Here is a 288,358-nt window from a genome sequence, read left to right on the forward strand (position 1 = left end):
AGGTGGGGCTCTTCCTTCACACATGTCTTAAGCTGGCTCACATGAGTCTCCAACGCTGTGAAGGTTCTGCCCCACATCTTCCTAGTGGATCAGAGAGTTGTTGCCCACACCACCCACAGAGGTCTGTGGGCATCTGGGCAGACTACAGTTTTTTTCACAAGAAGGAGAAAACATGCAGCCTCCCTGTGTTTCCAAGTATCTTTGCACCCTAATTATTTTTCACTTTTAAAATCCAAGCAAAGTATAGAAGCCCATTGATGACCTTCGCATTTTAACTTAAAGTGATTTTAAGAAGATAAAATGTGGTAATATCAATTTTTTTGGAGATGCACAAAATATTTTATAAAGTCAAAATATTCAGATTCATTATTGTTATAATTGACTATGATTTAGTGGATATTTACTGTGTGCCAAGAAGCATACCAAATGCTGTAAAAACACATCACCACATTTAGTCATTACCATAGCTTAAGAGAAGGATTTCTTGCAAATGAAACTGTGAAGTTCAGAAAACTGATATAGCTATCCAGGTGGTTGCAATACCTGTTTTCAATATTTGGATATTTAGTGCTATTTCTAATTGCCTAAATATCTATTTTTTGGACTAATATATTATTTTTAAGCCTAAATTATAAATCATTTATGTCTTGAGATGTTCAAGAGACTTAGATGTTGCAGTAAAATTTCTAATCAAACCAAGACATACTTCAGAAAGCATTATAACTACATTTTCCTTATTAGACTCTCCCAAGATACCTTACTGATTTAGTTCCAATATCACAGATTGAAAATGTGGACAAGACTCTCTTCTTTTTTTATTTTATTCTACTTTTTCAGTGTTCCAAGATTCACTGTTTATGCACCACACCCAGTGCTCCGTGCCATATGTGACACTTGTTTATTATCCACTAACATTTACCCCAGAGCCATCCACTTTTAGAAGTCCCCTATTTGTGTCAAGGGGATTGAAAAGTGGTAATTTTAAGTAAAACTGGGGGAAAGCTGGGGGACTCTCAGCCCTCCCAATGCCCAGACTTGGAGTTGACCACACTCAGCCAAGTGTTGATTAACTGTCCCTTCTTACCCTCTCCTCCCTTTCTGCTCTGTCAGATTCCCATCTCTGAGAGCCAGATACCCCTACTCCAGGCATAAGCACTTTCAACAAGACCTTCTGGATATTGAAAGAGACCTCAATCTTTGACCCTGGCTCTCTCTTGGTTAGAACATAATGAGACACTGATGTGATGAGATATTACGCAACATTATATGAAGTAAATATATAAATTTTGGTTTTCTTCAATTCTTCAGAATTGCAATCACTAAACATTACAGATAGAAGCCTCATCACTAAAGTGACGGGGCCTGAGACTCTCCTCTGATGGCTGATGGAAAAGAGAAGAGCATCCCTGGCGCCCAAGAGCTGGTCTGGCACCGTTGCCTGGATGCTGGCACTGGTGCAAACTGGCTCGGCAGGCTTTGGTGTTCTCCTGGAGAGCACAAACACCCTCACGAGACATCATATCAGATAAGACTACTCTGTGACCACAATGGATAAAGACAACAATAATACCACTCATTATCATGCCTGAAGACAGACAAAACATGGACATTGTGCAGTTCACAAAAACCAGACACCCCCCCCCAACCTGGCTGACACAAGTGTCTCAGATTCTTCACCAGTTACAGTTTAGCCGTGGTCTAGTCTTCCGTCCTTCAGAGAAGATTCATCAAGATACTCAGTCATAGAATTATCACCACTTTCTGACAGTGTCCAATCCAGGCAAAGCCTGTCTCCCCAAATCACCTAACCAAAGCCCAAATTCTCTAAGTCTTGTCTAACACCCTGCTACTGCAACACCCGTAATTCTCAACAGTGTGCATTCTCTCTCATCCCCACAAGTAATAAGCGCAACTTGTTCAAACGCAGATCCTTACTCCCAGTGGTCTTTGGCTGGGGGGCATTGACACCATGAAATATTAGTCAGTGGGTCTGACAGTTGTGAAATCCTAGCTTGAAAGAAAAATGGTAACTATGTAAATGTGATGATTATCTTTGGTAGATTACATTAAACTCTGGGTTCCACCATTTCCTCACAGTCAAAGAGAAGAAAAGATAAAAAGGAATGGAAACAGTTTTCATCCTTAAAAATAACAGTGTACCCCGGTAGAAAAATGGGCAAAAGATATGAAGTCACAGTTCGCTGGGAAGAAACACAAATGACACACTTAGGAATAGATCCTCAACCTTGCTAGTAATAAGAGAAGCACTCATTGAAATTATACTGAGGCACCATTTCTCATCTATTAGATTAGCAGAAATAACAAAAGTGACAATGCAGAGGGAGTACACATTCTCATGCAATACTGGTGGGAAGGAAAATTATATAATCCCTACAGAGAGAAATTTGGCAAGAGATGAAAAAATTGTATATGCATTGCCTCTGAATCATCAATTCCATATTTAGGAGCTTGTAACAAATACACACTGAGAAAAACACAAAATGACATATTCACAAGATTATTCACTTAGTACCTTTATGGCAGAGAAGACTGTTCACAAGCTGAAAGTCCATAAACAGGGTGGAATAAACTTGTATACAACAGGATACTATGTAGCTGTAAAAGGAGTAGGGAATATCCTTGCAGCCTGAAGTGATTTGCAGGATAGATTGTTATGTGGAAAACAACAAAAAGCTACAGAACAACATTCCTAGGATGCTATCCTTCGTGACTGAAAGAAGAGGGGAGCCCAAGGGGACCTGACCTGGGGAAAGGGCCAGGGCAGAACCTGGATCTCACTTAGCACTCTGACCAAAGAGTTTTGGCTCTGAATCTATATACTGTTTTACAAATTTTAAAAAGCAAAATTTATTTTTTAAGATTTTATTTATTTACTTGAGAGAAAGAAAGAGCTTGGGGGGGGGGGACAAAGAGTGAGGGGCAAGCAGATTCCCCACTGAGCAGGGGGCCCCATGTGGGGCTCAATCCCACGACCCCAAGATCATGACCTATGCCAAAAGGCTGATGTTTAACCAACTGAACCACCCAGGGGCCCCTAAAAAACAAAATCTATTTTAAAATAAAAAGATCTCTTGAAAAACTGAATATAAACCAAAAGAATATCCAGCTGTTGTCCTATTCACACAGAGAAGAATTCTTATAATAACACCCAAACACAGTTTTTGATATTGTATCCTTAATGTGATATATCCTAAGGCCAAAAACATCTTAAAGTAATCCAAACTTGCTGTCTCTATCTTTTGCTAGTTATTACATCATATCTTAAAGTATGCACACACACACACGGAAGATACAAATAAATAATAATTAGGTGAACAACATCAGGAAAAAGGCTTTCAGCATAAGAAACAAAGATATACTGGCATTTAAAGTGGTACCAAGGGACACCTCTGTGGCTCAGTCAGTGAAGTGTCTGCCTTTGGCTCAGGTCATGATCCTGGGGTCCTGGGATCGAGCCCCACGTCAGGCTCTCTGCTCAGCAAGGATCTGCTTCTCTCTCTCCCCCTGCCTGACACTCCCCTTGCTTGTCCACTCTCTCTCTCTGTCAAATAAATAAATAAAATCTTTAAAAATGTATAGTATATTTATATAATAATAACTTATCCTCTCCTAGTGGCTTCTAACATGATTTTTGAAAGACAGTAGCTTGTTGCTGTTTTAGTTTTACTTCTTAGATTGCTAAAGTGGAAACATCCTCACACCTGCTTAGCCGCTCAACACCCTGTGTGTGGGGGAACTGTCTGTTCATATCCTTTGTCCAATTTTCCCTTCCACATGTGTTGACCTTCTACTTATTTTAAAATCTTATTATATACTTGGTCTTTACTATAGGCTGCCATGAATGCTTTTAAGAAGCAGACAGTATAGGAACAATAAATAAATAAGGAAAAACAGTGTCATTAAATAAATGTCTTGGGGGCGTCTGGGTGGCTCAGTGGGTTGAAGCCTCTGCCTTCAGCTCAGGTCATGATCCCAGGGTCCTGGGATCAAGCCCTGCATTGGGCTCTCTGCTCAGCAGAGAGCCTGCTTCCCTTCCTCTCTCTCTGCCTGCCTCTCTGCCTACTTGTGATCTCTGTCTGTTAAATAAATAAATGTTTTAAAATAAATAAATAAATAAATGTCTTGAAAGACCATTATGTATGAGAGACTGTGATGGGGCTTTGGAAGCCACAAAGATGGCCTGAGTGGGGTCATGTCCTTGAGGAAACACCTCCTGTGGTCCAGAAAGAGAGACAACACGTGTACATACAAACTAAATCACAAGAAGAAAGAAAGAATGGTCACAAGAAAGAGATAATAATCTCTGTATAAATGCGGAGAAAGTAGAGACCATCTTTCCCTGGGAGAATAAAGCACAGGCTTGGTGGAAAAGGCAGCAGTTCATCTTTGCTGTGGGGAATGAATACAATTCTGATATGTGGATACCGTGGGAAAGGGACTTCCTGCAGCATCAACACATGAATAAAATCCAAGGTCAAACCATGGGGTATGATTAAAGAAGAGAAAATATTTCCATTTGGCTGTTGTGAAAATGGGGAAAGTGAATTATGTAAATTAAGGCTGCAGTTTTCCGTTGAACCCAGATTATTTAAACTCCTGAAGCACAGAATGCAGGATTTGGAATCTATTCTACCTCAACAACCAGTAAGCCTTTGATGGTTTCTTTGAAGGGGAATTGCTGTAACCAGCATTGAACTTCTGAAGGACGAAGCTAGAACATGTGTAAGAGTTGAAGGTAGGACACCTGGACAGGGGACACTGTGATGGGAAGGTACTTCAACAGTCAGGTCAGAGGTGGTAAGGACCAGATCTGGGATGCCAGCATGGAAAAAATGAAACAAAGAGAAGGCAAAAGAAATTACATCTACGGGACATGGCCAAAGATGAGTGGGTAAAACAAGTTTTCAGAAGAGATGGCCAATGGGTCGATTAATGGTGAGCATGGAGGGGTTAGCCTAATATAGAAGAAAGGACACATCTTTTTCTGAGGTGTGAAGGAGGTGAGCTTGCCTGGGGATGGAAAGAAAATGGAGAACACAGAAGATAGAAGAATTCAGATGGTCTCAAGTTCTCATATCGTGATTTAGTACCATAGAAGGTAAGACATGCTGTACCAAAAAGAAGTGGGGGGGCATTCAAGTGGGATTTTGAGAAGGATGGGGGTTTGGGGAATATATTCTGTGGTGCCCAGGAACACCATAGATGATGGAGCTCTACTGCATAAATTCAGATTGATGTCAGACCTCCTATGGGTACAACTCGCTCTGAAAAATGCAGGGGCAGAGTGAAAAAGTGATGTGGGATTGATCAGTGGATTGCTGGAAGGAACAAGGCATCCATCCATTCAACAAACATTTATTGACCTCTCGGGAAAGGGCTCCTATAAATGGTAACACATTCCCGCTAGCTGTATATGCCAGGCTGAGGACCCAGTGGCACATCAGATACACATATTCTCTACACTCATGGGTGTGGTCCAGCCAGGAAAGGACAAGAAGGAAAAGGAATCAGAAATGCCACGAAGACCACATTTGAAAAGTTGACCAAGGGTCTAGTGGTAGGCTAGCAGGAATGAAGGGCTGAGTCAAGGGGTAGTGAGGCAGCTAAAACAGGGACATGAAGATAACTGCCATGTTTACACTGCACAGCAGAGCTCACCCAAAGGGGTGAGAAGTGCTGGAATCCACCCTGTCACCCTTAATCAAGCACTGAGCTCATCACTCTGACTATGCAGAAAGGGAATCGTTTTAACAAGTTGCCTGTCCAAAGAAGACACCCTTTTCTAATTTGCACTAGATTGCTCTGTAGGTTGAGCCAAAAATCACAGTAAGGAACCAGGGTTACCTGAGAAAGAGTATAGGGGCACGGGGCTGGGGAGAATGTCACCTTTCAAGATTTGGGGAGTAGAGCAAACTCAACAGAACTGAAGAGTATTTGAAGAAGGAAGTAGAGAAGAAAACGAAATTAGGAGCAAGGGATGTGGAATAAGAACCATAGGTTTGATTAACATACTAGGGGGAAAGGAGCCCTGGGTGGCTCCGTTGGTTAAGTGGCTGCCTTCAGCTCAGGTCATGATCTCTGGGTCCTGGGATCAAGTCCTGCATGGGTTCCCTGCTCAGTGGAGAGCCTGCTTCTCCTTCTCCCTCTGCCTGCCACTCTTCCTACTTGCGCTCTCTCTCTATCTCTCTGTCAAATAAATAAATTTTTAAAAAACGTATTAGTAGGACAGAAGGAAAAAAGAATGGAGGGAGATAGAGTAGACACAGGTAAAGAAGCCACGTTCATCCTCACTTGGTGAACATGGCTGTTTCCATCATGTCACACTGCAGAATGCCTCTGATGGCATAGAGCTTGCTTCTGGGGTGTTCAAACCCCTTTCTGACAGCCTCAGCTCTGTTTTAACTACAAAGAGTAAATCTTATTAAGCATTTGGCTCAGATCACCCAAAACAGTAAAGCAAATAGCTTTCTTGTGTCGTTTCTTTTTTATTTGTGTGTGTCATTAACATTAAACACATGATGTTGCAACAACAAAATAATTGACGACTTAATGGGCTGAATTTAAATTCAAGTAATATTTCCATTCATCTAAAAGCTATCCCTTAAAAGTCTGTAAAGTTAATTTATTGAAAAAATTTCGACATAACTACCGTGAAGTCTCCTCTGAATAATAATGCCATAGATTTTGTGTCTTTTTTCTTTTTCTTTTTTTTTTTTTTTCCATTTTGGATCCGCTCATTCCTTTTTCTTGTGAATCTGTTGCCAAAGTTGTGACCCAAAACCTCAAAACCTGAGGTTTTAGAATGTGTGACTCCAAAACCTAAAAAATCCACAGGAGCATTTAGAGAAAGACAGAACCAGGGAGACATGCCACAAGGGAAAGGCAGGACGTGCCCCTCTGCGGACGCTCGGAGCCAGTATGGGTCCTCCGCACTGGAGCGGAGCCCTGTGTCCACAATGGAGAAAGGACAAAAAACCACTGCCCTCGGCTCTGTTCACTTAAATGCTCATTAAGGCTGATCTCTCACCCAGGCTGCAGTCATTTCCTGGGGCTGCTGCAACAAATTAGCACAAACATGGCGGCTTAAAAAACAGAAATTTATCTTCTCACAGTTCCGGAGGCCAGAAATCTGAAATTAAGATACCAGTAGGGTCACACTCCCTCCAGAGGCTCTAGAGGAGGGTTTTTCTTTGCTTCTTTTAGGTTCTGGAAGCTCTAGGAGTGCCTTGGCTGGTGGCCAAATCACCCCAACTTCTGCAACCATCATCCAATGGCCTTTTCTGTGTACAATTCTTCGGTCTCTCATAAGGACACTTGCTATTGGGTTAAGGACCTACCTAGATAATCCAGGATGGACTCACTTTTCCCCAGCTGTTTGAGATATAATTGACACAAACACTGTGCATGCTTAAGGCACACAACACATTGATTTGACTTGTAAGGTGTTGATTTGATACACTTAACACATCGCAAAGTGATTACCACCACAGCGTTAGCTAACACTTCCACCCCATCCCATGACTCCGCTTCTCTTTTGTAGTGAGGACAGGTAAGATCTACTCTCCCAGCAACTTCCAAGTGTAAGTACAGTGCTGTTACCTATACTCACCATGCTGTACATTATCCCAGAACTTCCTCGTCTAATAACAGGAAGCTTATATTCTTCGACTAACATCTCTTCTTGCCAACCCACCAGCCCCTGTTAACCACCACTCTACCCTCTGTTTCAATGAGTTCAGATTTTTTTAGAGTCTACATGTTAGTCATATTAGATAGTATTTGTCTTCCTCTGCCTGATTTATTTCACTTAGCATAATGCCCTCAAGGTCCAACCATGTCGTCAGAAAGGGCAAGATTTTTTTCTTTCTCAGGGCTAAATACATATAAACCACATCTTCTTCATCCATTCATCTGTCAAGGGACAGATGTTCCATGTGTTGGCTATTGTGAATAATACTGCAAAGAAAATGGAGGGTAAGGATAATGGTTTTGCTTCCTTCAGATATCCTATGGAAGCTCTATTTTTAATTTTTTGAGGAATGTCCATACTGTTTTCCATAGAATAATACATTCCCACCAAAAGTGAGGACGCATTCCCTTTTCTCCACACCACACCAACACTTGTTTTCTCTTTTGTTTTTGATAACAGCCATTCTAACTGGTGTGAGGTAGTATCTAATTATGGGTTTTATTTGCATTTCCCTGATGGTGAGTGATGTTGAAGACCTTTTCATGTGCCTGTTGGCCATCTGGATGTCTTCTTTTTTTTTTTTTTTTAAAGATTTTATTTGTTTATTTGACAGACAGAGATCACAAGTAGACAGAGAGGCAGGCAGAGAGAGAGAGAGAAGCAGGCTCCCTGCTGAGCAGAGAGCCCAATGTGGGACCCGATCCCAGGACCCCGAGATCATGAGAAGGCAGCGGCTTAACCCACTGAGCCACCCAGGCACCCTGGATGTCTTCTTTGGATGAATGTCAATTCAGTTCTTCTGCACATTTTTTAATTGGATTATTTTCTTTTTTGTATAAAATACTTCATTTATTTATTTGACAGAGATAGAGATCAAAAGTAGGCAGAGAAGCAGGCGGGGGGTGGGGGCGGGGGAAGCAGGCTCCCTGCTGAGCAGAGAGCCCGATGCAGGGCTCGATCCCAGGACCCTGAGATCATGACCTGAATTGAAGACAGAGGCTCAACCCACTGAGCCACCCAGGCACCCTAATTGGATTATTTTCTTGCTCTTGGCTCATATAGAATATTCTCACCATAAGATCCTTAACTTAATTACATGTGCAAAGATCCTTTTTCCAAATAAGGTCACTTTCACAGGTCTGGGTGTTAAGATATGGGTGTATCTTAACACCCAGGTATAGATGACTGGCGTTTGTTTCAGATAGAGTAATTTTGGCTCCAGCTAACAGAAATTACAGCTCAAACTGGATTAGACAATAAGGAGATCTATTGTTTCATATAAGGAGATACAAAGAACCCAGTATGATCCAGACAAGTAGAGAAGGAATCACAGATCCAGTGTTTTTCTCTTCTCCACTGTCCTGTTGTCACATGTACTTCTTCTCAAAGCTTATTGCAAGATGCCCACTTTGGCATCATTTCTTGTTCATGGTCAGAAGACAAGAGGAAGAGAAAACCTCCTCCCGAACCACAAATATAGGTCTAATTTAGCCAAATTAGGTCAGGCTCCCCATGGAACCGGAATAGTTCCCAGAAGAATTTAATGTCCCATTGGCTAACATAGATTCTGGCGCACAGCCTGGGATCTGGGGATATGCTGAACACCTTCTGAACTGGACGGCTGTGTGGAAGGGAGAAGAAAACCTGAACAAAATTATGACAGAAAGAGGAAAGTTGACACTGAGCAGGAAACTCCCAGTTCCAATAGGACACTTAATAGTCATGGTCGTCTTAGAAGGATGATTATCCAACCTGAAACCACTAGTACCCAGAGACCATGCGGATCCCTCCCTGCTCCCTTATTAGGTACATAGGTTTGAATCAAACCCCTAATGAGCTAAAAAATCTAGAGCCACTCTTAATAATATTTGATTCATTCCTGTGGCCGATTCTGCCTCCATGAAAAAAGTAGGGATAGAAAGAACTTAGGCTGGACCAGGGATGGGGAAGTCTTCAAACCCCATGCAGGCAGCTGAGGGAGCCCTCTTCGAGTCACTGATAACCGCTGCTGCTTCTGGAGAGAACAGCGCAAGAGCCATTGGATACCATAATACCTACAGTTTACCAAATTCATAGTGTCACTCTCGAGCAGCACCTGATGAACTGTAATTTTTAATCTCTGGCGCCTCTTTTATAAGGCTGCCCGAGAACCGACTTCCCCTGCGTGCTGTCCCTCTCTTTGGCTGCATAAAGCAAATGACAAGCCTTCTGCCCTCTGTAACTGACATCCTCACCAATAGCTTCCTGGGAAAAGATCCTGGGCCCCAATAAGAGCACACGTTACAATTCAAGGTTTGCTTTTCAGACACCCTAGATTCTGCAGGACACAATTTCAACCATTTTGTCAGATGTTTACTAGTTTAAACATTAAGGATCACGGTACCTTTGAGTCTTAAAGTATCTCTCAACATCACACTGTGAATCTAGTTATGACTTTTGCTTTTCTTCTATGAGACTAAGTTCAAAATCACAAGGAGACACAAGGTCAAAGAGAGAGAGTCATCAAGTTACAAAAGTAGGGGCTTTTTCCAATTCTTTTTAAAGTGGAATTTTATCTTTCTGCATTCACATACTTGGAAAATTCAGAGAACACAGAAAACTACAAGAGGAAGTTTCAGTGTGAGTCTCTCAGTCATATAAAACAAACACACGTTACTAAGATTTGGGTACATATCCTTCCAATGATATTTATACGGACAGAGATCCTCTTGCACAGATGCAAAGCTAGATGTATGAAGGACAACAGTTTGAGAGACTGATGGCTTGGTAAGGTGCTCTCCTTACTCGAATATATAGTGGGAGTTTTCCCATCTTTAAACTGAGAACATAGTTTCTGTTTTGAAGGGATTTTTTTTAACTTCTTAAGTAAAATTCCAAAGTTGGAGGAAATTTGCAAGACTCGTAGTTCAAGGAATTCTTACATGCTTTACTCCAGATTAATCAGGTTAACCAACTCTCGTACTCTTTACCTTGAGGGGTCAAATTAGCATTCATCATTTGCTATGTGCATGCTCTCTCTTCCCATATATAGGGAAGGAATATATGTAGTATACATATTCTTCATTATATAACATAGAAAATACAGAGAATAACAGAACACTTATATACAGAACATATAATTATATAGATAGACTATATGTCAAATATATGCAGATATAAAGAATATTATATATGTGTGTATATACGTGCAGATATAAAGAATATTTTATACACACACACACACACACACAAGCACACACACACACACGCACATGCTTTTTTCCCAGCCATTTGAGAGTAAATTACAAATATGCTCCTTTATCTCCAAATACTTCAAGGTTTATCTCTTAAGAATAATAACATTCTCTTACAAAAACACAAATCATTATCAAAACCTAGGAATTGACTATCGGTACAAATACTATTATCTAATCCATAGTTCATTTTCAAATTCCTTCAATTATTCTAATACTGTATTTAGAGCTCTTTCATTTTTCACAATCCAGAATCCAATCCAAGATCATACATTGCATGAATAATTTAGCAGAGACCTCATATCCTACCACATAAATTTCTGTACTTTGTTAACCAGTTCTTAGTGTTGAATGTTTACATTTGACTTAAAATTTTTCTTTTCTGTAAGAAATGCCACTGTGAATACTCTTGCTTGCAATCTTTGTCCCAAGCCCCTAGAAAATGATTTTAGAATAAATTACTAGGTTCGACCATGTAAAACTACATTTTTGTAGGTCAGAATGACAGATATTTGTTATTTCATTTGATTCGACTTTATAGAAAAGTGGAATTACTCGGGCAAAGGGAAATTATGAAGACATTTGGTGAGTTCTGGCAAGTGTGCACCCCGAGAGATGCCTCTGAGTTTCCATCGAACATGAGCATGTCCAATTCCTTCCCCCACATCAGCATGGGCTATTGACACGCTGGATATTTTGTGGTTTCATGGGGAAAATTCATATCGATGTTTTAATTTATATATTCTTCAAAAGCCAGGGTTTCTAAATGGTTAGGATCTATCAACCATTTACATTTTTTGTTTTATGAATTTGCTGTTGTCCTGCCACTTTTCTGCTTGCGTCTGTCATTATGGTAAAATTGATGTTAGAAGCTCTCTATGTTAAGGAATTATTATCTGCTTACCCAATGTGTCATTTGATTTGATTTTACCTACTTTCATTTTTGATGATTTTATCTACCTACAGATAAACCCAATGACTCCTCAATGATTAGAAAGTCCTTTCTTCTACTCCAGATTCAGATAAATATTTACCCACTTGTTGACTGGTGAAATGTTTTGGCCCCATGGACTTTATTATGGGGTATGGTCTGCATGCTGTGAAGTAGGCATTGGACATTTTTTCCAATAGTCAACACTGTTATCAGCATGTTTACTCAGTATGTTTCTCAGTTGGTCAGAAATGTCAAACAATCTGAAATGGAAGTATTTATCCCAACATTTTAAAGTGTTCAATTCTTATGCCAATAGTATTTAAATGTTCTCTTATATGGACCCCTGTATGCAATCCAGTGCCATACTATTTTGATTATAGTCATTTCATAACTTACATTCACATCTATTTTTTTAAAGATCTTATTTATTTATTTGACAGAGAGAGATCACAAGTAGGCAGAGAGGCAGGCAGAGAGAGGGGGAAGCAGGTTCCCCGCTGAGCAGAGAGCCCGATGTGAGGCTTGATTCCAGGACCTTGGACCATGACCTGAGCCAAAGGCAGAGGCTTAAACCACTGAGCCACCCAGGTGCCCCTTCACAACTATTTTTAAAAGAAAGACCTCATTGCTACTCTTCTTCAAAATTTATTTGTATATTTTTTTTCTCTCTTGGAACCATTTTGAATTCATTTTGTCAAGTTGCCAAAGAATCCATTGTCATTAAAAACTGCACTAAATTTAGAAACTACCTTGAGATAAGTGGGCACTTTTTACAGTAGTCTGTTGCCATACAACAAAACACATGCATACTTTTTTGTTTATTCTAGTAATGTTCTGTGGCCCTTCATAAACACTATTTTCGTTATATTTATATACCTTGTATTGATCATTAATTTATTCTAATGAGTTTTATGATTTTAGTGTTATTATGAACAGCAAAATCATGGAACTCTGATGACCCCTTTTTCTTTTAAAGATTTTATTTATCTATTTGAGAGAAAGAGAGAGCATGAGCAGGTAAGCAGGGTGAGGGGCAGAGGGAGAACGCAGATGCCCCGCTAACCAGGGAGCCCCATGCGGGACTCGATCCCAGGACCCTGAGACCATGACTTGAGCTGAAGGCAGATGTCTAACCAACTGAGCCACCCAGACACAGGGACCTCTTTTTTTATAGGAAGCAGATTTATTTGGAAGTTCTGGGTGAACACCAACGGGCATTACTCCTGAGACTGACTCACTAACTGGTCGCCAATGGCTTCCATCCGACATCTGACATCTGACATGACAGACAAAGGTCTTGTGAAAGAAAAGTGTAGTCAGCGAAGACGTTGGGCCCATGTGTGAAGCCAGAGCCTCCTCCTCCTGACGGCCATTTTTACAGGTGCACCTCGGGCGGCCATCGGAGAATGCTGTTGGCACCCGGTGCCCCTCTGACTTCCCATGTTTCTTCTCCTGGCATTGCAAAACCGCTGTGTAGAGCAGCAGCCCTCCTAAACACAGAGTCGGAAAGGCAGGACCGTGAGCTCTGCCGGGCTTCCCGTCAGTGAGCTGCCCCGGCTCCCGCCCTACTGCTCATTTCCCTTGCGGAAGCCGTGATTCCAGAAAAGTCAATGTTCAGAAACTTAAATACAGCCAGCCTTTTTTTTTTTTTTTTTTTGTGCTTACAATTAGACTGTCCGGTTTTCAGGTAGGGAGACTCGAGCAGCTTAGGTCAAAGGCGGTTATTTGGTGGCTCTGAGAGTCACAGAGCCGGGGATGCTCTGACACCAGCAGGCGGGACCCCCCCCCCGGGGCTGCGTGGTGAGGACCCCTGAAAGTCCACACAGCCTGTCCCATACCCTGACTGGTCCCTGCTCACTGTCCCTTGACATGGGGCTGCCAGTCATGATGGAAACAGGCCGCACACCTCCCCTGCTCTGCCAGAGACTGAGGTGCACAAGCACACGCGCACGGGAGTGTCCACGTGCGGACGCACGACACACACACACACACACACACACACACACACGCTTAACACGCCCGTCCCCCTCCGAGGCAGAGGAGCCTGTCCCTGAGCCCAGAGCGGGAACTGCGCGCAGGGCCACATGGCGGCGGACCGAGGCCCCCACCCCGAGAGCAGCTCCCACACAGCCCCCCAACCTGTGACGGTGACCTCGGCGTGTCACCTCCACGAGGCTTCAGGGGGCCGTGCACTTGGTCAGATGCTCGCCACGACGTGTCTGCGAGGGCGTCTCTGGGTGACGCCCGAATTTGAATCCACAGCGGGCGTCCCGCGGGCGCCCTCCCGGCGTGAGGAGCCTCATCCAACAGGCGGAGGCCGGGAAGGGAGAACCCCTTTCTCTCGCCTCCCCCTCCCCTGCTCCGCGTCCCTCCCCGGCTCCCCCTCCCGGCCCCTCTCCCTCTCCGGCCCCTCTCCCCGCCCCCCACTCGCCCCCCCACCCTCTCCCCCTTCTCCCCCTCCCTCCCTCCCTCCCTCTCCCCCTCCCCCTCCGTCTTTCCTACTCTCTTGCACTCCCCCCCTTTTTGCCTCCCCTTCCTCCACCGTCCCCCACCTGCTAACCTGGGGCGTCAGTCTTCTCCTGCCTTGGACTGTGGTTGACACCACCAGTGCCCCTGCCTCACCGTCCCTCGGACACAGACACGAGTCCCTAGTCTCAGCTCTCAGCTCGGAGGCGGGCGCAGCGGGCTGCAGGGTCTCCTGGGCCTCCAGGGCGCCCCCAGCAGGACCTGGGACTTGGCTGACAAAATTGCGTGACTCAATTCCTAATAATAAATCTACTGGGGGCTCCGTTTCTCTGGAGAACCTTGACCAATACACAACTCAAAAACCACAACACTGTCCAAACAGAAACCTGGAAAAGGTGCGTACAGGAGGAAATTCTGGAAAACACAATCTCTTGGCAGAAGCTACGCAAGTACACGGATACCCAGCGGAGGACAGGAAGCCACCGTGGGACCGACCAGACACGGAGGCGGCTGCACCAGAAGACAGTGGACTAGTAACCTCAGACACCTGCTCGCCAGGGGGGGACACCTGCGACCGGAGCAGGCCCATCCCTCTAGCTTACGAGGCAAGAATGCAGGGAAAGTGAAGATCTTTGCACGCTCGGATACAAATGACCACAAAGACATCTTAATACACTTCAAGAATATACTTCAAGAATAAAAAATAAGCCCAAACAGCAGGTGAACGAAATCAATAGGCCATGTTGGCAAATAAAATTAACTTGGGACTCAAATGATATGTATTTTCAAAAAATTCTTAGTGTCTACATCAATTTGGAGCTAACATTCTAGAACAGAACATGGGATTCAAGGGTGGCATTTCCGAGGAACAGTGACGATGTTAAATGTTAAAACGCTGTTTGCGTGCGTGTATTTTTCCGGAGAGGAGATCCACTCCTGCTCTCGGCTCTCAAGGACGCTGAAAGAAAGGGACCAACCGTTGCCCTCGTGGCTCTCAGAGCTGACACCACACAAAAGAGGCCCAGACTTCTCAGAGCCGCCCTCAACCCAGAAGACACTCCACACACTTTTCTCCTGGGTCGGGGCTCGGGGTCACCAAGCTGAAGGATCAGCGGCCGAGCTGAGCGGTCAGAGACAGTCCCCTCCATAACCCTCGCCTGACGCCCTGCACCGGGGACAGAGAAGGGTAATGGCCTCGATCAGTCCATGGGACCACGGCCTGAACCCAAACCCCAAAAGTGGCTGAAGACTTGAAAGGAAAAAAAAATGAAATGGTCCAGCACAAATGGTTTCATCTAGCTCCTTTCAAAAGGTAGTATGATCTTTTCTTTTTAACAATATAGATATTTTTTCCAGAAACAATTCTCATCTTGGGAATCCTGTAGCCAAAACCTGGGTCTCCTAATTACAGTAAAACAAAAATAGATAAAGAGACATGGGCTGTCCCTGCAGCGGGACATGGGCTGTTCTTTAATATATTTCTTATGGAAATACATTGAAACTGTCAATATGCAAGAACCTCATCCACGTAGACCTACATTTCTGCAGTAAGAAAACAATGACGGAGAGAAATAAAGCTATACAATGACCAGTTCAATTTATTTCTCATTGAACTGACTGCACTTTTTGGTTTGTTTGTTTGTTTGTTTAAATGGTCCCGCAAGACACAGTAAGATCGATGGTAGGGGCCACTGACCCTCCAGACTTCTGTCCCTTCTCCATCCACTCAGGGACAGAGCAGCATCCTGGTCCTTTGGGTGGCTCAGCCCTTTAGAGGTCCTGACACATGTGTGTGGTCAGTCTGACCAGCCTCTTGTGCTCTACTGACCCACCAGGAGAAAGCAGGAGCCCAGTGGGTGCTGCCTTTCTGTGGCCTGGCCCGGCCATCTGCGCGTGTGGAATAAATGTGGGCTGCTGGGGTAGCAGCGTTTGGGGGGGGGGGGTCTTCTTATGCCTGGTCATTATGGCTGCAACCGACTAAGAAATTCATCTCGGTGCCTCTTTTGCAAATCAGAAAATTTGCCCCCGCTGAAAGAATGCCTTTGCTTCTGACATGGGCCAGAGAGAAAAATCTGGATGCCGTCACCTGGGTTGTGTTAGTGGTAGTCCCTCAGAAAAACAGGAGAGATTGTCATCTGTCTGAAGAGCGGATTCAGAGCCTGGAAATAAATGTTTCATGATAAACAAGCACCTCTGGTAAACACCCAGCACAGATTTATAATTGATGAAGGATGCGCCTGGGACTCTGACAAGCTCTGGGGATTCGCGTTATAATGGGCCTCCTCAGTTTATGGGATTCTATTGATTTATTTTCATACAGACTTTATTTATTTGAGAGAGAGAAAGCACAAGCAGGGAGAGGCAGGCAGAGGCAGAGGAAGTAGCAGGCTCCCCACTGAGCCCCAGGTGGGACTCGATCCCAGGACCCGGGAATCGTGACCTGAGCCAGAGGCAGATGCTTCACCGATGGAGCCCCTGGCGCCCCAGTTCATGGACTCTTAAAGTTTGAGTGCCTTTCCGGGTGTTTGAGGACCGATGTTAAGAGTCAAGATTTTTTTAATTAAAACGTGACACAGAATCAAAGTTCTACATCTGAAAAATGATGTTTTAATCCATGAACGGTGGTTAACTCTTATGTCTTTAAAAAGTACTTCGTGGGAGGGTAGGGAGGTAGATATTTCCTTTTAGGGAAAAACAGAGTAGAGATTAAAATCTGGTGCCTTTGTTGTCTCTCAGCAAAGGGTATGAGTCTCCCAGCCCCGGTGCCCCCAAGAGCAGGAGCGGCCCTGGAACAAGTTTTGGCGGAAGGGCTGGTGTTTATGACCGGGTGGTAAAGTGCAGGGCAAGTGTATCATTATCTCTCAGTGCCTGGGCACGCTCCGGAGGAGGAAGGACAGGCAGGTGTGGGAAGCACCACGGCAGTTTCCAAAGGCCAAGGTCAAGGGCTGGCTTTCCCTGGCGTCTGGCCCGCTGACTTGTTGGGGCTCTGAGGTGGTCTCCCCGAGTCTGCCCCCGTTCTGGGCAGTTGCCGTGCTCGCGTGGTATCCACCACCATGGTTTTGGTCCCGGGCTTTAGAGGGGACCCACGCGTCAGACCCTCTCCACTGCGCTTTCTCGGAGGTAAGTGGGGATGGGAAGGCTGAAAGGCTTGTTAGGATTAAATTTCGCTCCTGGTGCGTAAACACTAAACCTTGGAACACTGGAAAAAAATAAAAATAAAATTATTATATATATATATATATATATATATATATATATATATATATGTTCGCTCCCGAAGACAAGTGGTTCTCAGAGTGTCGTCCTGAGTCAACAACCTCAGCCTGACCCGGGGCAGCGGAGAAACGCAGGTCCTCCGCCCCCAGACCCTCTGGGTGGGCGAGGGGGACTCGCCGCCCGGGTGTGCGCGGCCGGCAGGTGCGTCGGAGCCGCTGAGAGCCGCTCGCCCCGCAGCCGCGCTGGCGCTCAGCTCCTCCACCGCGAGAGAAGCGGTCTGTCTTGCCCGGGTTAGCTATGGTTGTTGGGACCAACTAGTGCTTTACTTGTGAGCATGATCCCGACGTTGCTCTCACACGGCAGCGGCCAGTCTGCAGGACGGGGGGCACGAGCGGAGCCGCGGGCCTCGGACCCTCTCCCTGGTGGGCCCGAGGGGAGCTCACGGGCGGTCCCTCTGCGCGGGTTTACGGCGGGGAGCGGAGCAGGCGACCGTCCCCCAGCTTCAGAGTGATCACGACACTCGGTCCAACTCAGACATCTCTTTTCTCAAGTGAAGACGCACGTTTTCCATTAATTCACTTGAATCCACGTGTGAGATTCAAAAAAGATTTTCTCTTGCTCTTCCCCTGCCCCCACCGTGGTTAGAGATTTTTATGGACAAATTCTATGAAGTCCTCGTGCCCCAGCGACAGGCTCCGCGCACAACACGCGGTCCCCGGGTTCTGGCGCGGCAGCCGCAGAGGCGAGGTGCTGAGCAGGTGTGGTGTGCGCGCTCCCCGGGGTGCGCCAGGCCACTGCGTGGAGTCCTGGAGTCCGCACGGTCCCCCACCCCACTGATCTATACACAGAAGAGAAACCACCTTCATTTTGTGTTCTTCCTCTTAGTTTCTGGGGAGGTACCTCTTCCTTCCGCCCTCGGGTCACCTCCAACCCCACAGCCTCTGTGGGAGGGTCTGCAGGACCTGCCCAGGGTGCCCCGCAGAGGCGCCCTGGCCTTCATAAAGCCCGCGGCCAGGTGCTGCCCGGACCAGGTCCTGTCAATCAGCAACGCTTGGGCAGAGCAAGCCAGGAGTGGCAACTCAGTTTGCAGAAAGGCTTGTTTCTGTGTTTTCATTCTTGCCCAACATTTTGTTTATTAAAGATTGTCAAAGCAGAGAGCACGAAATGCAGCAAGAAAAGCCACGAACCTCTTGTCTGCCTTCACTCAGGAAAGTACCCCTAAGGGAAAGTTCGGGAGCTACAGGGCTCCAACCTGGGTCCCCCTGCACCTGAAGTCTCCCTGCGCCTGTGCTCTGCCTGCACCTGTGGTCCACCTGCACCTGTGATCCCCCGTGCCTGTGACCCCCTGCACCTGTGATCCGCCTGCACCTGTGGTCCACCTGCACCTGTGATCCGCCTGCACCTGTGATCCCCCGTGCCTGTGACCCCCTGCACCTGTGATCCGCCTGCACTTGTGATCCGCCTGCACCTGTGATCCGCCGGCACCTGTGATCTGCCTGCATCTCCTGTCCACCGCTCCTGTACTGCAGGCTCTTTGCAGAATCTGAAGGTGTGAGTGCGAGAGCTAATCACTGCACATGCTCCCCAGAAACTGGCTTGATCTCAGTAAATTTCATCCATTAAATGTACGCACAACTTGTAAACCTGAAGCCATAGGCTCTAAGCAAAAGTGGTTTCTTTGGTTGTAAGTAGAAATAAGAAGCTGTGTGCAAAGGTTCACCCGCGGCCACACCTTCTCCATGTGACTTTCTCCAGTGCACATCAGACCCAGAAAGGCTGGATTGCCAGACAGGGTCCCAGACGCAAGCTGCATAGTCCTCGGCCCCAAAATGCAGTTCCTGGCTGGCTGCTCCAGCAGGGCAAAGAGGTCACCACCACACACGCAGGGCTGTGGAACATTCTGTGACACCTGCCCATACAAGCCTTGTCAGGAGGAACGGTTCAGGTAAGGCTGGCCCGGGAGACACCTTAGCCGCATCGACCTTCCACCACATGCCCCCGCGGCACCCAGTGCACAGCCGTTGGCCTCCGGCCGCAAGTCATAAATGTGTCCTCTGTGGCAGGTGTGGAGGGAGTGAGGAAGGGGGGGACTCGGTCCCCCCCCTCCTTCCACACCAGGAGGCATGGGGTCGTGTGTCCTGGGCCATCAGTCACCAGTCCCCGTGGGGTCTGGGCTCCTACTCCGCCACCCGTAACTCCTGTCATGTTCAGCGTGGTCAGTCCTCAAGGGAGAAGGGGCACGTCCCTGGGGAGCGGAGCAGAGACCTGCACCTGCACAGGGTCCACCCAGCCAGTGCAGTGGCTGGAGGCCGTCGGTGCGGTCGGGTGGGCGCACAGTCCTGGGGGGAGCAAGGCGGCGTTCTCATCCGCATAAGCACGAGGAGGCTAGCTCCGGGAGCCGCTCGGGCCGCGCTACGCTGCAGGCCCCATTCAGCCCAAAGAAGTTTGCTGACACCTGCCCCGCCAACACCTTCTCTTCCGCCTTCATCAAGAGGTAAGGAAGAGAAAGAAGAGAGGGCCTCCCTAGGTACAAACAAAACAATTCCTCTGGGTCCAAAAATTAAGACCATGGGTTTTACCCTTTTCCCCCCTAGATCAAATGAGCTTAAAAAAATCTGTATAGCCCACACACTATCTAAGTGATCGAGAGGTCACCAGAGGGGCTGACCTAATGTTAATATCAAGCAAGAAGAGTACATCTCTCTCCCGCCTCGTATTAACTAAATTACGGAAGCATTTATATGAGCAAAGCAATAAAAGAGGGAGAGGAGAAAGATTCAGAGAAACCTATAAAGATGATTAAGCTTGTTAAAATAAGAGCCGTTAATGGAATAAATAGCACTGGCACTAAAGAGCAAATCGACAGCATCTTTCTCAGATTCGGATATTTGCTGGAATGAAAACTCCACAATTGATTATATTTAATTATTGAAATCTCTTCCCCAAATGAAACGCAAACTAGTTTTCTGGATGACAGACTGTTATTAACTTCTGCAGCTAAATAATCTCAGTGACTATCGTGCATGAAAATGGAAAAATCATTTGGCTTTTATATTAAAACAATACAAAGGAGGCAAAATGACAAGATGAGGTAAATCGGCACGTTAAAATGTAAGATACAGTTTCAAAGTGATGTTACCCTCGGAGTGATGCTTCAAAGTGGAATTTCACAACGTGGACGCGCAGACAGGCCCATGGAGGGGGGCGCGTGTGTGTGGACAGCTCTGAGGCCGGACAGGGGAAGAAGGCTTGGCCCCAGCCCCTCCTGTGCATGGCACCCGTACCCCCAGCCTCCTCCTGCCTCCTCCTGCCTCCACTTCTAAGCTCTGCTCACAGGAAAGATGAGAGCCACGGGTTCACGTGAGAGATAGAATGAACAATAAGGATCAAAACGTGTTGTGTGTGTGTGTGTGTGTCTGTCTGTCTGTCTGTCTGTCTCCCCTCTCCCACGGGAATTCGCACTTCAGCGAAAGACAGACTTTACCCACATGGGAATGTGTCCTAGAACAAAAGAATTCCAGGAGCCAGAAAGCAGAGCTCTCATGGAGTAGAGATGAAGGGACCAGGCAGAGCCTTGTCCAGCACGACCCATCCAGGACTTCTGCTGCCTGGCCACACCCTGCTAACCACCGCCCCTGCCCTGGGGAGGGGAGAGTGTTGGAGAGAAGGGAGGGGAGAGGGGAGAGGAGACGAAGTTTTTACTCCAATCTCATTCTCATCTCAAGGTTCAAGTCACACACCCAAAATTTTGCCTGAGCTGATGTGAATTACTGTAAATTAATGGTAAAATAATTACAACATAAACAAATGGGAGAGCTGAGACCTGGATTTAAAAAAAAAAAAAAAAACTAATTGAGATTTTACTATTCTGTGATATACAAGAAAAAAAAAGATTTTTACAACTTATCAGGAAATATTTTGTTCTCAGGCAGTTCCAAAACAACAGTACGGACTATCTAGAACTTTTAAGTTTATAATTTTATATTTTTAATTATGTTTGTTTGTCACCATACAAGACATGATAAGTTTTTGATGTACTGTTCCACGATTCACTGTGTGTGTATAATGCCCCAGGCTCCATGCAATCCATGCCCTCCTTAATACCCATCACTGGGCTAAGCCATCCCCCCCACCCTGTCCCCTCTAAAACCCTCAGCTTATTTCCCAGAGTCCATAGTATTTCATGGTTTTTCTCTCCCTCTGGTTCCCCCATGCCTTAAGTTTTCTCTTTCTTCTCCTAATGTCCCCCATACTATTCTTTTGTTCCACAAGTAAGTAAAACTATATGATAATAGACTTTCTCTACTTGACTTACTTCTCTCAGCATAATCTCCTCCAGTTCCATCCATGTTGATGCAAAAGTTGAGTATTCTTCTTTTCTGATGGCTGAGTAATATTCCATTGTATATACAGACCACATCTTCTTTATCCATTCATCTGCTGAAGGGCATCTCGGCTCTTTCCACAGTTTGGTGACTGTGTCCATTGCTGCTATGAACATTGGGGTGTATATGGCCCTTCTTTTCACTATGTCTATTTCTTTGGGGTTAATACCCAGTAGTGCAATTGCAGGGTCATAGGGTAGCTCTATTTTTAATTTCTTAAAGAATCTCCACACTGGGGGCGCCTGGGTGGCTCAGTGGGTTGGGCCGCTGCCTTCGGCTCAGGTCATGATCTCAGGGTCCTGGGATCGAGTCCCGCATCGGGCTCTCTGCTCAGCAGGGAGCCTGCTTCCTCTCTCTCTCTCTCTGCCTGCCTCTCTGCCTACTTGTGATCTCTCTCTGTCAAATATATAAATAAAATCTTTAAAAAAAAAAAAAAAGAATCTCCACACTGTTTTCCAAAGTGGCTACACCAACCTTGGATTCCCACCAACAGTGTAAGAGGGTTCCCCTTTCTCCACATCCTCTCCAACACCTGTTGTTTCCTGTCTTGTTAATTTTGGGCATTCTAACTGGTATAAGGTGGTATCTCAATGTGGTTTTGATTTGAATCTCCCTGATGGCTAATGATGATGGACATTTTTTCATGTGTCTATTAGCCATTCGTATGTCTTCTTTGGAGATGTGTCTGTTCATGTCTTCTGACCATTTTTTGACATGATTATCTGTTTTTTGGGTGTTGAGTTTGAGGAGTTCTTTATAGATCTTGGATATCAGTCTTTTGTCTGTCGTGTCATTTGTGAATATCTTCTCCCATTCCATGGGTTACCTCTTTGTTTTGTTAACTGTTTCCTTTGATGTGCAGAAACGTTTTGTCTTGATGAAGTCCCAAAAGTTCATTTTCACTTCTGTTTCCCTTACCTTTGGAGATGTGTCTTAAAAGAAGTTGCTGTGGCCAATGTTGAAGAGTTTAGTTACTGCCTATGTTTGCCTCTAGGATTCTGCCTCACACTGAGGTCTTCCATCCATTTCGAGTTTATCTTTGTGTATGGTGTAAGTGAATGGTCGAGTGTCATCCTTCTGTATATAGCTGTCCAATTTTCCCAGCACAATTTATTGAAGAGACTTTTTTCCATTGGATATTTTTTCCTGCTTTGTCGGAGATCAGTTGCCCATAGAGTTGAAGGTCTGTATCTGGGCTCTCTATTCTGTTCTGTTGATCTCTGTGTCTGTTTTTGTGCCCTGCTGTCTTGGTGATCACCGCTTTATAATATAGCTTGAAAACAGGCAACGTGATGTTCCCACCTTTGTTTTTCTTTTTCAACATTTCCTTGGCGATTCAGGGTCTTTTCTGGTTCCATACAAATTTTAGGATTGTAATTTTTAATATTCAAAGATATTAAGTTTATGGTTTTAAATATGCATGGAAATCCCTATAAATCATTTTCATCAAGTATATGTATTAGTGATGCCTACAAGACCCACCAGTCACTGTAACCTGAAGATAAGGTGCCTATTTCTCAGTGTTTTACTCAATTAACTTCATAAGCTTTCATTTGGCTTCATGGCAACAGCGTTAATGAAGTGAGAGCTCATGCCCAGGTATCAACGGGCTGCTTCCTGCCCAGACACTGTAGTTTTGTATCAACCCTTTTCGGAGGTGGGAGGTAGTCACTCTTCTAACACTAACACAAAATCCCCATTAATGTTAGTGTTTTAAGTAATGATGCAGCCAATGCAGGGCGGTGCAGGAGGCAGGGGGTGTGGGGAGCGGGGAGCCTGGGTCACCTCTCAGCATACCCAGTCCCTGCAAGGGCAGACTCACAGCCAGCCAGTCCTCAGGGAGAAGAGTGAGAAATAGTGTTCTCGGCTCCCACTGGAACGAGGAACAAAGCTACCAGTGTGGTTGGCACTGGGCTTTGCCCACGACGAGCAAAGTACAGAGAAACCTGTGTGTCGAAGCTCATGGTTACAAGGATTTAAGTACACTTACCGCAGGTGACACCTGTCTGTCCACCTCCACAGCCCTCGCCTCTCAATCTCTAAAACAAAATCTCTAAACCTCTCGCAGATGATGCAACACCCCTGGCTCTCACATAAGGTGGCCTCAGCCAGTGGCGGAGGTCTCACTGTTCTAACAGCAGCATTACTAGGACCTCTTTGGACAGTGGCAAATGCATTAAGGACAGATAAGCTAGGAGGCAGCAGGAGCTGACCTCATGCAGCGACAGAGGCTGTACTGCTTCCCATGTGCATGTGGTAAGCATGTAGGGGTCCATCGTCTTTTATGTGTTAGAGGACTGACGTCTGTAACAATGAAGCTGCCCCCTATCCCATGCCAGCCATTTGTGCAGGGTATGTGAACCCATCCTGACCCTCCCCCTGCGCCCCCTGCAGAGTTCTTGGATCTGAGGGCACAGTGACACAGCCAAGCACGGTCCCTGCTCTCATGATGCTGATAGTCTAGAGGAAGCAGGCAATGAACTGGCAAATTGGTAATGAGATCATTTCAAGTAGAAGTGCTCGGACAGATAAAACTGAAAAATGAGTTGAGGTTCATTGTAAAGGCTCCTTTAGAAACCAGGAAGGAGAGAGTAGATCTGAGATTTTAATGGCAAGGTGGGAGCCACCAGCGTGTGTGTGCGAAATTCCAGGGCAAGATCCTTGGTGGCGAAGGTTCCCAAGTGGGAGTCAGCATGGGACCATGGAGTCACAGCAGGACCTTGGGGTTGTAGAGCCCAGTGAGCAAGATGGAGAGTGGTCCCAGGTGGGCACCCAGGTGGGGGGTTCTAAATGGGGCTCTAATTGGAGTCCCAGGTGCGTACAGGTAGGCTCCCAGGCGGTCAAGGAGGTGAGGAAAGGCCAAGCCTTGTCCCTTATTCTTCCAGGTGTTATAAGAAGCCAATAGTGGGTTGAAAGGAAGAGATTCACCTGGGGGTTTTGGGGGGATTGTTTGTCTGTTTAAAGACCCTTCTAGCTGCTGTATAAGAATAGATTATGTTTAAGAGAGCAAGCAGGGAGCGCAGTTAGAGGTAAGGGGCACTTGGACAGGGACCAGGCTAGAGCCACCTCCCAAGTCGCAGCTGCCTTCCCTGCCTCGTGCACCACACTGCCTCCAAGTGTGACGGGAGACTTTGCCTGTTCATGTATTGCTCTGAACCAAACACACCGAAGCTTTAGTTGTTTCACAAGCAGTTTTACTCTGATGCCACGATTCTAATCCGATGCCCCTCCAGGAAAGGAGGGATGAACCATAGCAGAGTGAAGAAGCAGCCCCAAGGTCCTTAGGATGGGCCTCCCACTGAGACTCCCAAGAGACCCCTGGCGCCCATGAATTGGAAGAGGTTAAGAAACAGGATGAGGGGCACCTGGGTGGCTCAGTGGGTTAAAGCCTCTGCCTTCAGTTCAGATTATGATCCCAGGGTCCCGGGATGGAGCCCCAAACTTGGCTCTCTGCTCAGCAGGGAGACTGCTTCCCCCTTTTTCTCTGCCTGCCTCTCTGCCTGGTTGTGATTTCTGTCTGTCAAAAAAATAAATAAAATCTTTAAAAAGAAAAAAGAAAGAAAGACAAACAGGATGACAGGGGCACCTGGGTGGCTCAGTGGGTTGAGCCTCTGCTTTTGCCACGGGTCATGATCTCGGGGTCCTGGGATCGAGCCCCCCATGGGGCTCTCTGCTCCGCGGGGAGCCTGTCCCCCACCCCCCCGCCTGCCCCTCTGCCCACTTGTGATCTCTCTGTCTGTCAGATAAATAAATAAAATCTTTAAAAAGAGAGAGAGAGAGAGAAACAGGATGAGAACTCAGACACTTCCCATTCTCTGTGTGACTACGTGAGATGACTGATACATGAAAACATTCAGCAGGAGACAAGCGAACGAATGGTTCTTATCTATCCACAACCCAAATCACGGCCTCCCCATCAGATCCCTGGGTAAGCGTCTTGCTATTATTTTCTGTTAGTCCCTCACAAAAGCCTCCGGACCAAAAGACAGCTTTTCCGGAGCGAGGATCCGTGAAGGACGCAGGAGCCAAGCGGAGGAAGAGAACGGTGCCCGGGGAGTCCTCGCTCCCCTTCTGGCTCCTGGCGTTTGGGACCAGGAAGCCTCGAGGAGGGGCTGCCCCGCGGGTGCTGCGCAGACGCAGACGCAGAGAGGCTCCCGCGCCTCGGTTCTCGCGCGGGGGATTCGCCCGCGGCCGCTGTCCGGTGCTGATCCACCTGCATTTTCTAGAACCGGGGAGCCCTGGACACCGAGGCCACGCGCAGCCTCGTGTCCGGGGTCCGGACAGTCAGCAGCACGTTGGGCACAACGTCCCACCCTCTGCGTTCCCGCTCTTGTCCCGCTCTCGCCGGACCCCAGCGCGGCCGCCGGCCCTCGCCGCGCCACGGACTGGCCGAGAAACCCACGCTTTCTCAACAGCCGTTGCTCCACCCTTGGCTAGAAAGTGTCTTTAATTAAAACACATCGGAATGCTGGCCCAATTTCTTTCCGGCTCTCCTAGGGCTTTGTACAGAACAGTAACTCTGGCTCTCGTGACGCGCTGGCGGCGCGGTGACAAACACCGACGACAGGCTGTAGGCCCGGTGACAAACACCGACGACAGTGCGGCTCTCCCGCCTTCCTGAGCGAGCCGGACGCGAGGGCCCGTGGGCGGTGGCAGAACCTTCCGGAGGGGTGCAGAAGGGCCGGGTCTACCGTCTCTACTTGTCAGAGAAGGAGTCCGAGTGGCACAGCAAGGGGCTGAGCGTCGCGCGCGGGCGCGCCGGGTGGTCGCAGCCGCGGTCCTCCGGGGAAGCAGCGCGGCTCCCGCGCCCGCGCCTCGGCCCCAGCGCCCGGCGGGCGAGCAAGAGCCGCCCTGGTGAGCGACGGGACGCCAGCCCCTCCGGAGAGTCGCTAGGACAGCCGCCGCCCCCGAGAGCTTCCGAATTCCAGTGTCGGCGAATCTGGGCGCCTTGGACCCTGCGGGCCCGAGGAACAGCCCTGAGGGCGCCGGCCTCCCGCGCGGCCTCCGACCAGTGCATCGCCCCAGCCAGAGCCACCGGCGCCAGCCCCGCCCGCCGCCCCTCCTGCTCGGCGGCCGCAGGACCCCGACCCGCCACCTCGGGGGACGCAGCCAAGGGTGCGCTCTTGGCAGAGCTCAGACGCAGCTTGTCCTTCGGCTCCCTGGTGGCCTGAGATGTGGCGGCAAACGCAAAGCTCTGTTCTCACCGGCGCCAGCTGTGCGCGGCAGATGCTCAGGCGAGAGCACAGGAGCGAGGCGAGGCAGGCCGGACAGGCGCCGTGGAATCGGGGTGCGGGGGCGTGGAGGAGAGAAGGGGGCCGCCGGGAGTCAAGAACGTGACAAATAAATAAATAAATAGTGTTTTAAGACTGGACGGTGCTGATGTTTGCTCGGCTGTCCAAATTCGCTGAAGGTCAGACTGTCCATGCATGATGGTGAGGTTTTTCGTTTGTAAACTACTCCCCAATAAAAATGGAAAAGAAAAAAAAAAAGCCAGCGGAAACCACATCTGGCTTGTGAGGACGCGGTGATTCGAGAAAGCACTGGAACGGGTCCTGGGAGAGGGCAGCACCGGGAGAAGCTGCACTGCGCCCGCGGGGCACGAGGCCGAGAAGACGCACCTGCCTTCAGACCCGTCACAGCCGTCCCAGGCCGGGGTCGGGGCATCTCGGCGTGGCCGTTCCTGTTGGCAGATTTTCCTGACGTTTCAGCATCTGTGTTCCAAGTAGAGCCAAGTAAAGCCTCAACCTATTACTCTACCTCGGCCTGGCCTACCTCAGAGTGACACTAGCCGACCGCGTTGTTGACACGTAACTTGAAAAACTAAAAGGTCGCTCAACAGCGGGCAAAGCGCCAGCAAGTCAAGGGCCTGCGGGTCCCCTCCAGGCCCTCCAGGTCAGCTCCTGCCTTCCCCGTCCTGTCCTGGACAAACCTGGCCCATCGCTCTCCCCGCGCTGGCTGAGGATCCTTCCGCTGTACCCTTGCAGGTTCTCCAAGGCAGAGACCAGGTCCTGTCCAGCCCACCGTCCGCAGCTGGAGCGGCAGGAGAACCCTGGCACTCTCCAGAGCGTCAGGGGCGCGACATTTGAAGTAACCCAGGGAAGCTCTTTTATCGTAATGATTTTCCCCATGTCTCTAAATACATGCTATGAATCCTTCATAAACTATTTTCAGGAAAAAGTGAAATTCTTTTTTTGCTCTTTGCTGATGAAAGTCTTCTTCCTCAAGGTACCAAATCTTTTTTACTTAACTTTAAGCATGACAAGTTCCCACTTCGGGTGTGAGAAATGTTGTAGGCTCCAAACCAAGCGAAAGCCCCTCCTATGAGGTTTGAATGAAGTATTTGCCACCTTTGGAATAATAGTAAAAGGGATATATACAGAGTGGTTTGAGAAATTGCTAACCTTTTTAATTCTTCCTATTTTTCGAATTCCCTAGTTTTTTAAAGAGAGTGATATTACCTCTCTTTCTTAGCCTTATCCTGATTTCAGTGAGTCTAATTAAAAGTACTTGAAAGTAAATCTGAACTTCCAAGTTGAGATTCAATACTGTTAGCAGCAATGTTAATGTTCCTATAATCTTTTCTCCTGGCTTCAGTGAGATATGGTCGACATGTAACATTGTGTCTGTTTAAGAAATGTCATGTGATGATTTGATATGCATAACTATTGCAGAGTGATCACCAGAATAAAGAGAATGCACACATCCATCCCTGCATGTGGTTACCGTTTTTTTGTGTGTGTTGTGTGAAGTTTTGAGATCTACTCTCTTAACCACTTCCAAGTGTACAAGACAGTAATCTTAACTCGGCACATATGCTGCAACTAGATCCCCAGAATGCTTTCCTCTCCTGACCAGCCGCGTGTGCCCCTCCCCACCTTCCTCCCTTTCTCCCACCCCGCCTCACCCCTGCCTGCTCTGGCAACCCCCAATCTACTCTGTGTCTGTGATATGGGGGGGGGGGGGGGGTTTTTTTTTTTTTTTTTACATTTTACATATAAATGAGAACAGATACTATTCATAGTTCTCTGTCAGACTTATTTCACTTAGCATAATGCCCTCGAGGTCCAGGCACGTTGTCATAAATGGCGGGCTTTCCTTCTTTCGCGGCTGCATGATACCCTGTTGTGGATGTATCATACGCTCCATCCTCTTTACCCGTTCATTTGTCAAGGGACACAGATTATTTCCATGTCTTGGCTCTTGTGAATAACACTGCAGGGAACATGGCAGGTGCAGATAATGACCTCATTTCCTTCAGATATCCTTTGGTAATTTTATTTTTAATTTTTTTAGGGGTTTCCATACTGTTTTCAGGAGTGGCTGCACCAGTTTGCATTCTCAGCAAAAGTGCACGAGGGTTGCTACTGCTCCACTTCCTCACCGGCGCCTGTTCTCTCATCTTTGTTGTTGTTGTTGTCTCGTCTTTTTGATGAAGGCCATCGGAGCAGGCGTGAGGTGATACCTCGTTGTGGTTCTGACTTGCATTTCCCAGGTTATTAGTGATTTTGAGCACTTTTCCCTCTGTACCTATTGGCTACCTCTGTGTCTTCTTTGAAAAAGCATCTGATCAGGTCCTTTGCCCATTTCTTAATTGGATTATCTGGGTTGTTTGCTATTGAGTTGTGGGAGGGCCTCATATATTTGGGGGTATATGATTTGAGATATATGATGTGCCAAGATTTTCTCCTATTCAGTAGGCTGTTTTTTCATCTTATTGATGTTCTCCTTTGCTGTGAAGAAGCTTTTCAGTTTGATGTAGTCCTGCTTGTTTATTTTTGTTTTTATTGCTTCTACGTTTGGTGTCAGATCCCAAAAATCCTCGCTGAGATCCTTGTCAAAGAGCTTTTCCCCTATGTTTTCTTCTGGGAGTTTTGTGGTTTCCAATCTTACATTTAAGGCTTTAATCCATTTTGAATTAATTTTGTGAGTGGAATGAACTTCTTTATCAGAAACAGAAGAGAAAACAAGAAATGTATAAATATATATAATGTGTGCTATCAGATGCCAATATTAAGATAATATGGGATAAAATTATTATTAAACACTCTGTTTTCCATAATGCATCATATTTGTTCTCATTCTCATCATATGGCTTCCTGATAACCTTTGATTCATACATAGCCCTTGTGGTAACTTCAGTCTGGCATCTTTCGGCAGCAGGCAAATGTTTATCCTTAGCAACATTCTTTGATTTTTATCTATCCCTTTGCCATTTTTTATTTTCCAACAATGGAACAACCTACTAGTCAAAAACCTGTCATCCAAGTGGTTATTTTTCATGTTGCTTCTGTGCTATGACATTCCCCTAGCAAGGGCTGCTTAGAATTAAGCCATTACTGGCTGAAGTTTGGAAATGTTTTCATCAGTTGGAGATGTGATTGTGATGGTATTTGCCATGTACAAAGAAAAATGCCCAAAGTCCCTGGGAGCATGCAGCATTTTGAAGGGCTTCCGCAGGCTAGAGAAAGACTTAAATGGCTGCAGCTCCAAGGAGTAGATCCAGGGCCAACAGGAGGGAGATCGAGAAAGACAGATTTCAATGAACATAAACACATTTGATTTATAATTCGGGCTATAAAATGTATCAATTGGTAAAGAAATCTATTCCACATCACCCACAGGCTTAAGAACACAAGGGAGGGGTGTGTGTTGCATTAACGCGCCCAACACTGTACACGTCTGCACGGTAGGGGAGCGTGGCCTGGACGCCATCCCTGGAGTCCTTCTCCAGCTACAGGACTTCACCCACAATGCCATCCTTCAGTGTATGGCCTGGGGCCACATGACGCCCCATGTGTATCTCAGGAATTCCTACAGTAAGTGTGTATCGAACCCATCAGGCTGACTGAATTAAACCAAGAAGAGCTTGAAAGAACTGAGGGCCGCTCTCAATTCCATCAGGAGAATAAGTGCTTGACCGCTCTTCTACAACCAGCAGGAAGGGACAGTTACAGTACCACGTGCACACGCACAGGCTCGCACACACATGTGCACATGCACACACCATCCCACCAGGAATCTGTGCAGGGCCCTTAATCAAATCTGTACACAAGGAGTAAAATTAGACCTCCCACCAACACCTGAAGCCTTGACCTAAATAACACGAAGGTAACTTTCCACGAGAGTTTCGTTGTGAACTTTGAACCTGGTGACTTCCACGAAGCCACTTAAGTCTGTGCTTCCAAACAGGGCCCAGACCTAAGGCTGACTCTGTGGCTCATTCGTCCATTTTCCCTACTTCATACCATTCCTCACCTTTGTCCTCCAATTCGTCCACCTGCTGCTGTCCTGTCTCCCTTCCGTTGGGTCATCTGCACCCGCACCCCCTGGCAAGCTCTCCATGTCAGGATGGCAAGTAGATTTGCAGCTGGAGAGTCAGCTCTAGCGATGGACCGGAGCTCTGCGTGGAGGAGTCAATGCCCCTCAGAACGCGGTGGGAAGGTGTTCCTTGCCCTCACACGGGCATCCTTGTCCCGTGATGCTCAACAACCAGAATTCGTGCATTGGTGGTCTCTGTCCAGCTTCAAATGTGAGAGAAAACTCAAAGGAAGGCAAAGGAAATGGTTACTCTTAAAACTCTTTAGGAATTAAATAAAGAAAAAGGCTCACACAGTAATCCCGTTCTTGGTTCCAGAAAATTTGAATTTCAAGAGGATAAAAATAGGTATTATGTCTAATTTCACCTCATTTCTCTCCAAGGGATTCTCTCTCTAAGAATTTTATTTTAAGTGCTACTTTTTCTCAATACCATCATAAAAAGATATCTGGCTTTCTTAAGGCTCTTCCCAGCACCTACCAATGGGCAGAAATTACACAAAGCCCAGCTTGGCTGTCAGGTGCGTACAGCTCAATGAGCACCCACTCGGGGAAAAAAAAAAAGATTTTTATTTTTATGACGAAGAGAGAGTAGTGGATTTCAGTTCTAGAAAGGGAACACCTTGAGAACATTTTAAAAATGAAAATCCCCATCCACACCCTCACTTGCTTTTCTGTTCCCAACAAGGGAACTGAAACTCAGCCTATGAGAAATAGAATCACATTTTGAAATGATTTCTTAGGAAACACCTTTGTTGCCCAGAGGCATGAATGGATGGATATACTACTTCAAATCGTTCCTCGAAAATAACTCTTGCTACTTCTTACTTACCCTCTTCTTATTTTTTTTATAGCTCTACTCTCTCCTTTATCATTTTACTTCAAATACTGGTTTTCTTTTAAAAGTGGCTCGTTTATGTACACACACACATAATTTTGCATCATCCCACCAAAGCTTGAGATTTTTGGTGTTTTGGTTTTTGCTTGCCTTTTTCTTCCTCTCTTTACACTCTTAGTAGAAGGAATGCTTTCTCTCTGCAAAGGTCCTCACATTCCCCACACCTAAAACTCATGAGTCTGTTATCTTACATGACAAGAGGACTCTGCAGATGTCATTACAATAAGGACCTTGAGATGAGGTGATTCTTCTTGATTATCCAAGTGGGACCCATGTAATCCCTGGGGTCTGTGGGAGAGGGAGGACCTTCATGGTGACCAAGAAGCAGAAAACAGAGAGGAGAGAAGGTTCTGGCTCTGCCGGCTCTGAAGATAAAGGAGGAGACCACAAGCTGAGGCCAGTAGGTGAGCTGTGGTGCTGGAAAAAGCAAGGAAGCAGGTTGCCCCCTAGAACTTGCAGAAGGAATGTAACCTGGCACATCCATTTTAGACTTCTGGCCTCCACATTAAGAGAATTAAATTTGTGTTACTTTAAGCCACTGTTTGTGATAATTTGTTACAGAAACCATAAGACACTAATGCACCCCCTCATAGGTCCTACCACCTGTCCCCCAATAAAGTATCTGTGTTGTAGGGTTACACTAGCTGTGCTATCTAGAAAGTCCCGACGACTCAAACAAGACATACGGGTATGTCTTGTTCAGTTAACAGTCTCTTTTCTGGTGGGGGTGTTCCAAGTGGGCAGGTGGCTGTCCTGGATGTAACTATTCAGGGATTCAATGATGGAGGCTCTGCCATCTTCTCTATGTGGTTGCCAAGGTCACTCTCATCCCTGACATTCCAGCTCCCTGGAAGAGTGGAAGAGCAGAAGCCGAAGAATGTGCAGTGGAAAGGGCACATCATCAATTCTTGACATTCCACGTGGGAGAGCCTAGTCATGTAATCACATCCAGCTGCCCGGGGTGCTCAGGGGAACAAGGCAAGGCTGTAAGAGGCAGTCCCCACCTGGGTCTCCATGTCCTAGCCACCAGTTATGTGTGCATTCCCCTTGTCTGTCGCAGGCAGCCTAGACCACCCTCCCCCAAGAAGACAGCCCAAAGTCACTCAGCTAGCGTAGCCTAGGGATCCCTGGGCAAACCTCAGTTCTCTCCATCGGGTCTGATGTTCTGTAAATGACAAGATAATCATCAAGGCTCCCACATGTTCTCCCAACAGATAATGCTAGAGTACACACAGGATATGCTCACTAGAAAGTCTCCTTCAGAAAAGGAGGAAAGAAAAACCATGGCTTTCGCTTGTCCTTGACCATAATGGGTTATGCTGGACAGGGACTGCAAAGCAGGTTCCACAACAGGGGTTTTTTTCTGGGTCAGACCTGAGTTCTGCTCTCTGGGAGGAAGTCCCTGGTCCAGTGTTCTCTCTGGCTCCTGGCTTGACCTCTGGGAAGGCTTGTCCATTATCACCACGTGGGAAGGGGGCTTGCAGTGGCTGCAGAGCTCACATCCCCTGGATGCTGGTGCAGGTTGGGCGCACCCAGTTTGTCTTAGGCTCAGGTTCTCACAGGTCCCTTCACAGCCAGCTCGTCTTGGGCCAGGTGCAAACTACCCTTTGGCGATCTCATTCCTTCATAAGCCTTTTGAGTATCTGGTATGTTCACTTTTAGCCTCTTCCATATGCCTATTACACTGAAAACAGTTTCCGAGATGTAGTTCCTAAGCCTGTTGCAATTCTATACTCTTCCCTTCCTGGCTCAACACATGTTCTTCTGTCAACTTGACAGTGGGAGACTTGAGCTTGGCTAAAATTGCAGCTCTCGAGGAAAGGCAGCAGCCTTCTCTCTGAATAATCAACTTTTCTACATGAGTAGAGCCCTCTTATTTTCCACACCTAGAGAGAAGCCATTGAGAAAAGTTGCGGTCAATGAGTGTAGGAACAGTGGGCTTCTGTCATAATATTCTAGATCTTTAAATATTCTTCTCAACGCTTATATAATCGTATTCACATGTATTTATGAGATGCATATACCTATACATATATAGTGAAGGGTTCATTATTATTTATCAAATGGAGATCACATAATAGTTTTTCGAATCTTGCTTTTGATACTCAACAATACCTTATAAGAAATCCCTCCAATTCACCTGTTGTAATTCTAACTCACTCCCTGTATTAACAGCTGCCTGATATTCCAAGTGATTGTACTAGAATTACTCAATCATTTCCCAGATTCTGGGTCTTCGTTTGGTCTTGCCACTAGGAGCGATGTGGCAATTAATGCCCCCATGCAAGTATTCCCAGAAATTGATCCTTGTATTTCAGTGGGATAGACTGTCATGAACGGAACCACTGAATTAAAGGGTTTATGTATTTTCATTTTAACAACCATTGCCAATTTGTTTTTCAAAACAATTGTGAATTTTTCCATTCCCAAGAGAAATGAACAAAAGTTCCCCATCCTTACCTCCACACCGGAAGTTTGCCGGGTTTTTTTTCTCTTCCGCTTTATGACCAACTGTTTGATAACAGAACTGCCTTCACATGGGGCTGTCACCTCACTGACACTTTATTTTGCATTTGGTCATGTTTTCAAACTGTTTCCCTTTGGTTTTTCTTCTTTGTGAATTGCCTAAGTCTCTTGTCCATTTTTTATTGGGTTATTTGCACCCTTCCTGACAAAAGTAGTAAGACATTATAGAGATTAAATCCTAGCCTATGTTTTTGTTCATTATTAAGTGTTCTTCATTTTTCTTTTCCAATGCAAAACTTACTAATTTTTACATAGTCACATGAGTCGACCCATGTTATTTTACTTTTCAAGGATTCCAGATAAAACCCTTTCTCTCTCACCCCAGACTTGGGAATATAGTCATTTATTTTTCTTGAAGTATTTTAATGATTTTTTATTTTTTATGTTTTACATTTAATTTATCCAAGTTTGGTTTTCTACGATGTAAGATAAGAATCTTATATATTATTTTTATTTATATTTTCTTACAAATAGATGGTCAACTGTGCCAGAACAGTGTATATTAAATGAATTGAAATACTACCTTGCCATCTATGAAATGACACTGAGTTGAAATGTTACTTTGTCATATATTAAATCCACACATATTTGAGATCTATGTCTAGATACACCATCCCATCCCCAAAGCAGCTCCCAAAGGGATGTGAGCTCTTTCTAATTTAGCTAGCCAGTGGGTCAAGTCCTCCCTCACTATTAGCCTTTGTCTTGAATATTCTTAAGAATTTATCTCTTCCATATAAACACTGGGCTCATTTTACCCAAATAAAACAAATTTAGAGAAATTTTCTGGAGTTAGAGTTTTTTAATTATCTGTTCTATTTTGTCACTTTATTTCTTAGGGTGTAGCAGTTATACAAATGTTGGACCTTTTTTGATAGTACTGAATCTATCCTTTTCCTCCAATCCCATTAATCTATTTTTCCCCACTTTCTTTCTCATTTTTATGAGCTCCATCATTTATCCTTGTTTCCATGATATCTATTCTCCCTTGGATATTTTACTGTATGAAATGATTTTATATTGTTCTTAAAACTTTCTCTGAGTTCCAGTTATCTCTGATTTTTTTTAAAAAACTGCTTTGTAAGATTCCTTCCAGAGTTTCAGTTGCTCTATAGGGTTATTTTTCTGTTAAGATGCATTTTGGAATATTGTTTGTCAAGTATCCTTTGCTCCGTGAATTCTTTTCTTTCTTGTTGATTTTTTTCCCCCTCTGCTGTGAAGCCTTAAATTCTATTTTTTCTTATGTTATTTTTCTATGGATGCAGATGCTTTCCTTTCATGATCCACATTCATTTGAGCTGGATTTTACCACGAAGTACTCATCTCAGCTCATAGGCTGCTTCCCTTAGTTTCTCATGTAAGGGGCTACTTCATGTGTTGTTAGAATGATGGGCAATTTCCTTAATCTGGAGACCTTTGTTGCCAATCTCCAACTAGGTTGGAACCCTTTATTCCTGGGATCTACTACTTCCCTGGCCTCCTGGGAACACCTACATCATACTGGCTATCTGGATTGGTCACAGTGATTTCTTGTGGTTTTTTTTCCACAAAACTTACTGATGTTTTGGAAACTGTGGGCTTCCTCTGTTTTATAGCGTTACTGAAAGGCCTACATTTGAAGTGTTTGAAAACATTTTCCTTGTGGCCCCACATGGTTTTAGGAGGAGGGACATGAAGATATGGATGTCCCCTTACCTCTCCCTATAAAACGAGGCTCAGTCATTTGGCCTTTCTTCCTTTGCAGCTTTAACATCCAAGGCTGTACATTTCCCTCCATTCTGAGCTTTAGTCAAATCATAGACATTCTGATACACAGTTCTGCTGCTGCTGTCATTCAGTTCAAAATTTTCTTTGTTCTGATCTTATCATTATTTTGATTGTCATCATTCTTCCTTATGTGACCCATGCAGCCTCCTTTGTGTGCTTCTTAATTTCCAAACACACAGGAGATTTCTGGTTACATTTTTGTTATTGATTTCTAGCCTAATTATACTGTGGAAAGACAACATGGACATTTCCATACTTTTGAAGACCCATTTTGACACAGTAAACAGCTAATAATTTGTATTCAGTAGTTGTTAGGTATGGTGTTCTAAGTAGATGCACTGGGTCAATATTTTCAATCATATTGTTCAAATAGTCTACCTTTTTCCTGTATCTTCTCTTGCTTTTCTGTATATTTGTTTTATTGGTTCATGAGAAAATGACATTAAAATCTGTCAGTCTAAATGTGACTTCGCTCAATTCTCCTTATACGTCTGATAAATTTTTATTTTATGCATCTGTCTCAGATTTTTAAATTATTAATTATTGACAAACCTTTATCATTATCTCTACTACATCTTTTTGTCTTAACTCTATTTGGTCTGATATTAATATAGAAACACCTGCTTTCTTTTGCTTAGAATTATACTGGTTGGTTTTTGTTTGGTTTGTTTTTTTTTTTTTTTTTTTTTTGCGATCTTCTTAATTTCAAACTCTGTCTTTTCTATTTTTTCTTATTTTTTAAAAGATTTTATCTATTTTATTTACTTAGAGAGAGAGAGATTGCATGTATACACACACCCATACCAGGTGGGGGAGGGGAAGAGGGAAATAAAGAGAGAATCTCAACCAGACTCCCCACTGAGTGTGGAGGCCTGCACACAGAGCTGGATCTCATGATCCAGAGATCACGACCTGAGCCAAAATGAAGAGAGAGATGCTTAACTGACTGAGCCCCCCAGCGCCCTTTGTCTTTTGTATTTTAAATAACATACAGCTAGATTTTTTCTAATCCAGCATAATAATCTTTTGTGTTTTAATTGGAGCTTTAAGTTCATTTACATTTACTATAACTGATAAGTTTATGTTTATACCCACTACCTTACTTTGTGCTTTTTATTTTATTTTTCTCGCCCTGTCTTCCCTCTTCAAGAATGGGACATATATGCTTTGTTACCATTCTATTGATGGATCCTGCATTGTGTCCTATCACCTTTGCAGAAATAAACACAAACTTCTCTGAAGAAATCCTGTTACACTGGTCCCCACAGACTCAAGACTTTGTCACTAGAGCTGTTACCTAAGCCTCTCTGCTCCTCCTGCTAGTCTTGTGATGGTTTGGCCTTCCCCACCTTCCCCCCCGCCCCACCCCATGCTATGAATGTGTGTGTGGCCATGTGCCCTGCTTCGGCCAACCAGAGATGAAGGAGGTCAGATGTGTTTGACAACCAGTGAGTGATTCTCTTCTCATTTTCCCTCTGCCATTATGAATCTAGAAAGAAGTGTCAAGATGGAGACTTCATTACTCTGGGTCCTTGGATGTTCATGATTCAGTGAGTATGCACCAAGCTGCATGGGGATAGGTGTTTAAGAGAAAAAGCTTCATTGTGTTCAGTCCCTGGCATTTTAGGGCTGCTTGTTCCTTGGGATGACCTAGCCTAATCTGAATGGTTCCATTCACCACTTTCTTATGTGTATACTATTGATGGGCATTTAACTTGATCTTGCTTTTGGTAAACCCCAAAATATTATTTCACCTGATCGAGGTCTATTTAGATTGACGCACATATTTACAGCTGTTCGTGATGTTTAATTCCCTTGCAAATGTTCAGATATTTCACTAAGGGTCACTTGGCTTCTGCCTGAAATATACATTTTAGAATTCCCTTTAGTATGTGCCTTTTGGCAAACTTTCCTGCTTCTGGTTAATCTGAAAATATATTTCACACTTATTCTTGAAATAGATCTTCATTGATTGAACATGACATTTAGTTTGTCAACATCAGGATTTCTTTTTATTCACTGATATGAATTTACAATGTGGTGTTTTTCATGAGTTCTGGAAATTCCTCCATTGTCTCTTCACTTACAGGCTTTGCCTAATGACGGCTCTCTTTCCAACTGAAACTCTGACTATAGTGGAAGTCGCTCAGCCTTCATATTTTTCAATGTCTCATTCACACTTAACATATCATTCACAGTATAAACGTGTGTGTGTGTGTGTGTATACATATATATGTATATATATATATAAAACGTATCATTCACACTATAAATCCATACATCTGGACAATTTTTTAACTGTCTCTTCATTAGTATCCAAGCTTTTGTCAAATCAGTACATTGCAATTTTACTTACAATTTTTACACATTTTCATTAATAAGCATTTTAGTTGTCTCCTATTATATGTGCCTTGTTATTCTTTATAGTTTTATGTTCTATACATGTATTTTTTAAAGACTTTATTTATTTATTTACTTGACACAGAGAAAGAGAGATCACAAGTAGGCAGAGAGGCAGGCAGAGGGGAAGCAGACTCCCCACTGAGCAGAGAGCCCGATGTGGGGCTCAATCCCAGGACCCTGAAGTCATGACCTGAGCCAAAGGCAGAGGCTTAACCCACTGAGCCACCCAAGTGCCCCTCTATGCATGTATTTTTACGTCTGTCTTTTATCTCCTTATATGTATTAAAAAGAGGGATTATACGGTGTGTCTTGTACATCTCATACCTGAAGTCCTTGTGACTATCACTTCTGTATTTCTGTCTGTGTTTATATTCAGACACATAGCATGCTGTCTTCTTTCCTTATTTGCTTATGCATTTCCTTTTCTTGGGATTGTATTTGTGGCAAGTCTGAGGCTTGGGATGAAGGAAGATTTTTCCTGAAAGGATACATTTCTGTTTGTTCCTAGAAGGTGCTAGTAAGGTACACCTTTAAACTAAATATTTGGCTTGAGATGACTTTTTAATCCATCCAGAAGGTTTGAAGCCAGGCAACAAATTGGTGTGAAGGCAGCTTGTGGATAAACTTCTCAGACACAAGGCTGCAAGCGGCATCTCTATTTGCGGTCCTCTGTGTGCTGTCAGCCTTTGTGTGTTTCTCTGTTACCCTTGCACTGAGGAATCCAGCTCTATAGACCAAGGTTCTCCTCTTGGAGTCCCCACCTTGGGTTGGTCCAGGTCTTGGATCCTGTACTCTGTGCCTTACAGAGAATCCTGTACTCTGTGATATGTTTGAGAGTTTGATTTCTTGCCTTATCAAATAACTCCTTAGCAAGAGCCAGTCTCAAAACTCCAGTTACTCTACTAGATTCATATAACCCTCTAAATTTTGGCCACAGAATTCCTTATCAATGCTGCTTAATATTAAAATATTTTGACAATATATTTAATGCAACATATCTTGCTATTTTCAGTGGAAACATATATTTTACCACCTAGTAACCGTATTACCATAAACAAAAATCTGTCATTCAGTTTAGGAAAATCCTTTATTAATGATCTTTTAATTGTTGGAAGCTATTCTAGGTGCTATGATATTAGATGAATAACTCGGTTCCTGTCTCAAGGATATCATGATATGCTGGGGAGGTGGGCTTGGAGACAGACACAGCAGAGGGTGAAAAGTGCCATCAACACTCCCATTCCGATTTTTGGGAGCCATGAGATACCGGGAAGGGGCCACACACCTGTTTGGCAGTTCAGAGAAGACTTTCTGACAGAACTGCTAAAAAAAACCCCAAAAAACAAAAAACAAAACAAAACAAAAAAACAGGATCTGGTTAGGCAGCAAAAGTAGGAAGCCAATAGTGGTATTCAGAGGAAATAGCAGGTAGTGTGCTTAAAGCTTGCAGGGGGAAGAGTGTACTATCTGACTAACAGTCACTCAAGTAGGACTCCAGTTTAGAGCATGAAGGTGGAATGGGTGGGGAGAGATGACAGCGGGGAGGTCAACATGCAGGATGTTAGAGCATTGCCCGGAATCTCTAGGAGAGTGACCAGCTGTGGGCTGGGTTGGGTTGAAGACCTTCCAGTGTGTGAGTCTGAAACAGTCAGTATGGTTTGTCTCACTGGCTTTTGTTTTGCTGAGGTGGTTTGGAGAAGAACATATCACAAAGAAGGAAGTGCTGGATTCCAGGTCCTGGGGAGGCTGAAGTAGACAGGAGGGCACAGAGGGGGTGGTAAAGGGGATTACAGTGGCTGCTGAAGAGTTATGAGCTTTGTAGGAAAGAGCTAAATATCTCAAAGGCCCATCTGGTAGAATTGCTGCTTTGAGCATAAGACAACTGTAGTCACTATAGTTTGTCCACAGAGCTGAGTTGTAATTGGAACATTAGAGGCTTGCAGAAAGGAAGAGAATGCCAAAAATGGAATTTTCTGGGCTCTGGACTCCAAAAGAAAATGAGGGATGGGCGTGGGAGAACCCAGGCATCAGCATTCACGAGCCTGGAAGGTCTTCTGAGCCATGGGGAGGGGTTGCTGGAGACAGACAGAAGCAGAGGTGCTATCCGGAGGGCGCTGGGGAAGTGTCCCAGGGGCACAGCACCAACATGGCGGGCGTGGAGGGTAGGGGAAGAGGACAGAAGAGGAAACCAACAGGATGGCTGCTGGAAGGTGGAGGGTCTGGGAGAGAGGAGCCAGGCTGACTTCCAGGTTCATGGGAACCAGTGGATGGTGAGGTAAAAATACCTGAATGGGAAGCTGATGGGTTCCATGTTGGATCTGGTGGGTCTCAAGCATCCTTTTCTGTAGCTTTGAGGGTACATCCAGAACAAGGGAGGCAAATATATTGAATTTGAGTCTCAGTAGTGGACAGAAACTTAAAATGCAAGTAGCCGTCAGTGCAATGCCATGGGATTGTGAACAGTGTCCTTTTTTCTATTTTGGGTTCAAGCCTACTAAGCTCTCTCCACTTCCTTCCCCGGTGTTGCTGGAGGGAGTCATCATGTAGCTTTGCAGTACTCTTAAATTCGTGTCATGCAAAGGAAATTTTCCCAAGACCCTGACACTTCCCCCAGAAAAAAAAAAATGTTCCCAGCATGACTACATGGCTGATTTTCTACATTTTCTTCAGCTTTACTCCCAACTCAATGTCACTATTCCAGTCAGTGACCTCTGGCACCATTTTCACACCTCTGTTATTTAAAACAGGTTTCCAGGGGCACCTGGGTGGCTCAGTGGGTTAAGCTGCTGCCTTCGGCTCAGGTCATGATCTCGAGTTCCCGGGATCGAGTCCCGCATCGGGCTCTCTGCTCAGCAGGGAGGCTGCTTCCTCCTCTCTCTCTCTCTGCCTGCCTCTCTGCCTACTTGTAATCTCTCTGTCAAATAAATAAATAAAATCTTTTAAAAATAAAAATAAATAAATAAAAATAAAAAATAAAACAGGTTTCCAACCAAGAAATCCACTCATAGCAATTATTTCTGCTCTAATCTTGTGTTTATACGAGCCTGTCTCCTCCACACCATAACTGAGCTCCTATCCAGACCCCTCTTTTGCCGTCTGGAGCCAGAAAGTTTCTACAAGACCAATTACAAGGTTCTTGTTTGCTGACAAGTATTCAAATCTACTCAAAGAAAAAACGATATTTCTGGCACGTGCTTAACTGTGGAAGTATAATATATAAAACCCAAGAACCCAAGAGAACACAAGTAAAAATTAAAAAAAAAAAAAAAACCACTGACACCAGCAGTTTTACCTCCTTCCCTCCCTTTCTCCCTCCCATTCCTCTCCAGCTCCCCGAACAGAAGGATAAGGGGGTTGGTCTAGTCATCAATGTTCTCGCGAATTCTCCTGTGACCATGTAACCAGGCCCCATTCTAGTCTCCTGCTCCTTCTCACTCTGGCTTTCCCTCTCGGGGTCCTTTAAGAACAGATTTACATAACATTCCAGGGAATGCTATGGTTATTACTACATTTTTATATCCTTTTTTTCAGAGGGGGTAGGTTTCTCGTGAAACGAAGCTGTGCTCACACAGACAACAGAAGAGTTTAAGATATTCGATTGTGTGTTAATGCTCCGTGTCTGATCATCCGTCTGGACCAAGTCCATGGTGCATTCAAAGATTGGCTTCTATGTCTGCCTCTTGGCCTGGTCCCTGTGGACTAGCAGGGCTGGTTAAGTTAAAGCCTGTGCAGGGCTGCTTCCCCCACACATCCCCTCAACAACAAAGGGTAGGTGACCTAGCAGCCTTTCCTCCTGGCGTCCCGCTGCTTCTCCGGGGAGGGTTCCACGGCCGCACGCTCCTCTGACTATTGACCATGAGAGCAGAGCCTGTCATTTCCTGAGAAAGGAGTGGACACAGTTCTGAGACCTGGTAAAGACACAGCAGGGTTTTCCTCTGCAGGAACACAGACAAAGTCACGATCCAGGAAGCCTCCTTCAGCTTTGTCTGCTTGTTCATGTTTGCTTGCATTTCTCCAGCTGTAGCGCTTAGAGGAGAAACTCAGCAAGTTTAGTCGGTGAAGAAAGACATTAGGACAGATGAATGGAGAAAGAAGAGGTGGTGTACACACACACACACACACACACACACACACGCACGTGCGCATGCACTGGAATACTACGCAGCCATCAAAAAAGAAATCTTATCATTTGCAACGACATGGATGGAACTTGAGCATATTATGTTAAGTGAAGTAAGTCCATCAGAGAAAGACAGTTATCACACGATCTCACTTGTATGTGGAATTTAAGAAACAAGGCAGAGGATCATGGGGGAAGGGAGGGAATAATAAAAGAAGATGAGATCAGAGAGGGAGGCAAACCAAAGAAGACTCTTAACTTCAGGGAAAAAACTGAGGGTAGCTAGAGGGTGGGGGGTGGGGGGTGGGGTAACCGGGTGACGGGCATTCAGGAGGACAGGTGATGTGATGAGCACTGGGTGTTGTATGCAACTGATGAATCCCTAAATACTACCTCTGAAACTAATAATACACTATATGTTAATTACCTGAATTTAGATAAAAATTCAGACAATGGGTCCCTACAGATTGTGTCCCCTGTACGAGGGCAGCATGGAAGGCAGCCGAGCAACATGGCTGTGAAGGTTTCCGGGCCGTCAGCGGAGGCTGTTGGCATCCGGCTGGCCCGCCATTCTCCTCTCGCTCCCTGATCGTCAGATCCCTGTGTATGCCTCGTCCGAATAATGTTCATGTAACGCGAGCAAAACCGCCTGGGAGACAGCATCCTAATCTAATTGTTGGGAGGGGGAGGTGTAGGTGGGGAGTGTTTACCTTTGAAATTTTCTGTTCATGTAAACTGATGTTTAATATATAAAGTAGAATTTCATATGCAGATGGACAAGTTTTAAATATCATTTAATAATCATGACTTTTTAGGCCATCAGAGTTGTATATGCCCATTATCAGTGGGAGAGTTTAGCTGGATTAGACTTGAAAACTTCAGCTTAGTTATAAAATGCCACAAGTTACATTAATCATGTAGGAAACTTGTAACATATCTTGCTTAACACTGCAGGGGGCCTGGGCGCCCCCTTTACGTAGGCACAAGGCTCAGGAAGGCATGTTCCATTCTTTCAAGACTATGATAGGGTAGGAAAGCTTCCAAAGCTCCCGGTCCCCGTGACTCCAGTTTAAATACATGCCTTTAATGTGGCACCAGGAACAACAGGAGAAATCCGAGATGGGAGCTTGAAGTAACCTGTGCAAACCACCGGCAGGAGCAGGAGCCATGAACACACAGAGCCCTCATGCTGCTGGTGGATACATACCCTTTTGCCTGAGAAAAATATTTCTAGAACACCTGCATTCTTTTTTTTTTTTTTAAGATTTTATTTATTTATTTGACAGAGAGAAATCACAAGTAGATGGAGAGGCAGGCAGAGAGAGAGAGAGGGAAGCAGGCTCTCTGCTCAGCAGAGAGCCGGATGCAGGACTCGATCCCAGGACTCTGAGATCATGACCTGAGCCAAAGGCAGCGGCTTAACCCACTGAGCCACCCAGGCGCCCCAAGGTGTTGGATTCTAATCAGCAATTCTGATTGGTTGACAGTACTTTCTAACTGCTTCCCGAAAATATTACTTTTTTTTTTTTTTAAGTAACTAGGAGCTCAGTCCTCTCTCCATCAGATGGGAGAGTGGGCTGCCATTGGGCTGTAGACGAAAACTGTTTCTGTCCCTACCCCGGCCGTGGTTGAGAGTGCATTACGTAGCACAGCTGTCCTCCAGACTCCGCACGTGGGGGATCACCGGAACCAAGTGGAAATCTTTAGTTAACAACCTACATCTCTTCTAAAGGAAATTTGAAGTAGTGAGAGATCAAATCCTTAGCTGATCCAAATAGTCACGCTTCTAACAACAGAAACACTTTTATTTTTAATTGTTGCAGGTCAAGGTGAGAATAAAGCTCATTTTATTATACCGAGAATTTTCTAAGTCTTTAGGCCTCTCTAACTTTCCCATGAACATGTGCAGTGGCATAAAATAAGTTCCCAAGAGGTCAACTCTTGCTAGAATGTTCACTTCTCTGACCCAGAAGTAGGTGACAAACGATTTATAAGGATAGAACACGTACAGTGGACACAGCAAGGCCAAAAATCAGGTTTGGTAGATAATAGCTTATGTTTTGTTCAGAAAAACAGACTGGCTCACTTCCTATTACCAAAAACTCTTATGAATTTCCAGTATAAAGCACGTGACATTTGCCTCGTTCTCGATATAGTGGTACGTTAACAATACTAGTTTTCAAATCATGCTATAGTCAACTCTGGACTTTCGAGGTCCAGCGGGGATCACTCCCGGAGCTGACCTCCCCCAGAGGGGCTTGTCTGTCCGGATCCCCAGCCCCAGAGCAAGATGCATCCGAAATATTGGCGTCCACTCGGGTGATGAGTCCCGAGTGGGAGTCTCGGGCTCGGGCCGTGAGCCACCGCCTCACCGACTGCCCCCAGGGACCCACTTAGCCCTCTTCCCAGATTCACAGGCCTGAGCAGAAAAACTCCCGGAGGCCCTGGTCTGGGGAACCTGGGCCCCGGGGTTTGGGGGTGGGGGCCAGGCCTCCTCGCAAAGCACTTCCTCCCCCTGTTCCTTATGACTGTGCAGGAAAACGGGTGCGGCCCCTACAAGGGGCCACCAGACGAGGGAGGGAATTTCGTCGCGAGCCACAGAGGGTAAAGGTGGGCGGCCTCTGGGAGAAGCAAGAAGCGAAATACGCATCCGAGGCCGGTGCGGTGACGCGGCCGTGGATCCGGCGTCGCGGTCGGCGGACCCGGCCGTCCGACACCCGGTGTCGGGTTCACCCGGGGACCGAGCACACGGGGGACGAGGGAGGCAGCTCCCCGTCCGGACGTTCTGTGTCCCCGCGCGCCACGTCAGCCTTCAGCAGGTGGACGGACTCTGCAGACTCTCTCCGCTCGTGGGATTCTAGAATTCCACAGAAGACGATTTTCAGAACGTGCCCCGGTCCGTTTTCCGTTTTATTTTGTCTTTAGCAAATGCCTGAAACAATAAAGACACGAGAGCGCACTGTGCGGGGGCGGGGGACAGTCGCCCCAAGAGAGCCCGAGTCCGGCGAGAAACCCGCGCCTCTAAGTCGGGGCTGGTGGGGAAGGCCGAGCCGGTGCATCCCCGGGGGCATGGGTTGAGGGACATCATCTGTGGGTGTCTGTTCCCCTCAGCCGGAAGAGGTCGGGGTGCGTGTGTCTGGTCGCCGAAGCCTCCCCACTTGCAAGAGGCGGGATCCCTGGCTTCGGTCCTCGACCGTTTCCGCTGGGCTGCGGGCGAGCAGGCGCGTGGCCGTCTGTCCCATTCGGAAATGCGGGCCCCGCTCCCTGAATGTCACCTTCCCTTCAGGAGCGTGATGTGAGTGAACGCGCCCGCGGGCAGGTGCCACAGGCCGCCCTGGAGTCTAGAACACGCGGGAGGGGGCCGGCCTAAGGTTTTCCGACGCGAGCGACAGACCAGGCTGTCTGTCTGTCCGCGGCCCGGCCTCCATCGCCACCGGGCGGGGCTGCCTTCCAGAAGCCGCCACCGCCCGGGCCCAGCTCGACGCCTCCCCAGGGCGCTCAGCCTGGGGGCTGCCCCCCACGCCGGTGTCCAGGCAGAGGCTCTCAGGCGATTGTACAATTCTCTAGAGCCGCCTCGGAAAGACCCTGAATGGCGCTTACTCACTCAGCAAATGTTTATCGGGCACTTAGGTCCCCATCGCAACTAGATGGGGTGACGAGAAAGAGGGGGAACGTGCAGGGAGCTCCCCACCCTCAGACCACCCTAGACATACTTTGGCTCACATCTGAAGCTGCTTTCAAAGAGCAGAGCTAACCAAAGGACTAGCTTAAAGAGAAATTTTCTAAATGCGTGTAGATTACCAAGATTTGATGCAAGGCGGCCCTTTTTTGATAAAATTCCTCTTCTTAGACAAGGACCGTGGAAGTCTCTTGAATTTCAAAGTCCCTAATAAGCTGTATCCCAGGGGAGCAAGAAAGATTTCAGAGACTGGTGAGGGAGTCAGTACTAGGGCCGCAGCCATGCCAGCTGGGTGAATTCCCTCAGGCTAGAGCTTGGCTGTGGGTCCAAGGGAGACCACTGAGTCCTCTAGGACACCCAGAGTCAGGACCTAAGCTACTGTGCTTGGGCTGGGGAAGTGCCTTTCTAAACAGAAGTCAAAGGCAGCTGAAGACAAATGGGGTGTTTCCCCAACACTGAGCAATCAAAACGGAGTCACTTTTTGAAGGTATGTTTGTTGGATAGGAATTCGGGGAGAGGCTTGTACAAAATGGGGTTGCTTCAAACATGGCTACACCAAGAAGCAGAACTGCATTAAAATATTAAAGTCATCTCTACCATGAACAGACCCTTAGCTCCTTTCTTCACAAGAAAGAATCAAATTTACTAGATGTTCTGAACACAACTGGGGCTCGGAATGCTGTTGCTCTATAGGCTGGATAATTAACGTATTACTTCTATATTATGTGTGTCTTCCCCGGTCCTAGACTGTGAGCTGTTTGAAGCAAGAACTGTATTTTCATTCTTGTCTACCAGGGGCAAGACATGGTGTTCAGCACTATCATACCAGCACACAAATATTTCTGCATGAGTAACATAGCTTAACAATTTTGAAAGTTCTTCATTTACTCATATTTGGAATTTCAATAAATAAGCATGAGTTCCAAATTGGATTTGTCTATGAAACAATGTAACTGATGGCTCAGTCTTGAAATTCCTCTACATATATTTTTATCTACGTCTTTTATCATCACCCTTCTACTACATGCGGAATGCAAAATGGTACAGGTACTTTCGAAGACACTTTGGCGATTTCTACAAAACTAAACATACCCTTACCATATGATCCGGCAGTCGCACTCTTTGCTTTTTACCCAAAGGAGGGGAAAACTTATGTCCACCCAAAGACCAGCCCACAGATATCGAGAGCAGTTTTATTCATGATGGTGGGAACACAAAAACAACCAAGACGTCCTTCAGTAGATTAATGGGTAAAGTGTGGATACGTCCAGACAACGTGATACTATTTAGCACTGAAATGGAATGAGCCATCAAATCATGACAAGACATGGAGGACACTTAAATGTGTACCCCTCAGTGAAAGGCCCGTCTGAGATGGCTCGATCGTGTGGGATTCCAGCTCAAGCCCTCCTGGCTTCCAGAGACACGACGGAAGAGCGGTTGCCGGAGGCCGGGGAGGATGGATGCGCGGAGCCCAGCGGGGGAGCTCGATGTGCTACCGCAGGGACGTAACCGTGCCGTTAGCCATTTGTCCGTTTGTCCAAACTCACAGAGTGTATGTACGACAGCCACAGGATCCGCTGTGGAGGTCGGTGATTGTGACGTGTCGCTATACCTTCCCCGGTGTACCCACGTGTCACTCGGGGGTTAGGAGGCTGACCCCGGGGGAAGCTGTGCGCGTGCGCACAGAGCGGGGAGGGGGCGCTTTTGCTCAATTTTCCCATGAAGCCAAAATGGCTCTAAAAAATCGTGTTAAGAACAAAACAAAAACACTCTGCCAGTATCACCAGTGTACTAAATCAATAAAATAAAGCAACCTCTATTTATCTGTAACGTTTCCTATGATAGAAGGAAGCATAGAAAAAGGACTCTGATCGAGCAGCCTCCGTTAAAAATATTATCTCGGTAAAGACACATACTCCGAATTAACTTGCTGCATTATAATGTCGATGTGGAATTGCAATCTTTATTTTGACAGTGAGTGCACAGCTTTTATATTCTTTCTGACCAAGCTCATGAAATCCTAAGGAGCACATAAAATTTCCAGCTTGGTTTGCAATACATCAAGCTTTTTGACTCGGAGGCTTTTGGCAACATAAGCCCACAGTGTAACTGGGAAAAGCAAGCTTATGCTGCTCTAAAACACAGATTAAAATATTAATGCACTGCATATACATTATACACTGTGTCCGTGGTTTTTCATTTGTGGCCTCCACAAATACTTCACCTTTAAATTTCTTAGAGTTGTTTTGCTTGACAAGTATTTAACTTAAGGGTGGCAGTAAATCAAATATAAATTTTGTTTCTACAATGTCCTTGTACAGTGGGGCGGCTAAGAGGCTCAGCCAGTGCAGCGGCTGTCTTTGGCTCAGGTCATGCGTCCGGGGGGGGGGGGGTCGTGGGATGGAGCCTGCCTCCGGCTCCCTCCTCCGTGAGGAGTCTGCTTCTCCTTCTGCCTCTGCCCCTGCTCTCTCTTGTACTCTCTTTCAAATCAATAAAATCTTTAAAAAACAAATAAAAATTCCTTGTACAATGAAAGATGTCTTCGATTAAAATTCCCTATAATGGAGGCGCCTGGGTGGCTCAGTGGGTTAAAGCCTCTGCCTTCAGCTCAGGTCATGATCCCACGGTCCTGGGATCGAGCCCCACATCGGGCTCTCTGCTCAGCAGGGAGTCTGCTTCCTCCTCAGTCTCTGCCTGCTTCTCTGCCTGCTTAGGATCTGTCTGTCAAATAAATAAATAAAATCTTAAAAAAAAAAAATTCCCTATAATGCTGTCTACCCAGACCACCTGTGTGAGACTCAGCAGCAACTAGAACAATAGCAGCACAATCTCCCGAACAGGTCACCAGGGAAGCATTTTTGAAAGGACACGGATGTCCACGTGTGTATGGGTTTCCCTTGGTTTCTGACTCCAAAGCATTAATCTATTTTATTACACAGCTTTAACATCTTTGGATAACAAAATTTATGCACAAGTTTGGTTTTAACGCATTTCCATATACAGAGAAATGGTTATTTCTGTTCACTTTATGTCACTGATTTCACTGAATCGTATACTGATCGTAGCATCTAGATCAACACCACGAATCCGATCCAGTAAGCACTCAAAACGTCGACCGCAGCAGGGCTGGGGTTCCTCCATGTGAGGCAGACACCGAGTGCCGGACAGACACAATTCCTAATGGGGTACTTTCCAGTGTCTTGGATCTAGTATTAGATTTTTAAAGCCATTGTTATATGATTTGGTAGCACAATGAACTTTTCTGTCCTCCGGCTTCTGTGTTTTAATGTCATTACCACAGTTTGACGAAGAGTTTCTACACGAGAAATTTTTGTAGGGAAAACGGGCAGTAAGGCAGACCCTAAAGGAGAAGCGAGAGGGGGCATAAAAATCCATAAAAATCGGAGACCTTCCTGACCACCGGCGAAGATGGCTCCTGGGGACGGATTAGCCAACTCTCAAGAGAGCAGGTGGCTCCAAAGGTTATGACCACCCTCACAGCCGAGTTAGGGTCTGGTAGGATGACACGTCAAACAACACTTAAGAAATGGGAGTTGGTGTGGTAACCAATTTTGTTTTTTGAGTTCGTAAATTATTTAAATTCACATTTTTTTCCCCGTTTCCTTTGATTAGCTCTGTGCGATTCGGTCCTGAAAGCATAGGCTCCTTGAGGTTAGGGGATACAGAGGCGAGGAAAGAATGAGCTCCCCAGTAGTCCCAGCAGTAATGGACAATCTTGCTGGCTACAGTTGATTGTGTATTTGCTCAGATGTGGAGTTCTACAGATGAAAGTATCACACATGTACTCCAGTACTTACTACGCGTTACGCCTCCCGGTGACTACTGCTCAGTAGTTTTATTTCAGATATAATCTATGCCGTGTGATTCAGCAAATTTTCTTTGCTGGGAAGTGTCTAGAATGGAGCCACGGACAAGAGACGGAGAATCCTCAGTACACCGTGACACGCAGGTGGGGGAAATGTGAGCTCTTTGAAGGAGTCAAAATATGTATAAAAGGACTTTTTGTATTTATTAGTTTAATGGTATACAGGCACTTGGTGGAGTCCACAGCAGTGATTTTTCTTGAATAGCACAAAATCTCTTTGTCAAATACTCACATAGAATTCAGTGAAAACGCGATGGCCTTTGGAGTACCGAAAACTCAAACTATATTTTTCCTTTTGTGTGTCCCCATGCCAGACTGCCTTTCTTACGCATTCCGAGAGCAACGAGGGGTTATCTAACTCATTTTAGAACGGACACTGAGAATTTAGTGACTGACTACTTCCAGATGTGAAATCAGACTTTCCCAGTTTAATTTTTTCCTTTGACTTAAAATGCAACTTTACTGCTAACAGCCCCCTCCAACCCCCCTCCCCCAAAAGCAAACTGATGCTTGAGCAGCGGCTCAGGGTGGGGGCACTTGTGTGTTGGATTTGTGGGTCTGGTTTTCTTCCGACATCCCAATTTAGACATCGGAGACATGAGGAGGGTAGGTGTCCTCATATGCACTCCACGAACTACCTTCAAGTTTTAAGTTTACCCACCAACTAGAATCTTAAGTTTAAACTTCGAACAATTTTTCAGTCGTTTTCTTACCTCACTGAGAAAACAACGGGCAAAAGCACCACTTATTAACATAAATCATTTAATTAGAATGTATTCAAGGCAACCTTCCATTTACACTGCTAGTCTTTTAATTTTATAAGACAAAATTTAAAACACTGTGATTAAGAGCGCTTTTAAAATTTCAAGCATAACGTATTTTATTCATTCCCAACCTTGATAGTTCTAAGTAAATGAGTGATCGTGAAATTTTTAGTATCAACTCCAACAGTTCTGCAAGAAAATACTTGTGGAATCATCTGCAAATATTTTCTTCTCTCAGTATTTGATCTTAACCATTCTCTCCCATGACTTTCCCTAGTATCCAGTTAAGTAACCAGAGTATAAGTAATATCCAGTTACGTAACAGGAGCGTACATTAAAAAAAAATTTTTTTTTCACCCTAATTTTTAGATGCTCCCTGAAACACAACTGCTGTATGGCACATACGTACAAATAAGCACTTTTATGGTGGTGTGTACTCTACACACTTCACGGAATAGCGTAACTGGAACAACCTAATTTTAACATACATTTCCTGGGAAAGTGTAATCTCAAACTATTACTAATATTTTCTTTTAGCTGTAGAGTACTTTTAACATAATTGTTAAATGTTCCGTAAGTTTAACTGTCTTCTAACAAGACCACGGAGAGTTACTATGATATAGAGGTAGCTGATAATTATTAAAAAATTACATTAGGAAGGAAACCCAAATGTCATCTACCCCCTTCACTCAGTAGAAATTCCTCCCTAATTAAATATTAATATGACATGAATGATAGGCTAATAATTTCTTATTAATTTAGAAACCTACTCATCTGACTTTTCCAGGAAGAAAATCATTAAAACCTGCTTTACAAATTATAAACATTTGAGAAGCTAGTTGGAGGCATGAAGTCAGATTTTCTGGATTTCAAGAGGCAAGCTCAGATCCCCACAGGAACCAGGGAGTTGAGGGTAAAAATTCAAGATAGGATTAAGGAATTCAACAGGGAGTTGTGAAGTGGAGGGAGTGAGGAGTGTGTGCGTGCGTGTGTGTTGGGGTGGGGGCTGACAAACCAGTGGGGGCACGGTTCAAAGGGAGCATCAGAATTATTCATTTTCAGCGTTATGGCTACCGCGTGAGAATGTAGTCTTCAGCATTCTAAGATACTTGATTTTTAAAGGGCAGACCTTGTGAAAATATTTTTTTTTTAAGTGTAATCTTCAGACATTAAACGACGGAAGGCAATTAAAAAGCAACAGCAATATTGTACAGGCCAGATCGAACGCCCTCTGTGGGCTGCTACTTCACATCTCGTGCTCCGGGTCTTACCGCCATCAGCTACTTGCAGGAGTGTGGAAAAAATACTGCCAAGGACAAAGAGGGTTCTTGTGATCAGAGAGAAGAAATTGGATCATATGGACACGTAAGAACTGGGAAACCGCAGGTACAGGGGAGCCATAAAACTTGGGTGCCAAGATGCAATCTTCAGGGAGCAAGTTTCAAACTACTGGAAACAATCTCTTTATCCGTTCTTCTGCTTTGTTCAAGAAACTCACACGAGTCTTTGACATGCAGCTGACAAGACCGAGACTTGGTCAGCATCCTTTCTTGTTTCTTACGCGTAAAGACTACAAATTGTACCTATTGCTCAGTTAGAAGTGGTAACTGTTTTGTACGTACATCCAGCCCAGGAACACTATGATTCCTTCTCTTCATCACTGAGATCAAGGCAAACAGTATGACCCCCTTCCAGTTAAGTGATAAGAGCTCCATAATGTCAGATTATCTTTTCCTTTAAAAATAGTGTTAAAAGCATCAAAAATTTAAAAATAACGTGCATTCTTTATTCTTGTGTCTTGTTGGCGGGAGCGGGGGTGGGGGGATAAGCAACATGTCTGGCTGCAGCGGGCTGGAGAGGAAGCACATGCACTTTTTCCAGTTGGTTTATTGCACTTCATGTACAGTCATACGTGGTTCTCCATTCACATGTGATTTGAGACCTATGCAAAGTTTTCTCTATATATACAATTTCCACAAGTAAAGTTCTAAATGTCTTATACACACCACTACAGCATAAACCAGAAAAGATGTATTTGGTAATCAAAACTTCTCAATAACAGCATTTAAAACTATATATATGTAGTTTTTTACCCTAGGAGTTGAGCTTTTTCCGCAAAGTGATGTCTTTTGCCAAGAAGGGACCCCAAAATCCTAAGCAATGCAAAATCAACACTGTGTTGTAATTTGCCGCACCTGCTACCATCGCTTCTGCTCTCAATTAGCTCTTCCTCCTCCTCTCCCGCCCCTGGCAATTAGTGCAGCAGAAACACAGACAGGAGAGCACTATGCTTAGGTGAACCAGTTTGATTCAGCATTGAGTACCAGGTATGCATAGAATTTTGTCTCTTCCTAACAAAGGCATTTCAGGTTTTTTTATGGAAGAAGCCATAGACAAAATTACGTGTGTGTACCCTATGAATATTTCTAAGTGTTGCCTATAAAATGTAGCATTTATTCCATTTTAGATTAAAGGTATTTAGGGATTTGTGACAGGGTTAAAAAACTAGCCTGAGCACTTAGAAAGTTTGAGTCAAAGCTTTCGGAGTAACTTTTGCTATCATAATTTAGCATTATATTACATTCTACTAAAAATCACTTGCTAGAAATCCTGAAATAGCTAACTGTTACCAAAGAAAAAAGACAGACACTTTATCACAAACAAGCAAACGGCAAACAACAAGAAACTGGAGAAACCCTGAACCGTCATACAGGATATATAAAAGTGTTGGGCTTCACTGGTAAAGATTCTTGAGCAATTTCATTTAAACCTATTGTCTGCTTTCACTGCACTAGAAAACTGAGATCCTTTCTACTTTTTTTTTTTTTTTTTTTTTTATAAAGAAAATCTTAACCACCTTGTGTATGAACGTACACATCTTGCCTTCGTGAACAGGGTGCTTTACCAGCTCTGGGCGGACTAGTGCCTACGGGCAAGCGGCTGCCCGAAGGTGTGTGTACCCGCTTTCATGGTACGTTCTTCCTGACCTTTTGCCAAAGAAAAACATGCTTAACTACAAAGTACACTAAGTTCACCATCTTCTTGACTGAAAGCCTAACTTTCAATTGTTTTGTCAAAGGATAGTATAAAACAATGGAAGAGTATTTTATCATTCTAAGAATTTGGTAGTTTCATTTTTAATACTATTACAACTTGTATTAAAATGGGATTTGTACTGTTCTTTTCACCTTTTAAAGTCTTTTCCATATTTTTCAACATAAAAGGTGACAATATGACATATTTATACATGAAGTACCATTAACTGAAAATGAGATGAGACTGCATTCACAGGCTTCAGAGAATGTGTAGTGAGTTGCATAGAAATTCATCAATTTAAGTGACACGGTACCATCATGACTTACAGATTAGCAGCTTGACAGGTATCTTCAAAGTTTTACAAAATAATCTATGAACTGTACAGCAATGAGAACGTTTACAGAGTAGCATATTAAAGCTCTGTCTATCTACCTAACAAAAATACACGAACCCCCCATCAAAGAAATGGCTGTTTTTGTTTGAGCCAAACTATCTCTGTGATGATTAAATTAGCTGTTATCGCTATTCTATAAAATTCATTTATGTAGATATACTATGGGAATATATAAATATGAGGGCACTTTGACAGTCTGACTGGTTAATGGCGTACTGGTATATCTTTTATAACATATAACTCATTTCAGCCCCAAGTTTTAGAACTTTAAAATAAATAAAGTGTAATTTACAAAAATAAGCCACTATTTACAGACATAGGAATTCATCCTGAGAACTTACTAATTTCAGGAGAACTTTCATAGGGGAAAAAAAATTACCAGTATCTGTGAAATAAAAATGTACCTCAAGAGCAAAGAAGTCACATGTGGAGGTCAATTTACCTAAGTTGCAGCCAAGAAAAGCATGAAAGTATTTAATAAATCTGAAATCGACTTGCTTGCAAGAAATGAATGAGATATAACTTCTCAAATGCCGCTGTCATTCTCCCTTAAACTTCTTGTATTAATAGAATATTCTGGCTGCATTTTGGAAGAGGGTGAGAGAAATTACACCTCAGGAAAACTCAAGGATGCTGTCTCATCTGTCTCTAGGGGTTACAAGAGGAGAGAGGCAGGGTGCACTGTCATTACTAAATGGCGTACTTCGGACTGTTCTGAGAAACAGAGCCACTCTACCTTTGGCTAGTTGAGCTCTCCCCCCACCCCGCCACCATCCCACGCCAAAAGAAACAGTGGCTAAAACACTTTAACACTTTATAAAGGAAAATGTCCAGTTAAAACACAAATGTGAATAAAGACAAAGCCTCATCAGATTCTTTGCTTTATAATGTGACCATGAAACTACCCACTTAATAGAAATTAAAAGAAATGGTTCAACAAAGAATCAAACTGGTTTTTGGGGGGTATATCATCACAAGGAATCTCTTTCCTCTTTACGCCGTGAGCAGACAGTGATTATTTTGGAGAAGGAAAAATAAGAGTGTGGAATTAGTAATGCAAGAGACTGAAAGGCAAGTGGCAAGACTAGAAGAATGCCTCAAACCAATGCTACTTTGTTCCCATCTCTACTGGTGCCTACCCCCCAAGGTAAAAGGCCAGAATAACCAAAGCCATTGTAACAGTAGTGCGCGCAGTTGTCAGCTGACGAACAACACAAAAACAAGTCACGCTATGTTATCTGTGGTCACGTTCTTCAGGGTTAGTCCAGTAACTCAAGACTTTACATTCTTTTGTCTTTATTTGTTTATTTTAATTAAACACGAAAAGGTTAATAAACAGACATAGTCCAGAGTTAGTAGGTTGGTATTATAACATTTATTAAAATAATGCTATGGGTTAATAGAAACAGCAAAGAACCAAAGAATTAAAATGCAAGCTATGTAAAATCCCAACTAAAACCCAAAAGTGTCTAATGTATTCATTCATTAGCTAACTAAAAGCCCAAGAAAGACAAGACACCCAATATAATAAAGTACTGCAAAACAATTGGCAATTTTCAGTTATCAAAATTGTGGATTCGGCATTTTGTATCCTTTTCTCAATCAAGAAAAAAATTCTTTTTGAATGTTATATAACATACATATAAAACAAGATAGAAAAATACATTATAAACTTGTAACAATGGCTGTAAATACATTATCTTACATGTTTCTCATAGGCAATAGGTTGGTTATGATACATACATAGCATGAAACTACTAAGATAATAAAGAATTGACAAAATACATGTCAGCTGTACGGTAACATACAAGCGACACTCCCATCTACCCACGCTAAAAAATTACATAATACTGTCAGAAAAGAAGTCTTAAAAACTACATATTTTAATAAGAAATAAATTCAATAAAGAATGATAATACTGAGAACCAAGGCATTCAGAGATTTCAAAAGTCATGCTTTTTTTCAGTTGATCCAAAATTTTATCAACTAAGTTTTCAAAAGTTTGTTCAGAGCCAACATCACTTATAAATGTCACACATTTATTTCATACATTTACTTTCTTCCCCATAAAAGACCTTTGATAAACATCTAAAATGTCCAGGTATAACGTAGTTGAGATGAAACTGGATCAAATACTGGTATTGTTTTTAAACTACTGTCACCTCAAGTGTTCGAGTGTCGCAAATTTATTCACCAACCAAACAAAATAAAAACCAAAATGGCACAGCATATATTGTAAATAAATCAGAACAACTGTATGTGTAACAGAAAGACAAAGCAGTGGCACATTAAACCCACGCTAGCTGAATACAAAATAATGAATGTCTATTGCATAGTAAATAAACTGAAAACGGTTTCCAAGTGAGACAAGATGATGGAGGAGGTCACCGCGAAGGTGCTTCCGAGCTTACTGCGGACCTGTGACTGGGAAGCTGTGAAGGGGTGCGAGAGGGGATGAGCTGATGAGCGGGGGACCCACTGCCACTTGGTATTTGCCATATCCGGTACTGAGCAGGTAAGGGCTATTCCCTCCAGTGTTGACATGGAGTCTGCTCTGTGCACGAATCGCTTCAACTACAGAACTGACTCCATTTCATGAGAAACTGCAAGCTTAAACTCACATGTAGTTGAGCATTTCTATGCACAATGATGCCAGTTTTCTTCATTTTTTTTAAACTTAAAAAAAAAAAAAAAGGTGTGTGGGGGTAGGGGGGCCTCTTAGGATATTAAAACCACCAAAGATAGGGACTACCCAAGTGATCTGATATGGCAGAAAGAAGTCTGATTAGATCTGGGCCATTAAGAAATACTGTTCTCCAGAATGAAATCACAAAGATTCATTTTTGTGAAAAAGTTTGCTAGGGATACTATTATCTTCAATTTAAAAAGAAAAAATCCAACATACCCCTCCTTCTCTGAATAAAATAAAGTTCTACGTTTGTCTGTAAACTGATGTTCAGATCACACATAATTTTTATCTCAGAACCTTGTGGGCTACCATTAAATATCACAATAACCGAAAGTACTCAATAATGATTTTAAAAGAATGATGTTTTAAAACTTACTTGTCAGACATTAGAAAAGGTATCAAAGTTTTTCACAGTATCAGATTTGGCAAATTTCTATCAAGGTAACGTGGCAAAAATCATATAATTCAAACCATCAACTCATTTGTCTCCCCTCAAATCTTTCACATACTGGGCGGGCGACTGAGTAACATGCATTAACTTGTATTCTGAGGGAGGAGCTGATCTTACAAGACACTTGACTAAATGACCATGAAGGAAAATAAGGCACTTTCTTTTCTTTAGACTTATTCCAATACTTAAAAAATAAAAAAGAAAGACAAAAAGGCTCTTTTGGTCTTTTGTTTCTTGACAACCACCAGAAAAAATCATTTAATGAAATAAAGGGTTTCTTTGTTCTTTTTCTTTTTTTTTTTTATAACACTTGAAAGTATAAAATGCTACATTTCCAAAAATATATATATTTTTTCTGCACCAGCACCCTTGTATAGTAAAAGTATCTACTTTTTGTTCATTTGTTTCAATGCACTACACTTTATCTACAATTTCATTACATGTATACAGCAAATAGGCAAGCATGGCTTTTACATCCTTAATGATTTTTTTTTTTCTATACAGGGAGGTTTAAAAAAAATATTTGAACAGTTTGCCCAGTAATGTGACACATAATGCATGTACCTTGTTCTCGTATAGTTTTTAAAGGACGTTGTAAAATAAAGGTTCAGTAATTTTAACTCAGATATTTATCTTTTTAAAAATAGTGTTGCAGTTTTGCTCTTTGCATTACTTCTCAAAATTCCTTGTTAAGTTTTTTCTCTCATGGCACACTTCTAATATTTCAAATTTTGGCAGGCAATATAAAAAAGGCTGCAACTTCTGCCCTTTGAGGGCACTGTAGTGACTAAACAGCGTATCAAATTTTGAATACTTTTTGAAATCACTTCACCAATGACATCCCTGACCAAAGGTTCATGCATGATGCATCATCACACAGTACATTCAGAGAGCTGTGACTCGCTATGAGAAGAAGGTTCCTAGAAGTCTCTCACAGTAACTGCCTCTGTCACTGAGTAGTTAAGGGCCATCTGTCTCCCCTCCTGAAGTGAGGCCTTCTTACCGTTCGCTGAGGGCAGGGCATGAGAAGATGATCAGTGCTGTGGGATGAATTGGGCCTTATTGCTTTACTACTATTCAGTGCAGGTTCTAGAACCACTTTCACCCAAACAGAAAGAAAAACCGAAAGCTGAACTGGAGGACAACAATTTCTTTGTCTTTTGTTTGGTTAGATGGTAAGACGAACGGACAAGTGCCTCAGCTCGCTGCACTGACGACAGGCAAGCAAAGGCGATTACCAGTTAACTGATCAGCAGGCAGGCATGGTCAGGTCATCATTGGGTGAAGAGTTCAGAGGTCAGAAGGTCATAGGTTAGTTGCCGGTGGCGGCTGGGTGGTTAGAAACAAAAAAAAAAAAAAAAAAAAAAAAAAAAAAAAAAAAAAAAGAAAAGAAAAGATAGAGAAGAGATTAGTTTCAGCTAGTGACGGCTTAATGACAACATGAAAAACTAATCACAACTAATAAAAAAAAAGCATGTTTAATTCTGACAAACTGACTGACACCATCTACAGAATACAATAAAAATCATGACAGTTTCGTATCATGATTTGAACAAATGAAGGAGAGCCCAATCCCACAAAAAAAAAAAAAAAACCAAAAAGCAAAAAAACTGGTTAACAAGAAAAAATAGAAATAAATACAACTAACAACTAATAGTTAGTAGCAGTCGATGAAGGAAACTGGAGAACAACAATGGATAGGTCTGGTATACAGAATCCTGAGACAGTCAGTGCAGTTATCAGTATCTGACTGCTATTAAGCATTAGTACTCTCTCAGATGCAAGCATTAAAGCAACTATTAATGAATGGATGTGATTATTAATAACTGATGATTAACAGAAATGAGTCTAAAGAAATTAAATTTCTGTGAACAATTTGGTTCAACATAAACTCTGGGCCAAACAAGGTATCTTTTGTTCAATAAATGTTTATTGCTTTTTCAATTATTCTATTTACAAACAACATGGAATTTCTTGGCCTTATGATACAAAGCAATACTAAACCGTAGTCTAGCAGTGTAGGCAACATCATGGGAACCAGAAAGAGGCCAGGCCTTTTGAGCTAGCCAACACTTTCTAGTTGAAAATACTATTTTACACATATAGAACACTTATAAAATGCACTTGCATGTAAACACTGTAAAATCCTGCCATTTAAAATTCTATACTCAAAAAGCTCTAAGTACATCAAAAAATAGAAGAAATTTCTAATTGATACCAATAAGGCATTTTAAAACTACAAACAGCTTTCTTTATTCAATTTCAAAGCTAATACTCTGCAAATACAATAAAATCTGACATTTCATATACATTCCTGCTTTATATTTTATATTTTAAAAGAAGCCACCTGTAAATACTATTTTCTTTTGCAAAACAACAAACAGAACAAAAAAAAATTAAAAAATTACAGTAAAACATAAAGTAGTTCTCAAGTGGAAAGTTATCGTCCCCAGTGTCCTCAAGTTGTTCCTTCCCTATAAATCAACCTTTGTCACATTCTGCTTCACCAAACTTGGTCCACTTAACAGTAGTATGATTTTTAAGACTCATTCAACAGCTTAATTATTTCTACTATATTCTGAGGTTTGAGAGAATTTTCTGTACTGTTGCCACTGTGACTAAGGCAGAGGAGATGTGAATGAAAAAAATACTCAGTGCAAAGGTAGGTTCCATGCCACTTCATAAATCATAACCCAGTAGGTATAATGTTCACAGAGTTATTTGAAATGATCTATATAATGGACTGGTTTACTTTCATATAACAAAAATGCTTTCTAGAGTCTATCATTTAGGATAGTTTATAAATACTACAAAAATACTGTATCTTCAATGAGACCAAATCTTCCCTGAATTTCTTAAAAATAAGTGGAATTTTATTTAAAATAAAAACTGCTATTCCAAAATTAAAGAAAATAAATATTTCACACGATGTAGTCATACCACTTCATAGGAAGTATTCCCAAAATACAGAACCTTAAAGCATTTTTGATATTACTTTAAATTTTGATTAAAATTGCATTTGCATTATGTTTCTTATACAAATTATATAATGATGATTTTTATAAAATCATCACTCAGAAAAATTCTGATTATTTTGTGTGTGTGTGTGTGTGTATGTGTGGAATATATAAACAAAGCAAATTACCACTTATATAAATATACCAGTACACCTAGATAGAATACATCCTCTGCCAAGTCCTGGCCTCCTACAGTACACACAGGTGTATCAGCTGTGCAAAATCACTTATGGTTCATTACAACGAAAAAGTCAGTTGGTCTTTTACAGGCTTTAAATTCAATTTAGAAATGTGTAGAAGTGGGCTTATTTTTAGTAAAGAACTAAATATATCTGTCAACCATGTAGTACTCTAAATACTTATATAAAATTACATGGTTATATGTCCAAGGGCTGAGTTTTCTTGCACTAAATGAATGCTTATATTATTCTTCCCTTCAAAAATTTAAAAAAAAAAAAAAAACCTCAAAAATAGAGAAAACAGTAGTATCATAAAATAATTTAAATGAAGGACTTCGGACACCTCCCTTAGACCCAATGAGTGCATACAGTGATAGTAACAGCAGTATACAAGTATTCTGTTATTTAAAGAAAATAAAAAAGGTAGCATTTCGGTTTGCTGACATTGCATTTTGGATAAAATGACAAGACTAATCAAAAACACATATAACTACAAAAGAGCCACGCATGGAATGTGTTGTCATTTCCAAATACTATAAAATCCTCCTAGTATTTTCAACTATCTCAAGGCACTGCATTGAGTAACCAATAATTACTGTGTTAAAATTAAGAGAAATCTCCTACAAGGGGCAGGAAGGGAAAGATTAATAAAATAAAAACTACTTTAAAATACTCTTTCAAACTATTTCAGACATTAACAGTATAAAAAAAAAAAAAAGCTTCAAATTATTCATGGAATTATCCGGTTTCCTTAAATCCAAAGTAGCTTAAAAAAAACTTTCCTCCTTCACTAGGACGCTTGTTCTGCAAGAAGGTGGTGTATACACTTGTACATGACACACCTACAAGGTGCGTTATTGTCACAGATCATCACTGAGCTTGGGGTCTAATTATACTGTTCACTGAATAATCACAAGTAATGTATGTACTAGTTAGAAGTCTTCAATTCAAGGCTCTTTAATTATGTATGATGCTAAATAAATGTCATCCATGTCTTTGGAAAGTATTTTATTCTGATGTGGACAACAGCTGTGTCCAGTATTTATCCTCAGGACTCAGAAGAACCATGTGAAGCAGGTAGGTTGTTCATAAGTTCAGAGCAGATGTAGCACAGGAGTGTAAATTCCATCACTTTTCCCACTAATTATTAGAGAGTTTGATCAACTTAATTAGTAATAAATGTGCCATAACAGAAGCTTGAAAAAAATCTTTTTCTACCTTGCTTCAGATTCTTATCCTGTGATGACTAACTTAGAAAACAATTCAATGTCAATAAACCGAAAATATTACTCCTCAAAAACATAAATAATTTATAAAAGGGTCCAAGGGCATTTACAGGACACAAATTACAAATGCTGAAAAGGAGAAAAATGAAGACTTATTTTCCAGTCACAGGTTAGTCAAAAAAGCATATTCAAAGCTGGATTCACGTCTCCATAGAACTTTAAGAGATAGTTTACCTTCAGATAATATATTTTAGCAGCAAATGACAAAATCAAAGGATCCATTTTGGCAGGATAATGTAAGAATAAAAGGGAACTGATTTTCTCATTTATTTAAAAAAAAAAAACAAAAACAAAAAACCACCAACTGTATCAAAATGATCTTCACGGTCCTTGCTTTGTTGATTTCAGCTAAGTGTCTGACATGTATGACCTCACGTTCACACAGTGGCTCAAATATCTTATGAAAGAGGAAAATGGAAACTAAATCTTCAGTTTTCTCCACAAGGACACAGGAGGCATATATTCCTTTACTTCTCTCATTAAAGCACCATCCGCTCAGTTCTTTTTGCAAAACCAACCCAAAATTTCAGAACAATTAAAAGGTAAATTTTAGCAAAAATTACGACTGAAAAATAATTAAGGTGACATCAAAATTTAATAGCTCCCCAAATGGACTAATTTATGTTTTAGTAGGAATATATCACAGTACATACTAATATAGGATTTAATAAGTTAAAATAGGAAGGGAGCAAAAATAAAAAAGAAAGAAAGAAAGAAAAGAACAAAGAAAAGGAAAGAAAGAAAAAAAAAATCCCAACCCTTATATCTGTCAATTATGACAAATCAATTTAGAAAAAGAAAAGAAATGGTGTGCAGGTAAGCAGTTATATTTTTCCATCAGGTGTGGTGTTGCAAATATTATGGACACCCAACGCATTTCTTATAAACAAGAACTGCAGAACTAAACTAACCTCGGTCTGCGGTCACAATCCTTTGGTAAGGATGGACACGCATATCGTGCCTTCGAACTTTAGTAGCCACCGCACCTAGTTAAATTGCAATTACCAAGACAAAGTTAGAAAACATTCACAAGGGAAAAAAACAAACATTAACAGCAGGTTTATCAAAATGGATTTCAAATGTTCATTTACTACAAAAGTTCCATTTTAAGAAACACGTTAAGGCACAGTAGTTTTAAAATTAACCATAGCATGTTGTGTATATATGCGTCTATTAATATTGCATTCATTTCAAATATCTTGGCCTTAACCTATTTTATCCATTCATTCACAATCCCAAGTTACAGTATTTCATCAACTCTATTAGATCCAAACATATTTAAGCTTTACTATTCACATATTCACTGAAGTGCCTTTCTTGCAGCAGGACCACTTAAATAATGCCATGTTTAATACTGACAATTATCTGCTAACCTTAAGACCACTTCCAGAGTTTATCACTTAAAAAGGTTTAAAAGCAATTCTTAAAGCCTACAGATTGTGGTTTTAAACTTTGAGTCAATAAGTATGAACTGCAATGAATTAGGTGATTAGTAAAGCAAACAGTATAGTACACTTAGCAGTCAGTATACTACTATACACTCCTTTATAAATTACCGTTACGTTGTAAGATTACAGACTAAACCAAATTAATAACATACTTTTACTTTCTATCAGTGTGCAAAAAGTGCAAGTAAGTCACTGACTGCTAGGCTAAGCTTCCCCCCCAACCCCCCCCCGGAGGCTGCTGAGACTAAGCATTTGTTAAATTCAGATCTGATGAGGGTTCAGTTAAGACCGTTCTTGAATTCTTAGCCTTTCGTTGGGAAAGCCATACCTAAAGATAAAAGGAAGGGAATTAAAAATTAGTCATCAATGAAGATTTGATGCTAATACCAATCTCCTCACTACCACCAACACACATGTCTGCATCTGTTTTGAAGGGCACTGCTTATTTTAAAATAATATGATGTGAGGCTTGATATATCATGCATGTTATCTGTGTGCAAATTTATTATAACTTAGCAATTTGAAATAATTTTCTCAGTTCTCCAAGTGCTCAAGGTCATGTTTTACTGCTTAGGTGGCAAAGCGAGAAATAGGACTGGTCATTTTGGTCATTTAGTTTATGCCAATTAGGGATCTGTACATTGTGCTTTTGTCAGTTGAATAATTAAGTATTATAAATAAAAATTTCCCAACACAAGAAAAAACACAGTGCTTAAAATGAGAAACTGCAGTGCCTCTTGCTGTTTCTAAGCAGTAAACTGGTCCATCACCCCTTTTTCATTTTAGATATACTAATCTTAGACAAGTATAATTCCATGAGGCAAAATCAGCGAGATCTTGCAGTGAGAGTGCTGGCACAGCAGCTGGTGGCTAGAGCGCCAGCCCTGCAGGAAGCAACCAACTCCTCGAACAGACGCTGTGCGTGCAGCAGAGAGGAGCTCTGGGGAGAGGAGCAGGCATGGGGCCACAGGACAGAGCGTTAACAGAAAGGAAAACGTAAACAGGTTACATGTTACATGTTATTTTAAAAATGCTTCAAGAAATGTGCAACAGAAACAAGCCTCTCATAAACAATTCTATAGTATAATTCTGACCTGTGATACTTTATACAATGATTTAGAGATCAACGGAACACATGTACAATAAAACCTATTTGCTCATGAAACAAAAGGCACCTGAGTGCGTGCACACACACAGATAACATACAGAGCATTGTGGCTTTCTTGAACTGAACAGCGAATTTTCAAGTTTGAATCTTAGTGTCCGGGTTCATTAAAGACTTCCAAATTTTTATAAATCAGTATTAATGCTGGAAAAAAAACTTAAAAGATCAAAAGTCCTAAGAGTCAACAGCACGCATGCAGCACCAAAGTCATATACAATTCAAGGAAAAAAAGTATTCAAATTCTGTCTGGTAAAACAAAGGGGCAGCACGGAAACAGTTTGTCCCACATTGACTGGTCGTGTTAGAACAGCTGCTGTATTCTAGTCCTTCATCCAGCAAGTCAATGGGCTGAAATATCAGGCATGACTGGCATTTCAATCCACTCTATAAAAAAAAGGCATCAGTAATGTCTTTTTCAAGCACACCACTTTCTATTCATGTAAAACCAAGCGTTCATAGTATGATCTTAACTTTTGCCTCAAATGTGATTCTGTAACAGTGACTTGGTATTTACTTATCGATTCCATACTGTACTACTGAAACCAGAGGAGTTTCTCTTATGACTGAGAGTAACTAAAACTGAAAAGAAAAAAACTGGAAAACCTGAAGAATCCAATTAATTTACCAGGTCTCTTTCATATTTTAAGTGATCATAAATATTAGAAAACACACAGATAGTAAGTTTTAAAAAAGATCTCAAAATATTCCCACACAGAAACTTAAAATGTAGCTGACAATTAAGTACCTCCTTAAGATGAAAGGAATCTAACTCCAGGCAGTGCAGCCAACGGAGGGGGACAGGCCAAACTCAGAATGACCTCAGTGATGGCACCGGTAAAAAGTATTTTCTGTTTAAAATGTTTAAAACTGATTTACCCAAAGTGAATTTGAGTTATCAAAGAGAATCCAAGCAAATTTAAGGTGCAATTCCTTAAAAGGGGAGCCATTAAGAGAGGCCGAAATAAAACAAACTTTAGGCTTCTGTCTTCCTAATGGAAACTTGTCTTGCCTCTCTAAAGCTAATGCAATCATTTCGAAGTCTAAGGCACAGAAGTTATGAAGAAAAATACCGCCAGCCACACAGGGAGAACAACTTACCTAATACACCACTAGGTTCAATAGGATACTCAAGAATTGATGTAGCTGGTGCCAACGTGTAGGGGTACTCATAGGGTGTGTAGATCAAACCAGCTTCGGGCCCCGGAGGAACTATTGCAGCAGTCGGGTGAGGAGTTCCGTTTGGCATGACCGCGGTCTGTATTTGTCTGATCAAAGGCATTATGGTAGGGCCGGCTGGCGTAGGCGTACGCAGGGCAGCTGGCGGGAGGACAGGCGCAGGCCCAGTGATAATCCTTGGAGCAGCCTGGGCTGTTGCTGCAAGAGAAAAGGCAAGGGCTGCTACAGTAAGCAAAGAAATGTAGGAGGAAGTGTAGAGACAGCAGTATAACATATGGAAAATGAGAGGGAAGTAGGAAAAAGAAAGGAAAAGCAGGAAAGAAGAAAAATAAAAGGAAATCATTAGTACATGCGCTGATCACACAAAATGCCAAAGCACACTGATCAAATGCAAACAGCTTCCCCTTTCCCAGTGTGATTAAGAATACATGTGCAAAAATCAACAAGCCACTGTAAAAATTAAATAAAAAAAACAAAAAATAAAAAACAACAAAAAAGGATGAGACCATTAATACAGGTTATATTTAGTTCATATATTTGATATATCTATTTTTTAAGATCTCATGAGACTAAAGATACATGCAGAAGCACATGAAAACACTCGCATTAAAAGATGTTAAAAATTTTTTGGAATTGGAGTCCACAGAAATACAGTTTTGGCTTATTTCTAATAGGATAGCTTAAGTTTCAAATTAAGAAAAGAGTAACTTTTACGTATTAACCGACAACTACTTTTATATAAATTTCTTGCATCTGTAATGAACTTCATAGAAAAATATTAAAAAATGTCCCACTCCTAAATATAAGACTGTTAATGATCTACTCCATTTTGTAAAGCAACCACGTCTGAACCCACTAAAGTGCCTGTACTTTGGAAAGTGGGATAGGACGTTAAAATTCTACTTCTTTAAAAAAAGAAAAAGCTAGTAATTTAAGTAGAAGATTATGTTCATTGAAAGACTTGTGAAGCTTTAATTCCCTCACAACCTAAAACAGCAATCTTCTTTAAGTTGATGAAAGCATCCAGAGACGTATCTAAAGGAAAACTGGGGTTAAAAATAGTGTATCAGCTACTGCTCTCTGTGAACTCATTCACATTTGAAATCAACAGAGAAAAAACTGGAAGGGAACATTAGCAAGCAAGATCAAAGGACAGAATTTGACAGAAGGGTCACTGCTTTCAGACACACTCCAAATTAAATATGGTTTAAAAAAATAGTTAAAAAAATTTTTTTTGTCTTTTGTATAAATATAACAAAATAAGCTAGAAGCCTTAAATCTGTAGTTAACAGAACAGGAAATTTCCTGAAACTCTTGAATTTAGAAGTTGAAATTTCACCAGAACAATAAAGTTTATAAACCCCAAACTTAGTTAGACATGCTGACATAAAATAAAGGAGAATGTCCCCAATTCATGAAAACAGTAAAAATGGGACTGTTAGTCCCGTCTCAAGTGACCATTATTTCGAATCTTCACTTTGTTTCACTGATCGTGTGTTGTGCTGCCAAAAGGAGAAAGGTCTGTGGACCCAGTGGCTGCTGCGGCTCTAACCATGGACCTCAGTCTCAGGCTTACGTGATTTAATGTTGGCGTCTCTGTAGGTGCCATTCAGAATCGCAAGCTCCATCAGCTGCATCTTCTTCAGGCTGTCTTCTCCCTCTGCCTGCGTGGAAACATGAGAGCAGTAGGCACTTAAGATGGACTGCGTCCGTCACGAGTCGTCTTTACTCCCAAACCTTACAATAAGGAGTATGTGACTACAGCCACCGGCTTCACTCAAAGGGGGGGGGGGAACCACAGAACCAAAAGGTGCTACATACTGATACCCAGAATACCCTCAGCCGCCACTAGCTACATTTATTTCCATGTGGACATTTTTTATGTAAACTACACTGATTTATTAAAGTTCCCCCCAAAGCTTAGCTAAACGGAGTAAATGTTAGTCAAGATTAAATGTAGTGTATTTCTTCTCTTAACCATCATTCTGTAGCACATTCGGAAACTCAATGTGCTCATTAAAAGGGGGGGGGCCACCAACAATGCACCAAAAAAACACACAACCCCCTCCCCAGGACCCACCAAACTGGGATTTTAAACATGTAATATATGAGGGTGGTATTCACATATGAGAATTCTGTTTAATTTTCCAAAAAGGAAGCTTTAATAAAATCACAATCATAAGAATTTCTAAAATTTGAATATATATTCTGTTCTCTTATGCCAACATTCCTGTCTCCTCTCAATTAGTAAATACTATCACCATTCTAAAGCAAATCTAATCTTTAGGGCCACTGTATGATACACTGTCTAACCCCTGAGACATTTAAAAGTAAAAGCTCTAGGGGTGCCTAGGTGGCTCAGTGGGTTAAAGCCTCTGCCTTCAGCTCAGGTCATGATCCATGGTCCTGGGATCGAACTTAGCATCAGGCTCTCTGCTCAGCAGGGAGCCTGCTTCCCCCTCTCTCTCTGCCTGCTGCCTGTGCTCTCTGTCAAATAAATAAAATCTTAAAAAAAAAAAAAAAGTAAAAGCTCTTAACAACTATGTGAGAGTGACAGGCTGTGAACACCAGGATTGTCTCTGACCATGAGAATGTCTGGCCGTCCCGTTTACCTTGGACTTGCCCCACCCTTTCTGTCGATTGTTGTCACCCCTGTTCTGGTCATTACTGGTGTATTACCAAAACTACCACAGTATTATGTTAATGGTATCTCTTCTCCAATCAATCTATACAAGGGTAAGATTAACTGCACAAACACAACTTTTCTTCTTAATGTTCCTTAACATTTTTATGTCTTAAACCCTTCTTAGTTTCTTGCTATCTAAAAATATAAACCATTTAAGCTATCTGTGGATCTGGGCCCAAATTATCTTCTCAAGGTAAAGCAATTAGTTTTCCACTATTTTGTACACCTTTCTTCTACCGTCAATCAATCCCGTCAGTCCGTGTTACGCGTCTCTGTGCGGATTTCGACTTCCGTCTCTTGAACGCTCCTCTGCACTCCGCTCTACCCTCCTAAACCCTACCTACTCTCTGCAAACTCCCAACCTCAATGTTACCTTCTCAAAGGGCCCTCCTTAGATTATACTGTTTCTACCTTGAGTTCTAGTTTCATGTACATCACCGCCACCAAAGTAAGTTCCTGGCGAACAGAGCCTATTTCTTATTGATCACTGCCTGTATTCCCATTCAGCCTGTCCCACAAGCTATTTTTGCTAGTATTTCTAAATGATTGGTACAAAAAATCTTTTAACTTTATTTCCAAATCTCAAATGTCTAAATCCTGTAGGGTAAGCATTAGCGACAGCAAAAAAAAGCAGTAGATGAAGGTCTGTTTACCAAGGTTCATTCCTGAAGACGATGCTAGAAGACAGTGGAACTATGTACTCCTCACATGTATTATGCGGTATCTACTCCTCAGTACTTAATATTTAAAAACAAAGTAACCCAATGACACTTTTTTTCTGACCTGATTCAGAAAGGAGCAGGACCACATGACAAGCTTCTCTGTCCTCCATCCCTACTGCAACTGTCAATGATACACAAAACCCTGTCCTTGGCACTACAGCAGCAAAAAGGGTACTATTATTTATAGTAAACAGAACTGCTCAATTAGCTTTTAACAAACCGCAAAGAATTAAAAAGATGAATGAAAACATCACGAAGATAAAGTTTCAGGTGTCACTGACAACTTTTCAAAAACCTACTTTGTAGGAAAAAACAGAGGAGACTTGAATGCTTGTGGAATCACTATTCCTTGACCCCTAAGAACATGTACAACGATGACAGAGAAAAAAGTTAACAGGATTTCTTTGAAAGCCATTGCAATTACTTGTTAATGGTAAGACAAGCATCAGCAAAAGGGACAAATTAGCAATCCATTATCTAACCCAAACTCCTTAAACTTGTTCCCTGAAAGCTAGTGATATTAAAATCTCACCAAATCATTTCAAATTTAAGTCTATACATAGTAACGGAATATCAGAAACATATAAATTATACTCTACATTAAAAAAAAAAAAAGGAAAAGCAATAGGTATACCTTCATTACTTTCAACAGTGAAACAATGGTACGTATTTGAAAATGTCATCAAGTAAGAGAAATAAAGATGGAAGAAGTTATGTGACCTCTTGTCTCGGAGAGTGCTGCAGAGGGAAGAGGGACTGGAATGCATGTTTTCACCCAACTGTTTTTTTGGATAACAATTTAACCACACTCATTAGCTGGTGATGCAGGGTTAAAACAGAGGAGAAAGCCAAAGAGAAAGATGATGGAAGACACACATGTGTGCACATCAAGGTTCGTGCATGTATGTCTTGACCTTTTACAGGGTGCAGGACACTGAAAAACAGATGTAGGGTCACAGACCTCCCCCTTGCCTACCCAAGAGGAGAGCAGCACAGCTTTCACGAGGCAGCAGCAATGGACTCCGCCACAATGACCTCGCTGGAGGCCACTGAGGTTCACAAGTTAGGAATTACAGTATGCACACTGACTACATCACATTACAGCGGGCTCCACTAACACCTCCTAACAGAGCACAAAATTTAGTTCGGAAGCTAGAGTTTCAACGTGGTGGTCTCACTCCAAAATTAGCTTTACTCTGGCCTCTTCATCACTTCTCCCCACCTCGCCCGCCACTCTGTATGCACAGAGCACGATGCTGTGCCTCAAGAGTCTGCAGAGTTCGTTACAGAATTACTCTAACAGAGAAGTGGTTAGTTAAACCTTCTTGTCCTGGTTTCGTCAGTGAAACTTGACATCATATTCCTGCCTGGATGCTGTTGAAGGGGTATGCCATCTCTCTTTCCAACAGAACTTCAGATAAGAAAATGTGCTGGTTTCTTAGCTAATTTCTCCTGAGTTTTTCCTATAGTCCTGAAGGCTCTAGAGCTTCTGCCACTCAGGCTTCCTATCAGGAGTTTATTTGATGTTTCCTCTTCTCTCAAAGATAAAAGCTGATCAAACAAGGCATCCTGAAATCATACATCTCAACTCCAGATATTTCAGAAGGCATTTCTGTAGAACTTGCACAAGAACAAACACCTCTATAGAGATGGAACACCGACTTCTGCTGCTGTAACAAAAGAAGCTGTTCTTGAACAACCAAACCTCAGGTCGTAGAAGGGTGTTTTATAATGCTGAATCAAAGTGTTCATCTAGAGCTTTACGAATTCTTATTTCTCATTTGCTCTATATTTTAAAATCCGAGATATAATTTATATGCAGTGGAATCCTGAGATCTTAAGTGCAACATTCAGTCAGTTTTCATGAATGCACATCAAGCCACAGGATGGTTCGATCAACTCAAAAGTTCCACGGTGCCTCTTCACACGTTAAGACCCTCCCCACTCTACCCCTGGAAACCCACAATCTGATTTTTGTCACCAGGTTAGTTTTCCTATTCTAGAATTTCATATAATGGAATGACAGAGTACATACACTTCGTGTGCCCCAGCTTCTTTCACTCAGCATTATTCATGAAACTCTTCCGCACTGCCGCATGGGTCAGTGGCATACCTGTTTGGACAGCTGAGTTGTATTTCATTTATTTATCTACTCTTCTGCTATGGCCATTGGAATGTTTTTGGATATTGTGCATAAAGCCACTGTGAAAATTCTCATGTAAGATATTTTTGTGAATGTAGTTTTTCCTGCCCCATTTTCTGAAGACACACCTAGACGTGGAATTACTGGGGTCATAGGATGAATATTTCTCCCACATTTCCTGTATGAAAAGTATTATGTAATGTTACTGAAACATTAGGAATAATGTATCTTTTAAATGTAGAAGTTTAAAAAATATAACAAATACCTGCTAACTTATCTATAGGTCCACTGTCCCATATCTAAAACCTGTGGCATCCTAAGTATTTGAGAATTTTTCAGATATGTATAAAGACATTATACCAAGGATTACACAACATCCCCATTGGGTCTGGAGGAATACTGCAATAATCCAATCTGTGACAAACATAAAAATAGTACACTAATAAGTAGGATAAAGACAGATTATTTTTCTTTTCTGAACTTCTTGGGGGTTTACAATTATGGAAGACAGACTATGAATCTGTATAAATAATCTATGCATTATTATCTATCATACTCTATAATCTATTATAATAATTTACAGCTACGTTACCGGCTATATTTAACAGCTATGTTAAAGTGACAGAAATAGGTCATGGTTAATACTAGACTGAGAATGCAGAGGTCTTAGCATTTTAAAGTAGAACTTATACGCTGCTATACCTTATTTAAAGCTAGATACCAGATTTTCATCATCTAAACATTTACACTTTATAACACTTTGTGGCACTGGTACTGTGTTATCCCTGAGGCCTAGACAGGTTAGGCAGCTTATCTAATGTCGCATATGGTCACACCATCAAACTGGCTTCTAACCCAGCATACTCGATCTAAACTCCTTATCATACCCTCTCCTTGGTGCAGTGCCTTTAAGTGGAATTATCCTTTGGATTCATCGAAGACCTCAAGTAAGAAATTAAGAAAACCATGTTTATTTGGCAGCTTTAAATTTATAAAGTACACATTAAAACAAACTCCACTACAATAATGTAATTAATTACAAAAGAGAAGTGAAGCAAATGTATGAATATTTCCAAATCATTAAAATGTGATTAGTAAAATAATTTTCCTATTAAAAAAAAGCCTAAACTCTCCAGCTTAGCAATCAAGTCACTTAACGTCTGTCTATAAGGCAGTCCTATTTGCAAATATTTTGCATTAGTTAAAATCATCTTCCCACTGTTCCTAGAAGCCTGCTTGTGCTTTTTTGCCCCCAACCAAGACAAGATCCTATCTAGAAGCATCCTCCGCATACTTCTTTTGATAGTCCAGATGACTGTTCCCTCTAGAGTATATTTTTCCTAATCACACACACACACAATGGGTATCATTTTCCTAAATCTATGTTGCTCCTTTTGGGATACTCAATCTTATATAGCCATGTACTATCTCATTTTTTCTATTTTTCATGTAGTTTTCAGGAAATTTCTCATGTGACTTATAACCATAAATTAACCATTAACCAATTAAAACAGTCTTCTTATAGCTCCCAATGCCTTGTAGACGTGAACTTGCTCACTAACATTAAAAAATTTGATTCTTTTCCATAAATTTAAAATAATGAGTGGTGAGAGGCCTGGGTGGCTCAGTTGGTTGAGCGTCTGCGTCTGCCTTTGGCTCAGGTCATAATTCCCAGGTCCTGGGATGGAGCCCCACACTGAGCTCAGTGGGAAGTCAGCGTCTCCCTCTTCCTCTGCCCCTCCTCCTGCTTGTGCTCTCTCTCCCTCTCTCTCAATAAAATCTTAAGAAGAACATACATGAGTAGAAACAGTTTTCTAAACATAAATTCACTTTTCTGAACAAGAAATTAGTAAGAAAAAAGAGAAAATGGAGAGTGACAAAAGTTTAAAACAATTTTCATACCAATCATTACTTGTATATGGTCTGCCAGCTAAAGAAAATTTGATAAAGAACATAACTGACTTTAAGCTAAATAGAGGATTTTATACAGGAGAGAAACAGAACAGAATCTGTCTTTAAAGGCATATTCTGTTATTTTGTGAATGGACTGTTTGGGGCTTGAGTACGATTAGAGAGAGACCAGTCATGAGGAGCTTGACTTCAACCCCAGTGACAGAAAATGTACTGGACTGGCGTGGAAGTAGTAACAGATGGAAAAAAAATAACTCAAAAGGACTTGACAGCTAGTCGGATGGAACAAGCGAGAGAAAGGAGACATTAAAGAATAATGTTCAGGTTTTTGGATTAAGCAATCAAGTAGATGGTGGCTCCATTTAATAAAGGGAAAGGCTGAGGGGAACAGAATCAAGAGCTCTGTTTGGAAATACTAAGTTTGAAAATGCTTGGCTCTTTAAATAGCCAAGTGGAGATGTGAGGTACAGAGCTTAATGTAAATCCGCGACTATTTACTCAAATTCATCCCATAATGCTAGTAGAAAAATTAACCTCCTGCACTATTTTATAATATTTTTCTCCTAGATTATGCAGATTATTAAGTTTCAAACTGACCGGCTCTATACTTTTAACAGTGGGTTTAGGACTCTTGATAGTACTATCTCTTCTTTGCAAGCTGGTTCTGGTGGGCTCTCACAACCGAGATGCACCGTAGAGGGCATTTAAGCAAGACGGAAGAACAATGGAGGGGAGAAGGGATGCTCCTTCCCGTGCCAGAGGTTCTCAGGCTCCACACTTCCTTCCCAGCACTTCTAGAACAAGCTTTCTTATGTCACCCATGAGGAACACCACCAGCCAACCAGTTTATCTACTCCTCTGAGCTACTGTGTTTCCCGTATGAGGCAAGTTCCACGTCTGCACAGAACTTTCTCACAGTGCCCAAGATCGAACAACAGTACCAATCTCTCTCTTGTCTCTCCCAGCCCTGGCGTAAGAGCTGCTGCCTATCCTTTCTCAATCTGTATTACACCCTGCTCCTTTTGTAGTTTTCAGCACATGTTTAATCAATTAATTCATTAATTCTCTCCACTGAAAAACCTAATGTGGCTTTTGTTTTCCTGATACAAGGAAGTGGCTCCCCATTACTACTACTTCATAGGGCCTGAACTTCCCAGACTGGCCTTTATGGCCACACCCATTTCTTTTAAGTCACCAACTTCATCTTGTGCCAAAAAGGTACGTGGACTCCATGGTAATCTATTGTTTCTTCAGATTTATAAGTTGCTTGATTCCACCTTCCTTTCCTTTCCCAGTCTTCAATGTCTAGTTAAGAGATGACTAATGAGCACTTACTATGATGCAGATACTGTGCTAAAGTCCAACACAAAAAGAATGATGTTCACCAACTGAAGAGCATGAGAGAAAAGTCCCAGAATCGTACAGAAACCCAACACTGCAAACATGTATCAGAACTCCGTGCTTAGGTGGAGAGGCAAAGGCACATTAGCACCACTGTTGCACCTTGGCTACACAGGCCGAGTACTAAAAGGTAATGTGTAAGCCCCCACTTTCAATGATACGCGAAGACTATCTTATTGTTTTGTTGAAAAATTCGTGGGTCAAAATGTTACAGACACAGTAGGGGGAGAAAAATCTTGGCGTATCTTACACTATTTGCCATTACATTCATTATCCCACAAACTTCCACTTAATCATAATACCTGGTTTAGCAGCAACAACTTACCAAAAATAAAACAAGATAGAGAGGAAGAAGCACAAGGCACTTTCCTTAGCCAGAAAAGTTTGAAAGGTTTAAACACACACACACACACACACACACACACACACAGAGCTGCATAAATTTTATTAAACTATATAAAAAACTAACTTTTAAAAATTTTATTTATTTTAGAGAGAAGAGCATGCATGTGCGGGGGGAGGGGCAGAGATAAAGAATCTCAAGCCCACTCCCCGCCCCCGCCCCCCACCACCATGCTGAGCAGCCTAAGATCATGACCTGAGTCAAACCAAAAGTCAGATGCTCTCCCAACTAGGCTCTCCAAGTGCCTCCACTGAATACTTTTTTTTTTTTTTTTAATTTTTAAGATAATGTGTTCTTTCCTCAACCAGGCATAAACAGATCTATTAAAAGCAGTAACAATCTCAGAAAAGTCTTATCATAATAAGCATTTATTTCTTCCTATGTGAAACACAGTATGACATAATTTGATATTTTATTCTTTATGGTAAGCTTAATAGGAATGACAAACTTTTGAAAGATTTACACGATCCATACCTTGGGCTACACACTAAACTAGTATCAGCAAAGCCACAAAATTATCTTACAGGGAAGAAAGTCCTCTCAAATAGATCATTTTAGGTGAACACTTTCAGACTATACAGCTGGGGCAACAAAGGAAGGGCATATAATTACACACTGTGAGCTGAGGAGAGCCTGACTCTACAGAAGATAAAGAGCAGGTACCTGAAAATGATGATGATTTAAAAATGGATTAGTTGTGGGAGGTATATGGGAGAAGGAGGGAAAAATTTGCAAAGTATATATACAGTGGCAGCGGTGGTAGGGAGTGAGTAGACCCTTGTAGGATGTCATAACAAATGCCTGACAAGTTCTAGAAGTAATAACACATTAAACTCACATGGATCCAGATTAAGCAGTAAGTCTACAGGAAGGAAAAGTAATTTCTTTTCTTTTTTTTTTTTTTAAATCGTTATTTATTTATTTACTTACTTACTTATTTTAAAGATTTTATTTATATATTTGACAGACAGAGATCACAAGTAGGCAGAGAGGCAGGCAGAGAGAGGGGGGGAAGCAGGCTCCCTGCTGAGCAGAGAACCCGATGCAGGGCTGGATCCCAGGACCCTGGGATCATGACCTGAGCCGAGGGCAGAGGCCTTAACCCACTGAGCCACCTAGGCGCCCCAATTTATTTTCTTTTTAACAAAATACTCACTACATACTAAAGACCGATCACTAGTCTAGGTATAGAAAGAATGAGATGTGGCATTTGTATTTAAGACTGAGAGTCTGGTTTGGATAGAGATGGAAAGGAAAGCAAGCTCAATAAAGTTTAACAGCTGCTATGAGAAGTTTACGCAGGGTGTAGCTGAAGACCAAACACAGAACTATGGGGAAAGGACCAAGAACCACTTCAAGGATCTAAAGATAACTACGAACCTGTCTAAAAAAATCCAGAGTACAAAGGCAAAATGTTACCTACACTGTTAGTGGGTTAACAGAGAACTAAGCTCACCCAAAAGTATCTATGATAAAACTGTTAGGGACGCCTGGGTGCCTTAGTCAGATAAGCCTCTGCCTTCCGCTCAGGTTATGATCCCAGGGTCCTGGGAAAGAGCACTGGGCTCTTTCCTCAATAGGGAGCCTGCTTCTCTCTCCACATTGACTGCTACTCTGCCTGCTTGTGTGCTCTCTCTTCCTTCTCTCTCTCTCTCTTTCTGACAAATAAATAAAATCTTAAAAACAAGCAAACAAACAAAACTGTTAATCATGGTCTTAAAAGACTTCCAGGTAATGCTACTATATGATGTCAACCTACTACAGGGATTCTTCAAAGTAACCTATAGGCACTAGGACACACTGATGAGATTTCTGCGCCATCAAGTGCAGTGTAATGATCTCTAAGCTGAGAGTAGAGGCGGAAAGCTGCCCTGTCCTCGGAGCAATGGCAGGTCACTATTGCTAGTTTCACTTATACACAAACTACTTTTGGATCTAGTCATTATGGTGGCACTGAGGCCATTAATTTTGGTCGCTTCACACCTTAACTTTTGTTCTTTACTGTTCTGTAAGATATCTAAAGGGGTATCTTCCCTGTAAACAGCTGACTGAAACTTTGAACCTCAACATAAGGCCAAGGGAGACAAAGCAGGGAAGAAAAAAGGGCAGGGAATTTCTTCAAGTATCACCTAGTAGCATTTGACCTCTATGATGTATCACCACTGCAATAAAGACAAATAAGATTTAAGTTTTGCCCTATAATTTTTGTTCTGAGATTGAGACTCTTATTATCTATTTTTCCTTGGCCAGAGAAAAAAAATAATTAAGCTAATTAAATATCTCATTTTTTTAAAAGGTCTCTTATTATCTCATTTTTTTTAAAGGTCTCTTGTTTCTGGGATTCACATAAGCCTTTATTTCAAGTGTTTATAACTTTTAAAGAATTTAGTCATTCTTATCTGATTTAACCTTCTTAACAGCCTGTAAGGTCTATAACACAAGGTGTTATCTCTCCCACTGGTTGTACTTTAGGGTAAAATTTAACATAAGACAGGAGTTTGTGCCACTATGTTAGTAAAGCACTTGAATGCTTCTTTTGCTTAGCTATCCCACAGTTAGGAAGCCAAGTACGGGTGGCCAAACTTGCAGAATAAAATAATAAACAAAATGTGGAATATAAATAACACTTTTCTTTAGGGATGAAGAATAATGTACTTCTGAAATAAACTACAAATACTCCTTCATTTCTTAAGTGGGTTTAGCTATATAGCAACCTAAAAACCACATTTTAAAGTAGGCATAAAATAAATCAGGGAAAGTTAAGTATAGGAGTTGACAATTAGGAACAGGAGTTAATTCTGAACTAAAACTTTAGAAATTTTTCCTCTACTGCAGGAGTTATTTATGAGAAAAACAGCTGTTATTCTGGAATATACCAGATATTATTTTAGAAGAAGGCAATATAAGAAGTCCTCTCAAGTCCTCTACTTAAGAACTGTGAACCTTATCAACTTTCAAAGTTAACAAAGCACTCTCCTTAAGCAAGCTGATAACGCATGGGCATTTGGTTTTGGGGTATTCTTGGTGGCTTCCATGTTTACCTTGTATTTTGAGGTGTTTTATAAATATTTTTAAAAAACCACATTATAGCCAGTAAGTGTAACAATAATTAGCCTATAAACTAGTAATATACAATCATCAAGAGAAACAAAAATTTTTAAATGATGAGAAAATGTTCAATGTTGGAAAGTATTTTAAAAATCAAGGGTTTAGGGTGCCTGAGTGGCTCAGTTGGTTAAGCAACTGCCTTCAGCTCAGGTCACGATCCCAGACTCCCAGGATCGAGTCCTGCATTGGGGTCCCAGCTCCACAGGGAGTCTGCTTCTCCCTCTGACCTTCTTGCCTCTCACTCACTCTCTCAAATAAATAAATAAAAAAAATCTTAAAACAAACAAACAAACAAAGGTTTAAAAACCAAGATGAAATTTCTTTCATAATGATAGCTGTGTGGTGTGACCTCAAGCCTTGGGCGAATGAATCGTTCACACTGCACAGAATGTGACTATGCACACTGGGAAGGGGCCAGGTATATTCAGGCTGCCAGCGATTTCCCTGTGAGACTTGATGAGCTCTAGTACGTAAGGGTGACAACTGCCTCAACAGGTTTCTTTATGTATATACCAAACTGATGTATTTTGAAGAAGGTATCAATGATATACCACACCAAGGGGGTTGAATACACTGACAAAGTCTTAAACTACCAAGGGCAGGCCCTTAACTCTTTAGTAGGAGGTATCCAGGGAATGAAAGCAGGAAATGCTCTTCAGTGATCTGGCCTCACAAACCAATGGACTTAAATATTTTCTTTCCAAATCCAGGTGCTTTTGTATTAACTTTAAAACTGTATTTTAAAGATTATTTGAGAGCAAGAGAGAGAGCACTTGTGTGTGTGTGTAAGAGGGAGAGAATCTCAAGCAGATTCCCTGCTGAGCAAGGATCCAGAGGTGAGGCTAGGTCTCACAACCAAGAAGTATATGACCTGAGCCGAAATCACTAGTTGGTTAATTGCTTAACCAACTGAAGCACCCAGGAGTCCCTAAATTGTATTTTAAAATTTACATATAAGCTACTACTCAAGGGAGCCTTAATGGCTTTATTCCCATCTAGATTTTATTATAAACTGAATTTATCCCTTATAGTTGATATATAATTTTATCCTACTATTTTTATGAAATATCCTATGAAAAGTCTTTACATTATAGTCCTTAAATCTCTAAAAGATGATTATATCTCTAAGACAGGTTTTAACTAACAAAGACTGCGCTCTTGGAAATTTGTATCAGGGAAGATGGAGTTGGATATAGACAATTAAGCCGTTAAAACAAACTTAGACGGAGTTTCCAGGAACATTCAGCAAGGATGTCAAACTAAGTTTGGGCTCCTGATCAACCGGGCAGTGAAGGCTCTGGGACATTCACATGTCAAAGTGATGTGCAGTGTCAGACGCACAGATGAGTACGAGTTCAAGGGGTCAGAAAGAGTGAAGGTGGTTCCAAGGAAGAGAAAGAACACGCTCAAAGATCTAGAATCAAGAGTGAGATCAGTAAGGTTGATGATGTGGTAACAGTCTGCAAGCCGTGCTCAAGCAAGGACATACTCTGTGGAGTGATTCAAACTCACTAGAGGGTCTTAACCTAAGGAAAATCATGATTAAAATTCTATTTTTAGAAGCACTTCTTTAGCTGCAGTATAGAGAGTATCAGGAAAGGTAAGACTAAGACAGGCAGGAAGATCATACAGATAAAGCAGAGACTGTATGTTTCTAATCCAGGCAACAAATAATGATATTCTGAACCGAGACAATTCCAACAGGGATGGAGAGATGAGAAGTAGGAGATGGTTGGAGGGCCGAACCAATGGTGCGTGTGTATGTGTTGGGAAGGGGGATGTGGCAGCACAATATTCTAAATATTCATGATATTTCAAGTCTAAACCACAGTTTAATAGTTCCTCATTGTCTTACATTAATTTTTTGCTTTTATGAAGAATACTGTTACAAATTACTTTCCTGATTGGGGATTACCTCTTTGGAATAAACTAAGAACTACACTTACTCACTTACTCCACCACTTCATGCCAGAGGCTGCATACCCTATTAAACTGTGTCCTGAAAAGGCTTTTGCAATGTCCATGGTTACAAAGGTATGGGTATTCATTTTATGGTCTTTTCAATAACTTGTTTTATTTAAAAAAAAAAAGAAAGAAAGAAAAAGAAAAGAAAAACTCAAACAAAATAACTGCTAACCAAATGGGAATAATGTCATTGATTCCTTAAATGGAAGTTCAAATTGGGCTTTTTCTCAGGCATCTTCCAGGAAGAGCTGTGATTTTCCCACTTTTATTTCCCCATGAAAACAGAGTAACTGCCAGGATTGTATTAATATGCTAGAGTTCACTAAAAAGCTATGTGCATGGTAAAATGATGATCTCTCTCTGTGCCTGGTGGCTCTCACCTGACAAGCTAGACCAGTAACCACAAAGATCACAGAGTATAAGTATTGCTTGTACTTTGACTGTTTTAATGCTTCTTACTGCTTTTATATATTTTATATACATATGTACATATAACATACATATGTATGTGTAAAAAGTACTTATGTATACATATCTGTATGTATAGCATAGTTTTTAAAAGTTACTTGTACTTTCACAGTTTCTTTTTATCACAGAGAATATCCAACATATATAAAATCAGCAAACTCTTAAATGTTTTGCATTCCAGTGACAGATCTTATACTGAAAATACTTCAAATTTATAAAAATTAGTAGCTAAAATGGGGTTTGTTAACAGAAGGATACTTTAGAAGCTGCTGTAATGCATTTTTTAAATTTAGGAACACTAGGGTGCCTGGGTGGCTCAGAGGGTTGAAGACTCTGCTTCGGCTCAGGTCATGATTGAGCCCTGCAACGGGCTCTCTGCTCAGCAGGGAGCCTGTTTCCCCCTTTCTCTCTGCCTGCCTCTCTGTCTACTTGTGATTGCTGTCAAATAAATAAAATCTTTTAAATAAATAAATAGATTTAGGAGCACCTTAAAAATATTAAGTTGCATGGCTGGAGGACATTTTAATTGGCTTATAACTATAATCATTACCAAATCTAACACTCACTACTTGGTTTTTAAACCACAGTAGAAATAGTCTTCTGCTTCGGCAAGTTCTACTGCTTCAGTGCTGTATGAGGATTCTGAGTGGTGGCATACTTCCTACCACCAGCATCAACATACAAACACAGGTATTTTTCTGACAGACAAGTTTTCATGGTAAGTAATGGAATTAAGAAAGCAGTAAATCAGAGAACAACATATTCATTGCGTAGCCACTATTAGCTGAAATGTCACTGATGTTCCACAGGTAAGCAGCTTTTTGATGGGATGGTTGGTGCTTTAAATATTTGGTATGAAGATTTAAGAAAAAATTTGCTGGTGATATAAAGAAAGGCATTATCTCTGATTCCAGAGTTAGAAGTAATTCAACTCTGGATCTATCCTATTATAATTTGGTTTTATAGCACTGGATTTATAGCTTTTTCAAAAATCTCTGCTTACTAAAATTCCTATAGGAAAAAACAGCTTTATTAATGTGAGTTTCAAACTCCTAATTTCCCATGAAAAACTTTATGAATCAAAAGATGTTTACAAACCATGTCTTGATTGCATATAATAAGGAACATACTTCTTCATTTGTTGTGGAACAGACTCAATGATTTCATAACAACAAAACTATACTAGTATGTTCCCAGTATATATGAAACAGTAATCAATATTTGTTCAATGAATATAAGCAGATGGTTAAAACAGTAGCGTGTTAAATTAAAACAGAATTTTTCTTTAAGAAGTTATGAATAACAAAGCAAAACACTACTACATGTTAATATGCAGTCATGTAAAAAATTTGACAAATACTATGTAGTATTTTTGAGAACACATTTCTTAGTTGCTAGTGTTTCACTGGCAATTCTAAACCATTCTAAGCGCCGGTATACTGGGAGAAATCTTTATGTGGCTTCTGCCAGGCCTTTACCCGTCTTAGTTTCTACGGCTAAACAAATAAACAAGGGGTGTTCTGGGAATTGCAAGGTATTTTATATTGGGGGAGGGTAAGGAAGAAATAACATGAAACAAAACTGGAAAGGTAGATATGTACGAGGTGAAGATGGGCTACAAATGCTGTGCTAACTAGTTTGCATTTTACCAGGCAAGGACAGAAAGCCATGAAAATGTAAAATAGGGAACATGATAATACTTCAAATATATACTGAAAAGATAACTCTGGGGGTACCTGGGTGGCTCAGTTGGTTAAGTGTCTGCTTTTGGCTCAGGTCATGATCCCAGGAGCCTGGGATCGAGTTCCACATCAGGCTCTCTGCTAGGCAGGGAGCATCCTTTTCCCTTCTCCCTCTGCCTGGTGCTCCCCCTGCTTGTACTGTCAAATAAATAAAAACTTTAAAAAAAAAAGGTAACTAGCTGCAACTAGGAAGGAGCACCAATTGACCTAGTACAAGAGTGAGCATGGAAACGAAGAGCCAGGTGCTACTAAGAGGAAGAAATCAGAACAGGATGAAATGGATGGGAAAGAGCAGGAGCAGAGGGGAAGCAGTGGTGCAGTTAAGGATCTATGACTCGGTGGCAAGGGCTGTCATTCACAAAGAGAAAACAATGGAGGAACTGCTGTATGAGGAGGGCAGGGAAGAATGTGATGTTAGTTTGGGAAGGGTTATGTTTGAGATTGTATGAATCATCCCAAGGAGGTGCTGAATGGATTGGGGAGCTGCGGGGCTGAGATGAGCAGCATAATGAAGAACGATCATGATGGCAGTGGTCCCTGGAGATAGATTCTGGATGAGAATGCCCAGAAAGAACAAACCGGAGTGCAAAAAGATCACTCTGGGAAGTCTCTACCTCCAGTAACAGCATGACATTTCTGAAAAGCAAGCATCAAGTGACTAAGTAACCAGGAAACTCATTAATTTTGCCCTCCTCTCATTTTTATATTACTAAATCTCTTATCTCCGTATGTACCAAAGTCTTGGTTTCTAGGCTGGTATATAGCAGTCTCTCAATAGAAGTTTGTGAGTGAATTGCTTTTGACAATCATTAAGTGAGTTTTTTAATCTCTACAAGTATGTTATAATTCCACAGATACTAAATTCAGTAATCAAAGTCTATTATTTAAGAGTATACTATCATCCTTCAAAAGCAAATACATAAAATATATAAATATGAAGAAAGCTTAATTCATGAGTCTCTTAACTTGCTCAGAGATACATTCTACAAAGAGGTTTAACAAAAATAAGTTGATGTCATATTTTAAAGGCATAACTTTAAAAACTCACTCTATTATTTTGTATTTGATGCACACATTAAAAATTGATTTTTTTTTTCCCACAAAGGTATTAAAGGTTAAAAGAATAAAAAACTCGTCTACTTATACAAATATGCAATACAGGCTTCAGATTAATGCCCATAAAGGAGAAGTCTTATTAGTACTGTCACTTGTGAAATCAAATTTTAAAAATTTAGTTGTCAAAAACACAGGAGAAAATCAAGCTATTTATGACAAGTTACCAAATTAAGTTTACCTGAAACTAAATTAAAATGCTCACCTGACTCTTTAAAATACCATTAAATCTCACAATGGTAATATCTGAATAATTTTACTTACATAAAATACTCAAACATTTGAAGTGTTGTCAAAAAAATTAGATATAAGGGTTTAAAAACGTAAGTTAACTAAAGGGTATTTGATTTTCTTAACTTTTTTGCTAAGTCAACTTCAATGTGCATTAATAGAAAATGAATGGAATACAAATGCTTCACCTATATATAAGGAACATGATGCTACTTACCAACCATCAGAAGGGCATGCAAACAAATTAAAGGGATGTATGAAAATAATTGAACTAAAGAAGATACACCGAGAAATCACTCTATTTTTCTATTAAATAATTTTATGTCTTTAATAAAAAAAATCAATATATAGTAAATTAATTTTAGAGTATCTGTGTAGAATACCATACATTTAGTAAGGGAGAAAACAAACAAACAAATAAACAACTAAAATGCATTATCCCAGCCAGCGTTTTTAGGTATGGGATAGAAACATTAAGAGTTAAGAATACATAGGTACTAATAAGTGTAAAATGTTACATAATAAATTCAGCATGCAAATTCTGAGGGATGCATGGAATGTAAGGTTAAAATGAAAGGAACTTTTATATAAACTACAAAAATATTTCCTAGAGAATAAACACATACTACCCTATTACCTTACCCCAAGAATCTGTTTTATATTTGCAACACCTTAAATTTAGAGTTACAAGCTATCTAAACTGTCAACCACATTTCTTGTGTTAGGGAAGCCATTCTTTAATGAATCCTTGTAATAACAAAAAGGATATTTTTTGCAGACTCTCTTTCTGAGGGCTTGTTCACACACACAAGACCTATCTTACTATTACTGTCAAGCAGCTCCAGGTGTGGGGAAAAGGCCCCGGTTCATTTAAAAAAATGCCGACCCATTTCTAGTCACATGATGGCTGGACAGACAGTAAAGAGATTTCAACACAGCTGCTCAGTGATTTATGACAATGATCGAAGTCTTACAACCTATACCATGTCACACTTCTTAATCTGTCCACATGGATTGCTATCCAAAGATACAGTATTTTCAATTATTTGTGAAAATTCTAGTTGGAATAGGCTCCTGTGGCTGCTCTAATGCAGAATCTGGGGTAGGATATAGAAAGATACTGATGTGGAATCCAGTTAAATTTTGTTTAGCATTGTCCCTCTCTAGAAGAAGCAGTTAACCACATTTCAACTTCTGCAAGCACTTCCCCCTCGTGTTTCCTAAAGCAGTGCACACTGACTGATGCATCAGAGCATCTCACAAACAGCATACAGTGTGCTATGCCACTCTATTCCAGTCTTAGATCTCTGACAAAGACTTCTCTAATGATCTCTGTAGGCTAAATTTAAATGAGATTTCTGACAGTCTTCTCTGTCACTGGGTCAAGGTTTATTAATTTATTAAGGCTCAATGGTAATCTTAGAACTACAGGATTTTAATCAGAGTACTTTGATATGTAAATATAATTTAAAAAGATTACTATATAAACAAAAATATATTTGTCGTATCTTAAAAAAATACTCATTTTGTACTTTCTTATTTGAATTAAACAATTTCTGCATACCTGTATCTCCTTGTAAAACATTACTGAAACCTCCACCTACATTTTCAGGGCACTAAGATTTGCAACAACCATATTTTTTTCTTCCTTACAAAAGTAAGTTATCTTGAAAATGTTAACAGAGACTACCCCAAAGACCTGATTTATTGTGTGAAAATATGTTAGTCTCAAAATTTTAAATACTTAAATTTCACTAAGTTTTTTTCTGGAGGGCAGACATAAAACACTAATGCAAGAAATATTATTATTACTGATATCTTGAGGACAAGAGAGGTCATACAAGCCTAAGTGATGTTCACCACCAAGGCATTTAAAGGAGCATTTTCTACTAAAAAGTGATTTATACTAAGACCCAGTTCTTTTGAAAGATATGAGAGACTGCTCTCTGAAAAGCATTTATATGCAAACTAAATAATCCAGCTTATTAAGTCTGGGTACCTTGTTTTCCAAAAAAGCTTTAAATGTTCATCTTACTTTTAAGACAAATGCAGCATGTGTAAAGATATACATTTATTACATGCACTGAGCAAAATTAAAGTTAGTATCAGGTCAGTGCTCATTAAAACAAAACAATAATTTTAAGGGAGTTATCTGAAGATATATTTAACTTAGGAGGGAAAATTTATGTCTCTAGTTTTCATCTTCTTTTTCCTCCATCGATCTGGAACAAAATACCTTTCCTTAAATGTGCTTACTGTACTATATTTAGTGAATAAACAAGCCTTAATAAGTGGATCGACTGCACGAGAGCATGGATCAACTCATTCTCATTAAGAACTTAAGAAGCTATCAGCCTTCTATACAGTCCTGCCTGTATGAGAGGAAGCGAGGACTAGCTCCTTTCAAACCTGTAATTTATGAGTTTATTCAAACCTGCCAAATTGCTTTAAGTAAACGCCTTTCACATTTGAAAATTCCCATGGCAACTCATTTTAGTTTGGCAGACAAGCAGACCCAAATTCAATCCTTTTATCCTGCAGCTAAACCATTACAATAGTAATTCTGCTCTGACACTCTGAAGAGACTGCTAATTACTGTACTCTGGGTCCCTAGACAGATTTCCCATTCAGATTAAAACGGTTGTGCATGGGAGAAAACAGTAGCAACACCTTTCTTTACATGAGAGAGATGCTCTCTCAGACTACAGCTCTATCAAGGCCCAAGCGCATCACAGGGAGATGTCTTTTAACACGTTACCTTCTCTCCCAGGAAAATGAAAAGGAGAACAAGAAGACCACAGACTTGACTGAGTCACACCATGGTCAAGAACTAAAAGTAATACTATCAGTTCATTCACAACCCAGTTGAAAACCCTGAACTCCAAGATAAGACTACTCCATCTCTCTTCATTTATTTTCAGGTTATAATTAATACACAGTTAACTATGAGCCAAATGCATATAGCATCAGAAAGAAGAGAATCTTTGGGTAACATGAAAAGTAAACTTTTAAAAAATTTTGTGGCGGATCCTTTTTTCCTACCACTCTCCCAAATTTTGAGAGCATCTGTAGTTTTTTTAATTCAAGACACTGAATTAAAATTACTTATTTTTCCAATGTCGTAATATTCCTTGAAATAACCAGAAGCAACTTTAAATTTCAAAATCCTCATTGAGAAATTCATCAGAATCTATTAAGTATTAGATCAATTATTACTGAGCTCTACACATATTAATGGTTTCATGAAGAAATAAGTTATAATGTCCAAAATTGATTCATGTTCAAGTTCTCAAGTACATATAAGCAAACTTAAAAGAAAAAATAAAAGAACAAAACAGATTTGATTACCCCAACAATAAAGTTAAAAGCTGAAATGTTAAAAAGTGAAATGAATACTTTATGACTTGTTTGGGACCGGTGGCATCTTGGTATGTGAAAGTCTGTGTTAAATTATGAGACCATGTAAACTTCAGCTGCCTAGCAACACTAATTCCTCTAATACACAGTTTGGTGCTGCTCATTTAGTCTGGTCTTTCCATTTAGTACTCTATACCTCCTTTAGAGAAATCTTTACCTCTGCTCCTATCGAAAGGGAAGACAAATTATAGTGAGAAAGAGGGCTATTTGGCCATATATCCCTTACCTCTACTTTCTCAGTCTTCGTATCAACATAAGTCCAGCATAATATCTCCCCCACTTCCACTAGTCTAGTGTTTTTTAGGTTCCTTAGGAGAGGATTAGATACGTATTCGTGTAAGGACTTAGCTAATGATGAGAAATAGTATTAATTATTTTACAACGAACTGGAACGAGAATTGATTGCAAGAGGGATGGTATCTGATCAGCTGAGATGATGATGCATTCCCACAGCGAGTGACCGAGGGACTACAGTGAGGGAGTGAGTGAGGGCAACAGAGGCGGGGGTGGGGGAGAAAGATAGAAAAGAGAGGGGGAGAGAGAAAGCAAGAGGGAGGGGTAGAGAGCGGGAGAAAGAGCGAGAGAAAGGAAGGAAGATGGCGGGGGTGGGGGGCAGGAGAAAGATGGGAGGGGAGGAGGGGAGAAGGGGGACCTTGAGACAGAGGACGAGAGATGGGGGAGGGGGGAAGAGAAGGGAGGGCGGGGAAGCAGACTTTTATACAGGATGTTACTTTTTAGTAACATTAATCTATGGTTTCATAATCATCTTATTAACACCATAATCAAAAGCCTATAAAGTAAAATTGTGGATTAGCAATGACGGTACATTTTGTAGGTGAGCAACAGAGTTCCTTTTCGTGTGGTGCCTTCTGTGACCAGAAACTGTCACAGCCAATGGTGCAGTTGAGGTAACCAGTCCATACAATATATATATATAAAAAAAAAAATAGTAAGTCTTGTAATTCCATATAACTAAAATAATTTTTTGCCTACACGAAGCCATTCTAAGGCAAATGAGCAAAAAATAGTAATAGCCCAATTTTATAATTAAGGAAATAAAAGCTCCAAGTTTAAGGGACAGTCCCTGACCATGCATGATTTGTCCAAACATACTACTGCATTTGTCACTACTTTTGACCTGGCACAAAAACACATGGATATTGTCTCTAGAGTCCTGTGTCTTAAAGTTCCAGATCAAGCCTCAGCTACTGCTGTCAAGTCTTCTTCCTTAAGCACCCAGTCCATGGTACACCTTCTTTTAAATTCAGTTAACATCTTCTCTAATACTGACTGCCACCTAGGTACTGCTCAGTACCATCTCTCTAGAAAATGTGTTGCATGAAGTTAACTGGCATTTTTTGAGGAAAAAAACAAAGATTTCAAAATTAAAGCAAGGAGAAAAGTGTCATCATATAAAATGTAGAATGACATCTTTAAATGATGCTAAACCCTGTTCATTCATACACACATACACATATACACACATGTAACCATGTGCATATACCAATTTAGTTTGCTATTTTAGTGTTTTCAAGGACAGTATATTACTGTGCATACTTTCACAATGAATGAATATTTTTACACATCTCGTTCAGTAGTTCACAGAAGTAGGGAAAATGGGTAAGAACAGGAGAAACCTGAACATTTTCAATCACCTTCATCTAAACATTTACAGAACATATACCCGACCACTGCAAAATAAACATGTTTTTAAGTGTATGTGGAATATTCATAACATATGCTGGATTATAAAAAGTCTTAATGACATTCAAAAAGACTAAAGTCTTATAGAATACAATCTCTAAGAAAAAAAAATTAAATTAGAAATCAGTCACAGTAATAAGATAAATGGAAAAGTCCCAAATATCTGGAAACATATGAAAATAACCCATAGGTCGAATTAGAAATTATAAAGGAAATTTAAAAATATTTTGAACTGACTGGTAATGAAAATAAAACATAACATTATTTTTTGGAAGCAGCTAAAGCATTATAGAGAGAAATTTCTATCTTTAAGATAGAAGAAAGTAGACTAGAGAAAAATAAACAAAACCAAAAGTTGGTTCTTAGAAAATATCAATAGAATTAATAAAAACTCTCTCCAGAGGTAGACTGATCAAGAAAATAAGAAAGTCGTCACAAATTGCTAATGTCACGAATAAAAGAGAGAATACCACAGATCCTAGAGACCTTAAAAAGGTAAAAAGGGAACACAAAGATAAACTCCTTGAAAAATATAAAAACAAGAAAAAACCCCGACAAGTTTCATATTTATGAATAAAAGTGTATTTGTAATTAAAAGCTTTCCCACAAAATGAAGAAAAATAGAAGCCACAGAGTAGAGTAACTGACCAAGAATTTAATCTCAAATTATATAAAAAATTGTTAGAACGGCAGGGCGGGGGTGGGGGGAAGGGCAAGTCAATAAAAAGACAGAAGGTTTAAATGGGTATTTCACCAGAGAAGAAACACGAATTGTCAAGAAGAACATGGAAAGATGCTTGAGATCATTTGTCTCTGGAGAAATAAAATGAAACTTACAACAGGCGAAAGGATAAACTGGTTTATCTATTCAATGAAATACTAATTATCAACAAAAAGGTAGAGACCACTGATCTATGCAACAGTACAGAGGAACTTCAAAAGACTTTCACACCATGTTACATGAAAAAAGGCAGGCATAAAAATTTTTTCATTTATATGAAATATAATAAACGCGACACTGGGTCCAATAAAGTTGAACTCATACAACTGAAGAGTAGAACAGTGGCTGCAAAGAGCTGGGGGGTGGAAGAAATGAGGAGCTGTTCACCAACGGGTACAAACCTTCAGCAGTAGGTCTACAGAACTTAAGTACAGCATGGTGACTGCCATTAACTTTACTATTTACTTATAATTTGCTGAGAGGAGATCTTAAGTGTTCTGACCACACACACACAAAAATAAATATGAGGTGGGTGAGGGATGTGTTATAATCATTCTGATAACCATTTCACTATGTATACGTATATTGAATCATCATGCACACTTTTAAAAAAATCACACTGTACAACCTAAATATATGTCATTTTTATTGGTTAATCATATGTCAATAAAGTTGGGGAAAATTTTGAGATCATTAAAAGGGGGTGGGGGGACACCTGGGTGGCTCAGTGGGTTAAGCCGCTGCCTTCGGCTCAGGTCATGATCTCAGGGTCCTGGGATCGAGTCCCGCATTGGGCTCTCTGCTCAGCAGGGAGCCTGCTTCCTCCTCTCTCTCTCTGCCTGCCTCTGCCTACTTGTGGTCTCTCTCTGTCAAATAAATAAATAAAATCTTAAAAAAAAAAAAATCTTTAAAAAAAAAAAGGGGGGTGGGGGGTGGGGGGAACTAACCCCAGTGGCAGCGAGAGGAAGTAGTAAATTGATGCAGCGGGTGAAGGAAATCGTGACTGTGGTATACAGTTTTCGAAACCCTTAACTGTATACTTCAAATGAATGTGTTTTAATTTATGTGTAATAAGAAATGGGGGAAAAAAAAACCCTTAAGTTCCTTTCCTTCGAGTCTTCAAAATGATTATTCCTCAGCATTGAAAAACAGCTCAACTGTATTTAAATTGGACCCATGAGTTGCCGTATTATTTCTTAAGCATGTATCTCTAGAACACTAGATGGGAATGCACTCCCAGCAAAAAAAAAAAAAAAAAAAAAAGATGGTCCATTAAATTTGGAAATGGTTCCTACCAGTGCTTCACAATACTTACTAGCATATTAAAGGCTTTCTTTACCTAGAATACCTATGAAAAGTGTCTCATGGAATACAGTTACGGAAAATGGCACTGCCCTGCATATTAAGGATCTTGCCTTAAGTAATTTTCTGTATCCTAATGCCATAGAACACGGTCAACCTGTTAGAAGTATTAGTTAATCTGAAAAGAATACTAGGACAGCTGCACTTGGACAGCCAACTATTACCTCAAACTTATGAGGTACAAAACTGAGCTCCTGATAATCTCTTCAAAGTCTGTTCCTACGCAGTCTTCTTTATCAAGGTCATACCGATACATCCTTCCAGTTCTTCTGTCTACAATCCTTGCTTTCTAACATCCCAAAGATAATCCATTAGCAAAACTGCAAGCTTCACTTTAAAAATATGCTCAGAATCAGACCATGCTTCACTTCTATAGCTATCTTGGCCCAACTCATCACTACCTCTCATGCGGATTAATTCAACAGTCCATGAATTGGCAAACTTTTTCTGTACGAGACACAATAAATGCCTTTTCTGGGTATGTGATCTCTACTGCAGTTACTCAACTTACTACTGAAGTGCAAAAGCAGCCAGAGACAATATACTAATGAGTAAGCATGGCTGTGTTTCAACAAAAATTTATTTAATTGTGATATGCTAGTCACCGTACATCATTAGTTTTTGATGTGGTGTTCCAAGATTCACTGTTCGACACCCAGTGCTCCAGGCAATCCGTGCCCTCCTTAATACCCACCACCACCCATCCCTCCACCCTCTCCCCTCTAAAACCCTCAGTTTGTTTCTCAAGAGTCCACAGTCTTTCATGATTTCTCTCCCCTCCAATTTCTCCTCCTTGACTTTTCCTTCCTTTTCCTAGTGTCCTCCATTTATTCCTTATGTTCCACAAGTAAGTAAAACCATATGATAACTGACTTCCTCTACTTGACTTATGTCACTCAGCATAATCTTCTCCAGTCCCATCCATATTGATGCAGAAGTTGGATATTCATCCTTTCTGATGGCTGAGTAATATTCCATTGTATATACGGACCACATCTTCTTTATCCATTCATCTGCTGAAGGGCATCTCAGCTCTTTCCACAGTTTGGCTATTGGGGAACTGCTGCTATTAACACTGGGGTACATATGGCCCTTCTTTTCACTATATCTGTATCTTTGGGGTAAATACCCAGGCATGCAATTGCTGGGTCATAGGTAGCTCTATTTTAAATTTTTAGAGGAATCTCCACACTGTTTTCCAAAGCGGCTGCAACAACTTGCATTCCCAACAGTCAAGGAAACTTTTAAATGGATAATAAAAATTGAATTTCATACAATTTTCACATTTCATAAAGTATTCTCCTTCTGGTTTCCCCCAGCTGTTAAAAAATACAAACACCATTCTTAGCTCATGCATTACTCAAATGCAGGTGGGAGGATGGATTTGGCCCACGGGCCAAAATTTGCAGGCTCCCGTGAGAGCTTCCTTTCTTCTACTCCTTTACTCTTTCCTTTAACACAGCAGGTCAAGTAATCTTGAAATTTACTAATCAGATATTGTCATTTCCTCTCTCTTCAAAGCCTTCCAATGGTCTTACCCATCCCACACTAAAAGCTTGAATCCTTAAAATAGTAGACAATAACTAATCTATGACCTATGCTCATGTCCTAATACGTACATGAGCATATCAAAACCAAATTAATTATGAACAAGTTTACTGTTTTAAAAAAGGCAAAAATCAACGGAAATTTATAACATATTACAGTATCACTATAGTAATTATAAAGGAAAATGAAAACATCTGATGACAGAATTGGTAAATGAGTAATTTAACACACAAGCTTTCTCTAAGAATCAAATATATGTTAAAGTGATTTGAAAATATGTAAGGTAAGAAGTCATTATTTCATAGTTCACAGAATCCTATCTACTTATATATGCATATTAGGTAAATCCGAAGACTTTAAGAAGAAATTCAGCCAAGAAATTTAATAGTCCAGTTTACTTTGAAGGGATCATAGAAAAAGTGAGAATTTACAATGTGTGTAAGAATAAGCATTAAAATGCCACCTGAAGAAAGCTTCCTAATTATAATAAAGAAGTTCAACATATGTTTAAAACCCTAAGGTTTACATATGTAAGAACTAAATAATCTACTTAAAATATAATTTAACTACAAAATAATAACTCATCATAAAGGCTATATTAAATTAGTAACTTATCACACAATTTCAGTTGAAGATCCAAAAATTTGTAGAAAAGCAAGTAATAGTGCCACTTTGCAGTAAGTTCTACCACCAAACAAAAACAATCAACAACCTGTCTTAAATAAATATTAAGCAAAAATTAGTAAATTAACCATATGTAAAATTCCATATCAAGAACACTAGTTTTTTTCCCTATTCAGTTAACTTATATAATAAAACATTATATAAAACCAGAAATCCCAAATCCCTAAATAATCCCATAACACTAATTTCCTTATAGTGTATACTTAAAATAAGAAGGATATCACTGTATTAAAGCATGTCACAACACACAGTTCCTTCCTATAAAACCCTTCCTTAACATTCTACCTACACATTTAGCAAAATTCTACTAGTCAGTCTGAGGATCTCCGCATAATCATTGTAGAAAAAGTGATTTATTTTTTCTTTGCTCCTGTCATTTCCTCTGACTCCATCCTTGTACTTCAAAGTTTTTTCTCCCATTTACAAAATAACTTAGAAAGAAAAGAATAATATATGTGGAAATTAAAATTTATAGTCACATGGAGCTTTCCAAAATCCTAAAATTATTTCATTAACATTTTTCTTCTTTGACTTTGTGTGTTTTCACAACCACCTGTTTACAAATGAGCCCCCCACGCCACACAACAGTTTCATACCAAATAGCAGCTCCCCTGAAGCCAATATGGAGCTTGAATTTTAATCTAATTGAAAGGGCAAGTCACGTCTTTAATAAGATTTACGGATGTTTTCAAAATCACTCTTTCTAACTTATGAGAGAATTAAACGGAGTAAAACTACCAGTGGGGAGAAAGATTACTTCAAATGGGTGGCAGGAATACATGTGCTTAAGAAATACTCTGAAGGTAGATTTATATTTGTATTTATTTATATACCTATTTTTATATTTATATATATAGATATATATTTTATACAAAAAATGTATTTATGTTATAGTCCGCAAAATTAGGACACTTCTATAATCTTTTTATCAGTGAGTATAGTTTAAATTTTCACAAAATGTCACATTGTAATTTTAACAGCATACTGAAGACCTCAAAAATCTGAAGGAGTATAGTTCAGGTTTGTGAAAGTGAGGATTCAAACAACAGAACAGACTAAAAATAAAAAGATATATAGTAGATATTTAGTGGTAACAGACTTACACTTGTCAGATAAAAACTTTATATATAACGAGAGAAATTATTCTTCCCCAATTATGCACGGTTTGATTTGTGATTTAAGAAACAAAAGAGATTTAAATAAACTGACCACCAAAATCAAAGAAACATCTGAAATAAAAATGGTATTTTTCCAAAGTAAACAAGTTCCCTAGGTAAAATGCTATCAGATTCTACTAATGAATTAAGTATGAGTCATCTCAACTCTTTACCTTTGCAATGAAATAAGAATTAAAAAAAAAAAATTACCAAGTACTCTAATGATACTAAGATTTCTCTGAGTCCATGTGCTTTTCACAAAAATTGAGGGGGGGTGGTGAGGACCTACTTCATAAGGTTGTTTTGAAACCCAATTTGAATTTGAAGGGTTTGAACCCTTTAGTAAATCCTGGTTTACTGAACAGTTAGTTACATGTAGTGTTATGTGAATTAATGGGGACACATTAAAATCACCCAAATCTTTGGAAAATTCGAACCCTGTCACACTGAGTATAGGTACAGTCTTTACCCAGACTTATTAAATCTTAGAAATCAGCAGATGCGGGATACAAATCAATTATTTATTACATTTCATTATGAAAGTTCAGATAAAGCAGAAAGTCTCTCCTCTCCATTTCCTTCCTCCCCCGGGTCCCTCAAGCCAGGGATAGATCTTTTGCTATATGACATTAAACAAAATGGGCAAAAAAAACCCCACATTAAAATACATGCAACTCTTACTACATCTATTTCTTCCCAAGAATCAACTTAGTCTACATGGTTAGGTAAGAAACATTTATACTGAAATAACACAAAGACAATTCCATACTTTAGCTACAGATTTATTGTGAATAAAAATGTAATCAGAATCATATTCTCCATAGAAACAATAGGAAACTAGGGACTGCGTATTCCTATTCAAGATATGAACATAAAGGTAAAAACACATACATTTTGTTAGAAAAATATCTGTAATATCACACAGCCACTTAATATAAAAACTTTAAAACCAAACATTTATAAGAACCATGAGAATTATTCTATTCACATTTTTTAAACTACTAGGAGAGCAAAGATTTAGGACTTTGGTCAATACCCAGGATTCAGACTGTGCTGGGAAATAGTCACTTTCATGTAAACTGGCAGGAAAGTAAATTGGTAAATATTTTCTTGAAGGCAATTTATGAATTATGTATTAAAATTTTAAACGCCTGGGTGATTCAGTTGGTTAGGCATCTGCTTTTGGTTCAAGTTGTCATCTCAGGTCCTGGGATGGAGCCCTGCATCAGGCTCTCTGTTCAGCGGGGAGTCTGTTTCTCCCTCTCCCTCTGCCCTGCCTCCCCCACATAGTACCCTATCTCTCAAATAAATAAAATCTTTAAAAAAAAAAATTTAAATGCACTTACCCTTTAACCTAATAATGCTACTTCAAGAGATTTATCCTACAAGTATATGCACAAGTTAAGTACCCTTCTTGCCAAATTTATGCAGCATCTTCTCAACGAAGAGAAGGAAATGGTTTACTGCTGGACATTCTGCTATTGTATGTTTAGGGAGGTGCCCTCAAAAGACCCAAGGAGCCAGTGTGGAGTGGGAAGCTGATATAGCATGGAGAAAAAGATGACAGACAGTGAAGCAATAAAAGAACTGCAAGGCCAACAGTACTGAAAGAATCATTTACGTAAATGATAGACTCTTAGGTGAAAAAATTCCAGCTCCTTTTCCTCTTGTCCCCCAGTTTCTTGAACCCAAACCTATTAGGCTTTTTAAACCCAACAAACTGGGGGGCTCAGTCGTCTGCCTTCAGCTGGGGTCACGATCCCAGTGTCCTGGGATCAAGCCCGCATCAGGCTCCCTGCTCAGAAGGAAGCCTGCTTCTCCCTCTCCCACTCTTCCTGCTTGTGTTCTCTCCCTCTCTCGCTGTGTCTCTCTCTGTCAAATAAATAGGAAAAAAAAAAAAAAAGGATATAAAGCCAACATTCAAGGAAAAAAAAAATCAATCAGTGAGATCACCAATGACCACTACTTGCCAAATCCAGTGATTAACTCCCAATTCTTATCTTAAATGAACAACCTTCAGCAACAAACTCCTTCACCTTGCTTCTAGGACTCCACGTTCCTGGTTTTCCTTCAACCTCAACAGCTCCTCTCCCGTCTCCTTTGCTAGATCCTCCTCTTTTCCTAATCTCTCTATGGTGAAGTACCAGGAGCTGAGTCCCCAGCCTATTCTTCACCTTTATCCAATTCTTAGATGACAGCATCTAGCCTCCTGGCTCTAAAAGCTTTTGGTATGATGACAACCTCAAAACTGACATGTTCTAGTCCCATCTTCTCAACCTGACTGTTTAACCAAACACCCATTTAACATTCGGGATCTCAATGTTTACATTTCCCAACCCAATTTCTTGACTTCCCTCTCAAACCTGCTCCCCTAACAGTATAAACAGGAAACAAATCCAATTGCTCAGGGTAAAAACCTTGAAGTCTTCACACATACACAACACCCAATCCACTGAAATTCCTGCTAGCTTTACCCTGAAAATAAACCTCCAATCTACTACCACTCAGCCCCTTCAATACTAGTCCATGGCACTTTTACCTCATTTATGAAATACAAATGCTTGTGCCTTTGTATCTCTACTTTCTCCATCACCCTCAAAGTGTGTTCTCTATTCAGAATGATCCTTGAAAATACAAATTAGACTATGTTATTCCTCTCTTAAACTCCTCCAAATAGCTTCTCATGTCAGACTAAAATCTAATATTCTTATCATGGCCTAAAGGCCTCTGTAACCTGCCATCTCCCCCACTTCCTCCTATCCTCCTACCTGTTCCCTAAGCTCCTCACTGGATCCCTATGACACACCTCAAAAATATCTCTGGGTTATCACACTTTTGTTCTCTTTGCTTGGAAACCCCTTGGATATCCAAATGATTGCACTGTATTTCAATCAGGTTGTTTCCCAAATGTCACCTTGAAGAGGCATTCTCTAATTATCTCATACAAAATAGTACTTCCTTAATCCACAGCTCTTGATTTCTTGCTTTATTTTCCTTCACATTTTAGCACAACCTAATATAGTTTATATTTATTTTTGCTTATTGTCTGTAATCCAAGCTGCCCCATCCCCCCCACCAGAAGGTAAGCTTCAAGATGGTAGATACTTTGTTAGTCAGCTTTATTTTACTCTGTATCTTCAACAGCTGACACAGTAAATGCACTCAATGAACAATTACTGAATGAATTCAAAGGCCCAGAAGTGAGAAAACTAAAGTTTCAAGAAATCAAATAAATACAGAATGGTTCAATCTATGGGTATAGTGTGGCATGTGTGTGTGTGTACTTTATGTTTGGGGGGAGAGTGAAAAATGAAGCCTGAAAGATAACCTATGACAAATCATGAAGCAACTGTAAAGCCATGTTAAAGAATTCTCCATTCTCCTCTTGGAGTGAGAAGGAACCAACAAGAGGCTTTTTTAAGCATGGGAAGGTTATGAACAGACTGCAATGTTTGTGGGTCCCAAACTGCAAGCATGGATTCTGGATCTGGGGTTTTGGGTAACTCTAGCTTGAAACAAAGGTAAGGAAAATGAAAACAAAAGGACATGGGCACATTTGAGGGATACAGGAAGTTAACGTGACTGAATCTGGTGTTTTTCTGGACACCTGATAACACCTAGAGATTCCAAGTCATATGCAGAATATTGAAGAAACAGGAAAGGCAAAAGTTCCTGTTAATGGACATGTTAAGTAAGCACTGAGAGTGAATGGTCAACAGAATTTTGAGTATCACTATTCTCAAGATAAATTCTGAGACATGAAAACCACAGAAATGCTGAAAAAAGTTTTCATGTAATATAAGAATAAATTAAGTAAGATCTATTGGCAGCTCACTGGAGGGACACGCAGGTGAGACAAAATGCTGATTAAGAAATGTACTATCTTTTATGTAGTGATTCTGACAGCCCTTTGAACCAACTGAGCTGGGGCAATAATTTTTTTCTGCAATTCTGAACCTAATAAGAGGACATCTTAAATAATACATTCCAAAACAAATGCTAGTCTCCACTTCCCTTTTTAACTTTTACATGAACAGGAAAAAATAAATCAGAATTAACCAATTTATATGCGAATTTATATGTGAATTCTTTTCAGAAGATCAAGATGAGTCCACATTTTCAATCCAAAACTACTGTTCTGAAAATATTTAAGCAACAATAAACTAAAGGGTTTTGTAAGGAGCTTCACAGTGATTTTTTTTTTATAAGGGTCAAACCAATTTACTTAAAAAGAATAATGAATTCAGAAGGAACTTGTATTTTTCTCCAATTCTGAATTAATGCATTCATTTTATAATCAGCACTTGGAAAGAACAGTATGCAAACATATACAATCATAAAACAGTAATATTGAGACAGCATCAAGAAGCCACAGCAAGCTTTAATGAAACAGTTATGTGGTAGGCAATATGCCAAGCATGCTCCGTGTATTACCTAACTTCACAATAACCACATGAGAGTTCAGTGAAGTTCCAATCTCAGAGACGAGAAAAGGGAGACAGACAGAAAGAGCCACAAAGACGGGATTCAAATCCAGAAGTCAGCTCTCAAATATGATGTATTCTGTCTCCCAACAACTTAAAAGTAAAAACCTAAATCACTTGATAGTTCAGGACTATAAAGCTTCTCTTTTGTTTAAACCTCTGCTTATTAGGGCACCATCACTAGAAATGTACAGTAATGTTGAGTTTAATGAAAACAAATTCTCAAGCATAGGAGCCATGTTACAATAAGCATAGCTGACAAAATGGTAAGATTAAGAAATTGCTACAAGGTTAAATCACTTTATTGAACCCATACCTGCAAGTATTTTTAGTCTAAAATTTGTAATTCTAAGAAAGTTTTATTCCTTCAGAGGTGGTGATAACAATCCTAAAAGTACTTCCATAGGAGATAGATTTATCATCAAAAGTGCTCTTTTCCTTTAAAATATAAATTGTATGAATTTTTTAAAAAGCTTCTGCCATTTTTTATCTACTACTACTTATTCTGTTGTCTATTCAAAGACAACTTTAAAACCAAAACGGTCCTTTTGAAGTCATTTACTACAATTCTCATTCCGTAAACAAGGAAACAGAAATATACGAACTTTCTGAAAGACATATAGCTAGTTACTAACACCGCTTCTAAAATGATGCTCTTTCCCAGGTTAATAACTTTAAGAACTAAAGTAGTTCACAGAATGGCTGGAATAAAATAATAGGTCAGGAAGAGTTTTAATTATCAGACAACTGATCTATTTGCTATATTAGGTCACCTTAAGTACTTAGTATTAGTGAGCTGAGCATATTCAGTGATATAGAGCAATAAGTAATATTAGATAACTTTCTGATCATGGAACTAATAGTCCAATATACTTAGAAAAATGCCCTTTTCCATATAGCTTTTCAAAACTGCACAATTATTAAGGAAAAGGAGGAAGACTATATGGTTTAATAGTATACAACTAAGTATTTTAGTTCATAATTAAACCTGTTTGTTTATAAGACCTATTGAACAAAATTTAAATGAAATGTTTTTCTTCCAAGTAGTTAATTTTATCCAGTAAATGGAAAATGTTTATAGCCTGTAAATTTATTTACAGAACAGATTATCTAGGGAATAAAGAACAACTGACACCATACTCATTTATGTAAATGTCAATAAATTTTTGTTTGATAGAATATTAAAAGTATTCCTAGTTTTTTCAACAGAAAATTAGGGTCCACACTCGTATCATTTTTACCAAAATACACACACACACACATTTTAAATGCCTTTGAAAATAGTAACTTATTTTTCATTTTCCATTGAAAAAGATAATACCCTGGAATTGAGTGCAATCATCATGTCTAAATGAGGAGTTACTAAAGGGTTATGTAATAATGAGGAAAAGATCAAAAGGAGGGGGGTGGGGGGAGGGAAACAGAGGATGTAAAGGGAGAGGATAACAACAAAGGCGTTTGGGTCACTTCTTTATGAGAAGTCACCCCCCAAAATTACTTTCGGTGTTTAATCTAAGATCCCTAAATATGAACTTTAATACTTTCAGTATCTTAGAAAAAACAGTTGACGTGTGAAAAGTGCTCAGAATGGTATCTGATGCTTCAGCAAAAGTTAGCTCTTATTTCTCTAAAAGAAAATTTTATCATAAATTTTATCGTAACATGGGAAAATTTCACTATGGATCATGAATCTTTCTATTGGAGAGACAATGATGCCAGGCAGGTACTTGGAACCCACAGGCAACTCAAACAATGTGCTCCTACTAACACAGGCCCTTGGAACCCACAGCCAACTCAAACAATGTGCTCCTACTAACACAGGCCCTCCAACGTAAATACTAGTTGTTCAGACTTTTCTGTATACTCATTACCTGCTTAGAGTGAGAAACTGCTTCCCCCTCAATAAATAAATAAATAAATAAATAAATAATAAAAGCTTTCATCACCTTGATAATGGACCTTTCTTACCCTATACCAGAGTGATGCAATAAAAAGACTACCTTTGAGAAGTAGGACGCTAACGGAGTTTGTTCCCCTCTCAACATTTCCTTCCCCCAAAGTAAACAGGCTTTCCCACTTTAGGATTTGAGCAATGTCTTTGTTTGCCCACTACAGTGTAGTAAATGAGTTTAAAATTATTTTTATGTTTTGTGGTTAAATGAAATTTCTAAAAAATAAATAACCTTTTCTTTATTAATATAAACATTACAGTAATTTTAAAAAATTATATGGAAAAAGGGGTTGGGCCCCAAGATTTGGAAATTACTACTTACTGCAGGTACCAGTAATTTCTTCACTTCCTCAACGGCTCTCTTCAGTTTGATTTCTGCTCTGTTTTGAGCATCTTCCACAGTGATCAGTACATGTAAATCTTCATTGAGATGCTCCCAATTAGGCTTGCCTCTGTTCTGCTCCTCCTAAAAAATTTACAAAACACATTACTGATTTTTCTTCTCCAAGAGAGTTTATCTTTCATAATACTAACCTGTTGCCTATTATTTAGGCTATGTTTGATCATTCTGCTATGATGACATTATAAACCTTTTTAATTATTTTCCTCATAAAAAGGCTGGGTGTGAGACTGTGGGGTCAAATGACTGTGAATTCAACAAATATTTATTGAACACCTACATGTGCCAAGCATGGAACTTGATGCTAAACTAAAGATACAATAGTAATAAACAAGACTATCAGATCCCCTGCAGTGTTCATATGTACTAAGAAACTTAAGGAGTCATCCTTGGGTGATCATGAAAAGCATATTATTTTTTCCATATTTTATTTATGGGGTAAACAGGTCATGAACGCTAACTTATGTCAGCTGTCAAGGTCACATAGCTAAGAACATGTCAATTTAGGAGCTGAACCAACATTTTCATTCTCAAATTCAGTGATCTCTCCATTTCTGTACAACTACTTTTAATAACACTGGCTGAATCCAAGATTAGGACAAGTATTTTGCACATAGACATTACTGTGTAAGAGAAATTCTGCTTAAGTGTATCAAGTAGTAATTATGGAAACATTTCATTATAATCACTACAAGAAATATATGTTTTCAACAGACCTTGCATTAGAAACAGTGAACTATAAGGTCACTTATTTTTATCAACTCAAAAATGCTAGTGTAATAGAAACATCAATGTTTCATTTCCTTGATGTCTTCATATCACTTAGTGAGGGATACCCCAGTTTGGAAACACAGTCAAGCTACAGGGAGGTTTTGAAGTAGGGTTGGCTACATTTTCCTTTCAGAATTTCAGAATTACTTCTTGTTTTTTGTTTTAGATATAATACATAAACACATAAATTATATATATTATATACACATAAGTAATATATAATTTGTAACTAATTTTTAAAAATAAAAAATAAGAATATAAATTTATAAATAAGTAAAAATAAAGTATGTATGAAAGTACCTGGCTTAGTGCAAGATACCATATATAAGTAACAGATAGTAAGTCTGGTTGTACTTTTCTCTTCAATGTCACTATTTACTAAATTGTGAGATTCTGGGATGGAGTAACTGGGTGATGGACATTAAGGAGGGCAAGCGGATATAATGAGCACTGGGTATTATATGCAACTGATGAATCCCTGAACTCCACCTCTGAAACTAATACTATACTGTATGTTAATTAATTGGATTTAAATAAAATAAATTTAAAAAAATAAAATGTGAGATTCCAATCAAAGGAGATAAAAACTGGCATAAAACTTACATGTTTGCAGAGCTCATGCTAGGGAAAATATATGGACCTTAGCCAATAAGGATGGAAATATAGTTTATGGTCAAGTATTATGTTTCCCCTGTTTTTCTCTGTTAATATTATCCTAATGTTTGCTAATCTGAATGGTGCCCAAGAAAAATAGAGATCCCATTAATAAATGATGTGAATAAAAATTAAATTATCAATAAAATTTATTTTTCACTTTAAGTTTTTTTTGATATAAGTACTAATGAGGTTGTTTGGAAGTAACTATTTAATAAAAATCTTATTAAGTGTTTCCTTTTGCTTAGGGGACAGACACCATGAAAAAATAAGAAACTAGGGCATCAATAAGTTAAAATTTGACAACCTTAGGGTTCTCTGTATGCCAAAGAACGTAAAATGTATATACACATACCTCTACTGTGGCAAGAAAATCAATTTTTAAATACGGATTTTAATTTTTATTAAAATGTTAATTTTCTTTTCCACCAGAATTTGTATTTTTTTTATTTTGGTAGACAGACCTAATAAAATGACTTATATTTTTTGATGAACCTAAAAAAGTATGCCTATATTCATGAATAAGGGACTTCTGCTTCCAGCCAAGATAAAAATAACATGAACAAGACTCTCTCTCCTGCCTGAAATAACAACAACAAAAACCAACAACAACAAAAAAAGCAAAACATAAGAAATGCCAGGTCTCAAGCCTGTGAATATCAGGTAATGAAGACAATGAGGCTGAGAGATGGCAAATCAATGAAGTCGACCCCAGGATTACCTCAGCTCTCTAGCGTGGGAGTCTCCAAGGCTGCAGCCCAGGGAACAGTGCCAGCTGCCTTTCAGGGTTAGCCTGACTAACCTAAAGATCCAGGAAGACCAACTCACTAGAGTTCAGAGAAGAGGCCTAGAAGGAACTCTACTGATTGAATTCACTCTTGAACACTAGTCAGTGCACGTGTGGGAGAGAAGATACCAGAGGCTGGTATCAGCCACAGGATTCAAGGCTGAAGCGCTGGGTCCTCACAGACAGCAGACTGGAAGACTTCACAATTCACAGACATTGGGTAAAATGAACAGAAGGTCTTGCCTCAGTAATGCGAAGTAATTAAACCTGGTCTGACCATGTTCTGGTACCACCTAAAGAAATCTTAAAAGCAAGGCCTAAAAGGATGAAAAGTGTTTCTAACTGTCCCAGAACAAAGGCCAAGAACACTTAAAAGAATAGTAAACATCCACCCAAAAAGGTAAAAGTAACACTATTTGGCATCTAATCAGATACTGACAGGCATGCAAAGAAGCAGGAAAATGTAACATAAGTAAGAAGAAAAACCAATCATCAAACTAACCTAGAATTGTTGTAATTAGTAGACAAAGACACTAAAAGCTAGTGTATGTGTGCACGCATGTGTGCGCACATGCACATGTGAGACACGAGTACAGATACTAATATAGATATTAATACAATGATAACTGAGGAACATTAGTAATTCAAAAATTTAGAAAGATGTAAAAATAAAAACTAAAACCATAAATGACTGACCAGAGAAACCTTTATACATGGAAAGACAAAAAGTCAAAGGATTTGAAAAGGAAGAGGTATTATTTGCATCACAGGAACAGGGAATAAAGTTAAAGTATAATCTGACATTGTGCTTTACAATAATTTGTATTGTATTGAATAAATTTTTAAGTTTGAAAACATCTTGGTAAATGTATACTCTTAATTCAGTAACTGAAGTGCCAGTTAAAAACTGAAAATAAAAGAGAAGTTATACCTATCCTAATGTTGGCTTCAAAATGAAGGGTTTTGCTTAGTTTTAAAACACTTAGAAGAACAAAAACTTGTAGACAAAGATAAAGATGATGAAATTATTGTAATCATGTACTTTCACTCCCTCCTAAAATTCTAGAATACTATAGAGTTTAAAATGTACAAAACTCATAAGGAAGAAGAAAATGGGAAAGAATACAATTTAGAAACCACAAAGCGTATGGGCTAAGGAATCAGGGATTTAGCTAATCCCAAGTGAAAAGGAACCAACCCCAACCCCATGCCACCCCTTCCTATCCCCCAGGGAAAAAACTTGAGGCAATGGCAGCAACAGTAGTAGGGGTAAAGGTGGGTCTAAGACCAGAAGAAGACTTGCACTAAGGAGCAGCTGATAATCTCCACATCTCCTCTCCCCAGAGAGCTGGCATTCCTTAATTCCCAGCAAAAGACAAGAAATATATTCCTATAGAGTTTCACTTTATAGACTTTTTAAAAAAAGATTTTAACTTATTTATTTGAAAGAGAGAGAGAGACAGAGCATGAGCATGAGCAAGGGATAGGAGACAGAGTGTACAGGAAAGCAGACTCCCTACTGAGCAGGGAGCCTGATGCAGGGCTCAATCCCAGGACCCTGGGATCCTGACCTGAGCTGAAGGCAGACACTTAATGGACTGAGCCACCCAGTACCCCCAGATCAGGATTTTGAGGGTTAGTTCATGCGATCACTTATATACTGAAGACTGAGGCTTCTCCCCCACTCTGCATCTAGAGTGAAGGCAGTCAGCCCACAGATGAGGGGAGGGATACTGGAAGACCTTTCTCTGGGAGTCTGGCCAGCCCAACAAACAAACAAAAAATAACCCCAAGAAAGCAAATGCTGACCAGAGAGAAGAAAAATTTAAAACTTTGCAGAGCTAAAATAAGACACTGAATCCTTGAAACAGATAAAAGATGCTATTAAGAAAATTCAAAACGTAAAAAGGAACTTGAGAAACTAAAAATATGATAGTAGAAATGAAAAACTCGAGAGACTGGAAGATAAAAATTTAGAAACTCTCCCTCTAAGTAACAGCAAAGACACAGGTGGAAAATGGTGAAGATCAGTATAAAAATTAGAGGACTAGTTCAAGAGGTACAGAATCTAAAAGACCAATGTCTTACCAAGAAAAAGAAAATGGAATTAGAAAAATCATCAACACAATACATACTTTTAAAATGAAACGGAAGGATAAGAGCTTCCAAATGAAAAGGGCCCACGGTTTCTCACCACAATGGAAAAAGGATATGAAAACTAAAAAAAAAATCAACTATCAGCAACATAAGTACAAAAGATAGCAATAAGAAATAAATACCAAAGAATCTCCAGTGGGCAAGGGGGACGACCCATGTTTTCATCCTCAGACTTCAAAAAATGAACATTATCAAACTTGATTTTTAAAAAAAGGTTTTAGGGGCACCTAGGTGGCTCACTGGGTTAAAGCCTCTGCCTTCGGCTCAGGTCATGATCCCGGGGTCCAGGGATCGAGCCCTGCATCGGGCTCTATGCTCAGCAGGGAGCCTGCTTCCTTTCCTCTCTCTCTGCCTCTCTGCCTCCCTGTGATTTCTGTCTGTCAAAATAAATAAAATCTTAAAAAAAAAAAAAAGGTTTTAAAAGATCACTGTACCAAGAAGCCACATTTATCCAATTGTAGTCCATTCTAAACTCTAGTAGAGTTAAAGCAAAGTTCTTCAAAAGTGAGTTTTAAGCCTAATTATTATTCAATACAAACAACTTCTCCCTGTGTTCTTTTTCTGTTTCTCTAATGTATAAAAAGGCAATCTGGAATTGGCAAATACCATAGAAGTCAATAAAACCTATCCATAAATGTTCTCTTTCAGTTATAAAAAATAATAATAATAAATTATAGCACAATGAGACTACACACTTCTGTATCCAATACCTACATTAAGAATCTACTCCCTAGGGCTGCCTGGGTGGCTGAGTGGGTTAAAGCCTCTGCCTTCAGCTCAGGTCATGATCTCAGGGTCCTGGGATCGAGCCCTGCATCAGGCTCTCTGCTAGGCAGGGAGCCTGCTTCTTCCTCCCTCTCCTCTCTCTCTGCCTACTTGTGATCTCTGTCAAATAAATAAAATCTTAAAAAAAAAAAAAAAAAAAAAAAAAAAAAAAAAAAAAAAAAAAAAAGAATCTACTCCCTAAACTTCTCACTTCTATAAATAATTTGAGACAAAGAAAAGGTTGAAATGAAGCAGAGAGGAGGGATGGCAAAATAGATACAAAAATGATGTATCTCTTAGAAACTTGGGTCAAGGCATTGATTTCTTTCTACAGTTACATTTCAAATACTATACATATTTAAGGTTTTACTTATTTATTTGAGAGAGAAAGAGAGAAAGACTGACAAACAACAAGCACAAGCTAGGAGGGGGGTTAGAAGGAGAGAAGCAGACTCCCCAATGAGCAGGGAGCCCAGAACCCTGAGATCATGACCTGAGCCAAAGACAGATGCTTAACCGACTAGGACACCCAGCTGCCCCTCAAATATTTCAAGAGTCAACAGCAGAGACACAATGTAGAAAAAAAATAGCTCCTTATTACTCATGATTAAATGTCTGTTTTATAATCACTCAGAGCAATGTCTCATCATTTAAAGTGCCACCAAATTTAAGCAATATAGAAGAACAAGGATTTTTTTCCAGTTGACATAGTCCCAAATTTGCATTCCAGCGCAGTCATCCCTGCTTCGGATTCAACTGCCAACTTGACATGTGGATGTCACGGTCTCTAAAGCACTCAACATGTCTCACCTGGAGCTCATTCTCTCTCCTCTCCAAACTTGTCTACAAGGGGGTCTCAGTTATTGTTGATCCTAGTAAATGCAGATTTTAAACTTCAGGACAAAGACTAACTGGTGTTGTAGGAAAATCTTTGAAATGCAGTCAAAAGGTTATTTATGCCTCGAAAGAGAGAAGCTGCTATACATATACCTATTCACTCCACACAAATTTCAGGTGCAGTTTCGTGCTTATATTCATTCCATGCTGTAAATAAATTGGCCTATTCACAGACATGGAGTCTGGTACCTATAACTTCATGCAAGTCATCACGTATATCCAGAACGCCTTCTTTAGTATTTGCTTTTATTTATCTTTTGTTCTAAGTATCATACTGCAATTAATAATTACCTGTTCTAGCTTATTAGAAAGTTCCATCTTAGTTGAATACCAGAACCATGTCTCATTGACTTTTATAGTCTTGATAATATGTATATAACTGACATAAATTATCCTTATCTGGCCCTTAACAAGTATTTACTGAACAACTGAGCTTTAATTATTAAGGAGTGCCAAAAACACGTCAACACACTGCAGGGCGCCTGGGTGGCTCAGTGGGTTAAAAGCCACTGCCTTCTGCTCAGGTCATGATCCCAGGGTCCTGGGATCAAGCCCCACATAAGGCTCTCTGCTCAGCAGGGAGCCTGCTTCCTCCTCTCTCTCTGCCTGCCTCTCTACCTACCTGTGATCTGTGTCTGTCAAATAAATAAATAAAATCATTAAAAAAAAAAAAAAACCACACACACATCAACACACTGCAGCTTTCCCCACAGTGCCTTGCTGTGTGATTTCTGTGTCTCTGTCTATATAAGCCTCTATATAATCTCCTTTCATTATATATCTTGGTTTCTGGGCCTGCTTCTTTCTGACCTCATATTTAAGTTGCCTGTTACATTTGGTCTCTTCTAGTCAACTTTCCCAGACTCTCTGCAGTTTTGCTCCTGAGGTCTGATTTTCATAGTCAAAGACAGTGCTTTTCCTTTACTCTATCACATCAGTACTACCTTGCTTCATTCTATCAGAAAAATGCAGTAACAGAAAGGTCAAGGTCTTTTGAAAACTGCAAGACTTAGAGGCACCAGAGTGGCTCGGCCAATTAAGCCTCCCAACTCTTGGTTTTGGCTCAGGTCATGATCTCAGGGTCCTGAGATCAAGCCCTGGGCCAGGCTGCAAGCTCCGTGGTGGAAGCTGCTAAAACATTTCTCTCCCTCTCCTCTGCTCCTCCCCACCACTATGCTCTCTCACTCTAAAATACATACATAAAATGTTAAAAAAAAAAAAAAAAAACCTGCAAGACTAAAGTTATATCTTAACAAAGTTAAGAGCAAAGAAAACTTGTATGTTCAAAGCTTAAAATCACTGATTTAAGAGAGGCTGAAATGATAAGACAACATTCAAGGAAATAGCAATATAGCTTTATATAATAAACTAAAGTTCAGTAGCATATAAAGCAACTTTATAATACCATTCATTCCTTAATTATAGAATAGATATAACTGCCAATGATACTTTATCATGATCTACATTCCTGATAAATATACTATAAAAACATAACAAATTTCAAATAACTTTTAGTCAATCAGGTGATGAAGAAGAAACTCAGAAATGAAAATAATGATGGTGATGATGACGACACATGTAACTAAGCTTTTATTAAACACTTACTGCTTGCCAAGTGCTATGCTCAGTAATATAAACACACCACCTCATCCAATCAATCCTCCCAACAGCCACAGGACTGCAGTACTATTATTCTTACTAATATGTTAATAAGGAGGTTGAGACAGACCTGGCTTGCCCAGGTCTCACAGACAATAAGTTCTGTCCGTTCTATCTGGCAGAATGACTTCTGAGCCTGCAGTAGCAATACTAATTCCTAGCATACGTCATCAACTACATGTGAGCCCAAATAAAACAAACTGTCCTAAAATAGCATCAATAGTGAAAAAGAAACAGAACAATGAGATCTAAATCTTGAGAACTTTTTCTATTTTACCTTTAAAACTCTGTGTGACATTCAGAGGTATTAGCCACTTTGGATGCAGATAAGGAAACAGACAAATTATTTGTCAAATGTAGTTTTGGGGGTTTTTTGGTGTTGGTCCTAACTCCTAATTCCAAGTCAAGCACTCTTCTCCATAAATGAATTCCTGAGTAAGTTGCAAGAAGAGCAGTATCAACAAATGGCAGAGAAGCACCCAGTGAAACAGATCTCTTACATCTACAAATACGCATTTTGTCCGAGATGAGACAACTGTTTATCAAATTTCAGTAACAAAAATATAGGGAAATGATAAACTTGTGGTCACTTAACACATAGAATTCCTTAAGTTATTAAATTTTCAATGGGTGAGATTCTTAGAACTAAAATTTGGTCTTAATACCCAATGAATATATCCAATATTATAAATAAGTTAGGGTTAATTCAAACCATTGTCCTGAAACAAGTTCTAACCATTACTTCTCAATTGTACATCAATCATTTCATTTTTGAAGCTACCATATACCATGACATAAACATATTAAGTCAAAATATTTCTCAAAATTTGAGAAACCACTTTTGTATCTGATTAGTTTCAGATTAAAACCAAAAAACACCTGATGAGTCAGTGCTCTGTGAAGTTTAAAATTATGTTCTAATTACAGCATCTATCTGAACAACAAAGTAATCCTGTAACATGAAACATCAGACCACACTGACTGTACCAACCCCTGCTGATAATCTCTTCTAATTACACATTCGTAGTCAGGCAAATGAGTACAAGACTTCTGCCCCTACTGTGCTCTTAATGTGAAAGTTCGTATGTCAAAACTTCCAAGAAAGGAATTCAAAAGTGTTACATATTTAAGCAAACCAAGGTTCCAATGACACAATGATGAATATGCACATTTGAGAGACAAAGCTTAAACATATAACTACCTCCAACTGTATACACAATCTTAAATTAGTTTAAGAAATATTCATTGAGAAACTGGACATAAAGTGGATTTCACATAATCTAACTGCTCACTCTAATTATAATGTTCCTCAAAAATTTTCTTAGCTTGAACTTGAGCCCAGCAACAATCATATTTTTTTTAAAGCTTTACTTATTTATTTATTTATGTATTTGAGAGAGAAAGAGAGAGAGAGAGAGAGAGAGAGAGAGAGAGGCAAACTCCCAGCTAAGTGAGGAGCCCAACAGGGGCTCTATGCCATAACACCAAGATCATGACCTGAGCCAAAATAAAGAGTGGGATACTTAACCAATTGAGACACTCAGGCATCCCAACAATGGTATTTTCAAAGCAAATTATTTTCTAGTAATGTATGAAGATTAGAATATGTTTATATTCAGTTTGTTGAAGGTACCTCCAGGAAATTTACTAGGAAGCAGGCATTCAACAAATGCTCATTAAGCAAAATGAGGGGTGTCTAGGTGGCAGAGTCAGTTGAGTGTCCAATTCATTTTAGCCCAGGCAGTGATCTCAGGGTTATGAGATCAAGCCCCCCACATCAGGTTCTGCGCTCGGTGTAGAGTCAGCTTGAGATTCTCTCCCTCTTCCTCTGCCTCCCCCACTCACGCTCGCTCTCTCTCAAATAAATTAATTAAGCACAATGAAACAATTTACTAAATTTGAAGAACTTTTACTGTTTTACATCAAATATTTTCCAAGTTAAAAACAAAAGGACTATTCTCAATACTTCTTCACAAGAAACATCTATTGCCTATAAACAATACAAGACTGTCAGGTACATCCCCCTTTCCAGTTTTCATCTAGTATTTCTACTAATTTAAGTGTATTTCTACTAATTTAAGTGTATAATGACCCTGTGTCCAAAATAAACTTATATATCGCCAATTATGGCCACACTATGGCCAAAGTACATTGGTTTCTTCCAATGACAACCAAAAACTAACAAGATATCTCTAGATCTGAGCTGCTAGTATGCAGAAATAACTCTGGATGTGACCATATGGGAAGCTGAATATGACCCTAACGATGCCACAGTGAAGGCTGAAAAGACTGAATCAAAAAAGTGTAAAGAATTTCCCATAAAAAAAAAAAAAATTTTGTCCCATTAAAAAAAAAAAAGAATTTCCTACAAGAACAATTTCACAGAAAAATGATCAAGTGATTTCCTAATTTCATTTCCCAGCAAGTTTAAAAATCAATGGCTGGGTAATGATTAACAAAAACAGAGAGGAAAGAAATAAAGAACAATCAGGAAGTTCTTTTGGAAACTTGGGACTCAGTTTCTATGACTAACAATCACCCTTATAAAAGGAATTACTGCCCATGGAAGCATGAAATACTTCCTCAAAGCATTAGAATCCTTTTGCTATTCCTATGTGAAATTTTGTATACTGCGTTTTATTCTCTTCACTATCTAGTACATGTAAGAAAGAATTATTAAGGTATAGAAAAATAGTCATTTGTTATAAAAAATGTTTTAAAATATTAAAGTGGAATATTTATTTGCTGATAGTACACGAAGAAAAAAGTAAAAGACTTAACATTTCTACTTTTTTTTCCCCTCAAATCATCAAAATCCCAATTTCAAAAATCATCTCTTAAGAAAATCTTCCCCACGTCCTCTCAGACAGGATGTTTCCTGCTATCATTTTCTCATCTGACATGGTAAGTCTGATTTTAATTACTATCTAAAAGGCTCCAAGAAGTCTAAAATCAAACTCCCCTCCATACTCCTTGTAAGGCATTGATCACAGTTAATTCCCCATAACTGTTCAACTTTTACTAGAACACAGCACGAAATACAAAGACAAAGCCATAGCTGATATTATTAACAAAAGTAAACATATAAGGGCCTCATACTCAGCATTTTATATCCTACAAAGTTAATTCTTTTAAAGTCTTAGAAGTAGGTATTATTATAAATCACTTGTTTCTCACTGAAAAAATGACTTACTTGGTGCTACTCAGCTAAAGTGACTGCTGATCATACAATCTGCCTTCCACACAACAGTATGCTACTAAGTAAGAAAGGGCAAATATAATATTTTAAAACCAAAATAACAAAAATATTAGTTATTTCACTGAAAACAATATAAAGAAACGAGATGATTATTCGGACAAGGCCACCTACAGATTAATTTACTGGCTTGAGCAAAGATCATTCCCAAGTCCAAGTATGATAGCTTTAAGGAGAGAGTTAAGAGAGTGACAAAAAATATGGTTCACTGTTACAAAGGTACTTTTTCCCAAGGGAATTTATTTAGACAATAAATTTTACAGACATTTAAAAAAACACACAATTATTTTAGAATATGATTTTTAAATATGATTTTTGAATATTCATTTGCTGATATTCTAAGGAATTTATGACACTCTACTTTCTAGCTGTTCAGGCAAAATACCTGAACCTTGGTGTCCTCCCTGTATAACAGAGGTAAGTCTAGTACTTGACATCACAGGACTAGAATGAGCTCTCAGCGTGCTGTTTGTACAGAAGAACACCAAGCATCTCATCCGATCTATGTAACTGATGTTACTGTGGTTCAAAAGGACAGCTATCTACAATCTAACAGGAATAAAGGACTGTAGGAAATGACACGCACAGGACTGCAAGAGAATGGACTGAAGCGACTTCAGAGAAGGGACTGAACAACAGCAAATAAACAGGTAACTACAGGTTGTAATTTAGAAAAATAAAATCAGAAGGCACTTTGGGGATCAAGAGTACCACCTTAACATAGCCTAATTTTTAATTAATTTAATCAATAAAAATAGATTAAACATTAAGTAAAAACATGAAATTATCTTAAAATAAAATTTTTATGAGAAAGAAGCTCAATAAGGATCCACCTATAATCTCTGGGGTAGCCGACCAAGAGAGCGCTCAGCTATTCAAGGCACTGAACTGTCTTCCAATCAGGGTTTGGAATTGGAACAGCATATAAAGACGACTACAGTTTCCCAGAAAAAGGAATAAACCATGTCTTTTCCATGAGCTCTATACGAAACAGACCAAATTCCTCTTACTGTTAAGAGGAATTTATTAAAAATTAATGAAACTGAAGAATGAGTTCAAATACTGCTTCCGTAATTTTTTCCCATAATCCCCTCAAAATTCACCTCCCCCACTTTTTTTTCCATAGAATTTCATGGTTCTATACTACTACTTAATACTATACTTACAGATAGTCCTCTGTATCAGTACACAGAGTAATAAGACTCCAGAGAGCTAAATGGTTCCTTCTCAGTTTTTGTATTATTCAAATACATTTAAAAATGCCTAAATAAGAGTTTGGTATATAACCAGTAGCTGTACATTTCTCTGTTCTAGTCTGCACAGATGTGGATTTGTACTTCTTTTACAAGGTTTTCATCAGTTTTTGTTGAGTATTTGACATTCTATATATATGTATATTTTATCAATGGAACAACAAATCACATACAAGTATCCTACTCATTTCTCAAGATACATATGTGCTACTCTAATGAACACAATACAAATTTACTTCAAAAGCATCACTAAATTCAAATTAGTATTTTTTTAATCATTATACATTTGCTTTACTCACTACTATGTTTATATATTAGAAATCATTTCCATAAAACATCTGGAAAAATATTTTGTGTACAGGAAGCATTTAAAAAAATCTGGAATTAAATTTCTGCATTATAAACTTAAAGGAGCATGTAAATAAAATATATTGGTTAAATGATCACTAAACTCCTAAGCCATATGGTGTTTTTTTTGTGCCTTGTACATGTGTACTTTTCTATGTTAGGGAAAATCATTAAACATCTAAAAAATTCAATTTAAGACCTATAAAGAATAATATCAACTAGGCAGTATCAAAACAGAATATTCCACCTCTCCTCTGTGATTAAAAACATTAAACATGTAACTGAAGTAAAAATACATATTCAAAATAAAAAGATCAATGAATAAACTATAGTCACAAGGAAGTAAAGGTTATCTTGAAGGATCCACATACAGGTATGGCCTGTCTCATTTCTTTGGAAGCCAAAGACCATAAGCTGAATGTTATACAATAAGGATTTTCCAGAATGTAAGAGAACAACAGCACGTGGTTTGTTAGGTTTCAGTCCTTGAGGACTGAAAGAGGAAGAGCAGCTCTATTATTTGTAGCTATTACTTTGCAATGTCCTGTCTGTCCAACCTAATGCTACTATGGACATTTACAGCATTCCTACTGCCTAAACATTAATTCAGCCTCCTTCAGGTAATCTTGAACCCATCGGTGATAAGCAGGATCAAAAACACAATTGTCTCTAATACAGAAATGCATACTGCAGACCTCTACTGCCATAACTGAACTTCAAGACCTCTGGTAGGAAAAAAGGAATATGCTTTATAATTGTTTTATATTCTATGGTCCTGAGCATCTATCAAGTATTCATATTTATTAACAATAAGTGGAGTGTTAAGTATGCTCCAAACCCTAAATCAGCATTTGGTCATTGTGTAATAGAGAATAAAAAGAACTGGTTAAGTAGAAAGACAACAAACACGAAGGTCTCTCCCTACCTCAAAAAAGTGAACAAAGACTCAAATGCCAGCCTTATTTCAGTACCTTATTTCAGTTACCTCTGTGACCTGAGCAACTCATCCATATATTCATTTATTTACTTAGTAAGTATTTTAGTTTTTTCTACTAAACAGAAGGTACTTTGGTAAACAAGGTTTATGACACCTAAGTGGACAGACATACAAGCCCCGAAGGAGCTCACAGGCTAGGTAAGAAGACACATGTGAAATAAGTAGTAACGAATAGCTATTTACTTACAATTGAAGTGACAGACACCAAAATTCACTTCCAAAGTACATATTACACTTGACTGATCTAGATTGTTTGGTCAAATAACTACCTCCTGAAATAGTATTTCCTCATCTGTAAAGGTTACAAGGTTAGAAGGATTAAATGAACGAAAGGACGTTAAGACAGTGACTCAGTTCATAGTACCTAATATTTTACTATGTACCTCCTAGTAGTATCCCTACTCCCTTCCTAGATTTTCCTTAAAAGATGACTTTTTAGGTAATATGAATTCCACTGCCTGTCATTATGTTAACATAACCAACTATCAAAGAAGTCCTAGTTCCTCTGTAAGGAAGCCCCAAAATCAAAGCCACAGTGAAAAATAATAAAATTAATTAAATTGAATGAAATAGCAATTAATCAATGATTCCTCTACATTAAAAAATAAAGATGCCCACCCCCAATCACCTGGGATATTTTATTCTTTTCATGACAAGAACTTTCAACCTTGGAAAGTTTGAGAATTAAGATTAGAATGATAACAGTCAGTTAAACCAAAGTAATATTAATAGTCGGTTTCTTTTTTCTTTTTTTAAGGCTTTTATTTATTTGAGAGAGACAGAGAGAAACAGACTCCTCACTGAGCAGAAAGCCCAATGTGGAGCTTGATCCCAGCACCCTGAGATCATGACCCAAGCAAAAGGCAGACACTTAATGAACTGAGCCACCCCATGGAGGCTCTGTGTTTCTTATCTACAATACTTGTAACACTGATGATTATTTGGTTAAATCTCTTAACGTTGTCCTGATTTCAACTGAAAAAAAATATAAATAGGTATCCATAACACACCCCAGAGATTATCAGAGCAATGAGTCAGAAGCATTTGTATTTTGAAAAGCTCTCCAGATGGTTCTAATGCACAGCCAGGTGGTAGCCGGTGTAAGAACTGTGAACAGCATACCTCTTATTTCTGGTTAATAGATGACATGATGTCTGATGGTGAATAAAAGTATAATACTAGATTGTTCAAATGATTAATGTATTAGGAGCAGAGTTCTTTTCCTAATAATGCCAAAGTATTACATATTTAAACTATCACCTATCTACACTTCTCAGAGGATAAAAAGCAAAAATAACTTTACCTCATTGGCAGAACTAAGTGAATTCAGGGCTCTCCAGGTCTACATTTCTCCTGTTATACCTCCTTTATCATCCAAAACCTATGAAATCCAAGACTTTCTTCTAATCTTATTAAAATGTGGCTAACAAAATAAAGCTATAAAAAAATGACACCTTTCTAATAAACCTCCAGGATAATTTGATCAGCAAAATATAACCATAAAAGTGATACAGTTACTGTAGGACAGTGTATTATGTAATACAATTTTCCTTTTCCCTTAAAGATACTGAATTATTTTCATTTCCTGTAGGTACTTGTGAAAAATGACTGACCCAGAATAAGACTGCCATGTACATCCAAAGATGTAAATAAACTGAAAACATTTTTAAAAAATTATTCTTCAACGATGTTGTTACGATGACTGGAATGTGTTTCAACAGTCTGAACACACGTTAAGTGGAAACACAACAGCTAACAGCACCTTTAAACACTTGCATCAGATAGGTGATGGTCAAGCAAAAACAGGGAAAAATAGGATAGGGTCTGTTACCTTTTGTTTCTTTATTAAATGTCACTCTGCATGTCCGGCATTTTAATGGGTAAAAACAGCTTTCGAAATGCCTTCTTCATGAATTACAGTTATTCAGCCAACACATGTAATTTCCCTAAAAACTGTTCAAAAAATTCCTGAACTATTTACTAACTCTAAACCTGGCCTGTTACACTCATGACTCTTTACTGTTACAAACTTTTATATATATTTATATATTTTATATTTTATACATTATCCAATGTTATAATAATGTTCAAGTTAAACGTTATGCATTCTTTTGTTACTTTTACACTCTACTGTAATTCCTGAGAATTCACCTACCTCACCAAAGAAAGTTATGATCTCTGAACAGAATAAAAAATAAAAGTTCAGAGAATCCATGTTTTGTTTTCTTTATTAAAAATCATTTTGAGCACGCTCAAGTTTCAGAGACATGGAACAAAAGTACAATTCTTAAATTCCTCTCTCTACTGTCCACTGACATCACTACAGCAATATAAATCACAAAGCTATTATTTGCTTCAAAGTCTTAATTACAGCTTTAAAATATGTTTCATCAGTGACCAAGGAAGTATTTTCAGTGACCAAGGAATGGTGCACCACTTATCCGCTAGTGATGAAAGACTTCTCTTACCTCCAGAAACAAGATTTGCTTAGACAGAACACCTAAGTCCATGCCTTCAGAATAACTTTGCTCCACTTTCTCTCAGCTAATTAAGGAACAGATGTAACAGATGTTATTCCCCATCTAACTGAAATATGAAGGTAATGGAAACATTTTCTGAGGTATAAAACAAGCTTTATAACAACCGCATGAAATCATTGTTAATGGTTATGAATTAAGTTATCATTAATAATTACCATGGTTAATTTTGAGAATGAGGTTCAATTTAAATAATGTTAATAGTAATCATTATAACTGAAGAAAATATCTCTGAAAATGACCACATATACCTAAAGATTTATCAACGGCCTATATTATAAAACAATCAATACAGAAAATACTAAAGATAACTCTTTCCTATTCAGTAACCATGAACGATAGATATCATCAACCTTATTTTACAGATGAGATTTAGTCAGAGAAAGTAACTTGTTACAAGTCCTCCAACCAGTAAGTGAAAGACCTAGAACAGAAATGCAAATCGGACTTTTCTTTCTCATGTCCTCTCCACTACGCCACACTGGAAGCAACATCACTCGACCTTTCTCCATGTCCACATGAAATGTGAAAGTATCTCTGAGGCCCATTTCTGACAAGCTGTCTCCGGAGCTCTTCCACCTTGAATTTCTGAAGTCTTCGGATTCTTACCGATGACACATTTTATAAGGCAACCCTATATCTATATAGCTCTCATCTCTTCATTTCTGCTATGGGTTAAAATTCTACTTAAGATTAGGATTCTTGCCCAATGTTTCTTAGGATATTCTTCATATTCAGATGTTTATTTAGTGAAATGGGAGAGAAAATACCATGTTCAATAAACATTAACTCCATATACCAACCCTAGTTCAGCTCTCTAATTTTATCTACAAAGTAGGACATGTAACAATATACCCTCCAAGTAGACAACACCTGGAGACTATTTCCATGCTACTCTTTAAAGAAAGCATTAAAAAAATAAAAAACACTAAACAAATAAATTCATGCAGCCATAAAAAATGCAAGCTTGGGAGTGCCTGGGTGGTTCAGTCAGTTGAGCACCCAAGTCCTAATTTCAGCTCAGGTCGTGATCTCAGGATAATGAGATCAAGCCCCACGTCAGGCTCTGTGCTCAGTGTGCAGTCTCTTTGAGGTTAACTCGCTCCCTCTGCAAGTTAGGATAATCTCATTGATGAGCAAGAGATAAAAATTTGGATATTATTAGAAGATATACAGCTGTTTCTAGGAGCTCCCTCTCACAGCTCCTCCCACTCACAGCTTCATGCTCTCTCACTCTCTCAAATAAATACATAAATAAATAAACAAGTAAAATCTTTCCAAAAGAAAGCAAGCCTCTGTGAATGCCTACTGCATTTGGGAGAGCCGTAAACAGCTGAACTGTGGCTTCCTAGGCTTACCATGCCAGATCTTCTCACTCAACTATAAAACTGACATTCTATGGGGGAAAAAAAGAACTTACATATCAAATTAACTTTATTTTCTTTGAAAAAATAGAGCATTTTATTCTAATTTTTCCATGCAGAAAGAACTGATTTTATTTTAAGCATTTAGTTGAAACTATTACACAATAAATGGAACACTAATCCTCAAAAGTCTACAGCTCATAAACTGCAAAGAATTTATCTACTACGTATACAAATTTGACTTAGTAACACTTAAATTTGGGGCACCTGGGTGGCACAGTGGGTTAAGCCTCTGCCTTCGGCTCAGGTCATGATCTCAGGGTCCTGGGATAGAGCCCCACATTGGGCTCTCTGCTCAGCAGGAAGCCTGTCCCCCCCCCCCCACCCCTCTGCCTGCCTCTCTGCCTACTTATGATCTCTGTCTGTCAAATAAATAAATAGAATCTTTAAAAAAAAATAAAAAAAAATAAACATGTTGGATTCTTATTCAATAAACCTGCTGGAAAAAGCAGTTAAGATAGGGAAAATGAAAAGCCTTCTTTTTATTTCATCAAAGCATTAAGGCACATTGAAAAGGCCATAAACTCCCAAATTTAACTAGATACAATACTTTATGATGAATTTTTGGAAATACTCCATCTTATCCAAAAGACCTTCATATTACTAGATTGCAAGCAACAGAGCAGAATGCATATACATGTATCGTGTATGTTATGTGTATGCATACATATTAATAAACCCAGAAAGATATGAATCTCATTTTACCCTAATATCTGAGAATACAATTGGACTTTTTTTTTTAAGATTTTATTTATTTATTTGAAAGAGAGATCACAAGTAGGCAGAGGCAGGCGGTGAGGGGGGGGGGGGAGCAGGCTCCCCGCTGAGCCGAGAGCCCGATGCGGGGCTCAATCCCAGGACCCTGAGATCATGACCTGAGCTGAAGGCCACCAAGGCGTCCCTACAATTGGACTTAGTTACAATTTAATCATGAGAGGAGTCTTTGAAAATAATTCCGTATATAAATGAACAGATTATCATAATGAGGTGAGATTTGAGAAAGGTGAAAAAAAAAGTGAAAAGTTTTGGTCACTTATGAACAATCAATTGCTAGACTAATTTTGTACTTTAAACAGAAAACAGTAACTATATATGCCCTCCAAAAAAATAAGTATTCAATATTTAGAGTGCCTCTTGATAGTTTAATAAATTAGACACAAAAATCTCTTGAAACTCCATCTCACATACAGAATGACGTATCACCATATCACCATGGGTTAAGGTTCCCTTTTCAAATTATTCTATGTGTAACAAACACATTAATATTTTTAAACACTGAAAGTACCTAGAATAATAATTAAAAATTGGACTCTGCACTGATTCCCTGAGCCCCAGTTCCTAGCTGACACATGTATACTGCTCTCTGATACAAAAGTTTCAAGTCTTCCACCAGCATCCTTGAAACTGTGGTATAAAGCTACCCTCTTAGCTTATAAGTAGGATAAAAAATTCAGACCCTTTGCTTTTCTTAACAACAATGTATATTAAACTTGCACTGACTTGGGGGGAAAACTAGGTTATAATAAAGTGCTCCTTTAAAAAATGCTACATCTCCAACATTCCTGGTTAGATTACATATGGCAAGAGAAAGATGACTGAGTAAAAGGATGACAGAACTGTCTGGAAAGTTCTTGAAAATTAATTATTTGCTTTTTCACTTAGATCACAGAATATAAGGAAAAGACAGAATAAGAAAATCTCTATATAAATACAGATTCTACATAAATAACAAACTTTCTGTAAGTTTATTTGGTTACTTTCTTCACCTTGGTGGTACATAATAGTGCTGCATTTAGTGACATCAAATTAGTTCTGCCCTTTATTTTTAATCCGTTTTTGTTGTTGTTTATCTATTTTGTGCATTTTCAAAGAAACAGCTTTACTTTTGTGAATCATCAACATTGAGCAACTTTACTATTTATTAAATTTTGCTCTTTGCTTTACTTCTTTCTTTTCCTTTGCTTTGATCTACTTCACTGTTATTTCTAGATCCTGAAGTTAAAATGTCATTTATTGTCACTTATTGTCAACACTTAATTTCTAGGTGATTTCCAGCTCAATTCCATTGTGATTAAAAAAGCACAATGAATTATTTCAGTTTTCTGAACTTTGGTGAGGCTTTATTAGCCAACACACAATTCTGCAAAATGTTCCACATACACTTTAAAAGAATGAATTACATCACTGTTGGGTGCAATGTTCTTTTTGTTGTTGTTAACGAAGTCAAATCTGCTAGTTGTGTTGTTCGGATCCTCTACATTCTTAATTAAGTTTTCTTTTTGAACGGTTATTTAGATTATACTAAAATTATGACTGTGGATATGAGTTCTTGTAGTTCTGGTAAGTTTTATTTAATATGTATTTTCAACCTATGCTATTTGGTATATACAAATTTAAGACCACGATCTCTTCTTATTGGGACTGACCTTGTATGTAACTCAAAATTTTCTATATAAACAATCAGGAAGTCTGGTAACAGTATTACTTACTTCTTCCTTTCCCATATGCATGCCATTTTTATTCCTTTTTTGTTTATTGCACTTGCTAAGAAGTTTAGTAGAAACTGGAATAGAAAAGGTGAAAGCAAACACCCTTGGCTTGTTCATGAGCTTAGGAAAATGCCGTGAGTCTGTCACTGTGGAGTATGATGCTGCTACAGATATTTTCAGAGGTGGCCTTTATCAAATTGAGAAGTTCCCTTAATTTTAAGTTTGCTAGAGATTTTATCATAAAATTTTGTTCAAATACTTCTTCATAATCATAAATAATCATATATTTTTTAAAAATTATTCTATTCATATGAATTGCATTAATTAATTTCTAGATGTTAAACTACACTTGCATTGCCAAGATATATCCCACTTGGTACTGATGCAGCATCCTTTTTATGTATCACTGGATTAAATTTGCTAAAATTTCATTTAGTTAGAAATACTTTCTAATTTTTCTAATTTGTGACATCTCTTGAGCAATGGCCTATACAGAAGTATACTATTCAATTTCCAAATATTCTGGGATAATTCCATTTCAGCCAGAGCTCATCCTCTGCATAATCTGCATAATTTCAATCTTTCTACCTTTTGGTCTAGCAAATATTTTAATACTGGTGAATGCACCATGTTCACTCAGTTGTCAGTTGTAGTGTTTTATAAACACCATTAAGATCAGGTGGCTAATAATAATGTTCAGATCTTCTAAGTCTTACATGATTTTTGGTGTCATTCTATAAATTGATGAGGAAAGAGTTAAAATTTCAATCTGATCATGGAATTATTTCTGCTTTTTAGTCAATTCTTATTTCATACAGTAAGTGGCACTGTATTAAGTGAATGAATAAACAGTATTAACATTTATGATTACTTTTAGGTCTTTCTGAGAAATGACTTTTTATCATTACAAAATGTCCCCTTTACCTGACAGTTTTTTCTCTCTTGAAATCTATTTTACCTGATATTAATATAGTCACTCCAACCTTCTGTTTACTGTTTTCTTGCTCTTTTTTAAAAAAAGGTGTATTTGATTGGGGGGGCGGTGCATACACACACCCATGTGCAAGAGTGGGGAGAGGGGCAGAAGAGAATGTCCAAGCAAACTTCCACTGAGCAGGGAGCCTGACGTGGGGCTCAAGGCTGGGAGCCATGAGATCAGGACCCAAGCTACATCCAAGAGTTGGACACTCAAGCAACTGAGCAACCCAGGCACCCCTCTTGCTGTATCTTTTTCCACCTCTTTACTTTCAAACTACTTCTATCTTACTACTCAACTTTTTCTTCCAGAAGCTACATAGTTTAGAATAGCTACATCTTCATAGTCTATAGCTGTACCTTAGTTTTTTTAATCCATTTTGGCAACCTCTATCTTTTCATAGAGGTGTTTCTTCACTGGTATTTACTGAAATTATTGATAAAATTAGGTTTGGATCATCTACCAACTTTATTATTTGCTTTCTATTTGTAGCCTGTTTTTGTTTCTCTGCTTCCAGTCCCAACTTTTAAAAATACACTAGTTCAATATATTTTTACAATTCCACTTTAGTTTTCTCCAGGGTATTTTTATCCTCTACATTATGTTTTCAGAGGCTGCTCTGAGGGTTACAATATAAATCTTCAACTTTTCAAGGTCCACTTATGATTAACATTTTACAACTTCACACAGTATGTCGAACTTTGTAACCGCTACTATGAGGTCCATGTTTACACATACGAAAATTTAAAATCCACATGACAGTGTTATTTTTTCCTCTTTAAACAGTTATGTGTATTACGAAGAAACTAAATGGAAAAACACCCATTTCTCCCTACAAAGAAAAGTCTTTTCTATTTACCCAGGAATTTACCACGATTGGTGTTCATTTCTATTTCTAAGTAACAAACTTTCATTCTGCTCTTGCTGACCTTAAGTCTGAAAAATTCCTCTTTAGCTTTTCCACTATGCAGGTTTTATTCTTAGTTATCTTTTATTTCAAATGGATTTATTTCATCTTCAGTTGAAGATATTTTCAATGGCTATAGAATTCAGGGTTCACAGTATTTTTCTTTCAGCATTTAAAAGATATTTTACTTTTCTCTGGCCTCCCTATTTTCTGAGAAATCAGCCATTACCTCTATCATTGCTCCTATATATGTAGCGTTTAATTTTTCTCTTGCTGCTTTAAGGATTCCAACAGTTTTGCTCTAGTGTGCTACAGTGTGGTCTCCTTCATGTTCTTTCTCATTGTTACATGGTAAGCATCCTGAAGAATCTGTAGATTTATATCTTTCAACAAGTTCATGAAATCCTCTGCCATCATTTTTTCAGTTCTTATTGTTTCATTTGTTTGCTCTTTTTTACGGAACTCCAATCACACATTAGATAGACCATTTGACATGTTATTCCCTTTACCTCAATTTTTTCCTCTCCCCTGTTATTTACAACAGTTTCTATTGCTCTGCTCTGTCTTCAAATTGGCATACTCCTTCCTCAGCAGTTAAATCCATCAGTAATTTTTTACATCAAATACTCTATTTTCAGTTCCAGAACTCCCTTTTCATCTTCTCTATTGTTTCTATTTCTCTGCTAAGATTTTCTATACTTTTGTATCTTTTCTTACTTTATGAGAAATACTGTAACAACTACTTTAAAATACATGTCTTATTAGTTTTGACATCTGGAGGATGGGCTCAGTGGACTGTCCTTTGAGAAGGTGATTAACTTTTAAGTTTTAATTCTGAACTATATGCTGATTTTAGATTTTTATCTTTTGAAGATCTATTTTTAATTTAGTAGGCAATTAGTCTTGATTCAATTCAGAACTACAAACTTCATTTCTTGGGTCTCAGCTCTGGTCTTAATTCAGACCTTTAGCTGAGATCCTTTACGTCTGTTCTATGTGTGTGATTTAGGAGTCAGCAAGAATTTGGGGATTTCTTCTCCTCTTTTCCTTCCCTCATGTAAATTCTGCCTATATTCATTTCCCAGTGCCTTGGAATAGCCTTGTATGATACAAATGGTAGCCTTCTGCAGAGTGGCTTTCTGCAGGTGAGTCAGTCTGACAGGAGTTTGTTCATTCATTACTGGAAGCAAAAGACCTCAAGTTCTTATTTCAAAGCGCCTTTTCTTCCAGAGGGGTGGTGATAATCCAGTATTCAAAAACAGCAGACAGCTCGGCCCTGGTTACAGTTCTGTAACTCTCTCCTTCTTCCTGCCACTAGAAACATTTCCTAGGTGGTAGTCACTGTATTTAGCCTCTATTCACACATGACACAGCCCACCCCAAAGCCCAGTTTACTTCTGTGAAATTGGCTCCAATTCCCATTACTCATGCTCAGAGTCAATATCCTGTCCATCTAGCCCTTAATCATCCCAGAACTGAGTGAGTCTTCCATAGTCCTTGCTTACAGCTATGTGTTTCTGGTTCACAGAGGGAAAAATTCACACATATTAGCCAACACTAGTACTAGACAACATAAATCTTAAAACACAGTACTGAAGAACTAAAATTATATATGAAAATGGAAAATTAATTCAACAGTAGAGATGAACAGCTCTAGTTAATAACTTGAATACAAGACACTAAGGGAAACACGAAGCATTCCTGAGTCTCTGGGATATGCCAAAGGCACTGTGCACGTTCCAGAGAGGATTGCACTCTGAGAAACATTCTGTAATCAAACACAAAAATGTATTAGGTGACTGAATGGAGATAAAAGATTAGTATGGGATTGATGGGAGTACAAAACAACTAACTTCCTTTGAATACATTAATGAAAACTTAGAAAAGGATTTGAAAAATCCAAATGGGATCCAAAATCATAGACTAGGCACTGGGGAACTTTGTAGAGATCACAAACTATGTGATTTAAAAGGGTACTTTTCCTCATTTGCACAATGATTATTTCCTGTGGCTATAGATGTCCTTCACGAAATTAAGGAATATTTTTTAACCATAAAACTCTCAATTACTCAGATTTTACTAACCGATCCCTCAATTACTTCTTTTACACAATAACACCTCATGAATATTAATTATGCTGCAACAAAAATGTCACCTAAACTGGGAAAACTTCACAAGAAAAACGGACATCTCTCTGATAACGTTTTCTCAATTAATGAAGTTAATTAAAATACAAAACATTTTTTCTCAAATAATTAAGCAAAAAATTTTCAGAGGATGCAGTGTTTTCCAAATAAAGCTCTAATTTAGAATAAGTGTTTGGATTCAGAAGTATTAAAAGAGAAGGGAGAATTAGTGAATTCATGTGTAAGTTCCATTTAAAATGACAATGACAATATAAATTTCAAGTTCACTCTAAATAGAATAATCCTTCTTCTATTAGATTCAAATATAGTGGAGTTCTTTTTTAGCACAAAAACTGTAAGAAGGCCAAAATTTCAAGAATTCTTAAAGAAATCATAGTTACAGTTTCATCAAATACTTAATATTTTATAGTGTCCAACCCTGAATCTTTATCATTCATAATGTTAGTCCAAAACTGAACCTGCTCTTCTTTTTTTTCTTTTTTTTTTAAATTTATTTATTGGACAGAGAGAGAGATCACAAGCAGGCAGAGAGGCAGGCAGAGAGAGAGGAGGAAGCAGGCTCCCTGCCAAATAGAGAGCCTGATGTGGGGCTCGATCCCAGCACCCTGGGATCATGACCTGAGCCGAAGGCAGAGGATTAACCCACTGAGCCACCCAGGCACCCCTGAACCTGTTCTTCTTAAAGCTTGAATTACATTTAACTATGTAAGCTTAATAAGTTATATAAGTATTTACCAAAATTCAAAAACTCTGAATTTTTGAATTCAAAGGTTAATTCAAAAAATTCAAAGGTTAATATTCTATTACGTCATCCCTATTTAACCCAGTGTATTTCCAAAGTAAAACTTAAGAAATTGTAATATATCAATAATCTCTACCCTACTCCCACACCGTAACAGCAAATGATATAAGTAAAATATTTCAGGAGTGATTGAAAATTATTTTCTTTAAAATTTTACAAACTTAGGGGCATCTGAGTGGCTCAGTAAGTTGAGCGGCTGCCTTTGTCCCAGGTCCTGATTTTCGGGTCCTGGGATCCAGTCCTGAGTTGGGCTTCCTGAGCAGCAGGAAGTCTGCTTCTCCCTCTCCTTCACACGCGCACAATCTCTCTCTCATAAATAAAAATAAAAGATCTTTAAAATAAAATTTTAAAATAAAATAAAAAGATCTTTAAAATAAAATAAAATCAATTTATATATACACACATATACACATATATACACAATAAACATTTTACTATATATACACACACATAATATATATATACACGCATGTACAGTACATGTGTACATGTGTACACACACACAAACACATCTCCGAGCCCTAAATTCTATATAGGCTGTGATAGCACAGTCATTCATTGCTTTTTAATTTAATTTATATGCCACATTTATTAAGACATTGTAAATGTATCCCAACTCTCCCATTCTGACTAGTATTAATGATTCAGTATTTTCCAAATCCTGTTCCTTCCAGCTATTCTTAGTCAATTCAATTCTCCTAGACCATATACTTGTCCCTGCTGACCCTGAGCCTCTTAGTTTTTTATCTTGAAAATACCCAAAACTCTCATTAAGGCTCTTATTTTCTCATTCAGTAGACTAACCAAAACTGTAACTTGCACATCTTTTATCAGCCACTGTAGGTCAAAACCAATTTCAAGGACAAAAAAACAAATGGCAGAGATCAGAGCAGAGGGAACTACATACAATGTGCAACACTCAAGCAGCTGACAGTGTTGCAGGAGGACGCACGATGCTGAGGAATGTGTGATCCACTGCATTAGCATTCCTTGGCTGAGAGTGCAGGACAGCAGGCAGAGCACGGGAAAATATACATATTAGCGATTTACTATATTTATAAATACTTTTTTTTAAAGAAAAATTTCTCAGAGACAACATTAGAAGAAGTGGCACTGAGTTAAGCAGCGTCTAACCACATCCAGGATGCATGCTTTACACATATTACCTATATTACCGCAATGTCTCTAAGCAGACTGTAGTGGTTATTAATTATATTCTAATTCCACAGATTCAACACCCAAGTTAGGAAGGTAAAGCAATACCAAACAAACTAAGAGGTAATTTACTTATTTGACAATAAGAAAAATTTTTAAAAATATATATAGAGAGTGTGTGTGTTTTAAATTTGTGTTAGATTTAGATATTCAAATGAGTTAAGACATAAAAGGAACTTTAAGTAATCTGAAATTCTCTGGTAGTCATTGGCTACAGAACTTCCAAATGACATTTAAGAATATTAAGAAAATAATTTCTTTCTTAATAACGCTTTTATGTGGCAGCAAAAATAATAAAATACAATGTTAAAGTCTATAGACATATGAAGGCCATATCTTGGGGTAAACAATTTTCTATTTTCAAAGGATTTACCCGAAAACAAAGCTGCCAACAAACAGCTGGAAAAAGCCCCGTTACTTTTCTTTAGTTCCTGTCTTCCCAACAGATAAAGAAGGGCATTGTAGCTGCTTAATACACACTTTAATTGAGTGCTGCCACTGGTAAGAAGGAAAACGTGGAACAACTACTTTCCATATCAAACAAAGCAGGTAATTAACAGCCATTATGGCACAATCCCTTATCGCCAAAATACACAATGGATACTAACTTCTCTCAGAGCCAATGCTCTGTTACCAAAAAGCCGAGCTGGTGTTTCAGAGTCATATTCACTTCTTTATTACACAAGCATACATTTACTGCTCAGCCAGACACCTATAATTAAACACAAGAAGACTATAATGCTAATACTCAGGCTAGCTTGCATGTAAGGGGGTTCCCCTCCTCCTCAGACAGATGATTGCTTTTCATTTCAGAGTTTCAAGCAGCTACAGTTCACTTAGTTTTGATTACATGGCAATTAGATATGCAAATGTAGAAGATCCGGAAAAATACTTTTTCAAACATCAGATTGTGAGTAATCAGGCCCATTCTCTTCTCTTGTATATACAAGCAGCTCATTAAACAACTATTGTCTAAAAAACATTTCTGTCTCAAATGCCTTAGTTTTTTTTAAATGTCAAAAACATTTAAAACACATCCTTGGAATAACTCTTAATAAAACCCAGTTCATGTGTATGTGCTTGTGCTGGGTGGGGAGGCATGGTAAGTGACCAAAGGAAAGAATACATCCTAATTCACACTGTCTACTGAGGTTTACTTCAAAACTTGTCAAAACTTATTTTAAACTTCTTAAAATATTTTCTATTAAATGAAACCTATTATTAACAAAATATAAGATATTTTAAGTATTATAAGTAATAGTAGTTAAGTATTCCAACCATTGGACCGAGAAAGCTATCTTTCATTATGGCTCTACATTATAGGCTATATACAGATGTTAAGGTGAAGAATCATGTATATCCTGGTGGAGGGGAGTGGGTTAAAACATTTTTCATTTTAAGAAGATCAAAAATTGTTGGGGCGCCTGGGTGGCTCAGTGGGTTAAAGCCTCTGCCTTTGGCTCAGGTCATGATCCCAGGGTCCTGGGTGGAGCCCCATATCAGGCTCTCTGCTCAACGGGAAGCCTGCTTCTCCCTCTCCCTCTGCCTCCCTCTCTGCCTACTTGTGATCTGTGTATGTCAAATAAGTAAAATCTTTGAGGGGAAAAAAAAAAAAAGAAGGTAAAAAATTGTTACTTATGTCTGTGGGTGTGACTTGAAACCTAATTAAGGCCACTGATATTCTTTCAAAATATACTTAATGTATTATTTCTACCCTGGCAATTAATGTTACTTTTACATTTTAAATTTCAGTTTCATTTCTTAACCTTAAGTTCTACTGAACTAACTTATAAAGTGCTTGCTGGCTTTTTCTTTTACTTTTTTTTTTTCTTCATGTAGTTTAAGTCATACTATCAGTCCTTTGTATTCAAATAAATTTTCAATGAGTCTTCCGTATTATCTATGTGAACTTCTATACTTCGGAAAATTCAAGGAAGTGGTGACTAAGAACTTAGGTTCTTCTGTTAGAACGTAATTTTTACATGGGCACAACTATGTCCACACTTCAGTGAGGAAATCAGAAATACAAATAAATAACTGCTCTTGGAGAATGCAGCCTAGTAAGGAAACAGGAGTAGTAAAATTAAATACTACATTGTAACTTTAGAGACAAGCACTGTGGAAGCTCAGAAGGGAAGCTTAGGGAAGGCTGAAGTGCCCTGCCAGTGGTGAATTAAAACGCACCTGGGAAAGGTTGCCAGTCCACGCCGCCATCGCCTCCCACCTCACCAACTGCTAGAGCTACTCTCCAATCCCCTTGCTTCAGCTCTTAACCACCGCCCTACACATTTATGAGCTTTACAACCATTCTCTAACTACTTTGAGACTATTCTCTTTTTTTTTTATATTTTATCTATTTATTTGCAGACAGAGATCACAAGCAGGCAGAGAGGCAGGCAGAGAGAGAGGAGGAAGCAGGCTCCCTGCCGAGCAGAGAGCCCGATGCGGGACTCGATCCCAGGACCCTGAGATCATGACCCGAGCCGAAGGCAGCGGCCCAACCCACTGAGCCACCCAGGCGCCCCTTGAGACTATTCTTTTTAAAAATGTATCAGATCATCCCACTCTGCTTAAAATCGTCTGACTTCCAACTGCTCTTCCGATAAAATCCCAACCCCCTCCCATGCCTGCTTGGAAGAATCCGGACAGATCCCATCTCCGTGCGCCCTCATCTCCTCTCACTCACCCCCACCCCAACAGAGCCCTGCTATTCTTCAGTGTAATTTCGTTCCAATACGAGTGCCTTTGCACTGGGCTCTCGTTTTATCCAGTCTTCAGGCCTTCCCATGTCAGCCCCTTTTGTCATTGGTAGGTGTTACCTCCTTACACAGCCCCGATGAAAGCTTCACACACCCTCTCTGAAAACTCCACCCTGATCACACTGTATCACCTGATGTTATTCCCTTCATGGCACTTAACTACTATCTAAAATTGTCTAGTTCATTTATACTTGGCTATTTATTTTTGGTCTTCCTCTCTAAGTTAGCTCCCCCGCCCCCGTGAATACAGGAAAACTCTCTGTTTCTCCTCTGGCCCAATATAGGAAATCAAAATACTTTTAAATTATTAAATAAATTGAGAGGTGGAAGAATATTCTGGTGGATAAAGGCAAGTAATGAACACACAGCGGGGGTGAGAAGACAGGGCTGACGTCATGAGGGAAAACAACATCTTACAAAGGATATAATGGACTTCACTGTACTGTCTGCTGTGTCACGTTAAATTCAATGTCTGCTGCTGCTGCTGCAATAGGTCACATGTCGCAGCATCGTGATGCCACTACTACTTGCTTCACATCGTCATCAAACCTCACACGTAATGTCACAATGGTTCCCGGTCTTCTCTGCTTAAGGAAGTGTTTTTCTTTTTCATTTAATCTTTCCATCAAAGTAGAATCAATCATTCCATCATTCCTCAAAAATGATGAGTTAGCTTTAATACCAATAAAACTCACTTGCTGTATCAACTGAATTTCACTTATCACTGGCACCTACATAGTGCAAATTGGTCCAAAGTAACTAGGTGAACATGGACAAAAGTTAAAGAGATTGGTCATCAGCGCATTCCTGAATTATTTTTAATACTTCTCATAACGAGTTCAAAAAATTTTTCAGCAAGGGAAAAAGCACTGAGACCGCTGATTGCCTGAATAAATACAACTAAATACAACTAAATACAACTAAATATGTTTCAGTGAATGGAAAATACCCCAAAGAAACAAAATGAGCACCCTTAGAATCTGGTTTATAAACCTGTCAAACATCTATAATCATGTTAAATATTTTCAATCATAAAAAATTATTTCCCCCCAAAACCCAATGTCTGCAGAAATCAAAGAAAGGCTAGGCCATTCTCCATATTCTCAGACGAATTCCGAGAGAGGGAGGGAGAGAGAAAAGGAGAAAGAGGAGTGGAGGAATGCGTGACATAAACAGGCCCAAGAGCTCTAAAGTGGCAAATGTTAAATAAAAAATGATGAAAGAGGTGAAAGGTACATGGTAATTCTTTGTATTATTTCCGCAATTCTATAAATTTTAAATTATTACACAAAGTTACAAAACAGAAATTATTTGTCCTCCAATCTCTGCTTAGGCCACTAGAACTTTCTGCATAATGATGAGAATGGTCTATTCTGCTGTCCTGAAGGCCAGTCACTAAAACACAGAGCCATTGAGCACTTCGGTGTGGCTGTGAGGTTACTCAAGTTTTCTTATTCAATTTTAATTTGATTAATTTAGACTAGTTTAATGAAAAATGACAGTATGTTTTTAGGTATACCTTGAAGAAAGTTCTATTTCAACAAGCCTGGGGCTCAGGTGGGGATGTGGGAGGTTAGGGATGACAAGCATCTTGAACTCAATCACAGAGGGTCCCATTAGATATCCTCTAACTGGTGGTGACAAAGGACACAAAAGATCATTTTGGAGTATTTACATGCACCTCAACCTTGACTATAATAGAATACTCCATTTTGAAAGAAGTCTCTGTCCAGAAGATCTGATCAGGACAACAATGTCACCTCCTGCCAACAGATTTATGCCATTATGCCAAATAAATAAAATGATTTTTATTTTAAATTCTTTTACCAACGACTTCGACATTTGTAGAATGCTCAAAACATAAACTCACGTACTGTTCTCCATGGGGACTTCGTTCTTTTCTTCTGATAATTATAACCAGCAATAAAGAGTAAATTTAAAAGAATCTTAACTTCTAAAACATCATAGTTGTGACATCAGATGCTTCTGATCAAATGCTTAAGACAACCCTGACTCAAAAAACTTAGGTTATGGGGCGCCTGGGTGGCTCAGTGGTTTGGGCTGCTGCCTTCGGCTCGGGTCATGATCTCAGGGTCCTGGGATGGAGCCCTGCATCGGGCTCCCTGCTCCGCAGGAAGCCTGCTTCTCTCTCTCTCTCTCTCTCTCTCTCTCTCTCTGTCTGTCTGCCTCTCTGCCTACTTGTGATCTCTGTCTGTCAAATAAATAAATAAAATCTTTAAAAAAAAAACTTAGGTTATGTGACATCAACAGAAGAAAAGTGCCCTATATACAAGGAGAAGTTTAAAACTTGACAGGTGAGAATGTATTTACTGTATGAATTATCTAGATAGTTAAAACAATCAAAGTTTAGAGTAACTCAAAGTAAATCAGGTAATGGAAATAGGACATTCAACTGCCTGGCAATGGGTGAGAAAAAAGTTCATTTCCTAACAGAGTACTACAACCTTACACCTATCTAGATAGAAGACACAGGCACATATATATATACTAACAAGACATTAATAGCGAAACAACTCACTTTACAGGAAAATAAAAAAGATGTTATGCAAATAAACTGGGAAAAAGAAGAGTAAAGAGGAGACTGCAAAAGTCTGGTCAAAGAGTAAGGTCAGCACTGACTGAGCCAGCGGCGCTGAGAAATCTGAACAGACTGAGCTGCACAACTACTCAAATCTGCTCATGGCCAACCACGGACACAAAGAATTGAGGATGTCTCCCACGTATTTTTTTTTTTTTAAACCATGGCTGCTGGTAAGAGCAAACCAATAAAGAGCATGAATCAAATCCTATAAACAAGCAAGGAAGGCAGCAAGTACCAGAGGGCAAACTGATCCTCAGATACACATCTTCCATAATTTTTCTTCAAATATATAGAACTTAGTTCTTATTCTAAGGGAACCACTTTGAAACAGATGTATTAAAAGTAACATTTTGATTATATAACAAAAATTCCATAAGGCCACAGTATCATTCCATAACAAATCTCATGAAGGATAGTACAAAAGCAGATTTAATGACAATGCTAATGTTTTGTAGAAAAAATTGAACACCGGGGCGCCTGGGTGGCTCGGTGGGTTAAGCCACTGCCTTCGGCTCAGGTCATGATCTCAGTGTCCAGGGGTTGAGTCCCGCATCTGGCTCTCCGCTCAGCAGGGGGCCTGCTTCCTCCTCTCTCTCTCTGCCTGCCTCTCTGCCTACTTGTGATCTCTCTCTGTCAAATAAATAAATGGAATCTTTAAAAAAAAAAAAAAATTGAACACCAAAATACCCACATCTGAGGGTGACTATGCAATTTGTCATTCAAACCAGGACACTTTAAAAATGAATAGATATATTTATCAATAATTAGGCCTGTCCTGAGCAAATCAGAACTTAGCATCTCCCTTCCAAAGAGCTATTCAAAAAAACAAACAAACAAAAAACCGACTTAGCATGGTATCAAAATACGAAGATAATATGCTTAGAAACACTACACATCATTTTACCACAAACATTACTCCTGTTTTTATTAGCTCATTTGGTAATAAATATATCATAACTGGACAAAATACAATTAATTGGGCAAATTCTGACATATACCATTGGAGTCAATTCCTCCAAACAGTAAACTGCAAACAAAAATGTTACTTAGAAAGTTAAAAAAAATAAATAAAGATTTGCTATTAAGAATTTCAAAAAATTTAAAATTTCACATTTTTTACATACTGTAAAAAATAAGCTATGCATTTATCAAAAGCAATTAAAAATTGTTAAATTGTTTTAAAAAGCAAAGTAATTGAAATAAAAGAAATAACTGAGGAACAGTGGAATTTCCAATTTTATCTTATAGAATGAAATAATTTATAAAAGAATATAAGATTTAATTGACTAAATAAAACCATAACAATTAGAGAAAACATCAAATAACTATACAAACTACTGGGAAATGTTAAAACCTTTGAGCTTTACCCTAAAGACAGAATCCACAAAGCAACAATAAAATATAGCTGGACTGTCCAAGTGAAAACTTCATTGTGCAAAATAATTATAAGCAAAATTAAAAGGAAAATCCTTCCCTCAACATGTATTTCCTGAATACCAGTGTGGCAGGTACTTAACAGCTTTACCACTGAGGACAGGACTGTGAACAAAACAAGCACAACAGTCAGCACTCTCCTCTCGTAAAACACCAAATCCACTCCCCCAGGAGGAGGGATAAATAATAAACACAAAGTATCTCAAGAGTGATGAAGAAGAGGAAGAAAAATGCAGAGGCCAAAGGATAAAAGTTTCAAAGTGTTCCCCTTAGATTAGTTATTAATGTAAAAGGGGGGAAAGTATCTCTATAGTGAAAAAATATGACTGACACCATTTTAGCCAAATGATCAACTTGAATATCATCAAAATGGGGCAAACTAACACTGGGTAACTAATGCAGTGTGCTGAGGGCACAGCATCACTTTTTTAAAAACATTCCTGCCCAAAATGCATGGCCTGACTCTAATCATAAGAAAACAATGAAACAAGCCCAAATCATGAAAGACAATGAAAGGCTCAGTAGCTGTTTCAAACTGGAGACCTAGAGCTACAAGTGTCATTTGTGATCCAAACAGGTTTCTGGGACAGAAAGAATTTAAATGAATGGAAAATTGGAAAAATTTGAGTTCAGAATGTCTATCAAAGAATGTAATATTGTAGTAGCATTGACTCTGCTGGATGTGAATAAAGAGACCCTGATGATGCAAACAGATGTTCCTATGTTCCTGTTCAAAGGAACCGCACCCTAACATAGGGATGAAGGGTCAGGGCATCTGCAGCTTAACTCTCAAATGATTCACAAATAAAAGGTATTAATAATTTTATACACACACGTTGCACGCACAACACACAGTCTCATTATTCAGTATAGTTATGATCTATAAAGTCCTGCGACCAATGAATTAGAGAATATTAATATTCCCTTAGGAACAATGGTTCCCTTGGAACAGAATCATGCTACTGTGAGCCTCTGGTCACAACATTTTCATCAATCAATGGATACGTAATCTGGTTTTATGTGTGTGTTTATGTTTAAAAGATACCTTATTTAATACATACTGTTAATTCATTAACATTCATCTCACAGCCAACATCACCCCTTATGGAAGACTAACGTGTGTTTTTCTTCCTAAGGCATGTCACAGCTTTCGTGAGCTCAGAAACACTAGATAGCAATTTGTTTTGGGGTCATTTTTAACACCAAACTCACCAGCAAAAAGCAACTTTGCAAAAAACATAGCACTAAGCAGACCGTGAAAAGAACACTTATTCACAGCATTAGAGCTAAAATGAAAGACTGGTGTTGCCTCACTTGAGTTCAGCTGGGAACAAGAGCACTGGATGACTCACAATTTTTTTTTTTCCTGCTCTAAGCACATCCATGTGTAACTGTGAAAGCACCACCAGTATTAATTTTGAAATTATTAATAAATCTTAGCAAATAGGCGAATTTATGAGTGCACAATTAGAAAATGGGCATTAACTGTAAGTATATAAGTAAAGACACCTACATACAACATATATAAACACAGGAAGAGAACAGACATGCACAAAGATGTACAAAATGTTAATAACTCTGGCAAATCTAGGTAAGGGGTATACAGGATCCATTGTACCACTCTCAAACTTTTCTATAGATAGAAATTTGTATTTTTTCAAAGTGATATTAAAAAAAAAAAACACAAAATGTGGTTTGCGTTGGTAGCAATAACAGGCAATACAAAAGTATTAAAGTCCAAATAGACATATAGTAACAGATTTAACCTCATTAACCTCACTAAAAATACAAATCAATACAGAGTATATTTCTGTCCCCCAAAAAACTGGTATCCCAATTTCACAGACGATTCTTTATACAAGCACTTCCCTTTGCTGTTAAGAGTGCTTATAACTTCAAATAGTAGCTTTAAAAGGCAATTTTGGTAATACATTTTCAACCAACCAATTATACTTCTAAAAATTCATCCTAATAATATGTGCAGATGTTTTTCACAACATTTTTATAGTAAAAAAACAATTCATTTTTAACATGTACATGAGTTTTTATAGGCACAGACAGATATAATACTATTTTTAAAGATTTTTACTTATTTGACAGAACGAGAGATATCACAAGTAGGCAGAGAAGCAGGTAGGCAGAGAAGCAGGCAGAGAGAGAGTGAGGTGTGGGGCTGAGAGCCCAACGTGGGGCTTGATCCCAGGACCCTGAGATCATGACCTGAGCCAAAGGCAGAGGCTTAACCCACTGAGCCACCCAGGCGTCCCAAGAGATATAATAATCTTAAGTAAAATATATTAGTTTACAAAAACATATGGTCTCAAAATACACATCAACATATACATGTAAAACCTGCCTCCAAATGGAAAAGATTACGGCGTTTAAAAAAGTGTCTATCAGTTGCCATACTAAACATGAAAGGCTTTCATAATCAAGGGATAAAAATTTATTTTACAATAGATAAGCTTAAGCATTTGCTTTTACTACTTGTGCCTTATTTTAAAGTCGTGACCTCTTGTAAATTTTAAATGTCTTAAAACACTCTGATGCAACAGCTTGATCATATTATACATATTCAAGAATACTTTCCAATTACTTGTTTCTTAACATTCCAGAATCTCATTAATTTAAATGAACACAAGTTACTTGTCAGAAATTAATCTTATTAGTTAGAAAGATGAAATTACACAAAACTTTCTTAATATCACATTCTTAAAAATATTTTCAATATGAAATGATCAGTCCTCTATATGTGCAATACTTTATAGGTATTTGAATACAGCAAAAACTTGTTAAAAATTATTAATACCTTTATAAAATATGCTTATATGCTATAATATCTATTTACTTTCTAAGTAACAAATCACAAAATATAAATCATTTCAATAATCTAGATTCAGCTTTAATTTTTCGGGCCCACAGGCTGTGATACTGACCTGGCATGACAATTTAAAATAAATAAATTAATACATAAACCTCACAAAACAATTACACCTACCTTTAAAAGCAAAAGAGTTAACAATTATACATAAAAGTTAACCTGTTTTAAAATCAAGAGACTATAGAAGAAGAATCAATGAAACAAGATGGAACTGGGAGGGAGATAAACCATAAGTGACTCTTAATCTCACAAAACAAACTGAGGGTTGCTGGGGGGAGGGGGGTTGGGAGAAGGGGGTGGGATTATGGACATTGGGGAGGGTATGTGCTTTGGTGAGTGCTGTGAAGTATGTAAACCTGGTGATTCACAGACCTGTATCCCTGGGGATAAAAATAGATGTTTATAAAAAATTAAAAATTAAAAAAAAATCAAGAGACTAACAGTATAATTTCTGTGACTCATTATCATTCACAACTGGAGTTAAACAGAAAAATAAAACTAGCAACACAGAACAGGATGGGTCACTAGGCTTATGAAACTGCCTATAATCTGTTGTTAATATGAGAGAAAAAAATTTTCCAGTTTGTTATAAAGGATTTTGAAAAAGAAAATCAACTGATGCAGCATGATATACACATAAGCAATGGTCCCCTACTAATTCTGTCAACACAGACTGAATCCTCTCAAAAGAAAATCTGTTATATACAACATAACTACGAGGTGCTCAAATATTCTTTAAGTTGACTGCAATCCAATCAAGACTTAATTTTAAAAGGCTCATTAACAGCATCTAGTGATAAAATGGACTCTCCCTTTTCAATGAAACTCATATCTCATTTCATTAGACATGGACAATTAACTCATCTTGGTATTAGATCTATGGCAAGTAATTAGCTTAAGTTTTACAGGTTACTTAATGTGTTACTTTCCTAATGAAAACAAAGGTTTATTTTCATTGGATCCATCTTTTACTCCTCAAAGAGTGCCTCACCAATTTTAATAACTGTACCTTAAATGAATAGAATTTTTATTTCATATCCTCCCAATCTTCCTTAACAATTAAGGTGGCACAACAGCAGATCTATTCTGTAATAGTGTCTTGAGATACTATCCAATTTGAAATAAACATTTAATTTTTAATACATTGTTTTATACTTTTCTATCTTAAAATAAGGCTAAGCCACTTGAGCGCATAATAAACATGTAATCAGAAACAAAACTATGAAGTCAGTATTCCAAAATGAATTTTATTTTAAAAACACACCCAGCGAAGCTGAGAGAGTGAGGAGAACCAAGTAGAGAGGGAGAAGACACCATGAATCTAGTTTACAGTTCTGTGAACCAGGAGATCAAGTCATAAACTGGTATTTAAACTGGTACTGCTGAGAGATATAGCCTGCAAGTATAGAAATCAAGTATGTTTAGAAAGCTTTATAGCATTCCAACTGGATAATTTTATCTATTGATAAAAAAATGTCTTAAACAGGACTGAATTTGTCTTTTTCAAATTCTATTTATCTGATAATTTCATTATAGTTTACAAAAGGATTGGCCTACAATGGATTAGAATTGTTCTGTAATGGTCTTCCCAGCAGATTATTTGAAGAGCACTAATTTAACTCTTCAGAAGGCAAGCATTCCTTTCTTTTTAAAAAGAAACCTATCAATCATTTCAAGGTTGAATTCAAGACCAAATCTCATAACATTAAAAAAAAAAAAAAAAAAAGACTACAGCTACTAGGGATTTAGTTTATAGCTACAAAAGCATACTTTTAAGACATAAGTACTACCACATAATTATGTCAAAGGCTCCAAGGTTTAAGAGATTATATTTGTTTTGAATTCAAAACAGATTTAAGATCAGAGGATCTAAGTTCCAAAGATACTGATTCTATCTCAACACAAGGAAGAACTTTCTAACAAACTTGGTCATTTGTCTCTGGCCTTAGGACACTCCTCCCTTCCACCTATCACTGCCTAGCTATCTTTTTTAGAACAATTAACATAAAACTTCATATCTTAAAAATAAGAGCACAAATGCACCGCTTTCAAAATTAAAAAAAAAAAAATGTTTATTTAAGTCCTTACATACTCAGATCTCAGTCTTGCCTCCAGTATCTATGCTGCCTTCCCCGTCATACCTCAGAGCTTCCACTGAAACAGGCCAAGTGTACACAGGCTGATCCTACAGGTGGTATCCAGAATACTATTCCTCTCAACTGTCTTGTAAATTCCTGCTGTAGTCTGATTCTCTCTACCTTTTCCTAAAACCTTCAATCTACAACAGAACTCCTTACACACCTCCTCGACTTCCCACAGCACAAGGAATAACATCTAAAGGAGCATTTAGCACACTGCACATTAATTCACTGTCAATACATCAGTCTCCCATGGATAAAAGCTCCTTGAGGACAAAAATCAAAAGCACTGAAAAATATCTGCTGCCTGAGAAGGCACTGAATTAACTATGAAAGGAGGTAACGAAAGTTGAGTAACAATCATTTGCAATATAGGAATAAAGTATCACACGGTGGTGAGACTTCATGGCTTTAATAAGGTTCCTTCCAAACCAGATTACATAATACTGTAATTTTCATAATCATTCTTCTAAAGCAAGTAATCTGTTTTCACAGATAAATACTATTATTCAAATCATATTTATGAAACTTCATATGTATTCAATTTATAAGATTTATAAGATAAAGAGAATCTATAAAAGTTCCTATTTTCGAATGCATCAAGTCAAAGGTACCAGGAAGAGGGGGTGGGGTGAGTGGGGGGAGTAAGGAAGGGATATAAAGTAGAACAAAAAAAAACATTCCTTGCAGGGAATAAATAGCCTTTCCCAACTAAGGACTCACAAGAGAATCAAGTCTTAATGCTGGGCCCAAGGCATAAATTATATATAATTAGCTTCTCTCCTACACATCTATAATGATACTTGTTATGAATCACTCTAGGTAAAACTGAGAATTTTTATGTTCTGTGGTTCAGAAGAGGAACCCTAGCTGAAAAAGGCCATATAAACTAACAGAAAAATCACAGCACTTTTCCTCTAGAAAACATTTTAAATAGCAATTAATTTCCTAGGCACAAACAGAAGTTTGTTACAATTATAATGCACCTAAAGACCAATAACACTATTTCAACTATGTCTAATAATTATTTATAAATGGGCTGGATGGGAACATAAGAAATATATTGCAAAGAAATGACTAACTGGAAACCAGAGACGGTTGCACTGCTCCTAACAGTAATGACCTTCTACACACACACACACACACACACACACACACACACACGAATAAACTTGAAAGAATGACTTTTAAAAGTGCCTTTATCAGATGTTCAATCTCCTGTATAAAATAAAAAAGTTTAAGACTGCTGGTCAATCTTTTAGGAAAGTGGAACTCTCATACATTGTTGGCAGTAATGCAAAATGAGAACCACCCCTAGAGAGAGAGAAATTCAGGACTAGCTAGCAAAATTATGGGACACCACTTCTAGAACTCTATCCTGAAGATAAATTAACAAGGTCATGTAAAAATATATGTAAAAAGGTATTCAATGTAGCGTTCTCCCTATGTGTAACAGCAAAAGCCTAGAAGCAGAGCAGCCTGGGTGGGTCAGTCAGTTAAGCAGTCAATACTCGATTTCACTTCAGATCATGCTATCAGAGTCCTGGGACAAAGCGCTCTGTCGGGCTCCTTGCTCAGTAAGGAGTCTGCCTGAGTATTCTCTCTCCATCTCCCTCTGCCCCTTCCCCAACTCATGCTTGCATGCTGGCTCTCTAAAATAAACAAACAGGAGCTACAGGTGGCTCAGTCAGTTAAGCATCTGCCTTTGGCTCAGGTCATGATCCCAGGGTCTTGGGATTGAGCCCCACATCGGGCTCCCTGCTCAGCAAGCCTTGCTCAGGGAACCTGCTTCTCTCTCTCCCACTCCCTCTGCTTGTGTTCTCCCTCTCTCTGTCAAATAAAACCTTAAAAAAAGTGTTTTAAAAATTAAATCAATCTTTAAAAAAAAAAAAAAGCTTAGAGACAATTTAAATGTCCATTAATAGGGGAAATTTGGGATAACTTACAGTATATCCACACAATGGAATATGGTAAGCTATTAAAAGAGCTGTCTCAATATATCCCCACAAAGTGATCTCAACAATATACTGTTAAATAAAAGTAAGGTGCAACAAAATGTAATGTGTACATAGCCACCTACAAAAAGTGAGAAATTACACACACAGGCATACACAATTGTCACACTTATGTAACTGTTATGTCAAAAAAGAAATGTAAGGATAAACTGGAAACAAATATAAAAAATTTACCTGAATAGCAAGGAGCAGGAATACATACAGGCAACAGGGGTAAGAGCGAGAGTCTCTGAAAATTCCCTACTACTTACAGATTTGACTACTTATAGATTTGAGCCACATAACTATTTTACAAGTAACAGAAAAATAACTGAAGCAACTATTAAACTTAGAAGACCAAGTACAAATGAGCTTAAATGTGTACCCCCATAATGATGTACCTATTATACACTCAGAAATTATTGAGAATTTTAAAAGACAAAATTTCAGTCTCTAGTAGGATACAACCTAAAAACAATAGGAACTGTGGAAAAATTGTTTTCACTTACTATGTTGTTGATAGTAGTGTTTGTACTGTTATTCTGAGACTTCTATATATCTTAGAATAAAGCCAATGAATCCTTATTTTGTCTTTAGGAAGCAGAAGTTTTCAGTGGGGAAGAAAACAGATTTATAGGATCAATTAAATAAAACACTGTAGCCCTGATTTTGAATGAGAATGGACTTGTATACACACCTATATTCCTGAATGTGTGAGTGTGTGTATGTATGTATGTACGTATGTATCTCCTAGCTCTGTCCTGAAAAGGTCTACAAAAAATGAGTATCACCTAAGTCCAGAATGCAATCTCTACTTAGTATTTTTCACTAAAAGTAACTAGGATTCCTTATTAAAGAAATGGATGACTCCAAGCCTGAAAATTTTTTAAGATGACACTGGACTATCATACCACACTAGAAAGCAAAGTTACTAGCCCCAACCACTGAGGCAGTGTCAGAAGCACTTAGAAGTGAACACTTAGAAGCACTTAGAAGTGAACTTGAGGAAGCCCCCAATGGTCAAACAGCATGATCACTGAAAAACTGCAATGAACTGAAACATCAAAATAGTTAACATGCATTCATACTGATTTTTAAAAAGGAAACAAAAACACCCTACTCTTTACCTTTGAAGGATTCCTAGGAACCAACTATTTTTAAACTAGTAAATAAAGAACTGAGCATTCATCTAGCCTTTCCTATAAAAAGTGAATCTATTATGGACATTGGGGAGGGTATGTGCTTTGGTGAGTGCTGTGAAGTGTGTAAACCTGGTGTTTCACAGACCTGTACCCCTGGGGATAAAAATATATGTTTATAAAAAATAAAAAATTTTAAAAAAAAAGTGAATCTAGTTAATATTAATGAGCAAATAGGATATGACCATTTCACAATTCCTACTGAAATAAAAGGCCTAAAAAACCCACCATCACCACACTACTTGTGAAATACACTTTCAAAAAGAAGAAAGGAAATGAAGAAGGGAGAGCAGGAGATCTGAATCTGATTAAATCTTTCTCACTTACCCAAAAATATGGAGGACAGAGATCAGTGTTAAATGCCACCATGCAATCAGCAAAATCCACAGTAATTATTTAGGATAAATAACTCAGTCCCTTGACAAATAAAAATGTAGAAGGAGAAATGGATCTGAAGGATGGAATGGCTTAAGCAATCTTATCAATTAACTGCAGTGTATATGGCCCTCACTTGGATGCCATTCAAACAAAGTATTTTAAAAACACATTTATGAGACAAGAGGAGAACAAGGAACACTGACTAGATATAGGATAACAAAGAAAATCTGGGGTGATAAAAAAGCATGATAGCATTAAAGAGCCCTGTTATTTTAGAAAAGTGTAATAAAATCTTTACACAGGATATTATGTCCAGAATGTGCTCCCCAAATCATACGGCATGCAAAAGAAGGAGTGAGAGGTGCAGAGGAGTAAGGGCACCTCGAAGGAGACCAGCAATGCTGATGCTCACTAACGGATTAGTGATGTTTACAATTAGCCATCATGGGTTTTAAGGAGGGCACGTGATGTGATGAGTGCTGGGTATTACCACAAAGCTAAGTGTAAAACAAGAAAGCTAAGTATAAAACAAGATCATTACAAGGTTGTCTGAACCATGCTTGTTCTTGATGTTATGTCGCTGTCCATCATAACCACTTTAGGATGTCAACCCAAAAAAACTGTATTAATTTGTTCACTTTCAAAGTGCTGAGACAAGAGCGACATCTTTGATAAGAATAAAAGTCTAAGCAACCCCCCAAAATCGAGAAAATTTGTCCTTGCATATTGCTATCAATAGGTGCCTTGAAGCATCCTGTGTGTGTCTTAGAATTATAAGAATTATAATTATAAGAATTATAAGAATTATAAAGGTCCATTATTTAGTGAACTGAAACAGGACAGGATACAGAACTGCAGAAGAAAATGCTAATTATAAAGCATCATATCTAACATTATCCGTCTTCTATAACACATATGAATGTATATATATAACTGCATGAAAAACAATCTATAAGAAGACATGCAAGAACTGTTAACAAGGATAGGCTGTAGAGTGAACAGAGCAGGTGGTGCCTTTAATTTTTTTTCAGACTATCTGTACTCTTAAACTTCTCCAAAAATATATATTAAGTAATTAAAATATATATTAACCATAAGAAATGAAGTGATAGGATTTAAGAGATACTTAAGAAAAATTTGTAATGTATATGAAAAAATGTAGAAATGTTATGAAATTCTGTTTGCAATTACAAAATATGTCTAATAACATTTCCTAAACCAAGTTCCACAAAACAATGTATATCCTCATAAAAATAAAATTAAAAATGTATTACAGATTGATCAGGTTTTAAATTCAAAGCCCATATTCTGAGGAGACTGATTTGCATAGTTCAATTTGAATGTTCAATGAGATCTGCATTTGTATCTACTGTAGTCATCAGTTAGAAATGGGGGACAGGACAGGTTACATCACCTCTTTAAGCCTCCAATCCTGTTGGAAGAGTAAAACTATTTTCTGAGGTTATTGCAGGGTCTAAATCAGACATTGCACAGATTGTGAAAGCAGTTAATACCATCTGGCCATAGTTATTAGCAGCCCTAGAAGGGCCATCTGATCCCATAAGTGCACATTCCTTGATTTCAAGCAAAGAACTCTAAGTAAAATTACTAAATCTCAATGAAAAGGTCCAGAAGATACCACACTTAACTAACCTGGCTTTGATCAACTATAGACATTTCACTCATCAACATTTTTGGCTTGGAGGGGGGCAGAAGTGGGAAGCAGAAACACAAGCATGGATACTTAGTCCCCACTTATTTATGACAGGGGAGCTCTCAGAGAAGAGCTAATGGATGCTGAAGAGACAAATCCCCAAGAGTGTCCCCTACAACACCACTCACAAAGACTCCCAAAGGTGAACTTCATTTACCACTTTAATAACTATGATTCCAAAATATTATCAAGTATTCATGTATTCTGTTCTAATGACTTACACGTATTCATCTGCTACACTGGAAACCAGCTGCCTGCCATCTCTGTTTTTTGAAAGATGAATACACTTCCTCTAGCACACAGACATCTTACCCAGAGCTCTCCACCTGGCCCCGGTAGCCCTCTGCTACATCAATGGAAAAGCTATCAAAAACCACTTCCTTTTCCAAAAATTATTTCTCTAGAATTTCTAGGCTCAACTATATAGGTTTTTATCAGAAAATAGGATTAATTCCTTCCTACAAAGATTTGTGAAAATCCTGGGAATGACACAAAAACAAAACTTCAAAATATATTATCCCTGAGGAAAAAACTAAAAACTTTAGAGAAGTTTCACCAAATATATCCATGTTGACCTCACAGTCAAAGTTTAAAACTACTCAATATTCAAGTTCTGATATTTCTGAAGTTGCTATCACTCTCAGAAATGCTTCTTAACTAGGAAGTAGTACACCATGGAACAGAATACAGGCTGTAGGTGGAATGTGGACTGCTTATTTTTGGCAATTGACCTTTGAACACATTATTTAACCTCCTGAGGCTCAGTTTTTTTCACTTACAAAATAGGAATAATAAAACTCAGATCACCTCACACCTGTCAGAATGGCTAAAATTAACAACACAAGAAACAACAGGTGTTGGCAAGGATATGGAGAAAAAGGAACTCTCTTGCACTGCTGCAGCCACTGTAGAAAACAGTACGGGGAGGTTCCCCCAAAAAGTTAGAAACAGAACTACCCTACCATGCAGCAATCATCCTGTGAGTATTACCCAAACAATACAAAAATACTAATTCAAAGGGATACATGCCCCCCTATGTTTATAGCAATTACTTACAATACCCAAGATATGGAAGCAGCCCAAGGGTCCACTGATTGATGAATGGATAAAATAAAATGTGGTATGCATAATTACATATCATTTAGACATAAAAAAGAGGAGGGGGTGGGGAGTGGGTTAAACTGGTAAAGGAGATTAGGGAATGCATTTGTTGTGATGAGCAACAGGTGATCTACAGAACTGCTGAATCACTATATTGTACACCTGAAACCAAGTCCTAAACAAATGTGCATAAAATACCTAGAATAATACTTAATACAAAGTATACAAGTCAAAAGAACTATCCATAAAGAGACATCCGGGTGGCACAGCTGGTTGGCCATCCAACTCTTAGTTTTGGCTCAGGTCTGATCTCCAGGTCTGGAGATGGAGCCCCGGTCAAGAGACTGAGCCCTGTATCTGGCTCCACATTCTGGAGTCTGCTTAAATTTCTCTCTCTCTCTCCCCCACTCCCCCTTCCCCACACTCCTCCCTCCCTCTCTCTCAAATAAATAAGTCTTCTAAAAAGAAGTGTCCATAAAACTACTGGTTTCCACTTGCTGACACCAAGGTACCATATACTTAATCAGAGACAGAGGCTACGTGGCCTGCTCCAGGTGAGTACTTGCTGGAACAGACAAGCCATCCAAGCTTTGGCCATAGTCTCTCATAAGGTCTGACCACAGCTCCTACTCTTTGGTTCCATGAAGTTTACCCAGTACCATTCTACTGGGTACTTATATACAAAAACGAATGCTATTATCCCCATCAATAACTCTGAATACCAACCCAACAGAATAAAAATTAAGGTGGCATATTCACTCCCTTGCTTAAAACCAGCAGCTTAGAATACTATGGTACTGCTTATCTTGCCCAAAGAATTAAAAGCACATAGGGTTTATAATTTCCTATATTTATAAGCTTTTTTATGGAGACATAGTGGGAGGCATCTATGCCTTTCATTCATTACCTAAACTAAACATTTATTCTTTTTTCAGATCCTACTCTAAGCCAGGTACTCATCAAACACCAGGGAAATGCTCCATAAAACAGACATGCTTTGCCTTCACTGAGTTTACCAGGCTAATGAAGGATGCAGATCAGCAAACCACATTTTCCATCATATTTTAGGCAACCAGTAAATTAAAGATTTTCTAGCTTTCTCAGCTTTTACAAAAATTGAAAACTTTGCAGAAAAGCTTAAAGCCAGTTGGCTTTTCCTTTGAAACACTAGTGAAAACACTAAATCAGCTTAGTATAAAGAAGTATCACATCAATACTTCCCTGTTACTCCAATCTGCTTGTCGAGTTTTTTCTCAAAATAATAGTCAAGTAACAAATGATAGCACTTTCCACTTGACTTTACTTTCATTGACATTTTCAAAAGTTCAATGAATAAAGTAACTACAGCATCAACCAAAATGAATTATTAACAATTATTTATGTATAGATTTACATTAAAATTATAGAAGACACTCCTAGCGTTAAAAATATGTGCATAAATTCTTCAAAGACTCCATATACCGTAATATCAAACAAATGGTAGTCATTCAAACTAATTTGATATGCCTAAATTATGTTCATCTGTAGCATTTTAATAAAACTAAAAATATAATCTGTGGCCAAATTTTTTTGGTGTCTTATTTTATTGTTAACTCTTGCACTATGTATACTCTGTAAGTTTTATTTTGATAGCCAACAGTATAAATTAAACATAAAAAGAAGTGTAAACTGTTTCTAATTGTGGTTAAGAACAAAATGGACAAGACAGAATATAGATGAACCAACCACCAGAGAAAAGCAATGAGAATATGGGATATTCAAAGGTCACAAAAGAACAAAGTATTCTCCTTTCCAAAACTTAAAAAAATAGTAGCAGTCCCCCCAACCTTGATGCAACGTAAGAGTTTAAACATAAAATGCACTAAGTAGGAGAGCCTGGGTGGCTCAGTGGGTTAAAGCCTCTGCCTCCGGCTCAGGTCATGATCTCATGGTCCTGGGATCGAACCCGGCTTGGGGCTCTCTGCTCAGCAGGGAGCTTGCTCCCTCCTCTTTCTGCCTCTCTGCCTACTTGTGATCTCTCTCTGTCAAATAAATAAATAAAATCTTAAAAAAAAAAAAAAAAAGGCACCAACTATCCAGTTACAGTCGTCCGCCCTTATCTGCAGCTTTGCTTTCTGCAATTTTAGTTATTCCATGGTCATCCCAAGTCAGGAAGGAGATGATCCTCCTCCCAACTCATCAAGTCAACAGCAGCCTACTATCACAGTATCATTCATCTCACGTCATCTCATCATGTAGGCCTTTTACCCTCTGATATCGTCATAAGGGTGAGTACAATCTAAAAGATATCATCAGAGAGAGAGAGAGACCACAGTCTCATAACTTATTACCATATATTGTTCTATTACTAATTATTGCTGTTATCTCTTACTGTGCCTCATTTATAAATTAAACTTATGCAGGAAAATGCATAGTATATACAGGGTTCAGTACTATCTGCATTTTCAGGCTTCCACTGGGAGTCTAAGAACAGACCCCCCACCTGTGAATACGGGGCACTACCATGACAGTGTAAAGCTAAAATTTTTTTTTTAACAATTTTATTTATTTATTTGACAGAGAGAGCAAGTAAGAGAGAGCGTCGGTCAGAGGGAGAAGCAGAAGCAGACTCCGGGCAGAGCTGGAAGCCTGATGCTGGACTCAATCCTGGGACTCCGGAATCATGACCTGAGCCGAAGGCAGTTGCTTAACCAACTGATCCACCCAAGAGCCCCTAAAGATAAAATTTATTAGGATTAATCATTAACTGATCACTTACTATGATCCAAAGTACTATTCTAATTTAATCCTCACAAGCACCTTTACTACTCCTATTTTTATACAGCAGGAGATTAAGTAACTTGTCCATCACAAAACTGCTAAGTGACCGAACCAAGATTCAAACCTAAACAATGTGGTCACAAAGCTCACTGTCTTAACTATTTGGTTCTTTTGTCAAAGACAGCAGAGTATGTTCTTCAGGATAAAAATTTCAACCCCAATCAAAAACAAAAACAAAAATTTCATGTATGTCTTACTACACAAATTCTAAGCTCTAATTCTTGGTGTCTAGGAGTGTGTGAGTAAGGGGGGGAGCATTACTACAGAATTAACAGTGGCTGAGGAGAGGGGAAAACACGTTTTTTCATGGATTTATAGAGTAATTGTTTAACTGACGGATACACTAATCTTAAGGTTAAGATTTATTTGTCCATCCACTATGGATTTCATTTTTCCATGGCTCTTAAATCAGCATTGCTCAACGCCAATACAACCAGAAGAGGGGAGAGAGCAAAGAGGGAACCAAACTGCACGCCAATGTAAGACGGCCACTTAGCTGGTTCAGAAAATGGTTAAATATTTTAAGATTCTAATAATAAATGTTTTAAATACAATATTTAAAGTTGCTGAAGGAGAACTCACATACTTGCCTCAAAATATATTTAAACTCAGCTGACAAGAACAGATTTTAAAAAGATTTAAAGATCATCATTATTATTGGGGATACCCCCTCCCCACACATACCCAATGTTTTAACTGCGAAGTCATTATCTGTCTGCAAGCTGAGAAAATGACTGCAATCCAGTCAGGCGGGCGGAGAACGTGAATGCAATGAGGTGGCAGGTCAGAAAAGCAGCACATCCGAAAATCAGACTCCTCTGAAGACCTGATGTTTGTTCCATAAACTCCACAAAGTGATTCAATGCGCACACTCCCGACATAAGCTAACCACAGGTTTATTACTTGATAGCCTTCTCAAGGCATTGTATTTTAAAAAATAATACCCTCCCTGACAGTACGTTTTATATTTGGCAATCAAACCTAGGTTTTCTTCTTTTAAACTGAAGTATAATTCTCATACAGTGTTACATTAGTTTCAGGGTTAAATGGACCTAGAGGATTTTCTCTAAGTGAAATCAGTCAAAGATAAATACCATGTGATTTATACGTGGATTTTTTTTTTTTAAATAACCTTAAAAAAAAAAAAATCAGTCGAACACCATTTTACACAGATACACATTCAAAAAGTATCCTGCCTAACAGTATCACTAGAGAAGAGGAAACGAGCATATAAAACCTTCCTAAAAATAGCATTTAAAGGGCGGCTGGGTGGCTCAGAGGGTTTAGCCTCTGCTTTAGGTTCAGGTCATGATCCCAGGGTCCTGGGCTCTCTGCTAAGCAGGGGTCCTGTCCCCCCACCGCCCACCCCGTCCTCCCTCTGCCTGCCGCTCTGCCTATTTGTGATCTTTCTTTTTCTCTCTGTCAAATAAATAAACAAAATCTTTTAAAAAAACAGTATTTAAAGTAGATAGTTGGGTATTCTTTAATTAAAGTAGCAGAGCAGTAAGTGGCAGGAGAAATTAAAAAGAGAAAACAGGAACAATATAAAGTAAAATATCTAATAAATACACAATCAACACAAAATGTTGGTGAAATCCAAGATAAGTATCATATGGCTAGTTAGAGCTTTCTTTTCCTGTTTAATAGCTCTCCCAGTAATCCAACACACACACAGCCAAAGCTATTCATTTGATTACTTTCATTTAAAATTTCATCAACAGAAACATTTTACATTTTTAAAACTTTTAATGACATACCTTTATGTATACAATGTTATAGTGTGACTAGTTTCCAAACTGGCACCATCTCAATTGTAAATACCAAAATAAGTTAACATGATGGACTGGGTGATACCTTAGTTGGCTAAATGAAAACTGATAATCAAAAGAAAAAATCATGACAACACCTTAAAAAAGTTCAAAAGTTTCAGATATGAAGTAATGTATAGTGCTTTACGCACAAAAGATCGGGATATTTTATTATTAGAATGCAAAATTGTAAGTAAGCTATTCACATCAAGACTTCCTCTCATGTTCAAGGACTTACCTTCTTTTTATCCCTCATGGAGCCTTTGCCTCGGACCATTATTTTACATCCTGTTTCTGCTTCAAGCTGTTTAGCAGTAAGTCCTCTGGGTCCAAGGATTCTCCCAACAAAATTAAACTAGAAAAAAAAAGTCACTATAATTATTCACTTGCTTGAATTTATAGCTCTTAAAATTATGTTAAAATGTATTTTTACTTTGTCAAGTAAACTGTTTTTTTAATAAATCTTAGAGTACGTATGAATTTGTAGCCCAGTTTGAGGACATAATTACAAGAGCTCATTGTTCAGCATGAAGTTTCGTATGTATTAACACAAAATATGAATTACGAACATCAGTATCTACATAAAACAGGTACTATACTGAACTGGCCAACAACATGTAATCTGAACAGAATAAACCAGTATATTAAAGAGTCTGACAAAATCTTAGACACCTCCCAATACAAATCCTTTCCACAAAACTCTGGAATGTCAGCAGCATACAAGAAATTGTTCATTATGTTAAATAAGTACTTCCATTTTTTACAGAGATCCTTGGGAAAACTTCCTGTCTCATTTACATAACAAGAATATATTTTCTCTAAAGCAATTATTCAGAAGGAATAGTAGTTTTCCGTTGGCTTCCATAACACCAATGGCCAAATTTGGATTCCACTAAGTTTTTCAGTCTTGAGAATATAATATTATTTATACAATTTTATGTCGGTACCTTATTTTTCTTCCTTTTTTTCCATTTCTAACTTTAACTTATGCTACTAGTTTTGCAAGGAACCTTAATTCTTTCCATGAGTAGGACAGTGATAAGAGTAACTGTATATATAAATAACTGCCATCCCTCAACAGAAACTTCTAGTATAAAGGCCAACGGGAAGCACAAACTGACTCTGAATACTGTAAAGTTCCCTCATTCACAGGTCAACTGCACAAAATACACGAAAGTGAGTATTATTCATCAATCCCACAAAAAAGCCATGGTGGTTTTTAATTCAGTTATTCAAGCAGGTACCGATTCGATGTTTACAGCTTCCTACCTTTTTCTTGCATTTGATCCTACTATTAGTATATCATCACGTAAAAGCAACATGCCAGCATTCGCTGCTGTAAGGGCTCCAGAAGCTAAGGCATTTCTCCAACCTTCTGTATTCCCAACAGCTTTTCACATTCCCCTCACTAAACTGCTCACCAATACTGCCACATCTCGTAAGTGACAGACAAATCAAAGAAGGATAATACACAAGTCTAACTGGGAGAAAGCACCCTTTCCTCAGGGGATTTTTCCTCAGGGGATTTTGATACAACTCTGTCCACACCAACCTCATAGACTGATCCTATACACACCTGATCAAGCTCTACAAGATCCCCAATTCTGAAATTTGCCTTTATATTCAAATAAAACCCCTTATCCTTTCCTCGTTCCTTGGCATATAGTACTTTATCCACCTCTTTAACCAACCCAAATCCCTGCCATTATCCATTTTTAACAATGAACGTGCTTCCAACCCAGAATCCCTTTTCTACATCTCCAATTTGAATAAACTCAAGAACTAAACTATTATTAAATGTTTAAAAAAAAAAACTCTTAAAGCACACAGATTCCAACTGATATCCAAGCTCCAATACTGAATAATAATTAGGAATTTGAAAGTCACATCAAATAAGCCTCAATTATACAATGGAGATGATACTATCTGGCAGAGTTGTACTGAGGAGTGAGTGTAGATACAGAATAATACATATAAAAGGTTCAATACATGGTCTGGCACATATAGTGGATAATCAATAGCCTACCAAGTCCACTACAAATTCACTTTAGGAAACCTCAGGCCCTCAATCAAATACCCACACAACTTAGTATGTCCATGTAATGCGATATGGTCCATAGCAAATTTGCCCTAGAGAACCCCAGAAAAACTTGACACTCAATCACAGAGTTCTGTAAAAAACCAGAAAGAAAAGGTGGAAATGGTACCAGGTGGTGGGTATTATAGAGGGCACGGATTGCATGGAGCACTGGGTGTGGTGAAAAAATAATGAATACTGTTATGCTGAAAATAAAATAAAAATAAAAATAAAAAGAAAAAAAGAAAGCCAACAAACAGGGATCTGACTTGCAGATAACAGGCTTGAGTCTTTGTCTCCATAAAGAGCACACGGCTACTTTCTCAAAGCTGACAATTCAGCTGTTCACCTCAAACTGAAGCTTGCAGTGGGGGAGCCCCATCCATGAATATGTAAGTTCAGAATTCCAATGTTCCATGCTTCAAACTTAAATACAAATAGACAAAGCAGTTTCACCAAAGACTTAAGAAGGATAACAAGAAAGAGACAATACAAAATAAACAAGGCACAGTTCCTTGAGTAAAAGTCTGTTGGTAAAGAAGATAATATCCAGAAAGAACTACTTTGTATATAATGCTGAAATATTTTCTAAAATGGCTGTATGCATTGTAGGGTCCCCAAAGAAGAGGGTAAGAATTTGTTTTGATCCATTTCTTCTCCAGCCCTTCATAACAATGTTTTTTACTTGAGCCGTCCTGACACACTCGCTCAATGTCTGAATTAGCATTCTCCTGATTACTAATGAAGTTCATCATTTTTTTCAAGTTTAATGCTTACTCAGATCTATACTTCTCTTGAAGCACATGTGAAGTTTCTATTTTTCTATTGTGTTTTCTTAACTGATTTTTTTTTAAAGATTTTATTTATTTGTCAGAAAGAGAGAGAGCAAGCAAACAGTACGAGGCAGAGGGAATAGCAATCTCCCTGTGGAGCAACGAGCCTGGTGTGTGACTTGATCCTGGGACCCTGGGATCATGACGTAAGTTGAAGGCAGACACTTTATCAACTGAGCCACCCAGGCATCCCTCTTAATTGGTTTCTACTTTGTGGTTTCATGCGTACCAATTACCTTTTCCCACCCTGTGGCTTGCCTCCTAACTTTCTGGTTGTTGGTTTTTAGCTGTTGTTGCTTTAGGATTATATATTTATTTATTTGAGAGAAAGAGAGTATATGCATAGAGGGGGAGAGAGAGAAAGAAGTAGACTCCCTGCTGATCAGAGAACTGGATCGGGAGTGGGGCAGGGGGAGCCCAATCCCAAGACCCAGAGACTTGACCCAAGCTGATGGCAGATGCTTTATGGACTGAGCCACCCGGGTACCCATTGCCTCCTAGTTCTTTAATGGTGTTGTAAACTGAATTTAATTAGACTGAATTAATTTTAATGTATCTCAAGTTATCGGTCTTCTCTTCATGGTTAATGAGATCATTCCCCATCCCAAGATCAAGATATCCCTCTGTATTAACTTTTAGAAGCATTACTATTCTTTGACATTTATGTCCACAGTATACCACGAATTAATGTCTGTGATAGTACAGCTTTTTCTCTTTCTCTCACATGGACACCCAATTGTCCTATCATATTTTATTGGAAAGACTATTCTTTTCCAGGGCACCTGGGTGGCTCAGTGGGTTAAAGCCTCTGCCTTCAGCTCAGGTCATGATCCCAGGGTCCTGGGATTGAGCCCCATGTTGGGCTCTCTGCTCAGCAGGGAGCCTGCTCCCTCCTCTCTCTCTCTGCCTACTTGTGCTCTCTGTCAAATAAATAAATAAAATCTTAAAAAAAAAAAAGACTATTATTTTCCAATTACTCTATGGTGCCATCATTGTCATAAATAACACCTATATATACTTGGGTCTATTTCTGAATTCTCTATTTTATTACATCAATCTATTTGCTTATTCTTACTTTAATATCACACTGTGTTAATTATTATAACTTTATAATAAATCTTAATAGGCAGTATTCCAAGTTATTCTACCTTGCTCTGACTCAAGAATGTCTCAGCTACTCATTCCTTTTGTTTCTGTACAGATTTTAAAACCAATTTCCGAAATAATACTGGTGGTAATTTTAATTTGAGATATTACAACAGAGGCTTCAAAACCAAGAGCAAAGTATAATTTCTTTAGTTGGTCGGGTCTTCTTTAATTTCTATCAAGAATATACATAGGGCTTTTTTATTGTGACTTTACTCATTTTTGTTAGACTTATTCCTAGATATTTGGGGGTTCATTTTTGCTATTATATAGATTTTTTAATTCATTTTTGTTTCTTGTATATGAACATGTAACTGAATGTTCTGTATTAAACCTTAAAATCTGCAGTCTGTTTCTGCAGGTACTTTTTTACTCTTTAGGTAAATAAACCTATCGCCTGCATATAATGACTGTCATATATCCTTTCTCCTTCCCAACCATATGGCACTAGCCAATACATCTCAAGTTCAAAGTCAAAGAAGAGCCTATCATCCTTCACTTGTTCCAGATTTCAAAATTAAGTTTTCAACAGTTGACCATAAAGTTCAAAGTAATCTGTAGATTTTTTGTAGGTATAACTTTACCAGATCAAGGAAACTTCCTTCTATTTCTCAGTTTGCTAAAGGTTTTTTTTTTTTCTTTTTGAACCATGAGTGGACATTTAAATTTATCACATTTGTTTACCATCTATTGAGACAACCATAATATTTCTCTTTAATTCTTAGTGCAGTAGATTACAATTATCAAATGTTAAACAACCTTACTTTCCTAAAATAAACTCGAGTTAATCTTGATGCATCATCCTTTTCATAAGTTAATTCAGTTTGCTAGCACTTTGAGGATTTTTTAAAATTTACATTCATAAATGGAATTGGCTTGTAATCCCCCCTTCTCATAATATGCTTCTTCGGTTTTGGCATCAAAGTTATTCTGGCCTCAAAACGTGCTGAGGTACATTCCCTCTTTTTCTACTCTCCCGATGGGATTTGTAGAAGACACATGATTTCTTCCTCAAATATTGAATAGAAATCAGTGGTGAAACAACCTGGGCCTAGAGTTTTTCTCTGTGCAAGGTTTTTAATTATGGATTCAGTTCTTTAATTCAGTTTTTCCAGCCTTTCATGTCAATTTTGGTAACCTGTATTTACCTAGAAATATGTCCATATTAGTTTAAACTTTCAAATTTGTTGATGTAGGCTTAGATCTAATCTTCTTCTCAGTATCTAGAGAATCTGTAGTGCTGTCTCCTGTTTCATTCCTGACTGGTTATCTATGTCTTCCTTGTTCTTTATCAAGTCTTCCAGTCTTTTCAAAAAATGACTTTTGTTTTTTGCTAACGGGGTAGAATGACTTTAAAAATGGCCATTATTCTTTCACCCCTAGAGACATCTATGCCATGCAGTGTAAACTTGTAGCTCATTTCAACCCTTGAGTCTGGGCTAGCACTGTGACTTGCTTTTCCAGTAAAACATAGTAGGAAGAATGACATTCGTGTGAAAAGCCTAAATCTCAATGTTAGGAGCATTTACTCTCTTAGAACCCTATTATTCCCATTTAACGCAGCTCAGACTAACCTACTAGAGAATGAAATAACCCAATCATCATCAGTTATTATAATGCCATGAGACCCACCAGATACAATGATTCTCTTCCTTTTGTGGTTTCTTGTCTCCAATGATTTCTACTCTAAAAATTTTTTGTTTTTCAAAGTGTATCTTTCTTGAACTTTATTATTTCCTTCCTTCTATTTCTGCTGGGTTTAATGTATCTTTTTTTCAGCTTTCTGAAATGGATGCTTAGCTTACTGCACCTTATTCTTTCCTTATATACTTTTAAAGCATTAAGTATTCCTCTAAACTGGCTTTAGCTGCAACCCGAAGTTTTGATAATGTAGTATTTCCCTTATCATTCAAATCAAATAATTGTTATTTAATATTTAAATGTTTTCCTCATTTCAAACATGAATTTCCTAATCATCTGTCATTGATTTCTAACTTCTACATTATAATCAGAACACATACTGTGCAGGAATATTAATCATGCATTGTTTGTTCAGAGTTTATACTATAGCATATGGTCAATTTTTCTAAATATTCCATAGGTGCTCCAAAAAAAATGCAAATTCTTCCATAATTACGTCTATTTCTCCTTGTAGTTCTATTTTGCCTTTACTATACACTGTTATTTGATATATACAAATTTTAAATTATTGTAGCCTTTTACCAATACTATTACGAAATGGCCCTCCATCTCTAGAAATACCTTCTCCCATTTAGCCTATAGATATTCAAATAGGCAAAAATTTTTTTTCAAAGTATATCTTTCTTGAACCTATTACTTTCAATCTTTTGTTATCCTTGTATTTTAAACAGGACTTCTTTAAACAGCATCTCGATGAGTCTGTTTCTTCACCAATCTTGTAATCCTTGAATTTTAACTGGAACACTGAGCCTAGTGCTTTCTACAGGTCAATCCTCCTCTATGTTCCTTTTCGTTTTTTTTTTTTCTTTGTGGGGAGGGGGTATCAGGGACACAGACAGAAATGAGCATGCTTTTTCTTTTATTTTTCCTATTAGCCTGAAAGTTACATGTTTAGGCTAGACATGCATCACCGAATTGTCCAACACTAATGTTATTTTGTACTTTTACCCCTTTCCCATATAATGCAAGGACCCCAGACTATTTAACACCATTTATTCTAATTCAGTTTATATACCATTGTTTTTCTAAATTTTGTGTGCATTTTTAACTCAACAGATTATCATCCTGTACAAATAATGTGCATTTCTATTTACCCACACATTTACCATTTTCATTGCTCTTTATTACTTTCTCATCTTCAGTTTTCCAAAGAAGATCATGTTTCTCCTTCCTAAAAAATACCTTTAAGCACTGCCTTTAGTGAACATCTTCTGGTAATGTAGTCTCTCATTTTTGTCCTCATCTGAAATTACCTTCTTCTTGACGGGTACTGAATTCTACTTGGACAGTTATGTTCTTCCAACACCTTAAAGACCCTTTAGTTTGTCTCCTGTTTTCTTCCGTCATGTGTCTGAAAAATGAGCTAGTGAGTCCTGACTATGGCTCCTCTAAAGGTAATCTTTTCCCCTCATTCACTGCTTTTACCATTTCTTCAACGTTAGTTTTCAAAAGTTTTACTATGATGTGCCTAGGAATGACTTCTGTTTTACAATTCAGTTTCACAAACCTCGGACTTGACTGCTTTTGCTATTCAAGTTCTCAGACGCACTCCTTTCAAACACTGCTTCTGTGCCAGTCTCTCTTCTTCTAAAACTCCGACTGCATACATTAGACTTTTCTCACTTTCATTTTTCGCAGTTTTTCTATCCCTCTGCCTCTCCACACTGAGTATTTTCTTCCGAGCTATCGTCCAATGCTTCTACGATCTTCTGGTAAACCTGTTCATTCCAGTTAAGGAATTTTTCCAGTTCAATTCTTCTTTTACAGCTCCTATTTCCCTGCCGTATTTCTCTAACTTAACTTTTGTCTCCTTCTACGTAATAAGCATAGCTCTTATAAAATCTAAGTCTGATAATTCTAATACCTAGAGCCCCTGTGGATTAATTTTTCTTATTTTGTTGTTTCTTCAGATTTTTGCTAATGTCATCCTATCTTCTTATGATTTGGGTTATTTTCTACTGGGTGCCAGACACTGTACTTATCACAGCTTACAAAAATAATGCAAGGCCCAAAATGACCTTACCTTCTTCCACAAAGGATATGCATCAGCTTTTCCCAGAAGTTCTATTACTAACAATCCAAGATCACCTCTTAAAACAATTAGATGCGGACACACACTATCTGTGAGAACCTCTGAAATTCTGGTTCACTTTTACTCCCGTATTCATACCCATCAACACCCCTCCCCCAAGCAAAGACTGGAGATGGGGAACAGTCCGTATAGACAGGTTACAAATTTCAACTTCTGTCCCCCAAAGTTCAGCCTCTCCACTGTCCTCTCCAGATTTAGAAAACATACCCAGTGAAAGGTTTCTAAAAGCCAGACTTATATCCTTGATTATCTGCCCTCGATCTTCCTGGGGCTTTGATAAGTTCAAGCAAATGTTTCTTTGTCTTGTGTCCTATTTTACTGGAATTGCTCTGAACTTCTAGCTCCGAATCTACTAGCTGGTCTGAATTACCCTGCTAGCCCTTAGAACAGAGAAGTCCACAGCATTTTTAAAGATGTTGCTTGCCTTTTAACCTAAAGAGATCCAGAACTAACATAATTTCAGGCAATATGGGGTAAAACTACATCAGAATGAGAGTCTGAGGAAGAGAAATAAGGCACATACCACAGAAAGTCTACCTGCAAGCCTGGCCCTACTTACCTGCTACTTCCTAACTCTACCTTTTTCTTATTTATTTGAGAGCGACAAAGAGAGACAGAGAAAGACAGAGAGAGAGAATGAGCAGGGGAGGGGCAGAGAGAAAAGATGACTCCTTGCTACGCAGGGAGGCTGAACAGGGGCTAGATCCCATGACCTGAGCTGAAGGCAGACACTTAACTGGCTGAGCCACCCAGGCACGCCCCCAAACTCTACCTTTTTAAACATACAAATTCCTTAAAACTTCACGCCCCTCATCCCCTCAAAACAGCATGAAGAGAGACAAGAATCTGCACATCTCACCTTCCCTCTTTTTGTTTAGTTTGGTTATTTTTTTTTTAGTACAACATCTTTAAATTTAACTCACTAAAACATTTATTCAAGGTCTGCTATGTGATAGAGTAAAAGAGATGCTAGGGATTTAAAAAAGAAGAAAAAAGGAAGAAGTGGAGGCAGAGGAGAAACTCTTCCTGCTCTCATGAAATGTGTGAAAATGCTGTTACTCTATGTGTTACCTTGACTGTTTCTTAAAGTAAGTGGCCTTGTCAGCTCTTCTCTCCCTCAGTAATATTGTGCTCTATACAGATCCTTTTCCAAGGCAACTCATGTATTGGATATACAAATGGAAAAGAATGTCTAGAAAAATACATTAATAAACAGAGATAACTTAGTGCTTCCAATAAGTAGTACGTAATTATTTTTGATTTGTGTTCTTTGTCAAACTGCTTGGCATAAACTTCGTGACACACACTTAGAAGACCCTTTCTGACACATCCTATTCTTTCACTTATTAAACCTTTTCTGCCAGAACCACAGTGTTATGATTACATGGTCTTCTACCACAACTAAGTAATCCTCACAATCATTATCTAAATAGGAAATACTTTAAAACCAGTCAAAACCAATGTATTAAAACTGCAAACCAAAATTTCCTAACCTAAAAAATGAAACAATCTCTACTGCCCAAAAACCAACAAACAGCTCAAGTGTGTTAAAGTGCATACCACTGGGATTCTAACACAATTGAAACTGTCAAGGTCATCCTTCTCAAAATGCTGTAAGAATAAAAAAAAAAAAATTATCATAGCAGCTGCTTTGTCTACTGCAACCAATTTCCAAGTTAATATCATTTGCCTTGCATTAAAATTCATTCTGTGTTGATTTATCACGCTAGTTCTGCAGCTTCATTCAATTAAAACAATGTCACAATACAGTCAAAGAAAATCATTTCAAACAGCCCAAGTTAACTGCAACTTTGAAGGCCAAAAAAGGGAAAGAAAGAAGAAGAGACATTCATTAACCCCACTGTTTAAGTACAGACCTTCTCTGTGGCTCACCAATTCTATTTCTACCCAATGGCATGTTATTTTCTGAAGAAGAGGTTAACAACAATCATGTCTAATGCTATTAGTTGCTGCTCACTTCATTTTAAATAGAAATGACAGATTTTTCACAATGAGAAAATAGAAGTAATATGGCAAATCTTTCCATTAACCTTTTAAGAAATCTACAATTAAAGATAAAATCTTCTGTCAAACACGTAACTAATAAAACATGGCTTTCCAAAAGCATTTCAGTGAAACACTAAGAGGTATTAAAGAGCAATTTCTGCTTAAAATTTTATAAAAATAAATTTTAAAAGAACGTACTCTTTGCCTTGTATTTTGCATAATAGATTGATAATCTTTTAAAATACTGTTTCTGGTGCTTCTACAGTGTAAGACACCTTACAACCTTATATTGTATTTCCTATATGACATAGTAGGCATGAAACACACATACAAATGTGTATTTGTTGAACTCCTTCTCTTAGGAAGTAACAAAAAATATACCAACTCTAATGCAGTCAACATTAGTGAGCTTATCTTAAGCAAATATGTTAAGAGGAAAGAAAAGACATGGTATTTTGGGCAGTACAACTGGTTTTATTTTAAAATCCCAGAACGGGGACACCTGGGTGGCTTAATCAGTTATACATCCGACTCTTAATTTTGGCTGTCATGATCTCAGGGTTGTGGACTGAGTCCCAAGTTGGGCTCTGGTGCTGGGCATGGAGGGTGCCTGGGATTCTCTCTCTCTACTCCTCCCTCACAATGCATATTCTCTCCTCACCCTTAAAAATATATAAATAAAATAAAATACCAAAATGATATTTTGTTTGTTTTACTGACTGGCTCTAGACTTATCGCACTTAGAGAGAAAATAATACAGATTAAATTTGAAAGTTTGCTGTGTCTATAGTCATTCACCATGAATAGCACAATGTTCTTTCAGTATTCAAAACCATTATCCAATGCAGCAAAGCTGCTCTTGTCATTTAGGAACAAATGAAGTTTCAACATGTCTTTTGATTTTCATGTTCATCTACTTATTAACACAATTGCAGAAACCAACAAATATTCATGTCAGAACTATACTCCTTTATCAATTCAAACACAGGATTTAGCCAGAGATACAAAAGTTCAGCAAAAATCAATGAAAGCATTGTGTAGAACACATACAAACACACTCCAAAAGCAAAAAACAGACTGAATATATCAAAATGTCTTGTGCTGGCGTGCCTGGGTGGCTCAGGGGGTTAAGCCTTCGGCTCAGGTCATGATCTCAGGGCCGCAGGATGGAGCCCCAACTGCGCTCTCCGCTCAGCAGGGAGCCTGCTTCCCCCCCCCCCCAGCTCTTCTGCCTCTGCCTGCTCTCTGCCTACTTGTGATCTCTCTCTCTCCTATCAAATAAATAAATGAAATCTTAAAAAAAAAAAAAAAAAAATTTTTTTTAAAAGTCTTGTGCTTTTGGGGGAGATAAATGTCTTATCCCTTTTCCATCTCCATATTAATTCTTGACAAGCAGCCAGTAAGTCTTCTTACGCTACACAATAACTATTACAGGAACCATTTTGTAAATCTTCATATATTAGGCCTCTATAATCATCTTCTACTAATGGCACAATGCTATGCAAGAAAAGGCATTTGTACCAGCAGATGTAAGGGTGGGGGAAACAGGAACTAGTAATAACTAAAATATGAAATCTGTGGCTTATAAAATGTGTATAACCTAAATTTTAGGAAGTCTTCATCATTTGAGCATAGATAAAATTGGGAAAGAAGCTGAAACCACTCTGGAAACAAACCTTGATTAGTAAAACAGATGATTATTTTTCTAGAAGCTAAATAATAATAACTGCATTGGAAAACAAACATTATGTAAGCAATTAAAATAAAAATATGAGGGGCTCCTGGGTGGCTCAGTGGGTTAAAGCCCCTACTTATTTATTTATAAATAAAATCTTTAAAAATACGACAACAAAAACAAAAACAAAAAAAACAAGACGACAGTTCCAAATGGAGTTTCTTGTGGTAAGCCTCATGTCACCAAACCAAGACTTAATTACAGCATTGACTCTCCAAATGGACTCTTAAACCAATCAGTCAGAAATTACCTGGTCAATACTAGTTAAGTAATTTTCATGATAGACCCCTTCCAGCTCCTTAAGAAAAATAACCTTTTGGGGGCGCCTGGGTGGCTCAGTGTGTTAAAGCCTCTGCCTTCAGCTCAGGTCATGATCTCAGGGTCCTGGGATCAAGCCCCGCATCGGGCTCTCTGCTCAACGGGGAGCCTGCTTCCTCCTCTCTCTCTGCCTGCCTCTCTGCCTGCTTGTGATCTCTGTCAAATAAATAAATTAAATCTTTAAAAAATAAAAAAATAAAAATAAAAATATGAAAGCCAACAAGAGTTTCATGACACAAAGAGTTTTAGGACATAATTTTTGACAGTGTAAAGTCCAAACTCCTATACACCAGGCTCTTTAAAAAGTCTCTAACTACTTTTTAAACCTTTGTTTTTGCTGTTACCTGCATGTTTAGCCACATAATTCACTGTCCTATAAAAAAACGGGGAGTACTTTTTTTTAAAAAGGCAGATACTTTTTTCTTTCCTGAAACACCTTTCTTCTTCCTTCCCTCCCTCAAAACATGTCAAATACTCCTCAACATACAATACTGAGTTCAAGTGTTCCTCTTCCTGTGATTTTCTGAATTCTCTGATTCCTAGAAACAGCTGTTTTCCTCTCCAAAGTGAGGACTTTAGAGCACTTATATACGCACCCCTCTCGCAGCCCCTACCACATGAAATGCAAGGATGTACATACATGTCTCTTGCAGATCATCCCCTGAGCCAGAAACCAGTACCTGGTCCTCTTTAGTATTATTTTTCATCCAAAATGCCTCACACAATATACAGCACACAGACAAAGCTAATATTTATTCAATTATTGGCTAATACAATTTAAAAGCGTTCACAGAAATCATGTAGTGATTTTTTCATTCTCATGGTAAAAAATTAAATCACTAAGTCATATGCAGCACAGGAACTCTTCCAAATTTCAGAAATTTCTCAAATAAGCCTGATGGACTGATCTCAGGATAAACTCCAAATGATAAAACCAATGACGTCAAAGAAACAAAATGCTATCTGCACTTTCCATTTCAATATGGAAGTATCATGAGTGCAATGACTAGGTCATTCAACATCTCCTAGGTGCTGACTACACTGAAGTGTGTTTTATTATGAGTGTTCTAGTATGAACTAGCTTCTATGCTCAGCACTTTATGTGCATTAAGTCACTTCATCCTCATAACACTGCTGAAAGACAGGCACCATTATCATTAATGTTTAATACATGAGAGGTGACAAGAGTAGCTAGGCCCAATCCTAGAACACCTAGATTGCATACAGAGTTTGGACACTTAATTTGTAGAGTATAATGCCCCTCTTCTTCTTCTTTTTTTAAAAGATTTTATTTATTTTTTTGACAGGCAGAGATCACAAGCAGGCAGAGAGGCAGGCAGAGAGAGGGGGAGGAAGCAGGCTCCCTGGTAAGCAGAGAGCCTGATGCTGGGCTTAATCCCAGGACCCCGGGATCATGACCTGAGCCTAAGGCAGAGGCTTTAACCCGCTGAGCCACCCAGGCCCCAAGGCCCCTTCTAAAGACCTAAAAACTATACATCCTAATCACACCAGAAACTCACATTCAGTTTTCTCATTCAAAATGTCTGGTAAAACGTTTATAAAAACTCTCTTCAGATTCAGGTTTACTTTCAGAGTCCAACTGTGTTTTTTTAAATAATTTCTTCTCTACTTATATCTCAAAATTTAGGATTACTGTACCACTATTACATAACCACATCCTGATATTTTCACCTTTTACTGATTGGGATCACTGCCTTAACAATCATGATATACATCCTTCTTAGCATAACTGAACTTTTATAGAAATGAAAACCTTTATGTTTTTATTACTTCTACCATTTATTTCAATAAAAAATATGGTAATTTCAAAAAAGAGAGAAAGAGAAGAATATGATTATCTGAGTCAAACTGAGTTTGTATTACAGGTGTGACTTCAAACCCAGAAGATGAGTCTAGAAGATTAAATATATAGTTCTGACCATGGATTACAAATGCTATCTAAGGCTCTTTGAAATGGATTGAAATTTTGCTGCGTAAGTATTATCAACCTCATACACTATTTCAAAATTATTAATTCAGCTCTTAAAAAGAGACCTGCTTTCTTTGGCACAAATTTTGGTCACATCTGATAACCATCTTGTATACCAGCCTCCTTCAATGTTCCCACATTGTTAAGAACAATGAGGCTTAGAGAGTGTTAAATTATTTCTTTTGTTAATAGAGTATGTTTTTGATGTTACTCTTGGTTTCTCTATAATAGTAAGTTATAAAATCTTGCCCTGTATTCTCTACTTTAAATAAATAGCACCACTACGAAAGCCCTCTCTCATTCTTAACCCCCACATTTAATCTGTCCTCTATTCTTCATTTCAACCTCACTGCCTTAGTTCAGGTCCTTGTTACTATATAACAGGATTACGGCCATAACAGATACTATGAGGGCAGGAACTGCATCTTTTCATATTCTTCTTGTGCCTGGTGCCTAGCACAGGTCACACACAAGTCTGAAATAAAAGAATGATGCCAGGGCGCCTGGGTGGCTCAGTGGGTTAAGCCGCTGCCTTCGGCTCAGGTCATGATCTCAGGGTCCTGGGATCGAGTCCCACATCGGGCTCTCTGCTCAGCAGGGAGCCTGCTTCTCTCTCTCTCTCTGCCTGCCTCTCTGTCTACTTGTGATCTCTCTCTGTCAAAAAAATAAATAAAATCTTTTAAAAAAAAAAAAAGAATGATGCCAAAATTTTACTGGTTTGTACTCAGATCTCTTCAGTCTTCATGCTTTTAATTACCTTTCAAATTTCACTTTCTCTTTTGCTTTAATCTATTAAAATTGCAAATTTATACGGCTTTCGTACAATTTATAAATAAAAAGGCAAGAGATAAATCAAAGCAATCACTGTTCTCTAACCCCAAAGAATACAATACATACACACTTCTTTAAAGCTTAATCAATTCCTTACAAAATAGTAAAAATAAATAAATAAATAGATGGATAAATAAATAAATAAATCACGCCAATATGAAGCATGGAGATGGCCAAGGTCATGCTAGATAGGCTGTTTACCTGATGGTACTGTTTTTGGACTGGGGAAAACAGTTTTCTACGGTAGGTCAAAATGAGATTTCAGGAAGTGCCTAATTTACTTACAAACTATTTGTTTTAAAGAGCTGAATTTATTAAGACATACAATGCTTTCCCAATGAAATAATTAACTGAATTTAGTTCTAAGGCTACTTGCTGAAATGTCTGATTGCAATGTTCTTAGAGTAAAGCTAAGGCAGGTTCCGTTGAAAACTAGTTTTCTGCTGAAATTCAACCCAAAAGTTAAGTATAAATGCTGAATTCATTCACTCATAAAACAAATTTAGGTCTTCGACTATAAGCAAGCACTAGGACGGGTGGTCAAGCTCAAGTGATAGAACCTTCAACTACTCCAAAGCCCATTTCGTTTGCCGACTTTGGAGGGAAGAGGGTTAGAATAAGGAAGGTTGTATCGCTGACTGCTTCACTCAATTCCCGGAGGCCGTGCTACCTCAAGATGGGCCAACAGTCTAAACATCTCAAACTTTCCTTTCATAGCTAAGAGAAACATTTCAATGTTTCTGGAATATGAATAGCCCTGAGAATCTGGATTCACTCCATTTTTTATTATATTCCTTTGGTTATTTAAGGGACAATCTTAGAAATATGGAGGTTAATATCAGTGATAAGGCACTGAACTGACTGAGAAGTCTCTTACAACAATAATTTAACCGTATCAGATCCTAGGAAACTCTTTTTGGATAAGTCACAGACAAAACGTTTTATCTCAGGTGGCCCTGGAAAACACTTGCTTACAAATAATAATCCCCTAAAAGCAAACTCATTTTCAAATCTATTCTGAATACTAATTCTTCTTAAATATTAAAATGTATTACCTAAATAAAGCTTAAAAATTTAAGACTCTGAGAAGACATATTATTTTTAAAATTGTTAAACTTTGAGAAAACCTGAGGTAAACAAAATTTATTGTTTTCAGAATGTCTTGAAATCCTTTTTCAAATAAGTTCTATTAGGAATCTAAGAAATTTTAATATACCTCAGGCCATAAAAACCCTAATTAAATATCTGATACACAGCAGGCCTTAATATGCCTGGTAGAGTAAAATAAAAAGGAAACTTCCAAATCAAAACTAGAAAGACAGAAGTCATGAAACTAACCCTCACTAAATTATCTGTTTAAAGTTCAAAGTCAACTGTTAACAGTTTCTCTACCTAAAACATAAAGATATGCTCCCTTTCATCAAACAGCACTGCTAAATTAAAAACTCCACAGATCAATATATAACCTAAAGTATTTCACAGCTCTACTCAATATTCCTAAAAATCAACAATCAATCATTTATAGTTTAACATGTAAACTATCAGAGAGATAGAGATATGCAGATCTTACTTTTATTTTATATTTCACTCATAATTAAGATCATATATAGGCAAAAATTAAGCCTTAACCTAGGTAATGAAAAAGGAGACTTTGCAGATTATTAAATTTGGATTTAATGTCCATTTGTCACTCCAGAGAACAAAGGCGAAAGTAGTTTATATGAAGATTCTCGAAGACTCTTGATTAATTCTTTCAACAAATAAGGAAGCCACAATAGTCAAAGCAGCAACGGCCTAATAAAAGGTAACTGTACTGATGCCTGTTCTCCTCAAAGCCCATCCCAAACAAACAAGACAGTTCAACAGCCAATGTGCAAGAGACAACCTTGAGAAATAGGAAAAAATCAACTGAAAACTGAATTGAAAGGCAACTTAAAACTCTTGCTCCACCATCAACACAGACTATTCCTATGAGACTACAGCAAGTAATGAGCAATATTATAAACCTGTATTATTAATTACAGTTGCCAGGCTGGGATCCTTCTTGGAAAAAATATTGAAAATGCATTTATCTCAGGCTCCCTGCTCAGCAGGGAGTCTGCTTCTCCCTCTCCCTCTCCCTCTCCCTCTGCCCTTCGCCGGTCCCCACATGTTCTCTCTCACTCTCTCTCAAATGAACAGTATCTTTTAAAAAAATGAAAATGCATTTAACCATCTTACAAACCTCTGACAATGGTCATCATAATAGCCTACACCCAAGATATACATTTCAAAGCTATAATCATTAAAAACAAACCCATTTTAAAAATGTAAAAAAAATCAGAGTCATCTTCATATTTAATATTTAGAGAAAGTTTCACTAATTTCATATCACATCCCAAGCAAAGAGTTTAGCAATCTCATTTGTCCATGTGTGTACTACACAACTAATATCCCTAACAGCCAGACCTTCACAGTATTTGGGACTTATCTATCACCGAGGCTAATCCTATAAAACAGTATCTCACAACTCAAATTTGAATAACTAGGCAAATTTAATGAGAGAATTATTACTGATTCATTGAAACATAACATTTTCTATTTGTACCAATGAGAGTTAACTTCATTCACATACCGCTTTGTAAGATCTCCACAGATTCGGACAAGTCCTTAATAACTTAACCACCCAAATTACCAGTTTGATGGCCTACGTTTAACTTTAATCTTCTTCCTGTCTGTCACTTTATGAATGTATGATAAACTTACATATTCTTTTTTTTTTTAAGATTTTTTATTTATTTAACAGACAGAGATCACGAGTAGGCAGAGAGGCAGGCAGAGAGAGAGGAGGAGGAAGCAGCCTCCCTGCCAAGCAGAGAGCCCAATGCGGGGCTCAATCCCAGGACCATGACATCATGACCTGAGTTGAAGGCAGAGACTTTAACCCACTGAGCCACCCAAGCACCCCTAGACTTACATATTCTTTTTTTAAAGATTTTATTTATTTATTTGACAGAGAGATCACAAGTAGGCAGAGAAGCAGGCAGAGAGAGAGGACGAAGCAGGCTCCCTGCTGAGCAAAGAGCCCGATGCGGGGCTTGATCCCAGAACCCTGAGATCATGACCTGAGCTGAAGGCAGAGGCTTTAACCTACTGAGCCACCCAGGTGCCCCTAAACTTACATATTCTTGAATGATTTAATGTAATATATGTTATCTTTCACTCAAGACTGTAGACTCCTTCAAGACAAGAAATTGTTTTCATGTTCATGATCACAAGAACCATACTGAGTACAGTATCAGATACCCTACATTTGTTATCTTTATTCTTCCAAACAATTTTATGAGGTGGACCTTATAATTTAGTGAACAAGGAAACAGATTCTAAAAAGTTAACATGATACCTCAAAGCCAGTATGATAGTATAGACTATTTTTCAGCAAGTATTTATTCTAGTCCCCTTCTCACTATGGACTGAATGGCCTGTCAATGCAGCTTCTTAATTTCAGTGCTACTGACATTTGGGGTAAGATCATCTTTTGTTGTGCAGGGGCTTCCCTGTTCATTTTAAGATGTTCAGCAATATCCCTGGCATTTGCCTACTAGATGCCACCGGTATCTCCACCCCCTGTAGTTTTGCCGACCCAGAGTTTCTCCAGATACTGTCAAATTCTGAGAGGGGCAAAATCATCCACAGTGGACAATCACTGGGCTAATGCATCGTTAGCAGACAGGAGCAGAGGCCTTAAACGTGCTGAAGCAGTTTGGTGTGGCTCTGGTACTCCAGGGCCCTGCCGGAAGAGCACGCTCCTACTAGCTGCTGCCCCTTCAGAGTGAGCCCAGAAAGAACACAAAGATCTAAACCCACCGGCAGCTGGCACAGGTCAAGTTCAGCTAAGCCTAATCAGTAGACTCTCAGCCACCATACAATAAAGGCTGAAGAGCACAAAAACCAATGCTTGTTCTATTAAGCCAGTAAGTTTCAGAGTCGTCTATTACGGCGTATTACTATGGCAACTGTTGACAAATACAGCCGCAAAGGAGTAAAGCCAAGATTCAAAACTGAGGGCTGTCTGGCTCAAAAACCCACTATTACCCAACTATGTCAAAGAGTTTTTCTCAACAGAATTAATATCTCCACCTCCAGGATGTGTTTGGTACATAGTAGAGATGCAATAAAAGCTTGCTTTGTTAATAAATATAAATACTGAATGTGAATTTTTAGCCAATTTTCAGTTCGTTTTCAATATGCTACTGTTATACCTCCAAATTAACACTTTTATAAAATAAGTTGCTATGTGCAGACGGAAAGGACAAGTTTAAAGTATAAGTTTAGCAGTATTTGAAAGAGTGAGGCTTTCACACAGATACCCACACCAAATATTTATTGTACATCTACCATCCACCAGACACCCTTCTAGGCAGTGAGAATACAAAAGAGACAAAATCCTCACCCTTATGGACCTTGCATTCTAGTTAACACTTATACAGTGTAACGACATTTTCCAAGTGCTTTATGTGTATTAACTCACCTCTTCTAACTCCTTGTATACCTGTGAGAGACTTACTACCTCCTTATATAGGTGAGAAAACGGAGAACCATAAATGACAAGTAATTTGCCCAAAGTTACAAAGTTGGCAGAGCCAGTCAAGGGTCTGGGTTTGCACCCATACTTTTTAAACTACTATGTCACATGTCCCTTCAAAGCTCTAATAACAAGCAGGAACACCTGGGTGGCACAATCAGTTGAGTGTCCAACTCTTGGTTTTCGCTCAGGTGGAGATCTCAGGGACATGAGACCGAGCCAGGCATCGGACTCCGAGCCCAGTGCAAGTCTGCTTGAGCTTCTCTCTCCCTTTTCCCCTCCTGCCCACACTCCCCACCAGGTTCGCGTGCATATGCTCTCTCTCTCTCTCTCTCTCTCTCTCAAATAAATGTAAAATAATAAAAGCCATTTGAGTCAAAAAGGATGAATTCACAAAATCAAACCTATATACAAATGGTGTGGGTGGAAGAGAACCGTATGAAATTATCTCTTAAGATACAAAAGTGAAGAAAATCAGGAAAAGGAAGAATTCATCTTTTTGTCCACTGTGGCCAATATCTAATTCATAATTTTGAAATAAATCTTTTCCCATTCCCCTGTTTTATTTGAGAACTATTTCCTTTTTTTCAAAAGGTGACATAAAGTTCCTAATACAGAGCACAAAACAGTTACTGCTCATTTGGTATACATTAATAACCTCAAAGAAAAATAATTCTTAAATTCTTATAACAAATATTAACTTTTTTACTTTTTCAGAGAGAGAGGGCATGCCCACACACGTGCGCTGGGGGGAGGGGCGTAGCAAAGGCAAAGGGAGAAAGAGATCTTAAGCAGACACCATGCCCAGCACGGAGCAGCCCAAGGCAGGGCTCGATCTCAGGACCCTGAGATCATGACCTGAGCCAAAACCAAGAGTCAGACACATAAGCCACCCAGGTACCACAATTAACTTAATTCTTGTAATAGAACTCTTGTATTAAATATACCTTAAATCCCTGTAACAAAGTTAAAATTTTAAGGTTTTGAAAAAATTACCTGTAAGACCACAATGGTTTAAATCCATGTCAATCCTCTTATGAATTATAACTAAATTTCTCATTTTAAAAGCTGTGTTAAAATAGATATTGTTGGATGCCAAAAGTCATCCACAACTCATAAACCCACCTACCTATTTGATATGCCCACACCTGGACATCTGACTTCAAACTCAACATGGCTACGTCAGAACTGCTGAATCCCCACCTGCCTGATGGGCTCCTGCCTCAGTCTTTCTATCTTAGGAACTGGTGATTCTGTTCCTCCAACTGATCAAAACCTGCAAGTTATTCCTGACCTTTCTTCACACTCTATACCCCATGTATCAGCAAATGCTACTGGCTCTAAGTTAATAATCTATGCAGGATCCAAGAATTTCTTTTGGCTTTTTGTTGTTGTTGTTGTTTTAAAAAAAATAATAATAATAACGATGTTATTATTTATTTATTATTTGAGAGAAAGTGAGTGCAACGAGGAGGAGGAGGGCCAGAAGGAGAAGCAAACTCCTCAATGAGCAAGGAAGACCCATTCAGAACTTGATCCTGGAACTCCAGGATCATGACCCGAGCTAAAGGCAGTCACTTAACACACTGAGCCACCCAAGAACCAAGAACTTCTAAGTCCTCTTGTTCAAGTTTCTCTTCTACTCCCTAAGCTGGTGTCCCCTTGCCCACAGCAACCAGAATGAACCTATTAAAACCGAACTCAGCCCATTACCACTCTTCAGCTCAAAACATCTGAATGGCTTCCCACTTCACTCAGTAGTATCTGGAATCCCTACAGGGGCTCACAGCCCCTACATGAGATGGCCCCTCTGCTAACTCTCTAATCTTGTATCTTACCACACTTCCCAAGCACACTCATGCCTCAGGAATTACACTGCCTGGAACAGTCTTCCCCCAGATAATGTTCATGCCTTTCTCCCCATCACATCAGTCATGTCTCTGCATCCCCTCCATCTTGTAAGAGATAATTGTACTATAAATACACAATCATCATGTACATGCTTAGCCCACCTTATTTTTTTCAATAGCACTGACTGCACTTAAATATTCATTTGTTTATTTTCCATCTCTGCCACTGCATCATTTGCTCCATAAGAGCAGAGGTACTGTTTAATTCACCATTATACCCACCTCCTGAACAATCCTTGGCGAAAGAACCACCTGTTACCCCACTTCTTCTGTTGATAAACAAGTAAGAGCAGTGCTCCTCAAACTTTAACGTGCACCATAATCAATGACAGGGCTTGGAAGGCAGATTGCGATGCCTCAGCCCGCAGGTTTCTGATTCAACTAGTCTGGGGTAGGGCTTGAACATTTATAAGTTCCCAGAAGGCATGGATACGATATCTGAAGACCACATATTGAGATCCACTGACCTGGACAATGTTACACCGCCTAACAGCTATCAGCAACAGGAGCTGACCATGGCAATGAATCTCAACTGGTGGAAGACAGACAGGAACAAAGTGCAAAGTTACCTACTACTGTACCCACGCTACGAAATATATCTCTTCTCACTTAAGAGGATTATATCAAACATGCCTTTTAAATAATGCAATATAAATATCACCTTCCCTGAACAGGAATTTTTCCAGAAGAATGCAGACCAAGCAGACCAAGATTATTTTCTCTAGCAACATCCTATGATCTTATGTATTCTGTGTTAATGACTACTGCTGAAACTTTATCTTTTAAACAAACAGATGAGAAGGTTGATATCCTTTAATGAAACACCAAACAGCAGTAGACACCAACTGGAATAGCTGCCAAATCATAATTTCCCATCTCTAGGAATCATTCCAGTCATCGAGGGTGGGACCAGAGTAATCATGTCTTGGTTTTATTAGTTAACCTTCCATCTTCAGTCATGGCAGACTGGTCCAAAACACATTTTCTCTGCTAAGAATCTGAAGTTTGAAGATAAAGTGTAGGAAGCACTGAAATCAAATTATGTTAAAAGCAAGGGTCTCAAAGAAAAGGCTGAATTCCTAGTGCTGAGGTTCTCAAAGCTGTATCTTGTATCATGGCCCCTCTCTTACAGGAGGCTTTGTTCTCTAGCCACTTTTTTTAATCCTATGATACCCAATTACCTTCCAACAAACTCCTTGCCTACGTTATCCAGAACTGTTTAGATATGTGCAACCAAAAATACTTACAAAGTAAATATATTAGCCTTAAAGAAAATTGTATTAGAAATGCAACTTGTGAAATGTCAAAGCTTTTTTCCATTAATCCAACTTAAGACATTTATTTTCCATCTTTAAACAAGAAGACTGTCCATATAATCAATGAATCTTACAATATACATCACATTTTGACCTCACAATACCAATTCCTTTTTGCAGAATCAATAGTTTTTCTTTCAGAATAGTTCTCTGAAACCTAGCAAAATACCAACAGTTTGCCTTTATGTATTCAGAAGGCACTGGAACCGATTATGCACATTGGAAGTACATGGTGAACCACCACCAAAAAAGAACCAAAAAATTTTCTTGTGTTAAGTTCCTTATACTATGATGGAAATAAATAGAAAAACAAATTAAAACATACCAAACAGCAAGTGCTCCTCAGAAAAATAAAGAGAATTAAGTGAAACAATGAGTAACTAGATTGCTTTAGATAAAATAGTGAGGGGAGGCTTCTCTGAGTAACATTTGGGCTAAAATCTTAACCGTAACAAGAAGCCAGCCAGTACACAGCTAACATCAACATACTTAGGCTGGGAATAGACCTGACTTGTTCTAACAGCCAATGTGACTACAGTGTATTTAGGAGAGGGAATCTCACTTAAGATGAGGTCAGAGAGATATAAAGAACCATACGACATAGCGCTTTGTAACAAACAAGAGTTTGGAGCTAATTATAAATTAAGTGGTATAGGACAAGGCGGCTACTTGCAACGAGATGTTTATGGAGAGTATCTGAGGAAGAAACAGGAATGAAAAAGACAAAAAAAAAAAAAAGAAAAAAATTATGAACAATGGTTATCATAAAAATTTTGGAGCTGAAAAGAAGCTTGGCAGTCATATATTCCAACTTCTCATTTTACTGAAAGGATGACATAGCCCAGGTTGTGGCTTCTCTGAGGTCAGATTAAAAATGAGAAGAGAATTGTATTTGGTGCTCTCCGCGATATTCAGGCCAAAGCTCTTTCCGTAATTCTGGCCTCAGTATGAAATCTAAAACCAAGTCTTTACCATGCACATTTCCAAAAGTGACAACAGCAGCCATTAAATGAAAATATATCTAAAAAATTTTTTTAACTGTCCACACCAAATTAATACCTCTAGTATTAACCTTCCCTCAGATGACATTTATTTTTATATGTCACCAGATATATCCCTTCCCAAAGTATGTAAAGCAGAAAAAAAAAATTGAATAAGACAACAAAATATACTTACATCTGGATATTCTTTTACAGGCACATAAAGTTTCTCTTGTAACTGAACAATAGGTCCCACAGCATCAGGCAATTCTGCACTCCTTTTCTCTGTACTGCCATTTAATGTGTCATTGTACATGTCTTTCCGTACTCTGCTAATTTCTGTTAAAAGTAAAAATTTTAAATGTGTTAGACAAAAAAATATTCTTGCTAGTCGAGGGGGGGGAAAATAAAACAGAAGGTAGGGGAGGGTTTCATTGATAAAGTGTTAAAACTCAAAGAGTAATGAATTATTAACCTATTCTACCATTCCCTGGATTAAGTCTGTTTAACAGGACTATAGCCTTAATTAATTTTCTACCAAAAATCAAATTTATCTAAACCAAATAATATATTTTATTTTTAAGAGATTTATTATTTATTTTAGAGAATGAGCATACTGGGGGTTGGGTCTGGCAGAAGGAGAGAGAGTCCCAAGCAGCCTCCACCCTCAGGGTGGAGCCCAAGTAGGGGTTCAATCTCAAAACCCTGAGATCACGACCTGACCTGAAATCAAGGGTCGGACATTTAACTGACTGCACCACCCAGGCGCACCCCTATATTTTATTTAAAAATTAACTAAAGAGCCCAAGCTCTTATCCTCTATTTTAACATACCTGTTATTTTGCTTATTTCTCCATGCTTAAATGAGGCCAGTCATTCCAAACAAGAACTTTAATCAAATAAGAATGCCTATTAGACAAAACTAATGACAAAGGCTCTTTTATACTTCAGAACTAATCTGTCTGAATGAGCTTTTGAACTAAATCACTTCCTTAGCTATTTTAGCTATCTTTGGACTATCCAAACAGATGCCCAATAGATAACAGAGATTTTAAGTTCAGCAGAAGTCTGAGTTTGATACATAAGTATCCTAGTCAAAGCTACAGGAAGAGAAAAGATGTCTTAGAGAGAAAAGAGGGAGAAAAGCAACATTTAAGGAATAAAGCAAAGAAGATCCAAACCACGAAGAAATGAAGGTGGGCAGCCCAAGTAGGAAAGAGAGGTGTCAAAGAAGCTGAACAATGACAGAACGAAGAACAGGGTAATCAACAGGGTCAAAAACCACAGAAGTATGGTAAAGTAAAGAGCAAAAGAGGGTACCTTGGATTTGACCACTAAGCCACTGGTGATCAGAGAAGTTTCAAGGAAAAGATGGTTTTACAGAGATCAATCTACATCAGGTTAATATATGAAATATATTAAGAAAGGCAAGAATCTAAAGCCAATGACCTTTTAAAAAATTATTAGGACAATTCCCAGGTATATAAATATGCTTCTTATAAGAAAAAATATAAGAAATCCAATGAATCAAGACTTGCACAAAGAAGTCGATTAATTATTTCAAGAAGTCTTTATTAAACTTCCACACTGTGTTAGAAGATAGCCCTCTGCCCATTAGAACATACTGTGTAATAAGGGTTGTCATTACTAAATTAGCTGGATGCCTCTTTATCTCTCTCCCTATGCTAGAGATTACCTTCTTAGGGAAGAGGCTTGTGTCCATTAGTATTTAAAAGTAAAATGCCTTTTATTTTTATAATGTATTCTGACTGCCTTCCAATCATGGAATTTCAATTTACTGCTATTAAGGAACTTTGAAATATAAATGCACACTTTAATTTTCTTAACTAGTTACTTATATCACTTTGCTAAATAAAACCCAAAACAACAGAAAGTCATGATTGAAGGTGTTCTTACCCAGTTAGACAGCCTTAAATCAGTGAAAATACTGTATCACATACATTTTCTGCTTCAATGAGGGCAATATTCATTTTATAACACATCTTATCTCTTAAATAGCAATTTGCTTGTCAAAGCTTACCAAATGTGCACCTCTGGATAGCAAATGAAATTTTTAAAAAATCAAAAGAAGGTCCCTTGGATTTACCTACATTATAAAAGTAAGACTTCATTCCTTAAGCTCTTTTTAATACTACTTAGTTTCATAACAAACTCTTTCCTAAACATGGCCAGTATCAAAGTAGTGTTTATTTTTTTTTTTTTTTTTTTAAAGATTTTATTTATTTATTTGACAGAGAGAGAAATCACAAGTAGGCGGAGAGTCAGGCAGAGAGAGAGAGAGAAGCAGGCTCCCGCTGAGCAAAGAGCCCGATGCGGGGCTCGATCCCAGGACACTGAGATCATGACCTGAGCCGAAGGCAGCGGCTTAATCCACTGAGCCACCCAGGCGCCCCCAAAGTAGTGTTTATTTTATATTAGCATGCAACAGCAATTCTCCAATCAAGTTTTGAACCACCAAATAATTTAAACATAAATGTTTATATAATTACACAATTACAGTAAATAATTAACCAAAGGACATTAGGGAAATTTAATTACAATTATGCATATATCTTTTAGTCCAGGTCCCTATATAAAAGCACTTTCAATATTAATTTATTACATTTAAATTTCCTCTTCCGAAACTAAGTCTTGTTATGAGGTTAGCAATGCCAACATAAAAATCCTGACAATAGCAAAAAGGAAAACTATAAATAAAATTTGCTTATAAATATAGATGCAAACATGCTATAAAAACAGGCTCCACCAGCATATTTCCAGGTAAACAATTTTATCAAACTTAGAAAAACCAAGAGACTTAGAAGAAAATTCAGAAGACTAAATTAAAAAAATACATAAATACCACAATAATCCATGACCTTTACATATCCACTTAGATGATAAAATAGAAGATAATATTTACCATTTAAATTTTATTTCTATAAATATTTCTGTGATTCTCTGATTCTTAACTGAAAGTTCTGAGATTCTGCTAGCCATTATGGCTCCACCTCCTAGAAAAACACCTGGAACACAGTGGGCCCTCTGTTAATACTCGGTGCACTGGGCAGGTAGGTGGGTAAATGAGCTAGGTTCTAAGGCATTAGCGTTGAACAAGCCATGGTTTCAAGCTTTCCAAAAGTTAGTCTCATATGGGATATACATAAACTCTGAGAAAGAAACTGTGAAGCAAAGGTACAAACAATATAATTACAAATTCTAGTTTTCTTAAGATAAAAGGTTCTTCTACCATGCTTCTTTTAGTCTCAGATATATCACTCAATTTAGTAATACAAATCATAAGCAACACTGTACTGACCGTAATGAAAAGACAACCAAGTCCTAGTTCTCAAATATCTTACCATCTTATTCATTGTGGGGGTCTAACCAGCTGAGTACTACCTTTATCAACAGCACCTTTCTAACCAGGAAATCACTAGCACTTCTTGCTATGTTATTCCCAATACTCAAGTCAAAACAAGTTCTGGGGAGCCTAGCAGGCTCAGCTGATGATAGAACGTGCAACTCTTGATCTCCAAGCCCCACAATGGGTATAAAGATTACCTAAAAAATAAATCTTGTTTGTGTGATTTTAGATCTCTTAAACTCTCTGCACCTTTACTTCGTGTAATTAGAGGTTGCTTACTGAATGACTCAACTAAATCCACTGTTCTCCAACCTTAGTATGCAAGAACCCCACTTATTATTTTCTCTCCTAACACCGTATTTTACAAAGTTTTTTCTGCAATGCTTGCAGTACGTAAGTCCTGGCAAGCAAAGGTTTTTGTTAGTTATACCATAAAGTATATCTAACCATGGCCAAAATATTACAGAAACATGTCATGGGTATGGGTAGTGCTTTAGTTCCTTTGTAAGTGGTAGATTTACAAGTGTTCATTTATGAAACATGGAAGTGCTTCATAATTAATATATTTTATACTACAGACCCTTGAATAAAACAGTCTATAATACAAAGGTCCACTTATATCCAGATATTTTTTTCAATACAGTATTGTCAACATATTTTATCTTCCTTAAGATTTTCTTATTAATATTTTTTCTCCAGCTAACTTTTATTGTAAGAATACAGTATATAATATATATGGCATACAAAATATGAATTAATTGACTGTTTATATTATTGGTAAGGCTTCCAGTCCACAGCAGACTATTAGTAGTTAAGGTTTTGGGGAATCTAAAGTTATACATGGATTTCTGACCATGAGGGGAGTCAGTGCCCCAATGCCCTGTGTTGCTCAAGAGTCAATTGTATTACATTTTGTTTTATCAAACACTGCATGATAATGCTCAAACATCTCATCTCCACAATATCCTCATCAACCTATAACCGTGGCTCAGAGCACCGTAAGTTCAGAAGCATTTGTTTAATCACCTAGCATAAAAATTCCCATTACAATAATCCCAGAAATCCTATCAGGACAACTTGTTTAAGACATCTCTGAAGTTATTAGAGTTTACAAATTTTACTGAGTCAAAATCATTCCTAAAAATTCTCCCACTTCCCCCCATTCAACACTCCAAAGGTCATTAAACAGATCCAATGCCTTGTTCCTATGACAAAAATACTTAGAAGAGTTCTGTATCTGAGTACCTTCTTCTCTGAGCTATATAATAATACGGTTCTATACCTTTTCACTCATTCAGACACACTCCCACATATCTATGTCCTTTAAAATGGAAAATCCTTCCCTGAAACACATCCTTCCCTGACAAATGAGAAGAATGCAGATAGGCTGCTTACTTCCAATCCCAAACACTCCAAGTCCACAGTGTGCTTAAGAACACCTTTCTTTCTTTGATGAACATAACACGTGACACAAAAGGTGGAGCTAAGCCAAGCTTTCACCATTCCATACTTCCACAACTGTTTGTTTAGACCGAGTATTTTTTCCTGGTTGTTTTCTACTAGACAAATCCCTTCCAACTGTGAATCTATCAGCTGACATCCTTTAGGGATGACTCTTCTGGCTCAAGGATCCAACAAACTGCACTTTCCTAGTACACACATTTCTGCAGCTTGCATACTGAAATACAGGCATACCTTATCAACTACCTGATGAAATCTCAAGCCACACTAGGATCCAAACCCACTCTGGTTCTGCTAGTTTAAACAGGAAATAGTCTGTTTTGGATTCCACAGGTTGCATCAGCAACTTCAGAACACAAACCTTTCAGCTTTTGGGAGTATTTACCTTTCCAGCACTCAGGGTCCTCTAATTTTTCATGTTCTCTAAAACTGATATTTGATTATGACTTTTTTTTTTCAAATTCCCATATCCTGAAAACTACTTTTGTTTAAGACTGAAAATTTGTTTCGGTCTTACTACTTAGTGTCTCCTTACATTTCTCTGTTTAACAATCCTGATTTTTCCCTTTTTATTTTATTTTATTTAAGATTTTATTTATTTATTTGACAGAGATCACAAGTAGGCAGAGAGGTAGGCAGAGAGAGAGGACGAAGCAAGCTCCCCACTGAGCGGAGAGCCCCATGCAGCCCGATCAAATCCCAGGACCCTGAGATCATGACTCTGGCAGAAGGCAGAGGCTTTAACCCACTGAGCCAGCCAGGTGTCCCTATTTTTCCCTTTTTTTAAACTCAATCATCAGTCAGTGAATTCTGCTCCTAAGAAGAAAAATAGTCACTGCACAGTTCTGTCCTATGTGACCTGTTAATATCACATCACCTTTTCCCCTAATTTACCTAATTCACCAAAAAACTAAAACCTTTGCTTTAAAATCATTCTTATCACTTCATAAGGCTCAGCTCATTTTTGCCTTTGGCACTTTATCCCCATGACTCTTTCATTCTATCTGAATCACTATTTGTGCATCCCATCCTCTGCCACCTTAAAATTTTGCACATTTTTAAAATTTCTGAATTATTGGATTAACTAACATATCAATCTCTCTGTGGGAAAGTAATATCAGAAATAAGGATAACCTGAAGAACTATTAAAGAACAGAAAAATAAAGGCTGAGAAATCTAAATTATAAAATTAAGTAGTTATTTCCCAAGACAGATACATAATGGCTATGTATAAATTTAATAGTACAATGCTGGAAGACTGGATAAAAACTTGAATATAACCCTATTTACTGACTGGTTTTAGAATTTTTTCAACATGGGCGCCTGGGTGGCTCAGTTGGTTGGACGACTGCCTTCAGCTCAGGTCATGATCCTGGAGTCCCGGGATCGAGTCCCACATCGGGCTCCCAGCTCCATGGGGAGTCTGCTTCTCCCTCTGACCTCCTCGCTCATGTTCTCTCTCACTGTCTCTCTCTCAAATAAATAAATAAAATCTTTAAAAAAAAAAAAAAAGAATTTTTTCAACAAAATTAAACCAAGAAAATAAAAATTAGGAAATGAAATATGAAAAATATTTACTGGCTCAAGAGTACATAAAAAGCCTATTAATGATATGCAAATAACATAAAAATAAAATGCATTAAATTATTTTCAGAATTTTAACAATAAATTAAAAGACAATTTTTTAAAACACTGAAAACATTTTCACATAAAACACATTTTACACCCAGTGTTGTGGTAGCTAATTCCAATTGTTCAACTGGTCTGCTGCTATCATTTTATTCAGGCATCTGTTTGCTTTTTCTTTGAGCCTTAAATTTAAAATCAAGCAAAAAATTATCTTATCATTATAATACAGCTAGACCTAAAAATACAGAAAGAAATGAGAATGTTACACTGTCATTTGACCATTACTGCCTTGTTTTTAAAATTAATGCTTTCATTAATTTATTCAGTGAAATAAGAGCTACTTATAAAAATATGTTTTGATGTACATAGTAAAAGTTTTATAAGTGAAGTTAAAATGACAGCTTTCATAATTTCAACTGAAATTTAAATAGGCTCTATCATTTCCTCAGTATCTGCTGGACATTAATCTGGCACAGGAACATAAAAAGCAAAGGAAGATTTTATTTATCTTAAGGTCTTAATTAACAAATCCCTACACTCTATCTACAAGAAACTTACTAAATCTTAAAACAATAATATTAGCAGTCTATTTATAACCAAACACCAGTTTAGGTGATGGCTGTTATGTACTTAGAGGGAACAAAGATCTATAAAAAGTAATTTCTAATTCAGCTTTTACTAAATACAGGGAAAGTTTTGAAGATAGTTTGAGTAGAGCAAAAATAATGTAACTTCACTGTACTTACTTTAAAAAGCCACACCCACAAGGTACAGAAAGAAAATAGTTTAAAACACAGGCTAATAGAGACTACACAACATTTAGTAAAATGTATTTAGCTTACTCGAATAATCAAATAAACCCGATTTAACATGGAGGAAATTGCTCAGAAACTAACCCCCCCCAAAAAATCAAGCCATCAATAATTCTCTAATGGGACCTGACTTGGAGTATTGAACTTACAACCATAAGCAAAAAAAGAAAAACTACAAAATTAGACTTAACATCATAGCTTTCCCTTGGATTGCTCTGGCAATTTAATTTAACAATTGTGTAAAGTTGTGGATAAATTTTACCAAAAAAAAAAAAAGCAAAGGTCTTAAAAAATGTCCATCCTGGGGCACCTGGGTGGCTATGTGGGTTAAGCCTCTGCCTTCGGCTCGGGTTATGATCTCAGGGACCAGGGATCGACTGAACCCACATCGGGCTCTCTGCTCAGCGGGGAGCCTGCTTCCTCCTCTCTCTGCCTTCCTCTCTGCCTACTTGTGATCCCTCTCTCTCACTGTCAAATAAATAAATAAAATCTTAAAAAAAAAAAAAGTCCATCCTAATTCCATAATTGCTCTCCGCAGCAGTTTTATATCATGGAATATATCATGGACAGACACACAGAAGTCAAAGAAAGGATATAACTATTAACAGTAATCATCTCTGGAAGATGGATTTATAGGGACTATTTTTGACTTTCACATTAGATTCACATAAGAATTTTTTTTTTTTTACTTCCATAAAATAGTAAAGATATTTTCATTAGGATGTTAGGAAGTATTTTAAGTCAAAATGTTGTTTATAATATTGGATTATAATTAAAGGATTAAGTCACTGACTCCCAACTATAAAAATAAACTACAAAGACCTGTTTTTTTTAACATGAGCAGCTTCCACCATGCTGAAATACTTTATATATGAATTATTAAATGATTCTCACCATAATGTGAAGTAGACAGAATACCCACTTTATGAAAGAAACAAATAAAGGGGAAAAAAATAGGGCTCAGAAATTTAAGAATTGGTCCAGTGTCACAGCAAGACCAACCAGCTTTTTATTTAGAGTTTCATTAAAGACTTTCTGGAACAAGAAACCCTTAAAACTTACTTTAGGAGATGGTAATTAGAGAATGGAAAAAGAGAAAACGGGACAAACCAACTTAGTTTATGGCCAGATGTGCTCTGACAAGTTCAGCGCACTGTTTTCCTAGTGACTGCAAAAAAGACTGCCCTCCTCCTCTTTTCATGCTAACAAAACACCGCTTCAGTGGGGGAACTCTAGGCCTAAGTGCCTGGAAAAGTGACAATCCTGAATGAATAAATGCATGTTGCTGGCATATAAAGAAGGCAAAATAGGCCACTACGAAGAACAGAAACGAAAGGGGGAAGGCATTTTTTTTAAGTGAATAAAAACCAATAATTTAATTGGAATAGGCATCCTTTCTCATTTAAACTGAATTTTGTTTGGAAGTCATTTTAAACATGGTTAGTTTTTATGTTATACGTCAAAGATTTTTTATGAAAAATATTGCCTTGGGGTGCCTGGGTGGCTCAGTGGGCTGATGCCTCTGCTTTTGGCTGGGTTCGTGATCCCAGGGTCCTGGGATCGAGCCCCGCATCGGGCTCTCTGCTCCGTGGGGAGCCTGCTTCCCTTTCTCTCTCTCTGCCCGCCTTTCTGCCTATTTGTAATCTGTCTGCCAAATAAATAAATAAAATCTTAAAAAGAAAAGAAAAATATTGCCTTCTGTTCATTTAGTTTTTTAAAAATAAACAGGGGAAACCAATCCTTATCTCTATATAATAATCACTGCATTAAAATTTACATCTGAAGGTTAAGAAACCTAGTTAAGAAACACCATTAATGCAGAGCTGAAGAAGATGCAATAATAAACCAGCAGACACTACTGGGATCCAGGTAAAAAGTTAATACTTGAGAATCTAGCTATTCTTATTAATAACTCTTTTCCCAACCCTTTTAATATTTCTTAAAGAACAGAAACAAATTCCTAACAATGGAAAATGGGTGCCCAACATACATGGGTAGATTTTACCATATACTTCTACATACCTTTGAAATGTTTAAGCATCTCAATACATTAACTTCTTAAAAATAAATGCTTGCCTCAGAAGATTTTACTGATAACAACAGTAACAGATTAATATCCATGAGAACACAATGACATAAATTACTGAATAAACAAATACAAGAAGGAGAAGTGGCAGATCTTCCTTACAGAATTCCAGTTAAGATGGAAGGAAAGATGGATATAGAAAATCACCGTTAGAAAACCACCAGGGTAGTTAAGTATCGCAGATAAGAACTACTCAATGGGTACTGCTAAAATGAGTTTAAAGAAAAAAAATGAGAAACAGGGTTCTCTGTTCAGAGTATCTCCCCATAAGTCATTTACTAATTATGAAGAAAAAAAGCAATTAACCATCCAGTGGAGAAACTTGGCACAGTCCACCTTAACCAGGTGATCGAATACTATCACCAATAAGATATATACTAGCATGACAAACTGAGAAAGGCCAAATGGTAATTTTGTTGTTTTCTTGCCAAATATGCACAACCTTAATCTAATCACGAGAAAACATCAAACTAAATCTGAATAGTATTCAAACTAAAATTGAATAATACTCTACAAACTAAATGACCAGTTATCTTCAAAAATATCAAGAAAGGCATCATGAAAGAATGTGACACTGTCACAGACCTCGGATACCACAGGGACATCACTACTAAATACTGTGTGCGATTATGGATTGGACCCTGTACCAGAAAAGGATGTGAATAGGAAACTGGTGAAGTCTGAGTAAGAGCTATAAATTAGCTAATAATATGATATCTATGTTAACTCCCCAGGTCCCCTAATTGTACTACAGTTATATGAGTTCTTACCATTAACCTCTGTGCTGTAAATCTATTTTTGTATAAGTCTAAATTTGCTGCAAAATAAAGTTTTTGCTTTGGCCTCAGAGTTATTTATCCTCATTGAGGGGGAACAGTTGAGGGAGAGAATGAAAGCCATGCAAATGTCTTACTTTTCTAGCGTTTGAAAAAATAAAATGCCTGCTTACCAATAAAACTGAGGATCTCAAAGTCATTAAGAATAATCTCTTTAATTCAAAATAACCTTTCAGATTTTAACAGTTACTGCTTAAAAAACCCAATGTACTTTAAACGAGCCTTAAGAACCTTAGGACTACAATCCATAAACAATAATCTTTCCATAAGCACAGAACCTCTCTTAATAACCACAAGTAGTAAGGGGAAAAAAAGCACTGGCCTTCAATTTATGCAACCTAAATTTTATTTCTGACCCCCTACAGGATCTAGCTCTGTGGCTTTGAATTTAACCCTCTGGGTCTCAGTTTCCTCCTCTGTAAAATCAGGTTAGACCGGATCAGTAATATTGATCAGGAGGAGTCTGGGCACCTGCCTGTTTCCTCTGAGAACCTCATTTTGTGCCCTCTGTGTATTATCAATACCCCATAGGAAAGGGCTGCATAAACTCAACAACCAATCAAAAACCACAGACAGTCAAACCTACTCTTTTCAGAATTTACATTTCAAAATATCCTAAACTAATCGTCAACAGGATTTATTTTAAGTAATATCCTTGGTAAAGCACCAAATCATCATATAACCAGCTTTACTATTTATTTTTGTGGGAGGTAAGGAGAGGGCCGCCCTATGCATCTTATCCTCCTCGAGCTCTAAATTACTTAGGGCTTTAAAAGGAATCTGGTAAACGAGTGAAAATAAAACAGAACTCCCAAAAATTTTGAAGGAATTATGTCTGTGTAGGGGGAGAGGTGGAGATAGGTTGCTTTTCCTACCTAACAATTTATCTGATTTTTAATTATCCTTTTCAATTATATTCCAAATTCCTCCTAAGCTCAATGGAGGAAAAACTGAAGATCACTAATCATACATCCCTTGTGTATCTGAACATCATCTTAATTCCACAAACTGAAGCAAATCAATGTCCAATGACATTCACATTTGTTACAGCAGCCCATGTACATGAGAAATCCCTCATACTAAAAAAGCAAAGGAGTTTTATTAAGCTATAATAAACAATCTACTATATATGATATTCCAAAGGTCCTTTATAGCAAGCACTGAGATTGAATTTAAAAACTTGAAACTTTGTAACAAGAGCAACATACACAATACCTTCAGTTGTCAACGTAATTGATACTGAAAACATTATTTTAACATGGTATTTTAATATGATCCCCTTTAATGAAACAAAAGTTGGTTTACTTTACAAAAAAACAGATTCAGAAAATCTAATGTTGCCTATGCTACCGGCTACATTTACTACATTTTTACTGCCTCTTAAAAGTATACATTTTACTATCTTATAAAAATACTCTTAGAATGCAATTTTAATACGAGTTTATAAAATGCAGAATACAGCACTCTTCTGAGATCATAAAAGCTTAATTTATTAGAACGGAAACTAAATGTTATCATATAAAAATATTACCAAAATAATACAAGAAAAATCCTGGTCAAAGACATTCCTGAACTCCCAAATGCCTGTATCCAACTGTCTTCTAAACATGTCACCTCGACACACTTAAAACCAAACTCCTATCTGTCCCCAAATGTGCTCCTCCTGATCTCAAAAACTGGCAAGTCCATTCTCTCACACATCATACCCAATCTACCAAGAAATACTATTTACTCATCTTCTAAAATATACCCAGAATCCCACTGACCCTCCCCCCAACCCACCACCCCCCTAGTTCCAGCCACAATCATCTCACCTAAACCAGTGAAATTACCTAACTGGTCTACCCCATTTCCACCACTGTCCCTGTCAGCCTCGTCTCTATTTTCCAGAGTTAGCCTGTTCAAGTCCAAGTGACATGTCACTCCTTTGCTCAAACCTAAGGGAGTTGTCGGTCATTATTTTTTGGTCTCAGGACTCCATGTGTAGTTAAAAAAGAGTTTTGTTGTGCAAGTTACACTTGTTAATATTTAACCATACTACAAATCAAAACCAAAAAGTATCTCCATTACTCGTGATTTACTTTAACGTAATAGTAAACCCCATTACATTTTGACAAAAAAACATTTTATCCAACAAAACAAAACAGTGAGGAGAGATACTGTTCTATTTTTGCAAACTGTTTAAATGTCTTTCTTAATAGACACAATGGAATTCTCATTTTTTCCCTCCAATCTTTTTTCGATTTCAAACCATTGCAGTATCACACAGCATACAGCCTCTGAAACACTCCACTATAAACTTAAGTGAGAATGAGAATAAAACAGTCAAAAAAACTTGCTGTTATGAAAATAGGTAGACCTCACAGACTCCTGAGAGACTACCCAGACCACATTTCACCCATGCTCTAATGAGCTTGCATCTCAATTAGTGTAAAAGCCCAGGTCCTCACAGCAGCTCCCCTTTACCCTCCCCTCCTGACCTTTCAGACCGACTCTCCTAACCAGTTGACCACGACCCCCCTTCACCCTCCAAGCCTCATTCATAGCCACAGCCACACAAGGAACTGCAGGTCCTGGCCTCACCGTTTTGCACGGACTCTTCCCTCCTCTTGGAAAGCTATTTCCCAGGGAGCAGTATGGTTCACTCTATTAACCCCTTTAAATCACTGTTCTAACATCAATTCTTCAAAAAGGCCCACCCAGATCTCCCTATTTAAAACCACAACCTGCTTCAATCTATCCAAAACACTTCTATCTCCTTTAACCGGCTCAGAGTACCCTCAGAACCTATATTGTCTAATATATCATAGAACATACTGATTGCTTATTGCCTGTCTCCTACAAGAATGTAAACTCCGGAAGGACAGACAGCTTTGCTTTTTGTCTTTTGTTATATTCCCAAGGATCTGTATCCTTGGGGAAAAAACACCTTTTGAACAATATTGGCAGGACAATTAGTACAAAAACATACAAAGCTACAAAAACATGCTTGAAACTTCACTCGAGCATCAGTAAGTTACTAGCTTCACGACTTACTCCTGTTCCCTTTAAAGTAACAGAAATGCACTCCTCTTCTCAAAAGGGCTTGCTGTATTTATTCAGGATTTGTGAAAATCTAAAACACTTAGTTAATAACATATGTTCATTATATCAGTGTTAAATTCCTCTGGTGTGTTTTAGATCAAATGACAAGATAAAACACACAAGCATCTAAATGAATGGGCTTAGAAGCTTTGAAAAAACCCTAACCCATAAGAAAAAGACTACCCCTTATCAAGACTGCACCAAAGGGGTTATAAGTGATTCATTCCCCTTGAAAATTTTTTAATAACCTCTAACATTTATGATCAGCAAAGTTTACAGTCTGTTCAAGGCTTATTTAGTAAAAATAATAGGGAAAGCAGTGTCAGAATACAGTAAAAGCCACACAGAAAAGAGGGGAAAAGGTAAGAATATAGAAATGGGAGATACAGATAAAAAAGAGGGAAAAGCAGAGAGATACATACAGTAATGAAGGAAAGAAAGAACAGTATAATCTAAAGTAAAACTAGAATGATAGTCTCATTTAAGCTCTGAAGGGACTAGCTGCACATACTTCAACCACATGGTCTACATTTACTCTATCATTTATAAGGACCATCGAAGATAACTCTACACCTAAATTTCTGAATTTCACAGAAAAAGTTCTTTCAACTAGAATGCACTTGTAGACTCTCTGGCAGATACTCAAACTGCAATTATTCACCGACTATATGCTATTTTTCTATGGTATCAGGCACTGTGTTTGGTGCTAGGCTGACCCTGGTAAGCAAAGTGATTCCTGCCATCACAATTCTTCTGGTAGTAAGAACTGGTTTCTATGTAAAAAGATTAGAAGGTTAGAAGTGACTGACAATGAGGCTAAGCGTCCTGGGACATAAATACCTGGACCTGAACATTAGACGAAGTAAATATTTTTAAAGAGTAAGCCAGAGTTCTATGGTTCTATGGTTTCTTTTGATTCCACAGTAGAAGAGATCATGCCAGGGAAAGCTGGATTCTAGGTATATAAACAATCACTTTAATTATTAAGAAGGAAAGGACAATAAAAGCAGAAAAAAATGATGTATATTTATCACTCTAATGACACACATTTATGTTGATGATGCTGATAAATGAAAAAATGCTTAAAACATATGCTTCTGTCCCCTTCAAGGATTTTTTTCCAAACCTCAGTTTTCTGACTTCTAATCCATCTCTGTAGTGGATTGTTATTTTTAGTAATGACTGTAATTATCCAGGCAAGTACTTCTGTTTTTCTCACCCATGGTACTTTTTCATTTACTCAGAAACTTCTCAAAGGCAAAGGTCAATGAAAAGTTGCGTATTTTAGAATAGTCACGCTAAGGTTTAAAGATGTGGAAGTTACTATGCAAATTAGGTATTTGTTTCTTAAAACCAATACAAATTTGTTCGTGGAAAGTTCGTAATGAACAGAATAGAATTTCTAAGAAACCAAAGTTCTATCTTCACCAAGGCCTGCCTCAGTAGGAGCAAGTGGAAAATTACTGATATAAAACAAAATCTCAAAGCAACCTATTTCAAAAAGCACTCCACAAAACCCATCACACTGGAAAATGAGTAAAATTCTTTCACAAAAAATTAATACCTTCCTAATTGTGGTTTAAAACTGAACACTTCTAGGAAGAATAAGTACAGCAAGATGTATGTATCATCTTTTGTTGGAGAATTTCACAGGCAACAGAAGAGTAAGATGTACATTAGCACTCCCCAGCTCACCTTTTTTTTTAAGTGAGGAAGTAGAAAAGGCCATGAAGTTTTTCAAAATCAAGCCAATTCACAGGTGCCAGAAGGCATTTGTAGTAACCCGCAGTAAGAGGTGTATCAGTGTATCAAGATTTAAGAAAAAGTGAACCCACTTTCAGAATTTCAGTATTAAATGGAACAAGCTCTGAAAGAAATTTAAACATACTTCCTGTGTTCTGAATATATTGTTTTTTCTCTTATAAAAAGAATGACAATGTCAAATAAAGCAAGCTATTAACACAATCAATAGACCATCACCTTTCTCACAGCTGTAGCTACAGTTGCTAAAGAAAAAACTCCAAGTCTCCAGGTCTTTGTGCAGAACTAACCTAGTAACAGTTCAAAAGTCAGATAAAATTTTATTTTTAAAAAACTATTACCTAACAGCTGACTATAAAATTGTAAATAATAATCTGTGACAAAGAAAAAAACTGCTGAAAATGCGATCTTTGATATAACTATTGTACTATCTCAGTCTGACTCCATTTCATTTATAAAATGGAATTCTTTCCATCTCACAGGACTGCTGTAAAGATTAAACGAGGTAATGAATATGTATTTATAAAGAGTGCCTACTACATAAACTTAAGTATGTTCATATCATCATTACTAATGATAATTGTGATATAAAATCATATATCTGGAAATGCTGTTATATTGACAGATATGTCTGAAAGACAGTAACTGCTAATTTAATGAATATCTGCTACCTGAAATCCGGACTTTTCCCAGACTATAGACATACAGAAAACACAGAGTAAAGGCACCTACCAACAAATACTCTGCAAATGACTTCTCCATATGTAAATTTATCATAGTGGCAAAGTGGAGGTAGAAAGTAACAAAGATACAGTTTAATTTTTCCAACTCACTTTTACTAAGCACCTCCTCAAACAGTCAACCATGTTTTCCAGAAAACCATGCTAACTACTCAAATAGAAATACCACAAGTATATTCAGTTTATTAAAAATGACCCTTAAATACCTGAAGCAGATATTCTCTACAGCACCTTCCCAGAACACACTTTAGAAAACGTTAAGAGCTCTTTGCATCAGGTTCTGACCTGCTTTGGTTTAACCATTTGTTTAAGATTACTTTTTACCTCAAATAAATAATTTGAGGAAAGAAAAGCTAGAGACACGGTTTGGCTGTAAATACATATTTGCATAACTACAATTTAATAACTTAAAATAGAGGAACAAAAACAAAACAATACAAAAAGGTCACATCTTAAACTGTCACCTTGAAACCACAATATTACTGCAAACACTCCCCTTATTTCACTCCTCTGTGAAATCCATTACTTAAGCTAATTCAATGATGTAACGGTAAAAAACACAGGATTCTAAAATCATTTCAGGAAAACTTAGAATTTTATCTTAGATGCTTCAGGTGTTTCTGATTCTGGCATAAACAATCTTGAACTAAATTGTGCCTACCTGTATCACAATAGTAGATTTGGATGTGAATTTAAACATATCACAAAAAAACCCTTTTAAAAACATAAACTCCCACCAGTAACTATGGAATTTGAATTTTGTATCGGCTTATAAACAACTAATTAAAACCATCTCACTACAGAAAAGTGATTTTAATGAAATGGTTACTATATATATACACATGTGTAGACACACATACTACTATCAATAAAATTATATGTGAATTATATATGCTATACTTATTATACACATGTGTAACATTAAAACATTAAATATATTACCAAACTATATTAACTTAAATATGTATACAATTCATAGATATTCCATATGTCTTATTCTAGAGCTTCATTTTCAATGTTAAAATTTTTAATTTTTTCTGAAATTGAAAACATAGCTTTCCACATACTGATTTACCAATCAGGAACATTAGAATTAAAACAATTATACTGTATTTCTCTCATGAAGGCCTAGCTTAAAGAATATTTATCTTCAGACTCTATCTCTGAATTCTAAACTTGCCACAGCCTACTTAAGCCAAACTGTATCAGGGATAAGAAAACAGAGGTACTGATTTACTTTAAGATTTTATCTATTTATTTATTCGAGGAAGAAAGAGAGCAGAACAGGGAGAGGAGCAGAGCCAGAGGGACAAGCAGACTCTGCACTGAGTGCAGACAGAGCGCCACACGGGGCTTGATCTCAGGACCCCAGGATCATGACCTGAGTAGAAATCTAGAGTCATGCACTTAACCAACTGAGCTACCCAGGCACCCCGAGAGGTCCTGATTTAAACTTTGTAAATGTCAGAGATGGCTAAACATTCTAATTTATCTTCAACAACACATGGAGGCTTACTTCTCACATGGCTGTATCAAAATCAATCTAGCACTTAAAAGAACTTAAAGTACTTTCAATGACAAGTGGAACTTATTTCAACAAGAAGTAATACTATTTCTCGAAGGTTTTTATACCTTCAATCTCATATGTACAACCTCAATAAACTATTTTCTAAATATAGATAACCTGTACAACTTTTTTCTTCTTTCTACTCTTGCATTTTCCAGGCATCAAATATTAAATTCCCACATTTTACTTCAAAATTAAACATTTCTATTATCCTGTGCTTAAAGAGAACAGAAACAGACTTACCACAGTTATACTCCTATTAATTTTCTGGATAGCATGGCATATTATATAATCTATTAATCAGGTTACGTATCCAAGTAAAATCTAACAGCCTCCCAGAAGTAGTCCTCAATTACCCTTAAAACCCAACAGTTTCAGTTAGTATACTAGGAAATATTATTTTTATATTTTACATTAACATTTTTTATTTTACATATTTACCAACCTTCGAATAAGTCTCACTTTACAAAGTCACAACTAATTCTCTGAATTTGGACAGAGATTCCTGTCAACAAATATATGTACCATGGGAGGAAAGTGTACACCAAAATGCATGGTACAATATACCAAAAATTCAGGATAAAACACTCTGAATACTGTATGTTGAATCAAGGGTTACGTTATTCTTAGAAATGACAAGCATTAGTCACCTAGAGTAAAAACTGACAAAGTCCAGATTTCCCATAATAGAAATTCTACCATTGTTTAAATACTGTAATATAAACTGTTTAAATATAATATAAAACAGTTAAGACTGATAGTTTATATGACCTATCAATTGAATGTTACTTATAAACCCAGAGTGTTCTGCATCCTTTAAGACTGTAGTTCATCACACAAATGGCAGAAACATAAATTACACAGCATAGCACCATAAATGTAGTAAACGGATTTCAATTCATTAGGCATATCATGTGCTGAAATATAAAAAAAAAAAAAAATCAGCAATGTTTTAGGCATTTAATGAAATACAAAAATGCATGTGGTTAAGGCTTTGACGTACAAAGCATAAGCAACTTTAAAACAACCATCTTTAGATCTTAAATAGAATGCTCAAGTGTCATTCATCTGAACTAAGCAGGCCAAGCAAAATATCCTCTGATTCCTATGTTCTCCTCAATGTCGAAATGGGTGGATAAATTTAAAGCCTGTTCCCTCAAGAGTTGCTTTATAGGCAATTTTCTCCCAGTATCAAGGTCTGTAATTTCCATTTGGCTGCCAGTTTGCGATTAAATTCATCACCTTTATTATAAAAATGTGCTTTACTCCATGGCCTGCTGCACAAGAACTATAAGAAAAACATTTTTCACTGCTAACGGCAAAATCATTCTAAGGCAACCACCACGTCCACTCAGACATTAGCTTCTTCAACCTGATGTAGTAGCCTGTATCACTCATAAGAGAAACTGTAACAATTCTGTAACTCACAGAACCTAAACTCGATAGGAAGACCGTCCTCTATAATATCCAACCAATCTCATAAATTTTTATATTCACTGTTATTGTGAATGAATCAACACAGGGAATATTTCCAAGATGTTAACATAGGGACTATTTCCAAATTTCAATAAAATGACAAAATGATTTTTAAATGTTAGATAATTAAGTATCCATCTTTTTTAAAAGTTCATCATTTGCTTTGTAACTTAACTTTCATTATCTGAGCAAACAGCCAAAGGTCAAAGATAATTTTAAGATCTATAGATAAATAATGTTTATATTTATAAAACCCTTCTACCTAACTTTACCTTCATAATTAGTGACAATATAAGGTTTGGAGATCAAGTCAGAAAAGAAATAGTATTTCCCAAATAAAGTCATTAAAGCTAGTCACCATGACATATTCAAGAACACAGTATTACTCATTTCTAAGATTTAGATATTTTTCAAGATTATCTATAAAATTAACATTCACTTTTACAAATTTGGCTTTTATGCCAAAAATTCAGAAATCCCATAGTTCAGTAAACTTGATAGTAACCACTTTAGAATTTATGGGGGGGGGGGGGGACTAAATTTCACATTAAATGAAGCCCATCATCAGAGGAATTATCAGGTTATTTAATACGTGAGCCTCCAAGAAATTTTCATCTACCTGCTAGAAAATGTGATCCCTTTCATCTTAACCCGAGTCTGCCTCTGCCACAGCAGTTAAAGCACTACATTGCAGATTCTTATTTCATTTCTCTCTCCATAAATGTCTCCTTAAGTACTAGGCCACGTCTTAATTCATTTTTGGGTCTGCAACACCCAGGTAAGGGACGGACTTCAAAAAAAAAAGTCTGTTGAAAACTAAGTTATAGTAGGAGACAAAAACAGTTTTGCTAAAACTACACAAGTCATAACCTATTAATTCTATAGTATTAGTCACAACCAACACTTTTTCAATGACATAGAACAGGGATGCCCAGGTGGCTCAGTCGGTCAGGCATCCCACTCTTGACTTTGGCTCACGTCATGATTTCAGTGTTGTGAGATCAAGCCCCACCTCAGGCTCCCTACTCAGCAAACAATCTGGTTGAGATTCTCTCTCTCTCCCTTTCACCCTCTGACCCTCTACCTGCCTACACATACGCACATGCTTTCTCTCTCTAAAATATGTAAATCTTTAAAATAAAGAAATGACACAACAGGAAAACAGTAGATTATGCCACAGGTAAGTAACACAGAGGTTACTTAATGAAGCTTTCATTTCAGCTGTTTAGTTATATCAAAACGTATGTACAAAACAATATCTCAGGGCACCTGAGTGGCTGAGTAGGTTGAGCCTCTGCCTTTGGCTCAGGTCATGGTTTTGGGGTCCTGGGATCGGGCCCCGCATCAGGCTCTCTGCTCAGCAGGGAGCCTGCTTCCCCCTCTCTCTCTGCCTGCCTCTCTGCTTGCTTGTGATCTGTTAAATGAAAGAATAAAATCTTAAAAAAAATTTTTTTTCTCTTCACAGGTAACATTCTAAAAATTTGATACAAACACCTTTTTTTGCTTACATTTATACCATTTTTTCTGATTTAAAGTCAGAATATATGTACCCGTTCTTCAATAAATAACTGTATTAGCAATCAAAGAGCCTCCTGATTCACAAAATCAAAGATATCACTTTGAAATTCCTCTTATTACTACTTTCTCCAATGCTTTAAACATCCACTGATAAGTGACTAAAAATTTTGTATATTCCAATTTGGACAACTTGACCCATATCTGTAGTACCATGTGGCATATCTTATGACATTCAGTTAATACATTTTAATAAGAAAATCAAAGGTTATTAGCCCTTGAATAAAAGTGAAATGTAAAAAATAAGATACTCTCATGTCCTTTACCACCGTAAAATGAATACATTTGTCTATAACCTAAAAACAAACAGGATTTTCTAACTCAGATCTTACTTTTACCATCCCTAATTACTATCATTCTCTACCCTCTTCCCCTTTTCATTTTTCTTCGATTCAGGATTCATGAAACAACAACATAAATGTTTTTTGAAGATACCTCTCCTAAACTTATCACCCTTCAAAATTTAGATAAATTTACACTCGCCTATGAAACAACCTATATAGGACATCACCAAACACAAGTCTACATATTAAGTCTTAGCAATGACAAGAGAATCTGAACCAAGTATTTAGAAGACACTTAAGCAAGCAGCTTTCTCATTTTCCCTTATCCTCACCTTAGACTTTTATCCCGTTATTCTAGCGCAAATGACCTAGATCTACAAGGGGGGTAATGGAGAGATTATTCTAACTAAGGACTTTAAAATATTGTGTAAAAATACAGACAGTGGAAGTTCCTTTGCTATGTACACTAAATTGTATCTAGACCTAGAGTCAGCTGGCTGGAAAACGAACCTAGGAGGGCCTTTTTGTCTTTAACATCAGTTTAACAACAGTTTGAGTTTATTCATATTTACAGGAAAAGTTAAAATTACCCTGGGTAGAGGGGCACCTGGGTGGCTCAGCTGGACAAGCATAGGCCTCCTGAATTTCCACTCAGGTCATGATCTCAAGGTTATGAGACTGAGCCCTGTGTCCAGCTCTGCACTGAACATGGAGCCTGCTTAAGATGCTCTCTCTTTCCCCTCCTCTCTCTCTCTCACACACAAAAAAATTCCCTAGGAAGATTATTTCAAGTATTTAAACAAAATTTAAAATAATTAAGACTACTCACTTTGGAAGGTAGTCACAATATACCAATTATCAGTCATAACGTCATTCACCATAGAGGCAATCAGGCCCAAGGTACTCTGACTAATAATACCACTTACAGACATATTTCTGTCACAAGCGCAAAATCAACTACCATTCCTGAAGCAAGCAGTTTCTAATCTGTAAAACTTCATATCCTTTGTAAATGAACTACACTTACATATGTAATGAGAAGATGGAAATGTAATCACTGAGATCCATTCCAACTTCAAATCTCTGAATTATAGATTTTTCTTTGAACTAGAAAAAAAATGTTAATGAAAATCTGTTGGGCCCTCCAGATGAAATGCTATTATTCTACCAACCACCCTACACTTACCCTTCTTTAAAGACTGCTCATTATAAATGTCATCAAAAGTTCATTTTATAATATGACTAATTGCTGTAGCAACAAAAAGAGAGCTAATATCTTTCAGATTAAAATCTAAACAGAAAAAGCTCATCTAATTACTGACTTACAGATCTTACCAAAGTACTAAATCACTGCACATCAATATTTATTAAACAATCTAACAAAGGTAAATATTTTTCTGTTCAAAATTCTTTTCACCTAACAATTCACTAGTTCCCAACTTAAACCAATGAACACTATTTCTCTGTGCATTACCTATTTTAAAGTATTTTTAAGTTCTACATTTAAGTTGTCAGAATTCTGTTAATTTTCTTTCACTTAGAAAACTATTTTTTAAAAAATAGCAAGTCTAAATTTTTATTTAAATAACAAATACTTTCTTTTTTTTTTTTAAGATTTTATTTATTTATTTGACAGAGAGAAATCACAAGTAGATGGAGAGGCAGGCAGAGAGAGAGAGAGAGAGGGAAGCAGGCTCCCAGCTGAGCAGAGAGCCCGATGCGGGACTCGATCCCAGGACCCCGAGATCATGACCTGAGCCGAAGACAGCGGCCTAACCCACTGAGCCACCCAGGCGCCCCAACAAATACTTTCAATTAAACAAAATTCACTACTGAAACCATTTGGTACCATTATATAAAGTCAGAAAAGATACTTTTTCTTGCTTCCTTTTAGATGGAATTTGAAATAATCCCAAACTAAATGAAATTTTTTTTTTTTTTTTTTAAAAGATTTTATTTATTTATTTGTCAGAGAGAGAGAGAGCAAGAGCGAGCACAGGCAGAGTGGCAGGCAGAGTCAGAGGGAGAAGCAGGCTCCCTGCGGAGCAAGGAGCCCGATGTGGGACTCGATCCCAGGACGCTGGGATCATGACCTGAGCCGAAGGCAGCTGCTTAACCAACTGAGCCACCCAGGCGTCCCCCAAACTAAATGAAATTTAATTATGTTTTTCAGAGAGTACTTTGATCTGACTTGAGACAATATTCCCATCCAAAATTTAAGATTCCCAAACAACTATCACTTAAACCCTCTTCTTCCTAGGATCCACAGTCCTTATAAATCCTCTTTCTAGTATTTATCATAATGTATCCTCAGGACACCAGTTCCAAAAAGAAAAGAAAGAAAAAAGGCATTCCTCTACCAAATAATTTTCAGAAAATATTCATTTAAACCAACTTAGCTTCCTTTAGCACATACTGGATATTTAACATGTCACCACATGCTGAATTCACAAAAGAACATGCAGCACTTCCTTGACTACTTTATTCTCAGACTACCTCAGGAGGCCAGTATTACATGGAATACACTTTGCAAACACTTTTCCCTATAGCCTCCCTCAATTCAGGGTTAGACTGGCAGATCTTCCATTTCTCCCACCCAATATAAGATTGTTAGGAACTTTCAAGCCATTAGAGCAAAAGCAAATAGAAAGATGAAGGGCAAAAAGCCACGCCATCCATATAGGACAAGACATGCTAGCAACTCATTTATAGCTCAGAGCTTAGACTCACCAGTTCTATAAATCACACATTCACTAATTCCAGGTAAACTCCCTTTCTCCAGGCACCTAAACCCAACACAATCACCAAAAGACACACAGAATGGCATAATAAAAAGTGCGGGTTGGGGCGCCTGGGTGGCTCAGTGGGTTAATCCTCTGCCTTCGGCTCAGGTCACGATCCCAGGGTCCTAGGACTGAGCCCCGCCATCGCCATCGGGCTCTCTGCTCCACGGGGAGCTTGCTTCCCCCCTCTGTCTGCCTGCCTCTCTGCCTACTTGTGATCACTCTCTCTCTGTTAAATAAATAAAATAAAATCTTAAAAAAAAGAGCAGGTCAAGCATATCCAAATGTACTAGTAAAACAAAATAGAAAGCCAAACTAAGCATGCACAGGTTAAAAAAATAAAGTTAAAACAGAAGTTAAGAGGCAAAATACTGGAATGGGGGATGGTAAGGAGTAAGTCCAGAAAGACTAAAAATATGCAATAAGCAGAGCAATCTATCACATGAATCCATAACTAAACAGAAGTACGAAGGCAGATAAAAGGGGGAAAAAAGCTAAGATGTAAAAAGAAAAGCCTTAAATGGGTCTCCCATTATCAACAGGATGGAATCTTTTTCCAGGAAGTTAAAGCTTTCTATGGAAGAGATATAGAATAATTCACTTCTTTCTCCTACTCAGAATGTCCTCACATTCAAGGACAGTGTTCCCTGTGCTACTAATGCTACTACTCCCTGAAACTTTTCTCCACTTCAATCCTACCTATCCTGTAAAAGTTGAAATTTTACCTCTTTTCCTGAAACATTCTATAATCTCCCCAGCCTAATGTGACCTTAGCACCAGTCTTTCAACCTTTCTTGGCTATATTTCTTTATTACTTTCTTTCTATACTATCTACCTTACTACTCAGACAACTTGAAAGGTAAGGAATGAACTCGAAGCTTTGTTGCATACCTCGTATGTCACACATAGTATGCATTCAAATTTTCTTGTGACTAGAATAAAAAATTTCAAATATATGTCATTAAATAAGTGAAATATGCAACTCTGACATTACTCAAAAATTAAATATCACATAATAGTAATCATTTTCTACTGGAATGCAGTATAAAAATGCTGATTTCCAATTAATTAACTACATTACAAAAATAAAAGAGCCTGGTACTCACAGGGCCATTACAATATTTAATAACATAAGGCTTTTTAAACAGTAAGTAATCAAGTTCTGAAACATCTGATATTTCATCACACAAGCTTACTGAAAACAAAGTGATACGTCGAATAGAATAGTTAAGTAAACTGTAATACACCTCTGTAAAATGACCTGTTAACATAAAACCATACTGTCAAAGAATATGAAATGGCAGGGAAACATGCTCCTGATGTAATTTACTTAAACACAGACAGCACTAGAGTAGAGTCACAATTCTGTTTTATCCATAAATCGAGATGGGGAAAAAAGTCTAAAAGAGAATGTGCCAAAATATCAAGAGTGATTAGCACTGAATTATGGGTAATTTTTACTTCTTGATACATTTTAGTTCTTTTCCGTAAGATGAAGAATACTTGTTAAAATAAAATGAATGTGTTTAATTCCTGATAACAACATATTTTACAATTTATGCTTTTCCTATACTCTAAAACGATTATGAGAAACAATATTTAAAATGTATACACAAAATTGGCCACAAGGAAAAACTTTCCCTGAAAAACACTACTTCAATTAAGGTTCACAGGGCAATATGCTATGACACCCCTGCCCTCCATACCACCTTTCCTAGGACTCAGGGACCAAAAAACGCAGTACTGCCAAAGAGGAACTGAAAATGTTTACATCTTCAATTCTCTACATAAATTCAATTTATGTTATGAATAACAACAACAAAAAAAAGAACACTGGGGAGAAAGAAGTAAAATGCGAGTTATTATCAGTTCTATTAAGGAATGTATCACCATTGATATCCTGTCCCCTGGTCTTCTACATATAAACATGTCTGAGTTCAATTTCAATTGATTAAGGAAATAAAATACTTTACAACTGATAGAGCAATTTAAAAAAAGCTCAGAATAACAAGTTGGAAAATATAATTTAAATGTGTTATTAAAAAAACGCACACTTCCAAATCATATCTAAGAAGGAACTTAAATAAGCAGTATTTCTTCTTCAACAACTGCAAGCTATATTTTAAAATACGTAATATTTACCTTAAAAAAAAAAGCTGACAAGGAATGCTATAAACTATAATAAAGTGAGATAAGATTACCTTTTTACTGCTGATAATTTTTTATTACCATAATAAAACTATAATCCCCTAAAGAACTTTCTCTTCATATAACATGAAATAGTAAACTAGGGCACAGATTTTTTTTTCCTGATTTACATTAGTAAACAAATAAACTGCCTGGTTAAAAACTTTAGAATTGAAAAGAAAATATACAAGTAGAATACTTTTCAACAGACTTGACCCAGCCCTGCACTAAAACAAACAAAAAACCTTCAAACAACTACGCTATAAAGGAAGAAACTGTATTTCAGAATATTACTATACTTAATGGAATGTCCTAATCCAGTCACATTTTATAGTCAACATCTAACATATGGTCTCTCAAAAAAATAAAAAATAAAAAAAACTCTTTAAAGAAATATCACAACTGATTTACATGACTCTTCTAAATAATGAATTTAATAATTGTTATTTCTCATATTCCTGAACAACTCTCCTCTTACAATTTAAAGGAAAAAATTTCCTTTCTTGTAAAAAGAGTTCAACAAATTTTAATCACTAAACACTGTCTTTTGTGTACTAATATCTCCATCTGCTGGAACAGAACTTTCTTACTATTAAAAGTTTGTAAGGAGAAAAACTTTGCAGTAGAGATTTTGCAACTACTTAGAAATAAAACCTTTTCATTGGTCACCATTTGAGGCAACTAGCAAACCAAGGCTTTACTCCAAGAACCACCAATAACTGATTAAGAATAAGCATTTATCTGGCTTTTCCAACAGTAAAGTAACTATTTTCAGAATAACAATATATTCCCTGCTGGTGAAAGAAAGCTTTACCTAACTATAGTAGGAGAATCAGTCTATGACCACGCTAACCCAGATACCCGTCTCAGTTTCACCAATGGTGGAACCGGATGTGGGTTCCCAGCATGATACAAAATTAAGTGCATAGCATCATCTACGCATTTGTACTTGAACCTATTCACTCCTTTATACCTACGTTCCCAGGTGCCAGACATACAGGGCGTAAAAGAGCAATTCCAGTGATAAAGGAAGTTATGGCAGTGCCATAAAAAAGAATGGTTCTAAATTAAAAAGACATAAAGTCCTAACAACCAAATTCAATGAGTGGGATCATGCATGAGTCAAACTCTGGTTTGGGTAAGCCAGTTATAAAAAATATTTTGGGGATAACAACAAAAACCTGAATATGGACTGGTTATTACATTAAGTATAGGACTGATCTATTTTATTCAGTGTGATGCTGCTATATAGGAAAATGCTAGTGTTTAAAGAGATACATGAACATACAGAGATGGAAGGTCAAGACATCTCTAATTTACCTAAAATAATCAACATTAAAAAATGCAATTAAATAAAAACAAAGTAAAATAGATGATAAAATAATGAAGTTCTCAAAAATCTTTGTACTTGATAACACACCTAGATTCAACAATATCAAATGAGTGAGGTTTGGACAAAACTTCCTTCAACTCAAACCAATTCAAGAACTTCTAAGATCCCCCTAAACCAAAGAGTTTCTTCAATTCTCTTTAATTTACATATAAGCTTAATTCTAAGTAACCAAACTTTTGGTTGACAGCTATACAAATGAGCCCCACATGTTCTCCATACCTCAGGATTAATATAAGAATGAACTTAAGGGTAAGGAAAAAATTTTTGTATATGTTTATTTTTAGTTAAAAAAACATTTGTTTAAAAACCCTAAAGAGTTTAACCCTAAATCTATAAAGCTCACGATATATTTTTATTCAATATTTTAAGAAAATATTTTAAAATTTTAAAGTATTTAAAAGTTACCTAACCATTTACCTTAACTATTCACAACGTCTCCAATTTCTACTTCCTCAGACCCACAGAGTCTACATTCTTGTTAGAGATGTTCATTATGATACCTCAGAGAGTTCATTATGATACCCCAAAATAATCCAAGCCTTCCACTGGTTCCTTACAAAGCTCGTAATAAAATGTATGCTGTTCATCCTGGCATTCAAGGCCCACCATGGTAGAGCCCAAACTGAGGCTGCTGGCTCTGCTCATAGCTCTCCTTCGCTCACATTTGCCATTCCACCTGAGTTTAAACACACTTTCTGAAAATCTTTCAATCTCCCATCACCACCGTTTTGACACTAGAGCACTTTCTCTTCTAGTGGAACATCCTCTACTCTCCCATTCACCTCACTAAATCCTACCATCTACTAGTACCAAGTCAGATTCTAATGCTCTCAAAAGGACTTCCTGACTACCAGAATGCTAGTGAGGGATTCTCATGAACATAAAAACTAGTGGATACTCATGTGGATAAATTACCTTTGTTTTTTTCTTTTCTTCTTAGATTCTCTACAAGCTGCCTTGCTTATCTCAATGTCCATCCTATCAAAAACAACCTAGGGGCGCCGGGGTGGCTCAGTGGGTTAAAGCCTCTGCCTTCAGCTCAGCTCATGATCCCAGGGTCCTGGGATCAAGCCCCGAGTGGGGCTCTCTGCTCCGCGGGGAGCCTGCTTCCTCCCCCCTCCCTCTCTGCCTGCCTCTCTGCCTACTTGTGATTTCTCTCTGTCAAATAAATAAAATCTTAAAAAAAAAAAAAAAAAAAAAAAACCTAAAAATATTGAAAGATACTAGATGATGCTACCTTACAGTCTGAGAAATTCTTTTGCATATAGTACCCTCCAGCCTCCCAATATTTTAATTTGAAGTCAGCAGGGTAGTTAATAATTCCATTTACATATGAAGAATACGAGGTTCAGAGAGGTTAGGTATCTTGTCCAAGATCACCAAACTAGTTAACTGCAAACTCAGGACTAAATCTCAGGTCTACTAAAGAATTCTTACTACTTGCAACATGGTCTCATTAGTATATGGACAGAAACACAAAAAGTTAATTTTTATCTTTATGCTGGCTCACACAGTCATACATGTATACACACACACATGCTTATTACACAGTTGACACCTGAAGACCTGTCCTAACAACTAGAGTATCACTGCAACAATGATGGTAGCAGCAACAATGGTAAGAATTAGATACAGTTAATTTCCAAATACCTATTATTTGGCTTCGGTGTGATATTTTATTTCTTAGAAAGTTTATTTACCTACCATGAAGTAATACTCTTCAAATATACTTGAAGCATCAGCTGATACTCCAGATACGGCTATCAGGAATGGAGCGCAGAGGCTACCCAGGGCAGCTCCCACTTCCGTCCATCATCCTCCACCTCCAGCCAGTCCTTCAGAGCTGCTACCTCTGCTATTAACCACTCTATGCTAACGTAAAAGCGAACCAAGTGTACATTCCTGACTTGAGTCACCAAACAACAGTAAACCTTTATATTAAATCTTCCAGGGGTGCCTGGGTAGCTCAGTGGATTAAAGCCTCTGCCTTCAGCTTGGGTCACGGTCCCAGGGTTCTGGGATGGAGCCCCGCATCAGGCTCTCTGCTCAGCAGGAAGCCTGCTTCCCCCACCCCGCCTGCCACCCTGCCTACTTGTGATCTGTCAAATCAATCTATCAGTCAACCAATCTTCCAGTCAGAAAGGTTAGATTTCCTCTTGAGTAGTTTTTAAAAATAGTAACTGCATTGATAATAATATCAGCAATAATAATACCAGTAGTAACACTAAATACACACTGGGTTTGTACCTTTTAAAGAATTAAGGCTCTATCCTATTGTTATTAAGAACTTTAAGTAAGAGTGTCTGGGCAGCTTAGTGGGTTAAGGGTCTACTTTTGGCTCAAGCCATGATCTCAGGAGCCTGAGATTGAGTCCTGCACTGGGCTTTCTGCTCAGCAGGAAATCTACTTCTCCCTCTCACTCTATGCTTGCCCTCTCTTTCTCAAGTAAGTAAATAAAATCTTAAAAAATAAATAAATAAATAATTTAAGTGAATGAGCTGAAATCCTCTAAACACCTTTTCTTTCTCATTTCTAGCATCTTAACTATCACAAAAATTTAGCTCCAAGAATCTGACCAGTATTTGCCCAAGTCCAACATACCACAGAATTAACACTACTCCCATTGACTTTTTTTTTCCTTCATGTTCACAACCTAAGGCAACACAGCCAACTTCTCAACACGTGGAACTATTCCGGGTTTTTCTTCTCCAGTTCCACTTATGCAGAGACACATTCACCAAAAAGATTAGAAGACAGAACTGAGGATCTACTCCAACTCTGACACTGCCTTGCCTTATGATGTGGACGAGTCCCAACCTCTAGACCTCAGTTTTTGCACCTAGAGTACGACGATTTCCATGTACTCCCAGGTCCCTCACAGCTCTCAAATTCCATGATCTTTTGATATTATTATTATTGTTTTCCCTACACAAAATGGCATCCAAGAAATGTTTTCCACTTTTTGTTTTTTTTCATATATACACCTCCTCAAATACTCTTTGTAAAACCATTCTGACTGAGTGCCCGTATTATGACACTAACAATTAAGGAAAATAAAAATTTCAGAATTTCATAAAACTTTGCTTTTTTACCAGCACTTTCCTAATACTCTTAAATGTAGTAAATATATATATATATACATGTTATATATTTTTATTAGACTTTCCTATAGATTTTAAACTCTTAAGTTAGCTTAAAAGCCCCAAGTTTCCAATAATCTGTAACTGACCTGATCTTTACAACTTGTCCTGCATGAAAGCCAAAACCAAGGTGTTTACTTAGGACCTGCTAATAAGATCCTTTTCCACTATTAATACACAATCATTTCAATCCTGGGGCCAAGCAGGTATTTCATTACTTCAAAAATCATCCTTGTTCTAAAACTTCACCAGCCCTAGCACCCAAAATCTGAAGGATTTAGGGCCAGCTCACATTCACTGCATGTCTCCCTCTATATACATCCATGCCTACACATGTGTGCACACACAAGCCCTTTCCTTATTACCATGGTCATTTACGTGGGACCACTTATGGATTTAACTACATTTTGATATTTTTTTCTGATACCTCAGCACCCTTGAAAAAGCATCCAAACTGACATATCATGCTTTATCATAAATGTGATAGAAATATGAGAATAAACTAATTCATTTCACAAGTTGCAAAATTCAGTTTAATAAAACATGTAAGTTAAAATCACTATACAAGGCAACATTATGAACATAAAATGTTTATTTTGCTACACTTGATAGGACTGCTGGAATTTCAAACTAGAGCGGCTGCTTCAAGAAACTGAAAAAATGAACCACTAAGTACAATCACTTGCTTGTTAATTACAAGAATTTTGGATAAACCACCTATCTTCTACAAGTTATATATCTGTTAAAAATTCATGACTGATTTACTTTACAACACTGTTAGGGCTAAAGCAGTAGAGTAGACTGCTTTTAAGAGGGTTAAATTAGCTGAAAACCTAGATTATCAGTCTTCTAAGTAAAGGCACTTAAAAATTAGCTTAAAGAAACACCTGTGTTTAAAAAATTACTATTTGTGTTACATAACTGTAACTGCCGCATAAGTTTATGCTCTGCTTTCTTCTAAACTAAAACCACTTAAATAGTCCTTCTTTATCCTGAACACATCAAAGCAGCACTCGGGGACCTGGAATCTTTCCCATATACTGTGTTTTACTGAGTACAAGACCTACATATCAGCTACATGTTGACTTTTATAGGTAACTGACCAGGGAAAAGGTTTACCTACATAATTCCATAAACACCAAAACTTTTAAGAGCTGCAATAAGCACTGACAGCTTCTCTCTGCTTACCGACTGATAGATATGATTGATAGATAAACTTTGTATAAGGACTGGCTGAAAACTACTGCCCAAGTAAAGCAATTTTACCTTTCTAATTCTCATTCACACCAAAGGTACTAAAGTAAAATGAAGATAAAAGCTTCCTGAGAACAAGCACTGCAAGTAATATTTTAAGATCTCTAAAAAATATCATTAATAAAATACACATACCTTTATTCTAATTGCCCAAAACTATCACCAATTATTACATAACTGGCTTAATCCCGTATTTTAAATAAACAGAAATCAAGAGGATAACAATGTCAACCTATTTATTAATTCACCAAACATCTGAGAGTTAGTGTACCAGGGAATGAAGTGGGCACTTTCAAGGAACTAATTCTAATAAGGGTAGGCAAACACAAGAAGAGATAGTATTACAACATGAAGTATGATGATAACTACAGACATTAATACTTAACACACAATGGATTATATTTATAGTCAATTTTCATAACACAAACAAAACAAAATGCATTCACTAAGAAAAGCTTAATGCCATGCTTGCTTCCTATTAAATGAAAAAAAAGAAGCTAGCTATTTTGGGCCCCAAAACTAAAATGCCAGTTTTTAAAAGGGGTATAAGCATTCCCTAACAGTGCCCATGAAGGGAAAAACACAGTATCTTGACGTCCAAAAAAAAAAGGGGGGGGGGATCAGAAAAAATAATGAAGTCCTGTCAATCACAAAAATAAAAAATTGGTACATAATATAATTCTGACTTCTTGACATAGGCTCTTTCACTATCCTGACCCTTTGGCACTAAAATAGATCCTTGGATATCTTCATAGTATCTGACATACCAATGGCAGAGAGTTGTTCAATGGACTCAGTCACTTAAGTTATCAAACGAATAAAACTCAAAAAAGGCACAGCATTTTCCATCTCCAACAAAGACAAGTTTTACTTGTAACTGCACCATCATAAATCAAATTGCATTAACTGTAATAAATTTCTCAAGTAAATTAAAAGATGTTCCAGTCAGATTTTTGAAAAAGCTGTTCCTATGACCACACTGGTTTAATTCTCTTAAGGGCTAAAAAGGTCAAAAAAACAAAACAAAAAGCTTACATATCTAAATATATTGGCCTCAAAAAAGTGCAGGAAAAAAGATGCCCAATAAAGACAGTGGTGTGTGGGTTTGTGTGTGCAGGGGGTTGGGGGGGGAGCACACTTGTCTTTTGTCAAGGAAATCTAGTTCCTTTAAAAAGTAAACAAAACACCATTTTTTTTCTTATGAAAAACTGAGGCACTTTCCAATCAGCTTCAGGACAGTGACAAGTGAGGGGATAATAACAGATATATAATGTGTACAAAACATTAAAAACCCAAATTAACTTTTCACTTTATATTCCCAAAGCCACTTAAGAAAAGGTGCTCCTACCAAACACACCAGCAAGTGCGATTAGCAAAGAGACCTATTTCTATTAATTCAATCACATTTTATCCTTGGGAGTACAGCCTTTACTACGAAACATGTAAACTGAATAAAGTTAAGAAAAAGGAATCACCTTCTGCCTCACTGAATGTACATGTACATTGAATATATACTCTGCCTAAAGGGAGTTAAGCTTCAGAAGTGCAGAATGAAGGTTGGATAAAATGACCAAGGATACAAGTTATTTCCATTATTACTTTACAGAGCTGGTGACACCCCCTGGGTGAGGAGAAAAATAATGGAAGGACAACTAATTATAAATACCACGTCCTTCTCTCATCACTATTAATTCAAAGGGCTACTGTACAACTGCAAAATTTTTCTTCCTAAAGAACAGATTAATTACTTCAACTTAAGTAAATAAAATCTTTGTTAAAGAGACTGATTACTGTCAACAATGCTCCAGAAAAAAACGTTAAAATTTTAATAAACTCATATAGCAAATTATCTTAATACCAACAAATAACCATATTAATTTTTGAAACAAAGTTTTCTGTAGACAAGATATCTCCTCTGCAAAAAAATTTTGAAGTTTAAGAAAACCAAAGGCATAAAATATTTTCAACATTGAATGAATAAATGGAAATAAACATTAACATGGAAAAATGTTAACAAGTGAAGCAAGTTTTCATTTAAAAAATTTTTTCCCCACATTTTTAAAGGAGGGAAAGAAAACTGAGGTCAGAAAGGAAATTTATTAACGCCCCCAAAAGACCATGAGAAAATGAAAATGCATTTTCAAATCAGAAATGCAGAATGTAGTCTTTAACATGTTTGCTCATTTTTTCTGAACCACACACCAATTTTTCAAATACTTACGGAAGATTTAGGCTAGCCTTACTTATAATACATACCATGCATTTTTAATTTTCCCATCAGCAGCTTTAACCTCCCTCTGCCTAAAAAATGAAAACTCAAAATCTGATTTTAAAATCCCTAGTTCTTCCCTTCCCCCCATCTGGAATTTTTAGTCTAACTAATTTCATTTCTGGCCTTCTCAATTCCAATTACAATACTTTATAAAAACAGAATTTGCATTCAAGTACCACTGTTGCATGACTTTCATTTTCATGACAAAGGAAGTTTTTTTTTAATTAAAAATTTGTGGTAACTGCTCTTTCCCATGGATGGTCCGAGTTTTCAGTTTGGAAACTTCTCTTCAGAAAACAGTTTAAGACTTTAAAACCCCGGTTTTATGTGTAATCATCTACTATGTCCAACGAAAGATTCTTAAAGTATTGAAAACAACTGAAATTACTCCCTTTATGTGAGTGGTTCAACCCAGAAAGCACTCACAACTTAAAAGCACTGTGAAGACACTTAGAGGAAAGTCTGACAATTCCTACACCTCCTTCCTACCCCAGACAAAAAGATAAATCCAAAAACCAAAAAGAAAGTCCATAGTCAAAATATAGGCTAAAGATGAACTTGGCATGGAATTGAAATGCTCAAACTAAAGCATTCAAGTTTGAATCAACTAAGAAAATAGAGCACACGTAAATCCCAAATTTGCAACTAGCCAAATAAAAGTTCTCAGACAAGCAAATTTTTTGAAATCTACTCTAAAAAATATTTTAATAGGATTCTGAAATAATCATTCAAAATTTCTAATTATGAGAAAATACATCTACTCCAAGTCCAGTACCTTAACTTGGTTTAATTAATTATCAACCTAAAACTTACAGCTTTATCTAAATTGAAGAAATTTTTCCACCAATCATATGGAAGAGGAAAAATGTAACTCCTAACCACAAACAGAAGTCATGATTAATTTGTTTTAGACAATGACAGGCCACAAAAGGGGCAAAGCAAGTTGCCAAATTTTCAGAATAAAATCTGGCCCCCAAAAAAGCGATACATTTCAAAAAACGTATTTTTCTTAAGTTAAATTAAGTTTATTATAAGACTAACAATTAGAGGAAGCAGCTTATTCCACAGTAAGGAATAGCCCCTTTTCCTGTGTGTTTGTACTGGTCTGATTAAAAAAAAAAAAAAAAAAAAAACAATCAAACTTCCTAGTCATTATGCTGTCCATTTTAAACATCCCAGCTACCACAAAGAAGCAATCTTTACTTAGGCTGGGGACTTGAAAAGGCTAAAATTCAAGATAGACCAAGATAAGGGATGGAGTAAACCACAATAAAAGAAAAAAAAATCATTTAGAATGTACCATCCTCAGCTAGTGATCTCCACGTTTTAAAATGCAAATGGTTATGATTTCCAACTACAGAGGAATCAACAAAAAACCTTTGTTAAGAGATCATGACATAAGTGAAATTCTAGATTTCGAAGATTACAAATTACTGAAGCCAACATTAGAAACTTGAACAGAAAACAATTCCAAATTATCATTTAGAGATTTTAGATCAACATAAAAGCAAAGTGTGAAGCCTTTCAGAACTAATCAGAGAAACTCAAATTATGTATGTTTTTAAACAAAATACGCATAAAGAGAAAATACTTCCAATTTTTTATAGCCTATGTCATTTGATTAAACTCAATATTTTAATATAAAGAATGCAACTTTAGCCCTAAATATTGTGAGACCCATTTTCATTTTAATGTCTATGAAAGATTTCTTCTAAATAACTGTACTAAAAAAAGAAACCTTGAAAGAAATTTTTAGAAATACTACTAAAACTTTTAATTTTACCACAATATCCCATGGCAGAAAAAGCATATTGCTTTTGAAATGTAACAAAATTGTTTCTATAATTTTAAAGAATGTGTTCTCAGTGTTTGCAAATACATTATGTATTATAACTCCACAAAATGACACATAAAATGATTTATTGTGATTTAAATTTCAACTAAACTTAATACAGATCCGATTATTGAGTACGTTATACACATTTTGCTCCAAACATTTCTCACGTTTAAAAAAAAATAACTGGCGCCCCTTAGCGCTCACATTTGGAAATACTCAATTTAAGAGTCCCAGCAATTTTTTTTTTTTTTTTGACATTCCAGAAAGTTTTCTGCCTCCACAATCTTTCAAATGCCAACACAAATAGAAAAAGCAGAACCCCTTAAAGGGACAGCTCGAGTTTTTCTGGAGCAATATGAAATAAACAGATTTGCTGTTTCAACAGTGGAAAAAGCACATTCCAGTAAGGTTACTGCTGCTGTGTTTAACATACGTAAGCAAAAGCCAGGCCGCAGTAATACCTAACAATTTCGTACTTTTAAAGTTGTTTCTATGACTTTCTTGACAACAAAAACTCCTGGGATTCTTCTTTAACCATCTTTAACCACGGAGACATTTCCGGTCTTTTGTTCTTCGGTGACATTCCAACTCTCTATGCTTCAGATTCCTTCTCCCTAGTTCTACAGGAAAGATCTCGAAATTCCTGTGCAGAATCTAAAATCCACTGGTCAATTCTGTAAGAGTTCTCAGCTTCAGGTCCTCCGGTATCTTCTAAGAGAGAACTCCTGGCTCCTCGACTTCCAGAGCAGACCGTTTTGCTGGTCAATCGTCCGTCCCCAGGCGCTCGCAGAAACGCACAGTCCCGAGAATCCAGTAATCCAGAGCCACGCCACCAGAACTTGTTCAAGAAATTCCAGAGTTGGCCCAAATTAATCTTCTTGTCGTGCTTCGCAGCGCGCAGCTCTGCGCCAACGAGGCGTCGCTGAAACTTTTCCTCGCGGCTCCCCTCGCCCCTGCACACGTCTTCGGCTCCGGCGCCGCAAAGGCAGGCGGCGGCGGCGGCGCAGCAGCTCCCCGCCCGAGTTCTCTCCGGCCCGACGACGTCGACCTCCGTCCTCGCGGGACTTCGCGTCCACACCCCCGCCCGCCCCAAGTGAAGTTAAACTCCCCAACAGTTCTCGCTTCCCCAAACAAAAGGACACAAAGTGCTTTCCGCTGTCATGCTGTCCTGGCCCCGGGCTAAGCCAGCTCCACTTTCGCTCTCCCGCGGAATTCCTTTAAGTCACCGGCCCCGCGCTACTCCCCCCGAGTGTCCGCGAAAACTCCGGGAGCGCCCCGGGGCCCATGTCCTTCAGGCGCCCGCGGGGCGCGGGGCGCGGGGCGGGCGAGGCCGGGCTCCTCTCGGGCAGGCCCGCCAAGCTCCCGGCCGTCGCGCTGCTCGCAGGCGCGGCTGGAAGCCGGGGCCGCGAGAGGGCTCGCCCTGCAGCCTTCCCCGGCGCACCAACTTGGGCGCCGGCCGCGCGAGGCCCGGGATCTCGGGTCCGGGGGGTCTCGGGTCCGGGGGCGGGGGGGGGAAGGGGTGGGGGGGCGAGCGTCCCGCCGGCGCGTCCCGCCCGCGCCCCGCGGCCCCGACCCGCCCGCCGCCGCGCCCCGCGAGCCCGGCCTCGGCGCCGCCTCCATGCGCCCCGCCCGGGCCTCTCCGTCCCCGAGCGCACGGGCCCCGCCGGCCGCGACCTTCCCGCCCTCCCCACACGCTGGCGGGCGTCGGGTCCCGGGAAGAGGGGCCGCCGCCCGGGCGCGGGCCGCGAGGGGCCGCCGAGGAGACTCACCTTCGTCCAGCAGCCGCTCGAGGTGGTTGAAGATCCCGCAGAAGTTGGGCAGGCTGCTCATGAGCTTCTTGTCGTTCATCAGCTGCATCAGGTAATCTGGGGTGGGCTTCGGCTTCTCCTTCGTTTCCATTTCCCCGACCATATTCCAGGCTCCGCAGCTCACTCCGCCCGCCGCCGCCGCCGCCGCCGCCGCCGCCGGAGAGGAGGGAGGGGCGGGGAGCCCCGGCCGCCGGCCGCTCGGGACTCGGCGTCCCGCTCCGCTCCGCTCCCGCGCCGGGCGCCGGGGCGGCCGGACCGCGCGCTCGCCGCGCTCTCCCCGCCCCCGCAGGCACTTTCCGCCCGCGGCCCGACGCGCTCCCGGCCCGCCGCCGCTCCTCGGCCGCCGGCTCGGCGCGTCCCTCACGAGGCCGGCGGGCGGGAGGCGGGTCTCCGCGGGCCGAGTGCGGGCGCGGGCCGCTCGGCGCCGGACGAGGAGGAGCCGGGCCGCCGCCGCTCGCTCGCTCGGCTGGTCGCGCCCGCTCAGCCGCCGCCGCCGCTTCTGCCGCGGGCTCGGGGTCTCTCTGGGCTGGTCCCCGCCGCGGCCGCCTCTGCCGCTGCCGCCGCGCTCTGACTCCGCTCCTCCTCTTCCTCCTCCTCCTCGCCGCCTCCTCCTCCTCCTCACTCACTTGGCGGCGGAGTTCGCCTCAGTTCAGGCGGCGCTGCCAGCGGCGGCGGCGGCGCGGGGGGAGGGGCGGCGGCGCGGGGAGGGCCGGGGGCGGGCGGCGGGCGGGGCCGCGCAGGGCGGCCGTTAGCGGGGCCCGGCCGGCGCGCTCCTCCTCCCGCCACCGCCCCCCGCAGCCCCCGGCCCGGGCGCCGCCGCCGCCGCCGCCGCCGCGGTCGCCGCGGCCGCCGCGACGTCTCCCTCCGGCGGGGTGCGTGACGGAGGCGGCGCCCGGCGAGCCCGGCCTGGGCGCCGGGCTGGGGTCTCCGCCGAGGCGGGCGACCGTGGCGGGAGGGACGGGTGCGGGGCCGACGGGTGGGGGAGGGCGCCGGGTGGCGGTGCTTCGACTGGGGCGGGGGCGAGGGCCGCACCGCTTCGCGCTCCCCGCCGCCGGGCCGGCTCGCCTGGCGGGCGCGGTCGCGCTGTGGCGTTAGGTGAGAGGGATGGCATGCGGGCCGCGCCCGCCACCGCACGGCCCCATCCTCTCCTGCGTTACTATAGTTTTTTTAAAAAATCCTCTCGTCCGTTCTCACCCCCCACCCCAAAGAAAAGAATTTTTTTTTAACGTCCTGTTGCTTCACGGGGGACTTTCGGGGTGGGCATCACGTGGCCCGACACGTAGCCGTAAGGCCCGAGAGCGCGTGCGCGCGTCGAGTCAGGCGGCCACGCCCCTTCCGAGGGTCGCTCCGCCCCTGCCGGGGCCCCGCGAGCGAGGGGAGGGGCAGGGCCTGCCGCGCGCCTGCGTGGGGCGGGCCGGGGCCGGGGCGGGGGCTGGCGCGGGGGCGCGCCGTGGGGGGAGGGTTGGAACGGCAGGGCCGTCGGACCCCCAAATGGCGGGGTGGGGGCTAGAAGCTGCGGAATCTTCGTTCCCGGGTGTCGAGTTCTCCCCTGTAGGACGCGTTCCCGGGGGGCTCAGATTACTGCTCTGTCGTTGGTGGCACCGCACGAAGACATGCCCACCCCCCCCCCCGCCGACGTCCCCGCGGTCCTCCGGCTTCGAGAGCCACCGCTGCGGGAAGGAGCCTGACGCGCCGTGGGTTCCGCGTGGGCGCCCCTCGTCGCCCCGACGGCATCGCCACTACCTGTGCAGTACCTGGCCCAGTGGCGGGGCACGCCTCTAGGGACAGGGTCTGCCGTGATGCAGCGTGCGTTATTCTGAGACTAGGCTGCAGTCTGGAGCAGGCACCGAGCTGTAGGAAATACGGAGGGGGACGGGGACGTGAAGGGGGGATGATGCTGCACTCCGTGATGGCATCAGCGTGCAGTTTTGAAATGCAGCCGGAATAAGATCATGTACCGAGTTCGAAAAGTGGAAGTCTACGTTCACATTTGCCCACTTGTAAAAAAATGATACAATGAGCAGGAGGGTTTTCCTTGTGGTATGATGGATTTCAAATATTTAGGTTTGTTTGGGAAAGATTTCTGAAGTGCAACACTGTAGCTCTCTTTGGTTTATAGAATGTTGTCAGTCGCAAAATCTGCATCTGCATTCTCCTGCAAGCCTATTATGACATGTTCAATAAATGTAGACGAAATCTAACATCAAACTGACCGTGGTGAGAGCGACAAGTGGCTGAAATCTGTTAATCATGTCTACTCTGTTTTAACTGGGAAGAACTTACATGGGGGTTTTTTGGTAAAATTTTAACTTCATAGAAATTCTGAGGAACACTTAAGTTTGAGTTGTATTGAAACTAGCTGAATTTTGAACAAATACTCTTTGAGTAGCAAGTAGCTTCTGTCCTGTTCATTTAAGGAACATTGTTTCTAAATTTAAGCTACTTTGGTAGAGGAAATGGAATTGCCCTGCAGACAAAGTGGACATTGAAAACATTTAACTCTAAAATATTTTAAGTTCTCCTACTTCCATTGCCATAGAATATTCGCCTACTCAATTACCAATTTAAAGGAAGGATTTTGTAAATGCACGATTTTCCAAATGCAGGATTTTGATTAAAAATAAACCTGTTGCCTCTTTAGAAACTAACCTATGCTACTTCAGTATGTAGCAAAATGATAGGTATTTTAAAGAGGACTGAGCTATTCAAGTAGTTTGATAGTGTAAAAGATTTCATTCCCCTTCTAAATCAGTTTCCTTATTTAGTAAGCTCCCAGGCCCAGTGCTAAATCCTTTACATGTATATCTCATTTAATTTTCAAGGCAACCTTGTAATTTATGTGTGCTATTATCCCTGTTTTATGTAAGGGGAAACACAAGGAGAAGGAGGTTAAGTGATGTTTGCCAAGCTCATGTACTGGATCGGGGGATTCAGTTCCACCTACATTTTATCCGAAAGCCTATGTTCTAAACCCCTTTACTAATCCTATCCAGTAAGTCAGGTTGAAACTTTTAATGATGTTCCACCATTGTTGATGGATAGAAATTGCAATTTCATATGGCTCACCTGATTCTTCTGGTAAGCCATCTTCTGGTAAACCAGATCAGAGTTAAAGAATAATCAATATTCATGTCCCACATATTAAATCTCATGTGGCTATAGCATTTATAATAGCTGCTATGTGTTGCCCTTTCAGATATACATAGATCACTTCTCTGCTCACAGTTCTTCTGCGTTTCTCCTCTCAGATGAAAAACCTAAGACCTTATCAAGTCCTTCAAGACCCCACATGCTCTGGCCCCTGCTGCCTCACAGCCCTTGTTTCTCTCTTCCCCCAGCACACTGAGCTCTCCCTCCGGAATTCCTTCCCATCTTTAAACAGGCCAGGCATGCTTTCCGCTCCAGGATTTTGCACCTGGTGTATCCTCTCTTTGCAGAGCATTCCTCTCGCATCTGTAAGCCTGCCTCCCACACTTTCTCAGGTCTTGCCAGAGAAGGTTCCCCTTACCACCCTGGATAACACATGCCAAGTACACATACGCTCCTTCTATATTCTATCTGCTTCCACCCCCACCATTTTGAATCTTTTTATAACATTTATTTCTACCAGACATGTTCTATGGGAAAATTTGCCTCTCCCCTCCCCCTACAATGTAAACTCCAGAAGAGCAAGGGCTTTATTTTGTTCTCTGTGGCATTCCCAACACCTGGAACAGAACAGTACATGTAGGCACTCATTAAAAATATATTCAAAAAAGTATTAAGTAGATCTTCACCAGAAACTGTGCAAACCCCTTACCTATATTCTTTTGATCCTTCCAGCAAACATTTTGGATAGATGTGAATAGCCAGACTTCAGAGGAGAGGTAGTTGGTGCTTCAGAGTAGTAAGCAATTGGTCCCACGCAGGCAGAACCGGGTCCATTCGGGGAGATGCCTCTGGAGACAACCGTGCTACCCACCATACCCCTTCCTTGTCTCTCTCACACTCCTGCCTCAGACCTTTTGGGTATATCTTACCCCAATTAATATTAACATGTAAATTAATATTAATAAATTAACATGTAACAAGTGCATGAAGAATACAAAAATTGTTGGGATATATCAGTTGACTCCAAGAAGGTTAAAAATCTAAGAGTTACTATGGAAAGACTCGTTAATCAACATTATTACAAAATAGCTTTACAATATTCACAAGTTACAATGCACACATGGTGAGCTTCATGTTGAAGATCTCTATAATAGTGTTTTCACTATGAAAGACTATGTCATTTAATAGGTTGACACTAAAACTGTTTCCACATCTAACATCAGTAACTAAACATGAGTGGAAATATATTTTCTGTTCTCTAAAATTTGATTGGCTTTTATTTGCTTATTGCTATTCTTGACATTTAAAGTAGAAAACTTGAATATTCCAAATATTTTTTATCTTCCATCACCTTGGAGTTCTGTCAGGAACTAAAATAAAATACTCTTCTTCGGACTTAAGAATCCAATCTTTGATGGCCTTGTGTCCCAAATGTGTTTGTGTTTTTGTTTTTGTTTTGTTTTTTAATCTTTAATCTTTAAATGCTCCTACAATGGAGTGGGGCTTTCCTATAATCTTTTGTTTGTTTATTGTCTTATTTATGTTTCTTTATTATCTTAGTAGATTTCTCAAGTGTCCTTTTCAGTTGTGAGATGTCTTATCAGTCACTATTTTGGAAGGCTGAAAATGAGACTTAATTTCTTAATGAACAAATATTTGAGTACCTAGTATATCGAAAGACTGTCACGAACCCTAAGGCTAAGCTGGGAGTTAGGATCACATACGGATGAAAAGTTAACTAATAAAAGCAAGTGGTAAAGACAAAATGTCCTAAGAATGGAAATGAGCACTACCACTCGGGGCCTGGGAGCCTAAGCAACACAGCCCTGGGAGGTGGGGGGTATGGACAAGAACTCGGTCAGGCTGCAGAGCAGGATTTCCAGAAAGAGTAGTAGGTGCCAGTTTTGGGTTGGCCTCAAATGTCAAGCTAAAGTGTTCATGGAGAAGAGCATTGGGAATTTTTTAATACAAGGAAATGGATTAATCAAGCAATAACATGGATCCCTTTCAGTGAGGCATATTTATATAATCTCTTAGTGCAAATGTACCATTTGTACAATGAAAGGCATTGCTCTTCACAGCTGTTCTGTTAATTGTGCTGCCTTTTAGAACCACTAACATGATAGTTGCAGATGTAATACTAACATTTAGCTTAAACCACTGCACAGTGGTTAAATGTGGACTGATGGTGTAGAGTTTCTACTCATTTGACCCTACATGAAACTTGAGAGGGAAAGACGTTCCCAGCCAGGATGTAGGCTTGTGCCAGGTAATCCCATCTTCATTCCACACTTGAACAGAAACTTCAACTAAAAAATAACCATCTGCTAATTATAGGAATATGAGAGTAAATTAAAAATGTGTTTTGTTTTGTTGTTGTTGTTGTTGTTTTAAAGATTTTTTTTATTTGACAGAGATCACAAATAGAGAGGCTGGCAGGGAGGGGGTGGTGGGGAAGCAGGCCCCCTGCTGAGCAGAGAGCCTGGTGCGGGGCTGGGTCGCTGGATCCAGGACCCTGAGATCATGACCTGAGCAGAAGGCAGAGGCTTAACCCACTGAGCCACCCAGGCGCCCCAGAATGCATTTAGTTTTGATCACCTTTCAGACTGATTCATGGGTTTACGATTGCAAAACGATTTCCATAGTGTTCCCCTGGAGTTGTTGATTTTCTGGTTTTTCCCTTCGAGATCTGACTCATTCAGGATGGACCTGTAATTAGACTTTTTTTTAACATATTAAGCAGATACAGAGTGATTCATAATCTATGCATTAGGGTTTTGTTTTGGTTTGGTTTTTCAAATGTACCCTTTATATATTTATTTGTTTTAAGTAAACTCTGCCCCCAACTTGGGCTTCAAACACATGACCCCAAGATCAAGAGTCACATCCTCTACCAACTGAGCCAGCCAGGGACCCACCCCTCTCTGTGTTAGTTTTAAATAACTAATGTGAGTAAACATTTTTTGTGAGCAAGGACATGCCTACTCATGTCCAAGTCATTTAATCAAATACCACTGTCCTTTACTAAAATTTAACTTATTGCCTAAAATGCTGCATTTTTCCTGTACATTTTTCCTGTAATTACTGTGTATTTGTACTTTCTAAACAGTTTTTTATATAAGATCAGAACGACAAGAAGAGGACTGACATTTATAGAGTCCCTACGAACTGTTAAACACTTTGGTTATGAGCTCATTGAGTACCTGGCAGCTTCGAGTTAATTATTACCCCTATTTTATAGTGAAGAAGCTGAGACTCAGAATTAACCAAGTGATGTGACTCTTGTGACGCAGTTAGTAAATGCTGGGGACCAGATTCAAAGCAAACCTCCTAAGTCCTGAGCGACTCACAGCACACTTCTGGCCGTTCTGTCAGTTAAATTTGGGTGCCCCAAAGCTGTGTCTTGAAATGACTAAAATACTGTCCTCTCTGAGTCCGTCTTCTTTCAGTATCCTAACCAGTGGTGATGTTGAATCTTTTTCAAACATTAAATTCCTACATCCCGCTGAAATGCGGGTGTCCTATAGAGAAGAGATTGCTGTGTTGGGTATAAAAAGCCCTTATTCTATCTTAATGAGCTGTGCAACACCAAGTAAGTAATATTGTCTCTGACATGTGAACTGAGCAATCTCAGAAGGCTTTGAAGTTCTAAAATTCTGAGATTCTAAATAAGATGTTCTCACCATATCAGCAAGCTGATTGTGTTGGAATTTGATTTCTGTGCCTAGGATAACCCCATGCACAGATGGGCGGTCATATGATGGCAGTAAGAAATCTGTTTAAAATTCTTAGGTGTCATTTTTGCTCTGCTTACTGAAAAAAAAAAAAAGGTCATATTTTTGGATATTGGTGTTCCTTAGACAATATAATACATTTGACTGAAATTCTTACATTTTTATAATTAACAAAAGGTTAAAACCAAAAAATTTCTTTTTTTTCTTCCTTTCTCTCTCTCTGTCTCTCTCTCTCTTTTTTTCTTTAACATGTTACAACTGAAAAAGTGGAGCCCTACAAAATCATCTCTAGAGTTCCTAGTGGAGAAACTTACCACTCCGAGGGCGTAACAATTCCTGGAGAGTAGATTCCAGGCCTTTTCCTCTTTCTGCTCTTCTGATGGTTTACACATCGTCTTCTTTCGGTAGTAACCTGTCCTGAGGGAATAGAAGAAAACAAGAAAGAACAAAACTTAGACCTACTTGGTCTCTAGGGAGGGCAGGCAGCTGTGTAAGCTGCTCCCCAGTGCAGAATACTTACCTGAGTAAATAGTAGCATCAGAAAACCCTTGCCTCCGGTGACACAGGGAAGACAAAAGGGGAAGAAGAGGCCTCCGCGTCTGCTACTGTGCGAACAGTTTTTGCAGTGCGATTCCACGATTCCTAAAAAGCCCTTTGGAGTGTGAGATGCCTATTCCCACCCCGCAAGAACCGTACCATTTGTGGCAACAGGGGCCCGGGCATCCATAGTCCCCCCCCAATCTTTACTAGGTCAGAAAACAAGTACCTCCTGTTTTAGTATAAAAGAGGCGTTGTCAGAATCACTTTAAGTATAAGGTTAAAAGCAGTTATTCACAGCACTGATACTCAATCAGTACACACCGGTAAACGTTCTCCATTTTTAAATGTTGAACTATTTCCACACCACTCTGGGCCTAGTTCCTTCTCGTAGCCACACTGCCCTGCCCTTCCCGCCGAAGCCCCAGGAATCCCTCTGACCCAGCAACTGAAGAGTGATGCTTGGTGCCTGGCTCCCAGCGGGGCTGACGGCCACTTGTCAAAAACGTTCTGAATAATACTTACATTTGCATCAGTTTATTTGCATATTTGGAAAACTTCTCATTTCTTATCTTCATGTCCATTAAATCTGAGTTTTACTCAGATTTACAATTGTGACTAAACCGAATTTTTCTGTTGAAAATATGTATACATATACAGACTCTTTGGGCATATACCCAAGTTTAGAAAGAAAATTTATGAAAATCATATTTAGCCAGTTATAATGAAATACCGAAGTTTTCTGTTTTACTTTCTATTTTCCACCAAATAATGGTTTAATAAACAGGTTGTTGCCAGAGCTGAAAAATGATTACTTTCTCCTCACGGAAAACTCTGATATTTCACTCCATAAGGAGTACCTGTGTTCTGCTCTCTCCTCTGTCCTGGATAGCTGTTCACGCTCCTTTGCTGAACTCACAAGCAATCCTGATGATGCCAGCATTTACTATTTCCTAATTATTCTGTCCAAGCCCATCTATAAAAATGTGTGACAGTTACATTTTGTAGACCTTCAAGGGCCACCGACCTGATGAACAGGCATTGGTGGCAGTGTTTTTCCTCATACCCGTTGGTAGTAAGCATGGTTTTTCGGATGGAAATAAAACGCAGCATAGTGAAATGAGTAACACGTTTGTTTAACAGTTCTAAAACGGGTGCCCTGTATTTATAGTGCGAGCCTGGAATTAAGTAGTGGGGAAGTGCCCGCTGAAACTGTGACAGACGGTGGAGTGCGGCCTCCCCGCCCCACCCCCCACCTCTGCCCCTGCGGGTAGCGTTTCTCTGTCCAGGTAAAGCTTCTTCAGGGAACAGAAGGGGTGTGGGGGGGGGGGGGGTTGGTGGATCAAGAACACGAAACTGTTATATCCTGAAATGAGGAAAGAGAAAAAGACTTGCGTTCACAGAGTTCAAAGACAGTTTTGTAAACTGTCCCATCAGCGGACATGCCAGCAATAATCCTAACTCCCCCTCCGGGACCGGCTTCCTCTTGGCCCGCCTGGCCACGGGTGGGAGAGGAGGCAGGCCCTTCCCTGCAACTGGAATCCTTGACCTCTGAGGACCCAGAGCCAGACTTGACTTTCTCCAGTCCCTCAGCCGACCCCATTCCAACATGAATCGGGGCAGGTGCCTGATTAGAGGAAGGCGCCTTCCACTTAATCAAAGGGCCCCAACCAGCCCCTGTCTCTCCCCTCGGGAAAGGGAGTGGCCAGGCCTCCTTGGTATCAGGATCAGGGAGAAGGAGGCCTTTCTCTCTGGGCTCAGACACTTGGTGTCTAATGAGTACTTCCTTCCACATCGTGAAAATATGAAATAATAGCGCCTTAGCCACACTACGTAACTACCTGCCAAGCCATAGAAATGCTTTTCTCACAGATGACATAGATGAATCGTCTTTAAACCGAAGCAAGGAGATAAAGCCCTAAAACATTCACTGTGAAGTGTTTGCTGGCCCTTGGCGGAAGCACTGAGCACGGGGGGTCCAGCGTGGCAGCCACCGATGTCCTGGGCTCATATCTCGGCCCTGCCACTTACCAGAAGCTACTTCAACTATGTACGCCTGTCCTCTCTCCTGTAAATGGGGTCGTGCAAGCGAAGGATGGTGTTGGGATCACGGGAGTAAATGAACATGACGTGCCCAGCAAAATCGCTGGCACACAGTAGCTTTTAGTAAACAGAAACCTAAGAGTGAGCTCTTGGGATAGCTCCTATGTGGATGCACGTGGGTTTTTAGAAAGTGGGTAAATAACTCTATTTGCATTGAAATTGCATCCATAAAACTCAAAGGTACTTAGTCATCAGTTTCCTGTCTTCCTATTGCACAAACCGTTTCCTGTTCCCAGGACTGCTGACACCAGGAAGTAAAAGGACAAAGGACCTGATGAAAAGGAGCCTTGATCCTCCCAGGCTGGCTGTGTTGTCCGCAGCAGAGACCAAAGATGGAAAGCTGGCCCGGGGCCCCCAAGCTCTTCAAGACCCAGTTTTCAGCTGCCAGACAGTAGAAAGAGCTCGGAAGCAGCGGGGCGAGTGAGGAAAAGGAGGCTGCGTCCCTCCCTTTCCTGCCCTGCTGACAACGGAGCAGACAGGTAGGGGGGCCTGGAAGGTCCGGGACAGGGTGGACAGGCACTGTCCAGACTCGCAGGAGCTCACAGAACCCTGGGATCCCACCGCTGTGTTCTAACACCGACAGTTGCCGACTAACCCCAGGTTTAAAAATGTGATGCCCGAGCACCTGTTTGGCTGCCTTAGGCCAGTTCGAGGGCCTTCTCCAGTCCGTGCACGGGTGGCCACAGCCAACAACACAGGCAAGTGAACAAGTAGGGTGTCTCCTAGCAGACATTCGGTAAACAAAGCAACGAGCACCCCCCCCCTTTTTAAATCAGACGCCATGGGAAAAAATTGCTCATGTTTTGAGGAACTTCAGGTCTGAGAGCGGGGGGTGGGGGGGGACATATGTATCTACAATCGCAAGCGGCTTCTGCAGGTCAGTTTCGTCAGGTCGCATATGAAGCAACTCGAGAGCCGGTGACAGCTCTGGCTTCCCAGGGCCTTCCCTGAGGTGACCTTGATCTCTCCAAGTGAACCCCAGAAGCCTCAACTCCGGCCAAACGAGCTCTCTGACGCTGATTTCCATCGCCTCTGGATCTGTCACCATGCCCGGCTGGCAGACAACCTCTGCAAAGCTGACCCAGAGACCCAGGACTTTCTCTCCGTGGTTTTCAGGTTATCAAAAGCAGCTTTCAGAGAATCATTTCAAGATGAAAGCCGGGGGACCCACAACTAAATCAAGGTAGCTGAAAAGAAAAAGGAATCGTTTAAATAAACACTTCTGGAATTGGGGGTCCCTCTTGAGTGAATTGCTCACTTCATTACAACACTAATGCTGAACAAAATCCACGCTTGTCTCATATGTTACCAAAAGGGCAGAGTGTCATCACTCCATACCTGGGGGGTGTGATTGAGCCTGAACGATAACTGAATCCCTGACAAGGGCTCGATAAGAATTTTTCTCTCCATATCTGTTTTTACAGTACTCACTTACTGTAACCTCTGTATACAACTGTGCACTAAGTAAGGGTAATGCTGTACAGACCACAGCAAAAAATCCCAAAGCACTGATTTTTACACCAGATTTTCCCAAGGCAAAATCCTGGTCCCATGACTAAGCTGTCAGATCACTTTGTAAATGACACAGACCTGAGCGCGGGGCTTGGGCCTCCCTCTTGGGGCTTCCCCTCCCCCATGCAGTCTCAAGCTCCGTTGCTCACTCCCTGCCTCTGCTTTTCCCCATTTTCTGTGGTTGGAGGGTATTTCCTACCAGCCCAGCAGCCTCTCCACACAGTTTCTGTGTTGCTACGAGTTACTTTAAACTTGGAACTTGCTGGTGTGATGTGATAGAATTTTTTATTTATAACACAACGTATGCATACCAGCAGCACAATGTGCGCACACTGTAACCTTGTTCTTAATGTCTGTCAGGGAACTTCCTGGATGGGAACCATGACTGGCATCTCATTATAGCTTTTTAAAAATATTTAACATAAGACTGAGGCACTTGGGTGGCTCAGTCAGTTAGGCTTCAGACTCCTGATCTCAGCTCAGGTCTTGATCTTAGGGCTGTGAGTTCAAGCCCCGCATTGGGCTCCACGCCGGGCAATGGAGCCTACTTAAAAATAACAAATAAATTGGGGCACCTGGGTGGCTCAGTAGGTTAAGCCTCTGCCTTCGGCTCAGGTCATGATCTCAGGGTCCTGGGATCGAGTCCCACATCGGGCTCTCTGCTCAGCGGGGATCCTGCTTCCCCCTCTTTCTTTGCCTACTTGTGATCTCTCTGTCAAATGAATAAATAAAATCTTTAAAACACACACACACACATAAATGAATAAATAAATAAGTGACTGAATGAATAAATAAATAATAAAAATACTTAACCGAAGATTTCTCAGTGCCATTCACGCTTCCCCTGGCCCTGTATTCAGCAGACTCGGCGGCGCACAGCATCCAGGGACGGTGTCGGTGTAGTCCAGGAAATAAAGGGGAATTGCATGGGGAAGAAAAGAACTCCAGGAAAACACTCTCACCAGGCAGGTTTATTTTTCAAGTTCTACACACAAAAATACCGTTCCTTGTCTGCTAGCTCAGGTTTTAGCTCGTGTGTCTGTCAACCCCATGGGGTTTCCACGGCTTTAGTCTTTCTATGGATCCTAAACTTCCCGTTGGCTCTGGGTGGTTCAACAGGCCGTTAAGGTCCTAGGCTGTGTTTGAAATTGTTTGCAAGATCTGCATTGTTGACGAAAAGGTCCTGGTTTCTGTATAATGTTAACCATAGGAAAATATTAAGAAGTCTTTCAGAGAAGAAAAAACAGAAGAGTTCTTGGACCCGCTGTTTGTTTTTCATTGGAATTGAATTGAATTAGTGGTCGACTTCACAAAACTAAAACATGCTGCCATTCACTAGCTATGTTCCCCTGTTAGGAATCAAAAGGAAGCCCCAGATCTGGGGAGAAAAGCTTCATGCTAATTAAACCTCACAGTTTGTTCTAGCAACACCCTATCTGCTCAGCAACCAGGAGTTTCTGTGGCCAAGCCGTTCCAAGCAGATAGCTCAGGAGCTGCGGTTCCCCCTCTGCAGTGGTAGGCCTCCAGTGATTTTAGCTGTAAGGTGCTTCTCATCCCCAAATTCTGACAAAGGAGATTTGCAAAGCCTGTAGTCTTTCCTTCCTAATTTATTTTAAGATTTTATTAATTTATTTGACGCAGAGAGAGTGAGAGAGCACAGCAGGCCGAGCGGCAGGCAGAGGGAAAAGGAGAAGCCGACTGTACGCTGAGCAGAGGGCCCAGAGATGGGGCCCGATCCCAGGATCCTGGGATCATGACCTGAGCCAAAGGCAGACACTTAACCAACAGAGCCACCCAGGCTCCCCTCCTAATTTAATTGAAACTGCAGTTGTAATAAAAAGGTAAGTATGTGCACTGGCTTCCTCCTGACATGGACACAAAATTCTGTGTGACACAGATCCTTCTTGGGTCTGAGAGTGAAGTTCTAGAAGTGACCAAAGAAGTGGATCAACGTCCTCCATCCCCCTGCGTCCCTGGCCAGTTCCTGACCAGCCCTCTGTGTCCCCTGCGTCCCTGGCCAGCCCCCGGCCGCCAGCCCAGCCCTTCAGCTCCACCTGGTCTCCTTCCTGGCCAGCCCCTGGAATCGAGGCCAGCCCCTCCCGCAGGCCCCTGCAGGAAGGACACAGCTTCCTCAACCTCTCCTCATCGCTGCTGCCTCCAAAACAAACACAAATTTAAAAAAGGACAAAGGAGTTTTAGTTATAGAAAGGTCAGAGTTTTAAAAATTACAAACAGCGAGAAAAATTACTGGGTTGATAAAGAATCTCGGAAAAATCCAGCAGGGGTTCCCGAAGCCTGACCTCATTTACATTTCAATGGAGACCCAGGTCAACCCTGTGGAATGTTTCTGAACATTCTTATTAATCTTTTCTGTAGTTAGAGGTCCCCTGGCGGCACCCTTCTCTGTTACTGGGTGTGCTGCCCTAGCTCTTGAGGGATCCAGGCCCGGACCTCTGCCCCTATGACAAAGGAGTCCCGTCTTGCCCTCTCAGGCTGCTCTCTTGGGCTTGAGGCTACTTGTCCTGACATTCCGTTTGCCACCGTGGTCTCTAATGGAGCCCCTCCTGGTTGAGGTCTTGGGGATCTAGCCTCACTGCCCCTCTTCCCACAGCCCAGACCTCCCCCTCGAGCCATCTATCCCTGTTCTTGCAGTTGAGTCACTGCTCCTTCTGGATGTCCCTGTGCCTCTGGCATGGAACAGGACGTCGGTCTCTCTGTCACGGAATTCAGGTGGTCCCCAGGGCGCCTGGGTGGCTCAGTCGGTTAAGCAGTGGCTGCCTTGGGCTCAGGTCACGATCTCGGGGTGCTGGGATCCAGCTCCGTCAGGCTTTGGGCTCCCTGCTCTGCGAGGAGTCTGCTTGTGCCTCTGCCCCTCCCCCCACTCATGATGCCCTCCTCTCCCTCACTCTCTCTTTCTCCCTCTCAAATAAATAAATGTTACAGGAGAAAGAAAGAAAGAAAGCCAGCCCGGTGAGGTGATACAAGGAAGAAAATCTCCTGCTGTGATATGGGGCAGTTACCTGGATCTCAGCAATTCTCCGTGTACCTTGCTAGAAAACGGGGCTCTAATAAAACCCACTTTGGAGTGTTACTGTGAGGATGAGATGGGCAACGACTGTCAAGGCCAGACAGACGCTTGGGATCTAGGGACTGCTCGGTACGGATTGGCTGTTGGCGTACACTGAGATGGTTTCCTGTGTGTCATGTGTGAAGTGAGGACACCAAGTGATTGTGCCTTCGAGAAATTTGCTGGGTGGCAAAGGGAGCAAGTAAGACCCAAATTACAAGCAATCAGCTGCCTGTTAATGTGCTTGATGTCCTTCACGAGTATTGAGCCTGCAGCGACCAGCTCCAGCTGAGGACAAGAATGGGAGAAGCTTGTCCATGTGTTCCCGCCTGGGGAGGGTAGTGTGTTGGGGCAGTGGTGATGGCCGGTCTGGCCCTAACATGAACTTGACCAGCTCAGTAATGGCTCTTATTTAATGAACAGATCCAGGCTCAGGATAGGAGCCTCCGGATGGGCTCCGGATAGATTCAGATCTGGTAGTCCCCTGTCCTCAGTAGGAAAGAGCCTTTTGGAACGTTCTTCTACGGACACCCATCATCCCTGAGCCTCAAGGCTGGTCTCCAGATGAGCTTCCCTCTGAGAGGCTGTGCTTAGCCTGAGGACCAGATTAATGGTCCAACTTCCACTGACTGTTTCGCACATGCTTGGCATGACCTGGGTCTTCACAAACATCAACTCACCTAGTCTCCCCTACAGCCCTGTGTGCTCAGCCTTATCCTGTGTCAAATCCTGACTCCAACAATTTCCAGTTTTGCAACCTTGGGCAAGTTACATACTCTCCCTAGGCCTCTGTTTCTTCACTTCTGATGAGGAGGTTGGTTGCCCCAGCCCCCAGGCTGATGAGAGGATTATAGGAGTTGAAGGCCTTGGTGAGAACACAGTAACTGTTCCTCTCGCCCACTACATGCCTCCGGTTTCCGGCCCGTTTGCAGAATCATGGCAACCAATGAGGCAAAAATTCACAGCAATTCACCAAAATGATTTCCTCTTCTTTCTGGGCACCCCACTAATCCACATTTCCCACCTCCCTTAAACTTAGGTGTGGCCATGTGACTGAGTTCTAGTCAATACAATAGGGATCAAGGGGAGGGGCTAGGTGCCCCTTCCCAGCCTGGCCCATAGAAGCCTCCCCATGTCCTCTAGCAGTCTGTCCTAGTGGGGCCAGCTGGAATGGGGCTTGCGTCCAGAAGATAAAGAGTCCCCAAGTGACTGCCCAGAGAAAGGCCATTCTGTAGACCTCTTTACCAGTATAGTTCTGTTACCCAAATAAGATATGTGCTTTTATTGTATTTAAACTAATACGTGTTTGGCCAGTAGCCTCACTAACCCTCACTGATCCAACTCATATACCCGGAGCTCAAAAGACCAATTTTGCCGTGAATGGTCAGCGCCGCGGTTGCCTGCCCGGCCAGACAACTATCTGCCAGAGCTTTCCCCTTACTCCTCCTGCTTTCCTTAAAGAACCATTGTGGTTTCACGGGAAATCTCGTGTGATTTTCTTGTGCCCTGACCCCTCTGCCAGCATCAGCAGGCAGTGCACGCAGGACTCCAGGTCCTTCCCAGAAAGCCGCCCGACCCCCCGCAGCAAGTCAGTTGTGGCTACACGCCCATGGAAACTTCAGGAAAACAGGGACCACCCTTTTCTTGGTGGGACTGCTGGCTGCGGTGGAAGAAAATATTTGAAGGATGCAGTAGCCATGGTGGCAGTCGCCGCACGGAAGGAGTTTGCCAAAGAAGCAGCTACTGAGCGCAAGAGAGCCAGCCTGGAAGAACATTTCCTTATGGCATCATTTGAGCTCCCGCAGTAATGTCGATTCATAGTTCCCATTTACCTTGGTCAGTGAACCTTCGTTTTGGTTAAGCGAATCAGAACTCGTTTTCCCATTATTTGGAACTTCAAGTTCCCAATGTACCAGCTTTGCCTCTCCCCCCAGTTCCCCCGGGCCTCTGGCTCCACACACACACTCTGCCCTCCCCCAACACCTGCTCCTGAAAGCTGCTATCTTCACACTGTATAAAATAATAAAATTCCTTAAATAATCAGTGATAATGGCAGGCATGACTTCCACTGAGAGAAGAGTATTAGTCACTCACATGTGGTCTCAACTGCTAATACTCATTCTTAGTGAGGGAACCTGGCTATAGATGCTAGGAAAAAGCATCCCATTAAGACAAACTCAGTAGGACAGCCCCCACTTTTTAAAATTGCATTGAAAAATTTTTTTTTTTTTTAAGATTTCTTAAGGTAAGCGGGGCACTTGGAGGTTGGAGTTGCAAATCTCCTCCTTAATACGCTGCCTTGTGAAGGAATTTGACCAATAGTGCTTCTTCAGTGTTTTTCACTTAAAGCAACATGGTAGGGGCACCTGAGTGGCTCAGTGGGTTAAAGCCTCTGCCTTCGGCTCAGGTCATGACCCCAGGGTCCTGGGATAGAGCCCCGCATCGGGCTCTCTGCTCAGCGGGGAGCCTGCTCCCCCCTCTCTCTGTCTCTGCCTGCCTCTCTGCCTACTTGTGATCTCTGTCTGTCAAATAAATAAATAAAAATCTTTAAAAAAAATAAAATGCAAATTGGTTACAACCTCAGAGACAAGTAAAATGGAAAATAATAATATAAATTAATTTCAACCGTTAGTTATAAGGTCATTCTCCTAGCTTTCACATCAAGTCTTTGGTCAAGTACAATATACCCCCCAGGAATAGCTCTGTAGAATACCTAATTCTCTTGCTTTGTCTCAAACAACATCAAGTGTTAATAGGCTTTTATCTTTGAGTTTTACTTTAAAATTCTTAACCGATTTTTTTATAATAATGGGGAATTTTCAAAAGCTGCTCAACTTTTCACTATCATTTTCTTTCATTCTGGTGAGGCAGGCAGACCGGCTACTTGACATCCAAGTTTCTCTCCCCATATTCGTTTCCAGGCTTCGAGTCCATTAGCTCAGTCAAAGCACACTTAGAGAAAAGACTTTCCTTGCTTTACCTTCTTCATTTTCCTTCACTCCCCGTTGCCCAGCACCACAGCACCTCTGAAATCAACTGCCAGGAGTAACCACTCCACAGAGAGTTTTAGGTATGGAGTTTTAAAATAATCTTGTGTACCCTGGGGGAGGGGCAGGTCAGGAGTTACTGTTTAATGTGTACAGAACTCATGTTTGGGATGATGAAAAGTTTCTGGAAATGGTGGTGACGGTCACACAACACTGATGTAGTAAATGCCACTGAATTATACACTTTAACGTGATTAAAATGGTAAGCCTTCTGTATATTTTGTCACAATTAAAAAAAAAATCCTGTTCATACTGCCTGTCTTGTGTGTTTGTATATATCCCTAAATACAGATGCATCACTCCATGGCTAGCAGCAACTCAGAAGGATGAAGAAGTCAGTGAAATATAAAGTGTAAAGCAATTTCATTCCTTAAAAAACTACAAGATAGAACAAAGCACACACATCCTTTGCCAGCTGCCTTTGGAAACCGGCTCTGTTTGCTCATGCGCAGAAAAAAGCCAAGCCCTGGGATGGTATTGACAAGAACAAGATGAATGACCCCCTGGAGACCATAGGGTTTGTATTCGAGTTTCCATCACCTTTTCATCCTTTTGTCCCCAATCTTGATTCACATGCAGATTAACCAAGACCAACACTTCACTAAATAAGCTTTTCACTCCAGTTTGGAAGGTAGAGGGAACATCTAAATATTTATGAGGCTTTTTCTCCCGGGTTTATGATGTGCTCTTGTTGGATGTTGAGGAATTACGTTAATGAATGCGTGCCTGTGCACACCGACACAGAAACCGGGCAAAGGGGAAAACACACACACACACACACACACACACACACACACAGAGCGCTTTGTCGGCGCTCACCAAACAGTTCCCATGAAAAGGAAGAAAAGAGAGAGGGGGAGGAAGAGAGATTTAAAATCTGTTGCCAGGAGAGAAATAAATTGTAGGGCTCAACACAAAAGCAAGAACAAAGTTTCATCTTAGCTTTCTGGAGTTGCAAATGTAACTGTTGTTTCAAGTCGGTACAAATGTGAAGTAAAACATGCTGATTGCCCGAAAAAAAGGAGAACTGGCTACCCGGCTGTTCCCGGTGATGGTGAAAAATAAAGCACAGAAGTTCAGTATTGGAAATGTATCATTTATTAGAAAACAAAGAACTAGCCAACATTTTCTTTTAAGCAGTGCTTTACACATGTTCCTTCAAGACAGACTCTTTGGGTACGAATCCATAAAAGGGTTGTCAGGGTTTTTATTGTACTGACCATATATAGTGTCTTTCTTTTCTCTGGCTTTTCAGTGTCCTGTAGATACTGTTTTCATTAGGCTAGCTAAATTCCACTTTAAAGTGAATTCACTCTAAATGTGTTTGCATGAAGTTAGATCTAGTTATGACTTAGGCTCTAAATCATCTTTAATTATGGGTAATCTTTATGATATTTTAATAGGTAAAATAATATATTAACACACTGGAACTGAAATGCAGACATATTAATGGCCTTAATATCGCACTGCTAGGAAGTCATCTTTCCAGCCCTTTAATCATCCTCCTGGCCTCCCCTTTCCGTCCTGTTCTCCTATGAACACAGAAGAGCAGAGTAGTCAGGGCCCTGCTCATCCGGGGCTCTGCGGCTTTGTGATTATCTGTAATACTTGTGCATCAGGATATGAGATTTTAAAGGGTATTTTTTCTTCTCTAAAAATAAATAAATATATATATATTATATATATACACACACATACATATACATATATATGTATATATATCCTCATATATATGTGTGTGTGTGTGTGTATATATATATATTTATATATAGCTCCTCAACTGGTATTTATTTTCATTTGTAAGTCATAATATACAAAAAGGCTAAGATTGTGTTTGTTATTTTTTAGAATCTTTGCTCGATTCAAGAAATAATTAGCCTGGCTCTCATAACTATCTTGATAGGTACAAAAAAGGTTAAAATATCTTACCCCTGACCCCACACAGCCCACAAGGCTGCTGTGGATGAAGGAGGTAAAGCAGAAACTAAATCTCCAACTTCCCTTTTAAGTACTCAAGGCCTCTCTACACATTTGGGGACAAACTGAAAGTTAGTTGTTGAGAGCTAGTATTTCTTTCTTTCTTTCTTTCACAGTGGGGTAAAATACAGAGCATAGTCTCCTATTCCCTCCCCCCCCCCCAAAAAGCTGGTTACTTGATTAATAGTTATTTGAAGTCCAGGTAATAATTGACCCTACTTTATTTATGTAACGGTTATATAATCTAAACATTACATATTCTTAGCTTAAACCAGAGCGTCTTTAAATCAACGTCATCAATAAAAACGAAGACAAAACGTTTGCACGGAAAATGTTAACGGTCTTTCATCTGAGACCCTGACAGGGAATGGCATTAACTCAGCACTATTCCTTATTCATCTACTACTTACTTGTCTAGACAAATAGGCACTTGGCTATGTCTCAGTTGAAAGAAAACTGCATCCAGGTTTTAAGGAAAAATTTACTGAAACCTTCACAGAATTGTTCCAACTCCCTACCGCCCCAACACCACCAGAAAAAAAAAAAAATGCATTGTTTGGAAGGTATTTCAGAAGGGAATTTTGTATTAAACTTGGAAAATCGGTGTGAGTATTCAGTGAGTAAGTCCAACATATATCCCATACTTGAGGCTGCTAGAGCTCAGCAGAAGGCACCTGTCACCCAGAGCGCACCTAGTATAAAGGCACCACCCCAGACTCATCACCAGGCCTAGGCTGAACTGACATCTCCCACCCAACATACAGTGGAAAACAGCATGGCTGGCCATTTAAAGGCCACAGCATCAGGCCATGATCTGCATGGAGTGAAAGGTCTCCAAGAAAATTTCCCTTTACTAAAAATACATGAGTGCACTTCTCAAGATTCCGATTAGTGATAAGCCTATATAAATCTGAGAGGATGCCATCTGTTGTTAAGCTGATTGAAATTATTATATTGGATTCACCTCAGCAGGAACAACAAACAAACAAACATATTTTAAAACACAGAATTGGGGCACCTGGGTGGCTCATTTGGTTAAGTGTCCAACTCTTGATTTCAGCTCAGGTCATGAGCTCAGGATCTTGGGATTCTCTTGCTCCCTCTACCCCTCCCTGCCTCTCAAAAACAAAACAAAAAACACAGAATACACTAAGGGAGGAAAAGTTCAGGCCTTTGCAACAGTGTTTCTGTAGAGGAACTTACTAGAATGTACTAGAACGTGCTAGAACCGCGTTCCCTGGGAATCCAAGATATCTTTTCAGGGGAGGGGGAGACTAGCACATAAAGGTGACAGCTTGCGGGGTAGAGGAAGCTGAAGAAAAACTATGTACAGTGTAGAAGTTTGGGAAAATGGAAATTACCTTTTTACCACTAAATTTCTAAAATACGTCTTAATCATAAAATCCGCCATAAACAAAGCAAATAAACTGATATTCTCATATACTCATGGTAATACTATAAGTTGATAGGAGCTTTGTGCAAGATAATTTGTTAAGATATATCATAGAATTTAGGATTTGTGTGCCTTTAGGCTATAATATCACTTCTGACAATTTATTTTATATAAATCATAGATGGGCAAAGATATAACAACATCATTATTTCTAATGAGGATTTAGAAGAAAGAAATTGCATTTTATTTTTTTTTCTTAGCCGTATTTCTATAATAAGCATGAAATAATTATATAATAAGAAGCAAAATTTATTAAGGAAGAAAGTTAGTCCCCTGCCAACAAATTGCTTGGTGTCTCATTGATTGAGTGTCCCCTCTGGGAACTTCGTGGAAACTACTCCAGTGTCACAGAAATGCACAGATTCCAAGAGTGTATGGAAAAGCTATGTGCCAGTACTCTTAAGACCGTGTCTGTCCTGGGCCTCCTGGGTGGCTCAGTTGGTTAAGCTTCTGCCTTTGACTTGGATCATGATCCCAGAGTCCTGGGATGGAGCACTGCATTGGGCTCCCTGCTCAGTGGAGAGCCTACTTCTCCCTCTTTCTCTCTCTGCCTGCCACTCTGCGTGCTTGCGCTCTCTTTGTCAAATAAATAAATAAAGTCTTAAAAAAAAAAAAAAAGATAGTGTCTGTCCTGACATTAAAATAAAGCATGCAGAGGTCAGTGAAATGGTCATTTTTTGAGAAATGTAGACAAAATTGAAAATGTTTAATTATTTCAAATAAAAATATGTATATTTCCAAAAATGGTGTATAACGTCTCACTTGTCTTTTTAGATCTAACCAACTTCACAGCAAATATAGGCAACACTTAGCATTTACACTCTTCAATAACTTGTAGACCTCCTCTCTCATCTAACCTCTGCGTTTCCTAGAGCAACTTCATTACCGTCAGGTTTCCTGCAAACAGAAAAGTGTTCTCAAACCAGAACTGACCTGAATCTGTACTAAAACAGCAAGGAGCACATGAGATTGTCCATATGAAATGTTAAAAATGCCAGCTTTACATTCAGTGTCATTTTCCCTCAAGGGTTTATCTCATAATTTGTGTTTCTCAAACATTGTCAAATATTTGATCCTTGAAACCTTCGCCCAACTCATTGCAAAGTTTAGAAATACTGCTTGTTTCAGAATGTTGACACAGAGTTCTTCAACATGCCAGGAACAGGCCGACCAGCCCCAGCTGTTTTCATGGAAGCTGGGAGAGACGCTGGCCGTCCACATCATGACATTGTTCCAGCCCAAAACTGTCACTACCCTGCACTGAGACACATGGTTCACAGCTGAGCCTAAGTCCAAAGTGAATGAAAAAGTTTACTGGCCGGGTGACAAGCACGAGACTCCCCTGACCTGTCTACCCTTTCCTCTGACAGTGTAGACACGCACTGACTCGTTCCAAAAAAAGCTGGTTTGTAAACGGGGAAGAGCTGTCTGAGAAGTATTCGCACAATGAAATAAACATTTTTGCCCATAATGACAACCAACCAGTCAGTTCAGTGAAAAGGGAAAACATTTACTTTTTAGTAATGGGTGAGTTTACTTACTCGGTTGCCTGGTTTGTTTAGTGGTTAGTCGTTATCTCCGTGGAGGAGTCTTAAATCTGAATTCTCATCCTCTGGGGAAGAACTCCCGTTAAGGAATGTGTTAAGTTCCGATCACGGGACTGTGATCGGTGTTGGAGCACTCGGTCACATGCAGCTAAGATCGGTCACAAATGCTTCAGGTGGCTGGTGGCTATCACAGAGGCCTGGGCTTCTGTGTCTCTGTCCCTGACCCATACAATGGCAGCAGTTCGCCTTTGACTGCTTTATGTGTCAGATTTCCTGAACCAACAAAAATGCAACTTCAAAACCGATGATCCAGCCTCGCCCCTTACTCACGTCCCCCTGTACGGGACGGCGCAAAGACGCGAGAACCAGAGCAGATCACGACTGGAGCCCACCAACCTGGACTACTTGCCTTCAAGAAATGTTTATGCCTTTTAAAGACTCACTATAATGGAGGTTCGTCGTAGACTTCTTTCCACCATGTCAGTGCCACCATCCGTTTTTCCAGTGAACAATTCAGCGCCCACTCTCAGATTTTCTTGATTGTTATAACCCATTGATATAAAAGAGAGAACAAGGAATAAGTCTTATGTAATCCTCAATTTTAAGCCTGATTCATCTATAAAATCATTCAGTCTTCCTAAACTATGTGAATGGAATTTGTTTGCATAAATCTAATTCCACCAAAGGCTTCTAAACTGTGAACTAATTACATGATCTAATTTTGGAGCTTTTCCAAAGTTAATCTCTAAATTAGTTATCTTTTGCTTTTCTTTTATGTGTCATCTTGCTTTTTCACATTTCATTAGGTATCAAAACCAAGAGAGACAAAGTCAAGCTATTTATATTTTATCAAGTCTCAAGATAACAGAAAATATTTTATCCCAGTTAGATCTACCGAAGAGCTAGGTGGATCCTAAACCAATGTCTTGGCACAAATAATTATGGGCAGCGATATCTTAAAACAATTTGTAAAAATAATACAAAGAAGGACAGTTATTTCGCTGTATTTGATTTTAGTTTTCAATTGAAATGAACCTTTTCATGCAGGCATGTCTGTGCATGTTGTATGTTATGTTCAGACATACAGTGAGGGGTGGTTAAAAGGAGAATTGGACATTATGTCAGAAGACATGGGTTCAGGCCCCGTCCCATCGCTTACTGATTGAGAGCAGGGACATCACCCACCATCATGAATGTCAACTTTCTCCTGTAAAGTTGGGATCCACAGTGCTCTTCCAATCTGTTTCAAGAACTTGCCATTGAAATCAAAGCAGACAGTATATGTGAAACTTCATTGATGACATGTATAGGGTCCTAATAACATGTACTGGTGAGTGACGTAATTATGGCAATAACCCAACATAAGATTTGGAGCAACTTACTTAATTGTACTGAGCCTTATTTCTTCTTTTACAAAAGTAGATTATGAAAGGTTCACAGGGGATAGAGGTGACATTGCAGTGTCCCACTGAGGAGAGATGTATTAGTTAGGACTCCTTTGTTTTTTTTAAGGGACATGAACTCAACTTGAAATAGTTGAAGCAAAAAAAAAAAAAAAAAAAAAAAAAAAAAAAAGTCTATTGAAAGTTTCAAGTAACCATGGAAAAGAAGCAACAGAAGTCTCAAAAACCACTGGGACCAGAAATTTGAATGCTAGGAAGACTTTCTCTTCTCTCACTGCATATTGTTTTTCTTTTTCTTAAACGTCCTACACGTGCCCAGGACACACAGCCACCAACAACTCCTGTCCCCCAGCCCGCCCCACACATCTCATAATTTTGCCCCAAGAAGAAAGATTAAAACTTGACTAATTTGCCCACCTCCTCATCCTAAGCCTGATCGCAGTTGAAAAGTCCCTGAAAAGACCCTGGCGGCCCCGGGTTGGATCAGAGGCCCTGGCTGGGAGCGTGTCCTGAACCCCTGTTTGAACCAGGTGGTTGGAGGAAAGAGAAGCAGTTTTCCCTGAGGAGAGAGGTGGCACTCCCAGAAAGGAGGTGGCACTCTCAGAAGCAGTCAAAGCAGTAACTGCTCACAAATGTCAGAAGGTTGGCCTGAGCCCGGGCCTTTCCGCTTCTCTCTGGAGAAGGCTACGTTAGGCTCATGGGTGAAGCTTTCTGTTGGGTGATGAACAAAACCGTGTCCTCCTGCGTTCTGCAGTTGGTATGAGGAGTGAATTAGAATCGATTCAGAAGTGCCTTCAGAAGTCTAAAGTGCTAACCCAGTAAGAGGTAGACTAACGGATTCTAGTTCTCGCTGTGCCTTTCGTCTCGCCGCTAACCCATTCCAGTGGCTAATCTCCAGAAAGTACACAACCGAGCATCAGAAGCATTCTCTAGTTCTATTTTGTTAGGAAACAGCACCATTTCAGAGTTTTTTCATAGTTAAAATTTTATTCCTCTCCTGTTAAATCATGCACGCAATTTACTTGGGGCTATTCCTGAAATTTTTTCAATTAGAAAAATGTAAATTACGAGATACATTATCCATCGTGTACACCTAGTTGACCGTGTTTTAGAGTATCACCTGAATGAGCAGCAGCAAAGTAACAACACAAAGAGAAACTCTTGGGAACTGCACTGGTTTCAATGTCCTTCCTACGCCTTTTAGGTCTCTTTGTAGAGCTTTTCCATCCCTGAACGCATCTCCTTGGTGGTTCATGTCAGCTACGGGACTCGTTCCGTTGGGCGATGCCTGTGCCCGTCGTATGCAGTTATCCGTGGCTCTGTGGTGGGGACTTCCAGCCCATTCTTCCGTGATGTCAGTGTGCCGCTAGCTTCTCTGGGTGGCTCGTGTGGGACCGTCTACCTACAATGTGCGCCTCTCATTTTCTACCGCCCATTCGTGGGGTCTATCCATCCTATCCTTCAGGCCCAGGTTGAACTCGGTGCTGGGAGAGATCTTACCCTGTTCTCCCTCCCTCTTGAGGAGAACTTCCGTATTTGGGTGACTATGTGCTCGGAGCATAACCGTTGGCAAGTCTCAATGACGTAGCTTTATTGTGCTGCTTCTCCAGGTGCCACCCGTAGCTGTTCTGTCTCCCCAAAGGTAAAACCTGAGTGAGTGCCAAGTTTCTTTATAGGTGAGTGTGACGACCTTTGGTGCTGCCTGAAGAAAAGTATTTGTTTGTCGCTGTAAAAGTAGGACACACGGCAGCAAATTTAGCCAACTCCATTCTCCCGCCCACCCCATGTGGACCTCTTACCTGATTGGGAGCTGGGGGTGGAAACTGCATGAGGTTCGCCCTGGCCTTTGTCCCTCGGGCCTGGGCGGTGAGGCCGTGATGGGATGGAGCATCCCTTGCCCGTGGTTGCAGTGGGAGAGCAAGAGGATAGATGCTGAAAATAATATTCTGGGCTGAGGGCCAAGGTCATGGCCAACGAGTGTGTCCAAACCATGTCATAAATTAAAGTAACTATTGGAAAACTGGGAGCTGAGTTATGGAGCCAAAATGAGTGGGGCTGAGCCGCAGAACAAGCCAAGAGCGAAGAGAGGGAAGAAACGCAACAGACCACACTGTCAAAGGTCAGGCGCTCCTGCTCACAGGCTGGCCAGGCCGCGGAGGGCGCCAGGCCCCCAGAGACACGGCAGGGGAAGAGAGCCTGCTTGCTCCCCCACTGGATCGTGCCGTCTACTCCCAGGGATCCTCCGAGTTAACTCTAACTTAAAGCTCTTCACAGATGGGCAAGAAATTCTATTCTTTCGTTATTCTAATCCCCAAATAGCCAGGACACTCACAGAGGCAATTTCAGATTCAGTCATGTTACCTTTACCCAAACTGAAACCAGTCCCCATTTTTGCGTAGTCCTTCCAGAACATCCCGAGTGCCGCACCTGTTGCAGAGAAAAGCCCCGGCCGGGAAAGGTGCTGAGGCTTCGAGGTAGTCAACGCCGCATGTACAGGGCTTGTGATTGCTCGCTCGCTCCGTGGGTGCGGAGGGGACAGGACAGGACGCTGTTTGTGACAGTTTCCGTACTTATCTAAGCATCCATACACTTCCTGCTCTTCCCTCCTCTTCCTGTTGGGACATTTTTGTATGCGCCCAATGCCGTAAGATTCCAAAGGAAACACGAGTACTTCGCGATGATCTCAATCAGCATCCAACCGAAGGCCAAGTTTTCTGTTACAAAATCGATCGTATCATGAAGACTCACCAAACTCCTTAAAAAAACCCACGCGCAATCTGATCACTTCTACAATGCCACGGATCTGTAACTGCGCACTCGTCTCGTGGAGGCAAAACGACCTTGCTGCCTCTCACACACTCAGCTGTTTAATTCTCTGGAAACATTTTTTACGGAAAAATCAAGCACATACAGCTACCCCAAGTTCACACACATTAGTAATCCAGCTGCTTGGTGACTGAGCTCCTCTTCCTGTGTCATTTGCCCTTGAAATGCTGATGCATCGCCTTCTGGACAAGTTCCTCAGAGAAGCGCCCTCTCTCTGCTCAGTTCCTCTCCCCCACGCTCTCGCTGCCTGAGGGGAAGTCAGGGAGACAGGGACCTGAGGAGCCCACCTCCCTCGTTGCCTGAACTGTGTAACTGGATGGAGACCCACCTTGGGGCCAGGAGGCGGAAGCATCCAGGTGGCCCAGGAATAATCCACAGTCCACTGTAATTTTCATTCTCTGGGCTTGCTAATGGGAGTATAAAAATATTTTGGGTGCTGGAGGGCAAGAAAAAAAGAAAAAGTCCTTTCTTAAAAATAAAAATAATAATAATAATAATAATAATAAGCCTTCTTGATTCACAACCTGACTCCCATCCAGTGAAATCGATCACTTTTGTAAAACTCCTCCCTCTCTGGTCAGCAAGTTCAGTCCTGGCCGAGGGTTGTTACAGCCCCTGCTTTGTGTCCAAGGATCTGTATGTGCAATTTCTCTTCGGCATTAATTTTTTCTATCTGCTTTTGAATGTGTCTCTTAAAATGGGGGAAGCACAAGATTCTTCTGTAGGGACCAAAAGAAAGGAGTAAGTCGGGCTCATCTTACAGATGATCCTTAGCACTCAACACCTAAAACCAAGGAGGGGAAGGGGCCTCCCCTCCAAGGCTTGTAGTTTCAGAAAGAGACTTCTTGGGCTTGATGGGGGAGATGACGAAATGCACAAAGCAGCACCTAGGACGAGGGAAGGGAAACTTCTTCCTGGGCCGGCAGCACCGGGGCTGCTGCGGGTGCCACGGCAAAACTTGAGTGCACTCCAGGCTTCAAATGCTGTGTTAACTTGAGTGAACACCCACTTCGTTGTCTGCCGGATGGTCAGGTGTTGGTAGTAACTTTCTCTGGGGAGGTGGAGCAGCTGCCAGACAGAGATGGAAGGCGATCTGATGGTTAGAGACCCAAGTTCTAGTCCATTTGCCTCTGCAGAGCTGTGACCTTGGGCACATCACTTCCCAGCCTTTTACTTTCCTTACTTTTATGGCACGTGAATTCAACTATCTTTTCTAGAACCTCTTCAAGGTTATGTTCTGTCGTAACAGCAACGGAGCCCAACAGGAACGCTGTCATTGTTATGTGGCCAATGGATCATGAAATGTGCACTAAAGAATGGATTCCAGTGGCACCTTAAGCATTACTTCCATATTATTTTCCCGGGTAGCCTCTAGAAATATCCTGAAACATATCCTTAATAACAAACATATCCGATAAATCCCCACACAACAGAGGAAATACCGTATTATATGAACAAACTAGATTCAAACAAACCAGACCAGGTTTTTATCTTAACAAGGAAAACCACCGTTTGTTGAATACCTACTGTGCTAGACACTGTGTTACACCCTCTTCATCCATTTCCTTTTTAATCTTCCAAACAAGCCTGTGAAATTATTACCATACCCATTTCACAGAGGAGGAAAGTAAGTCTCAGAGAGAATAAAAGTAGATTTACTCATCACTCTGCTCCGATTCAAAGTCGTGGTGCTCTGCCCCTTTACTAATGTTTTTAGACACCACACTCTTGCCCAATCACTAGGAAATCACAAAAATGAATAATAACAGTAAAAATAACACAAATAATCTCTTTCTCGAATGTAGGAACTTTGGTTCAATTATAGGTCTTTTCTTGTGCTCAGGTGAGGGCCTCCACAAAGGGGGCTTGTTACTAAACAGTTGTTAAATGAAAAGTAACCACCCCTTGCCAACCAGTTTCATGTCTTCTTGGTATTACAGTCTCCAGTAGAATTTTCCGTGGTGATAGAATGGTTCCGTATCAGGCACCTGGGTGGCTCAGTCCATTAAGCGGCTGCCTTCAGCCCAGGTCATGATCCTGGGGTCCTGGGATCGAACCCCCATTGGGCTCCTTGCTCAGCCTGTTTCTCCCTCTCCCTTTGCCTGCCACTCCCCCTGCTTCTGCTCTCCCTATATATAAAATAAATAAAATCTTTAAAGAAAAGAAACGTTCCTTACCTATATTGTCCAGTTGGTAACCTTGTGTGGCTACTGAGCACTGCATTGTGGCTAGTGTGGCTAAGGAACTAGACCACATTTTATTTCATTTTAATGAATTTAATTTTAAGTAGCCACATGTGACTCATGCTCTCCGTATTAGACAGTAGGAGTCCAGGGTAAAATGCTCACCAGTAAGAATCTGGGTTTACCAGTGAGAATACAGAGGTGCTTTGAAGGTGTAGACCCATGATTCAATCTTGAGTTTTTCCAATATGACCCAAACTCACACCTTGTCCAGAAGTTTCCTGTATGATGTTGGGGGGTAGGTGGGGAAAGAATCAGGAATCTTGGGCCCCCAATGTGTGAATTAATCATTCCAGGATCTGGAATGGCTTCACATGGAGAACTTGATTGTCCTTTGGAAACGGGACTTTATTGTTTATGATGCAAGTTCAGATAAGAAACTCAGCAGAATGGAATTTGCCGTGGGACCCTGGTGTTTGGGCTCTGCCATCGCAGGGGGTCACAGAGTTGGTTCATGTCCAGTTTATCTGAGTTGCAAAGAGAAGGCAATAGCAACAGGCCTGCAGTGTGTTATCATCACACACAAAGACGGGCATAACGTGGGGGGCATTCCAGCAGTTGCTATAAAATAGTATTTCTCAACCTTTTTCATTGACTTCTCCCTAAGATGACCTTTCAGACATGTCTTCCTAAACGTCCTCACCTGAGAAGTTTTACTCTCACAGAAATACTGTTTATCAATTTACATACTATATGTAGTGCTTTAAACATAAAAATAATGTGACTTTTGCTCCCCAAGAACCAATTTTCTTGTTGGGGGGAGGGATGATATCACCTTGGCTGAGAAAGTTCTAGAATGAATGAACTCTTCTCGACTTCGAAAAGAGTCCAAGTGGAAAAAGCCTGGGCTCCAGTTCAGGCAGGCCCTCATTTTAGTCCTACTCTTCCTCTGGAGGCAAATCAGTGAATCTTCTTAAGCCTCTGTTTTGCTCCTCTGTAAAATGGGGATAAAGATATTCTCTCCCTCCTTGCGCTGTTGGGAGCACTGCATGAGGTAATGAACATTCATTAAGAATTTGTGGCATTCGGGGTGCCTGGGTGACTCAGTGGGTTAAGCCTCTGCCTTCAGCTCAGGTCATGATCTTGGGGTCCTGGGATCGAGTCCCACGTCGGGCTCTCTGCTCAGCGGGAAGCCTGCTCCCCCCGCCCCCACCTGCCTCTCTGCGTACTTGTGATCTCTGTCAAATAAATAAAATCTAAAAAAAAAAAAAATTGTGATTTGTGGCATTCAGGAGGCATTCTCTAAATGTTAGCCAGTTTCACTCTTTTTATTAACACAGGAACATTTGGGCAGTGCAGCCAGTTTTCACGTCTCTCGTTTTCTGGAGGTTGCCGTCTTGGATTCTTTAAGAAGGGGCTTCCTACTGTCGGAACACCCTCTTCTTCCGAGGTGAAGTTTCTTAAGAAATCTTACAGGATGTCTTCCTTCTCCAGCTCCAGGCATATCTTCCGAACACTCATGAAGGCCCTTCAGAGCTGATGAGGCTGAGATCACAGACAGCATTTGCCTGATATAAAATATGCACAGTAACACGGTCTTAATTAGATGTACATGTCTCTGAAGATATAAATAAATGCTTCCTTTTTGATATGTCTGATTTAATAGCCTAATAACAGGGGAATGTTGCTGAAATATAATTCAGAGGGTGAGGGAGAAATTAATAAACTCAAATATTTAAAGCTCAACAGCAATTAACAGCCCATTTAAAACAAATTTCCCAATTTTAATTTTATTTATCCTTATCCAACCAGGACTAAGCCTGGGGTTCATCATTATTCATTTTCAGACCTAACAGGGTGCTCTGCCCTTTGCTTGGGAGGCACTTTCAAATTCCATTATGCAGGGCCAGCAGACCGTGGAGCGGGCCCCGGCAGAGGCGGGAGATGCAGAAGTCCCACCTGAATGGCCGGAGGCACAGTGTTTTCCATTTCCCTGTTTACTGTTTTTCCTTCTCTCACTTCTTCAGAAATTGGATATTAATTTTGGTGCTGCAGCCTTAGCTACACACATACATCTGTACCCAGAAACAGACACCGTTTTCTGGAGGGTCGCCATCCGAGACCGTCCGTGTCCGTGGCCTCTGCTCAGCCGAGGCAGCCCCTGAGCCCTGACCTCCTTGGTGAGCCCCTGGAGGGCCCGAAGGTGAGTCTCCGGCGTGTGTGCTTAGTAATCATCCTGAGGTGGAACCCCACCCCCGGGATGGAGCGGGGGCTCGGCAGTCCGGCGCTGTCCCCATCGGTAGCCGCGTCTGCGGGGACAAAGATGGAGGCGATCGGCCGGTGCGGCAGGAAGGAGTGCACCTTAGCAAACGCGCGGGGGAGGCCCTTCCTAAACGAGGCTCAGTCCCGAGTGGGGGTGTTGGAAGCACAGAGGGTTTCGACAAGAGGATGTCCTGCAGGGCCCCGTGGGGGACAACTGGAAAGAAGGGCGGGGAAGGGCCCCCGGGAGAGGAGACGGAGAGCGTGTGCACAGGCTCAGCCTTGGCGTGTACAGAGGCTGAGGACAGAGGGACCCCTGGCGTGTGGCCCTAAAACGCAGACCCCTTCTCGGAGGGCCCCTCCACACCGCACAGCGGGCCGCCTTCGCTCCTTTGACTGCCTGATTCTGCCCCCTTGGCCTTCGGCAGGGATCTCTCCCAGCTCACTTCTCTCTCTCCCAAGAACCTGGAATTGGACTTAGAGGATTGGACTTACTCCCTACCGCTGCCTCGACCCAGCGGAGGCCGCTCGGGGAGCCAGAACTGATGACTATGCAGCTGGTACAGAGAGAGAAATGAAAAGAACCGGAAAAACCCCAGTCTCTGCTCTCGGCCCTCCCTCGGCCCTGACTGCACTTCTGGCCCTTGGGGTCCATTCATCTGCAGAATTCGTTCCTCTTGCTTTTTGCTGGAAGTCGTGTGGGTCATGGTCTCTGTACCAGTGAAACACTGAAATAGTCATAGTGACTGAGGAGACCTTAGATGTCATTGGCAACTCTGGAACGTGCGCCGAGGGAGGGGACCCGGACGCGTGGCCCCCCAGCACGCAGGAGGCTTCTGCACCCCTACCCTTCCTGTAGAGAAGGTAGGGGACACGGTGGTTGTGCACTGGATGTGACAACGGAGCAGAAACCTGCTGGAAACCGCTCCCGGGATCAGAGCGCCACCGGCGAGCCACAGTCCTGACGTCGTAGGCTCCGGGGCTGCCATGACAAAGGACCACAGAAATCTCGTTTCTCACTGTTCTGGAGGGCAGAAGTCCAGTCGTGGTGTCAGCAGGGCTATGCCCCCTCCGGGGTTCTAACCGAGCACCTCTTCTCTGCCTTGCCCCCATCCCCGTGTGACCTCCTCCTCTTCTCTCGGTCCCTCCTCCGAGTGTCTCTTGTGAGGACACCTGTCACGGGATGCAGGGCCCACCCTGGGAAACCATGATCTCATCGCAAGATCCTTAATTTAACCACATCTGCAAAGCCCCTTTTCCCAAATAAGGTTACATTCGCAGCTTCCTGGGGTTGGGATGGGAACCTATTGTTCGGGGGGCACACACGTGTTTGGGGGTGCCGTTGGTCAACACTGCCGATGGTAATGGCAGAGGGAATGTTCATCGCGCTTCATGGAATTCCTGCAACTTTCCTGTCACTTCCTGGTGAATGTTTGTTGTTTTTCTTCTAATTAAACTTTCTCGTGCTACATAACAGCCCGTTTACGACTAGATTTTGTGCCAATCGGTCTGGCTGCTCAGGGGAGAGAGGCACCCAGGGTTCTCTGTGGAGTCTGGCCCAAGTAGTAAGATACTAATAATAAGATACAAAGATAAGATACAAAGACTAATAAGATACAAAAGATACAAATAATAAGATATAAGGTGTCCGGACCAATCCGATGGCAGGTTTTGTTTGTCCCCTCTTAACTCTGAAGCTTGAGGGACAGTGTCTCCCTTGAGGAGCTATGGGACAGACACAGAGCCACGGAGACGAAGCCACCTGACACTGGCCCGGTGGGGTGGGGGGCGATCCACAGGGAGCAAGACCCAGGCAGCTTCAGCAGGAGGAGAGCAATTTGCCAGTTGATGGGGCCTGAAGGTAAATTAGTAGATCCTGATAAGCAGGTGGAGTGGGGAACCCAAGAAGGGTATGTTTCATTTTTCCTGTTAGTTCAGCTTCTGTTTATTCAAACAACCTTAAGTGATAAAAAGATATTCAACAGTTACTGGGGTGGCTCAGAGAATTCATGCAAGAACCAATGATCCACTTCTGGAACTGACTCGGAATCCACAGCAGATGCCTTCACTGAATGCTGCTGTTTTCCAGAATTCCATCACAGACAGGGCTGCCTGGGGTGCCGGAGGCAGAGGCACCAGACTCCCGTCAGATGGGAGTCTCCTGGCGGGGACCTAAGGACCGGCCTTGGGACCCAGACTCAACACTGGGGCTCCTGGCTCCATGCAGGGGCCTATTCCTGGGTACCCCCACCCTGGGGAGCAGGCCCAGCTCCAGCCCAGGAGTGAGCGAGCTGGGGTGTGCCATGGGGTCTCCGTGGGCTTCGTTCTCAGGAGTGGCTGGAGGAACAGCCCGTGGAGGTGAGACGCCTTCTGGCATCTCGGCAAAGACGATTCTCAAAAATGCCTGTTTTATGATGCCCCTGAAGTTTATTGCTGGGAAACTATTCCCTGCCCCGATCAATACAGATGCACAATTGGGCCAATTTATGAATAGTTCATATACAACAAATGCATGTCTTGAACGCTCAAAATGACAAAAAGTCTGTCACACGCCTCTGACCTCCTGAATCCTTCCAGACCATCAGTGCAGTTGGAGCCCAGCCCTGGAGGCAGGTTCCGCATTGACCTGGGCCCGCCTCACCCCTACTCTATCTCCCTCCCGATCCCACTCGCCCCCCGACACAGGCCTCTACTAGCTTTCTGTCCGTGAGAGGGATGGATGATCCGGGGTCGTCCTCAGGGTTACTGTGAGTTTGAGGGCTGTAGGGCAAACCAACGGACAGATCCATGGACGAAGGGGCGGGGGAAGCAGGTGATGCTGAAGGAGCTTGTCCACATACAAATGCCCCAAAAGCCGCACACGCAGGTCACGTGGACTGCCTTTGAAAATCACCCTGTGATATGACTACGTCATTCTTACATAACTCCAGTAAAACAAGGATGAAAGAGGAAGAAGTTTACAAGTTCTTGTGAGTCAAGTGGGCAGCCCCCAAATTCTGTCTTCCCAAACCATACCAGGATTTTCTGCCCGAGGTCCAAGGGGCACCGACCGGGCTCGCGTTCTCCTGCGCGGGCTCTTTGCTCCTCCTCTGGGTCTCTCCCACCCATGGGTCTCTGGTTTCCTCCCTTCGGTGGGGCAACTTTCAGTTCGGAGCCATTCTTTTTCCTTAGCAATGACTCATCGAGCAGCGGCCACACTGTCAACCCAGAGATGCCCACAAAGCAGCCCTCAGTCTCTCATCAGCCACCTCATTGGAAGTTCGCCTGCTAACCAGAATTCCATTCCCTAGTTCTTACCGTGGAGCCAGCACAGAGCCACGGCTCAACCCCGCTAATCGTACAAGTTTAGAGCAGAAAGAGGTGCGGGACCATCTACTTCAGCTGCTTAGTTCACAGATGAGGGCATGGATGGGAGGCGGTAAGAACCGACTCAGGTCTACCACATGGCTGTCTGGGAAGACATTTCAGAGCATCTGTGGTCACCAAGGTAAGGGTACTCAGTCCCATGCCCCTCCTTGTTCACTGTATGTGCCTTTTGTTCATCAACGGCCCTTTGGGCAGGTGGAAACAACCCATTTCTACTTTTGTGTAATGCTTTGTGACCCAGAGAGAAAGGGCGTTACCTAAATGAACGGATGAGTAAATATTTCTGAGGGAACGTTAACAGTATCCATGCTCTTGGGCCGCACGTAGGCCTCTCTGTCCTGTCCGCCCAAATTCATTCTCCTTAATCTGCACTCAAGGGTTCTCTGAGGCCTGTGAGGTCAGCTGAGAGGGATTCGGGAGATTTGTATAACAATAAGGGACTCTTGACAGCCAAAGAATTCTCAAGACTCAGAAGGAATGAAATGACGAAAGTGGAAAATTAAACTCACTGCTGCTGAATTTCCACTGGGCCTCCCCAAACCCCAAAACTGTGCCGTGGTTGGTGTGCAGGGCCCAGCCAAACGCCGCTGACTTCCAGAACCCACTGCTGTGCAGAAAGGCTTCCCCAGGCCCGGCGGTGTGGAGTGTGACGCTGGGAGCCTACAAGCTCTTCTGGGCCAGCTAACTCTTGTCGCCCCAGACCAGAGAGGTGAAGTGATTTTCTTCAGGTCACACAGCTAATGAGTGGCCGATCCAGAGCCTTTAGAAGCCCCTGGTCTTTCTGTGAAGGAAGTGGGCTCCTTTCTTCCATGGCAGTGCTGCTGGCGGACGGTTCAAAATCAGCTGTGACCCTGAGCTCCGGGCCACCAGATCAAGAATCGGTCCTCCGGGGAGGCCGGTTCTGCCGGCGCGGCGGGGCTGGCCCGCTCTCACGCAGCCCTGTGTGACACAGGACCCAGACTCCCACGTCAGCTTCTGTCATTTCCCGTTTGAAATTCTTCAGGCCCGGCCCGGCTCATTCAAGCATCTCATCCTGGATCACACACACACACACACACACACACACACACACACGTGCTGTTCTACTGAAAGCACTGAATTTCAACTTGTAGGGAAAAACGCCTTATTGTTTTTTTTTTTTAATTTTAATTAGGAAGGGAAGGAAAATTGAAGATAATACAGAACTTTGGCTCTCTCAGGCTGTTGGTTCCCGATATGGCAGACTGAGTTAGTTGTCCTGTAACACTGGGGCTACTTTAGGGGAAGTATAAGGAGCACAAAAACAGGAGCAAACCTCAGCCCGTTATGCCCGACAAGGTTCGTCACAGTTTGACTCCGTCTGGGCTCCTTTCCCTCTCCTGCAAAGGCACGAGGCCATACCGAGTCAGTGGAATTTCCCAGACACGCTGTGTGATCTCCTGCCCCCGTGTGCTCGCCCTCTTGGTGCCCCCAGCCCAGCGAGTCTCAGCCTGGGCACGACTCACATTTGGGGCTGGATGATCCTCTGCTGGGGGAGGGTCTGCCGTCCACTATCGCAGCATCCCTGCTTCAGTGGACGCTGACACCCCCAAGTCATGCCCATCAAAAATGTCTCGAGATCTTGCCAAATGCCCCCTCGGGAGGAAAATCACACCCGATCCATAACCACCGCTCTCCAGGAATGAGCTTCATGACTTGTCTGTTGGCAAACCCACTCCTCTCTCGTGCCTCAATCCAGACCTCAGGTCTACCGCAAAGCCTTCTGGAACTGCCCTAAGCAAGTCCTCTCTCTTTTGCTGATAACCGAACCTTATAAATTTGCGTCCCTGTTTGGTGCTTATTCCACGGCTGTGCAATTGTCTATCTCCCCTACCCCTTGACGTCTTGGAGTCTGTTGACCTCTAGGAGTTTATTAGACTGTGAATTCCTAGCGGTCAATGATGTTCCCATATTCTTAACTCATCAGCCCTAAGCACAGTATCTCCTCTACAGGAGGAGTTGAGGAAATGTTGAATGAATGCACAATCTGCCATTCTAGGCTTGTCCGTTCTGGTGGTGACCCCTCGAGGAAGCGCCCCCAAGTACCCTCTCCTCTAAAATCACGACAAAGCCATTGGCATAATCTCAGCATCACTACATCACTGGATGCCTGCTTGAAGAATAACTTTGCCAAAGGAATAGTTTGGAAGTTAGTAATGGTCCTAGTTTTAGTCGTAGAGCAAGGATGGCTGCCATATGAGGGTCCTCTCCATGTTCCACCAGGTGTTTTCATTCTCACTGCCAACCTTTATAACATTTCTGTCAGCTATGACTTATAAGTCCCATTTTACAGGTGGGAAGACTGAGGATCTGGGAGTTTAATTCGCAGATTTAGCATCATCGTGGCCCTGGGATTAGATGCAAGGCATTTTTGACTCCAAACTCCCATCAATCACTGCCCTGTCTTTGGTTTCCAGATTTTTACTGTGAAGGGTGATTCTCAAAAAGCCTTTATTTAACCTGACCGGCCTCAGTGTACCTGACGGACAGGCTACTGAAACCCTGCTGTGATCTGTGTCACATCTCATCACTGCCACGAGCATCAAATTCTATCAAAATATGGAAAAAATCATTTTGATGCTGCATTTGCATATCCAAGGATTGGAGGATGGTTTGTATAATCAAATTATGTAGAGTTGTAAAAAGGGAGCATCATTTAAATAGCTTACAAAATTACTTTGAAGTTGCACATTAAAATCTAAAGAACCCATCGCCTCCCAGATCTTTACAAAAAGTTAAATGCTAATTGATTATGACAGCTTTGTCTTTATCACCCGCATCCTTCTCCATTCTACTGCGTCAGTATCGCAGCGCAATGATCGCTCTATCCCCTATTCCTCTTCCAGCCACGTTCCTACCGTGGTATAATCACAGATGGAATTTATGCACGACTGGCTTTTCCCCCCCTCTCCCCATAGTTGATCAAAAGGAGCAGCCGAAAAAAAGAAACTAGAATTTGCTGAAATTCTGATTTCTTTCTGCAGTTTTATAGATTGCATGACTTATCTTTTATTGACTATGCAAGATCTCTGGTCCCAGCATCTGTTTGTTACATCTGCGGAGGAAGATAAATCCCCTTTCTTATGCCGCTGAACCACATTTAAGAGACAGACAACCAAACAGGTCTTAATAGAGAAGGACCACAGCATATTCCTCCTCCTCACCCTATCTCTGTCCCAGTCCCTGGGAGGAGCAAGAGGTTCCTCGCTAGATTGCGGGGTCTGCCAGCTTGGGGACGACGGTGCCGAAGACCGGCCAGTCAGGCTGGGAGCAGGTGCATCCCCAGACAGGGGTCCCGGGGGCTGTTGGTCATAAGCACAACCTTTTGGCAGGCTGCTTTGTGTACATTAAAATAAATAAATAAATAAATAAATAAAACCCCTGCACTTCATTTACAATTTCTCGGACTTAAAGAATTGTGGCTGGTCACCCAGAGACATGATTATACATCACGGAAGTTCATTATAATAATGGCTCCCACACTCCAACTTCTTTAAAACCTCAGCTGTTCGATTCGGCCTCTTCAGCTCCATAACTGTTTATAAGATTAATAGACTCTGATGCGTAATTGACTCTCCCACCTCGAGAAGAACAGAGGCCGCGCCCGGCCCCAGCCTGCACGGAAGCACCGGCGGACGGCGAGATGGCACACGTGTTCCCGGACGGGTCAAGTGGGGAGGAGAGTCGGAGCTGGGGAGAGGGGTCAGCCCTGGAGATGGGGCCCTGGGAGGGTGCACAGTCTCTCCTTCCCTAGAGGCTTGACGGGACCCTGGGACGGAGTTTGCTGCAGAGCCCGCGGGGCGAGATCCGGCCCCGCAGCGGGCCGCGAAGCCGGGGCCACGGGGAGAAGGCCCAGGGGAGGCCGACAAGCAAGGAAGGGAGGAGAGGGAGGTGGGTTCACCGAGGAGGGTCCCAGTGTGTGTCCAAGTCAGAGGACACCGGGGCTCCTTGATTCCCAGTCCGAGGTCACAGACTGTTGTAGCAGGGCCTGCACTAGGACCCCCTCGGGCAGGACCCGGGAATCCCACTTTCAAAGCAAATGCGAGCCGGGGAGAGCCGTCGGGCCGTCCTCCTAAGCGCCAGCGGGCTGGGCGCCGGGGTGTCGCCAGAGCGGACCCGGGGAGTCAGGACATGCTTCAGGGCAGAGCTGAAGGTCAAAGGAAACCAAGGCCTCGCGTGAGTGGAAGGGGCTGGAGGCCGCCGTGAGGGGACGGGCCGGGCCGGAGCCAGGCCCGCGGGCAGGACGGCCGACGGCCGGGGGCGAAGGACACGTGCCGGGACCAGGATGGGACGGGCCGGTCCCCGGTCGCAGGGTCGGGCCGCGCTCAGGGCTGCGGACCTCCTCTGCCGCGGGGCAGACCCTGCACAGAGCGAGCCCGGCCGCTCAGCCGGGACGGGGCCGGGCGTCGGGGAAGGCGGGCAGGCGGGCAGGCGGACAGACAGACAGACAGACAGGCCGAGGTCAGCCGGGACGGGAAGGCGAGCTGAACGGCCACAGCTGATCATCGCACTCGGGCTGTCCGCGTGGCGGCCTCTGCTCCCGCCTTCTTCTAACGTTCCAGAAGACACCATGTGGCCCGCAGTCTTGAAAGGGATTGAAGGGAGGGCGGGAGGAAGACAAAAAAGCACAAAATGAAAACCAAAAAAACAAAACAAAACAAACCACCGCAAACCGGGCAGGAGCAGCGGACGGAGACAGAGACCGTGTAAGGGACCCGGCCCGGGGCTGGAGACAAGACGGGAGCGCTGTCCCCGCTCGGCTCGGCTCGGCTCCTCTCTGCGCCTCAGTGATGCGTGGTGGCCGCACACCCGCGGCGCCCGCTTCCCCCCGGCCCCTGGGGACGCCCAAGCGGCCTGCAGAGATCAGTCTGATCTCTGACTCCGTTTTCCTCTTAACTGACCACCAGATGACCCCGGGTGGAAAGAATGGAGATCAGGCTCACAGAAGCACGGCCAGAAGTCCCACGTGTGCTTGGGGGGACACCCGGGGCAAAGGGGTGACGCCATAGCACGTCTGCTGCGTAGACGGGACCTACTCCTCCGGTCGTCTCCAGGGGACACGGCCCACTATTCCAAGTGCATTTACAACAGTGATCCGAAGGTACCTCTGCACTTTCACAGCGAGGTCCTTAGCATAAAGACCCCTCCCCGCCTTGGAAACCCTACATTTAGTCTCTCCTGTCACTGGCAGGGATAAAGAAGCAGGACCCAACAGAGAATGACTAGCGTCAGTTTACTGACTTGTAAGAACTATGAACCTTTTGCAGAGAAGGGAAGAACCAACCCCTCCTTGAATCCAGGGCCTGCTGGGTGCTAATTTGACATGGCAATGAGATAAAAGTTGGGCACGGGCCGGCCGCTATCAACCTCACCACATCGGAATGCCGTCTACTTAGCATAGGAGTCAAACAAGTCCCTGGCAATAGATTGCTTTCCACTTGTAGGTCTACTAAATAAATAGAAAAGTAATTAACAGTGCCGGATGGCAGATGTGTCAGGGGGAATTTCATTAGAGCAGAAGAACTGAGGGAAAGAAGGAGCCATTTTGTATCCCTCCCTCCGAGGAAGCTTTCCTGCCGTCTCTAGGACAGACGTGGGATTTCTGCTTCTCTTCAGAAACAGAAATTTCTGATTCTTCCATGATCTCTTCACATTGATCAAGGGGAAAAGAAAGAAAAAGAAACCTGAAACCTGAATTCAAACCTGAATTAAGTGCCTGAAATCAGTCCACAAATAAAGAATTCCTCTCAGTTTTCTATTTAATTATTTTGTTCCTGAAACCCACGGAGGGCTCTCCCTCTTTTGTGGCATTTTCTTTTTCTTTTCTTTTCAGTTGGCTCAATTTTTAAATATATGAACTTTGACATGCTCACCGAATGTCTCATTATTATTATTCCTCCTTCCCTTTGGAAAATAAGCGGCTTTCTGTCATTTGTAGCAGCAGGAAGAAGTGAAATTTCATAGGAAGGAAATTTATGCTGTTGGAAAAAGAAAAGATGTTGAAGGCATTTATTTTTAACCGGCTTTCAAAAAATATATTTGAAAGTACTAAATTCAATTTCACATGTCCAGAATGGCATAACCTAATTTTAGCATATTAATTAACAATAAAAGTAGTGTTTTGCCTCTTACAAAGAAATGAAATAATTAACTTACTGAGGAAATGGGGTCAGATGATTTTACTTTGGGAGGGTAATGAATGACCCTGAGTAACGGTAGCAGAAAGGTTTTCTGCCGAGCAGCTCCGGCTGTCGGAACCTGCTTGGAATTCTTTGCGGAGCACCCGACGCCCAGCCTTTTCCTCCATCTCCACACGTGCCCTGCCTGGACCGTGGCTGAGCCGCACACACTTTGGCGGGGCAGGCCAGGGTGCCTCAGAAGGAATGCCGGGGGTAGGCAAGCATTTGGCGGCTTTCAAAGAGGGCTGGAGTGTCCAAAGGCTCCCTAAGTCAGTAAACACTGAGGTGCTTTGTGCTTGTAGGAGAAATTCCAGCGTTTTGTATTTTACATATTTGGACCTTTGAACTTGGAATATTTTGTCACACTTCACATAGCTTCATTCCCCAGGGGGGAAGAAAACCTCGTCTTTCAAGTGGTTATTATAAAGCTGAGTGCATAAATATGCATGAGAGGTCATTATTACCACAAGATGATACTTAAAAGGTTCAAGTGTCTCTTACTAAGATTTTTCAACTTGTTCGGTGACAGTGAATCAAAGTCTCCGGTTTTCGGTTGCTGAACTTTGCCTTTGATTGTTCTTTCAAAATTTTCAAGAAAATGGCTTCGGAGCCCTGACTGGCACTCATTTGTTCCTTCATTCATTCATTTGACAGATATTTAATGAGATAGTTAATGGCCTGTGTCCATGTTTTATGCAGAACGCCATATTTGAAACATCGTAGCTGGGTCTCTGAAGGTTGAGGCACAGAATTTCTTGATTTTGGAGCTGGAACTAAGGCCCCGAGAGGCTCAGGGCCTTGGGCTGTTATGTATTAGGTTTCGTCATACAGTCAAGAGACTGGAAATCAGATCTGACCCCCAGGCCAGGCCTCTGACCTATGAGTCAGGGCCTCTCAGAAGGCTCCAGGGCCCAAAGCAGAGAATCATCCTGGGAACCATGACAACAAAGAATTGCATTTTGACACGTTCCTTCCTTCTAGAACTTGATATTTCAGTGGAGAAATATTATATAGTGCCATCATAACCTTAAAAGCTCTTACACATGACATTCCCATTCAGAACTTACTTGTGGCAGATTCCCACTTGGAGAGGGTAAACTCTAGGATTAATTATGCACGACGTCTCGTTCTCCATGGGGAAAGGTGAAAATTCAAAGGACACAAAATGGAGCTGGAGAGAGGAAAACTTTCTCTCCTACCAGCAGCCTTGTTTTTTTCCTTCTCTGTGGGTGGAAATAGCGCCCAAGTACCCTATGGGGGTCCGATGGCTATTTTTAGTCCCAAATTAACAAAGAAAACACAATTTACCGTTTACAGAAGCAGTGCTTTCTTAGAACTTTGCTCCTGGGCTCTCCGCCATGTCTGATGCATAGGCCAAATCTTGGGAAGCAGGTGCACCCCACGGTGACAGAGTGTATGATTCCGTACGGAGTCATGGCGTGTCAGAAGCACCCACGTGATGTCACCCTAGGCTTTCCCTGGATCCTCAGGTGTCTCTTGCTTAATCCTAAGGTTGAAGTTGCAGAAAAAGATAGTTGTGTGAAAGCTGGAGGCCAGCCCTGCCCGCTTCGGGGTGAGCTGACACGAGGGCCCTCCCCAGCCACAGAGCCCCCCTGGGGGAGCGTTGCGTGTGCTGCCGAGCCAGAAAGCTTTCCAAACTTGGATTCCCTGTGCTCTTCCTGTAGTTACCCAAAGCCACCACATTTCCATACTGGCGTCTGTCCTACCTCCCCTACCCTCCGCTAGCCAGTCACAGAGCCTCAGGGATCAGTGCACACAGTGTGCAGCGTGAGGCCTATTCGGGACTGAATCTCCGTTCCTCTGTGCAGAGCTCTGCAGTCACTGTGGGAACCAACGAGGTCAAGGAAGCTAACTTCTCAGGGGCTCAGTTCCCCCAAATCCAGACCCGGCGGCCTCCTCCTCACCTTGGTTCCCAGGACGACCGAGGCTAGAGGAGATGACGCGGTGTGTTGGCTCCTGCAAGGTGCCCAGCCAAGGCCCACGTTTAAGTTCAGCCTTCCAAAGACCCCCTGAAGGGAAGAAGTCTTAGTGTCTTCGAACCTAGTCATCCCCAAACACCCAAGAACGTTTCTCTTATTTGCAAAACATTTCTGCACCTCTCGTTATTGTTTTGTTGTTTTCTTCTAGTGTTTTATAGTTTTGTTATTTTAAGATTTATCAAAGCTGCCAATTTTTATAATACAATTTCTGTTTGTACTGTTTTCCTCCTCTTACATTGTGATTTGAATTTCAAAAGGACATGCTTTTTCTTTTTTCAACTCCTTTATCAGTTCATTATTTTTTTTAAGATTTATTTATTTATTAGAGAGAGAAAGATCACAAGCGGGGGGCAGGGCAGAGGGAGAAGCTGACTCCCCACCAAGCAGGGAACCTGACGCAGGGCTTGACCCCATGACCCTGAGGTCATGACCTGAGCCAAAGGCAGACCCTTAACCAAGTGAGCCACTCAGGTGTCCCTCAATTCATTATTTTATCCACCTTAGAAACTCAGGAAGTCTGCTAACGAAGAGAATGATCAAAAATGTCCCAAAGCCAGGCTTTTGCTTTCATTTTAAATTACTCACCCAGTCTTCCCCAAACCCCAGAATAGCAAGGGGTCCGGTGAGACCTCTCCCACAGACCTGCGCGGGCCACAGGAGTAATCAGTGCTAGAGACCACATGCCGACCCCGGAGACACAGGAACAACCCAGGAAACGGCTCCGGCCAGACTTACAACGTGGATTTTCAGTGTACCCTGGGCTGCCCTAACCCTTTTGGGAAGTAACTTCACAGTTCCCTGGTAACTTCCAGAAACTTCCAGAAAGTGCGTATGCGTACTTCCTGCTGGCGGTCTGCATATATTTACCTTCATCTAAAAGTTTTGGCTCAGAATCTCGGTGCAGGTGCTGACCTCACACCTCTCACAACCGAGTTGCGGACACGCAGGCAGGTGTGTACCAGGGTCAGACTGGGGGAGTCTCACCGCGGAGGCAGATGGGTTTATTCCCACATTTCACAGACTGGACGTCCTCTCGCCTGCCGGCCCCCACAATCCCCTGCTACTTCTGAGTTATTCGTCCAGCCCACATTGGCTCAGCTCCTTGGAGGCGCTGGGCCCTGGGCTAAACCCACTCGCCTCTTAGCCCGCTCGCTAACCCTCAGCTTCCGTCTTCCTTTTCATCCCTCGGGAGTCCTCCTGCTCCTGCGCCCGGGGTGCCCACACAGCCTGGAGTATCCCATGACAGGATGCCTTCCCCTGTGCAAACCAAAATAGCAGTCTCCTCCGCGGGGCTGTGTTCCTTTCCAAACTCGGACAGACGTGGCGTCTGGCCTCACCCTCGCACGCTGTGGTCGCTCTGTGGTCCGCAGCGTGTCGGACGCTTATAGAGCTGAGATCACCGTTTTGGCTCCTTCGTTGGTACGCTCTGAATCCACCCGTAGTTTTCCTGGTCACCACTGTCGGGACTGCGTCCCCGGCGGGCAGCGGATGCTTGTGGGTCGCGATCCCTTTTCCTTCTGCTAACCAAGTTAAAGAAACCATACCGGGCTTGGAAAGGGGGCTCCATGACATCCTAGAGAGGAAACAGTTTTTAGGGGGTCTTGTTTGAAATAATGGGGTCTCTTCTTCTAAAAAGGTAGAGCTGGAAGAGTCCTAAGAGATCTCCTGGTGCACCCCCTTCCTTCTGTGGACGGGGAAATTGAGGTTCACGGCACCCAAGTCGCTTGCCCGGGGTCCTCCAGATGTCGTGTCCCTGAGTCAGAATTGGCATCCTGGCCTCGTGGCTCAATGTTAAGATTATCTTTTTGTAATTAAAAATATACGTGTAAAAGAAAGAACAGAAGCAACTTCGAGAGTCACGTCAAATCAAACAGGTTTCCAACGCTCTGTGACACGCGCTTTGCTCCCAGGGGTCGTGAGTCTCCGACTAGCGCTGTTTCCTTCTCTGGGGACCTCCGAGCCCACCATCCCAGGTCTCTCTTCCCAGCACTGGCCTGTCCCCTACAATCATGGCACCGCAGTGTCATTTTGTCTTCGGGGGCCACGCCGCTACTGTGGCCCACCCACCTGTTAGAAGCCCTCTCTTGACTAGGGATTATGTTTTATTTTGGGACAACTCGGATTATTTGGAAGTTTTCCTTCTGCTGTGCTTGTGGGGTCATTTGGCCCCACCCGTCAGAGGGAACTGGCTGGGAAGCCCCCAGTGCGCCGGGAGCGGGTCCTTGGGGGTCCTCTCTGCCCATCCTCCTCCTGCTCCTGGATCTCCGCTCTCCTGGTCCCCTGACCTCCCTCATGTTGGTTCTTCATCCTATTTGTGCTTTTCACCGAAGCGTTGTCATTAACAGCCCCGTGGGACCATCCTTCCGGCTTGTCCTTGAAGCTTTCTCAAGGGCGTGACCTCTAGCCTCTCCCTCCAGGGTCCCGAAACGGGACAATGCTTCTGCTGGCCCCCATGTCAGGAGTGTTTGGGGCAGATTAGGCCCTCTGCTTGTGCAGTCCCACCGCTTAGGGGCTCGTCCCCAGACTCCTAGGTCTTAGTTCTTCTCTCTGGAGTGGCACACGGTACATCTAATCCCTGCTAGTATTTTAAGAGGATGATCTTATCCCTTGCGTATGACTCTGCTCCCCCTCCCATGCCCTGCTCTAAAGGATGGATATAAATGCATCTGCAGACATGGTGTCTGACCTGTACATAGACTGGGGGGCATTTTCCTGCCTTGACTACCATATTCTATTTTCACCAGGGCAGACTCTCAGTTTTATTTCCCAGCACGGCCACATCCCAAGCTTGTGGTCAACCAAATACGTCCACTCCTTTCCCCGGTCGTGTGAATTGCTGGGAGCCTGTTCTCTGTTGGGCTCTACTTATGTCACTTATTTATTTTTGAACTCTTGTGTGTACTGGAAGTTCACATTTTTACTTGGATACCTTATTCCAGCTGGTTGATATTTTTATGAATCTTATTCTTTCATGTGCTTTTTATACTTCCCCCGAGATTTTACTGTATTAATACACGAGAGTTTTGTGCTCCAAAAGCATAGATAAAAATGTTCCACAGCGGTGCAGGTTCACCATCTGAAACAACTTCACGTGTGCTCTGGCGTCAAGCAAATGAGTAAATGGTTGGTGGATCGTGGGAGAAAGAAGGCAGTTAAGGATCTGCAAGGGGAGAAAGCCATAGATTCGAGTCCAAGACATTGGTTAGCTCAGGACAGATGCAGGCAAAAGTAACTACAGATAACGTGTGTGCATGAATTAGTGTGCAATCACAGATCTCCCAGCTTTGTCTGCTGAAAGGGCCCAGAAGCAGAGACATTCCAGTAGCATCATATGCACCGAGGGCCCAGATCTTGGTTTCTCAAGGCGATTCTCCAGGGCCTCATGGAGAAATGGCTCATTCTGGGACTGGATCAGGAAAAACACAAGAGGAGTCTGGAGGCTCTGGTGGTGGCAGAAAGTGAGGAAGTGCTCAGATAACATAAGGATGGGGATGACGGAGGGACCCAACAGCCCACCCGAAGAAGCTCTCCGTGGCCAAAGCTGTACTGATTGATACCAAAAAATGGCAAAAAAGTAGGTAACATAGCACCATTATGGCTCAAAGTCTAAAATAAATCTCTATGAGTCCATGTTGACAGAAACAACTTCCTGAATAAGGACTTAAATGGGACCAAAGGGACAAATATTCCTTACAGAAGAATTGCAAGTAACTCACACGGATACTCCTCCACCTTCACCCTCTGCCCTTGAGTAGGGCAGGACTTAGTGACCTGCTTCCGAGCAGAGTATGAGTAGAGCATGGAAGAGAGGAAAAGGAACTGTCTACTGGACGAATCTCTCGACCACGGCCTTGGTCAGGTGACCACAGTTAATGACAGTCATTGATGTCATGTAAACAGTGCACATCTGTTGAGGGAGGGTGAGATGACTTTGCATCTCTGTAGTTCCCCCCTCCCCTCAGAACCCACCAGACATAGTCTATTTACAAAAAGAAATGAGAACAAAACAAAATGGAGGGACATTCTAGAACGCAGCTGACCACTAGTCCTCCAAACGGTCATGCCACCCAAAGCAAGACTGAGAAGAGCGCAAAAGCAAAAGAGACTAAGGAACCAGGACCACCAAAGAGTCTATCTTTGCAACTTTTCTGCGTATCTAAAATTATCCCCCCATTACTAAACCATAAAAGGGAAAACCGTAACTTTAAAAATAATGTTCAATGGACAAAAGCGAGAAATCTGTGATCGTCTATGGTGACCCCTTGCCAGGTGGTCCAGCCCAGTAATCATCCCTCCGCCGAGACCGACCATGAGTCTCCCTCTGCAGGGCCTGGCGGTCTCAGGGTACTTCTCCTGGTCGTAGAGGCTGGCCTGTTAGCGCCTGTCTTTTCTGCAGGAGGTGATGTGGGTCTACCTAGTTCCGAAACTTGCCCTTGCAAGGCTGTTTTCCGACATCAAGTCCAGCCAGTCTTCTCCTCCTGCTCCGTCTGCCCTGTCACGTCTTCCTCCATCTCCTCTTGCTTTCGGTGGGAAATCTGGACTTAGAAATCCACTAGTATTTAAAGCTAAACGGATTCTCTCTAGTTTTCCCTCATGCTCTAATCTTCCCGTGTCTCAGCAGTCCCATTCCTATCCTCCTGGTCAGGAGTGGCTTCTGGGTCACTTGTGAGTTCTCTCTCCTCTGTCTCCCAGACTCGGCCCATCCGTGCGGTGCACGGGACGCTGCTTTCCACGACCTCTCCCCGTCCTCCACGCACGGTCCCCACAACCTCCGTCAACAGCCCCCTCCAGCCCCCCTGTTCTGCTACCGCAGAACTTTCCTGGCTAAGGGGCCGTTTTTCTTGGAAGCTCGGTGTTTCCTGTGCCCTTTCCAAGGAGACCTACGACTCCTCAGGACGATCTTCCCAGCCCCCCACCACGGGCCCCCTCCTCCCTAGAACACTAGTCGGTGCCGCCGAGCCCCGGAGCGTCACACCTCGGACCGGCCCCTCCCCTGCGGCCCCGCCACCCCGTCCTCCCCGCGCGCGCCCTACAGTATGTCCTTGGCGGGAGGACAGCACCCCGCATTCCTCCCACACTCCCACACCCCATCAAGGAGCTCTTGAACCGAATTCCTTCAGGCCCGCGGGTGGCTCTAGCTGCCCCTGGGACTCCTTGACATTTACGAGCGGCCGTAAAGAATCCGTACATCCTCCTGCTGCTGCAACTCTTGTCTTCCGGACTTTATTTGACTGCAAGCTTTTTTGGGTTCAGACTTAAAGGACTCTGTGTCCTTTAAGAATGTATTTCTTCACGGACGTGGAGTTGGGTCAAGAGTTATTTGAACGACTCTTTGCCCTCGTATGTGTAGCTCCTAGAGTGTTGTGTGCGCGCGACGAGTGGCCACGAACACACAGCGCTGGTTCGCTTCGCTTGCTTCTCCTCACGCGGGACCCGTCTCCAGCCCAGGCCCTCCTCAGGCCGGACCCCCGCTCCCGCCATGGGGGGGCCTGGCCGCCACGCCGGGGCCTCCGTCTCCCCGCTCTTTCCAGCTCGAACCCGGCAGCCGCACACTTACCCGCGCCGGGTGGCCTCCCTGTGCGCGAGCACAGATCCGGGAGGCCAAACTGCACTTGGGAAAGCCAGCCCCACGTCAAAACCCGCCCTTCTCCACGGCGAGGCTTTCCAGAACATTCTCCTAGTATTTCCTTTTCCTTCTGGGCCGTCGCCGGGTGGCCGGGCTCCCCACGCGGGGGGCAGGCTGTGCGCGGCTCTGCTTCTCCGCACCGCCCCACGGGGCCGCTGCCTTTGCTCTCTCCGCGCTGCCCACGCACCTGCTCCTGACGTCGCGGCCTTCCGAGCGCTCCTGAGGAAACCCCGCCGTGTCTCGGTCCTCCACCTGCCACCTGAGCCCGTGACGCAGGCCAGGACTGGGGGAGGCTGAAGGAAGGGTTAAAGCCACCCCCAGCCTTCGCAGAGGTGCTGTGGGGGGTGGCCTTGGTGTCCAGTGTGTGTGTGTGTGTGTGTGTGTGTGTGCGTGTGCGTGTGTGAGAGAGAGAGAGAGCGAGCGCCACGCTCATACCTATGAGCGCTGTGTCAGGATTTGTGGGAGTGGATTTGGGCGCACAAGTGGGTGACACTCGTGGGTGACACTCGTGGGTGACAGCATGAGTAGGTGTGCTTGTGAGGCAGCCTGTGGAGAGAATCGGCGTCCAGCTCCCAGAGGTGCCCCTGCCAGCCTGCGGGGAGCGGAGGGGGTGGCCCCCAGGAGGGACTGCCCTGCTGCTGACCGGCTCCCACTGGGTCCCAGCAAGGGATCTAGCCCCCCCTCCAGCCTTCCGGGGGTTAGGAATCCGTAATCCGTGCTCCCCACCGGTGCTCTGCCACACTCCCTCCCGCTTCCCGCCTGGCCTCCCCATCCCGCAGGGAGCCTCCACTTTCTGCACTTTCTCCTTCAGGAGATGCTGATGAAAATGCACAGGGGCGGTGGCTGCTGAAAAACCCTCCAACAGCCTGTGTCTGCCCACAGGGTCCTGAGGCCAGGCCAGGTTCTGCTGCAACAGACTCGAGGACAAAATATGGCCTGTTTCTATTTTTCCTTTGAAACTGAGCAGATGAGCAGAGCAAGGCAAAGACGGTCGTTTTTCACTTTCTGCTCCTTCATAGGCTTCCTCCGTGTGCTTCTAGTTTCAGCTCGCGGGGAGCTGACCTCGGGGCTCCTGTGCTAGCATATTGCTTTGATCGACCTCTGGACGTCTTGACTTATTGGCTCTGAATTGATCTATTGATTTAATAAAAGTCATTTATCATTGTCACCGGGCAGGATGAAGCCCTCGATTTGCCTCCAGTTTGGCAAATGTCGTCAGTAGAAGGTGTCCTGCTGATTCCGGCGGGTGGCTAATTTCCAGGGCATCATCACCGGAAACCCAGTCCCTGTCACAGTCCTGGTCTCTCTGCCTGTGACTAAGGACCCCACCCCATCGGCGGGATCCCATCCACCTGGGCGCTTTATTATTTGGGAATGGCCGTCACCTTCTCATCTCATCTCTGGAATGATTTCGCCAGACACACCTCCTGGGAGGAGAGGGGCGCGGGGCTGGGGGTCAGCTGGCCGGGTCGGTGCAGAGCGGAGCAGTGGGGAAGGCTTGGGCTGCGGCCCGTGCCGGAGCACCTTCCATTCCCCCCCACCCCGAATGCCTGGCTGGCCCGGCCTCCTGCTGAGGGCTCGGTGCCTTGTTGAGAAACGCTGGAAATGAGGTCATCAGGTCGCGGAGATTCACTTCCTTTGGATGTTTGTAGCCAAGCAGGAGAAGAAAAAAAATAATCTCAATGTCCAGCCCAAGTACCTCCAAAGGCCCTCATGGTTCTTATTCTTTCTAACAAGGTCTAGACCACACTCACCGCACGCAGATGCCAGCTTGCCCCAGCGGCACACGTGTGCACGCACACCAGCCCTGAGCCACGCGCTTCCCTAACTCTGTGCTCCACCAGCACAGACCCCGTCTGTCTGCCCACATCCCCGCCGGCGCGTGGCCATGAGGCAGGATGGGTCAGGTCCACCGGAGCTGCCAGGAGTCAGTCCCTAGCCTCGCAGTGCTGTCCACAGCTCCTGCCGGGGGGCTGCCCAGTCTGGAAGCTTCCATGCCAGCTCTGCATGCACTTTGGGGAAATGAAAGTCAGCCTCCCAGAATCAAAAAAGGAAATGAATCTAGCCGGCTGTGTTCCCTTCTTTACCCCTTCCTACATGGGTGTGCTACCCCCTTGGGGCACCGTCTGGACCCTTCCGTGTTGCTGCGAGACAGTTTCTCCTGTGTCTGGCTCCTGTTTTCTGCAAGTCCAATCTGCGTCTGAGAACCACAGGGAGGAACACAGGAACGAGTGTCTGATTTTCCCCTTTGTCTCCCAGCATTGAACAGCACAGTGGAAAGAAAGAACAGCGTTTCCTTTATCATGACTTTTTGAGGGCAAAAACGTCTCCTGGAGACACTTCCTCAAAAGCGACATCTCCACTCCTAAAATACTGACCGACAGGAATCCCATTTTAAGCTTCGGGTGCCCTAAAAGATCATGTAATATAAGATGTCAATCTTATATTTTTTCCCTGCTCACAATTTTTAGTCTTCTGCGTGTAAAAGAAGGCTACTTCTCTTAATAATTAATTATGGTAGCTATTTAAAGCATGTGTAGTTAGAATCAGAAACCTCAGCCTTATCACTCTTTACCAAAGAGAGCTCCACTATTACAAATTGTGATTCCCACTGGTCTGAAAGAAACTTAAAGAAAAGCTAATGAAATGTTCTCAGCCTGTATTTAAGCTCCGTAACAATTTTTCAGCCTGGAAAAAAAAAATCCCCTAATAATTATATAGAGGGTTGTTAATATTTCACACCCTCACATTCCTGAAATTCCTATGCAAATTACGTGAGGTGGGCCCTGCCCAATCTCACAGTCACATGGGGACTGTGTGGGGCAGAAACCAAGAGGCAGGCCTTACTGGGAAGCCCCTTGCGGGACTCAGTCAAGAGTTTGCTGCATTTCTTGCTTCTCATATTCCGCCGGTTGTCACGTTTCCAAGGGCAGCCTGAAGGTTGTGTCATTGGCTCTTCCCAGCATTTCCCACTGTCTCCATCTACAAACCCTTGAGCTCTTCAGGAAGGAAAGTACAGGCTGAGAGTCGTTATCAAAGATGCTTAGAAAGGCTCAGAAATTCTGGTCTCCTAAAGATTTCTTAGATCTTTTCGCCTGGGCTTTTGCACCATTTTTTGGCGTGGGACTGACTGTGCCTTCCGCAGAGGGTGTGATAGAAAAGCAAAGCAAAGAGGGGACCTGGAGTTTGTTTACTTTAATTAGAAACAGATTCTTCATTTTCCAAGGCTTTGCCACAACAGTGAATTTAATAGTATATAATTAACTCCAATGTGCCTATGATTTGATTTGTAAAATTTCTTTCAATGCTGATACTTCCAGGGAAAGTGAACAAGATACCAGCCTGACCATGGGGTTTGATTCCAATGTTCCCCTTGGGGTCCGGGGCCCACTGACACAAATGATGCCCTCTGTAAATTTCCTGGGGAGGGCTGAGGGGTGGTGACAGAAGAGGAGCCCGCAGTCACAGGGGCACCCAGCTTCATCAAGTCTCCTGGGCTGCAGAAGAGGTGTGGTGCTGGTCAGTGTATTCCTGTGCTCCCTAAGTGATGTCCTTCCTTCCCGAAGCATCTCAGCAAATCTTCACTCAAGAGATGCTGAGTTGGGGTGTGACCACGGAGCTGGTCAGGTCCCCTGGGGTGCTCAGTGGCAAACTGGAAATAGGTATCCTTTTGGTCTAGAAGGGGACATATATGGTTATTTCTAAAGCAGCTGTTATCTCATAGAATTCACTAAGAAGCCCGCCGCGGGCAAGGAGGGGTGGAGGAGTTGCATGGGACGAAAGGCAGACAGACAAACCTTGCTTCTGATCTCAGGTCTAGTCCTGATCCGTTGTGCCGTTGTGGGAAAATAAAATTGAATAAACCCTGAGACCCTCTTCTCCAGGGCGATACTGCATATAAGTACACACACGGGGTCCGGTACTTTGAGGTGCTCGGTGCACAGGGGTGTCTGTAAGGCTCAGTGGGTCCTGGGAAAGCCCCTCCAACCAAATGAGCCAACCCACCGACCTGTGTCAATGAATCACGCCTGCCACCACTCGGTCATCGTATTGTGCCATTGGAAGAAGCCCGTGTTGAACGCCCCTGTGAGCACAAACCGTACTCCAGGGGCTGGGCGGAGGGGCCTGGGGAAGGAGCTGCGTGACCCAGCCGGAGACGCCTTGGTCTGAACACTCGATCACAGGGTCCCGACGACTGGACGAAATGCAGCCTGGTGTAGAGGAGTGGTGTGAGAACGGCTGTGGGGAATGAGAGGGAAGAGTCCCGCCCCGGAAAGGCTGGTGACTGGGCCTGTGGCTTAGCCACTGCAGGATGAGGAAGGGCTTTGGGGTTCACCGTAAAAATATGGCATTGGGGGCGGGTGGGGGTCGTGGGGGGCACGTAAAGAGTGAGTTCCCAAGTGTCCAAAAGGCTGTGAGGCTTAGAACACATTTATTTTCAAACATAGTTGTTTTCAGAGAATATGCTCGATATATTTGTATTTGAACTCTGATACCTTTCCAGGTATCAATGGAGCGCAATGGGCCCTCATGTTCATCTGAAAAAAAAAAAAAAAAATCACAGGAAGTGTACCACAGGTGAAAAAGAATTCTGGAAAGTCAGAGAGACGTTTAGCAAACGTATTCAGTGTAGGTGAGAGCAGAAGGTATTTAACTTTTGATCTTGTGCGTGTCAGTGTGGGAAGGGTCTTTCCTAACCTCCCCGCGGTGCCCTGGGTCTCCCTTAAAAATGGTAGTGAGATGACCTTCACCGGTCACAGAGTCATCTCAACCTATCCCCGAGTCATCTCAACCACTCCTGATTGGTTCAGGGAGCATTTTCCATATGCAAGTCACTGAGCTGGGTGCTAGGAAGGTCACGGAACCGAGGAAATGCGCCCCACTTCCCAGTCAGTGACCCCGTCTTTAGGAAACTCCTTTCTCTAGTTTCCCCTTCCCTGAGGTCAGGGAAGGCGAGGCTGAGGGCTCCTGCGTGGACGCCCGGAGAAATCAGTCCTGGGCTTGGTGACCTGAACCAGGATTCTTAGGATCATTTCCTTTTCTGAGGAAGCCAGACTGGGCGGGCTTCTGCGGTCTGGGATGCAAAGAGCCCTGAGGCAGACAGGCCCTCGGGAAAGTGCGGTCTGAGGACGCAAACAAGGGCGTGGTTGAGTCTTGATTCCTACACACACACACACACACACACACCCGGTCACAGGGCCACAGCACAGTGAGGGCCGGGTGGGACCCTGCGACCCTTGCTCTGGGGTGTGAGAGTGTTTCTGGCCACCTGTCAGGGAAGGTCAGTCGGAGGAGCCCGGCCTTGAAGACACAGGCCTTGGCTGCGCAGGGACCTGGGGGAGGACATTCCACAGGACACACGGAGCCGAGGCGGGCGGCACACAATGGGCCTTGTGCGGGTCTGCAGGCTGTTCCGTTTGGCCCCGGAGTGGGTCTGGCCTAAGAACAATATGCTGTGATTGGGTTGAAGCAAGTGAATGAGGGTCTCCACCCCTCCTGCAGACTTCTTGCCTCGAAGACCCAACGTGCAGAAGAGAACGAGCTGGAGATGCTCTTCTACCTCAGCAACTTCATTTTTGAGCTGGTTCTTCTTTGCAAGATTTTTGGCAAGATGATGTGCTTTTTTTCTCTTTCTTTTCTTTCTTTCTTTCTCTCTCTCTCTCTTTCTTTCTTTCTTTCCTTTTGTTTTCAACCCCTCTAATCTTTCTCTACATCAAAACATCCATGGGCCAGGCCCTTTGGCTCATGGCCCCAAAGACTGACTTGGGACTTAGGACGAGGGGTGGAAGGAAGCCTTGCAGGGTTCTTTGCCCTTCTCCAGAATGTTCTATGGGGGAGAAGTGCCAGGATGTGAATGACAGGTGTTCTGATGAAGGTACACACAACATTCGCTGGTGCTTAGCTCCCCAAAGCCTTCCCGGCTGGGTCTCCCTTAGGGCAAGGACTTAGCAGCCTAACATCGGGCCAGCCGCTGAAACAAGAGCTCAGCTCCTTTGTCTCTGTTCTACGGTCACAGTATTAGAAAAAAACCGATGAGACCAGATACTGATTTCTTAGAGGACGCGTTCCTTCAACAGCGGTTACCATATCCCCAAAACAGGACTCCAGGAACACCTGCAGCTCCGTTGTACGCGGGTCCTGGGGAGGCCTGCAGTGGGCGTCTCGTCCTGCCTGACGACCAAGCAGGGATGTCCTCAGCTTCCCGAACTCTGCGGATCACCTCTGAAACGCCGATACTCTATGTGTGTGCTGCTTCTTGCTGCTGTAACACGTTGTCGCCGACTTAGCAACTCAACACAGATTCACGCGCCGGTAGTTCTGGAGCTCGGAATGCTGGCATGGGCCCTAAAGTCAAGGTGTGGGCCCTAAAGTCAAGGTGTGGGCCCTAAAGTCAAGGTGTGGGCAGGCTATGTTCCTTTTGGACGATCTGGGGAGGATCGTTTTCTTTTCCTCTTTCCTCTCCTTTCCAGCTTCAGAGACACCCCATTCCTTGACCCCTGGGCCTTTCTCCCTTTTCAAATCCATCATTCCGACTTCTGTTTCTTTGCCTCAACTTTTGTCCCTGACAACAAGCTTTCTCTCTCGTAAAGACTCCTGTGATTAGATTAAGCCCACGGGGCGTCCCCGGGTAACCTTCCCATCTCAGCGTCTTTAACCTAATGGTACCAGCGTACTCCTCTTCGCCCTGTGAGGTAATGTAGGCCCAGGTCCTGGGGATTAGGACACGGACGCCTATGGGGTTGGCCTTGTTCTGTAACCACATGACACAAAAGTGCTCTTTTTTAACAAACAGATTTTAGAAATGTTGGGTCATATAAAGTTAAATAGGTTTCTTTACCACAGAACTTTTCTGATTCTCCTTTAAAGATTTTATGTATTTGAGAGAGGGGGAAAGATCACAGAGGGAGGGGGAGAAGCAGACGTGGTGCTGAGCAGAGACCCAGATGTGGGGCTCGATCCCAGGACCCTGAGGTGATGACCTGAGCTGAAGGCAGAGACTTAACCCACTGAGACACCCAGGTGCCAGGTGAACTTTTCCAATTTTTAATATGCTAATGTATATTAATAGAATCTGAGGGAGAAATGTATTATGTAGTATTTCCCAATCTTGTTTGCCCCCGTGCAACACTGATTCATGTTTCAGGGGAAAGCGGGAACCCAGTCTGGGAAATCACATCCCAGCCCCTTGCGAGGAGGCGGCCCGGCGTGAGCAGATCCGCATCTCACACCGGTTTGGGGCGTTGCCTGGACCGATCACAGGCAGAGCTCGCGTCTCCCATTGGGCGCATTCTCTGCAGGCCACCACATGTTGGTGAGGGAAGCACCGAGCACCAGGGAAGAGGAATTCCAGCTGAAGGATCTGCAATTTCATTTCAGAAATATCTGGCGAGGGTTTGCTGGACCTCCCCCTCCTCGCTGGAGATGGGCAGCTGGAGAAGCTGGACCTTCACTTGTTCCTTCCCACGGGCACATAGCCACCCAGCCAGCCGTCCAGCCATCCAGCCGTCCAGCTGTCCAGCCAGCCTCCCAGACTCCCAGCCTCCTAGTGCGGGTTTGCCAGGCACCATTCTCCCGGGCACAACTCGCCCCTTCTTCATGTCCACATCCCCCAGCTGGGTCCCCGGGCCCCACCCTTTTAGCCAGTGCCACCCAGCACTCGGGGCTAGAATCGCAAACAGCTGTCTACCAAAAATATCCCAAGAAATTTCCCTCAACTGGAAGATTTCTGGAAGGTGGCACTGAGCAGGGCCTTAGGCAGGCGGGCGGGCCGGGAAGTTGACCTTGAGTCACCAGCGGGGAGCTCTGCCCTAGGATTTCAGGCCCTGGGGGTGGGCCGGGCTGAGGGGTACGGTTGGCTGAGTTGCGGGATTTATCCAGGTTAATGGTAGCGCTGGGAGGCAACTCCACGGCTCTTGGCAATCGGGATGTGCCTCGACCCACTCCATTAACTTCTCTCCCGCCGCGGTGCCCTCCCCGCCCAGCTCCCGTGGGCTGTTAATGCCAAGACACACGTGTCCCGCCACCGCGCTGCGGTGGCCTCCTCCCCTGCCCGGTGCCCTCTGTCCCCTCCGTGGTCTTTGCAAACAGAACTCTGGGACAAGAAGGGCTCTTCGGGCCGGGGCTGCTTCCCTGTCAAGTACTTATCAGCCTATTTATAGCTCCGGTTAAGAATCCAGGTTCGGGAGGATTCCATTAAAAGACCACATTAACGAGTCCTCAGAGAAAATCTCTCACAAAGCTTTTGAGCTCATAACCACTTGGCCGTGTTATGAGCTTCTAGTGTGTTAACATTCATAAAATAAAATCGTTCCGAGGGCTGGCACTCTGGCATTCCCAGGCCTTTGACCCCCAGAAGCTTCCGCACCGGGTGCTGACCCCTGCACCGGCGCGGGGCCCACTGGAGCGCGGGCCACGGTCACTGTCGCCTGGGGCCCCTTCCACGTGGTTGGTTCCAAGTACCCTCTGGGCTCCTGGGGTCCGCGTCTGTGACAACAGAGTGTAAGGCTATAAAGGAGCGGCTCGCCTGCAGAATCTGGAGCAGCTCGGGCTGGGTCCAAACCCGCAGAGAGGCTCCAGAAGGGGTTCCTGCAGGAGTGGGAGGCAGGAGAGAGGGGGGAGCCCTGAGAGGAGGGAGGGCCCCCCCCCCCGGAGAGGAGGAGGGGGAGGGAGAAGGGAGCGGAGGCAGGAGTGGGGGGAGCCCTGGGAGGGAGAGGGGAAGCCTGGGGCCCGGAGGAGAGGTTCTTTGAGCTGGAGTTCCAGTCGGAAGAAACAGATTTTGAAAGTTTCCTGTTGTTTAACCTTATCTGGAAAGTAAGCATTTCAGGGTCTTTCCGAAGGTGAAGGGCACAGTTTGCTCGCACTTGGTTCTTCAGTGTCCCCGGAAGAGAGAAGACTCGGGAGGGACGAGCTCCCCTGGGTCTTGCTCCCCCTTCTGCCCCTGGAGCTCTCACGGCCCAGCCTCCTGACATCAGCCCTTATTTTTAGGGATGTTTTGATGTGACATGTGTAACACACGCTGCGACCCAGGCATTCGGACCGGATGGCCAAAGGCACTTGAGCTGATTCACGGTCGGCTGTCCTTCACCTTGGGGCCCGGACAATGGGAAGCTGGGCTGGATCCCGGGACTTCTGAGGGTGTGGAGGAATGACGGGAGGTGGGGGGCACTCAGGGGTCCCCCCGCCAGCCTGCAGGACCAGTCCGCTCTGCTCAGCCAGCTAAGACTTTGTGACCTGCCAAGACCCCTGCCCACCAGCCCTACAGTGGAGGTGCTGCTGGCCACATGCACACTGCAGGACAAGTCCCAGGGGACATACAGAAAGCACCAGGAGGCCGCTTGAAATTAATTCTCAAGGAGAGAGCCTCCCTGTACTTTTTGAGGGAGAGGTGGCCCTGGCTTGATGCTGCATGCAGTGATCTACACACGCGTTAGCAATGGACACCTAGGAGAGGGAACTTGGCTGCATGGGACCCCCGTCAATGGTCAAGGACCGGGAAGAGAAGAGATGGTTTCTTTTTAAGAAAGAACCTCCAGTGAAGCAGTGAAATCACACACACACACACACACACACACACACACACACACACCCCTGCAAAACACATCTGAGCTGGGGCAACCATGGGGAAGTGTCCCGGTAGGAATGTGTTATCTTCCTTTAAGAAGCAACCAGCTCCCCCATAGTCGGACTCAGCTTTCCAGCCCTGGCCATCCTCTTCCTGAGCTGCCCCATCAGTGACTGAACTTGGGGTGGGGACTTACGTTTTGAGGGCGTGGGCATTGCTACCTGTCCCAGTCCTCTAATAAGAAGTCATTGTTCCGGAGCTGGCGGAGACTCTGCCAGATTTGCCCCACGGGCCGGGGCTCCCCTTGCTCAACCCTGGTTCCTCCCCTTTCACCTTTTAAATCTCTTGCTCTTTCTCTGTGTCTGTGACCGCTTCCCAGAGGGCCTGCCTAGTGCAGGAGCACAAACAGGAAGACGTTTGGAAATCGCAGTGGACCAAAGTCCTTTCCCAGCCCCGACTGCACCGCAGGCCGGTAAGCTCTAGAACTTCTTCATGGGACTCCAGGCAGAGCCTAGAGGCAGGAGGTGGGCTGCAAGACTAAAAGCTGGGCGGAAGGTTGGGGAGGAAGCCGTGCAGAGGTGTGGCTGATGTCCTTGAGGAGCAGATCGGGCAAGGGTGAGCGAGCCCCAGAAAAACTGCTGAATGTGAGCTAAAAAGTCAGCCAACGAGGGGCTCCTTCCTTCCCATTTTCACACAAATCCTGCTCCAGCGGGGTCCAAACATGCAGGGGGTCCTATTTCTCAATCTGACTGTGGGGAAGGAAGTCTACATTTGCAGCTGCTGGAGTTGCTTGGAGCTCTGCCCTTGGGGAGGAACCCAGAGGGAGAGTGTGTGCCACCCCGAAGTGGGTCCCTGGGGGCTGGGCAGCTGGCAGGTCCAGGACACTGCACAGAGTTTAAGACCAAGGTGCAGATTTATTTTCAGTCGCCTGACAGTTCTGTCTAGGTCTGAGAAATGGTGGGCGCCTACTGGAGGAAAGTGGAGGCTTTCTTCTGTACAGCAAACCAGCGTATCTCCGCCCATACCCACCGGCCTTGTGTCCAGGTGTCACTCACACTGTTCAGCTTGGAGCATAGTGAGTCACCATGAATGGAAGAAGTTGAAAGATGAGGCAGAAGAGTAGGTCGTGAAAGGACATAGGATGGATCTTTTCAGAAAGTAAATTTTTAAAAAGATGTTTATTTATTTATTTGAGAGAGAGAGAGAGAAAGCATAGTGGGGGAGGGTCAGAGGGAGAAGCAGGCTCCGCGCTCAGCAGGGAGCCGGACCTGGGGCTCCATCCCAGGACGCTGGGATCGTGACCTGAGCCAAGGCAGACGCTTAGCCGACTGAGCCACCCAGGTGTCCTGAAAGTAAACTTTGAAGAAGGCACACAAGCCTGTTGCTAAATAACAACTTTATTGCTTGAATTTGAACTTTGATGCAGCACATTTTTTAAAATACCAGGATGACATGAACACACTTTTAGAAGAGAGGACTGATTCTGAAATGCCCCAGAGCCTGTGCCCTTGCACCCGGGCTACTCACCCCGCAGCGCATCTGTGAGTGGTCCCAGCTTCCCTCTAGCCGCCACCGCTTTGATCCACGAGCTGGAATTCACAGCCCTCGTTCCAGCCCTGAGCAGAGACAAGGGTAAAGAGTAAAGATGTACGGGTCTGGCCCTGGCCCTGGCCACAGCGGCACCATTGCTAGGTAGGCACAGGGGAGTAGGCCCTACTCCCCAAAGGAGTGAAGGAATGTGGCCTCCAGCTCTTCCTGCCAGGCTCTTCCATCTCCTTTTCCCGGGCCCCATAACACAGACACCATGGAGGGGGCCAGTCTGTCATCACACAGGCCATGGTGTCCCCATGCAGTTCGGGTCACAACTCCGGAGATGTCTGTCCTCCTAGGTCCAGACGAAGGATCGCAGACGGATTTCATCTCAGTGTCAGGTCTTTCCAATTGCTGATCTGCCTGGGCCACTGTGTGGGGGGATTTTAAGGTCACCCTCTGGCTTCTAGGAATCACCGACCTGTAACGGATTGATTGAGTCAGTGGCAGGTGCTAGAAAGGAGCCTGAGCACATGTGTGTCATTTATTGGTCATACTGGGCTGGGGTCATTGGCTTCCTGTCTTCACAGTGTCTGCCAGCGTGTCTCCTCCATTAAGGTGGGAACGTATGGCTCTCCTATCTGGACCCACTCCTGTTTCTTCCCTGTAACCCTTTGGGTCTTCGAGCACCTGAGCATTTCATGTTCACAGATCTGTTCTCTCTGACAGTTCCCTCTGCCCTGCAGTAGTGAGCCTCCAGCTGCTTCGTGCCGGGAGTGCGGGACCGGCGGACTCACTCAGACCCGGGGACACCAGGCTTCTGGCTCGAGCCTCGGTGTCAGCAAACCCAGCAGATGCCTCCAGAAAGGATCTCAAGGCCTCAATCACCTGCCTTCCTCCGTCCTTCACGGATGTGTCCAACCCCATCATCAGTGTCTTCTGTGAGTGTAAGACTTTTAATCCCACCCCAGCAGGAGCCCAGCTTCCCTCCGACCTCCTGCCGATGCTCATTCGGAATGGGGCTGGGGAGCAGATACGGAGAAGAAGGGGTTCCAGGGAGGCTGAGGATGGAGAAGGATGATGGAGAAGGAGCCGAAGACAGACTTTGCCTATGTTAAGGGTTCAGCTGTGTGGCCCCCAAAGATACATGAAGTCCTACCCACCAGGGCCTGTGAACGTGGCCTTCTTTGGGGGTACGGATTTTGCAGTTGTGATCAAGATCAGATGACGTCGTCAGGGTGGGCCCTCCTCCGCTTTGATGGGACGCTTCCAGAAGAGGAGGGAGAAGGCGGCTCCCTGGAGCGGGGGCAGGGCGGGGGCGGGGCGGGGGCGGGGGAGGCAGAGCCCTGGGAGATGCTGCCCCCGGCCCAGGACCACCCACGGCCTCCAGGACTGGAAGAGGCCGAGAAGGAGCCTCCCCAAGAGGCTTCGGAGGGAGCACGGCCCTGTCTGTCAGCATCTGTCAACACCCTGGTTTCAGACTCTAACCCTGGAGGGTGAGAGGCTAGAGCTGTATTCAGCCCCCGTCTGGGACACTCCGTGACGGTGGCCCCGGAAAGCTGGCGCGCCTGGTTCTCTCTTTCCTAAACACAGAGCTGTCCTTACGATAAGTACCGTGGGGTGCTGGGATCCTGTGTTGGAGGTACGGCTCTCTTAGCCGCAGAATAAACTGTGGGACGAGAAAGATTGCAGCCGGGGCTAGCGGGGCCACGGGTCCTGCCGGAGCCCGGAGCCCACGGGGCTGAGCTGCCTGGGACGCGCCACGTGCGCGCCGCCGGGAAGTCAATGGGCTCTCGGTAGAGACGACGACCGGGGGCGGCGGGGGACCGGCAGGCAGCAGTGGGAGGAGGAGGAGGGGGCCCCGGCAGGTCGATCCGCAGGTGCCAGCGTTCTGGAAGAGGAGGGAGGTCCGGACTAAAAGGCGGGCTGCGGCTCATGTTCCCAGAAGGCAAGGCGGGAAGAGAAAGCTTGCCTGGGGGCCGGCCGGGCTCCCCAGGACTGCAAGGACAGCGTCATGGGACGAGGAGCACCTGCGGGAGACCCCCGGGTCCCTCGTCGCCTCCGGGAGCCGCGCGGAGAGACGGGCGGAGCCACCTGTCCCGAGTGTGGTGTCTGGCTTCGGGAGAACTGCAGAAAGGTTTCTTTGCTAAGAGTCACCTCCTTTGTTAGAATTGCCCAGAAGGGCAGCAGCAGCGGCAGCGCTTCCGGAGATCAAAGGGTCTGTATCCCCCAGTGACAGTATGAGCGGTTTAGGAATCCCTTGTCACCCCGGAGACATGGCAGCCGGGGCCATGGTTCTCACAACCTGCGGCTGGTGAGCGCTGCCAGAGAGAGCCTGGCTGGCGGCGGGCACGGGCAGGGCACCAGGGGGGCATGGGGCAGAGTGGAGCCCGTGGCCAGGCTGGGGATGGGTGGGCCAGTCCCAGAGTCTCAGGGTTTGTGTCCGAATCGGAGGAAGGGTAAGCAGCGGACAAAGCACAGGAGCCACGGACGGGGTGTCCAGACCTGTTCTCAGATGCAGCGATGGGAGCATTGACTCACCCCCGATCTTACAAGCATGGCAGTCTAAGGCTGGCCCCCGGCAGTAGCGAGCCAGCGTGGTGACAGGGGACAGTCAGCTCAGATCTTCACGTCTGCTTTGCTTCTGCTCTCCTCCCAAAGCACAGCTCATTACGGCCTCATTTTTCTTCTCTTACTTGGAAAATGTTATTACTCATGCTAATTCTAAAATGGGTAGATTTGAGTTATGGAAAGAAATCCTTCTAAATTAAAATTCTCTATGACAAAGATCTCTGCATCTCAGTGACCATCTACTTCAAGTGATGCTTCGGATGTCAAAAATGGCTCTACAAAGTAGGTTTGGGCACCGTTCACTGGGACTTATTAAATACCCATATCAAGCGAAGTCAACAAACGTGTGCTTAGTGGCAATTATGGTTATAGAGAAATAAAAAAATTTAAAACAATATGGACATACATGATTATATGGAATCAAAAACCACAATGTTATAAAAACCAAGTAACCAGAATACACCAAGACAGAAAGAGTCTGTAGAATCCTGGGACCATGGCAGGGCAGTAAGGGACCATTCTAGAGTCATGGCTGACATTTTCTAGCTCTGTGTTGTTGACCAAAATGTCTAAGTGGTGGAGCCTCTATTTTCTTATCTATAAAATGGGGATCGTCCTTCCTCACAGGTGGTTATAATGAGGTTACTGAGCACTGAGTTTGGCACATGTGAGCAATAATAAATGGTAAATAATAATAATGTGGTAACAGTAAGTATTTTTGTAATAAATGACAGAGGTGTGAAAAATACATAAAAGATTCCTACAAATGTCCAGGCATATAAGACTCTAAGGAATGGCCAAAGAAGTGCGCCTGGGTGGCTCAGTGGGTTAAGCCGCTGCCTTCGGCTCAGGTCATGATCTCAGGCTCCTGGGATCGAGTCCCGCATCGGGCTTTCTGCTCAACAGGGACCCTGCTTCCTCCTCTCTCTCTCTCTCTGCCTGCCTCTCTGCCTACTTGTGATCTCTCTCTGTCAAATAAATTAAAAAAATTAAAAAAAAAAAAAAAGAATGGCCAAAAAAGTTCACAGTTCACAGAAGTTGAAACTAAAGTTAACGAATGAATTTAGTGACTATTCTCTACCACTAAACTCACTGGTAGTGAAGCACAAAGTAATGCAAATATGTAACGTCATTGTAACAACAGAGACACTGTTGTTATAGGAAGGAATGGGTAAGTTGGAATATCCAGGAATTCCTGATGGAAGTACCAATTGGTTTGATTATTTTGGAAAGGAATTTGGAAGAGTTACCATGAAGAGCCACAACATTCTACACACTGACCCCATAATTCTGTTCCAGAGAATGAAATAATACAAATTAAGAGAAAGCTATATCTATAATGAGGCATAAAGGTGGAATTAAAAGAGTTTTAAAAATCCAATAATATAGTGACAATTACTTTGTCACAGAATACTAAAACTCTATAACATATTACATGGTGATTAAAAATGACAGAGTGTATACAAAATACAATGTCTACAAAATAATGTCAGGTAGGATATGAAATATTGAAGTATTGAAAATATTATAAAAGTAACATAAATATATATGATACACATGAAAGGAAGCTATAAAGAAATGCATTTTGTTTTATGTTGATAAAGAGATTTGGATATACTTATATTGTTTTATTAATCAATATATTTATATAATCTTCATTTCTCCATAGTACATGTTATAAATCCATAGTTCTTCATGATTCAATTTTTATTGACCAGGTATTGGGTATAAAGATCCCAATTCAGGAATTCAGGTAGGACAGAAGGGAGCTATGTTCTTTTTGGGGCATTTCCTGACTCGATTTAGCAATATCGTCTGAGGATATGGATGTGCCTTTCTAAGGAAAGCTTTATTCCTCAAGATTTGCTTTTTAGATCTGTAATGAACTTCTCAAACTCAACACTCAACTTCTCAAACTCAAAAACAAATAATCAAGTCAAAAAATGGGCAGAAGACATGAACAGACACTTCTCCAAAGAAGACATACAAATGAGTAACAGACACATGAAAAAATGTTCATCATCACTAGCCATCAGGGAGATTCAAATCAAAACCACCTTGAGATACCACCTTACACCAGTTAGAATGGCCAAAATTGACAAGTCAAGAAACAAGTGTTGGAGAGGATGTGGAGAAAGGGGAAACCTCTTACACTGTTGGTGGGAATGCAAGTTGGTAAAGTCACTTTGGAAAACAGTGTGGAGGTTCCTCAAAAAGTTAAAAATAGAGCTACCCTATGACCTGGCCATTGCACTATTGGGTATTTACTCCAAAGATACAGATATAGTGAAAAGAAGGGCACAAGCACCCCAGTGTTCATAACAGCAATGACCACAGTCACCAAACTGTGGAAAGAGCAGAGATGCCCTTCAACAGATGAATGGATAAAGAAGATGTGGTCCGTATGCACAGCGGAGTATTACGCAGCCACCGGAAAGGATGACTACCCACCATTTGCATTGACATGGACGGGCCTGGAGGAGATCAGGCTAAGTGAAATAATCAAGCAGAGAAAGACAATTATCTTTTGGTTTCACTTACATGTAGAACATAAGGAAGAGCATGGAGGACATTAGGAGAAGGAAGGGAAAAATGAAAGGGGCAAAATCAGAGGCGGGAGATGAACCATGAGAGACTATGGGTTCTGGGAAACGAGCCGAGGGTTTTAGAGGGGAGGGGAGTGAGGGGCTGGGTATTCAGGAGGGCACAGACCGCAGGGAGCGCTGTGTGTTATTAGTAAACAATGAATCGTGGAATTCTGGATGAATCGTGGAAAGCTAATGATGTCGTGTATGGTGACTAACATAACATAATAAAATAAAAAGATTTGTTTTCAGTTCCCTGATACCCTCTTCCACGTTTCTATAAACTCCAACCTTTTAATCTGCTAGATCATTCTATATTATACCTTGAAACACTTTGAAAAGTCACCGGATTTTTCAATCAGAGAAGGAAAAGTTAATTAGGAACGTACTAAATAACTAAAAGAATATTATATGTGATGAAACTAGCCCAATAGAAATGTTCCATCATTCACCTGTTTTGTGGTTTTTTAGAAACCTGCTAAGTTTTCTAAATGACAGAAACACTTTCTCAAAGCGACACATCAGACCCTACACACGCATGGCAGGAGAAGCTATTTTTGTCTCCGGGTTCTGGTTACACAGCCCCAGCCTGGAAGCTTTGTTCTCAGAATTCACGCTGTCATCAAAAGGACTCAATACAAACACAGCCGTGGGCCGGCCAGTGGCTTAGTTGTAGCCACAGCTGCAAACTCCTCTGTCACGGGAAAAACTCAGGGCTTTTTCGGGGTCTGGAATGTCTGTGGGCCACGCCCCCCGCCTGCCTTTCCTTCCCCTGGAATCTGGTCCATGCTAGCGTGCTGCCTCGGTTTCCCCATGTCGTCCCAGCACAACTTTCCTCCGTGTGAACCGCCGAGCCGCTGTGGGGCTCTTCTTGCCCTTCCACTGACAAGGGTGATCTTTCCATGGCCGGATGGTCTCTCTGTGGCCCCGATGGGCACCTGCATGTCCCCTGCTAGCCGAGAGCATGCGTCTCTGGGGGAGGCGTGTGTCCAGTTCATAATGCTGACCTAGTGTCTGGTCCCCAGGCCTCCGGGGGAATCTTCCTGTGTGGTCTCTGTAGAGACGTCAGGGGGTCTGTGAAGTTCCCCAAACCCCGGGCCGGGTGTGGATGCCCGCACAGCCCCCGCTGCTGAGGCCTCCAAATGGGGTCCTGGATTCCTTTGTCCCAGGAAGCCCCCAGGGGCTTGAGCCCATCCCGAGGACTCGCTCTGCTTGCCCTCGCTCGGGTTAGGATTAGGCCAGGAGACTTCCAGACCCAGGGGACCTGAAGGATGGTTGGCCCTTTCCCAGGGGAACCTCTGGGAAAGCCGGTTCTAGGGGCCTGGAGACTCGAAAGGGAGAAGCGCCCCCTGGGACGCGTCCAGGCCCTGGACCAGAGGCTGCTCTGCGACCCCATGGGAAGTCGGAGTTCCTGGGACTCGGGGTGTGCCTCCACAAGCCCCGATTGTCAACTCTGTGCTTCTTATGAGACACAATAAATTTCCTATTTCTTAAGGCAATTTTAACTGAATTTTCTCTGGTCGTAGCTGATGCAGTTAACATGAATGCAGCCATCCGGAGTCTCTGTAGGTGATCAGCTGCCGACCACGGCTGAGGCTCTCTGTAGGAGGTGTTCAGTCACTGCTGACGGGTTGGTGGATACATGGAAGCCCAGAGAAGGCCTAGAAATGCCTCTGAGTGACCCAGGCACACAGGAAGGTGCCATCTGCGTGGAGGAGGTGGCTGGCTGGACCGTGTGGTCCCCGCACTCCTGCCCACCACCCAGTGCTGCCAGGCCACGGGGGAGAGAACAAGGGAGGCCTCAAGGTTAGAGCAAGCGGGCGGCTTGGGGCACCTCACCCCAGGGTGATGTCCTGGAGATGAGCCATGAGCTGACGGCTCAGGAGTCATGTCACCCGTGGGGGGATGCCAAGGGTCCTCCTCAGGAAGAACGAACAGGTTTCAACTAGTAGAGGCCAACTCTGACTGATCTGGTTTGTGGTGTTGAGAAGGATTCTGAAGCCCTGTCCAAATTTAGCTTTGATCAGTATTAAGGCTCCCAAGGACACAGGTGAGATGTTCATCCTTCCAAGGACTGGTTCTTGGCTTCTAGAGCAGGAAAGTCAGGGAGTCCCTCCAGAGTAGAGACCACCAAAAGGGTTCCCCACATCTTGTAAAAGGTCCGGTCCCTTAGATTGGCTTCTCTGCGCAGAGACCATCTGAGATGGGGGGCACACCTCCTCCGGGAAGCAGAGGAAGCTTCCCAGAAGTTGTTCTTCTGAAGCCACTTCTGTGGAAACCAATACACTGTTGTCGGGTTCACCTGTCCGCCGCGGTAAGTGGGCTTCCATCCACCCCAAGAGCACCTCCTCGTCTGAGAGCACAGGCCAGCTCCGCTGTGCCCCCATTTCAGAGCCTACCCCCCACCCCGGGCACTGGCAGGGGAGCACGGGACAGGGGTCACGCCCGTCCCAGTGGAAGGCCATCAGGCACGGGGTCAGGGGAGAGGCCCAGGGCTCTGCAGGCTTGGCAGAAGCCTCTGCCTGGCTACGAAGGAAAGCAGAGGGCCCGTGGGGAGGCAGCCCGGGCAAGGGCCCACCACAGGATTTGGGGCCTGCTTGGGGCCACGGAACCAGAGCCCCATTCACTTGGCTCAGCAGGTGTGTTCTACTTGGAGGGCGCGACATAGAGACAGAGGGCAGGACGGAAATGCGACGGTAGCAAGATCGATCTGCAGCAGTAGGCCGGCGGCAGTGGACGGGAGTCCGGCGGCAGGGGGGACCCCCTGCTGTGGGGCTTGGGCTGTTGGGCCTGGGTTAGTGCGGAAGGTGCCAAGAGCAGGTGCGGAGGAGGGAACTTGCCCCCCCCTTCGCCTCGCCCCTTCCCTGGGTTCGTCCCTCCAGGTGACCCCCCTCTCTGTCCTTATCTGCCCTTCCCTCCCCCTCTTCTCCTCCCCCTTCCCTGCTCCCAGGTCGGTCCCCGTGTTGGGGACTGGCCTGTGGTCTGAGAAGAGGTTGGGCCTCCCCTACCTGGACCCTTGAAAGATGGTTCGCTCCCTCCCTGGCCCTGGATCTCGGAGGCGAGAGGCCAGGTGGGGGGTGGGGGTGCCCTTGAAGGCCTGCTTGGAGTGAAGCAGATGGTGGTCCGGGCTCCGTGGAGGTGACCGAAGGACATGACCCCCGACCCCCACCCCCACCCCCACCCCCGCCCCGGGCCTTTCTTTTGGGAAAGGAAGTCTTTGGAAGTTTGTAGCAACTGAATAAATCTCGTCGCTTTGATAAGCAGGGTCCCGTTTCACTCCCCGTGTGGAGAAAGCTCTACACTTCCTCCGATTGTTCCAGTTTATTGAATTTCAGTGTGTGCGACATGATAGCCTCATTCCCGGGGAGTGTGGGGAGGAAGTGCCGGCCGGGCCGGGCCTACACCAGGCCGTGCAGGAGGAGCGGCGCGGGCCGGGATATTCTTGGAAGTGATTTTGATCTGCTGGCCCCCGTCAGCTCATGTTTCTGTGCCCAGCCTCAGGGCCACGTAACCGGAGGATGAGGCATTTCATTATAATAATAGACTCCGAGCTCGCTGGAGGCGGTGGCTCTCCGAGGGCACTGGGACCACGGTGGCTCGCTGGCTCAGGGTCCCTCCTCCCTCCCGGGCTCTGCTCTGCCGGTGCCATCCAAGGGAGAGCTCATCGCGGGGACACAGGGGAGAAGCGAAGGCGGGGAGCAGAGTGGCACAGCTTCTGGGGGCCCCCCGGGAAGGAAGCCTTCCTCTGCACCGCTCCAGGGAGCAGAAGTGACTCATGGGGAGCCTGACTCATGAGATCAATGGGCGGAGAGCTGGGGAGGCAGCTTTCAGCTTGACATAAGGAAGAATGTTCTCGCCGCTAAAGCTGTTTAAAAAATGGAACCAAGTGCCCAGTGGGAGAGAGGTCCCTGGCATGCTGAGAGCTCCCACCCCGTGCATCAGCCACCTCCCACCCCAGCCCCACATTCTCTACTTTAATTTTTAAATTTAAGTATTTTCTTGTTTTATAGATGTTTTACTTTGCTAGTTCGTAGCCACAAAGTGCCACACGCTGGGGAACTTCCACAACTACCATTTACCGCCTCCGGATTCTGGAAGCCAGCCGTTCAAGAGCTCCTGCTGGGGCCGGAGGGAGGGCCTGTCGCGCTCCTCTCCCCTCTCTTCTAGGGGTTTGCAGGCCTTCCTAGGCTGGTGGGAGCACGGCCCCAGTCTCCACCTTCACCCCCACACCGCCTTCTCCTTGTGTCCGAACTTCCCTTCATAAGGCCACCAGCACTGTTGGGCTGGGCTCACGGGACTCCAGCAGGAGAATGACCTCATCCTAACTTAACTGATTCTGTCTGCCATGACCCTCTTTCCCGTAAGGTCACATTCTCAGTTCCTGAGGGTGAGAGCTTCAATATATGAATTTGGGGGCAGGGAGGCACAATTCAATTCACAACAGATATGGTACATAGGCATTGTAGAAATTCAGAAAATAGAAGCCAAAACTTCCATGTTTCTCCTGCTCAGAGACGACCACCTTGAATATCCTAGAGCATATCCTTCTGAAAAAGACTTCTTAAAATGGGACAAAATGCATACACTGCTGTCTACTGGCTTCATTCAACTGTCCTTACCTTTCACTCAGTACATGACCTATGTTCAAACGTGTCTTGTTTCCAGTGGCTTCACTCAAACCAATCACGCATCTGTAGCCATTCACTGTAGCTGACGGTTGTGTCCGTTAGTCTCTCTGAGCATCACTGTCCCTTTGTGGCATTGACTTCGTTTGGATGGTGATGCTGCATAACGTCTCCGCTGCTGGGTTTGTCTTACTGTTTCTCCGAGATGTCGTTTGGCCCGTTCCTCTGTCCCCCGTGTCGCCTGCACCCTGGGGCTCATCGTAACCGTCAGCTGCACTGGTAAGGCATGTTTGCATAGAGGGCGGTCACTTCTAAGTCCCTCATATCAACAGACATAAAATGTCTGGGTCACTCAGGCTGGGCCTTTCTAGGTCTGGGGATGGTGCCCGGGGGCTCCTGCCTGGGCAGGGAAGTAGGCCCTGACCGCCAGTGCTCCTCGCAACACTGAAGTCATGACAACTTGAAGGCTTCTGGTAGTTGAGGCAGGAAGCCACCCTATCTGGTGGCAGCTGGCACTGCGAGGGGAAGCCTGGCCCGTCTCCTGAGCCCCCCTAATTGCTAGATACCCTTTGGGAACCACACTCATCCTAAGATTTCCAGTTCTGAGAAATCCCGTCCTTGGGTTCCCAGCACCACCTCCACTAATGTGAATAATGTTAGTGATGGGGTGATGGGCGTGTGCTTTCTCACCAGACCTAGGCCTCCACAGCGGCCTGAGCCCCATACTGTTGCGAGGCAAGACCTTTGTGTTCTCCCATTTCCCTCGTAGACCACTCCCAAGAAAGACCATAGCTCTTTTTCTCCAGCATTTACAGTGTTTTTTTCTTTTTTCTTTAGAGGACCCCTTTACAATGCAACACACACACACAGTGGATGTGTGTGCTAATTTATTTATTTATTTTTGACAAATGTATAAGATTGTTTAACCCAAATCTCTATCAAGAAACAGACCAATCCCATCACTGGGAGCTTCCACGTGTCACTTCCCAGTCAGTCCTGGCACACCCAGAGGTAACCACCTTCTCCCTCATGAGTAATTTTGGCTGTTCCGGAACTTCATGTGAAGGGAATGGACAGCACGTTCTCTCCTGGTGAGTCTAGTTTGGGTTTCGTCCCTGATGCTGCTGGTGTCGGTAGGTCATTGTGTTTATTTCCCGAGCTGTAGGCATTATAGGAACATACTCCCATTTATTTATGGGAGTTCTCCTACTGATGGACACTTGGGCTCTTTCCAGTTCTTTGCTATTATAAATAAAGCTCTATGGACATTCTTGTACAAGTAACTTTGTGTACAAATGTTTTCATTTCTCTTGGGTAAATATTGAGGAGTGAAAATCGTGGGTCAGAGCTGAAGTGGTGATGACATTTATTCTCTCATCAACAACGTATGGTGGTTGTGGTCTTCGTCAGTCATTCTGGTGGGTGTGTTTCGGTGCGGTTCAAGTCTGGATTTCCCCAGCGATCTATGGTGAGAACTTCTTTTTACGCGCTTATTGGCCATTGGTGTATGTCCTTCTGCGACTTCTTAAAATTAATTTTCCCCTTTTCCTTAATAAACACTATAGCTATTGTTGAACTTATTCAGATGGGCATTCAACACACGAATCAAATTTCTTGCCCACCTTTAGTGAAGAGTATCCAAGGCATGTGGACAGGAAGCGCTCTTTGAGAAGAAGCAAGGTCACGTGTGTTCCTCCTGTTATTCCCGATTCCTGCCGTCCGGGGGTCCGCTGAGTTCGCCATCGGCCGGTGCTGGAGGCCAGTAGACGGGTGCTGCCGACCGGACTTTGTGGGTGGTGTTCTCGGAGAGCATCCTGCTGCCTCGGGAGGGGCAGGGTTGGACGGGGCGAGATGGCCGGAAAGACCGAGGCCTGTACCCTAAGGAGTTCACCTTCTGGGGCTTGGAGGGGGTGGGAGAGAAGGACAGAGCTGGTCGCTGAGGAGGAGGAGGGGAGGAGGGACACTTCCGGGACTGGCCCCTTGGTGTTGGAGAATCATGGCGCCAAAGAGTTTTCTTCAAGAATGAATCCAGTTCTCCAAATGGGGAGTGACATCTGTGACCCTTCCTGGAGGAGGTTCCCTCGCGCCAGCTCAGACAGTTTACGAGAGAACGCGCAGAGCCACCAGGGAGCCGCAGGGAGCTGCCCCTGCCCAGCACAGCGTGGCCACCTGGCCCTGCTGGGTCTCTGCTCCCCACGCAGTTGGACGCGGTGACCCACGTGGTCACCCCTCATCTGTCCTTCTGCAGGGGCTCCCCCAACCCCCAACACGGACCCCTTCACTTACAGGGACTAGTTTCACCGTGGGAGGATTTTACCGCTCTGCTTCTGTGGCCTTAGAAGCTGCCCGGGAGTTTCGCTGGAAGAACTCCGAATAGGCCACAGACGAGGCAGGAGAGAGAAGGAAACCACTGGGGTGGGGGGGGGGGGACGGGGCAGGTTGGATGAGCGGGGAGGGGCGGGAGGGGTCGCACAGCCCTCCGCGGTCTGCTCCTGCGTGGGAGTTACGTGCTCCTGGCAGGGTCGTGGGAGAGTGACGCGGAGGACCCTCCACCTGCAGGAGAGCCCACGGTGCCCTAAGTACAGGTTTAAAACGAGTCTGGTGAAAAACAGAGACCAGCAGATGAGCAGCTTACAAACACGAGTTTATGATCCAGAGACCTCTAGGCCCTGTCTTCCACGGTGGAGACCCATGTGATAAAAATACGCTCCCCTTCCCGAGTGTTCTCATTTGGGACCGGATCCAATTGTCCTTATTCCTTTAGAACAAGGTGCCACCATGTCACCTCACCTGAACTTGAAACTGCCCGCGAGAGCGGCAGTCCCAGCCCTTCAAGATTTGCGAGAGAGAAGCTGGACGGCTCAGGGACGGTTAACGAGGGTGGACGGCCACGAGGTGGGCCAGGCCCAGCATGGGGCCCTGCCCCGAGGGCCCCCCCAACAGGATGGCCCGGCCCCTTGGGTCTACCCATGCCAGCCAGAAAGGATTAGGGGGGCGCGGAGAAGAAAGGCCAGTGGGTAAGAAAGCGCAGCTCAAGCAAGCACAAAGCAGCTTCTTGGCGTGCCCGCCATGGCCAGGGCTCCCTCCGGCAGTGAGGAGCTGTGAGAAAGTGCGTGGGGCCGGCCCCTTTCAGCCGCAGTGAAAGCAGCCACTGGCAGCTGTGGCCGGGAGCCTGGGAGGGCGACAGGCTGGCACAGGACGCCACGGCCTCTGCGCTCCCGGATGGCGCATTCCCAGGCCCCGCAGACAACCTTGGCCAAGACCCATTTCCTCCTGGAGAAAAGCTCTAGCCCCGCGAAGGGGCAGGGGCTGCCACATTTGGGGGGGGGGCAGCTCTCTCCCCAGCGGGGTGGCCCAGATCGGAGCCACGCGGATGTTACTTGTTCTCTTCCGAAGGCTGTGCAGGCGCCGTGGTGAGCTGTGTGGGAGAAGCACACGGAGAAGTACAGGGAGTCCCTGGCCTCTGTGATCACGGATTGGAATCCCGGAGTCCAATGTCTGGGAGGAGCTTTGAGATCCAGACTTACCCCTGTCGCCTCATTTCACAGAAGGGGAAACTGAGGCCCAGAGGATTTACACGTTTGGTGTCCAGGAGCTCTCAGTGGCTTGGTGGTTCCTGAAGCCCTGCTCAGGGCAGGCCCGTCGTGCCCCTTGGTAGGGGAAAGGCCGTGGGGTGGGAAACTGAAGGAGTCTCTGGGTCCGTGAGGGGCGCCGTCCTGGTCGGAACCCCACGAGGGAAGGCCTGGGCAGATCAGCACCTGAGACGGGGGGGTGGGGGAAGGCTCCAGGAAGGGGTGCCGGATACCCCGAGCAGGGAGCGGGCGTCTGTGGAAGACGTCCATCCCTCCTGTGGGCTTTGGCCGCTGGCTGACCTGCTCTTTCTCCTTTCCTGACCTCTGGAAGGGGTAGATGCCATCGTGCAGATTCACAGAATGTGAAGGCTATACGAGACTTCTGGGTCTCCGTGGGCCTGTTTCCTGCCCACTTTAGGAACCCCTTTGGGACGGTCTCTGACGGTCCCTGGCCCTTCTTGAAGCTTCCAAGGAGAAGGGAAGTCTCTGGCTCCTTGGGCAGCTGGGTAGCTTTGAGTCAGGTTTTATTTTATTTTATTTATTTTATTTTTTTAAAAAAGATTTTATTTATTTGACAGACAGAGATGACAAGTAGGCAGAGAGGCAGACAGAGAGAGAGAGAGGAGGAAGCAGGCTCCCCGCTGAGCAGAGTGCCCAATGCGGGGCTCGATCCCAGAACCCTGGGGTCATGACCCGGGCCGAAGGCAGAGGCTTTAACCCACTGAGCCACCCAGGCGCCCCTCGAGTCAGGTTTTAAGCCATGGGTGGTACTCACCCAAACCTCCAGCTCGTGCCTGTCTTGCTCCCACACAGCCTCCCCCAGAGATACTCTAGGGGCCTGTGGTGGAAGGACTGGGGTGCTGGGAGCCCCACGGCACTGGGGCCCACCCTGGGTATCCCTGTCTCCTGGCTGCGTGGCCTGGGACCAGCTCATGAGCGGCCCCGACGGCCCGTGTTCTCATCTCGGGGACGGAGCGGGCGCACTGTGTCAGCAGTGGTGTCTGCGAATGTGCGGTGCCCAAGGACTCTCTGCCCCACACCGTCCTCCGGAGGCCCGAGTCCAGGCCAAATATCCTGCTTCCTTCATGTTCCTGGCCTCGCGGATGCCTCTTGGGCCTCCGCCGACGGCGCGGTGCGGTGAGCCCCGACGGATGGAGCAGTGGCTGCACCTGCCGATCAGAAGCCAAGGCCAACGGAGGCCCCGCCTGTGGCCTCGCTTCCTCCCCACCTGGAGGTGCCCGGTCCACACCTGGAGGCGGCCCTGCCTGGCCAGCGGAGACGTCGGGCTGGGCCGCCCCGAGCATCTCCTCCTGAGTCTGGCGGGGGCACCGCGATCCAAGCTGTCCGCCCCCTCCTCTAGGCCAAGGACGAGCGACATTCACAGCGTCTGGGACAGAAGGAAGGAGAATTAATTGTGGAGCTCGGAAGGGAAAATTACAATTTTCTTACGGAGCTTCAAATACACAAATCTCATCTGTGATTAAATCCAAGCTCCCTCTCACCCTGCTTTAGGTCTGCGGTTCCTGGGAAATTAAAAAATGTTTGTCCAACGACTGACTATTGATCTGGTTTTAGGGCCCAGGAGGGACGGAAAGCCGCCGGAGAGAAGAGCTGGAGGCCGGGGAGGCCCAGAAGAAAGCCGGCGAGCCTGGGGGTCCTGAGGGCTGGGCCGGTTCGCCAGCGAAAGCAGCCGCACATCTCCGTAGGCTGAGCCGAGCCGGGCTGGCATTTTCACGAATAAAATGCGGAGGAAACGTTTTAACGCAATGGGGTCCGTGTTCACTGTGGTATTTTGTAGCGACACCCCAAACCGCCTCACAGTGTGACGCACGGAAGGAAAAACATGGGTCTGGAGCCTCGTGCGGGGTGTCCCCTCCGGGCGCTGAAGGAAGGCCGCACCACGCGGGAAGTCGTACCTCATGGCACGAGCCCTGGCAGGTCCCGGGTTGTCTCTCGTGATCAGAAGGCCACGTGCTCTGAGGTGGCGTGTCTGGGCCGCCGAGGGAAGGTGGAGGCTCACAGCTGTGTCCCTTGGTCTGTATTCATGTCCGACGGGCAGCTGCAGGTCCCAGGTGTCTTCCGTTGATAGATGACGTCTCAGGCACAGTTTTAAGCGGTTTCCCCGAGATACCTCATGTAACCCTTCCGACGCCTTCCCACATAGTCCTTCCTCCCACAGCTGCACGGGGAAACTGAGGCACGGAGGATTCTACTGGAAGACGGACATTATCTGGCTGGTTGGTGGTGGAGCCGCCATTTAAAACGTGCCCTGACTGAGTCCCAGTCCCAAGCCACCATTTATCACCCCCGCCTGCCCCACACCCCCTCGTTGGACTTAATTTTATGTTTCACACTGGAGTTAGACGGTTCCCTTTTCTAGCCAGTCCAGAAGGCCCAGGAAACCCCGGGGGTGGGGAGGGCCTTCTGGCGGCCCCTCTCGCTGCTGGAGAAGCAGAGGCCTCTCTGCGTTTCGTGGCTGGGTGGGTTATTCTGACGGGGGATTTCCAGAGAAAGGCTTTCTTCAGTCAGGACTCCGGCCTCTTGTGAGGTGCTGTGGTATTTGTTAGATACGTGGCCTTTACTGTTAGTGATGTTATTAGATAGTCAAGCAAGTCCAGAGAAACTCTGTTCCGTCCCAATACAGCCTTTTCATCAGTTTCCTCGTTTGGGTCATTTTTGTGGTGCTCTGACAGAAGGGAACGGCACCTTACCAGAGGGCAGCTGACTCCCCTCAGCAAACAGAGATCTGCCAGATATATGAGATTTGGGGCAGAGATTGTCACACTTCAGGGATGTTTTGCCGTTGGGTTCCCTCTAAACGGAAAACATCCTTTTCGTCTGGAGAATTCCTAGAGGAGATGGAAAAAGCCCAATCCCATGACACATTCCCCCTCTCGAAGGGAGCCTACTGACGGGTTATTAAAAATTTACCTTTTTGTCAATAAAGTTCTTCAGAGGACATTTGCCCTGCTGCATTTTAATGTAATGTTCACAGCCCCAGATGCATGAGGGAGAAGACAAAAGGCCACTTAAAGCTCTGGTTCTGGAAGGTTCCCGCTTTGCATTTGGGGGAGTGGTTGGACACACGTGGACGGTGGGAGCTGTGGGATGGCCTCCTCAGCCCCGGAGACAAACCCGAGGCGGTGGGGAGATGCCCACGTAGGCATGGGAATTTGGCAAGGGGGCGCGTAGTAAGTGAGCTGTTTCTAAAACCGCTGCTCCAAACCCTTTGAACTGTGCCCACTTCATTAGAAAGTTCCCTTTATGTATTAATAGAAATAATTCAATTTTTTTAAGTTTCAAGTATAAAGATGACAACCACCTTGAATATTTGGAAATGGGACAGTGAAGCCTGATACTTTAAGCCTTTTTTTTTTTTCCTGGTAACTCTTGAAGCGAAGATGATGGGTTTTTACCATTGGCTTTTTATTGGTTGATTTAAACCATATTTTTCTAAGATACACCTATTCATTCTCTAGTCTGTGAACAATTTAGTTTATCTTCCTGATGAGGGACGTTGAAGCTTTCCTCCTATTCTTAAAGGCTTCGTTAAATTACTTTTCTCGAAGAGTCCTATGCTGAATGGAAAATTGCAAGAGTGGTCAGGCTTGAAACCAGGGTCTCTGGAGACTGGTGCCACACAGTCAATGACCTTGTGAGGATGTGTAGATGTGTAGACCGGCCTCCACAAGGGCTAGAACCAATGTTTGGGACAGAGACATTGGTTTGGAACTGTCATTCCCTAACTTCCCAGGACATCAGAAGCCCCTGGAGGACTTGCTCAGACGCAGAGGCTGGCCCTGTTCTGGAGTTCTGAATCAGCAGATCTGAGCAGGGGTCCCGAATGTGAACCCATCCCAAGCTCCCAGGGACCCCGATTTGAGAACCACTGTGCTCGGATGTACTGTTAACTCCGGGTGTCAGTGTCTACTTCTGGTTAACCTCCCCGACAACACAGATTTAAACGGACACCTGAGTCCATTCGTGCTGAGTCCCCCACGGAAACATCCATTCGACTGTGGGTGTTTGGAAGGGACCTTGATGGTCCTCCCGACTCCAGCCCGGTAGTGTTCCTGGAGGAACCTGGTAGGAGGAACGGGAAGAGGAGGCGGTGAGCCCGCGATCCAGCGCCACATGCCAAAGCCACATTGATGTGGCCACGCACACGGAGGCTGTCCATCCGTCTTTGGACGCCCCGCTGGCCCCCTGTTTCTGGCAGACTGGGAGGATATTTAAAACACGTTCCTCTGGTTTGGTTTAAACAGAATAATGAATGCCTGTCCCCATGACAGCAGATTCTTTTTAAATCTTCCAAGGTCTGAGCGTCTTCAATGACTCTTATGTTGGACTGGTAACTTTCCGTCCCGGGACTGCCCAAGGACGGTCGGTGTCCCCAAGCTGTCAGTTGCAACGTGCGAGGAGGGGCCCAGTTCTCTCTGCCCGCTGGTCCGACAGTGGACCCTCTGGGCCATTTTGTAAGGGTCACCCATTCACCGATGGGGCAAATGTTCAGAGTTCTGACTGCGCACCGGAGCCGCCTCACGGCGGGGGACACCGTCACACACACAACAAAGTTCCGGGGCTCACGCAGCCTGCGTTCCACAAACAAGCAAGGGAACGTGCCCCAGCGGGTCAGATGCTCAGCAGCGTTTTGAGGCAAGTGAAGCGAAACAAGGGACAGAGAGTGGGAGGGAGGCGGGCGGCGAGAAAGGCCTTTCTGGGGAAGTGACGCTCGCAGAGACCAGGACGACGTCTGGAGCGAGGGGACGCAGTGGAGGTGGGGGGGGGGTACGGGAG

The 288,358-nt window shown here is 41.7% G+C and overlaps 2 protein-coding genes and 3 long non-coding RNA genes across 12 annotated transcripts; 2 read left to right on the forward strand and 3 right to left on the reverse strand.

The window, feature by feature from the left end:
* Nucleotides 1-51,396: 51,396 nt before the first annotated feature.
* Nucleotides 51,397-211,792, reverse strand: QKI (QKI, KH domain containing RNA binding). Of its 8 annotated transcripts, none has more exons than XM_045080067.1 (8): nucleotides 211,151-211,432; nucleotides 174,034-174,176; nucleotides 150,576-150,692; nucleotides 101,391-101,534; nucleotides 67,724-67,811; nucleotides 66,070-66,345; nucleotides 63,270-63,344; nucleotides 51,397-59,205 (listed from the first exon to the last, which is right to left on the reverse strand). In XM_045080067.1, exons 1-8 carry the CDS (start codon nucleotides 211,290-211,292, stop codon nucleotides 59,189-59,191), a joined length of 1,002 nt encoding a protein of 333 aa, XP_044936002.1. In that variant the 5' UTR covers nucleotides 211,293-211,432; the 3' UTR covers nucleotides 51,397-59,188. The 8 variants fall into 8 exon arrangements, 7 of the variants coding, with proteins under 7 accessions (XP_044936002.1, XP_044936001.1, XP_044936005.1 ...); XM_045080066.1 differs by having other exon boundaries at nucleotides 66,070-66,366; XR_006606790.1 differs by having other exon boundaries at nucleotides 53,071-59,205; nucleotides 63,270-65,355; nucleotides 66,070-66,369.
* Nucleotides 211,793-234,934: 23,142 nt separating this feature from the next.
* On the reverse strand, nucleotides 234,935-237,670 carry LOC123392104. Its single transcript, XR_006606791.1, has 3 exons — nucleotides 237,087-237,670; nucleotides 236,459-236,591; nucleotides 234,935-236,361 (listed from the first exon to the last, which is right to left on the reverse strand). It is a non-coding gene; the product is annotated as an uncharacterized LOC123392104 (long non-coding RNA).
* A 3,255-nt stretch (nucleotides 237,671-240,925) lies between these two features.
* LOC123392105 lies at nucleotides 240,926-243,401 on the forward strand. Its single transcript, XR_006606792.1, has 2 exons — nucleotides 240,926-241,871; nucleotides 242,356-243,401. It is a non-coding gene; the product is annotated as an uncharacterized LOC123392105 (long non-coding RNA).
* Nucleotides 243,402-246,447: 3,046 nt separating this feature from the next.
* On the reverse strand, nucleotides 246,448-252,390 carry LOC101678933 (vegetative cell wall protein gp1-like). Its single transcript, XM_045080073.1, has 3 exons — nucleotides 251,468-252,390; nucleotides 251,185-251,289; nucleotides 246,448-249,895 (listed from the first exon to the last, which is right to left on the reverse strand). The coding sequence occupies exons 2-3, from the start codon at nucleotides 251,194-251,196 to the stop codon at nucleotides 249,305-249,307; spliced, it is 603 nt and encodes a 200-aa protein (XP_044936008.1). The 5' UTR covers nucleotides 251,197-251,289; nucleotides 251,468-252,390; the 3' UTR covers nucleotides 246,448-249,304.
* Nucleotides 252,391-267,810: 15,420 nt separating this feature from the next.
* LOC106003515 lies at nucleotides 267,811-273,174 on the forward strand. The gene is made up of 2 exons (XR_001176050.2): nucleotides 267,811-269,150; nucleotides 270,938-273,174. It is a non-coding gene; the product is annotated as an uncharacterized LOC106003515 (long non-coding RNA).
* The last annotated feature ends 15,184 nt before the right edge of the window (nucleotides 273,175-288,358 follow it).

Source organism: Mustela putorius, unplaced genomic scaffold, assembly GCF_011764305.1.
Source record: "Mustela putorius furo isolate JIRA1106 unplaced genomic scaffold, ASM1176430v1.1 tig00000450_pilon_pilon_pilon, whole genome shotgun sequence".
Taxonomy (NCBI): Eukaryota; Metazoa; Chordata; class Mammalia; order Carnivora; family Mustelidae; genus Mustela; species Mustela putorius.

Bases quoted from the DNA above. Each gene is read 5' to 3' on its own strand.
- QKI (XM_045080070.1), bottom strand. From the start codon at position 211,292: ATGGTCGGGGAAATGGAAACGAAGGAGAAGCCGAAGCCCACCCCAGAT. The intron at 150,693-174,033 runs GTAAGTATATTT...TTTTTTTTCTAG, and splicing joins CTGTAAAAGAATATCCAGAT to TTTAATTTTGTTGGGAGAAT. The intron at 63,345-66,069 runs GTAAGTTGTTCT...CAATTTAACTAG, and splicing joins TGAACCTAGTGGTGTATTAG to GTGCGGTGGCTACTAAAGTT.